General features: G+C 41.6%; 8 protein-coding genes and 2 long non-coding RNA genes across 11 annotated transcripts; 8 read left to right on the top strand and 2 right to left on the bottom strand.

Annotated features, from left to right (window-relative positions):
- Positions 1-19,320: 19,320 nt before the first annotated feature.
- Positions 19,321-37,875, top strand: LOC125893459 (zinc finger protein 547-like). Its single transcript, XM_049584160.1, has 5 exons — positions 19,321-19,498; positions 21,478-21,819; positions 23,817-24,784; positions 29,321-29,372; positions 37,670-37,875. Exons 1-5 carry the CDS (start codon positions 19,321-19,323, stop codon positions 37,873-37,875), a joined length of 1,746 nt encoding a protein of 581 aa, XP_049440117.1.
- A 35,552-nt stretch (positions 37,876-73,427) lies between these two features.
- Positions 73,428-90,130, top strand: tbx20 (T-box transcription factor 20). Its single transcript, XM_049583341.1, has 8 exons — positions 73,428-73,854; positions 75,065-75,302; positions 76,563-76,727; positions 77,864-77,972; positions 81,245-81,403; positions 82,600-82,676; positions 86,568-86,680; positions 87,373-90,130. The coding sequence occupies exons 1-8, from the start codon at positions 73,725-73,727 to the stop codon at positions 87,699-87,701; spliced, it is 1,320 nt and encodes a 439-aa protein (XP_049439298.1). The 5' UTR covers positions 73,428-73,724; the 3' UTR covers positions 87,702-90,130.
- A 12,474-nt stretch (positions 90,131-102,604) lies between these two features.
- herpud2 (HERPUD family member 2) lies at positions 102,605-114,910 on the bottom strand. 2 transcript variants are annotated; one of them, XM_049583343.1, is made up of 9 exons: positions 114,796-114,910; positions 111,955-112,350; positions 107,915-107,992; positions 107,119-107,226; positions 106,642-106,805; positions 106,076-106,201; positions 105,576-105,911; positions 105,282-105,393; positions 102,605-103,495 (listed from the first exon to the last, which is right to left on the bottom strand). In XM_049583343.1, the coding sequence occupies exons 2-9, from the start codon at positions 112,099-112,101 to the stop codon at positions 103,316-103,318; spliced, it is 1,251 nt and encodes a 416-aa protein (XP_049439300.1). In that variant the 5' UTR covers positions 112,102-112,350; positions 114,796-114,910; the 3' UTR covers positions 102,605-103,315. The 2 variants fall into 2 exon arrangements, with proteins under 2 accessions (XP_049439300.1, XP_049439301.1); XM_049583344.1 differs by lacking the exon at positions 111,955-112,350 and having other exon boundaries at positions 114,796-114,903.
- A 500-nt stretch (positions 114,911-115,410) lies between these two features.
- pkdc (protein kinase-like domain containing) lies at positions 115,411-120,532 on the bottom strand. Its single transcript, XM_049583347.1, has 3 exons — positions 120,312-120,532; positions 117,922-118,304; positions 115,411-117,742 (listed from the first exon to the last, which is right to left on the bottom strand). Exons 2-3 carry the CDS (start codon positions 118,290-118,292, stop codon positions 117,130-117,132), a joined length of 984 nt encoding a protein of 327 aa, XP_049439304.1. The 5' UTR covers positions 118,293-118,304; positions 120,312-120,532; the 3' UTR covers positions 115,411-117,129.
- A 4-nt stretch (positions 120,533-120,536) lies between these two features.
- On the top strand, positions 120,537-130,331 carry LOC125892968 (secretory phospholipase A2 receptor-like). Its single transcript, XM_049583355.1, has 7 exons — positions 120,537-121,055; positions 122,050-122,173; positions 125,303-125,341; positions 125,977-126,348; positions 128,907-129,242; positions 129,723-129,817; positions 129,905-130,331. The coding sequence occupies exons 3-7, from the start codon at positions 125,305-125,307 to the stop codon at positions 130,007-130,009; spliced, it is 945 nt and encodes a 314-aa protein (XP_049439312.1). The 5' UTR covers positions 120,537-121,055; positions 122,050-122,173; positions 125,303-125,304; the 3' UTR covers positions 130,010-130,331.
- A 3,755-nt stretch (positions 130,332-134,086) lies between these two features.
- On the top strand, positions 134,087-136,103 carry LOC125892975 (uncharacterized). Its single transcript, XR_007449819.1, has 3 exons — positions 134,087-134,127; positions 134,237-134,298; positions 136,064-136,103. It is a non-coding gene; the product is annotated as an uncharacterized LOC125892975 (long non-coding RNA).
- Positions 136,104-137,909: 1,806 nt separating this feature from the next.
- On the top strand, positions 137,910-142,026 carry LOC125892974 (uncharacterized). Its single transcript, XR_007449818.1, has 3 exons — positions 137,910-138,156; positions 138,351-138,439; positions 141,320-142,026. It is a non-coding gene; the product is annotated as an uncharacterized LOC125892974 (long non-coding RNA).
- Positions 142,027-143,003: 977 nt separating this feature from the next.
- Positions 143,004-151,181, top strand: ankmy2a (ankyrin repeat and MYND domain containing 2a). Its single transcript, XM_049583342.1, has 10 exons — positions 143,004-143,219; positions 143,717-143,781; positions 144,714-144,852; positions 144,956-145,054; positions 146,999-147,159; positions 147,583-147,797; positions 148,024-148,159; positions 148,456-148,584; positions 149,077-149,206; positions 150,193-151,181. The coding sequence occupies exons 1-10, from the start codon at positions 143,153-143,155 to the stop codon at positions 150,312-150,314; spliced, it is 1,263 nt and encodes a 420-aa protein (XP_049439299.1). The 5' UTR covers positions 143,004-143,152; the 3' UTR covers positions 150,315-151,181.
- A 14,830-nt stretch (positions 151,182-166,011) lies between these two features.
- On the top strand, positions 166,012-171,062 carry sostdc1a (sclerostin domain containing 1a). The gene is made up of 2 exons (XM_049583359.1): positions 166,012-166,301; positions 170,037-171,062. Exons 1-2 carry the CDS (start codon positions 166,097-166,099, stop codon positions 170,480-170,482), a joined length of 651 nt encoding a protein of 216 aa, XP_049439316.1. The 5' UTR covers positions 166,012-166,096; the 3' UTR covers positions 170,483-171,062.
- Positions 171,063-172,095: 1,033 nt separating this feature from the next.
- Positions 172,096-242,906, top strand: crppa (CDP-L-ribitol pyrophosphorylase A). The gene is made up of 10 exons (XM_049583340.1): positions 172,096-172,581; positions 177,911-178,175; positions 183,834-183,983; positions 190,851-190,955; positions 192,792-192,837; positions 193,888-193,985; positions 202,877-202,954; positions 203,122-203,214; positions 211,938-212,069; positions 241,901-242,906. Exons 1-10 carry the CDS (start codon positions 172,331-172,333, stop codon positions 242,003-242,005), a joined length of 1,323 nt encoding a protein of 440 aa, XP_049439297.1. The 5' UTR covers positions 172,096-172,330; the 3' UTR covers positions 242,006-242,906.
- The last annotated feature ends 20,897 nt before the right edge of the window (positions 242,907-263,803 follow it).

Below are 263,803 nucleotides of genomic sequence, written 5' to 3' on the forward strand. Positions count from 1 at the left end.
GGTGACATCTGATTGTGACCGGCTTAACCCTCTGGCTTCTGTATGAGACGCCCCTGACTTTGAGTGTCACAAACTGGCTCAGTGAATGTGACAAGCGTAATGTATTAAACCAGAATTAACTTAAATACCCGATGGAGCGTGTAGGTCAGCACAGTCAGTGATGAAAGCCATGCCTGGGTGTGTGTCAGGTGTGCTGTGGAGGTGCTGAAGGAGCAAACCAAAAGCAGTGATGCCAGGAGGATGTCTGCTGCAGGAGGGAGCACGCTTGTGAAAACATGAGGCAGCGTTTATAGCCTGGGAGGCCCAGGTGAGCTTAATCAAGGCAACGACCCTCCCATGGCAGCCAACTGCCTTTTGAGGTTGGCTGGAACATCCTCCAAGACAGAGGGAGGGGCGTCACATCAGCACATCATCAAGAGTGAGAGAGTTGTGCAGAAGGGACAGGAGGTGGAAGGAAACAGGAACAAAAACAAAACAAAAAAACCCCCAAACAAATGTGACAACTCGAACCACCAAAATATATCATTTAATCATTACATTAATATGATAAACATGCGGGCGACTAGTTGACTAATGGCCCTAAATGACGACTATTGGTTGACTTGGAAAATTCTTAGTCGAGGGCAGCCCTGGTAAAGAGCGACACTATTTAAATCCCAGGTGCTGGTATTTAAAAAAATATTTTAAGGAAAATCTGTTGAGGAATATTTTATTTGCTCATTGTCACATCACTATCACATGACAATCGATCATCACGTGCCTCCGTTCTCCCCCGAGAGATCCTCAGTAAAGACTTATAACAGCCATTAAAATTATTGATTGATCATCCTCAGACGCTCAGAGGTGGAGATGTGCCTGCGGATAATCACCCATGAGCCTCTGAGGCATCAGTGATTAAGTGTGTAAGTGGTGGATTGAAGGGGAGATCCTATCAAACTGTGGTGGAAGTTAAAATCTTGCAAGTGCAAACAATATTTTACATTTTATGCTTTTCAGGGTCTCTTTAATGTTTTGATGTAATCAGTTCACAAGAATGGGAGAAACATGCTTTGATTTATTTTAGGAAATATGCATCGTACAATCATGTGTCCATCATGCTGTCAGCTTTATAGGTTTGAGTGTACCATAATAATAACCATTTTTGCACTGAGCGTCTGCTGATATTATTCTGCAGCTTACATTCAGTGATTGAAAAGATTTTTCTGTGCGACCACACACCCTGGTCGTCCGTCTCTCCGATGGGTCTTAAAGCTGAAAAATGTCAACCCACCATCCATTCTTTCCTCCAGACTCAACCTCGGTGCTGATCCTGCAGCACAATACCTGGATGCTGCTCTGTTTTCTTAGGAAACGAGGCCATGATTCAACAGTGAGGAGAGAGACAGCTCGGCTTAATGACAGCCACACAGTCTTCCTATAGCTGCTATTTTTATCTGCCATCAATGAGAGTGTGATACCTGTGAAGAATGCAACAGACACACACAGTCACACACTGTGAAGCTGCTGGCATGCTTCATCCAAACTGCTTGTTGGATGATCGCACTAGTTTTTTCTAATGTCGGCTTCTGAAGATTCAGGAGAGTTTTGCTCCCATGATCTCGATTGTTGGATATAAAACTCAGTGCAAACTGTCTTAAGTCGGTCTCTTCTTTCATCTTGACGTGAAAATCAAACATGTTTAATATTATACTAAGTTTTTAGTCTTGGCTTGTACAAATACTAAAGTTTAATGACATGAACACTGTCGATAAACAATAGCTGCACTTTCTCCAGGACCAACACATTCCCACTCCAACCCTTAAACTAAGTCCAGGGTATTATAGATCAGAATTAACTACAAAACCATCCATTTTGTAGCAGTTTTGTAGCCTTCTGGTTTTTGGCAGTTACAAGTTGCTGTATCTTTGCCACTGCAGCTTACTCATCGTTCCCTCCACCTCCACACTGAGCTGCATCCATTCGTGGAGCCAGGCCAGCGAGAGACCGTGTGATATACGAGGCTTTGATAAGTGCGGAGGTGTGGAGATCTCGGGACACACGGACCTGTTAGGTTGCTGGAGCGACCTGCGGGCCTCTCACAGGAGGGGATTAGGTTAAGCTAACTCTCAGTCATTTACAGTTTATCACGGAGGAGCCGCTGGTTCTGCCAACTACTTTAGAGCACTTTCAGCAGAGAGGCTGGGTCTGGGAAATTTCACACAGATCGAGGCTTCATTGTTCTTATCAACACACACACACACACACACACACACACACACAGAGGCGTGCACTCATAAATGATGTATGTACACAAATGCATTTATTAGAAAGCCAAAGGATCAAGTAAATTTTCTCATTTTATTAATCAGCAATGTTTCTCTTTGTTCAAAAGGTTCTGCGATTACAAAACAGATAATCTCTCCAAAAACACTTTGAATTAAGAACTAATGTGCTTTAACCTGCATTTCTTGAATATTAAATGTTACAAAATCAACCAAAAAAAAAATCTTAATGAAGTAAAAGTGAACAGAAATGACAAATACTGAAATCAATATTTATTTGATCTTATCAGTGTGATATGTGTCATGGATTTCCAGTCTGGGCCTACCTACTGTTATAATTCATATAATTCTGTGAATTACTGGTGAAATTATTAAACTCTTCAACGTGATGTATGTATTCTCTTGTCCACCTCTGTTACTGTCTTTATTACCTGTGAATGATGAAGTGTTGACATCTGCAGTGATATATTTCTCATTTATCAGGTCACTTAAGAACACTGCTGCTACAGTGTTGCACGTCGGTCCATCCTGGAAGAGTGATCCCTCCTCAGTTGCTCTTCCTGAGGTTTCTACCATTTTTTTCCCCGTTAAAGGGGTTTTTGGGGAGCAGGACTCCTTTTTTTTATAAATGCTTTTGTGAATGGAAGTTGCCACCCTGTTCTCACTCCAAAGTCGTCAAGTACCACCGCTTTTTCAGTGCTTTTGGTGTCAGACGCCTGATGCCAAAAACCACCTTTTGCAGTGGTATGATACGTATGGGTGGTGTCACGTCAAGTTAAATGCCACTGGTAACGACATAAAAGAAGGAGCTGGAAAGTCCCTATAGGGCGGGCAGGAGGGGTGCTGGATGGGTCCAACACACCCCTGACTTTCACTTGGGAGCCCACCGGAGCAGAGTGTGTAGCGATTTGTATCATTTGAGATCGTTCTTTATGTTCACAATCATATCTCATCACTCCTGCTCCTAAAAAAAAAAAAATCAGCATTCATTAAGACTGTGCATTTAATCTACTGAGATATTCATATGAGCAAACCTGCGGAAAATAGTATGAAAGATTCAGGACAAGGATACAAAGACATTAGGCTGATTGTCTCTGACTATAACAAATGTGCCAAAGATACAAAGCCATTAAAAAGAAGGGCTCATTTATTCTCCCTTCATGCACAAAACTAGATCCTTTCATTTCAAACCTTGCAAACATCACTGCCCACGTGCCTCCATGCGATACTATGCTACAATTTGTTCTATTCCACCATTTTTAAAATGTCTTCATCCTCTCCTATGGTCTTGTCTCGGTTAAACTATGCTACACTGCCCCCATGATCTCAGGTGGTACTTCACCTTTCTGTCTGTATCTGTAAGCTCTCAGAGAACGTGCACAAATACGGACAAAAGAAAATGCATTTACAGGAGGCTCCGTCCATGTCCGTACATATTTAACGTTGAGCATAAATAAGTCTTAAATTGAAAAAAAAAACAAGCAACAAAAAATAATATGAAATCAATGTGTCACACCACGTACATGTGCATGCACTGTCAATTCATTAGATATGATTCCATCCACTTATCTTAACGCACAGTTTCTATTTTGTATTCCAGAAGTGGAAAAAAATAATAATTTGAGAACAAACCTAGAAACAGACATGTTGCAACAACGTTTTTACACTCAGTTGAGAAGGTGGAAAGGTTTGTGTGTCATAACGGAGAACATGTGATAAAGGCCGACAGATAAAGGACTGATGTTGTGGTACCTGCGTCTTCAACTCGGCTCTGCAGCCACTGTTACAAACATCCACTCCACCAGACAGCAGGACATCAGGACTGATGTCACTGAGACGTCCTTGGTTCAAGCTCGAGCGATTTTTAGAAATACGTTTCATGGAAACTAACTAACCTCTCTTTCTGTCTCAGGCAGACATGAATTGTTTTCTTTTCTTTATATCCTTGCACACACACTCACACCAGACACACACTACCTTGTGTCTCCTCCAGTTTACCTCCCCACCACCAGGCTTTGAGGGCAACAAGCACAGTAAGTAGCTAGCTAATTAGCTAATAACCCGCTAATCAAATTCGCAGCCACCGGCCCTTTGAGGCTCAGGACGGTCCATTAGCATCAGCGACTGTCGTCAGAGCTCTGATCCGTCCGATATTCAGCCAAAGAGTCCAACATTTCTCATCCAACGTTGCACCTTTATCCATTCACAGGCCCTGCTGATAACAGCCCTCCTGTCTGAAATGAAACGTCCCTTTGAATGTCTGCCTTTACAGTAAATGACCCAACACACACACACACACACACACACACACACACACACGCTGCCTTTAAGAGCGCACAGCTCTCCTCGCCTCCCCAATTAGGCCTCTAATTTGGCTAATGGAGCATTAATGGAGAAAGAGGCTGCTGAAGACCCGAGCTCAGCACAATGTCCTCCAAACCAACAACACACACACACACACACACACACACACACACACACACACACACACACACACACACACACCACCCCCCAGTACCCAAACCCCTCCACCCCAACCCAATACAACACACACACACACACACACACACACACACACACACACACACACACACAGAGATTAGATTTCACTAACAATAGTATCAGAATGCCCCTCTCTGGAGACAACACACGCACACACACACACTTCAGATAGGCTTCTTTTGACTGGAGCCACACACACACACACACACACACACACACACACACACACACACAATTTAAAAACATTCAGAAACATGTTGGCTGGGCCGCTCTATATCTATGAGCCTACAGGGGCACAAGAAATAACTAATACCGATCTCATTCCAAAGTTGTCAAATACCGGCGCTTGGGCAGTGACACCAATGAAAAAAGATGTCCTTTCACGTCGGCATGATACGTGGCCGGGTGCTGTCAGTGTGTAACAGTGCCTGATGGCGTCGGGGGAAACGTGGCTGGACAGCAACGTAAGTTAAGGGGGCGAAAGTCCAAGTAGGGCAGGCAGGAGGGTTGGTGGAAATGAAAAAGGAAAACTTATTCTGTTTATGAGGAAGATGTTTCGTCATGGATATGCACACAAAAGTATGCATAATATGTGCAAAGTGATGTTTTATGCAGGTTATATGTTGTATATTATTAAAAAAAATACTGAAACACAAACACACACTTTCCTTAAACTCCTCTGTGCAACACACTCACAGAGAACACACACACATACACATCACACTCATTAAAGGATGTGGACAGCATGGGAATGACTGCAGCGCTGAGAGGAGGATCAACATGGCGCCATCACCCTGCTCCTTATCAAACACACACACACACACACACACGTACACACACAAACACTGGTGGTCATGTACTGTATATGTACATAACCCCATGTGATACTCTAAACATGTATGACCTGTCTCGCTGGGCTCTGCCTCGGCCTTCATATCTCTGTCATGTCTCAACTCACATTTTTTGTGCCAAATATATACATTTAAAAACTCACAGAGGCAAAATTCAAACCCAAAATCTTTCCCGAGAAGCTCCCACATGTTGCCAATATGAGGTCATCACCTGATGCGTCATGTTTCAGCAGCATTAGTGAATATTGGCCCTGTGTTGTGATAAGGCTGCAGCGAACTGCTCCCATGATGCCTTGTTGGGCTGCGTTGGAGTTTCCAAGGCATGACGGCGCTGGCGACAGCCGTATCTTACGCTCTGACCCTTTTCAAGTCAGCCGCTAGCACTTCAGTCTCTCTCTCTGCTGCTCACACACACACATACTCACACACACACACACACACACACACACACACACACACACACACACACACACACACACACACATCCTCCCCACATCTGTAGATAGTGTCACTGCTCCAGTCTCCAGGCCTACGATAAGGGGACCCCTGAAAAAAGAGGAGGGGTGCAGCGAGTGCTCATGGCGAGCAGTCTGAGAGTGGAAACCCAGAGAGAGTGAGACAGAGAGAGTGTGTGCAGTCATGCTAATCTCCAGCCCGGCTCCATAAACACTGCTGTGGCCCTGCAGAGCCACATCCTGAGCAGCCGAGCAGCCCCGCGGCTCCAAGTCTGATGCAACACGTCACACCACGCTGCCGCCGCCGCTGCCCACCGACAACAGGACCAGATAAGCTCAGACCCTATCTGATGATGTCATCAATTAGCATTTCTGGTGATTGGGGGGAGGACACATGACTCAAGAACATTTAAAACTTTAAAAATAAGATATTCAGACCCAGAAAAGCGAAATTTCATGAAAACTGCATCAGTGCTGTTCCAGATATTTTACCCATGATGCAAATTTGTATCTTTGACTACAAATGAAGGAAAACGAGACTAATTCGATGACAGTGAAAAGTGGGACAGGAATGAAAGAAATTTAATAACAATCCTTATTTGTGGAGATGTTTCATTAAAAGCCAAAATGTCGATCTGCTGGTGGCGCTAGAGGAAAAGTCGGGATCAGTAGAGTCAGTAGGCTTCCTGTTTTGTTTTGTTTTTTGCGTGTGCGTGTGTGTGTGTGTGTGTCTGTCGACCCCTTTGTATCATTCTGTCTCCTCTTGAACTTCTGAGGTTTTTGTGGGTCTGTGAACGCATCGCAGGTGAAACTCTTTATTAGTTCTTGTTTTCTTCAGCAGCAGTTTGTGGAATTTAAGTCGCGGGGTGGATAACTGATCAGTCGATCCAGTCAGAGCTGATCAGATCAATGGATGAGAGGAGCAGCTGCAGCGAGTGAAAGCAAACTTTTATACCCAACAGCTAAGTTTCACATTCGCTGAAATTTCCTGACACACTGCTCCTTTATTTCCAACTCATACAGTATATAGATTTATCACTTCCTGCTCTCCATCCGAATTTTGCAAGTCACCAGAGTCACCTGATTGTAACAAGCTATTCAAAAAATGTGCCTGTACCATTAATTCCAATACAAAACCCAGTGACTCAATGTGCAGACAATGATGTAGAACTAGAGGAAAAAACATCTACACACACTACAATGACATCTGGTGTTGTTTTGTAACATTTCCGTTTTATTTATGACTTAAAAAAGATAAATTTAAGTTGTTTGCAAAAGGCGAGCAACCAAGCTAGGTCAGATTTAACAATAAGAAATGTGGATCTGAAGAGGTTGTGAACCACAGGCCTATGATGACCACAACCTTACAGCTGTGAGCCTGCCAGGCTGCCTCTGAATTTCTTGTAAGACACATTAAATCCCGCATTAGCTTTTCAGGTCATTTCCAGGAAACATAAAGTATAAGAAGGTCAGTCAAAACACATTATACTGCTGCTAACATCTGTTCCCTGATGTGTCCTGTTATATTTCAAAATGCTGATTGTCTCAGTGATGGTGTGTTTGTCATCTTATCACAAACTACATTCTTTTGAACATATTATTATTGTCTACCTTTGATTTCCCATTCACAGGAAAAAAAGAACATAAGTCGTTTTTCCTCTGCCTGCGTTTGGATTGGCTCCCTGAGATTAAAGTGGGCCGTGATTGGTCGATACAGAGAGCAGGGTTAGGTTGTGAGAGTCAGAAGCAGATAAGAGCCGGAGCCAGACCAAATAAAGACCAACAGTCTGTTAGCATTCCTCACGTTGCTCGATATCCCCCAACCACACACAGAGACATTCCTCTGCTGTCACACAAAAACCACAAACACACTCTCAGCACATGAATTTAAATTTAACAAGATGATGTGCCAGGTAAGAAAGTTTCCCACTGTTTATTTGAGCTGCTTGAACATGTTGAAAGCTCATTTTATAATCTTAAAAACACCTGCAGAGGTGATGTGGCGCACAGCTCAAAGACAGACGAGTGTATCACAAATATGCACACAAAATAATGGACACAGCACGTGAATCTGGGGAGCAGCACAGTCATCATTGTGGTATGATGGAAATGTGGGACATAAATACATTTTTTTCAAACCTGATTTTAAACTGCAGACACAGTCTTTCATTGTAGGATAAATAGGTTTAAAATGTTCAGCTCTATGGTAATATAAGTCTATCATAGGGTAAATACAAGAAGAACAAACAAACAGAAAACTGCAAAACAAAGTCTGCAAGATGACAAAGACCAGGATCTTGACATATCAGTGCAAACAGACTCTACAGAGTCCAAACAAAGGACAGAGTAAAAGGTCAATGGCTGTGTGAAATTGCGGGATATCAGCACAAATTGAAACACGCTGTCGTACACGCTGACCCAGAGCATCCCAACATGCTCAGTGGGTGACATGTCTGGTGAGGATGCAGGCTGGGCAAGACCAGGGGTGTTTTCAGCTTGCAGGATTGTATAGAGATCCCTGCAACATGAAGTCATGGCGGCCAACGAATGGCATGATGATGAGTCTTAGGATCTTGTCATGTTTTCTCTGTACATTCAAACTGACATCAGTAAAATGCACCTGTCTTTGTTGTCCGCAGCTTGAGCCAGGTTAAATACACATATGTCCGCACACCAAGTAGCTTCCTTGGGCCTGAGGAAGTCTGAGGAATCTACTGGGTGTGCAGACAAATTTTGGCCGTGAGACCCGAAATGTTTCACAGTATTAAATCAATCTAAGTGGGAGCTACTAGGTGTGTGGACTTATTTGTTATTCACTTTGCCAGATGTTCTTCTGGTCCATCACCCACTCCATTGGACGTTGGGATGTGTGTGTCTCTCTCTGTTTATAGAGTTACAATATTGGAATTACGCAACGCCATCTGCACCATCTGCCATCTGCTCGGTACACTGTTAACCGGGATTCATCTGTGAAGAGAACAGATGCCATCGGCAGTGAGCAGTTGCTCACTCAAATCAGTGACGATGACAAACTGCTGTCAGGTGAAGACCCTGGTGAGGATCACGAGCATGCAGATGAGCTTCCCTGAGATGGTTTCCGGTGGTTCGTGCAGAAATTGTTTGCTTGTGCAAATGAATGACTGCATCAGCTGCCTGAGTGGCTGGTGTCAGACGATCTTGCAGGTGAAGACGCTGGATGTGAGGTCCTGAGCTGACGTGGTTACTTGTGGTTTGTGGTTGTGTGTACTGCCAAATTCAGGGAAACATTCATTTCATAGGCAACGGCTCTGGTGGACATTTCTGCAGTCAATACGCCAATGACACGCTCCCTCAAACCTTGTAACATCTGTGTCTCTTGCTGGAAAGCTTGTCTCCTCTTCACCTTTGATAATAAATCATGATTTATTGGTTGATTAAAATGTTGTTTTATTCTGACTCTGCACAGTAAATAAAGTCATCACATAAATAAAGTACTTGAGTAAATGTACTTAGTTACTTTCCATCACTGCATCTGATACTCATAGATAAAATCTCAAGTATCAGTATCAAGCTAAAATTGGTTGGGTTGTAAATTAGCAACATGCAGTATATAAGCAGCGGTTAGACAGGCTGGTTCCTATGTTTGGCTCATTTCACAGGATGTCGACCGTCAGTGTTTCCTGTCAGAACCAGTGGTGACTCAGGCTCTTCAAACTGTCGTTGAGTTTCAGTCCAGATGAATGAGAAGCTGTCAAGTTCAGGACAAAAGCTCCCGAGTGGGAACTGCCATCAGCATCAGACACGGAGAGCTTTCTCTTCCTAAACAAAACACCAGGCGTCAAACACAACAACCGGTCGCAGTTAAAAAACGCAGAGCAAGAACGCGTACGCCCTCTCACACTTTCGCTCATTCATGCCATGAGAAGCAGGATGCTGTTTGTTACGAGCGATTGTTTTGCTTGTGTCAGCTTTTACGAGTGAATGAGGAGATGTCGAGTTCCTGTTCCTCGTGGCTCGGACCACCCAGCCTCCAGAGTCTGCATGAGAGTCTGCATGATGAAGCAACATTCTCTTCCATCGTTTGCCTCCGTCTGGGTCTGAATCTCCTGACCATGTGTGTGTGAACACATTCAGCGCAGCTATGTAGTTATGTGCAAACACACACAGATTGAAGACTTTTCTGACTGACAAGAGGGGAGCCAAATCTGTCACACACAAACAGCTGGTGTTTTGTGCATTTGTATTTATTACCATAGATCTTTACTGAAGAACCAGAGACCCAGTACTGCCTCCTGCCTCCTTATTACCCTGGTAAAATCATCCTGATGACATGAGCTCAACATTCTGTGCCGCGAGATCGGCGATGAGTGCTAATCTTGCGACTACTCTGTGCCTAACCTGATGACATCACACTCGTCGTGAAAGACAACCAGGGACAATTGGTGTGGACCATCGTGTAGTGTGTCATGTCTGTCATCTAAGTCACGGCACGATTTTATGACTCTACAATCCTGTAACCTGACATAGTGACTGTTGGAACGGACAAAAATGAAAATGGCAAGAATGGTTTGGTATTAGCAAAACCAGTTTTATTGATTTATTTATATTTTTACTTTATGTCAAATCAGCATTTTCTCACTGATCAGACAAACTGTCAGCCAAACAAATAGGCAGGAAAAAACTGTTTATTATAAAATAACAGACTTGAATTAAAACTTTATTCTGTTTTTTAGAGACTCTGTGACGTATGAACATGTCCTCCAATAACATGACATCATCAGGCATCATCATTTTTTTAGAAGTGTGATTCTTAAATTACAGGCACAAAATCAGTTTTTGAGACATGTAACACTGATTTAGTGAAATAACAAACTTAACATGTTTTATTTTTTTCCCCAGTAGCCTGACACTTGGGATAGGGTTCAGTCTTTTCCTCTGCAATGTATTTTCTTTTAAGAACAAATCTAGAACATGAATCACAGCAATTATGCTGAGTGTTAAAAAGAAATTAGATCTTTTTAAATCCCCCTTTGGCACAATCCTTTATTGCACACTGAATCCAAATAATTAACTTCAGGTAGCAACTTCCTTTGATGAAAGTGCTCAAGAGTATTGCATCTAAAAGATGTTACAGGACGTGGCTAAGTGTGTAATAATTCCTCCATTTATTTAGGTCACAACAAGCCACGACTTAAACTTGACAGCCATTTTTATCTTTGATCTCAGGTTATACCTCAGCGTTCGCACCTCCTCTGTGCGTAAACGTTTGTTGGCGGGGTGTTAACAGATGATGCTTGGAGAGGGCCGCTGGCATGATGATCCACTCACTTCAAAGACCATAAACATGTCTGTTGTATCTTCAGCACAAATTGCTGTATGTCCCATTTTAGCCTTCATGTCTGTGGAGCGTACAACAGTGCCTGTGTTGTTGAGGGTGTAACTGCAACTACGGCCCCGGGGGATGTACTGGCTGAGAGCCTCAGAGCCACACAAGAGGAGCTAAGCCCCGCTGAAGAGAGGCTGTCATCTTCTCCAGGGCTGCACCTGTGGAGACTGGCCTGCCTCTCCACAGGCCTGGCCGAGAAACAGAAGGGAGCTTTGGGAGGATTTGGGTGAGAATGGCAGCCCACTTTGCACCTTGACACGGTAAATGCCATGAATAGGTCGACGGCCTTTGGTATCAGCCCCCGAGGGGAAGGAATTGGAGAAAAGAAACAGGATGACACTGCTTCAGCAAGCAAACATCATCCTCATTTATTTATCTGTTGAACTCAGTTTTAGCCAGTGGTTTCTAGTAAAAGTAACAAGTCTAGTAAAACTGTTTAACACTAGGGAGAAAATTACACTCAAAAAACTGCTAGGTTAAAAAACAACCCAACATTAACGGAACCACTGGTCAACTATGGGACGCACTGGATTGGTTCAATCCAAATGCTTGGTTTTTCATTCGTCCAACTCAAGCAGCACCTTCAAGGCTGAAAAGTGAAGCCAACACAGAATGCCAAAAACTACAGTTCTTTGAACGGCCACTTGAGGCTGGCTCCAGAAGCCAGTTATCGGCCTCTCAGTCAGATCCACCCCTAAGATGGCTACGGCCATAATGCTGAACTCGAGGCTTCAAAACAGGTACAAACTAGTGATCGACATCATGGTAGCTAGGTCCGTTATTTTTACAGTCTATTGTCCAACATAGTGAGTGACATTATTCATGTGTTGCTGGATTAAATATTATCCATATACTGACGCCCACTACCTCACCTGTTAGCGTGGTTGCCCCAAAAGTGCTTGAAGTGGTTGGAAGACTAGAGAGGCGCTATACAAAGTAGTCCATTTAAAAATATTATCCAAATATTCCCTGTCTTCTTGCCTTGCTTTTACTTAAAATATCAATAACTAGTCCATACCCACTGAGTACAGCATACCATACCATGACTTAGTCATACCAAAAATTAGAAAAAAAAACAACAACATTGGTCCACAGGGGGAGCCACAGCGATCGGTCGCATTTTAGCCATTTTGAAGCATTTTTCTGTTGTTATAGCGCCACCCAGTTGCCAATTAGAGTTAAATTTCTCCAGTCACCTTGAGGCGTCCTGTTCTACATATCTACCAAGTTTAGTAAAAATCCATATGGCGGTTAGGCCTAGATAAGAAATGAGCTCTCTAGCGCCCCCATTTTGTTTGATGGGGTCAATAATGGAGGGGTCCCCTCAGATTATGTGTGGTCATATGCCTACAAAGTTGCGTGGTGATGGGTGAAACCCTTGAGATGTTCTACACCTTTATGTGATGAGCCACGCCCTCCGCAATATTCATTGCCTTATAGAGCTCAGTTTTAGTAAGTTTTCCAACTTTTGCTAAGAGGGAACTTTAGATATTGCTCCCTAGATTATGTTCACCCAGTTTCATGCAGATCGCTCAAACTTCCTAGGAAGAGATCCATTTGAAGTGTTTTTCAAAAAATTCAAAATGGCGGAAAATCTATATAAGCGGAAGTTATGGGTTCTTGAGGCAAATGTGTTCCTCACGAGGAGAGGCATCTCTGTGCAAAGTTTCATGTCTCTACAACATACGGGGCATGAGATATGCCCATTCAAAGTTTGCCATTTCAATCGGTTGCTATAGCGCCCCCCTTTGGCCAATTGATGTAATATTGCTTCATTGGCATCCTCCCATGACCCTCTACCACTGTGCCAAATTTCACATGGACTGACCAAGTCAGTGAGGAGGAAAACATGGAACAGACACACAGAGTTTTTGTCATTATATAGTAAGATAAGATGTGGACATTTATTTTTTGTCATTTAAACAGTCGCCTTATGTAACTTTGTGCTACAGGCTGCAATGTGGAGTCGCTGGACATTACTTGTTCATCACTGCCAGTAGCAGCAGCCTGCATGTGAGATGTTTAGAGAACATCGGTAAATTGTAGCATCTACAGATTATCTGCATGTGTGGTGTTTAGGGACATCTGTAATTTGTAGCTGCAGAAAATAGGCTGGGTTACACTTGTGTCACTCAGTTGTATTAACAGCTGGAATCACTTACTTTCCTTCTATAATTTATGTCCTGACTGAACATCCATCCACTCATCCATTTTTTACTGCTTATCCAAAGCTGAGTAAAGTTGCATTCTGGCAGGTAAGATGCTTCACAGTGGGCAGAACCATTTGGCACAAGTCAAAAATGATATATTCTAAATAAATCTTTGGGACATGTTAACACACATCTTATCAGATCACTTTATTTAGCATCCATGTAAACAGTTAAGTTGGAACCTCAGATTGATTTCAATCAGATGGAAGAACCATCGTCCTGTTTTTGACTTTCACATAAGAACCATTTGTCTTTTTCATCTTGCTGACAGATCACAGGGGAGCATCACCTGCTGTAGATTATTTATCACATCAGGTCGTCCTACTAAATATTCATGAACACCAGCTACTTAAAGCCAGAAACCAGAGGACTCAAACAGGAAATCGTCGCAGGTCAGTGGAGTTGAGTATTAGTTTTATTATTGGTGTTCTCGGACATAAAAAAACACCATGGAGACAGATATATGTGGCACTAAAACTGCTCCATTTTCCCACTGCCTCCATCCGCAGGAGAGCATTTCACAGTCTGGTACTGCAGACGTGTTTACACACACTTAAGCCTCACTGTATTTATTACTGACCCCCCCCCCCCCCCCCCCTCCCCGCATACACATGCACACTTATGAATATCATCATGCACACACACATTTTTCCCTCAAACGTGCACCTCACGCTCCTCACAAGTACTTAGCGCATTAGAGAAACAAAACAGATCTACCTCTCAGCACACACTTTAATCCTCAGGCATCCAGCTCTGGGATGGTGTGAGAGAGTCTGATGCTGAGCTCTGCATCCCAGCAGGTCTGCGCTGACAGACGGCGGTCTCTGCAGAAGGATAGGTCACCAGGTCATATGACCTATCTTTGGTTGAGCCCAAAGCAGACACAAGGGCCATGCCACTAATCCACCCATCCTTCTTCAATACGCTGTCGTCAGGCGAAGCATACATCTGCAAAAACAAAATGTGGCAGCGGCAGGTTTCCAGGGCTGGAAGGTCTTAATCACAATGTAAGTTTTATCATTCCTGCTCATACTGAAAACCTGGAAGTTTCGTGCAGCTTTCCAGTAATGAAGAAGTATGAATATGTGAAACTTGAACCCAAATATCCTGGAAAAATACCACCAGACTGCGATGAATCGTCGTACTGGTCATGAGCTGCATTTTTTTCTTTTCTGAAATACAACCCTGGCCTTGGTTTTGGCAAAGATTAACCTCTTTTTCTTTAACTAAATGAAAAAAGTTTAAAACAACCACTATAGTCCTTGGTTGTTGAAAATGTCCTGGAAGTGTCTTCCAAATTGAGACAGATGCTTCTTCTTCTACCTTAAGAGACAGTAAAGGTCACAAAGGTTGAGCTGCTGATCCTCACGGTGAACAACACTGTTCAGGGTTTAACCCACAAAAACTGTGTGTGTCTGTGAGATGTGAGAGGCAGTGAGAGGCATGTCTTTTGACAGATACATGGGCACAGGTCCTGCTGGTGGCTCAGTGCAAACATGACGACTTAAGCTCAGTTTAGGACTAGATGTTACAACCCCTGATGCACATACTTGAGACAATAGCCATGTTCCCATCAGCCTGTTTAGATGCGCATCTAGAAGTATCGCCTCGGAAAATTATGATGGAAACGACAAAATTCAAATTAAAATCCCCTGATGCGCACAAACTAAAATACACTCGCTTTAGCCGGGTTTTGATTGATTTGAAAAAATGTTGATTCGCAAAACGGGGGATGGAAACAGTTACGTTCGAGTTAAGTCTGACGTAGCGCACCTCTCTCCATGGTGATATCCACACTCCGGGTCAGGAAGGCAGTAATGCATTTACAAGCTGGTTGCCAACCACCAGAAAACATAGAAGAAGAAGAATGCGAGACTTGTTTTGTTTCCGGTTCTGCGGAACACTCACACGAGTTCGTAGTTTTCACCAAAGTCCGTACATTTAATGGAAACACGCAGGATTCGTATTTCTTTTAATGCGCATTTCCCAATGATTCGAATCACTTTTGGATGGAAACGTAGCTTATGAGTGCTGTCTGGAGGTCCAGTGTGAGCCAAAGGGTATAAGCTTCATTGGGGTCATCAGGTGGGTGCCCTCCTTCACTGATGTCTCATGATAGACCCATAACACCTCCAGAGGGCTTATCGGCATCACATGGCATCCCAGGTGTGCCCCCCTCTGCTTTTTGTTCCTCATACCCTGCTGTTGTTAGTGGTATTTCGGGGCCCAAGTGGTGTCTCTCCTCCTGATCCATAGCCACCCGCTTGGTGCTCAGCTGTGCCAGAGAGGGCTTTTTATTGCCTGACGCTGGACTTGGCTTTCAATTCCCTGCCTCTGCCTCTGCAGCCCACTTCAACTGGGCAAACCAGCGTTGGCTGCCAGCTTGGCATGCTTAAGGCTCGTAGGCCTCCTCCACAGCATCCTCCCAGGGCACGGTGAGCTCAATGATGTAGACGAGGAGCAGTGATGAAGACCAAAGCATGAAGTCTGGTCTGAGGTTAGTAGAGGCCATCTCAGGTGGGAAGCATCGACACTGATTCAGATCTGCCAGTAACCTCCAGTCTTGTGCCCCTTCCAGTCTGGCTGGTGTCTGATTTTACTGTACAGGCCTTGGACTGCTTCGCACCTTCACGGACAAACCCCCTTGTACTTGCTAAAAACTGTAAAAAAAAAATTGCTTAAAACTGAAGTTACTGCTGCTGTGTCACTTGTGTATAAACTCAAACTCTCTAATTGGAGACTAAAGATTTCGTTCTTGCTGCTGTATGAGACCAAATATACAAGTGATAGGAAAACATGAATAGTATATTTTGTATGCCTTCATACTTGTGTATTATTCAGTCTAGTTTGCCTAATTTTCCAAGCTTTAGAAACTGACAATACTTTGACAATGTTCAACATCTCATTTTCTTAAAACCAAGATAATTCAGGATTATAGTTTGGCATTCTTAAAAAGGTGCAGACATGTTATCATATGACAGATGCAGAGCTCAACGAAGTGTTCACTGCTTTGTCCTGCAAACCACACCCTTCATATTGGGTGAAATACCAAGTTTTTTGGAGCCTTGATGCAGCATGGCATGCATTAATGTTAATGTGGTTCAGTTAAATGAAGGGGCAAAAAAGATAAAAACAGAAGTGACCGTCACGGCTAGCTCAGATGTGGCAAGACCGTATTTCAAATCAATCAGTTATCAAAAGAAACAAGTTCTGTGCTAGCTAAACGCCAAAATGTGAAAGTACCATTTCTGATAAATGGCCGCCTTTACGTTCACATGTAACTGAACAAGGTCGCAGAGAAAACCCTGCACTCTGTTAACCACATAAAGATGTTTGCTGCATGAAGTGGATGTGGACAGTTTGAGAAATGGAGGCGTTTACAATCTGCTGAGGAAACAAATGGAGGGCTGAATGAGTGCTAGCAAAGTACGCGATCGATCACGGAGCGGGCAGGGAGGGACGGAGACGGAGGGAACGTGTGAGCGAGGAGGGGAGAGATGGAGGGGAGTTAAGGAGTCGGGGGGCTGGTGGCTGGGTGGGTGCAGATAAAGCCGAGCTCTGGAGGATTAACTTGTCTTGAGTGTGTTTCAGAGCCGGCGTGGTTGAGGGACAGGCACTCTGCTCCGGAGCTCTGGAAGTTCTCAGCAACATCCAGACGCCCTGTCTGCAGTCACACACACACACACACACACACACACACACACACACACACAGAAACACACACACACAATCATGCATAAACACACAGCGCGTCAACAGACAAATATCTCCCTCTATATTTGACCCAGTTTTTAACGTGCAAACTCCTGTTTCTTCTTTTATTCTACTGTATTTAAAGCCTGTCAGACATCATGTGTTACATTTGTTTTGTCTTTATTCATAGATTCTTACTTTGTCGAGGTGTAAGCTAGCATTTATTGATATTCTGTGAGGCTCAACAAACGTATAACCCCATCCTGATACTGATGTTTACATCTTAAACCAAGAAAAAATCTAAATAAGTCAATAAGTCAAGCGAACTGTGTCCTTGCTCGACAGATTGGCAAATGTGCCAGTTTAGGTTGCTTAACTTTATTTTTTAAATATGAGTTTTTTCAAATACAAACTAAGATCTCTTCACACAGTCAAATTATGTGGATTCACCTTCAACATTGGGACAAAACATGTTAGGTTTTATATTCAGGCTTAGGTTAGGGTTAACTTTTGGTTTGAGTCAAGTTTAAGGCTGTGATTAGGCACCATGTCCACCAAAGCAGGAGACAGCAGGTCAACAGTATATAGAAGCAGTTTAAATCACCTGAAAGCTGGAAACTGAAGACTCATTTGAGGTGCAGCTCAGCACTGCGTGTCAAGTTTTTCTCATCATAAATCTGTAATAAACATTGCATGCAAAAAAAAGCACATGCGTTGTGCCCCACACTGTGTGGGACAAATATAAAGTGGACATGTCTGTAAAGGGAGACCTCCTGGATGTTTCTTTAATCAACCAGCGACATGAGTTAGCGGGTCTGTTTCACACCATGAGGCTCTTGTCTCTGGCTGCGTCTCTGGTGTCAACTGAGGAGGGTGACAGGGCCCCGGTGTGAAAGCGCTGATAGGAGCTCGACTTTTCAGAACGTTCCCACACGGAGCGTCTCCAGAGCCGCCGACACTGACAGCATGATGGGTGACAAGCGTGCCTGCTGTCAGTCATCCAGGGCCCAAACATCAAGGCAACTACAGTCCGATTTCTGGTGCTGATTTGTCAGTTACTTGATGAGGTAGCTGTCAGTTTCAATGTCTGATTTTTTTTGTCATGTATTAAGTAAAAAAAAAACACGTTGGTGTCTAGTGATTTGAAGAGATTAAGACAGATGTTATTTGCACCCAGGTGTATGTAGCCAACTATTTGCACCTGCCGTGGAATAATGTGGCAATTGCGGCAATTCACACCCAGAATTATAAAGCATCATAGCAGAGACAAGCCCCCAGGTGTCCATAGCCAACTTTGGGCCTCTGTCACCAACAATCCTCTAGAAGAAATTTCTTCTTAAACCCACTTCATGAAGATTCTGACTGTCACCGATGTTTTCTTCTTGAGTTGTTAATAAAATAAAGAAAGAGAAGTGAAGCAAATCTCCACAACTAACATTAAGGATTCACAGGTGCAGCACCCTGAAAGAGCAGTGTGCCAGGAGGACACAGATGGGAAAAATTACTCGAGTTGTCACCAAATATGCAGCCTCCAACAGATGAGGTTGGATTGACCCAAACAACTTAAGACTACTGTGGTCAACTCTTCCACGGGCGAGCCACTCCATCCTTGAACTGTTAAGTTGTGTGTGCAATACTCAGTGGAGTCTGGTGGCTTTGATATAGTAACCGCTTCAATTCCCCATCACAAGCAGTCTGACAGCAAGGTGAAGCAGTAAAATATTGTAAATATGTCATACATTAACACTGGTTGTCTACCTGGAGGTTAGGGGTTGTAAACAAACACTGTGATTCTGATCATTTTGTGTGCTAAAGTTAGCTTAGCTTGCTAACTGAAATTAAGAATGACAGGATGGTGACCTAGCAACAGCATGCAGTTATTGTTTGTATGAGACCAAAGTGTTTTGACTCAGTTTTTACAGCTCAGTCACTTGTGAGGACAATTTTTCTGGAGAGCCACATTGTGTGATTGTGTTTAACACCATGTCGAAGCAAGACAAGCTGAGACTGTTGATGAAACGGCGTCTGGACGCGGCGGCTCAGGACATATGTGATCTGTCGGAAGCTTATGAGCGGGAACGCTCTCTTTTGAAGGAAAATGAGAGACTGCGCAAACTACTGTATGCATTACACAACCCTCAAGTCCAGTTACGCAGATCAGGTTTGTACATTTTCAGTGTTATTCTCAGACTTTATTCATTTATTGGTTTTAGTCACATTAGTCACAGTTTACAGGTTGATAGTTGACATTAGACAGTGTTTAGTGCTTGATGTGATTTTAGTCAGGCACTTTTTTGTCATTTCTTTTGGTGCATTGTGTCACATAGCATCTGATTAGCTTAATTTGGCTGTGGTGTTGATTGGGTTCAGCTAACTACTGTAGTGCAAGATTTTAAAAGTTAAGTTAATTTATACATTTGAGTTAATTTACCAAAAATATATTTACAATGTTTATGCTGTTAGTTAGTTATATATTTGTGCTTCAGATTCAGATATTTACACCAACATCTTTTGAAACAGTTAAAACAGTCTCTTGAGTCTGCTTCTGTGGTTTTACCTCAAAGTTGCCCCGGTCTGGGTCATTCCTGGCCTCTGATTGGTTGGGTTAGTCACATGGGTGTTACAGACGACAAGGAAGTGTAATTGTTGTGATTCTGATGCTGTGAGCCTCAGTTAAGTTCTGCTTAAAAGTCATCTGCCTTAATCCTGCTGCTATCGAACCCTCACTGGCTAAAACGGAACAAATACTCACTTTACTTCAGTGGAAGTAGCAACACCACAGCGTGAAAATACTGTGTTACAAATAAAAGTAATTAAAGTAAAATTACATTAATGTTGCAGCTGGTAAAGGTGGAGCTCATGTTAATCACTTCATATAGGCCTACTGCTTGGTAGTTTAATCTATAGTAATACATGTTTTGTAATATCAATATTTATTTATTTTGCATTAATAATCAGGTTCTGCAAAGTAACTAAAGCTTCTGAATAAATGTAGTGGATTAAAACTTCCTTTTTAAGTAACTGAAATAATCTTAATCCACACCGTGAACAATCATTAGCTTAGTTTAGCTTGCTAACTGAAAATGTACTGGAAGGGTTGTTACCTAGCAACAGCATGCAGTTATTGTTTGTGAGAGACCAAACTGTTTTTGTACTGACTCAGTTTTTACTGTTAAAGAAACTTGTAAGGACAAGATGCTTCTGTCATTGTGTTTACCTGCATGTTATGCTTTTGTTTAAAACATGAATAATAATAATCTAAATAATAAAGATGTAATATATAAAATTATAACAGTCACTGGGGGCATTTATGTACTTTTTACAGTAAAGCTACATTTTACTGATTACACTTACTTTTATTGAAGTAACATTTTATTTTTAATGCAGGACTTTTACTGTAACAGAATATTTTAACACTATGATATTAGTATTTTTACTGAAGTAAAGGATGTGAATACTTCCTCCACCACTGCTTTTATTTCCTAATGGTGAAATAAGTTGTAACAAATTATGATAGCATAAAAATGATAATCTTTATTTATAAAGAGCTTTTCAAAACAGTTACAAAGTGCTTTACATATCAGTAGTTAAAATGGACAAGACATGAAAACAACAACTTTTAAAAGAACTGATAAAAACACTTCAGTGTATAAAAACTGAGAAAATAAAAGACAGTTTAAATGAACTTAAAACTCAAGTAAAATCAGGAAAGGCTCTCCAGTAACAGTATGCTTTAAGAAGGGACTTAAAAGAGATCACTGACTCGGCCGACCTGATTTCCTCAGGCAGACTGTTCCAGAGCCTCGGGGCCCTGACAGCAAACACTCTGACCCCTTTAGCTTTCAGCCTCTGGAACAGACAAGACCTCAAAGTATGTCCAAGTGTGTACGGCACCAAGAGGTCGGTCCATATGGTTTAGTCCCTAATAATTTTCTTACACATGCCATGGGAACTCTGTCTTTCACATTTTCTTATTCTTCTGGGAAAACGGTTGTAAAGTAACTTGTTTTGTCATGTTTGTTGTTGATAAAATGAACGCTACTGAAGAAAAGGAATCATCAGAGAACTCATTAATGATACCAGTGATATCAGGGTCATACATCAAGTCACAGTTTTCTGTAATATTTGTGTGTATTTCAGTGTTCGCTGCAGAGGTTCCCCCGGAGGTGAGGCCAAGTCTGGACCAGGAGAACCCAGAGTACCCACGCATTAAAGAGCAAGGAGAGCAGCTTCAAGAACTAGAGGAGGCTGATATCCTCAAATGTAAAGGTGATGAAGAGAAACCTCAGTCCTCACAGCTTCATCAAAGCCAGACTGGTGAGAGCAGAGAGGTGGAGCCTCCAGCCAGCAGCTCAGCTCAACAGATAGAAACAGAAGGTGATGGAGAGGACTGTGAAGGACCAGAGGACCCACATGGTCATCTTCAACCAGAGACAGACGGCAAGACCTCACTGTCCTCTGTGATCAGAGCACCTGCATCAGGTTTGTTCATTTTCAGTGTTGTTTACACTCATTTTAAAGCTATGTTCTACGTTTAGAAAGCTTTCCCCTCCACACACACACCCCTCCCTCTGTGCTCCATGATCCCTCCCCTCCGAGCTCGTGCCCCCCTCCCTTCGGAGCCTCCTAACGACACACCCCCTCCCGCATAGCAACATACAGTTAAATAAAGTTATCTATGTCACAACATCCATGATAAAAACGAAATATTACCTGTTCAACAAAAACTCTGTTGTATCAGCATCACTTTTCAGGCCCAGATCCTCCTGGAGCCTTCTCCATCGGTCAAAGGAACTGAGGAGACAGAACATGGCGGCGCGCGAGAGCGCAGCGGCTCTTAGCTTTCTTGCATATGTAGTTTTGTCCGCGTTTTTCTGCTCATGTCGAGCAGATTTTGTGTATAGTCGGCAGGACATTATTGACATCGGCTGGAAGTGCAAGGTTGGCATCACGAGAGACTTTCAAAAGGCACACAACATCCCGGTTGCCATCGGCAGACCTGCGGAGTCACTGTGGATCTGCTGCCCGAGTAAGCGACGCAGACGCCGGAGGGAACAAAGGCAGAAGCACGGGTGCCGCTCGGGGATATTGGCTAGGCTAAAGAAGTACTCTCACACTCCGTCACTGCCAAGCATCTTCCAGACAAACGCCAGATCTATTTCGAACAAAATGGACGAACTGGAGCTATTGATTGCCTCTAACTGCTACGTACAGACCTGTGGGATTACAATCATAACGGAAAGCTGGCTTCACCCGATCATATCCGATGCTGCAGTGCAGCTAGCAGGCCGCACTAGCCACCGGCAGGATGAAAACATCGAGTCCAGTAAGAGGAAAGGAGGGGGGCTCTGTGTTTATCTCCATAACAACTGGTGTAACAACAGCAGGATCATTGCTCACCATTGTTGTCCAGACCTTGAGGCTCTCTCAATATCCTGCAGACCATTCTACCTTCCCCGGGAACTGAGTGTTGTCACCGTCTCAGCTGTCTACATACTACCGGATGCTAACGTTAGCATTGCTCTTAGTAGCTTAGCAACCATTGTAAACAAACTGCAACACGCCCATCCCGAGGGCCTTACAAACCGCTCGTACTTTCAAATGCGGAGGGGGGGGTTGGGACGAGGCAGGATGAGGAGCAGAGGAGTGTCAAAATGAAGTGAGGGGATTGGACGGAGGGTGAGCGAGAGAGAGAGAGAGAGAGATTTTCAAATTTGAGCAAGGAGTCACTCCCATGTGGACCGGATGGCTGTGATTGGTCAGTTTCTTTGCAGGCCTGCAGCTGCCAGAGAAAATGGATTTTTTTGGTTCCTTTTGCTCTTCACATTGTGTAGCTAGCACTATTGGGCCATAACCACCATCTAAACAATGTTAATAATAATGATCAATCTTTATAAACGTCGTCCATAGCTTTAAGTTTCAACAGTTTAGAGTAATTTTATTGAGCATTTTCTAAGATTTAATCTGCTTTCAGTCAGTCAAGCACCTGTTTGTTTCCATGTTGTTTAAATGTAAAATTCATCAGATCTTAACCTGCTGTTTGTACAATGCTACATGCTAGCATGCTAAAAAGTTTTACATGAAGAAGATGAATTAAAAATCAGAAAAGTTTGCGTTCATTTGTGAAGATGATCCTGCTGAACAAAATGTGTAAGTCTTATAAAATATATATAGTGTATATAGGTATAATATAATAATATATAGAAGAATATAATAGTGTAACAGTCACAGGTGACATTTTTATACTTTTAATACTTTAAGAACATTTTACTGATTACACTGACACACTTTTATTGAAGTTAAAGTTTTAATGAAGGACTTTTACTATAACAGAGTATTTTTACGGTGTGACATGATTACTTTTACTGAAGTAAAGGATCTGAATACTTCCTCCATCACTGCTTTTAGTTATTTATCACCAGAGATATCAGTGTCATATATAAAGTTGCAGTTTCCTGTAATATCTGTTTGTATTTCAGTGTTCCCTGCAGATTTCCCCCTTGAGTTGAGCCCCAGGCTGGACCAGGAGGACCCAGAGTACCCGCACATTAAAATGCAGCTTCAAAGACTGGAGGAGGCTGATATCTCCATGGGGGAAGATGATGAAGAGGAACCTCAGTCCTCACAGCTTCATCAAAGCCAGACTGGTGAGAGCAGAGAGCCCGAGCCTCCAGCCAGCAGCTCAGCTCAACAGATAGAAACAGAAGGTGATGGAGAGGACTGTGGAGGACCAGAGGACCCACATGGTCATCTATCATCCATCATAGGAAAGAAACCACTGGGATGCAATGTTTGTAAGAAAACATTTGGCACAATGTACAAGCTGAAATCACACATGAGAGTCCATACAACAGAGAAACCATTTGGTTGCAGTGTTTGTGAGAAACGATTTAACTTAAAGAGTTATCTGCAGAGGCACATGAGAGTCCATAAAGGAGAGAGAGCTTTTTGTTGCAGTGTTTGTGAGAAAAGATTTAACGTAAAGAGCTATCTGCAGAAGCACATGAGAGTCCATACAGGAGAGAAACCATTTGGTTGCAGTGTTTGTGAGAAAAGATTTAACGTAAAGAGCTATCTGCAGAGGCACATGAGAGTCCATACAGGAGAGAGAGCTTTTTGTTGCAGTGTTTGTGAGAAAAGATTTAACGTAAAGAGCTATCTGCAGAAGCACATGAGAGTCCATACAGGAGAGAAACCATTTGGTTGCAGCGTTTGTGAGAAAAGATTCACCCGAAACAGCTATCTGCAGGAGCACATGAGAGTCCATACAGGAGAGAGAGCTTTTTGTTGCAGTGTTTGTGAGAAAAGATTTAACGTAAAGAGCTATCTGCAGAAGCACATGAGAGTCCATACAGGAGAGAAACCATTTGGTTGCAGCGTTTGTGAGAAAAGATTCACCCGAAACAACTATCTGCAGGAGCACATGAGAGTCCATACAGGAGAGAAAGTACTTAGTTGCAATGTGTGTAGGAAAAGATTGAGGGCCCACAGTGGACAGAAAGAGTAACGTTGCAGTGTTTGTAGCAAAGGATCTGCTTTTTAATAAAGCAGCATTAGCCATCTGAGGAAATATGATTGAAATGTCTTTAAAAAAACACTGTACTACAGTTTAAATGTGCAATACAAAATAAAGACTTTGGCAATGTGATGTCTTTGCTGTCTGTTTAACAACTGGCTGAGTTGCTCTTCGATTGGATTGTTTTCGTGTCAGTGGTCTTGTTTAGTCAGAGTCTAGTCCTGTATCAGGTGATGTGAGCAGAGATTTTACGAACAACAGCGATAAGTCAGAAGGTAACTGATAGCATGGACGGCGACAGAGTGTTGACTGTGTTCTAAACCTTAACATGTCCAATCCCCATCGACATGGACCAGGAGTCAGAGCCTTTCTGAACCTCCACCACAAAGATCCACCACTCTCCCGGGTGAAAGTTGGTGTTTGTTGTCAAACTTTAACAGCGACTTGCCGCGTATCATGCCAACATTAAAGGATGTTTTTTTTCAGCAGTGTCTGATGCCGCAAGTCACTGCCCAAACGCCACATTTCGATGACTTCCAAGTGAGGCCGGGTTGCCAAAATGTACAAACAATCAGTGATTTGATTAGTAAAATTAAACTAATTGCTGCACTTCATCTCCGAGTTAAATATTGTATATTTGGTAACACTCCAAAATAAGTGTGTTTTCTTTGAATTTTATTACACGGCTCTATTAAATGCTGTATTCTGATTGGTCAGTCGCGGCATTCAGCGGTCTGATATTACTGTGTAATGACCGTTGCTAGTAGGGTCCTTACACAGTTGCTATGTAGCCCAGCGTTGCTAGGGACACTGCCCTGCAACACTGCAGCTGTCAAACAACTTCAGAGGGAAAAAACAAACAGAAATGGCTGATTTTAACATTTCTTTTAACTTATTTGGAGAGTAGCTACAAAGATTTTGAGGAATGGGATGCCGCTGAAGAAAAAGAAATGGAAAAGGAAAGAAAAAAATCAAGCGAAAAACGGCACAAGGAACTGACGCCTGAAGAGCTTCAAGTGATAGAGGAGGAGAAAGATGAGATAAATACAAAAAAGACAACAAAATGGTCTACTGTACTATACTGTACTGTACTACTACTACTATACTGATGGACTTTCTCTCTTTTACGTGTGTTTTATGCCTCGGTTCAGTCCACTAAGCCTGGGTGAGTACAAAACTTAAACCAAAAGTTGTCGAATCTGGTCAGTTTTAATGCATTTCGCGGAGGCAGACAACGTTATTTATTTAACTTATAATTAGCCGTGTAATAAGCTGGATAATGTATGAATAGAAAGGCTTCTATTCCCCTTCAGGAGTTATTTTCCCAGTATTCACCGGCTCATTATACATTATCCCTTACATAATCAACTGAAAAAAGAATTGTTTTCATGACCTCGGAATGAGCAATTTATATCTGCATGGAAGCGGGTCCTTGTCCACGGAGTTTGACAGAATGGACAAACCAAACACTGGCTCTAAATATTGCCGTTAGTGTTTTCATTGTTTTGCAAATGCCACCGGAGTAAGTGGCTCCTCCGTGACGAGAGTGTTGCAAAAACAAAGATAATTTAATGTGAAACTCAGCGTTTTAACAGGTTTAATTAACCAAACCATTTGTTTTGGAGAGCAAGCGACGTCTGTGGATAATGTGGCTCACAGTTAAATCCGTGAGGGCAATCAGCAGTGCAACATGGTGATGTAGATATAAACATCTCATTTTGAGGTAACAAAAATGGAACGATTTTTAGGGTGCCCTATTTGGTTCAGTTAAATCGAACTCAAGTTCATTTGTGGTATGATATTTGTGTTGGCGCAGCAGCCTGCTCCAGAGGTGGACCTCTGGTGGTGCGTGATGTGCACTACATGCATCCTCGATACAGCCTCTCTGTCTGAGTTTAATAAAAAGATGAGCGTCTTTTACTGAAAATCATACCGTTCGTTGGGATTTCTAAATACCCTGCTGTATGGTAATACCACCCAAGTCCACTTGGTGAGTGTGGACACCAAAGTCCACTGTTGGATAGGTTGAGAAGTGCACACACACACACACACACACACACACACACACACACACACTGCAGGTCCTCTTACTGTAAACAGGCGCTCAGGTGACAGAGAGACATGATCCAGGCAGCAGGTGACTGTGTGTTGTTTTGCATCTGTTTTCTTCTACCCATGCATGTCTTGTAAATACACTGCGTGTGTGTGTGTTGTTCAGTCATCATCATTACTGTCATGTTGACAGCAGGACACACACGTAGTGCTGAGAGGAGTGGGTGTCTGAGCAGCCTCGGGGTGCATCTTTGTGTCAGCGGTGGTGAGTTAATCGAGCCATTACTGTGATTAGCTCCTCTGTGTCTCTGCTGTGAAACCAGGCTGATGGTTGGTGTTTGTTTGGAACAAAATAATACCAGTATTGTTTGGAGGAGGAGGAGTGTGTGTGTCGGTGAGTCTTCTTCATGGGTGACAGATAAAATAATTCTTCTTCTTCAGTATTGGTAATTTTTGTTTTTCATATGGATATATCTTAGAACTGTCACATCCAGGCATTTCCAGCAGCTCTAACAAATATTGGTATTTGTCTTGACGACTGCCTTTCTTTTAAACCTCAGGTTGATAATCTTAAAAAGCTGAGGCTGAAATCAGGGTTTTATTTCAGACACTAGTCCTGTTTCTGTTGTTTTTACTGGTTCTGGATTATGGTGATTTGTGAATGCATCTGCACATCGTTTGCACATGTTAGATACTGCACATCATAGTGTACTGAGATTTATTACAGACTGTAAAGCCCTTACTCATCACTGCACAATTTATTCCAGGACTGGTCGGCCATTTTTGACCCTTCATAGCCTCAGTCACTTGTGTTTGTTCATTTATAAAGACATACTGGCATACCTTTGTACATTTGTACTTTGATTGAACAGAGATCTGACAGTAGCTACAGCATAAGATCTTTATGTTTTGTTGTCTGTTCCTCATACACCGACCGAGCTGGGCAAATTACACACCTGGAATATATTTGAACCATACAGAGGAATAGTTTCCAGGAGGGCCCCGTTCATTTTCACATTTTCAGTTGAATTTATTCACTAAAATCTAAGTGTCTTCTTGGCTGTACAGCAGCAATAATCCAGAGGAGAGAACCCATGAGCTAATAAAAAAATGTCATTTCACTCTATTTGTCACCGTCTGTCTCAGGACTTGAAACACAACCCATGAATGATGGTTGAGTGGATGTTATTTATCAAAGCTCAGGCTGTGTGTATGTGTTCCTGTGAGTGTTCCTGTCACAGGAATCTATTTCAATCAGGAGACACAGAAGAATAAAGTAAAGGTAATCTTTAATATGGAAAATGATGATTTGTGCTGATTGAAATTTAACAGTCTTTTGCACTTTGAAAAGTCATTAGAAAAATGAGCGAGGGGTCCCTAAAAAACACCCATGTTTGGGATCCAAAAAGTAACTGGAAAAGGAGCAATGGGTCGCTAAAAAACATCCTGTTTGGGCTTTGAAAAGTTGCAGAAAAAAGGATACAGGTCGCTAAAAAACACCGAAAAGTCCCTGGAAAAAGACTGAGGGGTTGCTAAATATTTCCCTCATTAGGGGTCTGAAAATTTGCTGGAAAAAGAGCAATAGGTCCGTAAAAAAACATCTTTTTTTTAGGTCTGAAGAGTTGCCGAAAAAACAGCAATGGATTGTCAAAAAACATCGACATTTGGGTTTTGAAAAGGTGCTGAAGGAAGGGACGTGTTGCTAAAAAAACATCCATGTGTGGGTTTCGAAAAATTGCTGAAAAAAAGGATGAGTCCCTAAAAAATACCAGTGTCTGGGCTCCAAAATGTCAGAGAAAAAGAGTAAGAGCAAACATGTTTGGGTTTCGAAAAGTTGCTGAAACAATGGGACAGGTCGCTAAAAACACCCATATTTGGGGGCTGAAAAGTCTTTGGAGAAAGACTGAGGGGTCGCTAAATATTTCTGCTGTTAGGGGTCCGAAAATATGCTGGAAAAAGAGCAATGGGTCCCTAAAAAACACCCATGTTTATGGACTGAAAAGTTGCTGAAAGGAAGCAATGACTCGCTATAAAACAACTGCTTTTGTTGTCTGTTATCTCAAACAGTGGTCTTAGCAGGTGTCTTAGGTGACAGGCCATCCACCGTCCCCTCCACCTCTCCATGAGAAAGTCAGCTCATACACTACGTCACTTTATAAACAGTGATATGATACATATGAAACGTACAAGAGTAACATATTCATGGTTTGCAGAAACATACAATGCCAACATTTTCTTCTTTCTCCACTTTCTCCTTTTCTATCACTTGAGTATTCTCTGCAGAGTTCCTTACTCTCCTGGATCTCTCGTCTTTCACTTCCCTTCATCTTCAGCAGCGTCTCCACTCAGCAGAGTCTCCACAGTGGCTGTTAGCTTCATTGTGTCTGTGATTTGTCATCTTCTCTTGTGCTTCAGGAGACTTGGCCGGGGGACAGCTGCCTTTGTGTCGTTCTGGTGTTGAGCCCTGGTGAAAAGGCAACAGGGACGAGGCAATGAGCTAAGTGATATTTAGCTCTTTGCCTGCTTCAAACACACACACACACACACACACACACACACACACGCCTGCAAATACATCGACACACACTGATAGGCGTATTTAAAACCAGAACACACACAAAGCCACGTTAGTGGAGTCAGCAGCCGTCGAAGCTGGCTACAAACCTCTAAACAATCAGCACACACACACACACACACACACACATCCTCTGTCAGCCTCGAGTTGACGTTGACAGGCTGCTCTTTTGTCCATCATTCACCCGCAGACAAGAGCACAAACAAGAGAGAGAGAGAGGGAGAGATAAAAGCCCTCCCCCCTGCCCGCCGTAATCCAATTACAGGCCTGCAAATTTGATTGGCGCCCCAGGAGTGTGCCTTCAGCTGTCCGTCATTAGCGACTAGAGAACAGGGGGGCTCGCTGAGGGTGCTGTTAGGGTGGAGGGAGGTGTGTGTGTTTGTGTGTGTGTGTGTGTGAGACAGAGCAGGACTTGCACTTTATCTCTGTTGGCTCAAAGACGTCTCCTCTGTCTTCATGTGCCAATGTCCAATGTATACTTCCCATTTAGCAGCCATTAGAACAAAATGAAGCACGCTGAAAAATGCCTTTATTAAACATTTGTCAGATTATCAAATGTGCTGCAGATTCCTGTGGAAGGCCTCATGTTCAGATGAGACACACAGTCGCAGCAGGAGGACATGAAGGCTAAAAACAAAGTTTAAAAAAAAACAGTTAATGTTAAATATCATGTTGATCTGCTCAGCTTAACGTTTAAGAGCAGAATATAAGCGGAAATGTAAGAGGTCTGGATACTGATTAGATACAGTGATGGACAGTCTGTTACACATCCAAGTCAGCATCTTGGTAAATATGGTGCATTCAATAAGCACTTTTCATACACACTGACGTCAGTGAACGACCATCAGGGGATAATTTGGGGCTCAGTGTCTCACTTAAATCCAGATTAAGATATCTTGACAAATACTGGGTGAACTGGCAGGAAATTTGGAGCAGATACTTGGAGGGTGCTTACAATGAATTGTGGAAAATCTAACTGAGCTAACAATGTGTAGCATCTATATACTGACAAAAGTTTAAACATTTATGTTTGTATGTGTGATCTACAAACTGATGTTAACTTGAGTGAGTAACCAACAACCTGTTTTATACATCCAAAGAACTCTGAAGAAGGTGTGTAATTAAGACAGTCTTTTATTTGTCAAAATGTGCAGCTACACATTTTGTACTGGGACTTAATTGAAGTTTCACAGTATGCATTCTTTTTAAGATTTATAAAGCCGTGCGTACGCCGGTTTCTGTTTCAGAAATCTCAATAATTGTGGTGTCAGGTGAACATGCATGAGCCTCATTTCTGCTCCCACAGTTCACCATAAATGGATGTAAAAACAGCCTTAAACATTCGCTTGCATATCCATACTTGTGTTTGCTCCATTGTTCTTTACACCTGTCAGTGAGAAATACGGTAAAGAAATTGCAAATTCACAAACTGTGTCGGATTGCTGAGGTTCTCCAGCAGCGCCAGAGCAGCTGTCATTACACACAGCTGTGGCAGTTTGAAGAGTTTGTACCACTAATTCATCTCATTTTTGCATCACAACTATTATCACTAAATCATCATGTTTATGAAGGATGAGCAGTGACTCATTCATAGCGATCAGGTTGAAACTGACTTTACAAAGTCCTTCACGGGATAAATTTACATGATCAACCTGGTCTCATTCCGAAGTCGCCGAAATCTGGCACTTGAGCAGTGACTTGCGGTGTCAAAGCCGTCCTTAAACATCAGCATTAATATGCAGCCAGATGGCTGTTATAGTTTAACGGTGCCTGGCGGCGTCAGGGGGAAACGCGACGGGACAAGACCAAAAATTCAGGCAGCAAAAATACGAGTAGGGTGGGACGGGTGGTGCATGGGTCCAACAAACACTGACTTTCACTAGCAAGAGCGGTGTTCGCATCCTGTGAGATTATAAAGCCAAATCCTGTTCTTTTTTTCCTGTTTCTTGTTGAAGAAAAACATAAAGTTAAATTTGAGGTGCTGTATCTATGTAGTGCTTTTATTTTGAAAGAGACTGTATGCAAACAGAAATGTATTTTGAAAGAAGACAATGCATGTAACAGGCAGAACTTGACACAGCGTCCCAGAACGTCAACAACCAGGGTACCTTGCATGTTGTATCTGTACGTGTAAAGTCCATGACCAACGTCGATATGTGACGAGGTTGGAGTGAGAATGTGTTGACATGACAGCTAACACGAAGATGAAATTCATCTCTCCGTAATAAAGTTTTGGAGAACACCTTTAAAATAAATGTTTTAAATGATTAAACAGTGGACTTGTTTGGACGCCTGATGTTATTTTCCCTAATGGACTCCATCGTAAAGCTGTCGTCATGACTGACAGGAATAAAGGTCACAACTCTGGTCGTGCAGACGAAAGATTTGGATTTAAACACAGCTTCAGAAGAAGTCCAGTGTTAGTTTGAATGGCGCTGTGTGAGCAGTATATGTGTTGTGTTTCTCTGTGGATGCCAGTGAGACGCCAGCCATATCAGCGCGGAGCCTTGTATCTGCCGAAGGAAGATCAGTGAGGAAGTCACAGACATGGCCCCAGGTCTTATCTTTTATTGGCTGGCTCCTCGGAGGCTTATCTTTTATTGGCTGGCTCCTCCGTCAAGCTTATCTTTATTGGCTGGCTCCTCCTGAGGACAGCCTGTAAGCCGTGCAGGGCTGAGCTGGAGCTGGAGGTGGAGGTAGAGGTGGAGGGGGAGGCACTGCCAGGATGACTGGGACCGACACAGATAGCTCTATCACCAGTGTGGGAAAAACACACAACCCTGTTTCCACCTTCGGAGCAGAGACACAGACAAGAGTCTCCTCCTCTCCTTGCTCCCTTTCCTTCCTCCCTTCTACTTTCCTCGTCATTGTTTTGACCTCACGACCCATTTTACACCTCGTGTTACCTGTATGTGATGGTGCTTGGAGTCGTGGGGAGTGAAAACAGAAGCAAAAACTACTTTTATTTTTTAAAATTCCTCCTGTGTATCCTTCTTGTTCACTCTGGACCAACCACAGACACTGACACTCTGATGGGCTGCTTTCAATCAGCAGCCTCCTTGTTGCTCATCACATGTGACATCACTCTGTTCTGTTCTGTTTGTGTGTGTGTGTGTGTGTGTGTGTGTGTGTGTGTGTATGTGTGAAATGACAGCAGAAGACGCTGCTGTTCTCAACACTTTCTTTCCTGGAGTCTGTCCTATCAGAGAGATAAACAGCAGATCTCCTTCAGCAGGTCTGTTACAGGAAGTGCTGCTCACAGGCGTTACACAGTTTTATCATCAGGAGGAAAGCCAATAACTGAACTCCGCAGACCGACTGAGTGCTAACGATAATTAGCATTTTAAGAGCGTTAAGTTCCAACAGAAGATGTCTGAAAAAAAGACACCTGCTCTTCTTAAATATCACGAAGTAGCTGCATACATTTTTTTTTTTTAATTTTTTAAAATAAATAAAAATAAAAACAAATAAAATATGGATATATGCATTTGCTACTTTTTATTTTTTTATTTGATTAATTTTTATTTTTCATTTTTTATTATATTTATTTTTTCATCTGTGTATAGTTGTGTTTTTTGTGCATTTGCACTTTTTTTTAAAAAAATTTTTTTTTTAATTATTATTTTTTGCACTTTGAACGGATGTCCTAAATAAATTGACATTTTCTTTGTATTGACCTCAGCCTGTGAACTTGTTTGTGTCTGTCCAGCCCAGTTGCATTGGTGTGTGGGTTTCTCCTCTGGCGTCCTTTCTCGTTTGTCCTTTGTACGGACGCACCCAAGATAAACCCTTTTGTTGCCCTAGGTAGGCACAACCCAAAGACTTTGCCATAACCTAACCATGTGCTTTTGTTGATGTCCTGCCGTTGGTTGTGGTATCCTGGAACGCACAAGGACACCCTAGCACAAAACGTGTAGACATAAAAAGCCACTGACAAAGCGGTGATATGTGACGACTTGGGATGAGAACGTCGTGGACGATTGGAGAATTTTGACAATGAATCATTAGTACAAAAGATTTACTACATGTTACATAAAATATCAGGTTTTTTGATAAAAAGTCAAAAAGCCTGTGAACGTAAAAATATAAGACAAGAACTAAAACTTCCAAGGAGCATTTCAGTAACCAACATCTAGTCACAGAGCTAAAGGCCAATTTCCACCAGATGCGTGTTGGTTGCGTCTCCGCTCCGGCACGGCAGCGGAGCCGATAGGATTCAATTCTAGTCAACGTGTGTGTTTCCACCGGCTGCGGCTGTGCTGCGTTCCAGCTCCGTCTCAGCTCCGGCACTCCGGAGTCCTCCACAACAGATACGCAGGACTTCTATTTTTGCCAGACGCCGGAGCACAACGCTGCAATTCAGCACAGAGCAGATCGTGCGGGGCAAGAAGTCGTGCACAGAAACACAATAAAACATCCGGTTAATTTTCAAAATAAAATACAGTGTTCACGGGGGATCATATTTCCCTGCACTACACCTTAAAAACTACATAATGGGCAGAGGCAGGCCTGAAGTCAACAGGTCAGAGGTTTTCAGACGTCATTTCACCCCGTGAACACCATGGACGAGGAGATATTAATCATGGCAGCGCACAGATGTCTTCAGGCAGAGCTGCACCGCACCGCACAGCAAACGCAGCCGGTGGGTATTGACAGACGGCGGAGCACGCAGTGGATAACCAGCGCTGCCGTTCCACAACGGACACGCATCCAGTGGAAATCTAGCGTAACAATTCTGTTTAGCGGGCTGCTAACAGAAGCTAACGATGCTACTCAGAAAACTGACAACACAATGAAGTGTTTTGCTCACAACTACAACGACCAAATTTTTTGAATTAACAGCTCTAAAGGTGACCCAGTGTGTCTTCATACAACGGTTTGTATGATATCCTACGGATGAGGTCACATACTTGACATAAAGTTACGTACTTAATGTTAAGTTACAAAGGTTCGGGTCAGGCAAGTGAAGTTACCATGGTTAGGTTTAGAAAAAGAAACATGGTGAAACCATACCTTAAAACGATTCAAAGATCTCACGGTTCTGAGCACCAACCTCCTGGGGAAAGTCCTGTGTTTTGTGACCGATCCACCACCAAAACCTACCTCCTTACAGGGACCTCTTCCTTCTTTACTCCGTCAGTGCATTAGTCATGTGATTGCAGCCTTTGCTCTGTTATACACAAGTTACTGGCTCATGATTATGTGAGATATGTACGAATTTTGGTGCGTTACTTTTTGTTGGAAAACGTATGAACAGTGCACGAGAACAGCCTGGGTGATAAAGGCTTGTAGGTGGGGTAGTATTTAGAGTCGTCCTCCATGCCAGACTGATGGAGAAAAAAAACATGACTTCTCGGAAGTTAAATTAATCAAAACGTATGGCCTTCTACTGTATCCTGTCTGTGTTTGAGTCTTTGTGTCCTGTCAGCTCTCAGTCAGGGGGCTGACATCCCCCACACATGGACCCTCTTATCAGTCCCCTGACTCTTGTCCCACCATGGCTCCAAAACCAAGCACCCCCCTCCCCCCCGACCTCCTCCCAAACACTGATGTCCTCCATGTCTCTGAAATCCCGATAAGTGTGTACATGTGTGTGTTTGCTGTGTGTATTTGTGACACTGTGTCCTGCCGCGGCTCTCTGTCTGTCTCCATGCCTTGAATGACATCACTGGACCAAACGGGGAAGTGTGTCTGGAGGTGGTGGGTTGTCTCAGGGTTGCCGTGACAACAGCATCATCCATCCCATGGGAGGGAGAACTGGAGGCTTATCACTCGGAAAAGCTTTTAAACAAGGAAAAAAAAGAGTTGAGGCTCTAGGAAGCAGAGCCTGATGGGTAAATAAGTTAACCAGGATCCATCTCCGCCCATTTAAGACCAGTTCCCGTATTCCCTGATTACTAACCCAATACTGTGTGAGGGAGTGTTTGTGTGCCTTTGTGAGGTCCAGGTTCGGTGGGTTTGCCAGTGTTTTAGTGTGATTAACTGTTTTTAAATGCCCTGCACACACATATACAGGTGCAGCTATTAGTAGGTTGGACCGCTGCTCAAGTTGAAGTCGACTGGAGCTTTGATGATATATATAAGGTCACTAGACTCCATGTACTGATACTAAGAAAAGTCCTACCAAAGTCGAAAGAGATCAGAGATAAAAAAAAAACTGAGGTGCAGGGGCCGGTTGCACAAAACCCTTTTAAAGATATTCCTTTAAATCTGAGTTATGGTTAATTAGTTGCACAAGACATCCTTAAGTTTTCTCCTTAAGCTTTTCTTAAGTTTTTCTCCTTATTTTGATCTTATACTTAAGGAAAGTTCATTAAACCTTTAAACCACCTTAGCAACCGAAGTAAGGAAAAGTTTATGGTGATAAATGAGGAAAATTTAGGCAGCCCGAGAAGAGTGTTACCCAACCAAGAGAACCCAATAGACACCCTTAAATACGAGCAATTGATTTTGCACTATGAATTTGACTGGAGGTCAGTTTATGATTTGTCTCGGCGCCTGGTGTTGGATCACTGGACTTTCCGAAGCTGCGCTCTTCCAGACCCGTTACAATTAATGATTGCTCTGCGGTTTCATGCAACAGGTCCAGTCGGAGTTGTTTAATGTACACAAGTTAACAATGTGCTAGGTTAGTTCATTAAGCCTGCTTCGCTTTAGCTATAATGGGGATATACCGTTACTGTTACAGTCTATTTTATATCTATCGCTTCAATATTTTAATGTGCTAAAATCAACAATAAATATATAAGAAAGTCACGTTAGAAGAGGATATCATCTTTATTATGAACAACTTCTGTACAGAGATTTCTTTAACAGTTAGTTATATAGCAGTTAGTCTAACCTAATGGTTAACATGATTTCAGGTAAGTTAACTTTAAGTCAAACGTTATTCTTACCAGTTTTGTTAGGTTCCTTTCTGTAATTAACGATCTTCTTTTTGGCCAGAACAGACAAACTGTCATACTTTTTTGTACCTCTTGGACAGACCTCTTCACCAGACTTCTTGAATTAATTTTTGTTGCAGTTTGTTTCTTTTATTGAATTCCTCCAGAAGTATGATTTTTTTTCTTCCACCAGCCAATTTGGTTTTCGTGTCTTCTTATCTTCTGCCATTGTTTTTACTATCAAGCCAACTTTGTGAGACGATACTAAGGTGTGACAACAGGTAGTATAGGCTATCGCAAGGACACTAAAATATTCAATATTCCTACTATTTGTACTTGACTGGTCATCAGTCATCTGACTGCATAGTCGTTGCGGCTTCTGACAACTGTCAACGAGCTGTCATCTGTCTGTGAGGACTGTGGGTCAAAAGAGCCAGAAAAGCCTGCTGGCTTGCTGCAAAATGTGACCTGATGCTGTAAGACATCCTGGTATTTATGACATTTGACATACTGTGCTTGGACATACTAACTCTTTTCTGACTAAACAGTATGGTAATATGGTATTATGGGTACTGGAATGTGCAGCATGTACAGTACAACAGTAATAGGACAAAGTCAGACCGGATTTCCGCTGGAAAAATGAACTTACGTGGTGTGATGAAAGCAGCATCCCTCTTTCTCTGCTGTTTATGTTAATGTACCATGAAATAATAAGAATGTTAACAATCCACATTTCTTGAATAGGAGGTCAGTCCCACCAAGTCTCTTAAACCAGCTGGACATCGGAGAGCCTCGCGATTTCACATGCCAGTGTCAATCAGATTGAACTCTGCACAAAGCAAAGGTGCAAGTCAGTTTGCAACTATGTCTCGCCCGGTTGCAAATAAACAGGGGGTGAAATTTGGTTTAATCGTGCCGTACGCTGTCGCATCCAAACAGGTGCATCAAGCAAGAAGGGAACTGGTCGTGTATGTTGGCAACAACCACCTGGAGTTCCAACAAGCCCCCAAGTACCTCGGCGTAGGCTTGGACCGGGACATTGTCCTACAAGAAACACCTGGATGAAGTGAAGGCCAAGGTTACAGCTAGGGTCTCGCTCATCCGCCGCCCAGCGGTTTCGACTTGAGGAGCGTCCCCCCAGACCCTATGCATATCCACACAAGCCCTGGTCCTACCCGTAGCTGAATACTGTGTCCCTGCCTGGAGTAGAAGCCCACACTTAAATAAGGTAGACACTGCCATCAACAGCGCCCTCCGGATAGTGACTGGTGTGTCTGAAACCCACCCCTGTGTCTCACCTGCCAGGCCTCGCTGGAATTGCTCCAGCCAGTCTCCGACAGGATGCGGCTACCATCGCTCTGGCAAGAAAAGCCCAGAAGTACGACTGGCACATCCTGCACGCCACGCCATCTATGGACCTTGCTGAACCGTCTACGCACTGGGGTCGGCCGCTTCAAGTCATCTCTGAAGAAGTGGAGCCTATTGGACAGTGCGGCATGCAAGTGTGGTGAGTCTGAACAGACTGCCGAGCACATAATCACCAGCTGCCCGCTATACAGCCCTCCCTCAGAATTCGACTCTTCGACTTAGGACCGGAGACGAGGGCGTGGTTGCACGACATGGAGTTGGCCATCTGATGATACACGAAAGAAGAAGAAGGCGCAACAAAGTAACAGAAGAGTGAAGGTGGTGTTAATCAATGGCAGTCTGTTTACTTCGACATAGCTCTTAGAAAAGGTCTAATCAGATGGATGAAGTGAAAACACCTGTGTGCGTGCACCATGGTTGTGTCAGCTCAAAGAAAAATAATTTTACATTAATCTATGTGCAACTTTCTAATCACATTTTGCAACATGTTATCACTCCCAAGGTGTCAAATGTGGCAGCCTTGTGCGTTGGTAACAGAAGTCGTGGGGCCACTGACCAGGCTGACGAATGTGACGCCCTGCTGGGTTTACATCCAGGTTGCACTTTGAGGTTTTCCAACTTTACGCAACATTTTGGCAGCTTTCACTTCTTTCTCATGTATCTAAACTAAAGTAACTTACTGCATTACAAAGTTATTTTTTACTGACTTGTTGATTCCTAACTCACAAGCAGCATGTGAAAGTGAGCGATCTGCCCAACTAGTACTTTTAAAGATATTTAAAGTTAAAGATGTGCAAGTTTTTAAACTCTGTGTCTGTGCAGCATATTATGGCTTCAGTACATTTAATCCGTCACAACTATCACAATGGATGAAGAGAAAATGATGGCTAAAGAACAGAAATATTTGAACCATGTCTGTTTTTATTTCGGTTCTCTTTTTATTTCCTTTCAAACTACATGTGTAAAGATATTAAATCTGAACTTTTAAAAACTCAGTAGAAAAAGTAACTGTTGGAAATGAAAACAAATCATGCACATTACATGCATTATCCTTTCCTTTCTCTGCGTCGCCCCATGTCTCTTATCCAGCCTGCGAATAAAATCAGGACTGACAGTGTGCCATGACAATCTGCAGCTCTGTCGTCTCATTGGCTGATAAACAGGAAGTCACTTATTCATTTTTTATTAGAAAAAACAGCATTCAAGTGCAGAGCTGTGACTTTGGGGTTAAGATTCAGTAGATAAATGAGGGGTAAAAACGAATATGGTAAATATACCCTGAGTGTGTGACCTCACACATACACACACACACACACACACACACACACACACACCATCCAGACATCCTTCCTTATCTCTCAGCTCCTTGGCTACATCTTGACACACTAACCATGTACAAATATGGAGAGAGCAAAGCACTGTCAACACCATCCCAGTCATCCCAGTATGGACCAGACCAGACTGCACACACACACACACACACACACACACACACACACACACACTAGACATACACACGAGGACAGACAGGTGCAGACACACAAACAGAGACGCATAACCAGTGGTGAAAAGTAACAAAGTACATTTACTCAAAAAAATGTACTTTTTACTCCACTTAATTTATTTGACAGCTTTTCTTATATCATATTATTAATAAAAATATGAATCAAAAAATTAATTCTTGTGTATTTGTAGTGATTAAGCTGCACAGCAGTTTATAAATAACTAATCAAGCAACAGTGTTGGTTTAGTTACTCTCAATATGTTATTCATTACATTTTACTACTTACCTTCATTTGAAAGTAATACATTACTTTGCAAATTACGCTCTGTGTTATAAGTTACTTATTACACTACTTTTGCATTACTTAAACCAAAATTACCTCAGAAGACCTAATGTTGATTTCAAACGGATGAGGGTCATGTTGTTTCACAGCAGTTTATTACAGTTCATTTCAAATCCAGTGCTGCAGGTCTGACCCATTCATGTGTTCACATACAGCGGTTACTGCTTTGGATTAAAATCCCCTGCTCATATTAATAATAGCCTGATGATTTAGAACAATTAAATAGCCTAGATCGTTTAAAATAAATGAACAGCCTTGGACACAGGGAGGGTCAGGCAGAGGATCAAAGTCTGATCATTATGAAATATGGATACATATTTGTGGACCTATCATACGAAACACAATAAACAGATATTAAGGTGAGCACAACAAAGGGAATGGCATGTGAATATAATCACTATGACAAAAGCAAATTAATACAGCAGACCTGGAGGACCCACCTGCTGGTTCCTGCCATGCCAGTCAGCTACAGCAGCACCAGAGAGAGAGTTATGCATTAGAGCAGGACTGTGTGCCGGTGTTGCTCTGCAGCTGAAGGGGATGTGAATGGAAACACATCCAACATATACTAACATCACCCACATGTGCCGGTCACCAGGACACCAGAGGCCAACTCCTTATCTTCGCTGCTTTCAGGCAGCCTTCAGTCGCAAAAACAGAACGGGATACGTTGTAGATGTTGCAGGTGTGTTAATGAAAACACACTGAACATGAAAACGCACAGTCCCAGGTGTAGCGATCACCTGCACCCTTCTAGGGATATTTTTTCTGTTGGTGTACTGGTGGAAGTGGAGCGGTGTGCATCAGTGTGGATGAATGGAAAATGAAAAAACATCAACAACTTATTTCTGGTGGTAACACCTTATGTTACTTTGTTACTGCTAACATGTAATATATTATTGTAACATCTCCTGCATTATTCTGAAAAATGTCATTCTGCATTATACTTTTGGTACTTATTAAGGGCGCTGTATGTAAGAATGTGGCCAAAACGGTTACTGCACTCAAATTCAAAATACTGTAGCGAGTCATGTCCGCCCCCCCTCCCCTACAGATTCGAGGTTGCTGGACAGTGGCACGCTGGAGACTGATTTCTTTGCCCACGGACGGCTGCCGTGGCAGGGTTGCGTTGCCGTGTCCTTGATCTTCGGTTTTCCAGCGGACTGTTCGAGCAAGTCTGGCTTCTCTGCTGCTAACGCTACTGCCTGGATACAACGGAGGAATAGCCGTCTGCTAATGATATGTACCGGGACACTGCTAATGCTGCTTGCCGTGCTGCTAACGTTTGTTTCTCAAAAAAACAGTCGGGTCGATGACCCACCTGCACATGGGCTACAATGTATGATCGAAAATAATTAACAGTTGAAGGTATTTGAAATGTCCATCCCCGTCTAGCTATGATGCTAGTTAGCCAACTTTGGCTAAAGCTTACCTGTCGAGGATAAGAGTAGCCACTTCGACATCCGATTTCAAAATCTTCTCCGCTTTCAACCGTCTCCACCGTTCAAAAGCATCTCCTATAGACCCTCTCTTTGCCTCGAGTTTTGTCTTGCCATTTCTGGGAATCATTACGAGGTTGTTTGGGTTTAGTCGCACCGTCAGCCATTGAAGCTCAGTCGTAACTATAACTGATGCTGAGACTCTACTGACTGCGTGACTGGTGGACGGCGGTGGGTGGCGCAACAGGCCAGAACACAAATTCAAAACATAAACATGATTTTTTTTAAATGCGAATATTCTGGCTGTACTATTGTTGTCACTGAGATCAGTATGTTACATTAACATTAATCCTTAGTCTCTGTGACGTATTAGGAGGATTTTACAACTATTTGCTTTAGATTTCTTACATATAGCTCCTTTAACATAACTATACTTTGGTGGTAATACTGTTGTACTTTTATTCAAGTGAAGTTTTGAATGCAGGACTTTTACTTGTTGCATATTCAAAGTATTCTCATACAATGGTTCATATATTTCAAATTAGTGTTCCTACTGGTTAGGTAAGGCTTAGGAAAATAATCATGGTTGGGCATGTCACAGTACAGACTCAACATAAAGTGACATGATGTGACATCACAGAGGTGACATAAAATGACAAAAACCCTAATTCCCTGGGTCACAGTCCTGTGTTTGTTTGGACATTGTCACTCTTTTGACTACATGACCTGACTTCCTGCTTCACTCCCATCATATGACAGACTGTGGTATTTCTTTTCTCACTTTATTTCATTTTAATAAGAGTTCTGAATCTTTCCTCCACTGCTGATACTAACACACACACACACACACACACACACACACACACACACACAGAAAATATAGACACACACATCCAAACACAGATTCACTGTGGTTCATACACACAACTCTCTTTCCTACTTAAATGTTCAGACACTTTCACTCTCACAGTCATAAACACACACACACACACACACACACACACACAGTGGTCCAGACCCCCCCTCCCTGGGAAAGGGTGAGAGGACAGCAGGCCGTCACTGTTAGCGTTACATACCACTCAGAGCGCGCTCAGATAAGACAAGCAGAGGAGCCGGGTCCTTCAAAAGACCACGACCAGACCCCGACTGATCTGCTGACAGCACAGTTAAAAATACTGAATGTTCTCCACCACATATTAGACAATCCTAACATTTATGTCTGTTCCGTAATGCTCGACACCGCCTCTATAAAACTGCCTCTAAGCCTTTCCTACTCGGCCTGTAGCTGTGCAACATGTGCTCATACAACAGTTTGTGTGATATCCTATGAAGTAGCACCCAACAAATGATGTTACATAATGTAAAGTTATCTACTTTACATAAAGTTACTGTGGTTGATTTTAGGAAAGGAAACATGGTGACGATGAAACTTAAAATGACTTAAAGTTCACTCAATGTCATTTGTGACTCATCCAACATCCCAGCTTGCTTCCTTACCGGACAGCACATTGGTTACATGATTGCAGCCTCAGCAGTAGCACCCATGGGAGGTTATGGGGCAGTAATTACCAGAGACGTACGCTGATAAAGGAGAGAGACAAGTGTTGCATTCACTTGCTCACTAATTTAAGCCGTTCTCTAATTGTGGCTCGCTAATGGGCTGCAGAGGAGATACTATTAGCATCTGTGAGATAGTTTATCTCTGAGCTAAATACAGACACTTATGGTACTTTAAGTATTTTAAAGTGAATCTTTTGTACTTTTACAAGTAAGATTTTGAATGCAGCACTTTTACTTCTAACAGTGTAGTTTTACACTGTAGTATTTCTTTTTTTTTCATCCACCCATCCATTCATTTTAATCTACTTGCCTAGGGTTAGATCATGGGGGCAGCAGGCTGAGCAAGGTACTCCAGACATCCCTCTCTGCAACAATGTTTTCCAGCTCCTCCTGGAGGATCCTGCTTTATTCAGTTTAATTCAATTGGATTTCAATTTCACTTATAAATCCCAATATCACAATTTACAATTTGCCTCAGAGGGCTTTACAGCACACAATATCCCTCTGTCCTTTGAACCCTCACAGCAGATAAGGAAAAACTCCCCCAAAAAACAGTTAAACAGGGAAAACATGGTAGAAATTCAGAAACCTGAAGAAATTCTTATTATAGATTATAAACTTCCTGACGTTGATGGGGTAACGGGAGATGAACTACAAGCCAGGTGGTTGAAAACGGTGCATTTCTCTGCCTGTATGTGATGCTCGTGTTTCTTTTCTGACATGCAAAGGAGTTTTCAGTTTGCAGCTTTTCAATACTACAGTCTTTAAAATTTCGGCCTGTTTAACCTCTTTAACTCCGTTCGAACACCGGCGTCTGCGCTCCCTCCCGCTTCTGTTAAATGGGATCTCACAGGCGCACTACGTCATCAAACCATGTGATGCTTGGTATCGCTGGATTCAAGGCTATTCAAAAGAAGGCTGAGACACGGGGTCAAACATGGGGGGATTGCACATGCGCAGTGTAACTTGAGCTGCGATTCTGGAGGGTGACAGTGAATAAGTGCAGACCGGATGTTACTGCGCATGTGCAATCCCCCCATGTTTGACCCCGTGTCTCAGCCTTCTTCTTGAACAGCCTTGACTGGATTCAGGAAGCTCTCGGCATCGTTTTTCTTTTATTTATTATGTATTTTGCACCAGAGCAGCCTAAACACACAAAGTCCAAAATCGCGATGAGTGGTGACAAGCCATGTCATGCTGTTTTTCGAGGGGAAACGTTAAAGGATTACTCGTGATCTTATGTGGAGCTGTTAGTGGGCACATAGCTGGATTATAACTGATTGATAATCCATCTGGATTCAACTGATCCATTTCGACGTGAAAGAGCAGCAACTCTACTCCAAGCTCTTTCCGGATGTCCAGGCCCCTCACCCTGTCTCTAAGGTTGAGCCCAGCCGCCTTCCAAAGGAAACTAATTTCAGCCGATGTATCCACAATCTCATTTTTTCGGTCACTACCCAGAGCTCAAGACCGTATAGGTTTGGGACGCAGATAGACGGGTAAATCGAGAGCTTTGCCTTCGCTCCCTCTTCATCATGATGGTCACAATGCTCACATCACTGCTAATACCACAACAAACAGCCTATCCATCTCCCGCTACATTTGACCCTCACTTGTAAACAAGACCCTGAGATACTTGAACTCCTTCACTTGGGCAGTTACTCTCAACCCAGAAGGGGCAATTCACCATTTTCCAACAGAGAACCTCAGACTTGGAGGTGCTGACTCTCGTCCGAACCGCTTCACACTCAACTACAAACTGCCCTGTTGCATGCCAAAGTTCACGGTTCGACAACGCTTATAGAACCACATCATCTGCAAAGAGCAGAGAAGAAATTCGGGAGTGCTTCCTCCACTGCCTGTCTTTTATTTTCTCATACCGTGACACATTGTTTGTTATCACTATAGGTATTCTCATGGTCAAAGACAGCTGTAAACAAAAGCTGATGTCAGACAGAATAATGAGGTGAGAATTCAGTCTGAATATCAGACTGTTAAATGTGTGTCTGTGGTGATCCAGCAGTGTGGAGCTCTGAGAGTTTATCAGAGTCCAGGGGGGTCAGCAGGTCACAGTGGGAGGCCTGAGGGTTCAGGGACAGGCTGTCTGTCTTTGAGCTAATCCTCCAGCACACATACACACACTTAGACCTGACCCTCAACCTCATAGACTGGACCAGGAAGCCAAGTGTGTGTTTATCATCTGCATCTCTGTGTTTGCATAAATCTGTCTGTCTGTTCATGTGTTTGTCAATCTGCACTCTAAGACACGTATGTTACTGTGTGTGTGTGTGTGTGTGTGTGTGTGTGTGTGTGTGTTTGTGACAATGTCCGTCATCCATCGTTGTGCTGCTGCTGCTGCTGCTGAGCGGTTACAGACAGGGAAGCAGGGCAAGGGGGGAGGTCAGAGGTCAAAGAGAAACAGAAGTCCCTGACCACATCTATCTATCATCACTCCATCGTCTACACCTTCTCTTTCAGAGCAGTGCGGGGGGATTGTTAGCAAAGTAACGACAGAGCTATCAGCACTTATTTCTGGAAAAGAACGACTTCTGTTGATTTATTCACATGTTCATTTTATACAAGCTGAATACACTTCACACAGCTAATTCCAGTTGTGCTGTTTACAAATGTCACAATTCCAAGAATTTTCTTAGAATTGTGTCACTAGGAGCAACTCTTAACACTAGGAAGTTTGTGAATGCGACCCTTGATTTCCTTGGGCAAATTGTTCCAGAGCCTCAGGGCCCTGATAGCAAACGCTCCGTCCCCTTAAGTTTTCAGTCTGTTCTCTGGAAAAGACAAAAGACGTCTGCCTGAGGATCTCAAAGTAAATACCAGCACATACAGGACTAAGAGGTCAGAGATATAGCAGGGAGAGGGGACATAAAGAGCCTTAAAAGTAATCAGCAAAATCTTAAAATCTATTCTAAAACATACAGGAAGCTAGTATAAAGAGGCCAAAACTAGCGTGATGTGATCATGTCTCTTGGCTCTAGATAAAAGCCTTGCAGCTGAGTTCTGTACAGTCTTGAGTTACGGACAAAAATACTGAGGGTGTAAATGATGCTTTGACTTGATCTTTGTGGTGAATTTCAGCCACAGATGTCGGCACGTATGGGGGTAAATGTTCCTCACTGACCTGACTGGGCACAAGTGCCCACTATATATCGTCAGGTTTTCTGCTGTAATAAATAACTAACTATAGAACTAAGGAAATTCATTAACTCATGTAAAACCAGACACACACTGTACAAATCTGGCCCGATTTTAACCCTCAATTGCTCGGCCACAGCTTATTTTAGAATCCAGCTGAATTTCTGCCAGTTGATGCGTGATGTGCAGTTTGAGGATAGAGTGCCTGATTATTTGCCAAAATAATCTGCTTCACGTTCTGGCTCTCGGATGATCAGTAGGTTGCAAATGATAGATGAATGATTCAGATTGCCACCTTGGAACAACACCTGTGTTTAGAAAAAAATAAAACAAACAAACCTTACATCAAATTAAAAATGGTGCCATTTGCTATATGCGATATGCCCTAAAAAATGCAAACCCATCTTCATCATGACTGGCTTTTCTTTTCTTGGGTAAAACAGTCAGTAGCTATTCATAACAAAATGCAATGTTTATTCTACATAAACCATAAAAACTCGTAATAAACTATATATATTTTTAAAAAAAACTACTCAATTAAATGAATTGTTTATTTTTTCTTTGGTATTTTTGTCATACACATGTCTGCATTGATGATTGGTGGGTAACATGTATGTTTTTTTATTTATTTATAGTTATTAATTTTCCGGGAAAAAAAAAGACAACACCATACTCACATAACAAAAATATTACAATGTTGATTTCGTGTATGTTGATGTTGCCTAATGTCAAGTCTCTACTTGATCACGTGACAAGACAACCTGGTCTCACTCCGAAGTCGTCAAAATCGGGCCTGTGGGCACCAACTTGTGACGTCACACACCAATGCAAAAACCATCCTCTAATGTCGGCCTGATACGCAGCTGGTTGCTTTCGGTCCCTGACGGCGTCAGAGGGAAACACGACTGGACAAGGATGAACGTTAAGGCGATAAAAGTCTAAATGGGGCGTGTGGATGGGTCCAACAAACACTGGCTTTCAGCCGAGAGAGTGGTGATTGCTTCTGGTAAGATTATAAAGCCGAACCCTGTTCTTTTTCCTAAACTTGATGACGTTTTTGTTGTTGAAGAAAAAAAATGTCCATTGTGGTGTGTGAGTTTATTTTGAAAAAGACTGTATGTAAATGGTAAATTTCCTGTGAAAACGGTACTAGTGTGTGTGTGTGTGTGTGTGTGTGTGTGTGTGTGTGTGTGTGTGTGTGTGTGTGTGTGCACGCACCAACTAGTAACTAGCGTGCACTGGGGCCCATCCGAACTTTCTTACGCCACTGGTCTTGACTCAGACTCTGCTGTGATATAAACCTGATAAAAACTTTGCTGCAGAACAGACAGACCATATTCTTTGCATCCTCCAGTTCCAGATTTTTCTTTCCTCTTACTTCCTGTTCATATTAATGCTGTCTTTCTTGTTTCAGTTAACTTTACTGGAATTGTCAATGAGCAAAACCAACCAGAGGGTTCTGTCCCTGTCGATCATTGTGGCCGGTCAGTTGATCCACACAGTGTGAGCTTAAAAGTTGCAGGTTCTGATCATGGAGAAAGACTGATTCAAACATGTGATCAAACACAGCCTTCAAGATTAAAAACAAATGCTCAGGCAGAAGTTATTTATTCTTAAAAGAAGTCATTTCAATGCATGACTCTCCTCTTGCACTCAGCAGCCTCTGTATCTGGAGCTGAAGCTGAGAGAAATCAATCGTGCATGTTTTAAAACCTGATAAAACATGATTCTTTTGTACATGATTGATTTTTATTCCTCAGCTCGGAGAGATGCTGAATGTATCGGCTGACAAAATGGACACAATTTTTATTTGTGTCGGGAGTTGGGCTGCAGGGATGTGTGACAGTGTGTATGTGTCATGTGACAGACAGCCGCAGTGTGTGTGAGTGTGTGTGTGCAGATGAGCGACCATTCAGAGGTGACACTGTGTATGTTCAGTCTTCCATAGATTTTAGCAGCAGTGAGTCCACTGGGCATCGCTCAGTCCTCAGCAGTTAGTGTGTTTCTCTGGAGGGTTGGAGACAGAGTGTGTGTACATGTATGTACGGTGTGTGCACATGCATGTCCCACTGGACTCTGAGGACTTTTATCCTTTTAGGAGCTTGTGGTTCGACCTGAGCACAGTCAGATCTGCTGCATTCATTCTTTACTGCTGACTGTACTCTGCTTCCATCTCCAGCAACCTTCATGCTACACCACATCACTTTAAAGGACCCGCTCAGGTACTGACATGAAATTATACCTTGCTGTATCTAATCTGTTGAAAGAAGGTGAGTGCTGCAGAGGCCGCTGTTGCCTCCACAGATGTAAGTAATGGTATAGTGCTCATTACTCTTTCATTTCACCATGTTTGCACTTGTACATGGACCAAACACATTTTATCAGGAGAGGGCAAAAATATTCTAGTAAGTAAACTCAGATGAACAATGAGATGTGGAGATCAATAAGGCAAGCAATGTGTAGAGATGTTGAAGGTGTAAAACCAAGAGAAGGTGATGCTGGGTGGATGTCAGCTGCAGGAAGGTTGGTGAGCACATGGGCCATCTTTAAAAGCTGGTCAGGCCCAAGTGAACCAAATCAAGCTAACGACCCTCCCATGTCAGCCAGATTTAGCTCTGGACAGTGATCAGAAGTCTTTAGAGGTGTATCCTGGACCCTTTTTAATTCAAGTTCACATTGTGATTGCATTCATGTGTGTTCTTTGTGTGCTTTTACACACACACAGTGAGATCCAGCTCCTCTCTCCTGGGTCGTTGGCAGTTCTTAGCAGCTGCCTGGTGTTTATGTGACACCTTTTCAGGGGCGCTAATGCTGGAGAGCCGTTTAACAGCGGAACAGACCGTCGAGGCCTCTGCTGCTCCCCACCAGCCAGGAAACAGTAATGGATGGTTGGATAGTGACGGAAGGGGGGATAGAGGAGGAGGGGAGGGAGGGAGTGAAGAAGGGTGAGGGAAGATGTTGTTATGAGGGGGTGTTTCTTATCCCGATCCCATGGCGGCTCCCCTGCTGCGCTGGATGAAAGCTCCCCGACCAGCCGTCGTCGCGGTAACTAATTTGCTGAGATTTTCTGCTCGACTGGAGGCACGAGGAAGAGGCCCCCCACCTCCTCCTCCTTCTCCTCCTCCTCCTCCTCCTCACCTCTCCCTCAACACTCAAAATCTTTCCATCTCTGCTCCCCTGACTCCGTCCTCCTCGGCCAGGAAGACCTTCAACTTCAGAAATCTTAATCATGATCATCATCTATCATGCCTTTATAGCAAATATACCAAGGATTTTTATTAAGACTAATATCTGTTTAATCACAGTAAAATTTGTATAAACATTTCATAAAAATGTCCTCTCTCATATCAAAAATAACTTAACTGGAAAAATGACCTGCCGTTGGAGAATTTTCTCTTACCTTTTTTTTTATACATTCCTTGAGTTACCTTTTCTTTTGTAACTGTTGCTATCTACACTTTTTTCTCCCTTAAAACAGAAACAGATTTTGGAGGGAAGTAGTTACAGCAGTAAAGAAAAGGCAATTCTAAATTTCATATTCAGCTCTAATAAGTCCTTAAAAACTCTGCAGCTAATTCAGAATGCAGCAGCACGTGTACTAACAGGAACTAAGAAACATGATCATATTTCTCCTGTTTTAGCTTCTCTGCACTGGCTCCCTGTAAAATCCAGAATTGAATTTAAAATCCTACTGTTAACTTATAAAGCTCTAAATGGTCAAGCTCCGTCATATCTTAGAGAGCTCATAGTGCCATATTATCCCACCAGAACACTGCGCTCTGAGAACGCAGGGTTACTCGTGGTCCCTAAAGTCTCCAAAAGTAGATCAGGAGCCAGAGCCTTTAGCTATCAGGCTCCTCTCCTGTGGAATCATCTTCCTGTTACGGTCCGGGAGGCAGACACCGTCTTCACATTTAAGACTAGACTTAAGACTTTCCTCTTTGATAAAGCTTATAGTTAGGGCTGGCTCAGGCTTGCCCTGTACCAGCCCCTAGTTAGGCTGACTTAGGCCTAGTCTGCCGGAGGACCCCCCTATAATACACCGGGCACCTTCTCTCCTTCTCTCTCTCTCTCTCTCTCTCTCTCTCTCTCTCTCTCTCTCTCATATTCTATTACTGCATCTTTCTAACTCGGCCATTCTGGATGTCACTAACTCGGCTTCTTCTCCGGAGCCTTTGTGCTCCACTGTCTCTCAGATTAACTCATATCACAGCGGTGCCTGGACAGCGTGACGTGTGTGGTTGTGCTGCTGCCGTGGTCCTGCCAGATGCCTCCTGCTGCTGCTGCTGCCATCATTAGTCATTAGTCATACTTCTACTGTTATTATACACATATGACTATTGTCACACTTGTATACTGCCAGATATTAATACATACTTTCAACACATTGTACCATAGTAGCCAGAACTATAACTATAATATTATTACTTTCAATAATGTTGTTGTAAGCTACTGTCATTACCTGCATATCTCTCTCTCTCTCTCTCTCTCTCTGTCTCATTGTGTCATGTGGATTACTGTTAATTTATTATGCTGATCTGTTCTGTACGACATCTATTGCACGTCTGTCCGTCCTGGAAGAGGGATCCCTCCTCAGTTGCTCTTCCTGAGGTTTCTACCGTTTTTTTCCCCATTAAAGGGTTTTTTTTCGGGAGTTTTTCCTTATCCTCTGTGAGGGTCTTAAGGACAGAGGGATGTCGTATGCTGTAAAGCCCTGTGAGGCAAATTGTGATTTGTGATATTGTGCTTTATAAATAAAATTGATTGATTGATTGATTTACTGCAGTTTTTTTTTTTTCATTTTTCCAAAAACTTGCTCAAAAGCTAAATTTTGATTAAAAGGTAAACATTTCTTTTCCAAAACCAAAAGCAGGGTAAGATCTGTTTAGTAGCTGTTCTGGAGCTCTCAGTCTCATCACATGATCTTCATCAACAGATGGAATTTGCTGAGTTATCATGGGCTGAATCACAGATGATCAAATTTCCATTTTTTTTCTATCAATTTCAGGATTTCTTATCTGTGTTGGCAAAAAAGATTAAAAAAACCTGCTTAAAAAATCATGTGTCATAATCAAAAAAATCCCAAAAAGCTTCTAATCTGACCCTGAGGTGAAACTGTTTTCTCAACTGCTGTTTCTGAGGTGAGGAACAAACTTAAAAACATCAAAAGCAGCGCTGTCCAAAACAGAAAAGGAGTAGCATGAATAAGCATCAAGCTGATAAATCCCATAAAATTATATTTGACGCTCCTTATATAATCATGGCTCAAGTTTATTTTGTCACAAATGACGAAAGCAACCCCAGGAGTTAAAGAAAATTTAATTTCCAACCCTAATTTAACAAGAATAAAAGTCTTTTCACACCAACCATGAAAAATCTGCGGCAATAAAATGCACAGAGATTAAAACTTTGTTTTCCACCTTGCAAGGTTTTTTTCCACAGCTGTTTCAATAGCTGTGAATTTTGGATGCTGATAAAAAACAAGCCTGTCAATAAAATAATGATTTTTGCTCCAGTGATCAATGGATTTTCTTTGACGTCAATGTCATTATACTCTTTATTTTGTTGATCACACTAAATAGTGTCCTTTTTGACAGTTAAGATTATAAAGACAATGAGTATAAAGATAACATCTGGGGAAGTGCAGGAGTCACCAGTTAACCTGCATGTCTCTGGACTGTGGGAGGAAACTGGAGTACTTGGAGAGAACCCACACAGGGAGAACATGCAGACTTCACACAGAAGGGCTCCCCCACCCTGGGTTCAAATCAGAAACCCTCTTGCTGTGAGGGGAATGATGAAAACCAGTGCATTTAACTCTGCATTTACACAAGTCAAAATAACATGGTGCCAAATAGGATGTGCGACCACACTGTAAATTTTCTACACAGCACTGCACTCTTTGACTAATGATCGCCGTTCTAGTGTGTTGGTTTATCACAACAACAAAAACAACAAATACTCTGTATTTTCATTTTGTTTTTTCATTTCGTCTTCGGTGTGTAAAGGCCTTAAGAGTCTACAGCTATGCTCGTGGCTCTGTGAGGCTGTATTTAAGAGCAGCTGTGCTTGAACTAAATGCTAACGCTGGCATGGTAACGTTTGCCATGTTCAGCATCTTATTTAACATTTGCTTCTTAACAGTGATGTACAGATGAGGCCGATGGGAGTGTCACTACTTTGGCAGATACAGCACTGGACAATAGCTGCTGAGACCTTTCACTCGAAACTAAAAATGTCACCCTCATGGTGGCCCTAGTGGAAAAGTCAAAAGACAATCAAAGCTGTCAGGACTAATTGTCTGCAAACCATTAAAGTCTGTACAGAATTTCATGTAAATCCATTTGATAGTTTTTGAGATATTAGAGTCTGAACCAAAGTGGTGGACCAACATTTTCATCTCTTCAGTCACCAGCTTGGCTAAAACTGTACATACAGTGACTCATACCTCTCTCTCTCCTCTCTCCCTGCTGTGTTGGAGCCACGTCACCTTGATAATATTCCCTAATCACCGCTGTGGCACCCTTTAGGGTTCAAACGGGTCACTGGCAGGAAGCCATAATCCTCTTCTTGAACTCTGGCCCACGACGGCCATTTTAATGGGGTCAAATACTGAAAGCAGATCACATCACATCCTGACCAGCGCCGCCGCAAACTCTGACGTATCGGCTGCGGGGGGGTGAGAGGACGCAGGCTCCTTGTGCCTTTCACACTTTCAGCAGTTATGTACCTGCAGCTGATAAACACGAGGATTAAAACACGGCAGGATCGATGATATCGATGGAGACACGTCAAGGGAGGTGATCACATGTTATCATGGTCATGGTCAAACCCCACAGGAAGCAACATCTGCATGTGTGTATGGATTATAATAAAGAGCATGGGAACTGTGTTTGTGCATGTGTGTGTGTGCATTATGGTGTAACTAAGCGTAGGTAATTCCAGGCAATAACACTTGGACAACAATAGACCTTTTCTTGGGGCTGTTTGGCTCTGTTCCAGCTTCCTCTGTGTTATTTTAGCAGCGATGCTAATCCCACCTCTAGCAGCGCTCACGTCCAGACGAACAGAGGCCATGAGACCGCAAGATTACGGCTTATAGATCGTTTCTTCGATCCCACACGTAGTCCATATGAGTGTGTGAGAGTCTAACAACAGATTTGGATGTTTACAAACTGTGTCTAGTAAAAAACGTTAATAAATAAAAACACTGATTGAGTCTGATTTCACTTTCCAGACATCTTTAACATTAGGCTTGCTTTGGTCACTTCAGGATTTTTATTCATTATTTTCCTGGGTATTTTAATTCAGTTATTTGATTGATCTTTGGTTTACTTTCCTCTCTCCGTGCTCCACACTCATGGTGCACCCACACAGGTGTTTTCTGATTAGATGTCTCCTCAGGACTGTGGAAACATGCACAGGCTTGATTGACATCTCTTTTACTCACCTGTGAAGGCAACACAATTTACACCTTGATTAAGAGGACGTTTACACGTACACGGTGATTTTGATAAACTGAGACATCTTCCTTCATTTGTGCCCTTCGTTTACACACAAATGGAGATTTCTCCTCTGAAAACTAGTCTTTCTAAAAACTCCGGCCAGAGTGGAGATTTTGGAAAACTCCAGTTGCGCGTTTGCATGTAAACTGAGATAAACGGAGATAAACGGAGTTATAGGCAGTCGACGTCACAGTATACTTGCGCCTGTGTCAAAAGTGTGACCTATGTTGCTATGGTGACAATGGATACATGGAAGGCTTGAGCTTCTTGTTACACTGCCACCTACAGGTTTGGCATGCTCTTGTGTGTGTATATACACGGGTAAGTGTAAACGAAGATCTTTTTGAAAACGGAGACGGTGGAATGTCCGTTTATGAAAATAGCCGGCAACGTGTAACACCTGCATGGACGCATTTTCAAAAGGAATATTTAGCTGCAAAATAAATTCATTTCAATGAATACAGCACAAAGAAAATAAATCAGTGCAAATCTTTTGCATCAACTTTAACTCTGGGAAACTTTGACATGTGAGTTTGTGCTGCTAACAACAAATCTCCTTCAAGGGAACGAGAGAGCAAGAGAGTTTTATTTTTACTTTTTTTTTATTTTACGTAGCCCCATACCCAAAGAGTCCAAATCAGAGCTTATTAGCTGTGTTGCTTTTTATTTAATTAACCTCCAGAAAAAAAGAATGGCTTACACGCAGGGGTCAGTGGTTCAAATACTTGTTTTGAATAAACTTCTTAGAACTTACTGTCATTAGCAACCAAGCTAAGTGTCTTGACACTTTGCAAGGTAGCTGGAGAACTTTAACAACTGACTAGAGTCTCTTTCCCACTGGACAACACCCACTTACACCCACCAACATCTGGCTTTAATCGCTAATGGGCATTCATTTCTAGGACAAATGCAGCTGTCACAGGTATTTATAAGATTCAGCTTCGATTGGCAGCGATGGAAACATGACACCGAGGTGGACACACAAGTTTTTGCCCCTATTCCGGCCGTAACTTTTGCAACTCTTTGGCATCTTAGCCACAAATTCTGTCTCTGTCCAAGCAGTGCACAAACATCGTTCCAAATCTGTCATCACAGAGTTTGAAAGAGAGGCTGAATAAAAATAAAAATAAAATAAAAAAGTAACCATTGTAACATTTTCAATGGCTTCCATGCTATTCAACTGTTTACTTACCTGTTTTCCAACAATTTTGACGTCACAAATGCTACACACCAGAAAAAACAAACAGTAAAGCACATTAATCTATTGGCATGGAAAAATAGTCCATTGCTGTATTTTTAGCAGGTTTCCCTGCTTTTGAAAACCTGCATTGATGCATTAATTTCAGTGGAAAAGAAAATGGGCTCTAGTTTCCCACCTCCGTCCCACCTCTGTCCCTCCTACCGGCGCGAGTCGGAAAGAGGGAGGAGAGAAGGCGTGGAGTGGGTTTTACACACATCACACCAATCAAATGAGCCCCTCTCCTCGCCCTTAAATGCGCTGCTGTGGCTGTCTGTGGTTGGCTGAGAGGGATGTGAACTCATTAGTTTTATTAATCAAATCAGGTTGGGTTTCCATTACACGTGCCAAACGTGCCAAACAGTGCCGATCCCCTTTGATCTGACATCACATGTGACGGGACAGTCGATATAGAGATACATTTATGTGCTGATTGCAGATAGTTGCATTGAATAGTGGTTTTTTTGGGTATTTATTGCATCATTAATGTGCCTGATATTCTGGAAACCTGCCTGTGAGGTTTTGGTGATGTGTGCGCACTGTCCGCCGGTCAGCCAAACTTCGGCTTACACCGGCTGCGCTCCCCCTGCGCTGACAGTAGACCTGGTTTCAGTTGGTGAGCTTTTAGCGCACCTTCGGCGAAGCCTTTTGGCACGAAACTGTCACTGCGCCAAGCTGGATCTGTCGACACCTCCCCCTGCTGCGCCGCCACACCCATCTCAGCACACCTCGGTCTGCCAAACTACCAAACTGAGCGCGCCTCGGGTTGCGCTGCTCGAAACTAGCTCTGCGCGGGGTTCGCCACCACTGTGCCACCCTGCACTGCGCCGGAAAACTAGAGCCCAATGTGTTAGCATGTGTTCTGGGTGGCTTGCAAAGTTGCTAGCCAGACCTGCGAGTCATTACCACGTCACCAAGTTTCTTACAGCAAGTTTTTCTTGAGAATGCATGAAACAGACTGACAGCACTGTGCGCGAGGCATGTGCTTTTGAATGAATGCATGAAAGAATATTGTTGTGTAACTTTCTGATGTGCACGGTTTTACTTATTATTATATGGAGTTTTTTTTAATCTCATGTATTCTCCACCCAAACAGAGACCTGGAGGAGGTTGGTGCAGACCTAAACTACATGGACATCAAAACACTCTTTTCCACAGATGCCCACTTGGACTCAGGATTAACTTGTTGACACTAAGAAAGTCTTCTGAACGACCTCAGATCATGCAGAGGGGCCCAGACTGGGCAAGTGTGGGGGGGGGGGTTAGTGGGTGAGGGAGGGTGCTTGGGGTTGTTGGGGTCTTTAACAGAATAAAGGTTAAAGTCAGTTCCACTAACAGGGGCTCTTAGCACATGCAGCACCTTTCCTCCCCTAGATGCGCCCAGCTGTTAACACCCTGCGTCCCTCAGCTCTGTAGATCCAGCCTGCAGCCCCCAGCCCCCCCCCAACACACACACACACACACACACACATGCACACACAAACACAAATCACAAATGCTCATATATGCATGAGATTTCTTGACACACATCTAAAAACAAATTTAATTGTAGTACATACTGCTAAATCGGGGGTGAGCGGGTGTGAATAATAACATGAACAACCATACAACCACAGATACGTTACATTTGCATGTTATTTTGTAGCAAATATATTGAAACTTAACATTTCAAGAACACTGCGCTTCACTGCTACTTGGTTATGGCTGGGAAAGGCAGCGTTCTCTAAATAAACAACAGCTTTAACAGATGCTAGAAAAAAAGCAACAGGTCGCAACAAAACATCCATGTTTGGTGCCTTAAAAGCTGCTGAGAATGCAGCAATGATTTGCTAAATCACAGCCACTTTTGTTGTTTGTTGGGCTCGAACAGTAGTCTGCAGCTTGGCGGGGGTCTCGCCTAGGTGTCAAGCCATCCACCATCCCCTCGTACAATGCCAACGTTTTCTCCTGGAAACTGAGCTGAAATACCCTCAAAAATATGGTCATGTGTTTATCTCTGGGTGCTTTCAGACCTAGAGTTGTCTTGCTTTGGTCCATATCAGGGACGAATTTTGTTCAAAAGTTGTATAACTGCCTAGAGTTGGTTCATGTTCTCACGGCAGCATTTACAAGTGGACCAGATCAAATGCCTTGTGTGAGAAAGCTGCTCTTGATTGGTCAGAATTTCCATGTGGGAAGAATCCAGGAAGTAAAGCAAACGTTGAAGAAGAGTACACTTGCAAGATAAATGTGACACTTTCTAATGTCACAATGGAGGGACAACTACGCAGGTTGATGTTAGCGCTGCTCATCGTGGACTATATTGCTGTCATTGTTCATTTTAGTCAAACCATACAGTTTGAAAACGAGGCGCGGCTCCAACTAGAAAACAATGTTTTGATGCATTGGATGTGCTGAATGTGCATATTAAGGCAGTACAGGAGGAGGTTCACATTAATAATCCTCCAGGACTGTAACATGCTCACCACAAACAAACCGCACCGGAGTTCGTTTGTAACCGGACTGAGACCACCTCTTCAAGAAGGTCTCAGTTCGGTTGTTTTGGTGCGCACCTGAGTGTGATTATTGTGTTCACACCTGCCCAAATGAACTGCACTTTTCAAATATTCAGGACAACCTAGTGCTTGACTTTGAAGGTGGAAAAACTAATGACAGTTCAAAGAAACACTTTCTACAACTTTCTAAGTGGCACAGTGACCTTGACTTTGACTTTGACTTTGCAGCGTTGGTGTGAAGCGCCCTGTGAGCCGACCTCCTTCTCTCTCCTTGCCAAAGTGAAAATCTGTGGAGCTGAAGTGTGGAGTTCTGAAGTTGAGGTCAAACTAATAGAAGGACACGGAGGTGAAGTCCACAGTCTAACATGCACAGATGACTCCCCCCCTCACTCTGGCCATATTTAGAGATGTGACTCTTGGCACTTCACTGAAACAGCCTCCCCGGGGGTCAGCGGGGTCGATCCGGTCTGCAGAATCACAACACAATTACAGCACTCCTCCTTAAAGAGATGTAAAGGGTGGAGGGGTGTATTTCTAAAATCCCTCTGTTAGCTTTTAGCACCACCCCCTGCCGCTAAAATCTTCTGGTTGTCCGTGCTATGCTGCAAAAAGGGTTTGGGTGTTGCAGTAAGCGTGTCGTTAACCTCTCGCCGTCGGTGTCTGTCACGCTCTCTCAGGACGCACGGCAGAGAGCCTGTAGATGTGTATTAATCTGCCTTTTTTAACCACCCAGCTCCTCAATTATTCAGAAGCAGTGTGGAGTCAAACATTCCCATTTAAAGATCTAACACTTGTTTGACCAGCTGAATGTCCGATAGTCGTGTAGAGACAGACAGGGCAGATGGCTGGGTGAGGGGCGAGGAGGACAAACAGGCTCTGAGACAGTCGGTGTGTTTCAAGACATTTTAGCAAAAGACTATGAACAATATTTAAATAGGAAAAAGTCTTTATTCCAGAAAAGCCATGTAGACTTCAAAATGAGTAGTCTGTGGGATTTAATGGCATCTAGCAGAAAGGATTGCAGGTTGAAACCAGCTGAAACTCCCATGTGCCAAGCCTGAACTCCCAAATAGAATTCCTTCAGTGTTCATTGTTCAGGAAGTTTTTACCAGGAGCAGAGTTATCAGCAGAGGTCTCCTCCTGTACAAAACAAACGGACCAGGTAAAAACACTAAGTAAAGCAGTTTTATGTTACAAATCAGTGGGTCTACTACCAATTTCGCTTGTTGCAGACCAGCAGCCAGCACCTGCTAATGTGCACTCACCTATTTTCTCTGATATTCAAAGATCCAGACATTAGAGGTTTTGGTGAAGACGACCTGCTGAGGTTCAAACTGAGCATCAGAATGATGAAGAAAGGTGATTTAAGTGACTTTGAACGTGGCATGGTTGTTGGTGCCAGACGGGCTGGTCTGAGTATTTACTGGGATTTTCACACACAACCATCTCTAGGGTTTACAGAGGATGGTCCCAAAAAGAGAAAATATCCAGTGAGCCAAAATGCCTTGTTGATGTCAGAGGTCAGAGGAGAATGGCCAGACTGGTTCAAGATGATAGAAAGGCAACAGGAAGTCAAATAAGCACTGGTTCCAACCAAGGTGTGCAGAAGAGCATCTCTGAAGCAACAACACCTTGTCCAACCTTGAAGCAGATGGGCTACAGCAGCAGAAGACCACACCAGGTGCCACTCCTGTCAGCTAACAACAGGAAACTGAGGCTACAGTTCACACAGGCTCACCAAAACTGGACAATAGAAGATTGGAAAAACGTTGCCTGGTCTGATGAGTCTGGATTTCTGCTGCCACATTCAGATGGTAGGGTCAGAATTTGGTGTAAACAACATGAAAGCCTACCTGAGTAAGGCAACACTGGGTCAAACCCGGTACTAGCAAGGTGTACCTAATAAAGTGGCTGGTGAGTGTAGAGCTTGTCCGGCCTGGGAACACCTTGAGATCGTCCAGGACAAGCTGGAAAGCATCGCCAGGGAGAGGGATGCCTGCTGCCCCCACGATCCAGCCCTGGATATGAAAGTAAATGGATGTTCAGGAGGTTTTGAACGGGAGCTAAATTATCCGAAGAGGTCTCATCCTCTTCAAAACAAACAGATATTGTTTTTTAAACTCGTAAAAACACTGAATAAACCAGTTTCACATTAAAAATCTGTGTTTTTTTTTCAGCATTATTTGGCCCATCATGGAGGCGCTGTTAGCTGCGGTGAAAATGCAAATTGCCTTATTTAAAGCGTTAAAGTGTTTGGTTTGTCTGATCTGGGCTACTGTAGAAACATGGTGGTGCAACATGGCGATCTCCTTAGACAAGGACCTGTTCCTATGTTGATATAAACGTCTCATTCTAAGGTAAAAACAACAACACTTCTACTTTTTTGTTTCATTTTTGCTTATATATCTCCCTTTGCTTATATATCTCCCTCAACCCTACTCACTAGACCTTTAATGCTTTATTCTACTTTAGTCCACACCACATTTAAAAGAACCAAACCCTGGATTACGTCCAATGTTGATTCTCTATTTGTATTTAGATCAATGGCTGCCCGGAAGGTCAGAAATTGATCTAAAATTGTACTTTTGGAAAACACTTGGCAGCTTGATGCAGTCCTTCAAAAGTAAAGTGGTTGCAGTGAAATGACGTCTCGTCTCTTTACTCTCTCCCAAAGCTCCATCTCACAGTATCACAGTGTTTGCGGCTCATCAGTCCCCTGATCCATCACATCCTCGTCCCCCTCCTCCTCCGCCTCCTCCTCCTCCTCCTCCTCCTCCTCCTCCTCCTCCTCCGCTCCCCCTTTCTTTTCATTTGACCTATCCTTCACCAAGGCCCAGTGTAATCCCATTGAGTTTGGGCAAAACAGAGTTTAAGGGGGAAGGAGGGGTGAGGGCAGGGGGGAGGGAGGTTGAGGAAACCTGCTCTATAATCCAAAAGTCACAGACTCAATCCTGCAGCTACTGCTGTGTGTTTGACGAGCTTTAACAGCAAATGAGGGGCTCTGGTAGCCTGAGTGTCAGACTGAAGCTCCCAGAACCTTCAGTCTGACATCGCCTCCATTGAAGGTGATTTACAAGGGGGAGGGAATTTGATTTTTCCCTAACCAATCAGTAGAGATCAACGACTACCCAGAATCTGACGTCATTAGTATCCATGCCTCGGGGGTGCCGAAAACAAGCGAGCATTGCCCGTTTAAAATGTCTCCGTCGTCGTGCACGCCCAGCTGCATCGCTGTTAAATCTAGTTTAGCAGCTTCCTTAATTTTGTCCTCCATTAACGCGAGTAGTGGCGAAATACCTCGATAGCATCTTTAATGTGGTCTGCAGGATCTGTAGCGGTCGCCATTGTTGCTATCCTCACCAGTTACCCACCGGCGTACAGCTTGACATCAGCGTGGCGCTGATTGGCTAATCGCTAGACCCCCGGCATTCATTGGTCCGTCCACCGTTTGGACGAGATAAATCGCAAATTCATTGAAGTATGCCAGACCAGAGATGCAAGCCTACTCAGTTGAGTGGGCGGGGTCTATGGTCTGGAACCAGGCTAGAGCTCTGGATGAAACTACAAAGAATATATAAAAGAAAGCTTCGGCTTTAGCTTCTAACTATCTTTGTCTTTTTAACCTGTTGTTGCTGCTGAGTCAGTTTGACATCCTGGATATATCCTTCAAACACAGACTGTAGACCCCTCTGTCTGCTTATGATATTTCTTCAGGGAGTACAGTTAGTTACAGTGTGGGCTCCATGCTTACTCTGACAGTTTGTCGGACCATCACAAAGGGGCGGGGCTTAGTGAAATTTTACATCTCTGGAACGTTATCATGGCAGCATTTGTTTTATTCTTTGTCACCACGATCCTGAGGTAAACAGTAGAAACTAATCAATGCAGTGCCTTGATTGTGTGTTGGCTGTTGATGTTCTGGGATGCCGTGACATTTTTAACTTCTACAACAAATGCACGTGGTTACGTTTAGCCAGTACATGCATGTGGTTAGCTTTGCATTCATGCCGGCAGTGAACACCGGCCTTCCAGGTGAAAGCAGGTAGTTGTTGGACCCATCCACTAACCCTCTGGCCCACCTGGCTTGGACTTTGTGCCCCCTTAACTTACATTGTTGTCCCATCACATTTCCCCCTGATGCCGCTGGGTGCAGTTACACAATAACAGCAAGCAGCCGTGTATCATGCTGATGTGAAAGGATGGATTCTTTCCTTGGTGTCTGATGCCAAAAGTCACTGCCCCAGACTTCTGATTTTGGAATGAGACTGGGTTGGGCTCAAAGAATAATAAAGTTTGCCATCTTGGTTCAGACTGTGGAGCCTCTGTTGTTGTCAATATATGTCTGTTGGTTGATGTGTTTATTCATGGTGTTGATGCTCAGAAAAATTGGCCTTGTTCTGGAAAAAAAGAATGTCGCTTTTTAATTTTGTGTAAAAGCACTCACAACAAAACAAAAAATTTAAAAAGTACATATTGGCATGCAAATTGATTGCATAAAAATGGGTCTTTAATCTTGCTTGCCCCACTGGAACGATGCCATGTCCTGAAAGTTCAGCAAACTTGGGGAGTGAAAAATGCATAAATTTGTCATAACATCAGCATAACCAAACAAAACAAGGTCCAGTGCAAAGAAAACAAGGACCTGTATGAAAAGACGTAAAGAAAACGTGAGGTCAGGGCATGTTCAGGACAAACTAATTTGTTGAGCGAACTACTACAACTGAAGGTGGAGTGAAAAGCATAAGCGTGTAAGTGAATCAGGTGCACAGTTTTGGACGGTCCCTCCAAGAAGATACATTGTTGGACTTGTTTGTGCACTTGAAAAGTTACTAAAGTTGTTACAGAGCTCGAGAGAGAGAAGTTCAAACTGTGGCTTCTGTCTTACAGCTTGATGCTGTGTGAATCAGACGTGATGTCAGATTGTTAGTTTCAGAAGGTTACAGAAATTGTTGGATGCAGCCGTCTCAAATTCAGACATCAGAGGTGTTGGAGGAAGAGATTTAGACTGTTCGACCACCTTTCAAACACCTTTGTTGAAACATACCGACACTTTCGTACTTAAACTTAGATTTTTAATTGATTTGTGTCTTAAAAACGCTGTTAGCCGACAAAAAATGTCAACGTTGAATGCACCCTGCTCTGCTTTGAAACATTATAAAAAGTTAAATTTGCTCACAAATGTCAAAAACATGCACTTGCGTTTTCTCTTACATTCTTGTTTATTTCTGTCCATATTTTCTTTGTGAAGTAATTTGTGATAAACCTATTTGTTCAAGCTCTTCATGGGGGAGATGAGTAGAGGTGGACGGGGGGTCTGTGTGTGTGTGTGGGGGGGGGGAGACAGAGTGTGGGGGTGAGTGGAGACGTCGGTCCTGCATTTGAACTTAACCTGACTGTGGCCCGGGACTGACGCAGCAATTAGCACCAGGGATCAGCATCAAAAGGAACGGCGCAGTGTGAAGCTGGTCTAATTAGTCATATGAACGGAGGCAACAGACCGACCACTGCATGCCTGTAGCTCTGGAGGGGTTTGTGTGTGTGTGTGTGTGTGTGTGTGTGTGTGTGTGTGTGTGTGTGTGCGCTGATTCACTGTGGTCAACAGCAGGTGAATGAGAGTCCACGTTGGTGAAGACGTGCCTCAGATCAAAGGTTTGTCATGTCAGCTGAAGTTTCATCTGATGCGATCTGTTTCTGTAATAAAAGGAAAACATCACCGCTGCTTCTCTGCATGAAGATTGTTTGCTGGAATACATCAGTGTTGTAGTAACAGGAAGTCATGAGAAACTTTGAGTTATGTAGCAACAAATAAAGACATGCAGGCCTAATACCAAATTCTAATAAACCATTGATACTTCACACTTCAGCTACTTTCCCGTATACTTAAAGGAGCTTTTTGAATACCAGGGACACTGTGTCAACTTCTGCCTGTTACATGCATTGTCTTCTTTTAAAATACACTTCCAATTTTACAGAAAAAAAAATGCACTATGTCAGTATTGTGAATTGACGTTTTTTTCCTTCAACAACAAACGCACATGGTTAGGTTTAGGAAAAAAGAACAGGGGTTGGCTTTAGAATCTTACGGGACACGAACACTGCTCTCTTTGATGAAAGCTGATGTTTGTTCCACCCATCCACCACCCCTCTTGGCCACATCCCTTTTGCCGCCTTAACTTTCGTTCTTGTCCTGCCACGTTTCCCCCTGACACTGCCAGTTGCTGTTAAAGTTTTACAGCAACCGGCCACGTATCATGCCGACACTAAAAGACGTTTTTTTCATTGGTTTCTGATACCACAAGTCACTGCCCAAGCACCAGATTTAGACGACTTCAGAGTGAGAGCGGACTCTAAAAAATGCCTTATGATGATGCCGACATGCTGATGTTTTGCAGGCTTAATGTTTACTATCTTAGGGGGTGATCATACAGAAATGAGACGCTAGAGACGCGGACGCTTCAAAGACGCCTGAAATGCTGGAAGCGCTTATTCAGTGCGCACTAGCTACTGGCGTCTGACCCTCAAAAAGTTGAAAATATTTTAACTTTTCAGCGTCTACACGCGTCTAAAAGGAAGCGTCTACAAAAACGTGTGTCTAAAAAAGCGCTTGAATGCTGGTCAGACGCGCCATATCATAGGAAAACAATGGTTTTACTGGCATTGCGTTTCTAGCGTTTCATCTCAGTGTGATCACTCCCTAAGTTTAGCGTGTTAGCACACTAACATTTGGTGAGTACACTGCGCACAAAGTACATTGGAGGCTGATGGGAATGTCATTAGTTGTGCAGTTATTTAGTCATAAACCAAAGTACTGGAGGAAATAAAATTTGCCTTTTCACTCATAAGCACAAATTTCAACCTCACAGTGGTGTTAGACGAAAGGTCAATGGACCACCAGAGTCATTGGGATTCATCTTCTGTAGACTATGAATGTCTGTACAAAATGTTGTGTCTTAGTTTAGCTGATGTTGATGACTTTGACCTGCTGGTGGTGCTGGATGAAAAATCAAAGGATCATAAAAGTCTTTTAACCCTTTGGAACTTGAGCAAATTGGCGTGATTTCTTTTAAAAACGTGGGAAGATGGCAATGACCGACGAAAGAAGAAGTGACACAAACAATTGCAAGAAATTAGTAAAAAGAGAAAATTAAAAACAAGAAAATCAGTAAAGAAAATAAAAAAGAAAGAAAGAAAATTAAAAAACAAACAAACAAGGAAATTACATGGAAAATCCTAATAACTCTTTAACATAATTTCAAAATGTAATAATAATAAAAAATTTAGAATATAGTTTTTCTCTAGCATTTTTTGTCTGTTTTTTTGTTTTTAAATAATTTTCTAAATCTATACCTTTTTTTGTTTTTGTTTTTTTGCATTTTTTTTTACATTTCTTGCCAAGTTGCTCATTGCCTTTATTCCCATTTTTTTGAAAGAAATCACACCAATTAAATTCTTCCTCTGGGAACCACATATTTGCGCAAATTATTTTGGCAATCCATCAAATAGTTGTTGAGACATTTCAGTCTGAAACAAAGTAGTGGACTGACCAACAACAGACATACATCTCCACTGCAGACATTAGCTGCTAGTGTGGCTAAACACTAGATTTAAAGAGTGGATATTATGACTGTAGTCATAAATCAGTCCTCTCAGATCCCCCCCTCTGTGGCCCCATCAGCCCTGCAGGTGAACGCTGACATGTAATATGCACGAGTACCTGTGATAATGGGGGATTTACATTGGCAAAACAAACCTATGCACATATATTAAATGTGTTCCTGTAGGCAAATAGTCGCCCCTGCCGCCTGCTCTGTAATCTGGTAAAAAATCGCCAGGGAGGTGAAAGGGTCGGGTCACAACAACAGCCATTTCATTACTGTGGCTCAAATGTCCCAGGATGCAATTCAATCACTGGGCGATTATTTTTCCTCAGATTCCACTCTGCGGGGAATTGGTTCGTCGTTTGTTGCTGACCTTTTCACGCCGCGGCCATTTATCTGGAGGAATAATTGTTCAGATGGTTTCGTGGTCATATCCCTGAGTGCTGCGGCTCGTAGGCGCTCAGTGTGGTGAGCCGTCACCTATCCTGTTATCTGCTACTGCTGACAAATACTGATGTGTGGCAGGAGGAGCAACACTCACTGCAACATACATGTCTGTTGTAACAAGTCATTTAATCCACTCAGAATGAAAATAGCTTCTTTTATTCTTCAAACACAGGGTTAGAAAAAGGATTGTTTCAGGTGTTTTCTCTGTAAAGAAAATATTTTAAGACATTTTCTTGAATCGAGTGTCAGGTTTGATCTGTAAACCATGAAACCATAGGGACGAGTTTTTCAGGCAGATTATGACCACATCGGCCTGGGCGAGCATCACACTGCAAGATCTCTCTGACTGAATCAATATTTTATCACTTTTAATAACTTGCATTAAATAATTTCACCTACTTTGCAATGTGAGTAAATCTGTTTTCAGGAATTTCCTTGATGCTTGTGTCTTTTTCCCACATTAGTGCATAATGTGCTTCATTATTTCTATTGAACTAGGAACCAGTTCTGATATAAAATATAAAAAAATCTTGTATATTAAGAGAAATAACACTTCAAGAATTAATACAGGACTACAAATGGACAATTTTAACATCAAAATGAAGAGATTAAATCTCATAAAACCATGAAGACGAAAATGGGAACAGCCTCTTCCTTAAAAAAATGTAATTAAATTAAAAGATGAAATAGATTAAATAAAAATCCACTTTGAATTACAGGTATATTCACGAGTGATATCTAGTTCCATTATACTGGAGAGAAGGCAGACATCTCTACGGCTGATATCTCCAACACTCAGCAACTCACATACAAACAATCTAGACTGCACTACAGGTAAGAGGAAAAAATCATTTTGGGGGATGAACTGTCCCTTAGTATAAATCTTTCATCATTCTTGCAAAACTGAAATTCCCAAATAAGGATGTATTATTATGATTAAATATGTGCATAATGATATGAATCATTATTCAGTGATTTACAAACATACAAACACTTTTAATGAGGAAGACTCTAATAAAAGTCATGATAAAAGTTTTCTGTCTTACATTTTTCTGTTACAAATAGTATTGCAATATTTCTAACAACCTTCAGCTGTTCTACAATAATATTTGGAGTGATTACCACTAAAGATTTGTTCTTTTTTCTTTATAATTGCTTGTGTGTTTTTCCTGGCAACTTTATACTTTGTTATAAATTGAGAATATGATGAGTCAGACGTATAGCTGGAACTGGGGATAAGACATGTGGGAAAAAGACAATTTAAAGGTGCTCAACAGAGACAGATAGAAATACATTCAAACATTAACCTGAATGCACCTGAACTCCAGAGGGTATTATAAAGACATAAAGACAAAGTGCACATGAGCCAACTTCTATTCTACAATCATCCACAGTCCCACCCATGTTTTGACTCAGCTGGCTATGAACCATCAATAATTAGTCAACCTCCAAAATAGGGAAACTATTAATCCTCACATTGCCCCAGTTTGACGTGTGACTCATCCTGTATTCAGCTGTGAAAGGCACCACTCTCTCCACCATCTGTTTCCCTCAGTTCACTCTCAGGCCGGCTGTTTCTTTAAGGCTCCACTGGCCCCTCAAAGTGTGAATAATATTCAGTAAGGAGTAACGCTTAAGTGGGAAAGCTTTTAGCACATTATCCACTGGCAATTGCAAACGTAATCTAATTTGCCGGCGCAGGTCTCTTATTAAATATCTGCAGCAGCAGGATTTGCATTCAGGAGTCTCCTAATGGGTTTAGCTGCTCCGCCAGAGCTCTGCTGGCTCTGCTGTGTTTATGTGGGAGAGGAGAGACAGGGAGTGACATTGAGGATGATCCTGCTTTCTGTGCGCGCGCACACACACACACACACACACACACACACACACACACACACACACACACAGACACCTTTGGAGAAAATCTGAAGTCAGCGTTTTGGAAACATGGTGCATTCAGGTGCTCCTTGTAAGTTTCCACTTCTGTCTCAGTGTCAGACATACATTTAGATTTTTACTGTAAAAACCACAGTGAACAGTTAAAGCAGTCATGTAGTGTTACGTGCAATTATTTATACATAGGCTTAGATTTCAGGGGACGCACAGGGAACACTAAGACGCTCAAACCTTTCAGCAGGGGTTGCTCCAAAACTCTCATTTCATATATGTCCCCCTCAATGTTGAAACAAAAGCTACACTCTTGTATTTATGAAAATCATAAATTATATTTACAGTCTAAAATGCTGACCTTTATGCTGACCTCTATGTATCTACCTTCCTACCTACCCATCCATCCATTCATCCATCCATCAATTCATCCATGCATCCATCCATGCATCCATCCATCCATCCATGCATCCATCCATCCATCCATCCATCCATCCATCCATGCATCCATCCATCCATCCATGCATCCATCCATCCATCCATCCATCCATCCATTCATGCATCCATTCATGCATCCATCCATGCATCATTCATGCATCCATCCATGCATCCATGCATCCATCCATCCATCCATTCATGCATGCATGCATGCATGCATGCATCCATCCATCCATCCATCCATTCATGCATCCATCCATCATCTATTCAGCCATCATCCATCCATCTATCATCCATCCATGCATCCAGCCATCATCTATCATCCATCCATCCATCCATCCAGCCATCATCCATCCATCCATCAATCCATCCAGCCATCATCTATCATCCATGCATCCATGCATCCATCCATCCATCCATTCATGCATCCATCCATCCATCCATTCATGCATCCATCCATCCATCCATCCATCCAGCCATCATCCATCCATCCATCGATCCATCCAGCCATCATCTATCATCCATGCATCCATGCATCCATCCATGCATCATCCATCCATCCATCCATCCATCTATCCATCCATGCATCCATCCATCCATGCATCCATCCATCCATCCATCCATCCATCCATCCAGCCATCATCCATCCATCCATCGATCCATCCAGCCATCATCTATCATCCATGCATCCATGCATCCATCCATGCATCCATCCATCCATCCATCCATCTATCCATCCATGCATCCATCCATCCATCCATGCATCCATCATCTATCCATCCATGCATCCAGCCATTCATCCATGCATCCATCTATCCATCCATTCATGCATCCATTCATGCATCCATCCATCCATCCATCCATCCATGCATCCATCCATCCATCATCTATCCATCCATCCATTCGTGCATCCATCCATCCATCCATCCATGCATCCATTCATGCATCCATCCATCCATCCATCCATCCAAATAAAGCTAAAAAATGGAAAATGAATCTACGCTGTACCAAAAGAAGACCTTCCAGTGTAAAGATGAATGTTATATTCTATTCTATTGAAACAATATATCCAGATGTCGCCTCCTTTGTAATTTCCATTTTGATCAGAGACTGTAATTTAATAACATATTCTTAACATAACATATTTCTCCTCAGTAACTGATTACAGTGACCTTTTCCATTTTATAAGCATTATTTTGAGTAGGATCATGTAGGAAATAATAATGGTCATGTGCTGCTGGTGAGTTGAGTTGGTATACATTTATTTATTTATTTATACTATTTTTCATTTACTTGTTTGCACATAATAATTATAAAATTATTTTCTATCTGTCTCTGCTCAGCTTTGTTTTTAACAGTATGTCTATTTCTGTCTTTCTGTAACTTATTCTGTGTGTAACACTGACAGCAACATAAAACCAGTGTCAAACTCCTTATATGTGCTCACACACATTGCCCTAGAGCTAAATTATGTGATTTATCAAAGTTTTTAATTTTATTTTTTTCATTCATTTAACTATCTTACTTTTGCAATACTGAGTTTTCTCTTTTTCTCTACCAAAGCAAATTCCTCACATGTGGAAACCTCCTCTCCTTGGCAAGAGACCTGATTCTGACTCTTCATATTACTTTTATTAAGAACTCATTGAACCAGGGATATGCTCCACTGAGACTTAAAATATCCCTTACAGGACTGTCCTGGCAAGAACAGGCAGCAGCTCTTTCAAACCAAGCTACAGACATAAAACATGTAACAGTTACAGAGGCAACCGGCTCAGCTGAAGCATCTCCATCCTGATGCACCTCTGGGCTCTGAGGTGAAAGTGGTCTCTGTCTGTCTGTCATGAACCAGGCCGTGCCTATCAGCCCTGTGGAGGAAATAAAAACATTTTGTCTTGATAAAGAAAAAGAGGTGACGTCTAGACCGGATTCAGTCCCTATCAAGTTAAAAGCAAAGGAAATAATTTAAAAAAAAAAAAAAGATTTCTTTAATCCGTCTTGAAAGCTTTCTTCTTCTGTGACATAAAACTGAGTGAGTGACTGAAGACAGTAACAAGATGATAACAGCAGGAAACCTTCAGTGCAGACTGCAGACTGCAGTTATTACTGTTACTATAGGCCGCAGAGACATAATGTGCATTTCCTGTTGTCACGTGACAGCTCTGTGTGTGTGTGTGTGTGTGTGTGTGTGTGTGTGTGTGTGTGTGTGTGTGTGTGTGTTAAAGATTAGGGGCTCACTGGTGTGTGTCACAGAACGGATTAACCCGAGACTGCTGCTCCTGCACTCAGTAAGGTTCCTGTGTGTGTGTGTGTGTGTGTGTGTGTGTGTGTGTGTGTGTGTGTGTGTGTGTTGTAAAGGCATTTCTCACAATCGCTGAGGGTCTCACACACCTCACACACCACATAATGAGGGCAAAAAGCAGAATCAGTGGCAGCTCTCTGGTTTAACTTTTTACTTGAGGCTTTCATTTTCATACTGAGGTCGGTAGAATAGATATGGAGACCAGACAAAAATGCCATCTGTAGGATTACTATGGGACAAACAAACAAACAAACAAACAAACAAACAAACAAATAAACAAAAGGTACGAACTGACAATCACGTGAAGAAGAAAAGAGCCCTGCTACTGTTCATCACCTGTACTCACTTTATTAATCACATCTTGGTCTGTACTCTGTGTAGTGACTGTTAAAAAGCTGCTAAGAGGCTGAGTGGGCTCTTTACTGTGAATCTGTCAGTAAAGTCCATGCTGAAGTCTAAAGTTTTTATGATGATTTATTAAACAAATGGTCAACAGGGAAATATCAGAGCCAACACTCGCCCTCTTTGTCTAAAAAAACACCACGCCAGTGAATGAACAGGTAAAATAATGTGAAACCACACCCACACCTGTGGCAATTACTACAGGAAGTGAAGTGACCAAAGGAACGTGTGCACATGTGCAGCCTAAACAATTAAACAGTGAGGGTTAAACGCATTCTGGCTCCGATTTAACATTAATAACAAAACACAACATTTAACCGATAAATAAATACTGCAAACATATATTACATCAGACATTATGAATAAGAGAATGCAATGCAGTCAATTTAATATCTCACTTTTACATTGAGTGCCCAGTTTACACAGGAACACTGAGACCTTCTTAGGCCCTGTTCAGACTGCCAGCCAAAATCCAATTTTTAGCCAATCTAGATTGGAACCAGATGGCTCTTATGAAGTCTGAACAGTCATAAATGACATGAAATGTGATTTTTGCAAACCAGATCGAAACCACCTTTGGGAGGTAGTTTCAAATCGCATTTGGACAGATGTGTCTGAGTCTGAACAGCTCCAAACACTCAGATCGGTTTTGACTGTCCATGATGTCTCTACGTCTCTACGCTACTCTGCGTCTCCACGTCATGTTGCTGTATATAGGCCTACCAGCCTCCTCCGGCGTTGAAATTGTCTGGTGCGTCTGAGTTGTTCTGCACCTCGACTGGACAGTGATAAGGCCAATAAACTGAGGTGACCTGTCTCCATCATCTTCCTGTTTGCTGTTGCTGTCGCAGTTATATGACATCACACAATACACGGTGGATGACGCCTGCGCTCCAACGTCTTTGCCACAGCAACCTGTCAGATTGGTCAATAATGTGGCCCAGTCTGAACAGAGCCAAATCCGATATGGACACTTGCTAAAAGCAGTGTGGACAGTCAGCCCTAAAAATCAGATTTGAGAAGGAATCAGATTTGAATCAGATTCGCCTGCAGTCTGAATGCAGCCTTAGAACCCAAACACTCATTTAACAGTTTGACAGAGTGAGGAAGAGAATCATTTTTATGTGAACTTATTAATATTATAATGTGGGTACATGCTCACATATGGAAGAGCTTAATAACATGTTTATCTTCATATTTGAAGAGCTCATTGACCTGATATGTGTCAGACAGTGTTGATAGCGTCCTCTGATTGTGGAGATATTGTTAACAGAGTGAATACAAGTGAAGGAGAGTGCGCCAGATTCCTTGTTTACCCCTCAGTCAAGAGTTTTTGATCCCATAGCTGATGTTTTCTTAAACCTCATGTGCTTTTGCATAAAGCAAAAATATCACAAACATGCTGGCAGTGTTGCTGTAGCTCAGGTGTTAACATCAAGTTAGCTCAAGTGCTTTTGAACAAGATACTGAATCCTAAATTGCTCCTGATGCATGCAGGTCTCACTCTGAAGTCGTCAAAATGCAATGCTTGGGCAGTGACTTACAGCGTCAGAAACCAAGGAAGAAAGGCGTCCTCTAACGTCATCACGATTCGCAGCCAGGTGGCCATTATAGTTAAGCAGTGGTGGGACAAGGACGAAAGTTAAGGTGGTGAAAGTCCGACTAGGGTGTTGGGACGGGTGGTGGATGGGTCCAACAAACACTGACTTTCACCCGAGAGAGTGTTTGTGTCCCATAAGATTCTAAAGCCAAACCCCTGTTCTTTCTTCCAAAACCTAACCACGTGCTGTTGTTGTTGAAGGAAAAAAAACATCAGTACTGACATAGTGCTTTTATTTTGAAAGAGACTGCATGTAAATGTTAAATTTCCTGTGAAAACAGAAGTGTATTTTGAAAGAAGACAATGCATGTAACAGGCAGAACTTGACACAGTGTCCCAGAACGTCAACAACCAACACACCCAGGGTACCTTGGACAGGTCATATGTGACGAGGTCAGAGTGAGAATGTGCTGTTTTTTACACAGTGTTAAAATAATAGTATTTATCACAGAAAGCATTGGATTACATTATAATATACAGGTTCAAGCACAGGTATAGCTTATATTCTATATTTTGGGACACAAGTGTGCAGGAACAGAGAGTGTGTTTCATCGCAAGTCAACAGACGAGTTGACTTTTCAATTTATTTTAAACAATTCTAAAGGATTTGTAAATTTCTTCTACATGATTTGGTGACACAGAGGGGAAACTGGGTTTTTGGGATATTGAATTTTAGTATATTTATAATTATTTATTAGGTTCCAGTCACAGATTCACATACCTCACTTACTATATATACACAGAACCACTTTTTCATCATTTGAGCCACCTTGAACAACCTTACTATCATAATCCAGAAAAAAAAATTAAATTAAATTAAATTAAAAATCACCACCAAAAAACAATCACATACAAATGACTATGATCTGCCACAGCCTGTTGGGTATTAATAATCAAGTATAACCATGTCCAGTTCAGAGGGATCCACTGGGTCCAGGATGTGTTGCCATATTCTGAAAAATCCCTCCATGTTGTCATAAAGAGTGTACGTCAGTTTTTCCAGAGGGACACTTCTCCATACCTCCTTATACCAGTCATCTAGTGCAGGGACATCGTTAGAGATCCAAAATGTGCACGTAGCAAAACAGACCATCTTCAAGAGTATCCCAATCAGTTTAGTGTCATGGCAGTTCCTTGCACTGAATACAGTGAAGACATGACAGATCATTTTTCATCCTCTCCCCAGAATGTCTGTATCTTTACACATTTCCTGAACATATGTGCATGTGTGCCAACTTCTGAGCTGCACTTAATACATTTAGAAAAAATCCCAATTTAAAAAATTGTGTGTGTGAGAGTGTGTGAGGCTGTCATCATCACCTAACTGCTGCCATTAATTATCAAATAGCACCATCTTGGGCAAACATCTCTGCTGTTGACATTCTGGGGTTCCCAACATGTGGTCTGGGGCCCTCCAGGGGTCCTTTAGACGGCTACAAACATAAAGTACATTTTACTCTTCATTTCCCTCCATAATATTGTGCAATGAAAGCAGAGAATTATATTTTCCTCACCATGTGTTTGTCATTTCCCCCTGTCATCACCCCAGTATAGGCTGTATGAAGTCATGTTATTATTACTCCTCTTCAGCCACACACTCTCTCCATGAATAATAAAAAAAGACCCTGACAGCTCCAGGATTTTTAATTGGCTGGTCGGTATCAGGGCTGCTGTGGGACAGTGGGAGTGTGACGTGGACGCAGAGGCAGTGATTGGAGGGCAGACTGGAATTATAAGGGGAGGGTGAATCGGACTGGAGCTTCCCAAAGAGCAGCCGGCCTCAGATCTGGCACCGCAGGACGCGCACAAGTCAGTGGAGTCAGTCCGCCTCCTGCTTCCTTCAACCATGCAGCCAACAGGACTCACAGCCCGGCAGTGACAAGTGTCTAAAAAGTGGCGAGAATTGATCCGTCTGAGCGAGCAGAGTGTGCGCAAAGAGATCGAGGACAAACTGTGCGTAATTTTTCTTTTCGCTTTATTCTTGGAGCTAAAAACAGGCGGAGTTGAGCGTTTCTGGAGGATTTTTTAATCCTTATTTTTTATCTAAAGGGGAATATTTTGTGCTCAAGACTTCTCACCGACATGGAGTACACGTCATCCCCGAAACCGCAGCTCTCGTCCCGGGCAAATGCTTTCTCCATAGCCGCCCTGATGTCCAGTGGGAAGCCCAGTAAGGACAAAGAGACGGAGGAGAACACCATCAAGCCTCTCGGTAAGGGTGGCAGAGGGCCCGGGGAATAAAACAGAAAACTTAATTTGAGTTAAAGTCAGAGGAATGGTGCGTATAAGGCTGCAGCGTGTTAAAGTTGTTTAACGCAAAAATCCTGAGAGTTGACAGTGGATTTACGTGGAAAAATAGAGCCACTGCAGCTGCAGAGAATAACATAGACAGGACTTAAATAATCAGTGTGACCTAAAAGTGTTACAGCAAAATACTGAGAAGGAAAAATAAAGGCAAAAGAAAAGAATTATTAATTGTCTGATGTCAGTGAGATTTTATAACATATACAGGCAAATAAATAAGTAGGTGACAGAAAACATCAGCAACATCCCCATAATTATCAAATGAATGTAAAAGTAGCTCGTTATATTTACGCCAGACTTTGTGCGTAATTTAGATTTGAGTCTTGTAATAAATGAAACTATTGCTTGATTTTAAGCTTTTAATAATTATGATTAAAACAGGAAGTGGAAATATTTGGTAATTCTAAAAAATAGAGGAAGTGACTGAAGTGTTTGACACACTGATGAGGATATTTTTTTTCCAAAAATAAATGCTAACACTTGATTTAACTTCGCTGGATGTCTGAGCAGAGATTCATTTTGACAGTGAATATCATTCTGAATGTTATTTTATCTAATTTAAGCAACTTATGTGTCATTCGAAGCTTTTTATTTTGCAGTTTTTACAAACAAGAATCCACTGATCTGGTGCTGCTGTGGTAATTTAATTTATTTGTAGGCTATGTTAAGAAAAAGAATAAAACACTGTCAGAGCAGTCAGTTTATTTATTATTTGTTTTGTTTTTTATATTTAATTTTAGCCAAATTGCACAACATGATTCTTTCCCCTTGGTGATAATATAAATATATATTATATACCAAATATTATTAAATACCAAATATAAAAAGCAGAGACAAAATATTTTTCCCTTCTATTTTCCATTACACTCGAGACGTATATGGAGCAGTGTGGTCTATGCAATGATAACAATAAAATAAAAAATAAAATATATTAGACTATAGGCTGTTTTTTTTTAAATCAGATTGTAAACTACACCTCACTGACTTTACCAACATGTATTTTATCGTTATAATTCGTGATGACACAGAGCTGCTGCTGTCATTAAACACACTAATTAAAATAAATAAATAAAGTCCTCCTCACACTCCTGTTTATTCTCTCTGTTTCCATAATTAAGAGCAATTTGTGGAGAAGTCCTCCTGTAACCAGCAGTCTCTGGCTGACCTGTCCTCCCTGGACGGGCACGGGGACTTCAGCGGGAGCGCGCCGGCGGTGTGCACGGAGCCGCTCATCCCCACCAATCCCGGCATCCCTAGCGAGGAGATGGCGAAGATCTCGTGCAGCCTGGAGACCAAAGAGCTGTGGGACAAATTTCACGAGCTCGGCACCGAGATGATCATCACCAAGTCCGGAAGGTAAAAGCTCCACTGTCTTTAATTTGTTATAAGCATTATGTTATTATCATGTAGTCCCACACATAATGACTCAGTAACAGCGACAACAATATTCTAAATAACAATAAATGAAAATAACATTGAAAAAAGATGAACATAGTTATTGGATGATAATGTAAGGATGCCACGGGTGATTTTTTTTGTTTTAAGTAATTTACTGTTACTGTAACAGACACACGCGTCTTTTATGTTTAGCCCAAGTGTTTATGCTGTTATCACAAATAAAAGAGAAAAGGAGAAAATATTTAGCAAATGACACATTTAAACTTTGCATGTCTTTAAACAGGCTTTACAAAACTAAGAATACAAAGTGAATCTGCAGCTCTCTGACAGAGCAGCGATCCAAACACTGACTGCAGACACACCTGACCTGAGGAGTTCACACAGACGTGCTGCAGTCTGAGAGCTTCACCATAATCTGACGTTTGACTGACCTCGCAGCCCGGTGGAGGAAAAACTATGTTACGGCCCTATAAGGCCACATACACCCTCCACAGCCAGATGTTCACGAGCAGGCAAAATAAAATTGAAATAAAATAGAATAGAATAAAAAGACGCTTGATCATATCCTGACATAAAAGTCCGATAAATATACAATATTTGTATTTGTTATATGGGCCTAACATAGCCTACATCTGCACAACGTGGCCTGCACCGTTACATGAGGATACGTTTATGAAAGACAAAAGCCGCTCTGCAGCTATACTGAGGACAGTGAGGTCATACAGCTTTCGCATTGCAACCTGCATTTTGTCTGCAATCTATAGAAAAATACACATTATAAGTATTAAGGCTACTAGGCCTATTAATAAAAATACTGACTATTTTTATAGTTTTTCGACTAATTCTATGTCAACAAATCTAAAAACTAAAAAAGACTGTGTAGCTAAAGGACTGTTTTGTTGTAATAATTTTATTCCTGCGATGTTTTGAAATTGCATTTAAGAAATAAAATGTAAAAATAATTGACTGAGAAAAATATAAAAATCAAAGAAACTAAAAAATATCAATTTTTTTTTTTTATCGGTGTCTGCATGGTCAGAATTTACTTTTTTTCTGAGGGGTATAGGACGCGTTGAGGGCGACATTATCAGCAGGTGGTTTCTAATAAAAAAAAAAAAAAATAAAAATAAAATAAAACACACACTTGTCCAGATACGCTCTATAATAATAATAATAATAATAATAATAATTGCGTGCCACCTGTCTCTTCTCCATCAGGAGGATGTTCCCCACCATCCGGGTCTCTTTCTCCGGGGTGGACCAGGACTCCAAGTACATCGTGCTGATGGACATCGTCCCGGTGGATAATAAGCGGTACCGGTACGCCTACCACCGCTCCTCCTGGCTGGTGGCCGGCAAGGCCGACCCTCCTCTGCCCGCCAGGTACAGACACCCGCCCTCCACACCTGAACAGATACACTCCTTAAACCCTCACTGACAGAATATATGATGTGATTTATTTTGTTTATGTCACCTGGCTGAGTACTCATTATTAAATGTAGGATTTTTTTTTTATTTTTTTTTTAAAATTGAGCATCATTATCAACTCGTGAAGTAAAACCGGGGACCAAAGAGCCGCGCGAGGCCACCACCGTAATGGAGACCGATGAAATAATTTAATCTCTACCAGGAAGCATCTGGAGACTTTCATGCCCCGCTGATTGATGTCATGAAGATGTCAATTCAAGCAAACAGACCAGCTGAAGACGTATTTTTTAGCATTTAAGTCACTCTGCCCTGCATCCAGGCAATGACAGCGAGGTCATGTCCCCAGCTTGTGTTGTATGGCTTTGTTTTTCTGAGAAGAGCTGACTGATTTACAATCTAAAATTAAAGCGGTATACACGATTGGTGATTGCAGAGTTTATAGACTCGATGCACTGAATTGTGACAATTTTTAGTCCGGCAAAAATAAGTAATTAAACAAAGGGGTCACTATTTCTTCACTCTACCACTCCACCAAAATGTTATTTCTGAGACTCCCGTTATTATGTCTTGGTAGGTTAATATTAAGATAATTTTTTAAAATCCTGCTAAGGCATGCATGTTATACTGTAATTCTCAGCATAAACAAAGCTCCAAATATGCAATTAAATCAAACACATTTATTGTGACAATAAAACAATAACTGAAGTAATATTGTTTGGGCAATTATAAATTTTTTGTTTTATGATCAGTGTAAATCAGCACAGACGGACCGACAAAGACAAATTATTTATTAATTAAACTTATTAGAAAATGATTAGCTTTTTAAATAAAGTTATTTCGATTTGAATCCTATTTTTGTTTTGCTTCCCGATGTTAAAACAGCCTCAGAACCCATTAAAAAGGCCTTAAGACTGGAAACAGAAAGAATTCTCCGCCATGTTCACCCTCTAATATACAGGAAGATGGAGCGCGGTTGCTAAGCGACTTCTAATTTCCCAGTTGTTGATTGGCTATCGACCGTAGGCCTCAAGCGCCTCTCGGCCAATCACAGGCCGAGGATGTGATCCGCTATTCTTCTTCGTCTCCTGCAGGTTGTACGTCCACCCGGACTCACCGTTCACCGGAGAGCAGCTCATGAAGCAAATGGTTTCCTTCGAGAAAGTCAAACTGACAAACAACGAACTGGACCAACACGGACACGTAAGGACCTGTTACTTTGTTTACCTGTTGTGTCGAGTAAATAAAAACAAAACACATCACGTAATAAACCACATTATACTGCTTAAGTACTAGCTTAAATGCTATGCTAGCTACAGCTCAGGTAAATATACAATTAGCTTTAGCCTGCTAACTTTTTAACAGCCGTACTTATAAAACTATATATAGGCTATGAATCTTAAAACTTTGTCTTCTGGCCAAACGTTCTGCTTGTTAATTTAATCAAGTTATAATTCCGGCCATTGACCAAATTGCATATAAAACATTTAATAAGTCGATGCTATAGAAACATGTTTAAGTTATAAAGTCATTTAGGATTTGCATGAGACGCTTTGTCTCTGTGTGTGAGGTTTAAAAGCCGCTGTGACATTATAATTACGGTCCTGACGAGAGCAAATTGCTCCTTTAATCCTCCTCTCACTGGAGGCTCCATGCCAAACACCAGCAGGGGCAGAAACACATTTAAGAAGTGAAGAAAAACATTTATCCATGAATTAGCCAACTGTAAGAAACAGCCTGGGAAACAGGGTAATTATTATCTTGAAGGGTGTGTGTGGGTGTTAGTGGTTTTTTACCATCTAAAAATAGAGTCTTGACTCTACTGACATGAGAATAATTAAAAGAAATGTGCAGTGTAAGCATATAAAAACAAAAAAAACTTTATATCCATTTTACGTATTTGTATTTTGTCAGATAGGCTGCATATTGTTTTATTGTACTTTTTTTTTATTTATTTATTTAATCTACAGTAATTCCTAACGTGAATTATTCATAAGAGAGACATGTCATAGGCTTTGGATATTTTTATTCATTTATTTAAACCACATTTAAGCAGATAAGTCCCCTTAAAATTCAATGATCTCTTTTCTATTTACAGCCAAACAACCACATAATATAAAACATAAAAGACAAACAGTAACATGTAGAAATATAAGAGCACCTATGGACAATGACAAGAACCAACCGACTCATTCATCCTTGTACTTATGAGGGCTTTAAAATCACACAGAGACCAGTTCACGTAGTTTCAAGTTTTTTGATGGGTATTCCAAAAAGGATATATTTTTAAAAAATATTTAATGAAATAGAGTTTATACAAAAGCTGCTTGTTTGAAATAGAAACAGTTTTATACCACAATATAAATTTACTGATTTATGTTAATCATTCTAAAATTAATTCAAATACATATATAATACTCCCCATTATTTGTTGATCTGGCATATTTTTTTTATTTATTTTTTGTTTTCCATTTGTTTAGTTATTAGTTTTGCTGAGGCCTTGGAATTCTGAAACATAATTTAATCTTGTGGCACAACAACAGACAAATCATGTGTACAGCTTCTTTTTGTCAATTATTTAAACAAGTCATGAAATTTATGGGTTCACCAAGAAATGTGCCATAGAAATGAATGAATTAACAATTTAGATTAAATCCATTTGTTCTCTGTAGCTGCACAATTTAAAACAGATGTAACCTGCAAGCATTAAACAAAGCATTATTGTATTTAACATAAATAAGCATTTCTTAAAATGTACAACACCATTCAGAAAAACAAGCAGCTGCATGGAAAACATATTATTTAAAATAGTGAAACTAAAAACAACAGTAGTTTTTTTTTTTAAATTACAAATACTTATTTTTACATAATCATCTGAAATAATCAGCCTCACTGACAAAAATAAAGTAATATGTTGTATTCATTTGTAGCCAACATGTTGCTGAATTTAATTTAGCTATACTTTGGCTTTGCACCTTGAACGTCTTCATCATTTAGCACCTATCATATCATGTTAAAACATGAAACTCTGCACACACATCTGTATTTTACTTAATATGTGGCGCCGTGAGTCAGTGGTTGAGAAAGATAAATATAGGCTCTACTGTTTCCTGGGCTGCAGCCAGACAGGAACACTGGAGGAAAACTCTCACCTGCAGCTGCTGCAGTGTTAACAACTTTATCTGTTCACACTCTCTCTCTGTTCTCTCCGTCCTCCCTCAGTGTTTTTATTCTTCTGTCGTTTTATTCTTCGTCTCTCTGCACTGCATCTCGGTCTCTCTCTGTCAGTTTACAAGCTCAGTTCTGTTTTTCTTCCTCTCTTTATTTCTCCGTCTTTGTTTTCCTTCTCTTCCCTTTCAATCAGACCATATGACGGTTGGATATGAAGGTTTTACATTTCAAAATATATGCAAAGCTGCACACACTCAGGAGCAATGATCAACTAAGAGGCATTGTGCCACGCTCAGTGTAAAAGGTCTCTGACTGAATATTCCCATGTTACTATTGTAGATTTATTTCAATATTTATTTATAGGCTTATTTATTTTCATTTTATCACTATATATTTTTGTCTGTTGACAATGTTTTAATGCCTTTATGAAATACAAAATAACAGGAACAGAATGATAAACATTTTAACTTTTTAAACATTTCTGAGAAAATTGAGAAAAACATCTCAATGCAAGTTCCATTTAGTAGCTGTCCTAGAGCTTTTTATTATATTATTGCATGGAATTGTTGTAGACGTTCAAATTAATATTATTAGTCTTTTTTATTTTATTGTACTTTTTTTATTTTAATTTACAAGTACATTACATGGAACACATTTTGGGGTGAAACTTCCAGCCTTTGTGCAAACAGAATGAAAGTAGTAATAATAATAGTAATATTAAATCCTTAAGTCTATAAAACACCAGACCATACAGTGACAGATATCCTCTATTATCTCCCAGAGCCCGAGGTGATGTCTTCAAATTACTCAAAATATTTAACTCACCTTTTTCTACCTACTTCTGTTGTGTCAACACTAGTTAGACAATGCACATAACTGCACATATTTCTCATGTTTACTCGTATTCTATTTCTTTTATTCTATTGATGTATATATTGTAGTCAAAATTTTCCCACCTACAGCCTCAGCACAGTGACGATATATATTTTATCTTTTATATTTTTAATATCTTACATAATAGTGTTAAATACTGCAGCATAATGCACATTTTATTTTTATTTTTAATGCACATTTTCATTTCTTTTTTATTTTATTGCTTTATCCTTACATACTTCTATTTCTCTTATTCTTACTTCCTATAATTCTCTATTCTTTACATCAGAGTGACTATAACAAATCACAATTTCCCCTCGGGGATCAATAAAGTATTTCTGTTTCTAGCCTGTGCGTCATTTCTGTGACAGTTGAACCTTCACATTCCTCATTGATCATCATTGATTCAGTCTCTTCTTATCCTTCTGCAGATCATCCTCAACTCCATGCACAAGTACCAGCCACGGGTCCACATCATCAAGAAGAAGGATCACACCGCCTCGCTGCTCAACCTAAAGTCTGAGGAGTTCCGCACCTTCGTCTTTGTGGAGACCGTCTTCACCGCCGTCACGGCCTATCAGAACCAGCTGGTGAGTGATTGACAGCTGACAGGGACCAGTGGGCATCACAGGCCTCCGCTCCCTCTTTGGATCACACTCTGCTGTTGCCTCCTCTGAAATGTTAAAACAATAAAACTGGAATTTAGGAGCTGTTCTGGGGCTTTGGATTGTATCGCATGATCTTACTCGACAGATAGAGTTTGGCCAGTTGACATTTCTAGTTTTTCCCCGACCACTTTAAAAACTTCTCGTCCAAGTCGGCGTAAAAACTGAGATAAAAATTTTATCTTCAACTTGAGGAGGATCATGTGTCACAGTGTGAAAGCTCAGCTGCAGCTACTAAACATGTAACTGCATTTAATACTGAACAGTATTAACTAACAGTGTTACAATAAAATGACCAACAAGCACAATATTATTCATGAATATCTGACATGGGCTACAGCTGTTATTTGAATCTGTCAGATACATAATTAACATTTAGGTTAATGTAAATGGTGGAAGCAATATTAAGATTTCTTACTTGACTAAAACCAGTAATACTAGTGTGAAAATACACCATTATAAGTACAAGTTCTGCATTCAAAATCTTACCAGAAGTACAAAAGCATTATGAAAATATATGTATTATGTACTCAAAATGGTTAATTTCAGGAAAATATATATCACTGAATTATAATTATTGGTGCATTAGTGTGTTGATCAATTTTATGTTGCAGCTGGTGAAGGTAGAGATAACTTTAATTAATTCATTCATATACTGCTGGTCAGCTTAATCTATAATAACACATCATAATTTATTTGTTTGTTATATTTTATGTTAATAATCTGAATCTGCAAATGAGCTCATAACAAAAGCCAAAATATATTTTTTAAAGTACATTATTGGCTTGAAAGATGTTGTGGAGTAAAATGTAAATACCCAAGTAAAGTACAATTACCTCAAAATTATACTTGCACAGTACTTGAGTAATTGTTTTTAGCTACACTGCCACTGCACCTTTGGCGCTCAATGGTAAAGGACTCAGATCAGGATTAGGATGAAAAATAAAATCAGGATGTCTCCATTAATAAATCTGAGAAGCTTTAAAGCCTGAGCTTTATTGTGTTTGTGGAGACGAGAGCTGAGCTGCAGGACGGAGCATGTTGAGGCGGGAGACAAAAGCAGACTGTAAACACACACAGCTTGGTAAATTAAAACTGTTTCTCTCCTGCCGTGTTTCCAGATCACCAAACTGAAGATTGACAGCAACCCGTTCGCCAAAGGATTTCGGGACTCGTCGCGGCTGACGGACATGGAGAGGTACAGGGGATTCTGGGCCCTGCACTGTTTGTTTACCGACGATAGGAAAGATACTCAGGGAGGGAGGAGTGTGTGAGCATGTGTGTGTGTGTGTGTGTGAGCGTGTGTGTGTGTGTGTGTGTTAGATATCCTGCTGCTCATTAGTAAATACGAAAACTACTGTTTATTTCTCTGTTTGTGTAAGAATGAAACCACTGATTCTACGTAACAAGCTTTATCACCTCTTCTTTCTTTCTTTCTTTCTTTCTTTCTTTCTTTCTTTCTTTCTGTCTTTCGCACTGGACAAAAAACCCACTGACACTCACTAATATTATGCCTATGTATTTAATGGGAAAAGTTAAATCAGCATTCACTTCCAGGTCAAACTACTCCGCAGTAGTCACAGGTCTTTATCAGCTCCACCTCCGATCAGCTCAGATATGACACTCTGGCGAATGCTAATTTTAGCCCCTTTGCTGGAGCGATGCAGTGACAGGCCGCCACAAAATACCGTCTGCAGCGCTGACGTTTAATCTGCATCAAGTTTGAGAGAGAGAGTGAATAAGTAACAGATATGAAAAGCAGTAACCACCTTAACGTTTTCACAGGCCTCCATGCTGCTTTCTACTGTTTGCTAACATGTTTTCCGGCCTGTCCGTGACATCAAATGTGACACACCAGAAAGAAAAAATAGAAAGCATACCCGTCTGCTGCAGAGCTGTGTATACATCTCGCCTACTGGCAACAGGAGTGGAATCTATCGCCTATTTCTAACGGCTTTTCCCGTGTTTAAAAAACCTGCGCACACACTGATTTGGTGAATATAGGATATTATATTTCTTATCTTTCTCCTCCTGCTTTCCTTGTCTTCTCTATTATTCAGTCTTCCCTTCCTTGTTGCTCAATCACTGTCTTTTATTCTTTTCTTCCCTGGTTGTCCTTCATTTTCTCTGTCATTCTTCCTTTCTAGTTTTTTCTTCATCACATCTTTCTTGTCTTTTTCTGAGTCTTTTTCTAGTTCTATTCATCTGTCTTTACTTTTCTTTCCTCATTTTTCTTTTATTCCTGTCTTTCCTTTGTTTACCCTTTCCTGCTTTCATTGTCTTTGTCTTCTTTCAGTCTTTCCTGTCTTGCTTTTCCTTTCATCTGTCTTTCCTTTCTAGTCTTCCTATCTTCCTGCCTTTTCTTCTTACATTGTTGTCCTTCCTCCTTTCTGTCATCTATTCCTTTGTCTCTCCTTCTCTCCTTGTATTTCTTGTCTTTTTTCTTTCACTCAGTCGTCCTTGTCTTTCGCTGTTTTCTACTTGTCGCTCCCCGTTGTTATCTCTTCCTTTTTCTCTCATTCTCTCCTTTGTCCTTTCTTTTCCCCAAAAACTGTAGTTTTATTATCTGTTGTGTTTTCTGTATTTTACGTATTGCACTTTATTGAGCATGATGCACACACACACACACACACAGTTACAGTCACAAATCCCCATCCAAAGGATTTTTATGATGCTGCCAAAACACACACTTCTCGTAATTCCTGATTCCGGCACTAAAGCCAAAATCAGCTGACAAAATCAAACCATCTGCCCATTTCCCTCAATCAAACATCCCAAACCAGAGACGTCCCAATCTGAGCCAGACACCCTCCTCCTCCTCCTCCTCCTCCCCCTCCCCCTCCTCCTCCTCTGTCCTTCTCTTTTTGAGGGCTGTGAATTAGACCTGATCAATTGATCTTCGGGGAGCTGCAGAAATCACATTAGTCTGGAGTCGGCCACTGCACTAAAACACACTGTAATTCAATTGGCTGCAGTGACTGATTGAAACCAGCATGCCCCTCCGCCCCCCCTCGCCTCCCTCCTGCTCTGCCGTGCATTGTGGGAGTTCGCTGCGGCCTCTGTGCCGGAGGGGCCCGGCTCTGATAAAAACACACACATTTGTACTCCTCTGCTGACAGATATTGCACTTTCCTAACCTAATTGGAGGGGCGGGGGCTGCAGAGGGGTGGGGGGGCTGCTAATGTGGACGCATGGCTCTCATGATGCAGACCACTTGCCTGTCCACCCACGCACACACACACACACACACACACACACACACACACACACACACACACGTGCTCACTATACCTCCCCCAACAATTTGTGTCACTGTGTTTGAGAAGTGCTATCTGACAAGACTCAAATGAGCTAATGCACTTTGTGGGATAGTGAACATACGCACAAAAACATGCACACACATGCCAAAATCTACATGCACAAACTACACAAACATGAGACCACACATTTTCAGACATGTGTAAACAAAAATATTGCATGAATGCAAATAGATATGCACCAGAGACGTAGCTGGTAAACAGACAGAAATATTGGTGTTACGCTGAAAAGTGTTAACGATGAAAAAGACTGAAGTCTTGAACGATTATCAGCCGGTGAGGCTTCATACAGGTCGATCTGTTAGCCAGTGTAATGTGTTTAAAACAAAATTTAAAATATTTTAAACTTGTTTTTAAAAATGTAAATGAAGAAAATGTGTTTTTAATTATGGATAAAAGTCTGTAGATTTCTCAAAACAAAGATGGGGGCACAGTTTTTGCCAGGAGCTTCAAACATGGACAGTGTGCCCTTGTTAGAGGTTCCTAGTTCAATCCTCTGTTGACACACCTTACCTTCCTTTTGTGTCCAAATTTGACCTGTTTCAATTTAAAATATTTCATAAATAAACTCACCCTAAAACTCTTTAATAACCTTTTTGGAATGGCAATAGTAAACTACTGTTGATTTCCTAACCCTTAAATGTTTAAGAAGTATTTTTCTCCTTTTTTCATCTCTTGTTTTTCTTCCTCTTTCTATTCCTACCATTTTAGATTTAGGGATGAATTCTGTTTCGGGAGTTTCTCTTACTAAAAAAAAAGTACAGCTACCTTATAGCTCACCGGATGGAGCATTATAGTCCCCTCAGTTAACTCTAACCCCTGTCACATTAAGTTAATACAGAGCTAGGAAGCATCTTTTCGGGTCACCGTTACGTGCCATATAAATCTGAGGAATATAGGTCTCTGGGAACATAGGAATGACCCCGTATTTTATTTAATGATTTCATACTCTTTGTATTTGATCTTGTGACACACATATATTTGTATTGTCTTTGTTATATTGTCAGTTGTTGCTTTTGCTTATCTAAAGAAAAGTCACAGAATGTAATGGGTCACGGATTTAAGTGTAACACTATCAGAGAATATTGTAGTGTGAAGTCTTTGTTTTGTTAGGTGATGGTTGCAAATATTCTGATACACAAATTAAAAAATAACAGTTGAATGTGCACAAATGCAGGTGCACTAATAGAATATATAAAGTTACATCAGATGGTAAGATTTAAGTTTATGTTGAATTTTTGAATATTTTAACATTTGTGAAACATTGTGGGAAAAAGCAAGAATCAAAACAAGAATATGTATCTGACCCAATGTAATGTGTTTAAAACAAAATTCTAAGTATTTTTAACAGTTAAAAAGGTGTTAAAAATGATGGAAAAAGGTCACAATCTTTGCCAACAGCTACTAAAACAAGTGACCACGGGGGGACGTCTATTTAATTTGTGATGTTCTGATCTTGTGTTATTTGTGTACATCGTCCTTCATTGTTGTTGCCTGTCTAAAGGGAAAAAATAAAATAAAAGTCAGAATTCAGCAGGTCACAGATTTCAGCATAACACTGCAAGAAAAGGCTTTACTTTATCGTAAAGTGTTTGTTTTGTTAGGTTAAATGTTGAATTCTTGATCACTTTAACATTTCTGTCATATGTAATAATTTAACTGTTGTGGGACAAAAACTTGAATTAGTATCGGGGTGCAGCTCCGCAGAATAGAAACATTAAATGGGAACAAAGAGATTTATTTTGGGGCTCTCTCTTCGGCTTTTGCTGCAGGGAAAGTGTTGAGAATCTGATCCACAAGCACTCATACGCCCGGTCGCCGATCCGAACCTACGCTGGGGACGAGGAGAACCTGAGCGAGGACGGACACACTGCACACACCAGAGGTGAGAGGCTGTCACACTCAACACACGTCATGTCAGCACAGATAATACTGATCAGAGGGATCCTACTAAAAGAACAAAGTCAGAACAGTGGAAACACATCGAGCAGCGGCGAAGAGTGGGGTGGAAGGTGTGTTCATGTCACAGGAATCTCAGAACTCTGCACTGCACTTTGCCACAGAATCAGACGACCACGGCTTTTCACAGACACTGTGAAATGGCAGCTCGCCGCAGGCCACGCTTCACCGCTGCTTGGTTTATGTTCAGCATAATGTAAGACAAGGCTGATGTTAATCTGTATTTTTCTTATTGTCAACCCTTTAAAAGACAACAATCTGTTTGTCTCAGTACTTTCTGGCTTTCTGGCACTCAGTTTCAAACCTGTTGGTTCCTACTGAAAACATAAATATTTAAATACAGGCTCCTGGTTGTTTCCTAAAACAGCTTGTCACTGCAGTTTGCAGCAACCCGCTCTCAAACAGAAGGAAATAGTGAATTTGTTAGGGGCTATTTTCAGCTGTGGATTAATACACATTTGGGTCATTATTCAGTATTTCTGGCAGCAGGGCGGCATATGTGTAACTGACTCAAATTTGTTTTGGTCTTTTCACAGAAATAAAGAATATTAGCAGCTCTATAATTTAACCGATGTATGTATGACCCTGATATTAACGCCTGCCCCGTGTCTCCTGCAGGCTCAGCATTCACCGCCTCAGACAACCTCTCCCTGAGCTCCTGGGTCACCACCACTTCAGGCTTCTCGGGCTTCCAGCACCCACAGTCCCTGTCAGCCATGAGCACCGGCGCCGCCTCCCTGCCCCACCCCATCCAGGGCTCCCTGCCCCCCTACAGCCGGCTGGGCATGCCGCTGACGCCCACCGCTCTGGCTGGGACCATGCAGGGCAGCGGGCCGTCCTTCCCTTCATTCCACATGCCCCGCTACCACCACTACTTCCAGCAGGGGCCCTACGCCGCCATCCAGGGACTGCGCCACTCCTCCACGGTCATGACGCCCTTTGTATGACTCCGTCCTGGGGAGGATCTTCGCTCTGATCCCCAAACCAGTGCTACCAGTTATTTCTCCGCTCCGGCTCATCACTCCTCATCCTGTTTGTATCTTCTCCCCTGGTCTTTGTAAATAGTTCACCTGCAGTGAGTGACGTGAAGAGGATGTGGCACACTGACGGCCAGTCCAGAAAAAAAGGAGGACTGTGGCGCCTCCACAGGACCTGCGGACAGGAACACTTCGGTGTCATTGTACAAACACTAACAACCTCAGTACGAACTATAAATGACAGACGATACGAGGGGCATGTTTGGTCTCGGCCCTTGAAGAACAGAAAGTGGATCCTCAACTCAGCAGGGTCTCCATGAGGCTTTAAAGATGGCAGGTCGCTGTGTGATCCTCCAACAATGCTACCTAAAGCTTCTGGAGGGACTCATGTGATGCTGCAGTGTGTTGTGACGCCAAGGCTCAGCCTGAGTCTGTGAACATTTCAGCATATCTCAGCTCTCGTCTGTTTTCTAGAAAGCCAGCCATATGTACAGTTCAGACTTCATGCTCTGTTAAAAAAATATCAGAAACATGTTAATGTACAGAGATGAAAATGCAACATTTACTCGTAGGAAAATTCTCACTGTAGAGTGCAAAAAAAAAAAAAAAACGAGAAAATCATAGGACGCATGCTGACCGCAGTAGACAAACAGGCTGGGGAAACTTTATATGGAATAATATGGGATGAATAAGCTCTAACCTGCGACATGGGTGGAGGCTCTTTGCATATTTTGAAGGCTTGGTCACACCAGCAGATGAAACGGCAACAATTTGCATCCAAATTAATTCATTTTAGTGAATCGGGATGAAGTGAAGTATTTTTCACCTGGGGTTGAACTTTTGACGTGCAAATTTCACACCGTGTTAACGGAGAGCGGGAAAATGGAGGAAGCTATTGCAGCTTTTTGGCTGTGTGGTTTTTATTTAATCTCCTCTGTTGGATTATAAACGTCTCCACAAAAGAGGAATGGATTACAAACAGACACAAAACAGGAAGTGATTGATCAAATATGTCCTCTGAATTAACTGTGTGTTGGCTACCTAGCCAAGGAGCTACTTAAGTGATAGTTTGTAAGCTAGCTACTTCTGCGAGCTTTCTGTCCCTCGTCTTGACTGACTAGGGCTAGCATGTTAGCCGTTAGCTCACCAGCTCATTAATTAGCCCCGTGAGAACCCCCAGGTCACAAAGCCTCTAAAACCAACCCACTCTCATTCTGGCCGAGGGGTTTGACGCCCTGAGAATGAGAACAGGCTGCTTAAAACTCGCCTATTTTGCGAATTCATGCAGATTCATTTTGCCATCAGTTTCTGGTGTGACCGAGCTTTAACTAAAACAGATTCACCTACAAAATGTGTTGAGTTCAAATCATCAGTTTTAAAGTCAACATATTTTAATTCACCTGGTGAAACTGGCCACAACCATTAGGTCTCATAAACCTGTTTCCACCGACAGAATTTTAACTCAGTGATCATGTAATCTCTTTAATATGTACAGACACATTTTAAGGGGTTCTCCATATTTTTTTCACACAAACAGAGCAGCAATCTGTGCAGAAACATTGAGTTTTATCTCCACAGTGTTTTCAGTCGCCGTCTGTCGGCTGCGGCCTTTTAGCAGCTGGTCCTTAGCAGGTGTTACAGAGCTGATTCATGGCAGCGTTAGAGCGTGTCGACAGGGCGTCCACACCTGGAAATAATGACTCTGTGCTGCCGTCTCATTTAAATCACGCAGGGAGGAAGAAGCTGGAAGCTGCTGGAGTCGACTCACACTCAGTGTCAGTGCAGGTGCATAAAAATGGCAGCTCCCTGGTGGAGTAATTTAATTGGTCCTCGTAAATAATGTAGCTTTGGGAAGGCATTTTACTATGAAGATTCATTTTGAGTCCAGGAGCTCCACAACAAAAACTCTCCATTGTACCAAATCACTGTTGTCTACAGTTGATTCCTGAAAACTAAAGCTGGACTGACGTGTCGTAAAATATTAGTTTTTATGTCAGCCGATAATTGACAACAAACTGCAGGGGAAAAAATGCCAAAATATGTTTATTTTTCATCTGTAAAACTATTTAGGGGCTGCAACAACTTAACAATTAGTGTTAATGATTCTTCTGCTGATTATTTTTGTCTTTAAAATGTCATGTTTTCCAGCTATCAGTCCAAACTCCCCAAAATACTTAGCTCAGTGTCTTTATCACAAAGAAAAGCATAAAATCCTGACATTTGAGCAGTGTTTAAAAAACAACTGGAACAAGTAGTCATTCATCAAAACACCTGCTGACTAACTAATCGATTAATCTGCTGACTGATAAAGAATTTAGAACAGAAACAAGCAGATTAAAGGGATCCTCATCATGAATTTATGAATCATCTGAAAAAATTTTAAAATATGATTATCGGCATCAGCCTCAAAATCCAGTGTTGATCACATTCTACTAAAAATGTTTTTTTCTAAAATCTACCATGACAGCAGAATTTATTATAATCTTTATTTATGTTATAATAATCTTTATTTATAAAGTGCTTTTCAAAACAGAGTTACAAAGTGATTTACGTGTCAATAATTAAAACAGACAAGACGTGAAAATAACTGATAACTGACAAGATGACAAGAACTGATAAAAACATTTTAGCGTATAAAAACTGAGGAAATAAATGAACTTAAACTCAAGTAAAATCAGGAAAGGCTCTCCGATAAAAGTATGCTATAAGAAGGGACTTGTTCCAGAGCCTCGGGGCCCTGACAGCAAATATCCTTTAGTTTTCAGACGGGCCTCTGGAACAGACAAGACCTCAAAGTACGTCCTGGTGAGCCTTAAAAGTAATCAGTAAAATCCTAAATCTGATCTAAAATCCTAAATCTGATCTGATCTGATCTAAATCTGACCTAATCTTTTATCTGTTCTAAAACATACTGGGAGCCAGTAAAGAGGGTAAAACTGAAGTGATGTGATCACATCTCTTGGTTCTTTAATTTATTCAACACAAACCAGCTGCAGTCTCAAGTCAAGTGTCGCTTAAGTTACTTGTTTCATGCTAGTGACGCTTGTTTCTAAAAAGAAATCACTGATACAAGTTGAATAATACTGTTAACGACTAATGATCTTCCCACTGAGGAAAATGTGACTCCTTAAACACACTGATTGACAACATGACTGGTTCTGGTGGAGACTTTTTGCAGTGAGGTTGTCACGTTTTCTGCACAAAATCCAAAGAACACATGAAGGAGTATTTCAGCTTGTTGCATCATGAAAGCATTCAGACTCATCAGACGTTGGGCGTTACGTTGTTTCAGGTGTGTGACGGACGGTGAGACACTTTGAATGCTGCTCTGTGGAGGCAGAACTCAATCTGATGTATAAAAGTGATCCATGACACTGTAAATGTCCCACATTTTCATACGCAGCCTGTCGCAGTGGAATATGGACGTACATGTTCTGTTCTGACCCCTTGCATCATTCATGTGCAAGCAGTTCATCTTGTACTTTTATTCTTTGCTTTGGAGGTCAGCTTTCGGTCTTTTCCTGATGTGCAGCCTGAGCTTTGTTTGTACACATCAACTCAACGTTGGTTTTCATCAGTGTAAATGTAAAACACACCATACGCACAGTCCCGACTGACCACTGAAAATAATCTCTCTTTTTTTAAAGGTTTTCTTTTGTATGCCATAACATGAATACGACACCAAACGAGATTGTGTTTTGATGATTTTTAAGTGCAATATATTTATTTTGCTCTCTGGAAATAATGTGTAATGTAACTATGCCGCATTTAAAAAAATAGTTATTTGTAAACCTTGAGAAATATATATCACCACCACCCAAAACTCTGAGGTATTGTTTTCTCTGACTGACATCATGCTCACTTTTCTCTCTCAATTAAACACCGAACTAAATCAAATCATGAACGCATTTACAAACAACAGAAACATATTTATTTCTGAGCCCAGTGAGACATTTTCTGCTTCTGGTTATTGTCTTTAATCCTTGTCTTTCCTGCAAGAATTTATGAAGCCATTTAAACAATTCTGAATCTTATAGTTTGGGGTTTATGAGATGAAATGTTAAATGTTCAGAGGCCAGAACAGAAATCAGTCCTCTAGAAGTTCACAGAGAAAAACAAGAACAGTGTTCTTCTGTTTCTTAAAGCTGCCTTCTCCTCACAGACAGACCCTACAGCTCCACCTAGTGGTCAGCTCTTGTCCTCTCCACCACCTGCATCATGTTCACAGTTAGCACTGATTTTACAGTTTAAACCTTCATGTTTTTTCAGATTGTATTGGCAGGAACATTGATCTGAAACTATTTAGAATGAGCAATCAAACGCACCATGAGTCTGCAGAATAACTTTTACTTTTACAGACATGTTTGCTCAAAAATATGAGAATTAATAGATTAATGTGAAAACATATTTCAAACCTGCAGAGAAACTTGCAGACAGGATACATGCAGATATTCTGCAAGAGATCAACCTCTCATTGTTTCATGGGTTTCTAATTTTCTGTAAATCTACCTAATGTAAAAAAAAAAAAAAAAATACACATACAGTGCATTCAGATCCTGTCACTTTTAAATTTTGTTGTTATGCTAAAGTCCTTTAAAATCTTTTTTCCCTCATCAGTTTTCACTCTATACCCCACATTTATTCAAAAGAAAAAACTTAAATATCACATTGACATGAATATTAAGGCCCTTTAATGTTGCTCTTGAATTTCAGCCCAGGTGTCCCCTTTTTATCTGCTCTGTCAGATGTTTCCTGATCAGCTTGATTGGAGTCCACCTGTGGAAAATTCAACTGATTGAAGAGGAGCCAGGTGTGTGTGCACGTACAGGCAAAATACTCAGGTGCTGGAGAAAGAAAACTCTGTGGGAAGATCTTGAGGTTTGAAACACTGTGTTTAAAGAAAAGAGAAATAAACAATTTACCATAAAACTTCAATTAAAGGCCCAATCCCTTTTACCAGCCTGGTGTAGCTACGCATTTGGACGAATAAAGGCCTGTCTCAGAGAGACGCCTGGTCTGGTTGCCAAGCAGTTCTTTTTTATAGAAGTTTTCAGATGTTTTTTTGGCTAGATCAAAAGAATCAAAAGGATTTTTCATAAAAATTAATCCAAGTTATGAGGATTGTTTCAACAGTAGTGGGATTGTGTCAGTATGCTGGTTGCTGTAACCCTCGAGTGCTGTAACGCACTCTCTCTCTCTGATACACTATCTGAAGACTAATTTTTATCCAAGTAATATTCACATTTTTTTTTTCACTGATTGGACATGATTTAGAAAGGCACACACATGATCTATATGAGGCTACAACAAGACAGGATGTAAAAATAAGAGCAGGAGTCTGTGTACTTACTGAGTACATGTACTGTGATTTATAACTGCTAAAAATCAGCCATAATTTGTATCAGACATGTGAAGTGTTACCAAAAAAATGTCTTTTTAGTAGATATTACAGTCATTTAAATACATATAAAATGAGTTTTCTCTGAAATACTGAAATGAAAAGTCACAAATCTGTCACAGCCAGATTTAAAACTATTTCTTGCTGTCAGACACTTTTACTGGCCCTCAGAGCTGTGACAGTCAGAACAACACTTTGTACTCCAATAAAGATTTGGACTGTTTTTCATGTGAGATTAATCTGCAAGAAAATTATCTCATAAATGGCCGGAATGTTTGAAAGCTTTGAAACAAAACAGCATTATAAAGTTAAAGACATCACCGTCTTCATGGAAGAGATTTTGATATGTTGCAGCAGGAAAAACACAGGTGTAGAGACTTATATTGATAAAGGCTGAATTCCATTTAGTCCAGGGGTCTTATTTATATACATTGCATATGCACAAATCGAGGCCTGAAAAACGCGTACGCCACTTCACACGCAAACGTTATGATCTATAAAAACAGACTTGATGGGAGAAACTTTGACCCATGCTTATGAACATTTTGGAGACGGGAAATTGGTGATGCAGATGGTGAGGTGGACGCCTGGTTGCAGAATTGTCGAGTATCTTTTAGTGTATGCCATTTTTGGCTTTTTTCCGTACGTACATTTTTAATATGACTCCTACACACTGCTTTGTAAATGAGACCCTGGTCAGTGGTGGAATTTTCTTCAGTACCCAGGTGCTTTTTACAAAGGAACAAAGACAATCTGGCAGAGTCATGAGGAGCTCGTGGGTTTATACACACAGGGATGACTAAGAGGATAATCAGGGGCAGGTGAGGAAGTGGAAGCAGGTGTGGTTGCTGAAACGTGGGAAAACACAGGAAACTGCAATGACACAAGAGGTTGGTACTTCAAAATAAAACAGGAAATATCAAAACAAAATCCAGAATGTTACAGGCATGATACACAACCGGTCGCTGTTATTCTGTAACTGTGCGTGGCGGTGTCAAGGGGAAACGCAGCTGGACAACATTGCAAGTTAAGAGGGCGAAGGTCAAAGGACAGGTAAGGGGTGGAAAATGGGTCCAACAATCACTGACTTTCACCCAGGAGGCTGGTGTTCACTTCTTGTGTGAAACCCTGTTCTTTTTTTCCTAAACCCAACCACGTGTGTTTGTTGCTGAAGGAAAAAAAACGTCAAATTTGTGACGTTGTACTGAAGTAACGTGTTTATTTTGACAGAGACTGTATGCACACTGTTCATTTCCTGTGGTAACTAAAGTGTATTTTGAAAGAACACAATGCAGACGATGAGACGATAACACAGCTCATCACAACAATGACCTTGTAAGATACACTTCCACTTATCTTTGTTGAAGGTAAAAGCTTCAGGAAGTTAATGAAATATGTTGAGCCTGAATACACCATGCCGAGACCTTTTTTTAGACAAGTCCATTTGTCTTAATTTCAATTTTTTTTAGTCGACAGGCAAATTAGTCGCCAGAAACATCCCTACACAGAACTTTAAAAAAAAATAAAATGTATCAACAACATCATATTTCGAGTTATTTCTTAGTAAGCTAGCTAACATAAGCTAGCAAGCCAGCTCTCTGTGTCCATCACATCAGGCACTACCCACATTCAGTACGGGTATCGTCTCCTCAGGCACCGGCTTTCGTGTGTGAGTGCATCGTAACTCTGATTGACTTCAAATCTGTCACACATGTGCAGCTCAATGTGCTCCACAAAAAAAGCCAGTTGAATAAATAGACTTTTTAAAATTTTGACTTAGTTATTACACAAAATTTGCTTCACGGCCTGGTCGGACTGAGAGACGCATTTCTACAATAAATGAGCAAGATCGTTAAAAAAAAACATGGCCGCCGTCAACAACCTCTATCTGTGTTTAACTGAAGATGACACCTGCAGAAGAAGCTTGAGAAGGTTAAGTGAAAGAGTCCTGCCAAAAATGACTTCATGAATGACGGACTAAATGAGACCAAAAACATCCACTCAGAAATTCTGAGGAGTTGTTAAATTATTAAAGCCAGCTCTGAGATCATAAATCATAATGTTCTGTGAAGCTAATAGACCTGCATGACGATTATCTTTGAATGGGAGCACAAGAGTGTTATAGATTTGCATTTTAGGCAGTTTGCCGATGCTTTTATGAGCATAAACATGACAGGTCAGCAGCAGCATAATGTTGATGTTTGAATGGATCCAAAAATGTTCATTCATTCATTCCCAAAAATAATAAAATGAAGTCAGATGTTAAATCAGCTCAAGATAACATTTGTGTGTCCATGTTCAATCGCAGTCTGTAAACTGAAAAACACACCCATATCTGCACTATCGACTCCAGTATGTGTACACACTTATACATATGAACACACACACACACACACACACACACACACACACACACACACTGTCGTCTATCACCAGGACCATCACCCGCCACCGCAGACGAACTGACGGATCGATGGCTGGACGTTAGTCACCATTTCACCAGGAAGAAGGCCCCACTTCTGCCCTGATAAGAATCGGTTACATCCTTCGAAAATAAATAAATAAACAAATAAATAACATCCAGTGTGGCTCTGATTGGATTAAAGGGAGAGGGGAAGGGCAAGACGAGCCACCATGAGGTATGGCCTAACAAATTGGAGCCAACAGTCGGGCCAGAGAGTCCATTTTGGGGCATAATTTACACAGTGAGGAGCATGAGCTGAATCTAATGTCATTTCCATCAATTTTGCATTTTGGCCCTTTTTTCCTTCCCCCGGGCTTTTAGCGGTCATTTGAATCGTCTGGCGGAGGACAGCCGGCGAGCATTACAATGTCGGAGACGTCATTTAGCACAGCAGCAGAGTGAGAGGTGGTTCTTTATGGCGTGGTGACTGGCTGCAGAACAGCAGTGTGTATCCATTGCTGCTCCCATCTTGCAAATGGCTAACAATATGCTAATAGGGTAAGAGTGCAGAATCGGCCCAGACAAGCCAACTTAATGGATGTTTTATCTGCAGGTCAAGAGTCTCATCAGCCGCAGTCTGTCCTGACAAGACGTGCCAAGTCAAATTTAGCGATAAAGCGCTTTTAACAAACAGGCCACAAAGTGCTTCAGGGAAGACAGAGGACACAGAAGAGTTTGTGGTGAAATGTGAAACCTGTTGGCAAACAATGGAAAATCGTTTTAGAGGAAATACACCTTGAAAGCAAAGTTGCCCGAGGACAAACAGAGACGACAGGACTTCCTGACAGAGCGCACACTAATTTCACTTCCTGCCCACAAACAGTTGGATTTCTGCTCAAGTACAAACGATTTTACCAAAGACTAAATCTGGTCTGACGTTCAGGCTGCTGTCAGACTGCGCCTGGTTTTTATGGGACCCAAAAATGAAAAGTACATATTTTTCCTCCTACCTGTAGTGCTGTTTATCAGTCTAGATTGTTTTGGTATGAGTTGCAGAGTGTTGGAGATATCAGCCGTAGAGATGTCCACCTTCTCTCCAATATAATGGAACTAGATGACACTCAGCTTGTGGTGCTCAAACTGCCAAAAAAATATATATTTGAAAAACTCAACATCAGTGTCTCTCTCCAGAAATCATAACGCTGTTACTCAAGATAATCCACAGGCTTTATTGTGAGCAGTTTCATGTGGGAACTATTTTCTATTTTCTACCGAACTACACCCACCAACTACATCACTGCGCAGAAGGAAGTGTGCATCTACTCAGTGGGTGTTTCTCAAAGTCAAGGAAGGGTCATTAAATGGTTGAAATATGTCATCAAATCCCACCTGAGGACTTTCTAATATTAAGGATCCTTCAAATTCTACCAAGGAGTCCTCAGAGAGAAATTCAGAGAAATTCCAAGGATGCATGTGTGTATCCCAGCAGGTATAAAGTACCTGCAATTCTTAGCTCACAATTTGCTGGAAGTGAAGGCGGGGCCTCGTCAACGAAACCTGTTACTGCGGAGCTCAGCAGGATTTAGATAGATATGTCATTTATTTGGATTAATGTCTCCAGTAGCTTTTATCATACAAGCATAAAAAGAAATGTTGACAGAAACCTCCCTTTCCAATGTGTCCACTGCCAAATAATGAGCTTTTTAAAAATGTTTTAGAGGCCGTTTACACGTACACGGTGATTTTGATAAACGGAGACATCTTCCTTCGTTTGTGCCCTTCGTTTACACACAAACGGAGATCTCTCCTCTGAAAACGAGTCTTTCTAAAAACTCCGGCCAGAGTGGAGATTTTGGAAAACTCTGGTTGCGACCTATGTTGTTATGGTGACAATGGATACATGGAAGGCTTGAGCTTCTCGTTACACTGCCACCTACAGGTTTGGCGTGCTCTTGTGCGTATATACACGGGTAAGTGTAAACGAAGATCTTTTTGAAAACAGAGACGGTGAAATGTCCGTTTATGAAAATAGCCAGCAACGTGTAAACGGCCTCTTACTGGGGACAAATATACATGTTCTAAATAACGAGGCTGATGTGTCCCCTGCGCCCCCCTCAAGACATCCAGCCACCACACTGATCATCCTTGCTTTGAGTTAATTGATGCAGGTGTATTTAACGAGGTCAGTGCAATCAGCTTCAGCTGTTGCTGCTGAGCGTATGTGAGGAGCAGACAGTTTTTGATCTCCAGCCTTTGTTTATTTTGCCTTTGTAGAACATTTTTAGTTTGTTTCATGAAAAAAGAAATAAAGGACTATAATGGAGCAGCAGGTGTGAGCTGTAAACAAATGTGTTGTAATTCTTGTTTTCTGTGGTGTAAAAAAACCCCAACATATTTCTCTTAAATCTCACAGTAGAAGCTCCTCAGTGAATTTTTCAGGTGTAACAAATGGTCACTCCAAGTACATGAAGTTAAAAATATTACCTCAGCCTTGAGCAGCTGAAAGCAACATTAACAACTCTGCTTTTAGCTCTGTTTTTGGTCTCCACCAACTCCAAAGGGGAATATCTGTGTCTTTTGCTGCTGGATGCTCCACTTCAGGTGCCTCTCAGAAAATAAGAATATCATCAAAAAGTCAATTTTTTCCCCTTAATTTAATTCAAAAAGTGAGACGTTCACATATTCTAGATTCATCAAACATAATGTGAAATATTTCAGGCCTTTTTTTCTTTTCATTTTGATGATTACGGCTCGCTGCTCATGAAAATCGTAAATCCAGTATCTAGAAATAGTAGAATATTACATAAGACCAATCGAAAAAAGAAATCATAATACAGAAATGTCAACCTTCTGAAAAGTATGTTCATTTATACACTTGATACTTGGTCTGGGCCCTGTTTCTTGCACGAATTACTGCATCAGTGTGGCGTGACATGGAGGCCATCAGCCTGTGGCACTGCTGAGGTGTTATGGACGCACAGGTTGGTTTGATATCAGCCTTGAGCTCGTCTGTCTCGTTAAGTCTTGTGTCATGAGCTTCTTCTTGACAATACACCATAGATTCTCTGTGGGGTTCGGGTCAGGCCAGTTGGCTGGCCAATCAAACACAGTAACACGATGGTCAACAAACCAGTTACGAGTAGTTTTGTCACTGTGGGCAGGTGCCAAGTCCGGCTGGAAAAGGAAATCAGCCTCTCCATAAAGCTTGTCAGCAGACAGAAGCATGAAGTGCAGGGTTGACTTTGGACGTGATAAAGCACAGTGGACCAACACCAGCAGATGAAATGACAGCCCAAATCATCACTGGACCTCAAGCAACTTGGATCAGTGCCTCTGCCCTCCTCCTCCTGACTCTGGGACGCTGATTTTTAAATGAAATGCAGAATTTACTTTCATCTGAAAAGAGGACTTTGGACCACCGAGACTACTGCAAGCAGCCAGCCCTTTCAGCAAAGACCTTCTGTGGCTTAACCTCCTTGCAGAGAGTGTCAGTGAGCGTCTTTTGGACAGCTTTTAAGTCAGCAGTTTTCCCCATGATGTGGTTGTGTGTACTGAACCAGACTCACAGATTAAAGGCTCGGGAGTGTTGCAGGTGTTTTGAGTTAATCAGCTGATTAGAGCTCAATGAGACTGAACCAAAACTGTTCAGCTGCGGGCTGTAAACCCAAAATAATTTGTTACAAGATGCTAAAACACTCAGCTGAGAACAACTGCCTGACAAATTCTCCGTGGGTTAATTACTACAAGTGACCCTTTTTATATTATACATAGTCATTTACATCAGATATGTTCTCCATCCATGTCTAAATTGAGCTCAAAGAATCTTTGATAATGTAGAGATGATTAAAATCACAGTCAGTAGGGACACTGTACGGCTGGAAACTCTGTTCAACCCTTTATGTCAAATTTGAACTATAAGCTAATGCAGAAACATCCAGGTCTCTTTGACGTAGATGAAGTTACATTTGGGCATTAATTGAATCACAAGACAATCACGTTAATCCCAAACCTATCTTGAACTTGTTTTTGACAGTAGTGAGTCGGGGGATTACATTGGCCAAGTTTTCCTTTCAGTGTCACGGCCAAGAAAATCCACTTTACATGTTCCACAGAATTATCTCTGACACACGTCTGAGTCTATACCAGAGCCCTACTGGGGTTTTGAGGCTGATACAAATATCAATATATGCTGTTATTTAACTCACAAGAGCCTAACTTTAACCTGAAGTATAAAGGACATGTCCTGCTCACTTTTTAAAGTCCTATTTTTGCCGTCAAAGTGTCCTCTGATTGTTCAGCTGCAAAAACCCAAATGAGAGAAGAATTGGAAGCAATGCTGATATCCTGATCTCAGGCATGTTTACTTGTTACTGTGTGTTAACAGCAGTTAAGCTTCATGAGCAGCAATGTACGCCTTTCTCCCTCTGGATTTTGTCCCTCAATACCAATATACACCAGCCATTTTATTAGGTACACCTTGCGAGTACCAGGTTGGACACCCTTTTTAATTCTTGGTGTCACAGATTCAACAAGGTGCTGGAAACATTCCTCAGAGATGTTGGTCCATATTGACATGATGACATCACACAGTTGCTGCAGATTTGTCTGCTGCACATCCATGATGAGAATCTCCCGTTCCAGCACATCCCAAAGGTGCTCTATTGGACTGAGATCTGGTGACTGTGGAGGCCATTGGAGTACAGTGAACTCATTGTCATGTTTGAGATGATGTGAGCTTTGTGACATGGTGCGTTATCCTGCTGGAAGTAGCCATCAGAAGATGGGTACACTGTGGTCATAAAGGGATGGACACGCTCAGCAACAATACTCAGGTAGGCTGTGGTGTTTAAACCATGCTCAGCTGGTACTAAGAAAATCTCCCCCACACCATTACACCACCAGCAGCAGCCTGAACTGTTGATACAAGGCAGGATGGATCCATGCTTCCATCTGAATGTGGTTTTTCCAATCTTCTATTGTCCAGTTTTGGTGAGAAAACCCGTGTGAATTGTAGCCAACAGTTTCCTGTTGTTAGCTGACAGGAGTGGCACCTGGTGTGGTCTTCTGCTGCTGTAGCCCATCTGCTTCAAGGTTGGACGTGTTAGCTCAAAGCACCACTGTGCCGAAGAAGCAAGACTGTGGACTCTTTGTGTTGTTAGAAATTAAATGGGGAGAGTAAGTGCTTTGCTCAAGGGCAGCTCAGTGGTAAAGGGAGAGGGTGTTTACTGACTTCACCTGCTGAAAACTATCAGGTGTGTGTTCACAGACTGTAGTGACCTTCAGTTAAACACAGGCCTCACATTTTGCTCAGACTTTATCAAGTAGTTATTTTATGTCCTTGAGTTTTAAAAGAGCTTTAACGAGAGTTTGAATTTTGTCCCTGTTGGATGTTAAAGTTAAAACGTGCAGACTCTGACACTCTCCTCACTGATAGAGGGGTGAGCAGGGAAGCAGCTCAGACAGCGATGCACTTCAGAGAGTCCTCCAAAACCCCCTAATCAAATGACCATGGATTTTTGTGTAGTTGGTCGTAGAAGGCCCAATTAATTATGCATGACAGCGGCTTGACGGCCATTTGATTTCGTTACACGCGCCCTCTCTGAGCCGCCGATCCAATCAGGTTAGGATCCCCCCACCTCTCTCTTTCTCTCTGCGGGGTTGGACTCTTCTTATCGGAGGGAGAGATTTCTTTAAGAGGGTGTTTGGGGGCTTGTAGGACATTTCATCATCATAATAAGTCCTTGTTATGCAGACGGCTCTCTCCTGTTTCCCTGCTATCAGGCCTCGTTGTCTTTGGACAGGCAGCAGTTGGGCTGGACACATGCCACAGAGATAGAGTGACTTTATTAAGTAAACAGAGAGAAGATGGGGATGAGAGATAGAGTGTGTGACACCTGTGAGGACGGGATGGTGATGCACTGTAGCACCTGCTCTCAGTCGAAGTGCCCCGACTGAGCATGTGCAGGAAAACTTTCATGCTCATATGAGAAACTGACCGATACATGAGCAGGCTCATTCTCACTGGCCACTTTATTAGGTACACCTGCTCAACTGCTGGTTAATGCAAATAGGTAATCAGCCAATCACATGGGAGTAACTCCATGCATCCTGCCTTGTATCAACGCTTCAGGCTGCTGCTGCTGGTGGTGTAATGGTGTGGGGGAGATTTTCTTAGTACCAACTGAGCATGGTTTAAACACCACAGCCTACCTGAGTATTGTTGCTGAGCGTGTCCATCCCTTTATGACCACAGTGTACCCATCTTCTGATGGCTACTTCCAGCAGGATAACGCACCATGTCACAAAGCTCACATCATCTCAAACATGACAATGAGTTCACTGTACTCCAATGGCCTCCACAGTCACCAGATCTCAGTCCAATAGAGCACCTTTGGGATGTGCTGGAACGAGAGATTCTCATCATGGATGTGCAGCCGACAAATCTGCAGCAACTGTGTGATGTCATCATGTCAATATGGACCAACATCTCTGAGGAATCATCACAAAAGTTACCAACTGTAGCATTGAAATATGCCTTTATCACACAGTTCATCCCCCTGTTACTTTTATTTTATTTTATCTGTCTTTATTTCTTTTCTTATTTTTTTTTAAATCAACTCAAGTTTGCTTTTTCTATTTGGATTTGTTATAATTTGTGTGACACATTCTGTAACTTGCTTTTTTGTTAACTACCAAACTGTATTATTACTACTTCTTTACCTATAAATGCAGTTAAAATATTTTAAGCAATGACAAAGTCACAATGTCATTGCCTAAACGCTGGAAACAATATTAAAATACCAGAATAAGACACAACAGCAACTTTGGAATTAAGAAAATATGATTAATAAAAGAAGCATAACTTACAAAAATTAAAAATTAGATCATAAAGGTGTGCAAACAATTGTGGAATGAAGGCAATTCATTAAAGTCCCATTCAAGGATTTCAATCAGACCTTCTTCAAACACGTCTCAACTGAGTCACTGAACATCTGTGTGTAAACACCGCCACCTGCAGGACATGAGAGTAACTACAGATTAAATCACGGGAAGTAAAACACAACAGAGGAGTCGAACCGCAGCAAGATTTTTATTCAAAAAAGCATATATTCAGGAATTAAAGATGCATATACTTACATGTGTAAATAATGTTGAAATACACAAAGTGGGAAAACAATGTGCTTCAGTAGCTGCAATGTCTTTGTGCACGTCGTGTGCACACATGAGAATGTCTTTGCGGATGTGGTTTTTCATGGTTTGTTAGGACACACGTCTCCTTCTCATTTTAGGGAGATTCATGGTTTTGTTTTCTTTTTTTTGATTCACATCCATCATTGAAAAGTTTAAAAAGCATGACCTTATCACTGCTTATTTAAAATGGAAGACAGCTCCCTCTGGCGTCACTCACTTTCGCCACGTCTCATTAATTCACCATCGATGAAAGAAAAAAAATAACTTTCACTGCTGAAGCTCCATCAACACAACGTGAGATTGACTTTCTACATGTTCCTTTATTCTCCTACCGTCCTGCAGAACTCACTGCATCTGCTCTCAAACTTCAGAGGAGCCTGTTTTAAATACGTGCCTGCTTGTTGGCGGCATGTCAGAGGTTTGTCGCCGACTGGCCTGGCGGTCTGGGATTTGAACGTATGCGGGCATCTGAAGATGGTTTGGGGTATTTAGGACAGTAAAAATGAAGGTGGGGATTGTGATACTTCTGTAGAGCGGTACCTGCTGGCAGGGGGACGAGGGGTGTATGACAGGTAGAGGGGTAGGGTCTGCCTAGTTAGCCGGGTGGGGCCGTCCCTCTGGGATGAGCGAGGTGAAGAAGGTGCTGATGAAGGACCACGCGGTGGTGAGGAAGCTTGGTTCGGGGAGCGCTGCAGCAGCCGGGTCCTCAGGGCCTCCACCTCCTTCTTCACCGCTGTCTTCGTCCTCTATCCCCTCGTCCATCAGACGTTCCTGGGACACAGATGAGAGGAGACAGTCATGGTTTGACAGACAGAACACAGTGAAATGTAATGCTGTACATATTAATAAATATATTCAGACATGTAATCTGATCATTGCAGTCATCAATGATGATTATATTTTGATTTAATTTTCAGCACTTAGGGCGTGTCCAACTCCACCTTTGCCGATTAAACAGCACATAATCTGGGCGCAAAGTAAGATGGGGCAAGGGGCAGAGGTTGTACTTACGTGTCAACTCTTACTGCTTTTAAAAGCCCACCTGCACCTGGTGCACTGCTACTTACACCGCAGAAAAATCGGAGAAGTGAGTGGTTTTCTTTTGAGAGTAATGCAGTGGGAGCAGTGATGTCACTGCAGCAAATACTTTGGGACATTTAGGCAGTAAAACTTAAAACTGTAGTTTATAAACTTGACGAAGGAAACAGAACTAAACGTTTAGCTTCTGAAATACTCAGTGAAGTTAAGCTGCTTCTTGTGAGTAAATGTGCAGTGTCTTCCTTCATGCAGAGTCACACAGCAGCTCTCCTCTCTGCTATGTCACATCTTAGAGGATGTCATAAATATTTTACTCATTAACAATGTATTATTTTACCCATCCACAACTCATCAACACGTCCCTGTGTGTGTAAACAACAGCGTGTACGCGCCTTGTGAACCCCTCTATAGGCACATCTTACTATCTGAATAATGAGCTCTTTCGACAGAGACCAGGGGCCGTATTCACAAAGCTTCCCAGTACTAAGAGTTTCTCCTCGTGACAAAATTCTAAGGAAATTCTTAGAATTGTGACATTTACTTTGAATTTACCCTTAAAGTTAAGAGAAAAAGTTTTTTACCCTAAAGAGAGTTCCTAAGGTGAAGAACTGTTAGGAGAGAGGAGGACCATTACAAGGCTGAAGGGTTTCTTAAGCAGAGAAGAAAATGGAGGAAACACGAAGAGGTCAGAGAAATATTCTCCAAAGACTAAAGGACAGTGAGTTAATTAAATGCTACAGATTAGATCGTGCGGAGATAATGTTTGTGGCCAATCTCATTGGGGATACGCACACATTTCCCACCCAACACAGCAACAATACAGTGCCAGAAATTAAATGATCACAATGATATGTGGAAAACTGGAAACATGCAGCAGTGATGACTTGAATTTCTCTCAACCTTCCATCAGCAGTGATCACACTAACAATGACAACACTTTAACTGTGTCTGCGTCACTCCTACCAAAAGGGTCAACCACACCTCCTCACTGAGGTGAAAGTTTCTGTCTCGTCCTTGCTCAGAGTTGCCCTGGGAGCTTTCCTAAATCACTCCTAAGCTAGGACTCCTTACAAAAAGTTTTAAGGCTAAATTAGGAGCTCTCTGAGAGTGTTCTCAGATTATTTGTGAATTTGTCCCCAGGTTTTTGTCTGTCAATGACACAATCACTTTCTGTTGCCCTAAACAGCAATATGCCAACACCTCATTTTAAGACCTACACACCCATGGGCCCACAGATAGGCTCAAGTACATTTGCTACTTACACAAACTGGGTGCTGGCCGTGAAAATGACAAATGAGTCAATCTTAAACAAGCAATGACAGTTGTGCTGCACTGTGTGACACTTTTCACTCAGTGTAAGGTACGGCCCCGTGTCTCTTTGCAGATAAATCTTATCTGTTCATTTAGGAAATCTCACTGATTTTGCGGCTGTCTGTCTTCAAAAGGAACGTGTTGGACATGGTTCCTGCAGAGCTTAGGATGGCATAGCAATAAGGTTGAGAGACATTCTCCAACCAACCATTTCCTGTATGTCCTGGTGTCTCTCTGCTTCCTCCTGAGGAGCTCTGGCCCTTTCTCCTCCTCTGAGGTTCTGCTGCTCGGGTCTGAAGGGGAACCAACCAGCCTGATGCCTGCGGAAAAACACAAACATGCTCTTAAATTTGGGTTTAAAGCTTTTATCTTCAACATCAATACATGAATCAACACGTTTCAAAAGTGGTGCTCTGCCTTAAAATAACACATTCAGCAAACTGCACTGAGCTGAATACAAATTAAAGTAAATGCGAGAAATGTAAAAATGTAACTGACTCACAGGTAGACAAGCAGCATGGCGCCAACCACCATGACGAAGCGGCTAAAGGAGGAGTAAAAGTAAACGATGCTGAGCAGGACGCCAGCACGAGACACTGTGTACAACCAGTCCAGCCAATCACGGTTCAGCTCGTCGTCGTTTAACACCGCCCCGCCCTGCGCATTCATCTGGATGTTGGGGTTGGCCGGCTGGTTCTCTGGTAAAGGGTTGGGGGCCGGGTTGGGCCCCAGCGGGGGCTGCACGGCTTCATTGGGCTGGGCGGGTCGATGGGGTGAGGAGGAGGAAGAGGAAGGAGGGGAGGTGGTGGGAGGCTGAGAGGCGGCTACAGCTGCTTGACTGAAGAGAGGAGGCAGAAAGACACAGGTATTTAGAAGAAAGCACAACAGAATCCCCTCTGGGTGATACAAGTCCTCACTATTATTAATATTCATGATATGGCAGTGATAATAAGAAGATTTAATCAGTGTATTAACATTTACAGACACGTTTATTTGACTTACTATTGCATGTAGTAGTGGCGAGCATACATCTGCTGCCACCACAGCATCTGCATGGGCATGTACATGGGGTGGGTGGGCATGTTGGCAGGGAGGTGGCCTTGTAGAGGCACCTGCGCTCCATCCGGCCTGTAGAGAAATGTTTGTCATGTTTTAACACAGTATAATGAAAACAACAATCTTCTGTCTGGTCTTTTTCAGTTCTCACTCTTAATTATCCACAGTGGAAATATTCTGTAAGGTTTTAAAATGTATTTCAGTCTTCTGGCTGATTAAAGTGGTTGCTTGTAAAGTAAAGATCACAGACCTCAAACTTATTCTACAGTTCTGCTTTCAGTGTAATAAAATCCAACACAACACCTCCACTAGCAGAAGGACAGAAGTCTTGAATCAGCAACTCTCACAGTCTCAACACAAACTGATTACGGTTGTATTGGATTACATCAGATTACACAGTTTCTATATTTAAAATTTATGATACCATGCTACAAAAATATTTCTGTCAGGTGGCATGTGTTTGACAAAAAAGATATCTGCATATATTACAATAAAATCAGAGGTTTTCTTACCACTGAGGGACACCAGCGGGGCTCTGAGGGTTGTACTGGGGGAAGCCGCCACGATACCTCAGGCCATCATAACTTCCTGGGACAGAGGAGGAAGAGGAGGGTGCTGGCTGACTGTCCTGATTTGGTGTGGTGGCAGGAGAGGTGGAGCCGGCACTGTCTGAACTCTAAAGAGCGAGATGTCAACCACAATCAGAAGTTGAGTTGAACACAGAGCACAGTTTTTATGATGAACACAAATGAAAGTGTTTTATAAAGGTGTGTTCAGACTGGATGAAAAGCAACTTTTAGTGGCAGTGGGACTGCATACAGAGGCAACAGGAAAACAAGTGGGAGAAAACATATATTTGCTGTAGGTGAAGAATACTCAGCTCACGGCCTGTGGGCAAATGTGGGCCTATCAAAACAACATATGTGACGATTTGCAGCCGTCGAACGAAGGAGATTAAGAAGCAAACGTGTGTGTGTGGGTCTACTCACGCTGGAGTCAGAAGCAGAAGAGCTGGCCATGGAGGGGCTCCGAGGCATGGGTGAGGCTGGGGGGCTGTGAGAGGTACACACTAGATGCATCATGTGATATTCATCCTGCTGTGGGTCGACGAGGTCGGGGCACGAGCCGAGGATGTGGGAGGAGGAGAGAGAGGAGGAGGAAGAGGAGGCGGAGGCGGAGGAGGAAAAGGAGGTGAAGGCAGCAACAGATCAGAGAGACAAAACAAGAAACAGAGAGAGAGACAGAGAGGGAAGAAGGATTAGTGTGGAAATGACCAGAATTTAGACACAATGCTCAGTCTTTGTTGGTAAAACACGTCAGATCAGCTATTGTGTCCCAGGCAGCCTGTTTCAGTTCCCCCACAACACACACACACACACACACACAGACATGTGAACAAGCTGCGTGTGAGCAAGTATGCCAAAGATTTGCTGACTCCAGCTTCTCAAATGCTTTGATACTTTCTTTTTCAACTGAATATATTTGGGTTTTGGTTTGTTTGGTTGGACAAAACAAGAAATCTAAAGACACCAACTTGAACCGTGAACGATTTCAACTCCCATTTTCCACAACTTTATATTTTGTAGACTAAATTACAAATCAAGAAAATAACCTGCAGATTAACTGATAATGAAAATAGCCATATAAACATTTAAAAGGCTTCCTCGGAGAGGGACTACTCTTTTTGGGTGGGTTGCCAAACAACATTTTATCCATGTAAAACATTGTGCATGCTTTCACCTGCATGCACACACACAGAAAACACAGCCCCGCAGTAGCTCTTACCTTTCTAAGCACATCTCTAAGCTGTAGGTGGTCTTGAAGGAGCCTTCCTGAGTACACCAGCCGCTGGTCTTTGGACAGCTACAACACAAACAGCATCTCATGGTGAGACAAAGAAATGACCGCTGTACGCACAGTGTGAAGCAGTCTGAATGCGTCATTAAAAACAACTGGACCACAGGCTGTGTGTCTATCTCACCCGCCTAACACTCTTTTCTTTACAGTGTACACAGATAAGAGTGCCCAATAAAAAAAGGGCCTGAGAGCTAAAACCTACAAAGTCAACAACTGTTTCAAGTGTTTCCAAGGACAAGAATGAATCTCAGCTTTACAGAAAACCTGGATGAGAAGTCTTTAAAGTGCTCAAGGAATAGTCTTTTAAATGAACCATCATTTCTCTAGTCAGCTCTAAAATGTTAAAATGTTGTAGGATTTCTTCTTATTGTTGTCTTTCACTTTATCTTATTTATGTTTAGGTTTAAAGGTCCAGTGTGGAGGATTTAGTGGCATGTAGCAGAGAGGTTGCAGAACTGAAACTTCTCCTGTGTGCCAAGCATGTAGAAGAATTACAGTGGCCAACGCAAGAACACGAGTGGCCTTATCTAGAGCCAACGTTTGGTTTGTCTGTTCTGGTCGAATGCGGAACAACATGGCAGACTTCATGGAAGGAGCTGCTCCGTATGTAGATATAAACAGTTCATTCTGAAGTCCAGTTCAGACCAAAGATTCACGATGAGACGAACTAAAACAGGTAACTGCTTGCAACACGCTGTTCGGCAACGTTCTAAAAAACCTGCTGCCCAGTGCAACTAGATGAGACGGTGTATCATCTCTCAGCAAACACGCGATCTGCGGTCATTTTGACTTGACCAGCGGACTTCACCGCAAGCTGATTATCTATAGAAAAAGATGACGTGCTTTACGTTCTAAATCCAGCCGCCGGTGATTTGACCAGCTGAGTCGCAGGTGACACCATCAGCCTGCTTAAGTCGAGCTCAGACAGCCAGTTCACACCGCTGCAACTTTTCTCTGCAACGCTCTAAAACAGTTCAACACTTCATGAATCTTTGGTCTGAACTGGGGTTAAGGAAACAAAAACAAAACGACTCTTATTTTCAGGTGATTATAAACTAATGAAATCATAGTTATAAATATAATATATTCCATTTCTGCCTGTATATCCCCCTAAATCCTGCCCACTGGACCTTTAAGGGCTGAGAGAGTCAGGGAAGATGCATTTCACTGTATCTAAATGTGCAACTGTGCCGATTACTGTCTATGACGACACATTTGAACCTGATATTTCTGTTTCAAGCTGTGAGAAGGGAAGACCTTGTTGTAATGTGGAATGTTATACCATGAATCCTTTATGTGTACTAAGTGATTAGGCACCTTTGGATTAGATTAGATTACAGGGCTGGATTAGATTTCAACTCTCACTGACAGCATACACAGTGTGTATAACTATATTCTCTGTGCTTCTTGAGCCTCTGTGCTTCATGTTGTTGTATGACAGAAAAGTGACGACTGACGTACAAACAAATAACAAAACCTTAAAAGGTTACAAATCAATGGTTGTGTTTATGCGTGCTGTGCTTTCCCCTCTCATAATCGTCTTTGGCAGCATCATCGGATCATTTTACACACACAGACTTGAGGCACGAACTTTCACTGACATTTTAACACATGTTGCTTGTTGCTATGGTTACGCAGCTTTGCTTCACTCTTAGTATCTTTGGTTTTCTTTTTGTCATGACAAAATGAAACTGACTTTGGCAGTGCAAAGCAGTCCGTAAATCTGAAATTTGAGGTGTTAAAGCATACATCAGAACAACAGCATTTCCCAGGTAACTGCTCGCCTCATCCATAAAAATCCAGCAGCCCCCTTTGCTAAGTACTAACTGAAAGAGGAGATTATTTTTCACCAAACAAGTGAGGAGGAAGCGGCTGCTCTTTTGTCCACAAACAACAAAATGCATCTGTTAGCAACCTCAACACAGCCATTATTTAGGATAAAAACAGGAGCACTGCATTTAGTCATGTGATTGTTTTGGAACATACTAAGCATACGTGACAGAGCACAGACGTGGATTATGCTGCAGGACTGGTTTTTATTTTTTTCCCCCACTGGAAAAAAAATATAGCTGAAATATTTTGTAAGTGACAGCCACTGTGGTCCAAGAAGGACGAAACTACGACTTTTTCACAGTCACCTTTCAAACTTACAGGTGTTCAGGAGTGTTAAATGCTCAAGAGATAAAATGTCAGTGCAACTTTGTCCTTTTTCATTCATTCACTCACATGTTTCATGAATGCCTCAGCTGCTGACTTATGATTTCAATAAATGATTAATGGTATAACGTGCCTGATTTTCATTTCTGTTTACTCATTCTACTGGGAATAGAAATTTATCTAGAGCTGAAACGATTAACTGAGTAGGCGATCGGCAGAAAATGAATCGCCTGTTAATATTTTCAAGGAAACATGACAAATATATGTTGGTTCAGGCTTATCAAATGTGAGAATTTGATCCTTTCCTTTCTCTTCCATCATCATAAAATGAATATCTTTGTGTTTAGAGGTATTTTGGCTCTGGAAAATTATGTTGCTCGTGTTTTGTGGACCAACTGGTTCATTGATCACTTGAGAAAATAAATGAATCGATAAAGAATATTATTGTTAGTTACAGCCCTTTATTTGTCTTTTGGTGTTCAAAGGCCTGATACTGCGTGCCACAGGGTGGTGTATTGTTCTGTTTTCTCTTGTGTGCCTCTCCAGGTGCAGCCCTCCTGCCTCCTCACTGTGCAGAGAGTAATTGAGCACACCTGAGCTTAATCTGCTCACCAGAAACATGCAGGTTAAGGGGCTGTCCACACCAACGCAGGTTTTTATAAACCCGTGACTCTTTGCTCACGGTTTGGCCTTTCATCCACACGCAACCGCAGTTTTGGGCCCCTGTATCCGGAGTTATTTATAACCGGAGTCCAGGGTGAACTTTTTGGAAAAGTTTGTTGTCAGCAGTCATGTGTAGACACGATAACCGCAGTTATTTTGTCTCGTCTCCATTGTATGACGTCACAGTGTGCGACATAAACAGAAAACAGCTGTGTTATTACCCGATCCAGTGTGCAAGAGACGATTTGAGGATGGACCTAAACAAAATACTGCTGCTATTTAGCAGCATATCAGCACTTTGTGGCTGTATCATACAACTAACGCTACTCAACCACATCCAGCAACAGAGGCGCAAGAGTGTGCTATTACGGAGACTGCTCCTGCTGCATAATAGTACGCTTGTTGTTGTTTTTCCGGTAATGACGTTTTACTGCCCTCTGATTGGCTACAATGGCCTTACAGTTAGGAGTTATATCGCCACCTACTGCTTTGGCATGTGTATTACATTGCTTGATAGTTGAATTTGCGGTGTCATGTGGACAGAGGTATTTTCATTACCGCGCTTGTATGGACACAGATTTTTTACAAACTGGAGACCAAAAAGTTTGGTTGTAAAAATACCCGTGCTCGTGTGGACTAGGCCCAAAAGACTGGAGAACCATACAGAGGAGGCAGAGGGCCAGACGTTAGCAGAGAGGCTGTGTGTGTTGCTTCCTTTTTGATTTGATATTTAAACTAGTGTTGCTTTTCTCTTTTGATGAGAAAGTAGTTTCTACTTGTAACCTTAAGTTTTAGTTGTGCACATTTTTATTTCTTTACTTGTTAATAAATTGCTGTATTTTGCTTATATTTGATTCCCCTGATTTATTTTCCCTGGTTTTATTTTATTGTTACTCCCCTCTTTCCTGGGCTAGATCAGGAATGAAACACCTGAATGCATCTAGTTCTGTGATCACCTAAACCTCATCACAACCTTTTAGAATTCAATCCTGCACCATGTGTCAGTTTAAACTCTTTTTAAGCATATTTATCTCTAAGTTCAGACCCTAAGATAAGATAAAACTTTATATATCCTAACTGGGGAAGTTGCAGAAGCAGAGTCTAAACAAAGGCAACAAAGAAAACCCTCGAACATGACAGCGACTTACCGGCTTGCTGGGGTACACGTTGGAGATGTGACTCTTCAGCCTCTCCACAGTCCAGTTGAGGAAACAGTTAATGGTCTGGTCTTCGTACTTTTGGTTGGGGGCCTTAATGACCAGGGTTACAGGACTATCAACTGCCCAGGACTCCATGGCTCATATTACTAGCAGGGTGGGCTCTGAGGAACCGGAGCTCAGGAGAGCTGGAGTGTCACAACTCAGGACACACCTGAGGAGGAAGCTCCCTCAAATCCCCTCCATTCTGGGCTCAGCTGAAACACACCAAACACTGTCCCCGCTGTGGGTGGGGGGTGGCTCCCCCTCTACAACATTTGTCTCATCTGCGGGGGGAAGTTGGTGCTTTCCAACTACAGTGATGGGAGTTCTTCTGTGGTGACAGTTCTTGGATTTCGTGTGAAAAAAAAGAGGAAGAGTTTGAGTGTGTTTGAGGGGAAGGAAGTTCTTCATACATTGTAAAGGCTGGTGGATTTTCATAACACATAAAATCATCATATTAAATCATCTGGATTATCTTTTTAATGCACCAATCAGCGTAGATCATTTTTATGTTTTGTTTTGTCAGTTTTTATACCCTGGTCCTATGAATGTCATCTTAATTTTATATTTGAAATGATAAAAAAGCATTCACTCAGCTGTGTGTCATGTTAGAGGCTGTAGATTTTGGTGCTGTTGAATTTGTATACCCCGTTCTTAATATTCTATCAATCCATTTGATATTAATAGTGCTTAATACTAGAGATACTTCTCAATATAACATATTACACCTCAACAGCACCACAAATCAAAGCTTCCAAAATGACCACAAAATTAAATCAACAACTATCTATAACTGATTATAACTTGCATGAAGTTGTTTTAACTCTGTTTTAGTTTTGGCTACATGTACCTCACTATTTTTCCTACTTTAAATGATTAATATTTGGCTTTTGACTGATGTTGTTCTCCAAGTGAAGCGATACACTTTTAGAAACAGGTCAGGAACATTTACTTTCATTTTTAAAAGGGTTATGGAATTTCCAAAAACAGTTTGGCAGTGTAGTTTTTAGCAAGCTTTACTTGAACTACATTAATTACCACATATGTTATGGACAATTTTCAGACATGCACATGGTGCTCAAATGAAAGTGTCACACAGCACTGTGGTGTGAATCATTCATGTGTTTCAAGTAATATAGTAGTTGGACAATAAGTGAGCTCTGCAGCACAGAGGAGTAAACTATGTGTATCAGACATTGGCTACACAGGCAGTACTAGTTAGTAGGTTCAGATCATTAATGCATATCTACTACTTTATACTTCATACAGTCAGTTGTCTCTCTTAACTTTTGCACTATGTCCATTGTTATGCATCAAAACACAAAGCCAAATTCCATGTATGTGCAAACCTGCTTGGCAAAAACATTGTTTTGGTCTTTACAAGGGCTGCAACGAACAATTCTGTTCCTTATCAATTAATCTGTAGAATATTTTCTCAATTCATCAATTGGCCTACAAAACATTAGAAGCAAGTGAGAAAAACGTGTCACAATACCCTCGCCTGAAGTGGCTTCATCAAATGTCTTGTTTGGTCCAAACAACATTTCAAAACCTCAAAATGTTAAATGTACTATAAGATTGGTGTTGAGAAGGCTACATGTGAGACGTAATGGGTTACAGATTACTAATCACCCAGTTGAAAATGTAACAGGCAATGTATGTGTTTTACTGTATTACATATGGTTACTTTTTTGGATTACTTTTCAGATAAAATAAAGCTAAAATAAATGTCCAGTTATAGGCTGTGCCAACAGAAGACATTCCTGTGCAGCATAACAACGCAAAGCAACAAAATGAATGTTACATTCTACATAAAAACTTTTTCCAAACAGGATATATCCAGATTTTACCCCTTTATAAACAACAACATCTTAGTAACTATATCTTAGTAACTATAAGTAATAACTTTTTTAAATTTTAACTATAACTGAGTACATGTATTTTGTAATGTAACTAGTTACTCCCTAAACTGTGTATGACCAAGGAAAGCAAATCCTCACACGAGCGATTCAGCGATTAATAATCAAAATGTAATTTTCTGTCAATCTAATAATGGATTAATTGACTAGTCGTTGCAGCTGCAGTCTAAGCATGGGATTTGTTGACAGTAAGGAAAAATATAGAATATCTCCATGACTATAGTTTAAGTATAATGTTACTGTTGTACTGACAACTGCAAATAAATTTTCTGATGTAACAGGAAGATTCCCACTGCTGCAAAGTAACCTGACAGGTGACCTAACTGGTTTAGCTGGTATACAGTAGGTATGTGTTCTCTAAGTCTCTCTAAGTCAGCTAATAATATGATGCACGTCTGTATTTTATTGACAGACACTTTAAACCATGAAAACAGAAAGTAACCGCTGCAGTTGAGGGGTCACGAGCTCCAGTTCACACTTCCTGACACCTGCCATGTTGCGTCATCTTTACAGTGAACTGCCAAAACAACTAATAAACTATAAATCATCCCGGGTCGAGCTGAACCGGTGGGTGCATAGCTAAATCCGCCACTAACCGGCACAAGCCTAATGTTCACAAACCAACACATGCACTCATGAAGCTATCTTTAATGAGGCAGGTCGCTCAGGGCGGCTCTGCTTATATATTTTGACCCTTCACGGTAGCAGAGTAACGGCGTTAGCTCCGTGGCTAACGTTAGCTTCGCTGTTGCTTGCTAGAAAATTCGGTTGGACTGTCGAACCGGTGACCGCGGTGACAACACATTTAACGGTCTTAACGTAACGTACTGAGGTCAAGTCGCCGCTATCAGACATGTTTTCTTGTTGTTACCTGTTTACTATTGTGTAATCGTCGTCTCTTCGCCCCAGCTCGGCTCCCTGCCTTGTTGTTGTAATGTCGGGTGTGAAACCGGAAACACGTCATCATCCTCACAACAGCTGATCAGGGGAAGAAAGAATCTGATAAGAAGCAAAAAGAGCAGCAGTAGAAAAAGTATTAATATTTCACATTACTCTGTTGCGTTTAATGACGTGAAATAAAAAACAGAGGAAAGATGTTGCACCAAATTATGTGACAGGTAATATTTTTAAGCTGTTGCCCGTGCAAACGTTTTTATTATACATTTTCCAAGTACTGTATTTTATTGACAAACTCTGATTCTGTTAGCCAAAATGGCGAGTCGCAAAATACATTTTTTTTTTTTGGTTTGTTAAATTATTTCTCTCACTTTTTGTTGTAACCATGTTATATTATTATGCTTATTTTATTTTATTGTACAGCACTTTGGTTAGCTCTGGTTGTTTTTATAAGTGCTTTTTAAATAAACTTGATTTGATTTTTCTTTAAGGTCACATTTATTTCACACAGTTATAAAATATTTATTCTGTATTTATTTATTTTATTTTTTAATTTTTTTTTACAATCATCATAACTTTTGATCCTCTCTGTATCCACAACATCACATTATAAAAAAAATACAGTTTTCAAAATTAGGGATCCACAGTTTTCTTATGCAGTTATCAATATCTGTTACCCATTCTCTATCTGTAGGGTGACATTATTTTCTTTATAGTTACCAGTATGTTTTACCCTTTCTGTATCCAGTCAAGTTATTTCTAGAATTATAAAAAATTTTCACCCTCTCTTTTAGCTAGCGGGTCATAATTACTAATCAACAAATACTAAATACTTACCATTACCAAAAACTTTGACCTTCTCTTGGGTCACATTTTCTTTTCTTTACAGTTATCAGTGTTTTACCCTCTCTTTAAGTTAGCTAAATTTTTAAACCTAAGCTACTGGGTCTTAATTACTAATGAACTAATATTAACTAATTACTTACAGTTATCAAAAATTTCATCCTTCTCAAGGATCACATTACATCAAAAAATGTGACCCTTTCTGTATCTGTAGTATCACAAAATTTTCTTTATAATTGTCAAAATTTATTACACAATCCCAATCTTGTGGGAGCCATCTTTGTTGTAACAGCTCTCAGAATCTACTAGCTGATACAGCTGACAATCTGTATCAGGACACAGAATTTAATGAAAACCTGGACTAACTTCTGTTACAGGCAAGACAAGACCAAAAGAAACTAGAATTACTGCCACACAGTTTTTTGCCTCCGTGTTTCAGTTAAGCTGCACTTACGGTTCCCATTCATGTCTGTAAAAACGTGGATGCTTCACACACATCTTTCCCCCGACAGCACAGATGATCTAAACAATCAGTGCAGTTTAAAGGTGGGCGCCCAAAATTTAATTCAGTATCCAACCAAATGTCTCTCCTCCTGTTACTGAGATATGATGTGGTATCATGGCCAGAGAAGTGTTTTTGCAGATGATGTCACAGTGAAGTTGACCTTTTACCCCTTTGACCCACCCAGATGGATGTTTGTGCCACATTCGAAAAGATTCCCTCAAGGTGTTCTTGATATTGTGTTCAGATGAATGAGACAGATGAGGCCACATTGACCTTGACATTTAGCCTATGACTACCAATATCTAATCAGTTCATCCTTGAGTCCAAGTGGACATTTGTGCCAAATTTAAAGAAATTCCCTTAAGGCGTTCTTGAGATATTGCGTTCACAAGAATGGGACGGATGGACAACTTGAAAACATAATGCCTCCGGACACGCCAGTGCGAAGGCATATAAAAGTAAAAGTACTTTACAACAAAGCAATATAGGACTGCAGCTAACCATAAATGCCACTGACGATCCTTCTTCGGATTTATTTTTGATTACTTAATGTTTCGTCAATAACATGTCAAACAATTGTGAAAAATGTCCATCACAGTTTCCCAGAGTCCTTAAAACAGTGTGTTTTGCCCAACCATGGTCCAAGACCCAAAACTACAAACAGGAATGAAAAGACTGATATAAATCTTCCAGGATTTAATGGGTAGTTGAAATTAATTTAGGGGTTTTCACTCCATTCACCTTTCTGTTCTCAGCATTGTCACTTTCATTTTCAAGAGCTGCAGTATTGGTAAGAAAAGCCTGAGTCTTTTCACAAGCTTTTATTTATCCAGGATTGTTTTGATAAGCATGCTTCACTGTACACAGGTGTTTGTGTGTGATTCATTTTAACATTCACAGATTTTCAGGTTCAAAGTGGTCTCCTTTCAGCCACACACTCAGTTCTTTGGTTGTCTATTGTTAAAACGTTGTTGGTTCTGGGTGCAGTTTCAGTTTGTGAAGAACCTCCTTGGTCAATTGTTTACTGTACCGGTTGATCTTCCAGTGTCCAGGCATCCATCCCAGCAGAAATCGATGAAAATCTGTCCATGCAAATGCAAACATCTCCCTCCACTCTTTCTCCAGGGCAACAAAGTCCACATCTTTATTCACAGATTGCTTTAATTCTGTGAAATAGTAGTCCAGCAGTCCTGGAACCTTCTTTGCACACTGCCTCTCGTCCATGCAGCTTCCTAAAAAATACACAACATCTTTCATCCCGCAGCCCCCACCGACATACTGGAAGTCAACGGCTGCCACATCCCGTCCGCTCTGAGAGAAACAGAAGTTGGCTAACTTGGCATCTCCGTGAACGATGGTCTTGAAGCGACATTTGTTGAGTATCCTGTCAATGTCGCCGGCTGCTGCTTTGAGCTGGGCATCGTCCATGGCCTCCAGCTCGTCTGGTCGGGTCTCCAGGTGCCAGTAGGTGCCGATAGGCCACAGGCCGTCTGGTGCCACACCCAGGAAGAGAGCATGGAAGTGGGCAAGCCAGCTGAGGCAAGTCTTTATTTCTCTGTCCTTCACACTGGTCCTACAAACACAAACAAACATTCCTATTAATCCAGTATTGGAGCGCTTAGTTTGGTTTTATCAGCTCCTAAAAAATGTTACATGATCATTTTAATGGAAATGTAGAATTCCTCCATTCATTTTATAGCCTAGACGTCGCAAAGCTACAGACCTGTGTGTCACACATTTCAGTGATCATACCTTCTCTGATCATAACCAGCCACATCCAGATCCTCCAGCACGATCAGCATCTCGTCTCCATGGGAACAGGCAGCCAGACAGGCAGGGATGCGACAGCTCTGATTGGTGGAGTAATTCTGGTACCAGTGTGTCTCCAACTGGTAGGATCTGACTTTACGTGCATGGGAGCGGTCTGTGTTCCAGCCTCCAGGGTGCTCGGCCTCCTCTGGAAACTTGACGTGTTTGACGACCACAGAGGGCCGCTCGCAGCCCTCTAGGTGCAGCCGGACGATCTCCCCATAACCGCTCCACAGTGTCTGGATGTTGGCACCGACACGCAGGGATGACGCTCCACACACCTGCAGGATGAGATCCTGGTGCTCCTGTTTCATTTCAGGTCAGAGCTGAAACACAGTGAAGAGGAAGTATAGTGTGTTTTAGCGTCTTTTAAGATGGGAGCAGCCAGTGATGGCACGTAACCAAGTTCATTTACTCAAGTACAAATTCAAGGTACATGGACTTTACTTGTGTATTTCTGTATTATGCAACTTTATACTTCTACTCCGCCACATCTCAGAGGCAAATACTGTAATTTAACTATACTAAATTCATCTGACATTCATTCTTTGACATTGTGCTGGCATCAGCTCATCTGATAAAGAAGGCCAGCTCTGTCCTGGGACGTTCCCTTGACCTGGTGGAGGCAGTGGGAGAAAGGAGAATGATAGCCAAACAGACACTTTAGCACTTGGCACTTTAACTAGCACTCAAGCACTTTATAAATTGATATCTAAAAATTGGTCTACTATGTTTCTGTGTATGTTGTTTTGCTTGTCTTACTCTGTTTTACTTACTGTCTTACTTACGTATTATTTTTCTTACAAGTCCATACCCATTGGTAACTTTGTCACCTTCTACCTATGCCAATCCTCAATGCCTATGTGCAGTTTCACATAGAAAGAATAACACACTGACAGTTTCTGTGATTATGTACAGCATACCATACCATGACTTAGTCATACCAAAAAACAACAACATTGGTCCACAGGGGGAGCCACAGCGATCGGTCGCATTTTAGCCATTTTGAAGCATTTTTCTGTTGTTATAGCGCCACCCAGTTGCCAATTAGAGTTAAATTTCTCCAGTCACCTTGAGGCGTCCTGTTCTACATATCTACCAAGTTTAGTAAAAATCCATATGGCGGTTAGGCCTAGATAAGAAATTAGCCCTCTAGCGCCCCCATTTTGTTTGATGGGGTCAATAATGGAGGGGTCCCCTCAGATTATGTGTGGTCATATGCCTACAAAGTTGCGTGGTGATGGGTGAAACCCTTGAGATGTTCTACACCTTTATGTGATGAGCCACGCCCTCCACAATATTCATTGCCTTATAGAAGCTCAGTTTTAGGAAGTTTTCCAACTTTTGCCAAGAGGGAACTTTAGATATTGGTCCCTAGATTATGTTCACCCAGTTTCATGCAGATCGCTCAAACTTCCTAGGAAGAGATCCATTTGAAGTGTTTTTCAGAAAATTCAAAATGGCGGAAAATCTATATAAGCGGAAGTTATGGGTTCTTGAGGCAAATGTGTTCCTCATGAGGAGAGGCATCTCTGTGCAAAGTTTCATGTCTCTACGACATACGGGACATGAAATATGCCCATTCAAAGTTTGCAATTTCAGTTGGTTGCTATAGCGCCCCCCTTTGGCCAATTGATGTAATATTGCTTCATTGGCATCCTCCCATGACCCTCTACCACTGTGCCAAATTTCACATGGATTGACCAAGTCAGTGAGGAGAAAAACATGGAACACACACACACACACACACACACACACACACACACACACACACACACACAGTTTTCGTCATTACATAGTAAGACTGTTTGCATTGTTGCCTTCTCTGTGTTTAAACATCAACCTGCCATGGGACTGCAGACGGAAATTAGCCGCCTGGCTGTAGTCTCATGTATTTACAAGTAATTGCTTATTAATACATATTGTCCCATTTTAAAAAAAAATAAATAACTCTAACAAATCTAAAATGCAGGACACTTTGACAGCACCAGGCAGCTCCTTCACCCACTGTGTTTGAAAGAGAGATACTGCAGGTCCTTCCAGTGACACTACACACATATGATAGTCCTACAGAATATGATGCATTGCTGTAAATTAAACTACCCATCAGTATACAATGAGCGCAACCTTAAACATCTACAGCAGAAAAATGCAGCATGCACATTAATGCAGCAGGAAAATTAAGCCAAAAACATCAGATATGACAGTAAATCACTGACACTACTGCACAATGACAACTTTTACTTTTCATATTTTAAGAACACTTAGCTGATTATACTTTTTCTTAAAGTGCAGTGGAATATGTTCACAGTATGGTATATAGTGTCACTTACCTTGCTAACAAACAAGGGAAGCTTGTGCATCCAATCAGCAAAAACAGCCTTTATTTCTGCCTGTTTCTGTCTCACACATTCAGATTATGCTGCTATAACATGTAATTAAAGCCTAAATAATACACGGATTGCAAATATGTATCAACAACTGTCAGCTTTAGGACTGAATGTACATGTTTCACTTCACCCTCAGCTTCATGTCAGATTACAGGAAGCATTCTTTGCAGTGCAGAGACATGTTTGGTTTTAAAGCTACAGACATGAAATAAAGTAAGGTGAATAAACACCACTGCCCCCTGCTGGACTGGAGAGCCTCAACTGCAACATCTATCCCCATTGATGTTCGGTTTATAATATTTTTGTTTAACAAATGGAGACCTGCAGGGCTCAGGCACTGTGTGAGGGGAGAGGGACAGGTGCATGCTGGACTAAAAACTTCTGAAAGTGAGTTATTGTAGTACAGTCTGCTGGTTTGATCCAGAAGAGACAGGGAACAGAGAGTCCAAATGACAGAAGAACCAAAACTAGCTGGAAACCAGCTGGTATAATAGGATGAATGCAGAAAACGGAGCAGGGAGTGACACCAAGAACACGGGGAAGAACACAGGGATGACCACAGGGAAGACTACAGGATTGAACGCAGACCAACTTGCAAGGAACAAAGGGAAACACAGGTTTATATACACAGAAAACTGATCACAAGAACGAGACACAGCTAGAGGAGGACAACACCAGCAAAAGGAGGTAAATGGGGACGGCCTACAACAAGGGTGTGGTGGGGACTCTGGGAACAGGTACGGACTAACGACACTGATGAAGACAGGTGTGACAGAAAACAGTAAAGCCAGGCCTACAACATAAAACAGGAAACAGATTAAACATGAAACATGAATAACCTAAAACAAGGAAAAACAAACCGAAAACTCTAAAGCAAAGTCCGTAGGATAACAGAATATAAACAAAAACCCAGGATCATGACACTTGCCAAATTTGGGAGGCATATTTTCATTAAAACTCAACAAATTTTCACCATTAATCACAGTCAGAAACCGTAAAAACAGAAACTATTGTTGGATTTTATCATGTACATCATGTACAACAAATGTTTCTGCCAGAAAAAAATCATCAATTACTTTTTCACATAGGGCCAGGTAGGTTTGGATAGCTTTTTCCCTTAATAAATGAAACCATCATTTAAAAACTGCATTTTGTATTTACTCCCATTATCTAATATTAAAATGTGTTTGATGATCTGAAACATTTAAGTGTGACAAATATGCAAAAATATAAGAAATCAGGACAGGACAAATACTTTTTCACAGCACTGCACATTTTCTGACAGTCATTCAGGGAGGCTCAGTGCAGTTTGCAGTGTCTCTGAGCATGAGCATAAGAACGAGTTCATGTTAAAGCATTAAGTATCTTTAGTTTGCATTTCAAATGGATTAAAGTAAAGTTTGCATTTGCTTCGATCAAGAGACTGCGTGTCTTTTACATGCTGGGGAGGAAAAATTTGCACGAATTACCAAAAAGATTCTTATTCAAGTTAAGTTTGTAGCCAATCCCAAAACAACGCCCTGTGATCGCTCTGAAGTGATGGGAATGAATCAAGTCTTTTAAACTGTGATAAGTGGAGGAAGTCAGTCAGAGTGTGCTGTGAGAGCAAAAAGGAAAGACATTCAGGAACAGAAGAGAGGAGTAAAAAAGATACTTCAATATTTTTTTGTTCTTCTTCTAGTGAGTTCTTCAAGGGCCAGTTTTCTTTTGTGCAACTCAACTTGGAGAAGTGAATCAAGACCATTAGGAGATAAATACATCGACGAAAATAATCCACGGACAGACGAAAACTCATCGGACATTAGGTAAATCTGCTCTCTGCCAGCATATAATCCAATCCCAAGATTCTCTTCTCTTCTAGTCTGTTTTTTAATGTGAGTGAAACATTAATTCATGTTATCACTTTTTTAAAATCTTTAATTTTGTTCATTATTTTTCCTTCAAAAAATATTTTACAGTTGCTTTGTGTTGACACAGACAATATTAATGGTGATTTAAAAACTCTTAAAGTCATGCAACTGTAATGTAGTTTGTTTGAAGCCTCACATTAGCTTGTTACTTATGGAAAGTGTTTTTTATCCTCCTGAACAAAGTATCATAAAGGTTTGCTTGCCACAGGGATTATTTTCTGCAATAATCCAAAATCCATTCCAGTGGAAAAATCCCATAGGCTTTTTGGTGAGGGAACCGGGGTGACTGACACAGACAATATTAAGGGTATTTCAGACAGTGGGTCGATTAAGATGTTAACAGAAAATATTGTTTTTGTGTCGGGGAAAAGTTTGGGGCTCAACTCATTTAAGAAAAAACAGTAAAAATTAGGACTGACTATTTAAAAACTAGAATTCCCTCAAGGTGTTCTTGAGATATCACCTTCACAAGAATGCGACAGGCGTGGTCACAGTGACCTTGACCTCTGACCTATGACCACCAAAATCTAATGAGTTCATCGTTGAGTCCAAGTGCACGTTTGTGCCAAATTTGAAGAAATCCCCTCAAGACATTCTTGAGATATGAGCATGGTCTCACTCCGAAGTCTGTCAAGCCCAGTGCTTGGGCAGTGACTTGCTAGCCTGGTGAAACCATCCTGATCTTGCGAGCTCACATTCTATTTCGCTCCGCAGATCAGTCTGGCCATAGAATCATAAACACGATTTCTGGCATCGGTTTTGGCTCACCAGGCCAATCACAACCATTTATTATTTAGGCGAAGGTTATTTGAAATCACGTCATCAGAATAGGAGGGACAAGGAGCAGAGTGAATACATTTCGTAAAAAACCAACATGGCTACTGATTTTGAAACTGTGATGATAAATGTGTTGAACGAACTGGAATGTACATTTTCTTTAAAAGCAAAGCAAACAGCTGCACTGAAAGCTTTTATTGAAAAACAGGATGTGTTTGCCGTCCCTCCTATGGGGTTTGGTAAAAGTTTAATTTACCAACTGGCTCCACTGATCGGGATTAAGATGGGACTCAGTGAAAACCCAGTAGCTCTGTTGTTTCTCCGCTAGTTGCTCTCATGGAGGAGCAGGTGAGGGAGGTGACCAAGCTGGGAATCACAGCCACGCAACTCGGAGTCCACAGTGAGGAGGAAATCTGCAAAGAAGGCAACACTCTTTCCCAGACATCATCACAGCTCATCTCCGCTGCAGCTTGCTGGTCTGTTTACAGTGGCAATGTGCTAGCCTACATCACACGTTTCGTTTACTCTGATTGGTTTTCCACCTTTCCAATTGTGTGAAGGGGAACTTTGAGTGACAGCCGTTGATACCGCCCCTTGGGAACAGAGGAAATGTACACTCCGTGTCCAGACCCATTCGCGTTTTGCGAATTGGGTCTGGCAACACCAGGCTAGTGACTTGCGGCGTCAGACACCAACGAAAAAAGGCATCCATTAAAGGGAAATTTCGGTTTATTTCAACCCATCTCCTATCGTCCTAAATTTGTTTCAAGTGACTAGCCGAAGTATCGCGAGGACAAGCAGCGATCTCATAGCGTGCCTGAACAAGCAGCAACAGCTGGAAGGCAGAACCAGACAGTAGCCTGAAAAGTTCATTCATTTATTTTATGAAAGATTTATAGAATAATAAAAGAATTATTTATTTGAGCCAGAATACACTGACGAAGAGCTTCGTGAAATTGAAGAACAGAGGAGGAGAGAGAGAGAGGCGCAACAGGTAGAGGACGAGAGAGGAGGAATGGCTGCTGCAAGGCTGCGTAGCTCTGGAGATTGGTGGTGTACCTGTGAATGCTGTGCCCCAGTGCCCACAGAAGAGGAATACCTCTGTTGCAAGGAATGGGACCGGTTGCAGCCTTATTTTCAAGGTCTGGATGTGACCGAGGACGAGACACCTCCACCTGGAGTAGTATCCAGCTGGGCTTTATCTAGAGCTCACCAGATATATTTCGGCCGCGCTTTGGAAAGCAGAGCTAAATGGTAAACAAACATGGCAGCACAGCGGTAAGGTAAGACAACACGTTTACATGTCATTTTCTATATGTTCTCTGACATTTATCCTAACGATATGAGGTGGTCTTTATGGAAAAACAGCTTGTTTAGTGGACTAACTTTGCACTTGAAGGTTGCCCGTTCACTTACGTTTTAACAGGTCTGACGCTACTATGCGCCCCGGCTGTATCTAGGCTAACAGCTAACATGCTAACTATTATTTTTATGTCACTAGTCACTTGAAACAAATTTAGGACGATAGGAGACAGGTTGAAATAAACCGAAATTTCCCTTTAAGGTCGGCATGATACGCATCTGGTTGCCGTAATAGTCCAATGGTGCCCAGTGGTGTCAGGGGGAAACGTGGCAGCACAAAGACGAAAGTTAAGGCGGCTAAAGTCCGAGTAGTACGGATGGGTCCATCAAACACGGACTTTCACCCAAGAGAGCGGTGTTCGCATTCTATAAGATTCTAAAGCCAAACCCTGTTCTTTTTTCCTAAATCTAACCATGTGCGTTAGTTGTTGGAGGAAAGAAAAACGTCAATTCGAGGTGTTGTACCGACATAGTGCGTTTATTTTGAAATGTACATAAACATTACATTTCCAGTGAAAACAGAAGTGTATTTTGAAAGAAGAGAACATGACATGGCGTCCCAGAACATCAACAACCAACGCACCCAGGGTATCAGGGTATCTTCTGTCTTCTCTATCCCAGGGTAAGTCCATGACCAAAACGTCAATATGTGACAAGGTCAGAGTGAGAATGTGTCGGAGATATCATGGTCACAAGATTGGGACGTACAGCTTGAAAACATAATGCTTCCGGCCACGACTATTGTCGGTGCAGAGACATAATAACAGCAGTTTTCTCCCTCTGTATGAGTTATTTTTTTAGGATCTTACTGAGAACACTTAAAGAATTGTTACAGATTTTTGGAGTATAACAATGAAAATCCTCTTTTTTCCTCCATCATCACAGATATGGACGGGATCATACATCTTATTCTACTTCTTTCAGGTCAGTGTTAGTCTCTCTTCATCCTCTGGATCACTCTGACTGCAATTAGAGTCTTCTTCCTCACTCTGACCGGCCACTTTACTGTCATCACAATCATTTCCTTATCCTGTTCCACATTGCGTTCATCTTCCTCATCCACATCAAAAGCAACCTCTCTTAGTTCTTCCAGATTGTCTGGGCTCTTCGCAGTCAGCCTCTCAATCATATCAGCCATTTACTGTACGTGTTCTGTTGTGTCAGTTCCTGCAGCTCTTCATTTATCTGTTCATCTTTGCCCTCGATGTCTTTGTGTAACTTCTCGTTCTCCTTTAGAACATTGTGCAACTCCTTCCAACGCTCCTCGGCTATCTCTTTCCAGTAGATGGAAGGAGGCGTTTCTACAACTGTTAGTGATTTACATTACGTTATATTAATCTGAGAGAACAGCAGAATAAGTTCACGTCACAATTCCTACTGTTTCCCTCATACTTGCCATGTTTTGGATTTCTATCAGTGTTTTTGTCATAATTTCTTCCCTCCCGCTGGCTGTGTATCTTTATTTAACTGAAAAGCACCCTGAAATTTAAGGTTTTCATCACGGCGCATAGACTACTTATCAGCTGACAAGTAGTGTCTCCATGACTGTACTCCCACAGGGCTGTGTTCTCTGTCCTCATGTGTGTCCCAGCATCAATACTTCTTCGTCAGAAAGCCAAAAACCTGGAATGAGGCACAGAGCTACTGCAGAGAGCATTGTTTTGACCTGGCCACCATACATGACATGGGAGAGATGGAAACAGCCCTTAAAGCTGTTGAGGACAAATACGATGATGCCGTGTGGATAGGACTTCATCAACAGGAGACTAAGAGGTGGCACTGGTCTTTGGCGGACAAAGATTTCTACAACGAAGGAGAGCGAGAGTATTTCATTTGGGGCAAAGAAACACAGGACAACTGTGTGACTTACAAAAATGGAAAACTGTATTCAATTGGCTGCCCAAACCTTCGCCGTTCAGTTTGCTTTGATGGTGAGTAAGTCACTTGCACTCTGATGTCAGAAACACACACACACACACACACACAAATATACGCACATGCTTTTTGCATTTGCCGTTAAGCACTGATCACAAAGTACAGAGGTGGCTGATGAGAATGTTATTACGTTTGTGGGTATTTGATCATAAATGATATATATTTACATCTATTTTCATCTGCTTATCCGGGGCCGGATCACGGGGGCAGCAGAATCCCATTCCAGATTCTCCTGGGGGACCCCAAAGCGTTTCCAGGCCAGATAAGAAACGTTATGCCTCCAGTGTATTCTGGGTCTGCCCCATGGCCTCCTACCAACTGGATGTACCCGGAACACCTCTAACAGAAGGTGCTCAGAGGGCATCCTGATCAGATGCTGGAACTTCCTCAGTTGAACCCTTTCGATGTGAAGGAGCAGCGGCTGTACTCCGAGCTCCCTCCAGATGCCTGTACTCCTCACCCTATCACTAAGACTGAGCCCAGGCCCCCCATTTTGGCTGCTTTTAAGTCTGAATGTGATCCCGGGGTTCTTGTGTCACTGGACTGCACTTTGTATGACCACCATCTACAGTACTGTGACAACCTTGAACTCAGCACAGTGCATTATTTCATTAACTCAGAGAAACGTCTCTGAACGCAGCCCAGGCAGCGACACTGTCACCACAATGTCATTATGAATGCAATTTAGTAATAAAACAAACGTAATTTCCAGAAAACAGGGTTGCACATTTCGTAGCAACTCACCCAAAAGTTGTTTAGACATTTCACTTAAAATCATGGGTGCAGATCTGATGACAAGTTTGGGGGGGACACAATCAGTTGTGATTTTTTTTAATTGCACACGCGCAAATCATGCCCACAGAGCGCTTGAGATTGCCAGCATATTTCACGATTTCATAGAGGCTCATCACCATCACCAAGTCATTCATCACCCTCCTTTTCACTGCTTCGCTGTTAGTTAATGCTACTTCTAGTTTCAGGGTCTCAGGCATGTTATGTCCACTCACATTCTCATCTCTTGCCTCTCACAGATTCCCATTTCTCCTCATCATCTTCCCTTTCTCCCAGTATATAGGACTACTGTATACATTTGTTCAATTTCAATCATTTAGGCTATTTAGAACTTGGGGGGGGGGGGGAATTTGTGTTTTTCAGAAATTGGGGGGGGGGCATGCCCCCCCATCCCCCCTGGGATCTGCACCCATGCTTAAAATCACAAATGTGAACCTCAAGATGGCACCAAATTAATCATCAAAATCATTCACTGAGCCCTCTGGTGATCATGAATGTCATGAATACACAAGATTTCATGGCACCTCAGATGATAATTGTTAAAATATTCATAATCTTGGTACTTGTTCATAGACAAAGTTGTTGCTTCACACTCCCTTACTGTGCATTCACACCAAAAGATTCAAAATCGCCAGCAGTCACTCAGGTTGCTGGCATCGCGCTGCCTGGCAGCTCTGGCAGGGCTTGCAGAAGGCTGCCAAGAGGCGGGGCTTTCAAGCTGCTCTGCAGAAGATCTCTTTCTTTCTTTCTTTCTTTCTTTCTTTCTTTCACTGTCCCGCCTTGAGAATATTCACGGTCTGCAACTGGCTGCTGCTCGCTGCTGCTTCGGCGGCGGCCGCATAAAGTCTAGCTTCTCTCAACTTCAGCTTGACGCTCAGGTCACTGGCATCGCACTGCTCGCAGTCGCTCACTGCAGCCGACGCGAGTGACGCTCTTCGTCGCGAGTGTTCATTGAAAATGAATGGCTGCTGGCTGCTTATGACGCTCATGAATCTTTTAGTGGGAACGCACAGTTAATCTCATTTGAACTAGGAAGAATGTGTGAAAGAATGCGATCGCGGATACAAGCAGCAGAAATGAGTTTCCTCCGTGGGGTGGCTGGGCTCAGCTTTAGCGATAGGGTGAGGAACTTGGACATCCGGAGGGAGCTCGGAGTAGAGCCGCTGCTCCTTCGCGTCGAAAAGGCTCAATTGAGGTGGTTCGGGCATCTGACCAGGATGCCTCTGGGGCGCCTCCCGGGCACGTCCCACTGGTAGGAGGCCCCTGGGCAGACCCAGAAAACGCTGGAGGGATTACATATCTCATCTGGCCTTGGAACGCCTCAGGGTGCCCCAGGAGGAGCTGGAAAGTGTTGCTGGGGAGAGGGACGTCTGGGATGCTTTCCTCGGCCTGCTGCCCCTGTGACCCGGCCCTGGATAAGTGGGATAAAATGGATGGGTGGATGGTATGTTTTACAGTGCACCTTATACATGGAATAATCTGCAAAAGACCTTAAACTTGGACACTCCGCCGCCCTTTTGACTGTTTAAATGCCTAATTTTTGATCTTGTTCTAATTGAGTGTAAATTACCATCCGTAAAACCCTGCAGCTAGCACGACTAAAAATATCAAAACAAAGTGTCAGGATTCAGACTTAACAATTTCTTCAACCAAGTTGTGCACAGCAGTCACAGTGATGGTCGCTGTCATACTTGCTGTATTTCATTCAGCATTGGTGGCTCCAAGATGGATAAAACAATAACACTGTCATTTCTTCTTTTAGGAAAAAAAGATCAGTATGTTCTCACTCCTACAAACATGAATTGGATGGTTGCTCGAGACCACTGCAGGACTCACTACACAGACCTGGCCAGTTTGAGGAATGACAATGAGTATCAGAAAATCCACGACTTAGCTGGTACCCTGCAGGTGTGGGTTGGCCTCTACAGAGACCGCTGGCAGTGGTCAGACCAGAGCTACTCCTCATTGAGATACTGGAACGCACGCCGAGCTGTATATACTGTTTCTCCCGGGAGCTGTGGCGCTATGTTGAAGAGTGACTCCGGTCGGTGGGGAGAGCTGCCATGTGGAAAAAGACACCCGTTCCTCTGTTCCTGTAGTGAGTAAAGGTTTTCATGTAGAGTGTTCCTGCTGTTTTGACAAACAACTTTTCAAATACCTTATCGTGTTTGGTATTTTAGGGCTGTACTGAAAGTCATTTTACTTTACATTTGAAGCTTCTGTTCAGGTTTGAATAAAGCTGGTGCTGCTAACCGTGCCGGTTAGCACAGGAAGAGGGTTCCTGGTTCGAACCCAGGGTGGGGGAGCCCTTCTGTGTGGAGGTTGTTTAAGAAGAATGAATGCACACATGGAACAAAAAAAAAAAAAACAATAAAAGCTGTTCAGCATTTGAATGTTGATTTACAATTTAAACGTCAGCGTGGTGAACGAGGCTTTGAAGCTTCAAACTATTTGGTTATCTGGTAGAGCCCTGGTTATTTTCATGATGCAAATGTGCTAAGTGAACAAATAAATATAACATATAAACATAAAAATACAAACTAACAGAATTCTTTGTGTGTGTGTTTTCCATGTCAAGGCCACACTGTGAGGCTCATTAAAGTGAAGATAAGCCTACAGGACTCAGTGTTGGACCTCTATGACCCTGCAGTGCCAGGTGACATCTTGGAGCAGGTGAGTCTTACATACAGTTTGTTTAAATATATACAATAGAAGTTAACTCGGTACTATTTAGTGTAATATAAGGTTTTTGTTTCCCAGATGAGGCAGAAGCTGAGTAAAAGTATAAATGGTACTTTTCAACTCCAGTGGAGAAAACAGCCTGATGGGAAAGTCTTTATCAAAGAGACTCACCGAAATGGCTGAAGAGAGAAGAACACAAACAGCAACTCTGACTTTCAAGGGTCCAGTGTACATACTTAATAACAAATTTAAAGAATGAGTGTGGATGAAACTCATGGCACTACCTGAAGACTAATGTAATAGTATATACATATATAGTGTGTGCAATGTGAACATGTACTCTATGTACAAAACATTTACAGATTTTAATGTGATGTGCAACAAATAGAAAAACTGACATAATCAAGTTAAAATCATATATGTAATAGCACAATCACACTAAAAGATCCACATGGAGCTAGCTGTTTTTACCTAGTAGCCTAGTAAAAGTGATGAGAATAAACCAATATGGACACAGATACATTATATTCACATATTATAATTAAGCAGATACATTCAAACTTTGTGTTTCAACAACGTGTGGTTAGGTTTAGGCGTAAAAGATCATGTTTAGGCTTGAAATACCCAGTTTTCATGGCACTGTCCCGGCAAACAACGCAGCAATGTTTCAGTAAAACACTTTTTGTGGCACTATTCCCAGTGTGTTCTCTTTGTAAAAATCAATCACTTTTTGCACCCTCAATGTGCATCTCTTCAATTAATCCATATATAGGTCCTGTTTGTGCATGCACAACCTGCTTGTTGGTCTGCAGCTTGGCAGGTGTGTCCTCTCAGTAAAAATCAATCGCTTTTCATGGCACTATCCCAGCAGAAAAACTGGTCGCCATAAAAACCAATGCTTTTTTGCAACGTCACTTCAGAAACATTGACATGATACGTATGAAACCTACAAATTTATCGTATTTGTGGTTTGCAGAACTGGTCTGGGCTGGTCCCAACAGCACTAACATTGGAAATTTATGCAACAGAAACCCAACATAATGTTCTTTGTGCCTTTCCTCTGTTGCTCCTCCTAAGGTTTCTTCCTTTTCTTTTTTTAATGAGAGGGTGTTGTATGCTGTATAGATTTCCAGGAAGGTCAATTAACTTTTATATAAATGAAATTGAATTGACCTAAACTTACACATCAAAAAATTAAAAATGTATGCCTTTAAAAATAAATATTATGCCTTAAAAACTATGTGTTATTATTATACATTATCCATATTCAGAGTGAAATCTGGAGAAGAAGACCACACCATGTTCCTGGCAGACTTGATGAATTGTGGATGCGGACAAACCTTGCAGACTTCCTGTGATGCAGTGAAGTCCAGTTAGGTTAGGTTAGCTTAGGTTTCTTTATTGTCCCCTCGGGGAAATTTGTTGTGCAGCAAGAGTTTACATAAAAAAGACAATACAAAGGGGCCACATCATCAACAACAGCAACAACAATAAATACAAATCATGAAATAAAAAAACAACATTCTAGTTCAAGGGAATGGAAATTTCATATCAAGTACAAGAATGCCTGAGTACAGGTGTGCAAAATGTGCTGTGATAGTGCAGGACTACAGACAAGGTGCTAGCTGCTATTGAGCAGATTTATAGTACTTGGAATGAAAGACGTATGAATTCTTTTCCAAACAGGTGCCCTGAAACGGCGACCTGAGGGCAATAGCTTAAACTCCCCTTGAACTGGGTGGTCCTGACAGGCCAGTATAGCGTTAGCCCTCCTAAGTACCTGCCTGTTATAAATGGCCAAAAGCTTGTCCTGACTCCTCCCTGAGATTTTCGTTTTGAGACATTAGAGTCGATTTCGACAAGACAGATTAATGTTTCCAAACCAAGCAATGATACAGAAAGTTAAAACAGAATCAGTGAAACTCCTGTAAAAGAGCGTCATCATCTCAGGACGCATTAAAGGAGCTCATTTTCCTCAAGAAATAAAGTGTCTGTTGGACTTTTTTAGAGGTAAAATCAGCATGGGATTCAAAAGTCAATTTGTGGTCAAGAACAACACCCAGATATTTATATGTCTCAACTACACCAATATCAACACCTTTTACAACAGTTGGCAGAGGGCTTGGTGGCGACTTCCTAAAGTCAATTACCATGTTTTTTCTTTTGGACAAATATAAATGGAGGAAAGACTCGTCACACCAAACCACAAAAACATCCACAACTGGCCCATGATCCTGTTCCTCTCTTTCAAGAAGGCTAGCAGTAACAGAATCATCAGCAAACTTTAAGATGTGTCTGTTCCTATAATTGCTTCTGCACTCATTGGTGTACATGATGTAAAGAAGAGGGGAGAGACAGCAACCTTGGGGGGAACCGGTAGAAGAGTAGAGCCGGTTGGAGATAACACCGTTGGGTTAAAAAGTCCATTATCCAACCAACCAGGTTAGATCAAGTTTAAAATGGCAGATGAGCCTCTCTGCAAGCAGGGATGGCTGGATGGTGTTAAATGCTGAGGAGAAATCAATAAATAAGAGTCTGGCATGAGTCATGGAGCCCACAAAATGCCGATACAGATAGTGTAACAGGGTGACCACAGCGTCCTCCACACCTCTACCAGGCCTGTATGCAAACTGAAAAGGATCGAGTTGATCCTCCACCTGTTTTAAAACTTCTTTCCTGACAAGCTTCTCGAAGGACTTCATAGCTAAAGAAGTCAAAGCGAGTCGGTGAAGATTCTCAGTCATCCAGGTCATGGTAATCGTAAGTGCTATATCGTAGGCAACTGGACTTGCTTGCGTTTCTTGAAGACGTTTCGCCTCTGATCCAAGAAGCTTCTTCAGTTCTAAATGACTGGTACGAAGTTGCAGGCTATGCAGTGTTGGGATCCCTCCCCAGACAACTTCACACCCATTCACCCCTGGTCCCACCCGACCCTAACGACTCACATTGTGACCTTAACAACTCTGAAACTAAGAGCTCACGTGACCCCTACAACTCTGCAAGGGTTCCCACCCACACAGGGTTTATAGCCTGCAACTTCGTACCAGTCATTTAGAACCAGTGTTGGGTAAGGGTTACCTTAAAAGTAATCAAAGTACGTTACTGCATTACTTTTTTAAAAAAAGTAACCAGTTACTTTACTGCGTTACTCCCTGAGTAAAGTAACTCAATTACTTTAAAAGTACTTCCAACGTTACTCCCTGAGAAAAGTAACTCAAGCACTTTTAAAGTACTTTTGAGTATTCTACATTTCCTATTGGGCAATGGACCACAGGGCGCTAAGCCTACATTATTTGTCTCCAAAATTAAAGTTATGGACCACTTGCCCTTCACTGAGATCCAATTCTCCCATCACAGCCGTCACTTTGACCAGTAGAAACACAGAATGATCTGCTGCCGTAGACAACTGTATGACAACAACACCCCAGCGTTTTTAATATTTCCTCTAGGGATGTTACCACACAGAGTAAAAGGGGGAAATGATGGTGTGAGTTAACGTTACTGTCATTAGCATCAAGCTAGCAAACGATGGTACATCCTCACGGTCGGACATAAAGTAATAACATTAACAAATAGCGGCGGGGCTTTTACTCACCACAACTGCAGAGACTCCCAGCTTCATTTGAAACAAACTACATTGTAGACGCTCCGTTATTTATTAATCCCTCTGTGTGTTTATATATTTACTTTTTATCCGTTGTCTTTGTAAAGTTAACGTATCGCACCGTCATTTCAAACTCAACACTTGTTTCAAATTAAAAGCCCCTTATAACCTCGGCAGAGAGAATCCCTCCATTTTCTAAATAGGCTTTTATTCTGAAACATTTGTCAGAACTTCCTGTGGAAGAAATGTAGCTCCTGTCATCTGCTGACGCTTTTAGGTGACTACAACAACATGTCGGCTGGCACATGAACAGACACAGTGACTCAAATAATAGTGAAAGTAATAAAAATAGGACAAGAATAACCCGATGACATCACACACGCTGTGAAAGACGACCGGGGATAATTGGTGAGTACCAGCGTGTAGCGTGTACCAGGCATAATGCAAGTCCTGAGTCTGAAATATGTCTGTCAGCGAGTCCTCCTCCACCTATTTAGACTCCACCGTAGACAACACTGACCAATTGGTGCAGTCAAAACACCCTTGAAGGGCAAGAGTGCTGTCATTTAGATTAAGCCAAAATTCTAAGCAAATATTTATGTCCTTCCTGAAAGATTTGAATAATTTCCATACCAGTGGAGAGCTGAGAGAGAGAGAGAGAGAGCAAAGGACACTTAGAGGATCCTCCAAACATGAGGTAAGTCTATATTCCTCACATATCTGGGGTTAAACCATAAAGCTTCTAGGCGCAATATTATACATGCGACATTCATGATAAGTGACCTGCATTTCCATAAATCTTAAAGGAATGTCGAGGCTTCATTCAGTTTCATGTGAGTAAAAGAGGAACGTCTGCCTCAAGCAGCAGGTAAATCAAAGTTTACTTTATTAAACTGACTTCCACTCAGGAACATAAACTGCAAACATTGTTTTCACCACATAAAGCTTTCTTTTATATTGAGCAATTACATGTATAAAACACTGCTTGGTGTCTTGATGCCACACACCTTTTGGATAATTTCAATTTCAACACAGATTGCGACGTATCTGTGACACTGACTCTGAATTTGAACATCAGGCAAAAATTATGTCAAACAGATTTGCAAATAGAGACTACGAGGCTAAGATTGTTCAGAGTGCCTACAAAAAAGCCCAATCTACACCTAGATCTGAGCTCTTGATGACAAATAAACAAAAATCTTCAAAACCAGAGCAAATTGACTTTGTCACACAGTATAGTTCTTTTGCAAACTCTGTAAAAAAGATTGTGCATTCTAATTGGAATTTAATCAAGAGTGACCCTCTGCTCAGAGAGGTTTTTCCTGTTCCTCCTCAAATCAGTTTTAGAAGGGCCCCCACTTCACGTGACAGGCTGGTGCCTAGCCATCTCTCTGCTTCAGATAAAAAAAACTTGGCTTCATCGACCTGTGAAGGGTACTTATAAATGTGGCTTGTGCAAACATTGTGCCAATATCAAAGAATGTAAACAATTCAGTGACTTAGACACTAACAAGGCTTATGACATCAAGTCATTCTTTAACTGTAATACTATGTTTGTGGTCTATCGATTGTCCTGTACCTGTGGTTGTTTTTATATAGGCCGCACTAAGCAACGTTTAAAAGACAGAGTCTCTGAGCATAAGTATGCTATCAGAAAAGCAAACTTTGATTACCTAATGGCTAAGCACTTTTATGAAGCACATGACAGCAATCCGGGCTCACTTAAGGTTGAAGGCCTAGAAAGTATTCAAAAAAACATTAGAGGTGGTGACAGACTCAAATTACTTTTGCAGAGAGAGACTTTTTATATTTACCAAATGAAAGCCACTATCTATCCAGGTCTAAATGAAGACATTGATTTCAGTCCTTTTTTGTAACTTTTTTTGTATTATTACGGATACAGTGTTTTTTTCTGTTTCTTTATTTCTGTATTTAATTGTTTAGCAATTGGTGGAGCCATCTACTGGTCATGATCTGTTATTTCTCATGTTTCCACCGTCGTCCTACCTACTCAGGTGTTTCCAATCATCCTATGTAAGGAGTATTCGTGTGCTGAGGGTTACACCCTGAGGAAGGCTTTTGTGCCGAAACGCGTGGGCTGTAACCCACTTTCATCATGTTTTAACTTTTTCTAAATGAAACAGCCATTTTTTGAATAAAGGCTTTCTATACATTTAAAGAAGAGTGCCTTGGATTTTCCTTTTTTTGATGTCTATATTCCTACCAAAGAGCACTTTCGTCACATGATTAGATGAACTTTCTGAGCACTCTGGACTTTCTTTTTGACTGCTTGGTGTCTGTTTGTGATGCATTTTTAATATAAAGTATGTCTTACAGATATTTAAATGTGCAAGGTTATTTTAAAGTATATTCAGCATCATCCCAGCGTCCGAGTTTTAAGGTTTTAACTGCATGCTTGTGCAATTGCTCTGAGGTACACCTTTAGGAAACAGTTCAGGGTGCTTGTAGAAAAACTCAAACAGCGTTAACTTCTGCTGATAGTTAGTTGGACATGTGGCCCAGACAGAAGTTGGGACCAACAGAAGGTTTAGTCCTTGATTGAGTCCCATATTGATTGACTAAAGAAGTAAATTGTCTTTCTTTTCTCCCACATTTTTTTTTCTTTAAAAAAGCTATGGAAAGGATCAAATCTCTGCTTCTGATTCTTTCAGGTCAGTGTCATTTCTTCTATTCAAGTCAGGAAAATTAATTTCCAACACATCCCACAGCTTGTCTGATGAGCTGAGACTGACAACACATGACAGAACTGTTAAGCCCTATTTTCAGCCAAGTGGTTCAGTTCAGTTCAGTTCAGTTCGGTACACGTTTTCCATTTCCACTGTGAAAAGTTGTGGATGGTACCAATGGAACCGTTCCATACCGTCCCCATGTTTAGTCCCCCCTCTGTTGGGGTACCTAGCACACAGATCTGGTACTAAAAGGTGGAGCTGTGAACACTGCAGTCTGATTGGTCAGTAGAGGACGGTCACTCTGCTCAGGGCTGAGTTGTGTCTGGTTTTGTAACCACTGTTTATACTGTAGGGAGTTTTATTACTGTAACTATAAAATGAAAGGATGTGTTGCTGCCTCTCACAGCAGCTGGAGTCTGAGAAAAAATATCTCAATTCACAGGGCCTTAATGAGGAAATACAGTGAGTGCTGGACGGAGCAGTGAGTGACAACAACCCAGCCCACATTTAAGAGTACTGTTTGTGGTGGAAACACTAGGGTCTAGGTACCATGTCTGAAGGGTTACTGTTGGTTCCAAAGGTACCATACTGACAGTGTTTGGTGGAAACAGGGCTTAAGTTATCTTACGTTGTGATCTCCAGAGATCGCCATGTTGCACCCCCATATTTCTACAGTAGCCCAGAACAAACAAATCAAACAGCAGTTCCAGATAGCTCCATTCACATTTCACGTTTTCACATTGGCCACCATATTTAGACGCCCCTCTGCGTAGGAAAAAAACACAGATTTTTTCTACATGAAACCAGATATTGGTTTTGTTTGTTTGTTTTGGAGAGGAAGAGACAAAACATTCTCACTCCGACTTCATCACATATTGACATGTTTGGTGATGGACTTTCCACGTCTGCATGCACCAGATTTCACTGACTTCAGAGAGAGAGCGGGCTTGAAGAGACCTCTGTGGATAATTCAGCTCAGAGAAAAAACCTCCTCAGCAATGAACACTGAAGGAATTCTAATCGGGAGAAGTTTCAGCTGGTTGAAATCTCCAGTCCTCACCACTAAATATATTTATTTATTAAGTTATTTAACCTGAATCATGATCATTTAAATTAATGAATGTTTTGCCTTGTGCCACAGACGTCACTATGAGGATCACTGCTGTATTTTTTCACTGAAAAACTTTACTCCATCATATGCTTGACAAATGGATAATTCACTCATTCCCATTTTCTCCCTCAGGGGTTTCTCTGTCCTCATGTGTTCCCCAGCATCAGTACTTCTTAGTCAGTACGCCAAAAACCTGGTATGAGGCGCAGAGCTACTGCAGAGAGAAAAGTTTCGACCTGGCCACCATAGACGACATGGGAGAGATGGAAACAGCTCTTAAAGCTGTCCAGGACAAATACGACGATGCCGTGTGGATCGGACTTCAGACAGGAATGACCGTTAGGTGGCACTGGTCTCTGGCGGACAAAGATTTCTACAAGGAGGGAGAGCGAGAGTATTTCACTCAGGGCTATATCGGTTCCTACAACTGTGGGGCGTATGAAGAGGGGAAATTATATGCAGTTGTCTGTTACATCAAGCGATATGCAATTTGCTTTGATGGTGAGTCATTCATTTGCACCCTGCGACTAAACAACAATTATTTGTTTACTTCTGATTTATTTACTGAATTTCATTTTAGGAAAGAAACATGGTCGTGAACAGTATGTTCTCACTGCACAAAAGATGACTTGGATTTATGCTCGAGACTACTGCAGGACTCATCACACGGACCTGGCCAGTGTGAGGAATGAGGTGGAAAACCAGATCATCCAGGAAGTAAGCGGTACCTTGAAGGTGTGGGTTGGCCTCTACAGAGACCCCTTGGAGTGGTCGGACCGGACTTACTCTTCGTTTAGATATTGGAAAGCAGGCAAATCACCGTATACTGCCCTTAGTGGTGGAAAATGTGCTGCTCTATTAAAAAGTCAGTCTGGTAGATGGGGAGAACTGCCATGTGGTGAAGCACATCCGTTCCTCTGTAACTGTGAGCAGCATTTTTAATTTACATTTTCTCTTCGGTTTTGATTAAAGCCTTTGATTGAGTTAAGCCACCAGTCTATTGGGAGCAACAGCTGAGTTTGTTTATCTTGGATTGTCCTCATGAATATAATGAAATATGTGTGTGTGTGTGTGTGTGTGTGTGTGTGTGTGTGTGTGTGTGTGTGTCTTCCATACCAGGTCCTGTTTTGAGCTTCATTAAAGTGAGAATCAGCTCACCAGGCTTGGATCTAAATGAACCTGCAGTGCAAGATGACATACTGAAGCAGGTGAGTGAAATGTTCTGTCTGATGCAGAGCTGATGAAAAGTTATTTTAATACTGATGGTGGAAATAACCACCAGCAGCGTTATGTCAGTAATGCGAATCGCTTCTGATGTAGTAAATGTAGTCTACCTGGTTTTAAACAAAAAGCGAGATGAAGACAACAGATCGTTTCCTTTGAAATTAAAGTAGAGGTTAAAGGTAGTACAAAATATAGACATATACAAATGAAATCCTGCTTAATCATCACCTGTGGGCTTCAACTCATGTGGTGGTGACTCTGTTTGCAGAGCTCCTGCCCTTTAACTGTATTTTGATGTTTTTATGAGCTGGACCGCTTCCGCGGAGATTTCCCCAGCCAATGGGAGAGCGCAGGTGCCGTGCCCCGAGCGTGTCCGAGCGTGCACCAGCACGAGCCTTGCCTGAACCTCTTCTGTGAAGCCTTCTTCCGTACCTCCGGGCTCCGTACACCCGGGAGAGTTGAGCCTGATAGGAGGGGCCAAATTTGAATGTGTGTTTACAAACAGCAACTGGAAAATCCTCCAGACCCTACCTTTAAAGTAGATTAAAATCATCCTGACCATAGACTCTATAAATAATCAACGTAGCTACTGTGACGTCACCTGTTGGTGTGTGGACTCCTGTTTTGAATCTTTGAGTTCAGCATTTTCGCCATTGCCATCTTGGTTGTTTGGAGCCAGAAGTGACCATATTTGGGCAAGAGGCTGGCGCTGCAGAGGAACGAGAGGTGGATCTAACTAGGGCTGGGAAATATGGCTTAAAAATATCAAATTATATTTTGGCTACATTGCAATATGCAATATAAAACCTCCTCTCAAGTGCTGTATACTACTTAAATACTAAACTACTAAATAAACCACAGTTACAATTAAGCTAAATAGAGCTAAATAAAGTATTGCTATAATCAAATAAATCAAAGCAAAGCACTGTTCCTTTTAATTTGAAGCACCCCGATCGGCTCGGACTGGAAGTGCTGATGTTTTGTGGTGAACTTTATGCTTCTGATTAGCAGTTAGCAGAACGTTAAACTGTTGCCATGGTGCCATTCAACGTGAGGCTTTATTCATTATGAACAGTCTTAAAGTTTCTTTATGCTTCTGCGTACACTCGACGCAACGTGCACACAGTTGCTCTGCAGTTGCTGTGTGCCTATCATAGTTCTACGTCCTGTTGGTCTATGTCGCTATGCAATTCCCCGCCAAAGCACTTGGGGTGCGGTGTTCTTTTATATACCTACTTAGACTGTGTGACGTCTATGGTCGTTGCTCGTTCATTGTTTGTTTATCTTCCGGCTTTGCTCAAGTCACAGTGAAGATGGCGACTGAGAGAGAAGGACTGTTGCTGGAGATCGAATTGATCGACATTGAACAACAAATGCTCTTATTACAAATGTTACGACGACGACGAAAAGAGAGGCGACTGCGCCGATGGTCTGTACGCCCGTTGAATGGCTCAAGGCGGTGTTGTGGTACTGCAGCAGGAAGTGAAACCTTGCAAAATGCCGGAAATGATATAGCTCTTGCGGTCTGCGTTGAGTCCGCGATGCCTCGACGTGTGGTTACGATTTTTTGGAGATGCATGTCACATCTCTGCGTTGGTCGCAGAGGGATGCAATACCTCCGCAAAGCCCTCTGTGTTGTAGGTGCGCAGAACCATAAACCTTGCTTCACACCTCTCAGTTCATGTCGCAAGTCGTACTGGTGCTCCATGGTTGCAAAACGTGACTAAACAGTAGCTCTGGAGCCCTGCAGGTACAAAAACACACGCTCTGTCCGCTCACACTGTCATTAATCTTAGTAAGCTTAATTGTTACCACTGTTAAATGTGAGGATTTGTTCACTTGAAAACAAATTAACAGCTCTCCAGTTCATATATTAATAGTATTTGCAAGTCGCAGTGGTGCTCCATGGTAACAAAATGGGCGGCACAGGAGTGAGAGAGAAAACTGAAACGCTGAAGCAGGTCTCATGCCAGCGCCTTAAAAAAAAAGACAATGTAACAATTTATACTCAATGTTCACTATATATATATATATATATATATATTGGCGGACAGCCTGTCACTCAAAGCGGCCCTCTCTTAATTATGCATAACTGTAAGTCTAAATAAAATGCAAATGGCGGAGTAAAAAGTAAAAATATTAAAAGTTAAAATATTCTAACTTCAGATGGCAGTGCTGTCTACCATTCTCTGCTGGTCTCACCTAAATTCATCATCCTGCTCTCATCCACTAAACTGATATCTGGTTTGCCATCCACCATTTGCCTCATTCCATGTTAACACAGCATATTGGAATAGCTTACTGTATATCCAGACGCACCAAACCACCAACAAAAGTTGCACTTGAACACACCGAGAAGATTACAGCTGGGCCAACCAGAACGTACTTTCTGCGACAGAAGCTTACCGACGGCCCAACCTTGACAGGTGGCTAACTGTCGGCTTTGTGTGTCAGTGATTGGTGATTTAAATCTTGTCACCATAATTCTACAATTGTCTTATGTCACCACTGAATTCTACTGCCGTCTACTGGATTTAAAGATGTATGGCACTTATTCCTCCAAGTCTAAATGCCTTATCTTGCAATGTGATTCAGGTTCTTCTTTGGCCCATGCTACACCCTTCCACTAAGTTTCATGAACAATAGGCCGGTAGTTTTTCTGTAATCCTTCTGACACACAAATAAACAAACCAATCGAACCAGTGGACCCTAGTGGACGTAGCAAGATCTAAATGATAGTGAATATTGGCCTTATGTTCTCCAGGTGGTCAGATACACAACTTTAAATGAATGATTATGTAGCTCTGTACTGTTTCCTAACAAGTTCACTGTTTCACAGTTAAATTTTCTCTTCTCTTCCTCAGATAAAGCAGGAGCTGAGTAACACGAGTGTGACCAATGTTTTAGGATGGAGGAAGCAACCTGATGGAAGAGTTTTTATCAAGGAATCAAACAGAACTGGCTGAAGAGGGAGAGACGAATCAGAGAAGCAGATTTAACTCTGCACTCTAACCTGAAGAATTTCTATATGTAAAATATGTGTTTACTCACAGCTTCATTCACAGTGACAAAAACTACTAAGAACCAAATGTACCAGCTCTACTATGCTTTAAGTTAGCTCTTTGTTTTGGTCTTACCACACATTTTTAAAGTCTCTTCCTTGCACTACTTTGTTATACTACTTTGTTATATCTATGCGTCTGTAGCAAGCTGTCTTGCTACAGACGCATAGATTCAGCACTCTGTCTATGTGCAATACTTTAATTGATGACGGAGCCAGCACACAACAACAGAATCTGTCCTCAACATGTGTCTATGGCTGCTCAGCTCCTCCAGCACATGGCTCCCAGTCCATTCAGATTTTAAACCAAAAAATCATTCAGTGACCTTCTCCTTGGTCTGGGCCACAGTCCTCTGAGGGCCAGCACACTGCTGCATGAAAGAGGGAGAGATGTAATCAGAACAAACCAGCAGCAGCTGCATCACTATGACAGAGAGTAGTACCAGGTGTGTGTGAGTAGTACCACACACACACTTACCTCTCCCCTGCAGCTGACCACTAACTACACCCACCTCCACATACAGATTGGCATTTGTATAACACTGTATAATTTTGTATGTGACTGTATGTATATGCACATATGTATGTGGATATATGTATATATGTGTGCATGTCTGTGTGTGTGTGTGTGTGTGTGTGTGTATTTTAGATACGTATATATATCTACATATATATAATTTTTAAATTGCATTTTCTGTAACTGATGTTCTTTTACTTCTTTGTTTTCTCATATTTTATGACACTGTGTACTGTGAAGCACTTTGTAAATCTGGTTCAGAAAAGCGCTACAGAAATAAAGTTATGGTTATCATTGTTAATTAATTAATATATTTATTTATTCATTAATTTTTCTGGGAAAAAAACTCTCAAAAAATTATCAAACAATATTTTTGTCAGACTCCCACTGTATTAACTCCAAGGACCCCCTAGGGGTCACAGACCCCCGTTGAAGTCCTATGCTCTGCAACATTTCAGTGGGAGATATTGTCCTTTTTACTTTTAATAGTCTTTCTAGATTAAATCAGACATTTTATACATTATACTATACATTTTCTTGATTGTATTTACATATCCTACAAAAAAATATTATTGAAAATTTGACTTTTTAATCTCTTTATTGTGACATGTAGAAAAACAGATTATTAATGTGTAAATAACATAGACTGTGTAAGGTAAATAAATATGGATGAAGGCTGAACTGTGAGGATGATGACGTCTCCTCTCACCTGTCAGCCACGCTGAAGCACTTCTGAATGAACTTTCTAGACTTCAATGGAACTGATCATTTCATTAGAAGAATAGGGGATGACACCCGTTGTGATTATGCATTTTTGGTGTATTCGCTGTCGGTAATAACGATTTATCCTGCATACATATCTTATCTTCATTGATTAATCTTTTTAAGAAAAAAAAAATGGTTAAGATACCGAATAAAATGTTAAGTATTTTGGGGGCTTTAACTTCGTACACCCCCGCTAACAGCACACTAGTGGTACATTCCAAATGACAGCTCAACCTGGGCTACTCTGTGTGCCTGAGCCTCAGCACTGCAGACTGATTCAACCCCGGGAAGCAGACTTTTAATAAACAACTTGGCATTTTATTTGTGTCTAATTTCAAAGTTTAAATCCCCAACATGGCCGCTCCTAAGAAGGGAGACTTGTCTTCAAGCGAAAAGGAGTTGTTTGAGGTTATTACCGAAGGTAAGTCTTTCCGGCTAACGCTAATCCCTGTGGAACCACACACAGGGGCTAGCGCATGCTAGCTTGTATGAGAAGTTACGTTACAACTATTACGTGATGTAATGTGATCATTTCAGCCTGACACTCTCGCTGTTCGGTGACTGCTTTGTTAAATCAGGAGTTAGCTTAAATGTGAATTTGCTTGCTAGGCTTGGTGGTAGCTAACGTTAGCTTACAGAGCATGTGTAGCTTACTTCTGGTGGCTAGCTGTGTTGACATGCCCACCTCAGTGAAGTCAACCTGCAGGAAAGCATGCACTTTTAACGTTGTGTCAGCGGAAGTGTTTGTGTTGTGCATGCATTAATTGTATATATGTAATAATAAAATTATGACAGGAATATTCATGATCAAACTTTTAAATCATCTTGTTCAAAGAGGTGGGTTTACTCTCCAGAGCTGCATAAATTGTTGGTAAAGCTTCATGTTGTAGTTATACTTTCTTAATTTTGTGCTCTTAGGAAATGTTCAAGAGGCCTCAAGACTGCTGGGCTGTAAGGATGTTCGAGTCAACTGCCTGGATGAGGTAAATAGAGCATTTTTGACTCTTAAGCAGGCTGACACATCAGATGATAACCTTAATTTCTCCCAGTTCACATGTTTCAGGTTGTGTATTATGAAAGCTTAATGCATATTTGACAGATAAGTATCTCAGAATTCTGCTAAAAGTTTTCATTAAAAATGTTTTTTTGCATTCAGGATTCAGAATCAGAATGAGAGTTATTACCAAGTTGGTTTTCACTTTCAAGGAATTTGCTTTAGTTTTTGATGTGTAAACTAAACATAGAAGAACATATTAAGAGAAAGAAGAAGAAGGCAAATAACACTTAAACACTCAAGAATATAAGAATATAAATATATTATATCATTATGCCAAAGATACTTTAAAAAGTACTACAATATAACAATTACGTACACTATAGCTGTTTCAGAAAAAGAGCGCCGTACAGTTTTGTGCAGGAAGAAAAGGAGAAAGAAGTTTTTATGTTTTCCTGCATCAAATGACCTGACAGTTTTTATAAGGTTTGCCTTGTGTTGGACACAGTTAGCAAAGCCTCATCTTGCATCTCTGACCTAAATGTAATCATCAGTGCAGAAGTGTCAATTGTCAAAATGATGAATACATTAGAGGCACAGACTGATGCTTGTCATACTAAGTATCTGTAGATGCCTCTGTTTTGTAAAGATAAGATATACTTAGATCTTTTAGCAAAGCTCATCCTTTGTTCTGTGACATATGTGTGGGACAAGAGCCGCACTGAAGGGCTTTGAAAGAGGTCCTTTACGTCCTGTCTTTCTGTCTGTCACTCTTATCTGTCCGCCTGTCAAAATCAGGTGCTCGTAACGGATTCCATGTCAAGTGATAGAAACTGTGTGAGTGTTTGCTCATGTAAAAGTGTAATTATCCTTGTAAATCCTGTATTGTTTGTCATGTTTTATTGTTTGTCTCGTCCACAGTATGGGATGACTCCTCTCATGCACGCTGCCTACAAAGGAAAAGCAGAAATGTGCAGGTTGCTGCTGCAGCACGGAGCAGATGTGAATTGCAATCAACATGAGCATGGATACACAGCGCTGATGTTTGCAGGCCTGTCAGGTATGTTGATGATTACAGAGATCACACATTAAAAATCTCATCTCTGTTATTTTGTTACCTTCTCTCTGTATGTGTTGTGACTCCTCTTTGTTTGTGCCTGCAGGTAAGACTGATATCACGTGGATGATGTTGGACGCGGGGGCAGAAACAGACGTGGTCAACTCTGTCGGGAGGACCGCCGCACAGATGGCTGCCTTTGTTGGTACGTCTGTTTGTGACATACACACAACAGTCAAGTGTTCTTAGCCCCTGTGTCATCATGCACACAAAGACGAGGGAGCACACATCACTTCTCTGTCATTCAGGAACATTTACCCAGTGACTTAAATCCTTAAAGGTATACTTCACGCCCCAAATGACAATTTGTATATCAGTTACTCATCCTGCGTTACGTTGAATTCGTGAAGGAAACTTTGTTTTTTCTTGCATAATGCCTCCGGTGAACAAAGGCTCCAAAAATGGAGAAAAATTCCTGATGAATTGAAGTCATGGGGGTCCACATTTAACAACAACAAAACTACATCAAAACACCTGTTCACAAACTCTCACACAACTCATGCACTTTAATCCTCATTTATCCAGTTGGATGCTCAGTACTTCCCAAACAGACAGCTCTTTCTGACGAGGAGCTGAACTAAAAGTGAAACTTATCTTTGTTCTCTTCAAAGCCAGACTCCATTGGCGAAAACCGTAATTTTACCTCACTGAGCACGGGAGCTGCTGGTCTACCGCTGCTTTAATCGGTAGTTTGTTTGTGCTGTTTTGTGATTTTGGTGTTTTGAAGGGTTAGTTTGGATTCCCCAAAGTCGCACAAACTAACTAACTACTTGAGGCAGCAGTAGATCAGCAGCTCCTGTGTTCAGGAAGGTAGAATTCCTTAAATAGAAGTATCAGACAGATGTGTTTGCTTTTCTTAGTCAAACTGCAGAGAGGCTAAAATCTACACTTGCATAATTTGTGTATTTTGAAGAAAAAACGGCCGAAAATGAGAATGCCCTGCAGCTTTGAGAGTGGTCAAGACAAGCTCGTACAAGTTTGAAATGCAATTTCTTTACAGACATGCTTGAAACCTCCCCCTGGCCTGTTTTTCCCCCACAGAACAGAAGACTGATACTTCTCTGTAGAGACTTTTTTTTTGTGAGCAAGCACCTTGTGCCTCATTCATGTCATATTGGAGTTAACAAAATTATGAGTTCTGACTTGTAAGTAGCGTTTATGTCAACATACAGGATATCATTTTACTAGGGCTGACCCAAAAAATTCGAAGCTTCAAAGCTTCGTTCGATGGCACGGGCTTTGATCGTGAAAAAATAAAAATTCGAAGCTTCGGCGCTTTTTTTTTTGTTGTTTGTTTTTTTGGGGGAGGCCTTAAACGCAACACTAACCCAAACCAGTCCAATACTGACAACGAGCGCACTCAGAGCTGGCTGACATGTCCAAGAGGTCATCAGATGTGTGGTTGCACTTTAAAATATGCCCCAACAACCCCCAGAAAGCAGAGTGCCAGATTTGCCAAAAGCAATTGACATATCGCAGCTCAACAACAAATTTGGGAATCACTTGAAAAACGTAAGTAGTAACTAGTAGGCCTAATATGCATTTTCCAGTTCCACCGGTCCGCTCTGAGTCTGGTGTCAGAGACACTTATGATGCTCTGAGTTGCGCATCTGTTTGATTGTGCTGCAGTGTGCGCCAAGGGTTTTAATTTAGTGTTCAATCAAAAGTTAAACACTACTTATCACCAACCATTAGTGTTTTTTCATTGGGGAATATTTCTATCGTAATTCTAGTGTTGGAAGAACATTTTTTTTTTTTTAATTTCAGTTTGACTTATTTCACTTTTGTTTCTATTTTGTAGTAAAGTTTGTTTGGGAAGAGCAAGAAAACACATATATTCTTCCAATAGCTCCTTCAAAGAGTGACATTGTACCACTTGCATTAGACTACCTGACTTAGTATACTGACCCAATCAATCATTTTTGGAAAAGTCTCATCAGGCTCCAGCTGGTCTGAAGTTGGTGAAAGATTTCCCGGGTTGAAAAAAGCAAACAGATAATTCACAACTTGCTCTGACTGAACATAAACATGTGACAAACATTACATTCATGTTAAAAAAACTGAATTGCTTCTTCTTCTCTCTCCTTAGGGCAACACGACTGTGTCACGGTGATCAACAACTTCTTCTCCCGAGCCAGACTGGATTACTACACCAAGCCCCAGGGTCTGGAGAGGGAGCCCAAGCTGCCACACAAACTGGCCGGACCCCTCCACAAGGTCATCATGAGCACCAACCTGAACCCTGTGAAGGTAGGACACAGCTGGACAGGCAGTGTCAGGTTGAAAGAGGCCCTGCAGCTCCCTCATCCAACCATCCTCTCGTGTCTCATGGCTTATCATCTTCAGATTGCCCAATAGAAGAGAAGAAAAAGAAGAAAATGCTTTGTTTGTTGACTTGAGGGCTGGAGCACTTTTTATTGTAGAAATGATTGATGGGTGTTTGTCCTCATCTTTGACATCTTATACACTACAGTAGTAGAATAATTGATTATTAAAAATGATTGTTAGTTGTAGTTGACATGTTAAATTAACAGGATTAACAACAGAACTGGCTGATGGAAAATAAAAACTCAATTTTACCACAAGGAGCAAGACGAAATGACACAGCAGTCAACATCACTCGGGATGTTTTAGCAGATGTTCGTAACAAATGGGACTTGATATGTTTGGCAGATGGTGATGCTGGTGAAGGAGAACCCTCTGGTGGCAGAGGTGGAGGCTCTGGAGAAATGCCGCCGTGTGATGGAGCTCATCTGTGAGAAGTGCATCAAGCAGCAGGACATGAACGAGGTGCTGGCCATGAAGATGCACTACATCAGCTGCGTGCTGGGAAAGTGTGCATCCTTCCTCAAGGACCGCGAGGACAAGCTGGACGGCCTCATAAAGAGGTGAGAACATGGGGGATGTTCACTGAGGATTTGTGGCCCTTTTTAGATTCTAAACGCCCAAATAGTGTTTTTACTTTTTTACCAAAGGACTAAGTTGAAGTTTACTTAGCTAATTCAGGGAATAGAAATGTATACATGTAGCTGCTGTACCTGATTTATCACTGCAGATTGACTGTCTGTTGATGGAAACAAGAAATGATTGATCTTCTTGATCCCTGTCCTGCAGTCTGCTGAAGGGTCGGGACAGCGATGGCTTCCCCGTGTACCAAGAGAAGTTTCTCCGAGAGTGTATCCGCAAGTTCCCCTACTGTGACGCCACTCTGCTGCAGCAGCTGGTGAGGAGTATCGCTCCTGTGGAGATCGTAAGTCTCAGTGAATGATTACAATCTGTCGAGAGATGATCATATCCAATAGTATGTTTCAGCCCTTTGATGCTTCTTATTACATCACAGTTGATGTGAAAATTAAGGCCCTCAGTTTAGACTCTGAGTGTCTGATAAATTGGAATGGAGCTTTTGGGTTTTGTCGTAAACTTCAAACCCACTTTATTTTGGATTTTAATTTAGTCTCGTCTAAATTTAAATCTGTCTGTGTTGGTGTTTTGTTGTGCGATGCCTGATCGTTTTTCTTATCCTTATTTTCCTCTCCATCATGGCAGGGTAACGACCCCACAGCTCTGTCAGTGCTGACTCAGGCCATCACAGGTCAGGTCGGCTTCATGGACGCAGAGTTTTGTACTTCCTGTGGAGAGAAGGGAGCCGAGAAGAGATGCTCTGTCTGTAAAATGGTGAGTTACAAAACAGTTGCATTGATTTATGTCTCTTCTGCATGTGCAGAAAGTTTAGTTGTTGTTTAACTGCAACTTCTGAGCACCTCACCTTTTCAAACAAGATAATATTTACTATTTTAAAATTGTTATGGGGCAGTTTTTGCCTTTATGATATAGTGAGAGTGGAGAGATGTAATAAAAGTCCTCGGCTGGATTTCAGCAGAGACGACGCAACGTCTTAACCACTAAACCATGGGTTAGCCTCTATTCAGCCTTTTTTTTCTATTCCCATGTTTATATTTAAATTGGTAATAACTTTCATCCACGTAACACAATATAGTTTCCTTCAAAAATGAACAAGAATGAAGCAAAATGCTCAAACTTTGAATTTAAAGCTGCCTTGTCTCAACTGTCTTTTAAGCTGCTGGTATTTCTTCTCTCTCTCTCGTCACTGGGTTTTATCAGTTGCATAGTAAATTAACACATTTTTTATTGTTTTTAAATCTCTAGGTGATCTACTGTGACCAGGCCTGCCAAAAGATGCACTGGTTCACCCACAAGAAAGTTTGCAAGAAGCTCCAAGAGCAGAGAGAGAAGCAGGAGGCAGAGTCAGCCAAACTGAGGATGCAGCAGAGCAAAGGTACTTCATCGGTCTGAGAGACAAACTGTGACAGACACAAACAGAGTAAACACTCATCCCACACACACAGATTACCATCCAGAGAGTGTTAGATGAGAAGAGGTGGTTTATTCATAATGATAAAAAGTGCAGATGGACGAGCAGCATCTAAAAGACGGTCATTTTAACGTGCAAATATCTGAAATTAAGTTCAACTTCAGACTCATTTTTCATGCACTGAAAGAACTCTGACACATAATTATTATCTCATTTGCACTTTTTCCTGATTTCTCCATGCACTTTTTATCAATGTAAGCATCCTCTGAAGGACTGCATCTACTGTACACATTGAACAGAACAACTTTGGGATGCAGGGGGACATCAAATCCAGGGGAAGCTGGTTTTAACCAGGGATGCACAATATTGGATTTTTGCTGACATGCTAACATTTTCCGTATTTTCCTATACTGATATACACACATACATTTTCCACTTGCAGAGAACATAAGTCTCTCCTGTGGTGGAATCAACATATTATTCCTACTGTTATCGTGATGGCCTTTTCAAAATGGACACACTCACTGGGGGGAAAAAAGAAAACCACTTTAACGTAGGTTACGTATTTATAAATAAAACTTGAAGTTCATCTCATTGGCGTGTCATGCCCATATTTGATTCAATACTCTTTATCTGCAGACAGAGATGATGTGCTGAGAGTATTATGCATCCCAAGTTTTAACCAATCTGCTTTTCTTTATTCTTTTTTTTTTGGTATAAATAGAAAATGATGAGCCTTTAGAATCTATGGGAATGATGTCAAAGGCTGATTTTTAAATGACATAAAAATTTAACACAAATTTCTTGTCCATGCTGCATTCTGTCAGGAGGAAGTAAAGTACATTAATCCAACACAACATGAAAACTGTTAATGGCTAACAGGGACCTCATTTGTCTTGATTCAGTATAAGAGCATGGTCAGATGTTACTGTGTTGTCTCTGTGTTTCAGAGGAGAGTGAAGCCGTGCAGCAGGCCACAGACTCCATGCAGGAGCTCTCAGTGGAGACCAACAGTGAGGCCGCTCCCTCAGAAACCTCAAACGCCACTAACGTCCCAGCTGCTGACAACTGAGGGACACCTAACGGTCAGCCGCCAGAACACATCCACGCACCACAGACAAGCTGGCAGTGAGACTGAACGCCAGATGAGGAACTGGTCCAGCAGGAGAGAAGACCCCATATTTATTACCGACCTGAGACTGTCACAAAGGCGTGGAGACACTAACGAGTACGATGAAGCTTTGTGCCACAGCGGTCATCTTTTTTTCTCATTTTTATATGTTAATTTTTCAGATGATACTGTCGTATGTGAATGTAAACAGTTGCGTAGGCCTTTGTGTTTGTGGTAGAGGTCAGTGGGAGGGGGACACGTGAAGAGCTAATGGTTCACATCACTGATGGAACATTAATTCTGCCTTAAGAAACTGTAGCAACCTGTGTGGGGGAGGCGTGACTGTGTAGCCAATCAGAGTTGTTGTTTGTTTGCAATATACTTGATTTGTTATTGGAGTGTGTGTTGTTGTTTTTTTGTACAAATAACTTCATGGCAGGTTGTGAGTGGACGGCACGGCTGCGCAATGTTGACCAAAAATGTATATTTTTAAATATAAACAACATGAACATGAATTTATTTTTAGTGTATTGTGAGAGATGACGTCGGTGCTCAGGGTGCTCCAGACGCTAACTAAATGAAAGTTTTGTTTTACCCAAAATGCAGGAATTGTACACAGCACAAGAACATCATGACCAGGACACTTTGCTCTGAGAAGTTTCATTTGTATGATTTATGATATTTGATTTATTGTGCAGCCTGAATGGACCAAGACGTTTGAGCTCAATAATGTGTCTATCAAGGCTGTGTTTGTCCAGAGCTCTGAACATCTCCAATGTGTCAAACGACTTGAGCTTCATCACATGAAATAAAGACCAATGTCATCAAACAGTGATCATGGTGGTTTTTAGAGAAGAATTTCCTATTTTTTGTAACCTTTTTCTGTCTCTCAAATCTTTATTATCTCAGGATCACAGTGATGATGTGACACAGCTCTGACAGCATCACAGTGTTGCCTTTTTATTAGGTACATGTGTATAATTTATCCCAATCCAAAGCAGTGCTCCTGCAGCAAGCAGTCTATGGCTCTGCTCCCCAAATCCATATTATATTGAATTCTGTAATTCTTTAGTCTTCAATTTTGGGGTTGGTCATGCTCTTATATTTGGAACAACACTTCCTGTTATCTGGGAGCATTGGGGGATGTAAACAGGAAGTAAAATATTGCCATGGAGTCGGTGACCCCAAGGTGTCCCCAGGCCAGATGAGATCTATAATCCCTCCAGTGTGTTCTGGCTCTGCCCCGGGGCCTCCTACCAGTGGGACATGCCAAGAACACCTCTAACAGGAGGCGCCCAGGAGGATCCTGATCAGATGATGAACAACCTCAACTGATCCCTTCCGACATGAAGGAGCAGCGGCTCTACTCCGAGCTCCCTTCTGATGTCTGAGCTCCTTACTGCTGAAAAACCTGGAAAATCTAAACTGAAGCAGCACACATTCTTTTTCCTTATCAAAACCTTGTGCCTACATTACCCAGAATGCAACTCAAACATGGCTACAGTCATCTCCACATGCCCAGATTTTTGTTGAGTTTCAAACTTGTAGTCTTTAGACTCCGTGCAGCTCCCTCTGAAGCCACCAAAGGCTTTATATCTGCAGTAGTGCCTCCCCCAAACCTGTAAACTGACTGTGGCCTGTAAAAGCAGTTGAGTTCCCCTTAATACGGATACACCGAGTAAGCGGGACAATAAAATGGTTTTAAGTGATCATTATGAAGCACTCTGCAGACCACAGAGTTATTAGCACAAACAAACATCCTGTCAGCCTGTGGACTTTGTCTCCCGCCTGCAGAAGGCCACAGACTGAAGGACGCGGTGGCGCTCCTGGCTGTGCATCTGGAAGGACTGTCTCCTCTCTGCTGACGTCACCTCTGACAACACAACAGGTGACAGATGTTCACAGGAAAGTGTAACAAAATACAAGCCATGCACACGTGACAGGATGAAGGCTTTGCAGCTGAATGTTTATCAATCTTACCTTTGTGATCTAAAACCTGGACAGAAGGCAAACAGTGGATCACATGGAGGCGATACCCGGGCTCATGGGAGATGGGATTGAGGGCAAAAGCTGCAAAGAAGCACTCATTTTTTAATGGAACCCAACAAATTACAGACGTATTCTCTATCTACTGTCTACTTAGACTTTTAAAACATAAACACAGACTGAAGATAAAGATGTTGCTCTGACTGAGCTTCATCTCTCACTTGCAGTCTGGAGCTGCTGCATCCTCCTGAGCTCGTGCATCGTGTCCTCCAGCCCTCTGATCTGGTTGTTGTGGAGGAAAAGAAGTCGGAGGCATGTCAGATGATTGAGGGCCCCTGTGTGAGAGACCAGGAAGGACGAATTCAGATGGGTCCTCTTTTATTTATCTAGTGCACATGTGTCTTAAGCAGTGTTAAAGGAGCCTTAAGTGCTTTATATCTTCCGTTGAAATCTGTCCACAAGTAGGAAAACAACATCTATAAAATGTGTCTGTCTCCATAAAAGTATATTGAATAAAATCTTAAAAATAAATGAGAAAATCTAAAAATTGACCTCAGACTTTAGGCCAGAAACAAACATTTATAACCCCTGTGTAGCTGCATTATAATCTCTTTTAACATTATCTCCACATTCAGAGAAGAACTGAAATATTCACCAGAAATAGACTTGATGTTGTTGTTGTGAAGGTAAAGTTCAGTCAAGCAGCAGTTGATGGAACGACAGCTGAGCTCTTTGATCTGAAAGAGTCGAAATACAAATTAATCAGCTCCAATTTAAACTTTAAAAATCGATGTGCAGCTTGACAGAGTCCCACCTTGTTGTTATTCAGCCACAATGTCCTCAGGAAGTGGAATCTTGATAAGTCAGGGACGCTGGTGAGTTTTCTGTTCAGCAGAAATTGCAGTTTGCTCTCATTTGTGAAATTATGCAGCAGTGTAAATCTTAATTTTCCTGTAGCTGCAGAGGAAGCCACACATATATTTGCTTAAAATGCCAAAAGCAGAACTTGTCTTACTTTGTGGCCAGGCTGAGTTGGCAAACATCAGCATCCCTCCTTATTCCAGACTTCTGAAGAGACTCTTTTATGTCCTGTAATTAGAGTGCAAGACGAAAGAAAGTACAGATGAAGAGTTGCATACTTGTGTGTTTTGTAATCCGAGTTTTTAAAAGTTTCTGAAGTTGTCTACCTCAACCACATCCATTGTCTGTCACGTTTGGATCCTCACACCTGTTGCCAGGAAACACCTGTAGTGCTTGAAATCACAACAAACAAAAATAATTCTTCTCCTGTATTTAAAGAATATATATTGGTTTTGTGTTCATTTGTCTTCCATGATTGGACTGTGGCAGACTTATGTATTTTTTCCTGTTAAATTTGGTAAAATTAATGATTGATTATCTGTATGATTCATTTGCAGGGAAGTCACGTGTCCAGCAGAGGGCAGTGTTTCACCAAAGTTTACAGGCAAACAAGCTCAACTTAGTTTTTCGGTTCAGTCACATTGTGGTTCATAATAATGTGCAATGGAGTTTGTATTCAAGTCAAACATATGATTTTACAGATTCAACCAGAGAGAAGCAGACTATCAGTAAAACCAGTTTAAAATGAATCCCATCTGTTTGCATGTCCAACAGCACCACACAGTACTCAGATATTTTACTTAAAGGTCCAGTGAGCAGGGGTCAGGAGGATATACTAGCAGAAATGCAATATAATATAAAAAGTGTTAAGAATAGTTGAGAATTTATTTCAGTCTGCAAATAGAAATAAAAACATCATGTATTCATCTAGAACATTACATTAAACATTTGGGCGGCAGTAGCTCAGTCCATAGGGACTTGGGTTGGGAACCGGAGGGTCGCCTGTTCGAGTTCCCGTCCGGACCAAAAAAAATATGGAGCGTGGACTGGTGGCTGGAGAGGTGCCAGTTCACCTCCTGGGCACTGCTGAGGTGCCCTTGAGCAAGGCACCGAACCCCCCAACCGCTCGGGGCGACTGACCAAAGGGCAGCCCCCTCACTCTGACATCTCTCCACTTTGTGCATGTATAGGTCCTGTTTGTGCATGTGTGTGTGTCTTTCGGACCTGTGTGTAATTGACAGCAAGAGTGAAAACACTGAATTTCCTCTCAGGGGGATTAATAAAGTAAATAAACTTAAACTTAAAGTAATTTAACATAACTTAGACACGACTACAGTCCAAAAAAGGTGCAGGCTGAAGCTTGGGCTAATAACACCTACAGTTTAAACAGCACATCATATGTAGCAAGCGACAACAAAACAAACCAAAACAGGTAAACAAGGCAAAATAGCAACAAAGACAAAACACACACACAAAAATCCAACTAACAAAAGACAACTCACACACTAAGTTCCTGTGCCCTGTTCTTCTACATCAGTATTACAGTCTGATCATCCATTTTCATATTTGATCAATACATTTTTTTTTTTTTTACTTTTAAAAAGTGTATTTTCTTAAGTGTGTAATCACCTGAAAATAAGAAGCGCTGTGTTTTCCTAACCTTAGAATGAGCCGTTTATATCTATATAGGGAGATGTTGCACCAGCATGTTGCTACAGTAGCCCAGAATGGACATACCAAACATTGGCTCTTGATAGGGCCATTCTCGTTTTTGTGTTTTCACACTGGCCACCGGAGTTAGCAGCTCCTCCAGACAAACATCTAACAGCTTTATTTAGTGTTTATACTGGTTTAAATGACCAGGTCCGTAATTTGGTTCTTGATCTTAGTGTTATCAGAGAAAGAATGTGAGCACACATAAGCAGATGCTGAGTTAGCAGCCAATCTCTGACATGCCAAACAGCTTTAGGGAAACTGTTTCAGTTCCAAGTAAAAACCTCCTGAACAATGAGCACTGAAAGAATTGTAACTGGGAGAAGTTTCAGCTGGTTGCAATTTGCAATCCTCACCACTAGATGCCACTAAATCTCCCAAAATCTTAAAGACTGTTCCTTTAAGTAAAATTCCGAAAGTATTAGTAGTCATATTAATAGACTTAAAAATGTACTTTAAGTTGAATATACAATATATAATACTTAAAGTCCAAGAATTAAATGTACTCATCGTGCAAAATCGCTCATTTCAGAATACTGTATGTTATATTATTGAATTATAATTATCGATGCAGTAATATGTACGTTGCGTTAACGTTGCAGGGTTTGTTTGTGCTTTTAACCATAATACTTACGGCTGGGTAGCTTGTGAATTTAAGTTAGGGGTCAATAACGATTATTCATTAGTTGATTGTATCTTGTATCAATAATCTGAATCTGCAAAGTCACTTAACGTACCAAAGAGTATAAGTTAAAAATGGATATACTCTGAAGTACAAGTACTTCTAAACTGTACTGAGATACAGTACTTGAGTAAATGTAGGCTACTTAGTTACATTCAACCAGCATTTTAATGCAACACACAAGCATAAACAAAGCACTTGAAAGTGTACCATGAGTGTGTTAGTGTGTCACAACACTGATAGTGAGGGCACCATTGGTTGTCAGATATTAGACACAGCCCTCCATCCATTGTCTGCCCTCTGCTGGGATCTTCTCTGAACTCTGTAGCCACCGTGACCTCTGTGTCTTGGCTTTGTTCCAGGTGTTGTGCATTCCTTTTGTTCCCCTCCGGTCGACCCTCGCCACACCTCCCATTACTACATGTGGGCGCTTCCTGATCATGCACACACTCCCGCCATGCTGCCTGTCAGTATGCCATTAACCCAGCCACCTTTCATTTCCCATGAGGGTTAGGGGCAACCGAATTCCTGCTGCTGAGTTTCAGTGCCGCTGAGGGCACAAAAGAGAAGAGCCTATCATATTCACTTTCCTGCATTCACTGAGCCTGCTCCCATAAGGAGCTCAGAGGGGCGTCGGAGTGTAACCAGTGTTCTGAGGAGAGCTGGTCATGTTGTCCTTTATTTCCTGTCGGAAGTGGAGTGAATGAGCCTCTGGTGCTTCTGTTTGGGGACAAACAAAGGAGAGAGGAATCAATAACAGGAGCTGTGAAGTTTACTGACAGACTGGCTTCACCTGCTGAGGAGATTTACTCAAGTACTCGTAAAATACGCTACATGGCCAAAAGTATGTGGACGCCTGAACTTTACACCCATACAATATCTCATCCCATAACTCTGGGCTTTACTCTACTATTACAAGAGCCTCCATTCAGTTTCTGGAAGCTGTCTGCAGGGATTTGCTCCCATTCAGCCACAAGAGTGTGAGTGAGGTCAACCGCTGGTGTTGGATGATGAGGCCTGGATCACAGATCACAGTTCCAGTTCAACCCAAAGGTGCTGGATGGAGCTGAAGTCAGGGACTGTCAAGTTCTTCCAGAGGTGAGGTGAAGTCGTTGTTTCGCAAGTCTCAAGTAAATCTCAACTCTTTGCACTCATGTCCCAAGTCCCAAACTTTGAGTTTCGAGTCCTAAAAAGTCATAATGTGCTCTTCAGAGTGTAATGCCATTTTAAAAACAGAGTAATAATACTTTAAATTTACAAAGAGCACAAATGCTTTGTAAAATCTAAATGTTTTATTAGTATGTTTTCTTTAGTGTGTATTCATCTGAAAATAAGAGTTGTTGTGTTTTTGTTACTTTAAGGTGCTGACACACCAAACCAACATCAAAGAAGTAGCGGCGACGAAAGCCAACTGTTGCGTCGTCTACGTCGCCTCAAGTCGCCCTGTGTCAGTTGCATTTGAACACACTACACGGACTACATCCTATCTGTGCAGCCGAGCACCGCAGCACCTCCACGGACTATTACATCCAGACGGTCCCGGTGTTTCCTCCGCAGGCTCCACTTCACTCAGCTGCCCGATAAACCCACTGCTTCTTCCCACTTTAACCTGAATAACAAACCAGAACTCGGTGCTCTGGTTGGATCCAAACGGAGAGCCGGGGCTAGCTCAGAGACTAGTGGAGGCTAACTGGCTGTGCTTCCCTCCGGTCATGCTGTGGCTAACACTCTGCTAGCTGCTCCCAGCTAGCTCCAGTTTGTTATTCAGGTTAAAGTAATAAGAAGCAGCGGGTCTGTCGGGCAGCTGAGTGAAGTGGAGCCTGAGGAGGAAGCACCAGTTAGCCCTGGTTTCACTACAGGCAGATTCACTCACTACAGGGGCGAGGAAATAAAACCTGAACAGCCAGTCAGAGGGATCTCTCTCACTGCCAAGCTCTGCCGCCGATTCAACATGCTCAATTGGCCGAAAAGCCGCCAACGCCGAAGTGGACACACCGCAAAAACTAGGATGACACACACTCACCGCCGGCCCGACTTTGATCGACGGCCGACCATTGGCTTGGTGTGTCAGGGCCTTTACAATGAGCCCTTTATATCTACATAGAGAGTGGGTCCCCATCTACAGAGATCACCATGTTACAGGGCCATGTTTCTACAGTAGCCCGGAACGTACAAACCAAACAATGTCTCCATATAAGGCCAATCCCTGGTGTTTCTCAAAGTCAAGAAAGGATCCTTAAATGGCTGAATTTCATCATTCATTTCATCATCAGATCCTGCCTAAGGACTGTTCCAATGTCAGGCATCCTTCAAATTCTACCGAGGACAGTTGGTGTTTCTCACAGTCAAGGATCCTTCCTTGGTAGGACAAGTCCTTCCAAGGAAGGATCCTACAGAGGCAAAGCAAGAGTCCTTCCTAGCATTCAGTGAACACACATTGGAACAAGCTAACGAGTGTCCCCAGGTGTGCGTCATTAACCTTCACAAATGCATCCTTGAAATTCTTCTGAAGGAAGGACTCTGCCCTCAGTAGAATTTGAAGGATCCTTGACATTGGAATTGTCCTTCAATGACAAAACTCAGGCAGACACCGTCTCCACATTTAAGACTAGACTTAAGACTTTCCTCTTTGATAAAGCTTATAGTTAGGGCTGGCTCAGGCTTGCCTTGTACCAGCCCCTAGTTAGGCTGACTTAGGCCTAGTCTGCCGGAGGACCCCCCTTCTTTCCTTCTCTCTCTCTCTCTCGTGTCCTGTTACTACAGCTTGCTAACTCGGCCATACTGCATGTCACTAACTCGGCTTCTTCTCCGGAGCCTTTGTGCTCCACTGTCTCTCAGATTAACTCATATCGCAGCGGTGCCTGGACAGCGTGACGTGTGTGGTTGTGCTGCTGCCATGGTCCTGCCAGATGCCTCCTGCTGCTGCTGCTGCCATCATTAGTCATTAGTCATACTTCTACTGTTATTATACACATATGACTATTGTCACACATGTATACTGCCAGATATTAATACATACTTTCAACATATTGTACCACAGTAGCCAGAACTATAACTATAATATTATTACTTTCAATAATGTTGTTGTAAGCTACTGTCATTACCTGCATCTCTCTCTCTCTCTCTCTCTCTCTGTCTCATTGTGTCATACGGATTACTGTTAATTTATTATGCTGATCTGTTCTGTACGACATCTATTGCACGTCTGTCCGTCCTGGAAGAGGGATCCCTCCTCAGTTGCTCTTCCTGAGGTTTCTACCGTTTTTTTTTCCCCGTTAAAGGGTTTTTTGGGGAGTTTTTCCTTATCCGCTGTGAGGGTCTTAAGGACAGAGGGATGTCGTATGCTGTAAAGCCCTGTGAGGCAAATTGTGATTTGTGATATTGGGCTTTATAAATAAAATTGATTGATTGATTGATTGATTTAAGGATCCTTCATTGAAACACCCAGATGAACAGGATGAATTTTGTATGTTTCTATGTTTCTGTGTATGTCTTGTGTTTGTCATCTCATATCTAAAAAATGCCTTTAACCTTCTGTTACTATGTTGGTTTGGGGGAAGGTCTCAAGTATTTTCAAGTCAAAAGGCATTGGTGTTAAAGTCCAAATTAAGTTGCAAGTCTTGTCGAATCTAAAGTCATCAAATTTGTGACTCGAGTCCCAGTCATGTGACATAGGTCCAAACCTTAGAGTTCTTCCTCACCAAACTGGGCAAAACGATCGCTCTGTGCAACCAAAGCACCAGAAAAAAGTTGGTATTAAATGTTTCTGCAAACCCAGGTACATTTGCACGTTGTTATGTAGCGGTTATGTTTAAACTTAACATTTCATGGATGCTGTGGTTAACATGTGGTTAGATTTTTGCACAAAAACGACTAGGTTATGGTTTGGAACAGATCATTTTTTGGTTTAAAATACCACAATTTTGGCAGAAAATACAGCGATCTTTGCAAAAAACAACAGCCTTTCATACCGATAAATCAGTTGGAAAAAAATCCAACAGCTGCTAGAAAACACCCACGTTTGATGCCTACAGATCCTAGTACAGCTTGGCAGGCATCTTGCCTAGGTGTCACGCCATCCACCTTCCCCTCCACCTCCCGATGACAAAGTCACTTTACAAACGTTGATATGATTCGTATGAAACATGCAAATGTAACGTGTTCGTGGTTTGCAGAATGTATAATGCCAACATTTTCTGTTGGTGACTGGGCTGCTTCATGGAGCCAGCTTTGTTGCACGGCGGCACCATCACGTTGAATAAAGAAAGAGCCGAACACAAACCACCAGACCAGAATTACACAAATGTTAGTTGACATGTGTGTCCACATAGTTTTGGCCACAATGCATCACTAATACAAGTTTAATTTACTCTCTGTCCCTCCCAGTTTCCTTCATTTATCTTCCTCCCCTTTTCCTCCGTCCTTTCCTGCCTTTTGTCAGTCCCTACCTTCGTGTTTTCTTTATTTCTTTTCTTGTTTCCTAAATACTTTTTTTTCGTTTCTTCCTGATCTGCAATCAACCAAAACTGGAGGTATCCCAATTTTGCAAACTCTGCTTTCCTTCACAATGATTACTTCCAACACTTGAGTAAATTTTACAAATATTTGCGTGCTTTCCCCACACTTTTAACACCATGGTAAAATTTTTTAGTATTTCCTCCGCCACTGATCAAACAATAACCTTTCGCTCAGGAGAAGAAAGACTTGTCCTCAGGCCTACTCTGCTCTCGGTCCTGAAAAGAGACCACAGCCCTAAAAAAAGTGCTGGTGTGATAATAAAACCAAGTGATCTGCGTGTCATCTTTCATTCACACGAGCAACAATTAGTGTCTCTGCACGACGCCTCTTTTCACATCAGTAAGACGAGCCTGGAGTGAATGTTCCCCACAGAAGTAATTACACCTCTGCTTGTTTTGTACAGCGGACACACAAAGACTCCAGTTAGTCTGGGCACTCGAATCATTAGACGTGAGACTGACAGGGATCTAGAGGCAGGCAGAGCGAGGATGGCACAGACAGACAGCAAATTACACACAGACAATATCAGCTTTCATTCTCAAATTAAACCAGAGAGAGAGGCGGAGGGGGAGGCAAGTCACAACGTGGAGAAGATCCAGCATGTAACAGAAGGTAAAACATGAGTCTGTGTCTCAAATCATCAGCTGCGTACACGTGTGATTAATGCTCCGTCACTACTGATTAATGAGCAGCTGTGGGCCGGATCAGGGCCAAACAATGTTTGCAGTAATGTCTCTGATTTGTCTGACACCCAGGACAGAGTGAAGGAAATTCAGCAAAACAGCCCCATAATTGATCATCTGAGTTGACTGCATCTGGGCTGATTTATCTGGAGTTACTGAAAGAAAATTACATTATAGTAAAATACAACAGAACAGGCTTTGTCAGGGATTCAGCAGTAACATCCAAGAGCTATTTGCTGTCCTAGGTCCAGCTACTTTTATCAAAATGAAAACACTACTTCAGTGTCTGACAAAACAAATTTGAAAACTAAGAACTAAAAACTGGAAAACTAAGCAATAAAACCAGGCGTTACATGTATAATATTATAGTTACTTTGCAATCCATGCATCCATGCATCCATCCATTTTCATCCGTAGGGTCATGGGGGCAGCCAGCCAAGCAAAGAACCCCAGACGTCCCTCTCCCCACCGCCTCAGGCGTTCCCAGGCCAGATGACATATATAATCCCTCCAGTGTGTTCTGGATCTGCCCTGGAGCCTCCTACCTGTGCAACGTGCCCAGAACAACAGGAGGCGCCCAGGAGGATCCTGATCAGATGCCCGAACCACCTCAACTGACCCCTTTTGACACGAAGCAGCAGCGGCTCTACTCCGAGCTCCCTCCAGATGTCCGATCTCCTCCCCCTATCTCTAAGACTGAGCCCAGACACCCTTCAGAGGAAACTCATTTCAGCTGCTTGTATCTGTGATCTCATTCTTTTGGTCACCACCCAGAGCTCACGACCATAGGTGAGGGTTGGGATGTAGATGGACCAGTAAATCGAAAGCTTTGCCTTCCCTCTTTACCTTGACGGTCTGGTGCAGTGCTTGCATCGCTGCAGCACCGCTGATCCATCTCCATATTCTTCTTAATTTGACCATGTTTGTTGAACATAGGACTGTCCTTACATAACAAGAGAAGTTGCTTAACTCTAATAAGTCCAGCTTTCAGTACACAGACTTGTTGCTCTCTGCTATTTGAGAAACAACATGGATGGAGAAATAAAACTGTGCAAGCGTGTGTCCAAATTTCATCCAGAACTTCGGGGCAATCCATAAAGTTTCTTGTTCTTTTCTATTGCTTTCCTTCCTTTTCCCTCACTTTTCTCTTCATCTGAACACAGCCTCACTCCGACCTCGTCACATATTGACGTTTGGTCATGAACTTTCCACATCCACATACGACGTGCAAGGAACCCTGGGTGTGTTGGGTGCTGATGTTCTGGGACGCCATGTTAACTTCAGCCTGTTACATGTATTGTCTTCCTTCAAGATACACTTCCGTTCTCACAAGAAATTTAACGTTTACATACAGTCTCTTTCAAACTGAACGCACTCCGTCAGTACAACAATGCTAACTGAAGTTTTTTTACTTCAGCAACTAACACACGAGGTTGGGTTTAGGCAACAAGAACTTGTGGTTAGGTTTAGGAAGAAAAGAACAGGGTTTGGCTTTAGAATCCTAAAAGACACGAACGCTGCTCTCCCGAAAGTCGTTATTTGTCGGACCCGTCCATCCCGGCCACCCTAATCCGACTTTTGTTCTTGTCCTGCTGTGTTTCCTCCTGACACTGCCGAACGCCGTTAAACTATAATGGCGACCGGCTGCGTAACATGCCAACCTGAAAGGACGCTTTTTTTGTCAGTGTCTGACACCGCAGGTCACTGCCCAAGTGCCGGATTTTGACAACTTTGGAGTGAGACTGGGTTGACTGATTTGACAACAAATCTGAAGGTGGAAGGTTTTACCTGACAGAGAAATACTGCACTACAGTACTTTGATTTTTAACACATTCAGCCAGACCATTTGTTCTATATTGCAGGTGAGCAGTCAGGGAGGCATGGCAAAATCCACTGAAATGTTCCTGAAGTTTAACATGATGATACTGTACATCAAAAAGTAAAATTACCATCCAAGTTTCATATCAGCATAGGGGAACACGTTGGAAAATGTTTGGGAGTCATCCGTCAGAACATTTTGAGCGTTGATCACTTAATTTCCTACATTCCAGTGAACTTTTATGCACCAATTTGTGGCTTTTCTACATCATTTTCTTGTGGAAATGTCTTTAACTTCATCAAAATAAAAGTCCTCCACCACTTTAATGATTTTATTGGTTTTTACACCCATGGCATCACAAGAGGCTCATAGAAAAACTTTTCAATGATTTTCCAAACTGCTTTAGGAGTGTCGAGGACACACCTTCATTCACACGTTCACACGTTACAGAGCAGCTGCAGCTTTGATTTGGAGTTTAGTGAGGGAGGGAACATTTAATTTCCCCTTAAATTAAACTAATTAATGCAGAAATCCAAACGAGCAGGAATATTCTGGTCACAGCAGCTCGGCTATCGTGACGAGCGACTACTTAAGATTTTATATGAAAACCAGGAGTAGGAGAAAAATATGAAGCTACAGTGGAACCAAACAAAAACAAACCAAAGTCTGCTTTATAGTGGAAAGGAACATCTGAAGACTACAAGTACAGTCCAAGAACAGCAGGAGTCACTAAAGCAAAGCCTCTGTGTCACCACACAACATTCAACAACAGTTTACTGCTTCAGAACGAGTCTACCAAAGTCAAGTGGTCATATATTTTGAGGAAAAATCTGATTGAAGAGAGTTTTGGAAGCTGGTGTTTAACTGCTAAATCTGGATGAATTTGGATCCAGACTTTTGTTGTTATTTTTAGACAAAGATTGTCAGTCAGTTACAGTTTCTCAGGCTATGAAGTAGGCCTATGTTTATGTAGCTACAACCAAAAAACAAATTTGACCTGGGATCTAATTAGGATGTCTTGACTTTGGAAAGGAGCCTAACCCAACAATTGAATACTATTAATGTTTAGTTTTTATTGAGTATTGCCTCTCTCCTGCCTCATCTACACTTAAAGGGATAGCTCAGTGTTTTTAAAGTGGGATTTAATGGGGTATTTACTCATAGTCAGTATATTACAGTAGATGTTAGTCGGCATGCCCCCAGTTTGGAGAAGAAGGAGTCTGACATGAAAGCTAAGCCTACTGAAAAACTTCCCACCTAAAAAAATTGATATCAACCAAAGTGTACACTGTATTGAGATTATTTACACTGCTTTACTTTGCTGTCAGACAGTGATTTCCAAAGGTAAAATCTGGCTGTTCTATTGCTCTCTTCACAGCCAGACTCCATTGACAAAAACAGTACTTAAACATTACTGAACACAGGAGCTGCTGGTCTACTGCCTCCTTGTTCTGTTATTTTGTTTGTGTTATTGTGTGACTTTGGCATTTAAAAGTGGTTACATCCGATTCACCAGAATCACACAACAACACAAACTAACTACCTGGTCGAAGCAGCAGTAGACCAGCAGCTCCTGTATTCAACAAGGTAAAACTACTGTTTTTGTCAGTGGAGTCTGGTGGCGCTCCGAAGTTGTTGAACTCCAGCGCTTTGTCAGTGACTTCTTGTGTCAGACACTGACGAAGAAAGCTGTCCTTTCATGTCAGCATGATATGCAGCCGGTTGTCGTTAATGTTTAACGGGGGGAACTATGAAAGTTAAAGCAGCAGAGGTCCGGGTAGAGCAAGCAGGAAGGGTGGTGGACGGATCCAACAACCACCGACTTTCACCCGGGGGACCAGTGTTCACTTCCTGTAAGATTGTAAAGTCAAACCCTGTTCTTTTTTCCTAAACCCAACCGTGTGTGTTGGCAAAATGGAACCACATGCAAAAAAAGTTGTCAGTCTGTGGAGTACCAATGTAGTGTCTTTATTTTGAAAGAGACTGTATGCAAACTGTACATTTCCTGTGAAAACAGAAGTGTATTTTGAAAACTGATAATGCATGTAACAGGCAGAACTTGACACGGTGCCCCGGAACATAAATAACCAGCACACCCAGGGTACCTTGAATGAGTATCTCGATGTGGAAAGTCCATGACCAAACGTCGATATGTGATGAGGTCGGAGTGAGAATGTGTTGTCAGTACAGGCTGTCTGACGGAGAGCTATAATGATAAAAAATACTCCCAAAAAAGAGTACACTTAAGCTGATATTGATTTGCTCACTTTTTTCAGGGGGTTAAAAAACGTTTTGTTGCTGACCCCCATCCACAGCAGTTCATTGCTTAGCTTCAATGGCGGACTCCACTCTGCTTCTCCAAACTGTGGACATGCCGACCGCCATCTACTGTATGTAATACACTGACTATGGGTAAGTACCCCATACAACCCCACTTCAAAAATCGGAACTGTCACTTTAAGAGTATTACACCAAGCTGTCATTCTCCATACACTAGATACAGATATCACAATTATAAATCAGTTTAAGCAGAATTAATCAGTCGTGGATTATTATGAAGTCTCACCTGTACAGACCAGCTTTTGAATGTTAGGCTGTATCCACTGTTTTATCTGCCGCTTTCTGTTCTCTCAGCTTGTCTACCTTATTTCCCCTGGCTTTGCAGCGCCATGTGATCATATTTTATTTTTATTTTTATTTATTTTTGTATTTTATTTCATGCTTCTACATGCACTGACCTTGCATTCCCATATGCTTTGTGTATATGTTTTCTTGAATGTTTCAGTTGCACGTTTATTGTGACTGATTGAACTGTGGTTTTATTGTTTGTACTGTTAAGCACTCTGTGTGCACGTACTATGAAGGGTGCTGTATAAATAAAAGTTTACTTACTAAGCGTCTGAAGGAAGTAATTTCATTATAATAAACCTTGTCTGCTGCCTGAAAACAATGTTACTGTATAAATCTTCTATTTTTAAATTCCTATTTTCTAGTATTTTTTAAAGTCAGATATTAAATGTCTGTATTCATCTTCATAAAAACTGGTCAACAGTAAAAACAGCAGGAACAACAATGGAAATAAATCTTTTTTTTCTCATTTTATTCCTGAAGAAATCTGATATTTAAGCCTATCAGAGAGAGAAAGCCACGTGTTAATGTGCCAATCACACAGGCACCTAATCCCATCATCATCATCATCATCATCATCATCATGGATATTTGTCTCCTCAGAGCATCCAGGATCACATTTGAAACCCTCCACACTAAAAAGCAGTGGGCGGGGTTTTCTTACGAGCGCACACTGGAGGCGACCAATCACAGCCTCCCAAACAGAGGCGCACCTGAGTAGCTGCCAAAGCGCGAGGCGGTCCGGCTCTATAAAACCACGACTCACACATACTCTTCACCCATCATCAGTCTGCCTCCAGTCGGACCTACACCTCCTTCCTCTCTCCCCCCACCACCTCTCCCAGAAACAACCATGCACCTGAGCGCGTACGAGTCGTGCCATTCCCTGGTTGTACTTTGCATCCTGCTGAGGAGTTGTCACGCCTTCAAGAACGACGCCACGGAGCTGCTGTTCTCGCACGTGAGCGCGCCGGTGCCGGAGGTTCAGAGTAATGTGACCCTGAACCGCGCACGGACCGGCGGGAGAGGAGCGGCCGGCGGGGCGCACGACAGAGGCGGTGAGGACCGGAGGATGCTCCGCTTTGTCATAAACTCTCTCTCTCTGTGTGTGTGTGTGTTTGTGTGTGGTACCTCAGAATAAGTTACAGTGAACTTATTGTAGGCTACTTTAAGATAGGAAGCTGTTCTGTCACTGCTGTAGAGTCTTTGCCTTTCTTATTGTTCTCCTTTATCATCAGGAATTATTTGTAATCTGGGGTTATGTGCATGACATAAAATGATATTTGACATGACTGTTTAATGTTTAATTTAATGTAAGGTACTTTATGATCGCCTTTAACTAATGCAAAGTGTCTTTGAGTACCATAAAAATAAAACATATTATGACTAATATCATTATTGTTTTCGATCTGGCCATAGGTGTAGATTTCGGGGGGGACACAGGGGACCCGCCCCCCTCATTATTTAGGGTATGTGCATTTGTCTCCCCCAGTAAAAACATGAAAGTGGCAGAGGAAACTGGTGCATATAAATTCACCAATGCAGAAAATTAAAGGGGAACTACAACCATCTCAAAAGTTTATACGTTATTCCAATGGTCAAAAACAGTCCAAAAATTTTCGTAAACATAAACGACTCATTCCCAAATCCAAAAACCTGAGTGCTAAAACTCAAATTTGTGATGTCATAGGGTGTAAAATCTGGAGCTGCTCCATAATCACTGAATGGAAAGAGATGTTGTAGATGACACTGAGAGCGTCCACGGGAGTGTTCAGAGTACATGGGCGCATTTTCTCTTTTGGATTTGAGAACATGAAAACATTACAACATTACAACATTCTGTGGGTTGATAAAAATCGTATTCACTGTTTATGGAGCAGCTCCAGACTTTACACCCCGCGACATAAAGGTTTGAGACTCACTTACTTACGAAGTTTTAGACACACTTCTCTGGTTTCTGACTTTGAGAGAAAGCAGCTCATGTTCACAACTATTAATTGAATGTTCCTCGGTCATGGACATAACATTGAATTTCTTAATGTAGGTGGTGTTGCCCTTTAAGTGTTTGACACTCAAAATTTCCTTCTGGGGGACGGCCAAACCCCCCGTTTCAAATGTGTGTGTGTCCCTCAATGTTAAAACAAAATCTGCACGCTTAGATCTAGTAATGGACTGCTGAAGTCTAATTACTGGCTTTTAACAGTTTATGTATCCAAACAATGTGTGAAACGGATGAGAAAACAAAGTCTGCAGAAAATTCAAGCTGTTCCACTTCCAGTTTCCTTTTTTCCCTTTTGGTTCAGTTGATTTTCTTCATTTGCAGCCAAAAGCTCACAATAACTTTAAAGTTTAGGAATCTGAATTTCGTCTTTTTGTCTTTTACATCCACATCTCCAAGAGCCAAATGTGGCAGACCTGTTGATCAGGCACTCAGTGTCATCATCATATGCACACGCCTACACACTTTAAATATCACACAGTTACTTTGCAGAAAGTAGCATATATATCACAGAGATCCTGCAGCTGTAGAATCATGCATTTATAAAGTAATATCACTATAAGGTGACTGTGAAGTTGGGTTAGTGTTGCACAGACATTGTGCAGGAGGATTTTGTCACTGATATCATTCAGTGGCTCTGCTGCTGTAGTCGTGCTTCCCAGCAGAGACTGTTTCCCTGCCCATCACCACAGTGAGCTGAGGCAACACTCAGTGTAACACACACACACGGCTGGCCGTCGTCCAGGCCTGTACGAGTAGCTGACTGTGTGTCAGTGCGGCTGAATGGAGTCGAACAGGAAGCCTCCGATTGTGGCTCTGAGCTCTCCCAGCAGAGAAGGAGGGAAGGAGGGGAGTGAGGGTTCATTCATCAAACACTGTCACAGAGAAGAGAGGGAGGGGAGGGGGGGCATTGTCACTGAGGAGTATGGAGCTGTGTGAATGGACCCGAGCTTGGGTTACAGTGATGGGGGGGCGAGCAGGTGGGACACTGTGTGTAGCCTGCAGCAGAGTAATGCACAGTCGTAGCTGCTGCTGCTGCACACAGGTAATCCTCCTGTTAAAGCCCTGCCACGCTGATAAAAACTAAAGTTTATCCTTTTCACATGCAGTAATTCCTCAGCTTTTTGAAGTAGAAAGGTCAAAATGATATTGTGCTCCTTCCTGTGACTTGCCAGAGGCTGAAAAAGGGGCTCATACCCAACATAATGTGCAGGGTGAAGGGCTGGGCAGTAATCCTTCACTATTATCATGCATTAACCTTTCAGTAGCATGATGAAGTAATGACACAGTGTTACTGTGATGTGTAATTTTGCTGTCTCATTAGTGGTTTGGTAGGCATTTTAATACAAATCTATCAGATAACTAGTCTGGTGTTAGATGCAGTCAGTCAATCAAAATTAATCAGCAACTATTTTAATACTCGGATAAATGTTTAAGTCAACTTTCACTTGTTTCAGCTTTGCAGATGCTTTCCTTTTCAGACATGATGGTCAGTGGGGATGCACCGAAATTCTGGGCTGATACAGATACTTAAAATAACAATTTGTTTTGTTGTTGGTTATTTTGTTGGTATTTATTTTCCCTTTTGTGCCAGAAATCTTCATTATGAAAAAAAATAACTGAACTGCTTTAAAGTCGTTAAGCCCTTCTTTACACTATCTTTGAATAACAACAAACTCAGTCATACACATTTATGAAACAACATTTAAAATAAGATGGAAAACATTTTTAAAAACTGCCTCAGAAGTCTTTTTACTATATATAATATATGATAATTCCCTCTGTAATATCTGTTTGATATTGCTGTGAGGACATATTAATGAATTTCTCCTTCAAAATAAGAGTATTTATTTAAGTTTCTCACCAAAACCAACATTTTACAAAATCACATTTGAACACATCATAAGAACGTTATAATTTAGCTTTGCCCAGTACTCATTTTTACCATAGAGAGCTTGAATGCATCATCATGTTACTCAATCAGGCTCTCATAGGCCAACATTATTAACTCCTGGAACTGCAAACAAGGTCAATTATGACTCTTTCTGTTATGAATTTTTGACCCATGGAGGTTTTATATCTGTAAAACTTCCCTTGAGCTGAGAAAAGTGATTTAAAAATCCATGACATCATCTCAATGTAAAGTCTGTGAGCCGAGGGAGAACTCAAGGGCGGAGCCTATGGGAGAAACACTAGCTACTGCACATATACTGCAGAAGTAAACATGGAAGTTAGAAACTTGAGCAACTCCATTGGAATTCCTGGGCGCCATATTGGCATCCAGTATAGGCCTAGGTATTATTATACATCTTTGAACTCAATGCAACCTCCATCAGCAGTTCTTTGCATCCTTTCGTCCAGAAGATGTCATGGAGAAAATCTCTGTCTAGCCCAAACATGTTTTCTATAGTCCTTGGGATGATGGATCACCCTCAATCTCAAGCCCAACAATGAGAAAACATCAGCTATTACCATCAGCCAATGTCATGTTATTTGTCAAGCGACCGATGGCAGCCAACAAGGCAAATATCGGTGGATACCGATAGTCGATAAATTGGTGCATCCCGAATGGTTGGCTCAATATTTTGGTTTTGGACTGTTGATCGGACAAAACAAAGACATTTGAGGACGTTACCTTGGGCTGTGTGTAAATTTTTAAGGCTATTGTCACTGTTCACTGATATCTTATAGACAAAATTGTCAATTGATGAATCGAGAAATAATCGTTAGTAGCAGCTGTATCTAACATCCCGTGCAGCAGCCAGATTCTAACAATCCTCGTTTCTTTCCACAGAGCGAAGCCAAATCGGGTGCAGAGAGCTGAGGTCTACTAAGTACATCTCCGACGGCCACTGCACCAGCATCAACCCCATCAAGGAGCTGGTGTGCGCTGGTGAGTGTCTCCCAGCTCAGATGCTTCAGAACTGGATCGGCGGCGCCTACGGCAGGAAGCTGTGGAGTCGCCGGAGCAGCAACCACGATTGGCGGTGCGTCAACGACAAGACCCGCACCCAGCGCATCCAGCTGCAGTGCCAGGATGACAGCACGAGAACGTACAAAATCACCGTGGTCACCTCCTGCAAGTGCAAGAGGTACTCGAGGCAGCACAACGAGTCGGGCAACAAGTTCGAGGAGCCAGCTCTGTCGCCGCCACAGCTCCTGCACAAGCACAAGTCCAAGAGCAAGAGGAGGCTGGGGAAGAACCGGCTGAGTGAGAACTGGCACGACACTGAACCCTGAGACTCTCTCTGATCCACATGAACCTGCAGGAGTTTTGTCACGGTGACATCGAGACACGGCGTCCAGAGCTTGTGGATTATCTCTCAAAGTGACTGGGACTTTTTTAGGTGAAGCTGGTTCCTCACTATGATGGAGACCTCCAGAGGGCACGCTTAGGACTTCTCTTGACATTTGAATCCATGTGGTTAAAAGATAATGTGAACAGAACTGGGGTGTGCAGTCTGCAGAGCTTTCTGGAGCCCGACACACACAGTCCCAGATGTAGCCATGTGCATGCGCTCCTATATATTCATTTAATACGCAGATGGAAATCTGTAGTTTAGGCACCAACACCAGTAAACATCTCAAACAATCCTGTGTAAATACTTGTACATATATCAAATTCTTACCTGCCTTTTGAAGTATGGCCATGTGTATAAAATGTTACTATGTAAGATTTATGATGTATGATGTAATATATTTTCTGTGGCACCATATAATATGATACGTTTGCTTGAATGGCGTCAGCAGGTGGGTGAAATCTGGAAAAGCTTTGTCATCAGTCAGTCTTGTAATAACTTTATATGAAATAAATATCACTTTTTATCACATGTATTGTTGTCAGTGGAGACTTTAACATGTATTACTCATACAGAACGATGTTTCATCCACAGGAGGGCGGACATTTAAACTTGATTCAGACAATACTGAAGTCCTGATGTTAGCTAAGACTTGGTTATTGACGAAAGCTGGAAGGAAATATCAAAAATAATAAATTTAAAAATAATTTATAAATATATGTGTAGGAAACTGTTAGTTTTTCTTACAGACTTTAGTAAAGTAATATGTATGTATATATATATATATGGTATCATTTTTACTGCATTTCAAAAGCAAATATAGCATCGCGAGATTTGCCATTACAACCTAGTTTCTGCAGTAAGAGAGAATGACATCACGCGAGACTTTGGTCTTGATCTGTTGCGACTAGTAACAGCTGCAGATGCCTCTTTAAAGATGCGTCAAGTATTCGCGTGAGTTAAACCGGAAGTGAAATAATTTTAGCTTTAAATTATGAGTTCAATCTTTAAAAATGTACATCTGAGTGTAACATTATGCTGAGTGAAAAATATTATATGTACATGTTCCTGTAGTCACATCTTTTCCATGTTGTCTGGTATATGTTTTATGTTTCAGTAGATTTTTGGACCATCAGAATAGCATAGGAATATTAAAATTTCCATTTCCAGTACACTACAGTTTGAAGAACTGGTAATTTACTTAAGTATTTCAATTTTTTTTATTTTTAAACTAAACTCTTCCTCCACTACATTTCAGTGACAAACACTGTACTATTCTAACCTCCCCCACAAATCTCAAGAGTACCAATCTTGTTACTTGAGCTTTCAATCACATCTCCCAATCCATAGCAGATAGAGCTGAAGCATATTTATTTATTACTTTGCACACTGAAATTTTTATAAACAAAACAAATGAAAAGCTAATAAATCAAAATATTAGTTGTTGAATGTTTTCATTACTTTTCACCACTAAAAAACTAATACATTTAAAACAGTTTGCTTAAGGTTATAGAGTAATAAGTGCATGATAAATTCGAAGCCCATTTATTAAAGGTACTTTGTGGTATAAACAACCCTAAAAAAAAAACAAAAAACAAAACAAACAAAAAAAGACTCGAGATGCAGAGTTTTATTTTGAAAGCCTGCACCGGAAATGTGCCATTTAACGGATGTACCTTCACAGCGCTGTTTTCCCAAATCTCCATCCACGTTTTCCTCCACCCCGCCCATCAGCTGAGACCGCACAGTTTTTGAGGATGACCTATCGTGACCTGTCACCCTCCAACTGATGGAGGTTAACCACATCAACATGCAGAGTGATAACAGGGACCCGGACAGGCCCGCTCATCCCGGGATTTTCCCAACACACGAGGCCGGGAAGAGCGACCACCAGCCGGCGGAGTGCAGCGTGGACTTCCCGGTGTCTGTGGTTCTTCCTGCCGGTGGCACCGGAGAGAGAACCGGGCTACAGACACCCAAACAGTTCTGCTCGTTTCTGAGTCGGCCGCTCATAAGCTACACTATCCAGGCTTTCGAGAGGTAAGAGAAGAGTAAAATAAATACATAATAAATAAGTTGTCGCTGTGTGTGGAGGTTTCCAGGTACAGGTGTAACGGTAGTGACCGCAGCATCAGAGGAAACTGTCAGGACTTCACTTCCTCTAACGGTCAGCGTGAGTCTGTGCAGTCTGAGTGCAGGCTGCTCATAACTTCTACATGAGCATTTTTATATAAGGAATCTAGCATCTCTACATTTATCTGTTCTGTTCTTATCATATCATGCACATAAACATAAGGGTAGTAGTGGAGGATGTACTCAGATGTTGTACTTAAATAAAAGTAGCAATACCACAGTGTAGAAATGCACAAGTAGAAGTCTTACATTCAATAATTTACTCATTAAAATTACTAAAATATTAGCATCAAAATATACTTAAACTAAAAGTTGTCGTGCAGAATGGCCCACTGCAGAGTAATGTATTATGTCAGACTTGGTATTGATGCAGTAATTTGTACATTACTTTAATGTTGCAGCTGGTAAAGGTGGAGCTTTTTTACTTTATATACTGCTGGGTAGCTTATGAAGTTCACCAAGGGTCAATAAAGTGTTACCTTTATAAAGAAATAATAATCACTTTATGTGGTTAAAGTTAAAACAAGAGGACAAAAATGCAAAATGAATTAAAAAAAAATAAAAAGACCAAAACAAACAAAAGCAGTGAAAGCAAAAATGACAAAATAAAAAGGAAATTAAATAGATAACCTAAATAAAAAGACAACATGAGGGAAAAGCAAGTCTATAAAAATGGATTTGAAATATGGATGCACGATATTGGATTTTTTGCAGATATCCGATATGCCGACATATAACAACTTACTTGGCCAATAACCGATACTGATATTGACATATCCACTCTTTCCCTACCTAATTTTAGTGATCATCACGTCTCCTCTGTGGAAGAATTGACATCATATTATGTATATGTCATAACATAGAGTGCTTTTCAATGTATGTAATACTGATACTGGCTGACCGATACTACAACTTTGAAATACCCATGGAAGATCTAAGGCTACGAACTGGCTCCTATGGGGTCAGTATTTCTGCTGTGTAGCTTCGGCCAGAGCCTGACAAGCTTTAAAAGTCATCAGTAAAATCTTAATTAAATTCTATCCACAATAAAACATGCTACTTTATTTGTTAATTATATTTTTTATTAGGAGAAATCTGCAAAGTAACCAAAGTAATGAAACTAATATAATGGAAGTATAGTAATTATCTCTGCATTGTTTTGGAGTAGAAATATAAAGTAGCAGAAAATGAAAAGTTCAATGTCTGAGAAGTGTACCATTTACCACATAAGATAAGCTAATAAATTTTAAGAATTGGGTTTATTGCCAACAATAAAAATACTGAGAGAAAAGAAAATCAAGAAGAAACGTGCCAAAAAATATGAAACTTTGTTGTACTGTGATCAAAATGAGCCTCTATCCGAAGTGGTCACAGAGCGAGTGGCACCTGGTCCATTTTCAACATTAAAATGTCCGAAACCTTAGTAAAGAAACCAGTAGTATGGGAATTGCAAACTGTTTCTAGTGAAATATTACAGTACGCCAACACTGGACACCACGCCGTCATAAATATCCCACAATGACACCACATTCATGACAGACAGACAGCAACCAAGGCAGCTTTGTCATGTCAGTAAGGCTTTAATGTAACTCAAAGTAAAAGATTTCACTTCATTAGGCGTAATATTTTTGAAAATTAATTTTAAATTCACGATGTAGCAGAGGTTGACACGGGTTACCATAGTTACACGTCTCCAAGTGGCAAGGAGGCTGTCAGGAAGTGACGTAGTAATTACAGCTCAGTGCATCGAATAGATGCATACAACTGTTTATTCACACATACACTGAGTGAAAGTACACACTGAGTATGTTGTGAATAGTTTGCAATTTCGGATGCAACAATGGTTTTATTTGTCCATCATGAATGGACTAGTTCAGTGGACCTAAAAAAGACTTAGGTCAGGTGATTACTACTAAACCGTCTCCATGTCAAATGAACAACTCTATCTGCTGAAGAAGGCCATGAGATGTGACTGAAAGCTTTGGAAATAACAAGTAAAGGGATACCTGTGATGAAAGGTTTTTATTCATACTGGTTACGCCTGTTTAGAATGGCCAAATTTATTACGAGCATGTAAAAGAAAAAACGTACTATACACTGAATTCTTAAAGAAAAGAACAACACATGCCGAACACTCATATAAGACATATAAAAATAAACTAACACAAATTATGAGAACCAGTAAAAAGGAATATTACAGTAATTCACTGGAGGAAAATAAAAACAACATTAACAAAACGTAGAATATACTGAAAGAAATTATTAAAAAAGGAAGTGGGAGGACAGGATATCCTAAATATTTCTTAACAAAAAATGACACAACCACTGCTGACATGACCTCAGCTGTAGAGGAATTTAACAAATTCTTTGTCGGGGTCGGTCCTGGTATGGCCAGAGAGATCACAAAGACTGGTAGTAGTGATGGGGTTGAAAGTAAATATATATATATATATATTAATGAAACAATATTTGTGAGAGGGACTGATGAAAAAGAAATCATTGACACTGTAAAAAAAACTTAAGAATAAGAAGTCTACAGACTGGAATGGTCTTGACATGACTATAGTTAAAAATATCATTGATTGTATAGCTAAACCCCTGTCTCACATCTGTAACCTGTCTCTACAAACTGGGATATTTCCAAAGAAAATGAAAACAGCAGAAGTTATACCAATATACAAATCCGGAGACAGACATACACTGTCAAACTACAGACCGGTTTCTCTGCTCCCACAGTTTTCTAAAATACTGGAAAAATTTTTTATACATGACTGGATGACTTCACTACAAAACACAACGTACTGTATGAACAACAATATGGTTTCAGAGCTAAAAGGACAACATCATTTGCACTCATAAAATTTGTAGAAGAAATCACAACGGCAATAGAGAACAAAGAATATGCGGTGGGGGTATTTCTTGATTTAAAAAAAGCATTTGATACAGTAGACCATGAATTATTAATAAAAAAACTACAACGATATGGCATCAGAGGGACAGCATCATCCTGGATATTCAGATACCTACGAAATAGACAACAGTATGTAGAAATAAACGACAATAAGTCACAATTGCAAGAGATCACGTGTGGAGTGCCCCAGGGCTCAGTACTAGGACCATTACTGTTCATACTATACATTAACAATATATGTGAAATATCAAAAACCCTACAAACAATTCTGTTTGCAGGCGACACAAACTTGCTCTGCTGTGGGGACAACTTGGAGCAACTCTTGGACACTGTAGAAAAGGAGCTGAGCAGGATGAAAACTTGGTTTGATCAAAATAAATTAACACTGAACTAAACAAAACAAAATTCATGATCTTTGGGAATAGATCGACAAACTCAGACAAGAAACTCATGATAAATGATACAGAAATTGAAAGGGTAACAGAAGTTAAATTTCTCGGAGTAATAATTGACAGTAAATTAACCTGGAAGCCACACATAAAGCACATTAATGCCAAAATATCCAAATCACTCGCAGTAATGAATAAAGTCAAATACCTATTAAATCAAGCCTCACTATATACATTGTACTGTTCCTTCATACTTCCATACATCAGTTACTGTGTGGAGGTATGGGGGAACACTTACAAATCAAACACACATCCAGTATTCATCCTGCAAAAAAGAGCAATTGGAATCATTAATAAAACCACATACAGAGAACCTACAAATTCACTTTTTTATCAAATTAAGAACACTAAAATTCCAAGATCTCGTTGATTATAAAATTATTCAAATCATGCACAAAGCAATAAATCATCAATTACCTGTCAGTGTCCAAGAGTTATTCCAATTGAGAGAAAGTAAACATAACATCAGAGGAATCCACATATTCAAGAAACCACCAATCAGAACGACTGCAAAACTTCATTGTCTGTCAACCAAGGGTATAAACTTATGGAACAGCAGTAACAATGAGATAAAAACATGTGAAACCTTAACTAAACTAAAAAACATTTTCAGAAAGAAAGTAAAGTAAATATGAGATGGAACAGTGATATTTTTTTGTCTTGTTTTGTTAATTATGTTTTGTCTTGCTGGAGGGTTGTTTGTTTGAAAATTCTAGTGTATTTGTCTGTTATTGTATTATATCTTGAAAATCGAACTTTAAGGTTGTTGTTTTTTTGTTTTTGTTTTTTTTGTGTTTTGGGTTTTTTGTATATATATATATATATATATATATATATATGTATATATATATATATATTTTTTTTTTTTTAACTTAAATTGCACACATAAAATATAAGGGGGTACTAGAAAAGTTTTTTTTTTTAACTTCTTCTTACCCCTTTTGAACATGACCAATATCATTTAAGTTGTTTATTGTTTGATTCTGCTTTGCTTGTTTTGTTTTGTTTTATGTCGTATGCTTTATTTTGTTTGACTTTTTGTTTCTTTTAACATGTTTAATCAAATCATTCAATTCAATTCAATTCAAATTTGAAGGTGTTGCTAATTCCTGTTTCCTGTTAGGTGTACCTTAAAGCACCTTGTAACTCTGGTTTTCTAGGTTTACTTTACATACTGACTTTTCCTAAATTTTGAATGCAGGTACTCTATTACTCACATTTGGGACTGCCATGCATTTCCTCCTCCACTGCAGGACAGATTGATATTTTCTTCAGATTTCAGGCTCCATCATAACAGTGAAGAGAAGGTGGATGTTTACACTGTGTGGGGATCACTGCCTGACCCTCATTACAACAATGCAATAACAACCGGTGTTTGTTATCTGATGTGGCTCCTCTTAGATTGTTGTCAGTGTTTACATGTTGTCAGGAAATGAATGCAGCAACATCCTGGGACTAGAGAGCTGGACAGAGATACTGCCTGTGTGGCCCCGGTGCTTACAGAGAGGTCGTAGGTCATCGGTGTCAGAGCTCAAAAGCTGCTGAGTTCAGATCCACAGTACAAGCCTGGTAACTCAGAAACAGGGAGACAAGGTGTTGAAATTAGTGCAGTTTGTCTGTTTCATGTCTCCGTAAAGCAAATATTTTTAGGTTTAGATCTGTTGGTTGGCCGATACAGGCATTTTAAAAACGTCATCTTGGGCTCTGGGAACTTTTGACAAACATTTTTTAACATTCTCCAGATCAAACAAGCAAAAACAAAATCGACAGATCAGTTGCAGCCCTGATTTATAACTGTAAGAAGCTCTGTGTGAGTGATACGTTCTGCCGTCTTTCTGACTTCTCACCTGACAAAACTGACGCTGTGTTCCTGCAGGGTGTCGTGGATCCAGAGCATTGTGGTTGTTGTTGCCAAAGAAAACATGGACCTGATGACGGACATCGCCCAGCGCTTCCAGCACAGGAAGGTTCGAGCGGTGCCAGGCGGCTCGACTCGTCACAGGTCGATATGTAACGGAGTCCTGGCTCTGGGCGAGGGGGAGGAGGAGAGGCCGAAGGTGGTCATCATCCACGATGCCGTGCGGCCTTTTGTGGAGGAGGATTTTCTGTACAAGATAACCATGGCTGCCAAGGAACAAGGGGTCAGTATGATAAACATTATTTTAACTATAACACCAGAGTATTTGGAGAGATATGAACTTTAGCTGTAATCCCTGCAACTGTTACATCTGCTGCTTTTTCTCATCTGCATCAAGTGTTTTTATATTGGGTATTTGGTAAAGTCAGAACTTTGGTACCAAATACATGAGACATACTAGTTTATCATATCATCAAAATAGCTGCGAAACTAATCAACAACTATTTGACTAATCATTTGAAACATTTTCTCAAGCAAACATGGCAAACATTGTCTAGTTCAAGCTCCTCAAATGTGAGGATTTGCTTCAATTTTGTATGGAATAAGCTTGCAATGAACTATTATTTTCATTACTAATGATTGCCTTGATTAACTGATTAATTGTGTGATATTTAGAAACATGAGCAAATAGTGAAAAATTCCTCTCCCAGTTTCCCTGTGTCCCTGTGTCTGAGGTGACATCCTCAGATGCCTAATTTTGCTGACGGTCTGAAACCCCAAATATTAATTTTACCATAAGGTGAGAGAAGTAAAAGCATCAAACCTTTAGATGTCAGGAGCTGGAGCCATCAAATGTTTGGGATTTCTTCTTGAAAATGACTCACAAGATTAATTAGATTATCAGAATAGTTGACAATGATTTTTCTGTCAATTGTCTTATTGTTACAGCTCCACCTGATCACCAGAGAGAATGTATGTATTATGCGTTGTAGCAAATTACAGATATGTTACATTTGCACGTCATCATGTTGTTGAAATGTAAAGTTTCAGTGTAGCTGGGATAAGTTGAATTTGACGTTTCAACAACAATGTAGTTAATTAAGGTTATGTTTTGGCACAAAAATCACTTGGTTATGGTTAGAAAAAGATCACGTTTTGCCTAAACTACCTGCTTTTGGGGGCACAATCTTGACAGGAAATGCAGCAGTGTCTCAGTAAAAGCAGCTGCTTTTCGTGCCACTGTTCTTGCTGGATGAACAGCAACGGGCCACTACAGAATGCCCATGTTTGGTGTCTAAAAAGCAGCTGGAAAAACAGCACTGACTCACTAAATCAAGGGGTTTTGTTGTTTGTTGGTCCCACACAGTGTCCTGCAGCTTGACAGGTGTCTTGCCCAGGTGACACGCCATCGGCAGGGACTCGGCTTGGGAACTGGAGGGTCTCAGGTTCAAGTCCCCGTACATATCAAGTATGGAGTGTGGACTGGCCCACTAGGCACTGCCGAGGTGCCCTTGAACAAGGCTCGCAACCCCCAAACTGCTCCAGGGGCGCCGTATCATTGCTGACCCTGTGTTAGAGCCATTTCTAGCAGTTCTTAGTTTCCTATTCTTTTTTGAGTCACTTTAATGCACCACATGACCTGACATCCCAGAACTTTTAATTAAAGGCAGGTGTGCTGAAGTAAGTGTGACGTGTGGAAGACGCCACAGAGTTACAGTCTTTAACCCTCGTGTTTTTGGTCGATTTTATTTTTTATTGTTTGATGAAGTTGTTTAATACCCCATTATATTTGAACTTTATTTTTGTAAAGGCCTGTTTGTTTGGGGATTTTTGTTGTCATTTTTTAAATGCAACAGTCAAGACAATCAGTTTATAGCATCATCCTGCAAATCAATCAACTCTTAAACCAACCGAAGCACCTGGATCATCAAACAGTGAGTAAAGTTAAACCAAAGACCGCAAGTTTATCATATTTCCCATGACAGCGTCTGTGGGCGGCTATTTTTGAGCTTATTTGGAAGCTGCAGTATCCTGCATTACCCCTCTGGTGTTACTGCATTTGTGGATTGATAGATAAAGAAATTCAATTCAATTCACCGTGCTCTTCGTCTCCTGAACAGATTCACCTCATATTCTACGTTACTCGAGAAACGTTGATATGAAACATACAAGTGTCACATATTGGTTTGCAGAAACTTACAATGCCAACTATTTGTTCTGTCGACCGGACCGGGCACTTCTAGTCTTATATTATATTGAAGTGAATATTTTTGGGTTTTAGACTGTTGGTGAGACAAAACAAGGTATTTGAAGATGTCACCTTGGACTCTGGGAAAGGGGATAAACATTTTTCACTATTTTTTGAGGTTAATAGACCAAACAATCGATTAATCAAAAAATAAATAGCAGATTAATTGCTAATGAAAATCATCATTAGTTATAGCCTTACATAAGATGAAAATTCTCAGTGAATCCTGTGAAAGTGGGTGTTTGTCACTGTTTTCAGACATTTTACAAAAAAATATTGATAGAAAAAAATCGTGTTGTTAGATTAATTAATACTGAAAATAATTGTGAGTTGCAGAGTTATAACAGAAGCTCAGTAGTTGGTGACTGTGATGTTAAACCTTGCAGATATCTGGAGGACAGTGAAATATTTTTTTATAGCAGACAGACATCAGTGGAAATGGGGCCTTTGCTCACTGCAAACATTCAGTTTCTGCCATGAGGAAGTGTTCAAAGCTCAGTAAATGTCAGACTTGGAAATTATGATAATTAAAATTATCTCCAAAGCTCCCATTTGTAAATATGGCTTGAAGATGTGTAACCTTGTATGGACTGTCAGTGTTTCCAGTAGCTCACGAAGGCAGGATGTGTCTATTTCCAAGAGAGCAGACAGATTGCAATCCTCCTATGAGTAGAGGAAACAACCTCGAAATGCCAGTAGTTCCTCACGCTTGGAAAGCGTCGTACAGATAATTAAATCTTGACTGCAGCTCATACTTCATTTCTTAAACCGGAGAAGGTCAATTATAACACACAGTGTGTATGAATCCATCATAGTTAGCTGCAGTTAGAGCTGCTGGAATCAAACCTTTCACCTGGTGAGATGACAGATCACCACAAACGACACATGGCTTTTGTTTGTGTGTCGCTGTGGTTCATTCTTCACTGTGTGGTGTGAACATAAACAAAGCAAACACTAAAAATACAACAAAGTCAAGTTTTCCAGTCGAGTTCAGGCCAAGGACGACAAACAGTTCTTGTGATCACACTTTAAAGGAATACCTCTCCTCTCAATCGACCGTTTGTGTTTCAGTTACTAACCCTGTGTTATGTTGAATTTGTGAGGAAGATTTTGTTTTTCTCGCACGTCTCCACGGTGATTAAAGAATTTAGAAACAGAGAAAATTCTTACTTTATAGAACTCATAGGGGTCCAAGTTTAACAAAAGCAAAACTTTATCAAAACATCTTTTTACTAACTGTAACACACTGTGTGGTATAGTCGAATTTATCCAGTCATATGCTCAGTAGAGGAAGAAGATATACTTTATTAATCCTGGATGGGAAATTCAATTTTTTTTTACTCTGCTGTCACGTACACACAGGCCCGGAATACATACACATGCACAAACAGGACCTATACATGCATCAAAAGGAGAGATGTCAGAGTGAGGGTGTTGCCTGGGACAGGTACTCCGAGCAGTTGGGGATTCAGTGCCTTCATCAAGAGCACATCAGCAGTGCCTAGGATGTGAACTGACACCTTTCCAGCCACCAGTCCACATGCCATACTTTGTCCAAACGAGCACTTGAACTGGCAACTGGCCAGATCCCTATGGACTGAGCTACTGCCGCTCCCTCTACCTCCCAAACACATGTTCACTAAAATCTTACTATTTTAAACTGGACAGACATTGAAACTTATCTATGCTCTCTTCCAGACTCCATTGACAGAAACGGTATTTTTACTATGCTGAACACAGGAGCTGTTGGTCTACCACTGCCTCAATCAGATAGTTTGTTGTGTTTTAAAGGGTTAAGTCACACAATAAGACAAACATTCCTAGCTTGGAGTATGGAGCAAGTTACAAAATGAGCAATGTTCAGGTATTTAAATGAACTGTTTTATGCTTTATTACACACTTGTTGCTATTAAAAATAAACCCAATGTCCCCATATGAGGACATCATTTAGTTCAAAAACTACTTCCTGTTCAAAGACAGTGCTTAGTTTTGATATTTATCAGATCCTACTGATCCTAAATAGCTAGGAGAAATTAAAAATGCATACCAAACAAAAGTTTGGGTCTCAGGAGGATGTAGTTTTGCTGTTATTAAACGTGGGACACCTATAACTTCATTTCATCAAGAATTTTCATTCTTGATTCATGAGGTCGCAGGTCGCACAGGTTGTGAGGAGAGCAAGAGCTCCCTGACACGTGGCCAACATTTATGGTGTGTCTCTGAGTGTGTGTGTGTGCTTCATGATGAACCTTCACAGCAGGCGGTCTGGTCCTCATTATCTTCCCAGTGTCCACACTCATGGCAGAGAGCCTGTCTCCGCCGCCGCAAAGCTGCAGATTAATTTTGATTTTAACAGCATGTGTAACACGCAGAACACATGTTTGCTTTCCTTTCATTTGCGAGACGCTCCTCTCGCACACGCTCGCTGCAGGCCCACTCCTGAAACTGCCCTCAATCAGTCATGATATACTGAGATGAAAATATTATCTCAGAAATGTTGATTATTTTATATTTCCAAGAAACACAAGCAGTGTGCGCTCCAGCTTTGCTGGTTAAGAAGGATTTATTATTCCTGTGTGATATGGCTGCTGACTCAAAGTGTGATCAGGGAAATATTCTTTCTTTGAAATGTGCTGAACAAACAGATATTGAAGATTATTTGACAAAGAAAATCCTGACTAAAGATCCTCTTATTAGCCTTTTCCAGCTTCCACCATGATCCTTATTCGTGTTTCATCATTACGTTGTTTGATGCTGTGATAAAAGTTGTGGATCATGGTTTGTAGTCTTCCAAAAACACTGCAGATTTAACATCTCATGCTGACATTACAAGAAGTGTCTCCATCAGGCTCGTAACATTACTGCACATAAAAGTTTAGTTACAGATGTTTGTTGTGACAACAAGCTGTGACTCTCTAACAGACTGTGACAAACTGATTGCAGAATTTACTGTGACCCCTCTGATTTTCCTCTCTCTGTATTGACCAAAAGTTTGTGTTCGCCACAAACTTTTGGTCAAACTGATGCATTTTCTGATTGGTTTGATGCACTTCACTTCATTTCATGCTTCATTGTGTCGATTAATGTCTGTTCACTTTTGTTTGTGTCCATCCTGTGACTCTGAATGTGTTCCACCTCTTAACAAAATTATTAACATGCATCTTAGCGTCAGCATTTGCTTTAGAAATTGGGGTTTGTGCTCAGTGAAGGTAGTCTAATATTAGACGGTTGATCTTTGTTTTATTGAGGATTGACTTTTTAGATTTGTTTTTTTTACATAACAATAAGAATAATGCCTTAGGTGCCTTTCAGAGCACCCCAGGGCACCTTACAAGATAGAGTTAAAAAAAAAACAAGCAGCAATGTGTCCATCGATCATAAAATCAAACAATTCCATAATATACAATAAAAGTTAATAAAATGACTAGACAAAATCATAATTATAAATATTAAGTAAAAAATCATCAAGCCCTGACCCATGTCCTTTCATGTCCATGAAAAGTCTTTGAATATGTTTTCAAGAAGGTGTGGGAACCCTTTATATCATTTCAAGACATTATTTCATGTTTTGCTTTTTTTTTTAGAGCAGCCTTAATACAAACGCCACCCTTTACAGAGCGTGTCTGAAGGTATAATATCTCTCCATTATTGTGTTCAAAACAAATAACCGAAAACTCTTTTTGTGTCGCCCAGGCAGCGGGAGCTATCCGACCTCTGGTTTCCACGGTGATAGCCACCACATCAGAGGGCTACCTGGATCATTCTCTGGAGCGAGCCAAGTACCGAGCCAGCGAGATGCCTCAGGGATTCACATATGATGTCATCTACCAGGCCTATCAGAGGGTAGAGTCTGTTGTTTCATTTGTCGTTAACACACAAGAGGGCGTTCCAATGTTGTCAGTGGTGGGCACCAGGGTGAGAGTCACAACCATCAGTGCAAGCGCGATAAGACAGAAAAGACACACAAGGACAACATAATGCAGTTTGATGGTGGGACATTTAAAATGTGACTTTGGCATTTTTCAACCTGGACTCTGTTTTTCCATGTTGTTGTGTCTTAAGTAACAAATGGGAACAACAATTTTTGGAACTGGTCCAGTATTGCAGGAGAGGGCTGCAGCTCACAGCGAGTCTGTTGAGTCTGTTTCTACTTAAACAAAAAGGATCCTACTCTTTAACAAGGTCTCTTTCAGTAGGGTTCCTTTCTATAATGTTGTCGGACACTTAAAATAGCAAGCTGAGCTTGTCAGTGACAGAAACAAACACTTTTTGTGTGCTTCAATTAAAATCACTATGCGACCATGCCTTAAGTGGTCACACTGAGGCCCATTTCACAGCTTCAGGTTCAGTGCTCTCACTCAAGTTGTTCCCATTTGTCACTTGGAAACAAAATGTGGGAAAATCAGGTCCAGGTTGAAAATACCCAAAGTACCCACTAACATGTTGAAAATTTTGCAGCTTAAGTCCCAAACTCAGTACAAAAAATGTTGACATAGCAACAAGTGATGTTCTGTGTCTTCTGTCAATCAGCGAGCAAAGACGCATAAACGTAGCCAGACTTAAAAAGAGACTAAGAGGACAGCAACTGCATTGAGTGTCCATGTTACGGTAATTGAAAAGTAATATGGAGTTATTCTAAAAAAAAATTAAGCTTCACTGCAGCTTATCCCTTTTGAGGCAGTCATCTTTTTTGTGATAACCTGTTAAGAGAGTCCTGTTTTCTCAAATGTAATTAATGTGTGTTTAAAAAATGATGTAGTGTTGATTTAGGCTTCCCACTTAACTCAAATACACATTTGCCCCTTCTTTGAAAATTCCTGGAAGGTAGGGCTGTCAAGCGATTAAAAAAATTAGGGATGCACCAAAATGAAAATTTGTGGCCGAAGCCGAATATTATTAAACGCTAGGCCGAATACCGAGTACTGAATACAGAATATCGTTGTTTAGTTTTTCATTAGTTTTTGCAGATGAACCCCCTCCAGATTAGTGTTGTCACGGTACTAAAATTGGGACCCACTGTACGATACCAATGAAAATATCATGGTTCTGAGTAGTATCAAGATACCATGGCGAAAATGAGGCAGATGTGCCTTTTGTCATTTATGAAAAGATAAATCACTTTTCTATAATACATCAATGATATTTCAATGGAATAAATTACTTATTGACTTATTCATACTTCAAAAACAGCATCAATGAGTGATTAACATAGGGTGGATCAAAATAAAATAAATAAATAAAATAAGAATCAACCAGCCACCCTCCTCCCCTGACAGTCCCTTCATAAGTAAAGAACAGTCCCTAAAGTGCGGTGAGGTTTGTGGAGCCGACTTCTCCGTCGCCCGGTAAGCCGACGGCCGCCGTATTTGACAGGGATACATTCCTGTCTGTGTCTGTGACCCCCGTTCAACCCACAATCGGTGGGATTCTTCTTTCGTTTCTGCTGCTGGTTGAAATCTGTAGGCTGCTCGCACAGCGTGCTGAATGATTTAAGCCTATTTTGCTCGCTCAAAACTATTTTTAGTCGCAAATGTGAGTGCAGTGAGGGACGGATCGCCACACTGCCGACATTTTACTCCGCCCATCACCGCACGCTGTTTGATTGCGTTATCAAAACACACCACTATTCTTCAGCCTTGCTTTTAACTTATTCCACCGAATACCGAATGTGTGTTTTTTTGCAATATTCGGCCGAATATATTCGGTTACCGAATATTCGGTGCATCCCTAAAAAAATGTATCTAATTACATCAATTGATTCTTTTGCTGTGAACGTATTGAAATAATTTCAATTCAAATTAATTTTGGCAGATGTGTTATAAAGCTGCTGGATTTTGGACACAATTGTCCCCCTGTCCTCTTCCACTGAAACTGGTCTGCAGTCCATTTTGCAAGGGCGTTAGTTAGTCACAGGCAGACTTACTCAGTTTGTGCCTGGTCAAGTGTGGCATGATGGGGCTGAGTGCTAACGCTAGCATCAGAGGCTGAGCAGCGTCGCAGCGTCGTATCGTCTGCCTCCATCTTGTGTCAAAACCACTGTGGCCTTCAATGACACACCGGGTCAAAGGGCACCACAGAACGTGATTAATCTGCGTTAATTTTTTTTAACGTTTTTCTTTTTTTTCCCGTGATTAATAAAGAAAAATTAACGTGTTATTTTGGCAGCCCTACTGGGAGTTAAAGGTACACACAAATATTTAAAATGAGAGAATTTAACATGACAGAGACAACAGGCTAGAGAGAGGGGAGATAAATGAGAAAGCAAAGAACCTGAAACTTTATTTGCTTTTTTCATTGCCGTAACTTGTTCAGTAATGTGATAATATTGCCAATGAATTCACAGGTTTTACTGTCAGTACTAGAGATTATAAAGTGATCAGTGGTTGCTATTGCACAAGTCCAACTTTATGCATTTAATCTCATCATTTATTATTCTATTTTTGGTGATACATATGTTGGAACAGAGTAAAAGTGTTGCATTAATCATTCTGTGCAACAGAAGAGGTCATGCACTGGTCCAGGATTTGTCCAGAGTTGATTTCTACAACAGCAGAATTTGTACAAATAACACATAACATCACAGGATGGAGAAATCAAGTCCCGCAGGCGTGTGTCTTTTACTCCTAGTGTTGAATAATTGCACAAAAAGTCTCTCAAATCCTATGAAACGACAGCCAGGTTGAGATTTATGCTCTAAAAATTACACCACTTAGATGACAAAGGACTTTATGATTCTCATACATCATAACAGGCCTTCACAGTCCCTCATTGTTCGGCTGATGTGCCAGAACCTGCAGGCTTTCCCTCTGAAGAGCTTGTGGCGTGGGTGCTATCACTTTCACTTGGCCTCCGCGTCTGGGAAAGAAATGACATGTTAATATATTCTGCCACACTGCAGCAGATTAGTCTGTGGAACAAATGTGAACAAAGGCTCAGCTGGAAAAACTTGTGAGAGAGCAGTGAAATTACATGGCACATTTAGGTGGAGTCGGATTAATAGTCTCAGCACTTGAGTGCGTTTTAATATGTATACCTGAAAAATGGAAAGAATTTATCCGCTGACGTAAACCGTAAATGTGTCGGGTCTTTTTTAAAAGCAGGGGCTTATTTCTAAGACTTGGCGAGCTGCTTTCATGTGAAACTTGAGTTGCAGAAGTTGATCTTATTTATTTGAGTTTGCTATTTCATCCCTGACTCCATTCGATGGTCCCTTCGATAGCCACGGTTTTGAAGGACGCAGCAAACTCTGAGCTAAGAGCTAAAGTATGCCTCCAATTGGAGCCCCATTTGTCTGCAGTTATTTTTACTCCTGGCACATTTCTATCTTCAGATTGCTCTGAGAGCCCTGTTGAGCTCACATTTATGCTGCGGTGTCAGGGCCAGTCAGGTTGCAAAAATGAAGACAAAGTGGGGAGGTCACCAGAGAAAGAGACGATTGGGGGACGCTTGAGAGTGTGTCCCCCTGTCTCCTGTTGTTCTCCTCCTCTTCAGCCTTTCAAAAGGTAGAGAAAGTGTCAGGTTAGGACTGTAGGACATGCTCATGAAAAATCTCTGAGAGCTGCACATTTGTATCTTGACATCCATTGAGAGTAGAAGAACTTAGGGCTGAAAAGACAAAGGGGGAGACACTTTATCCAGTCCCCAGTGAAAGCTTTTGTACCGGGAGAAAATGCTAAAGGTTAAATTACCTCAAGACCGAGAGCGAATCTCTGCTGTAATTTCTCTCTTCAGTTCCAGGGTCTGTGGAATAAAAGACCCCTCTCTTTTATAGCTTGATAAAATATTACCCAGGTATTATCTCAGGTAGCATGGACTCGTCTTTGTGTTTTAAATCAAATGAGCTCATCGCCTCAATCCAAACTTCCATGTGATCTACAGGAACTGAGCTTTCCCAGCTGAGTTAAAACACAGATAAAACTATATGAACCAATCTTATTTAAGCACTGATATAAATAAAGAGTAGTCTGTGTGCATTAGCCGTTAAGTGCACTCAGCAGGTAGTTCCTCAGAGTTAGGAGAGAGAATATTGGACTTGTATATAGCCAGTTGTTTGCTGACATATTTCCTTCTAAATTACTTTAAAAGGTGACAAATGTAAGGCTTGGTATCAGCACTAAATACTTGTCAGGTATTGACTGAAATAACTCAGTACCAAGTAGTATCGGAACTTCTCCAGTCAAATAATACCTGCATTTGATCCTTCTTGTACCCAGATTTAGAAGAAAAACACTACTTGTATGTAACGTTCTTCAAATTAATGCGACAAGTAATGACCCTGTAACGCAGCAGCTACAGCCCATATGGTGAAGTTGAGCTCTGTGTATTTGATGTAGTTCAGCGTGCTGAGATGCCACCAGAATGTTTGGTAGTCTAGTATACATGCTCGTTGTATCTGGTGGCATTTCACAAAACTGAATGCTGCCATTCACAAGATCAGGTAGAAACAAAAGTTATCAAATGAAGCACCCTGCGTTGGTTTAATTTAGGTCCAGTGTGAAGGATTTAGGGGGTTATATTGGCAGAAATTGAACATACTATAATAATTATACTTTCTTAAGTTTAAAATGACCTGAAAATAAGAATTGTTGTTTCCGATACCTTAGAATGAGCTGTTTATATCCACACAGGGAGGGGGACTTTGTTCCTGGAGATCACCATGTTGCACCGCCATGTTTCTACAGTAGCCCAGAACGGACAAACCAAACCCTGGCTGTAAATAGGGCCATTCACGTTTTTTGGATTTATTTTTATTTTTTTATTTATATTTATGTGACAGTGCTTTATTCAGTGTACCTACTGGTTTAAATCACTGAGTTTGTTTGTTCTGGAGAGGAGGAGTTCTCTGTGGATAAATTAGCTCCTGGTAAAAACCTCCTGAGTGTCTGGATCTTATCAGAAAAGCAAAGTGAGCACACATTAGGAGATTTTAGGCTCGTGGCTCGTCTCCGACATGCTAAACAGTATTGCAGAAACAATGATTTATAATGTAAAACTGTTTTTTTAAGTGTTTTTATCGCCATTAATTGCCTAGTCCGTTTGTTTTGGAGAGGAAGAGACCTTTGCAGATAATGTGACTCCCGGTAAAAACTTCCTGAACAATGAGCACTGAAGGAATTCTAACAGGGAGAACTTTTAGCTTGTCGCAATGCTCACCACTAGATGCCACTAAATCCCCTAAATCTTACACACTTGACCTTTAATGGTACTGGTATTATGATTTTTTTAAACGATTCCCAGCCTTACATATATCAGTGTTTGTTTTAACTTGTAAATGGAATAATGTACCCAGTAAGAACAAAAGTAGACATTATTGTGCACAACCTTTACATCTGGAGCTGGGACTCCAGGATTAACCTGCACATCCAGATTGGCCCTAACCTGAAATTAATTCTGATTAGTTCAGTTAGCCTCTTGTTTTTATCTTGGCTCACAACAAGATTGAGAACAAACGCAGTCCATAAAAGCATCAAATTTGCATGTGTAGCATTTCCCTCCAATGAAATATACTGGAACCACATGTTCTTACCTTCTAATGAGTCTTGGAACAGTTGCGTGAAAAAGAAAAACGAGGGGAAATAAAGTACTGGAACAAACATTGTCACATCTCTGCTGTTGGAAAGGCGCAGTGAAGTAAAAGAGCCTTTTATGAGTTACTGGTTTAATGATAAAATTAGTTAATGTATGTTTGGAAATTTTTTTGGTCATCCAACACAAATAAAATCCTGTAACACTGTTGTTAAAGCATTTAGATTGAAAGTGGAACAGTTTCCGAATGAAACAAACAAGAAGCTGTTCACCACCATCACCAGGCTCTATGACAACGTTTTGCCATTTCTCACATACACAGGAACAACCATTTTTGTAGCATCCACATTTATACAAGAAAACACATCACATGTTGAAGACCAGCGTGGAAAAATGTCTTATGACCTGATGAAACCAAATTCAGAGAGATAAGAGTGTTACAGGGCCAACAGTCTATCAGCCAAAGAAAACAGCATCTTCTGAAGTGTCTGCTGAAATATGTGGTGACGGAGCATCACGTTATGAGCCTGCTTCTCTTCTGTCCAGACACCAGCTCTGATCAGGATACAGACGGTGTATGGAAGGCCTCAGATATATTCGCTGAAATATGTGCAGAAAGTTCAAGCTGTAGAAGCATTTCATCTCTCAAGGAGACGACAATACGATGCACAGAACCAAATTATCTCAGGAATGTCTGAACAAAAGACGAGCCTTCTCGAACAGGTGGTAAATCAGAGAGTACACAACAGGCCGTGTTGTTCAGTCTGGACTCCTCTGAAAATAAAATGGGCCTTATTCACAGTGTGTACGCACAAATCTGGGATTCAAGAATATTTCCTTACTTGAATTTGTTCATACTCTGCGTCATTAAAAAAGCTTTTATAGACAATGATATTTAAAATCTAATGAGATTTATGTGACAGACTGTCCAACCAAATAAAGTAATATTTAAAATATTCCTAAGTATGTGTACGACTTCAGTATCTTTCTTAAACACACAGACCATCCCTACATGATGTCAGCGAGTTCATATACGTAACAGGGCATCCAGTTGGTTGCAGCCGCTGGTTCAGCTCCAGCACTGCAGTGGAACATGGTGTACCACAGCTCCACTGAGTGTGATGGAAATATATTGTTGTCAACAATTGTCCACAGCCGCTCCTCTCTGTTGTGTCCCCTCTGCAGTGCAGTGAGTCAGACTTTGAGTTTGGCACCGAGTGTCTTCATCTGGCTCTGCAGTACTGTGGCACCAATGCCAAGCTCATCCAGGGGCCGCCAACACTGTGGAAGGTGAGCTCGCCAGGGGCCTGGTTTGGGTTCTGGGATTGTGGATTTGGTGACATTTTGGCGAGCGCAGCTGTGTGCCCGCTGCTGATTTATCATATGGGCACAAACAAAGCTCATGAATTGGAAGTGAGGGGTGCTGGCAGAGGAGGAAGTACTAATATATTGAATGTGACATCCAGGATTAGCATGCAGAAATTAGTTTAAATGTAAATGTCCTGTATTTACCCCTATATCAGATCATATAACGCTCTGCCTTGAACAGTTAGTTCACCCAAATTACAAAAGGACATATTTTTGTAAGTCAGACTTTGTGATATCTTACCATGAAGATACTTTTGATTGTATGTGCAGAGGTTTTGAGATTTTGGTCTCCACCCTAATATAATGGACAAAATTTTGTTTGTGGTGCTGGAACCATTGAAGGACATTTAAATAACATCTGAAGAACAACTTGTCTTCAAAAAACAAAGCCTCAGCTCTTTGGATAACTCTGAGTGGTGGTTCAAAGCTCTTTGCTTGTGATTAATACGAAGCCATGATCCCAGGCTTTTTTGAACAGATAGTTCCAGGATCTGTGGAGCCACAGGAGCTTAACGTCCCCCCGAGTTTGCTGCTCCTGAGGAAGTGTGAAAATTAGCCAAATTAGTCTGATTTGTCTGCAGGACACTGTAACCTGTGACAGGCTGTTATGACACCACAACTATCACACATTCACATATATGGAGTTTTTTCACGTAAGTCTACATTACCAAAGGTTTATGACAAAATCACACGACACCAAATCCCATGAGCGCATGGCGAGAGAGGAGAGGGAGAGACGCTGTGCTGCTGCCAGAGGAGCCGCTGAATGAGTTCCCTCTGAGCTGTAAGTCACTAAAAGAGTCTGAGAAGTCCGGGGCTGTTCATAAAACATTCAGGACGCCACAGTTTATTCCACTACGACCTCTTTTTGGAGCCTCTTTTTGTAATAATTTCACTTTCAGCCATGGTTATTGTTGCCGTGGGTAACTGTATGACATCAATATATCAACAGGTCGAAATATCAAGAATATCATGATATGAATTTTTCACATGATATTAAAAGTTATACCAATATTATCGTGAACAAGATGATATGGCACACTCCTAGTCAGACTGAGGCACTGAGGTCTCTGCTCCAGGTGGACTTTCGGTGATAGCTTTTTTGTTTTTTTCAGGCTAGTGATTGGCCGACATCTTCTTCTGCTTTTCGTGGCTTTAGGGTCACAGTTATGTTGCTGCCTGTCAGTTTAGTGTACTCCTTAAAGGCTTCAAATGTGTTTTGCGTTTTGATTTGGAATGAGATTTTTTTGTGACAGCGCTTTTGTGGACTTTTTGAGACCAAAGATATTGCGTACGTGTGGACCAGGCTTTAGACCCGTACAGAAACTGAAGTAAGGTTTCTGGATTTCTGAAATGGCTCCTGGTCACCTGGAAAAGTTTCTGCAGTGGGGTCGTCCTATTAGAAGCATTTCATTTAAAATTTTTAGAAGTTTGAGAGGCAAAACTTGACAGTATATCACAAGAAAAAGCAAATATTAGAGAAAAGTTAAAAGCATAAATATGATTTTTTTGTAGCAGACTTTATTACTTTTTTCATATTAATCATCTTGTGACATTGTAGGAACCACTGATTGATCTAGAGTAACTTTTTTAATGCTTTTAGGAGCCCAAATAGTATTTTTTTCCAGAGGCAGATATCTCAAAAACTTGGCACATAAAATCAAAACCACTATCTCTGCCAGGCACCTCTATGAATAGATTATTTTTGTCTAATTTGGGTGAACTGGTCCTTTAAACCTATGTTATTTTGAACTCCAGGTAACCTACAAACGGGATCTGGCTGCTGCAGAGTCCATTATCAAAGGTGAGTGGCCTTCTTTATGCATTTACCAATGAATCACTTCCTGTATGTTCTGTTTGGACTTTTTCTTCTTTTCATGTTATTTACACACATGATGAATCCATGAAGACGTGTATACATAAAAGGCTGAGGGGCTTCTCAGATAGATTAAATGGTCAGAAATGAGCAGCGTAGACTATTTGTGTCTCTTTGTTGAGTATAATGAACCATTATCGTCCCTCGCTGCACTGAGGGGGATAAATTCTTTGTAGCATTGTTCAGCTTCGGTTGAAACAGGCCGGCTGTAAGCAGTCGGTGAACACTATGGAAAGCAAGTCAGAACAAGGGAGACTATCACAATCAGAGACATTAAAATAAACACAGCCCCATATTTCACCCCGCCAGCACCTGGACCAACAGTTACCTGTTTGATGATGACATAAGGTGCACGGTGATTATTCCCACAGCCTCTGATGTGAATGAATTCATTGTGTGTGTGTGTGTGTGCGTGTGTGTGTGTGTTTTTTTTAGAGACGACGTGAAAAAGAGTTCTCACATCTGTCAGTATGACAAACTGTCGAGTGTGTCAGTTGGTGTGTGTTTGTGTTTCTGTGTGCCCATACATACTTGATTACGCACCGTGTGTGTATGTGGGAATTAGTGTGTGTGTGTGTGTGTGTGTGTGTGTAAGTAAAATGTATGTGCAGGCCCACACGTAGCTGTGTGTGTTTGTGTGAACACTTACGAACTGATTTGTCAGTAGATGGCTTTTTAAGTGAGGCAGTCGTTCCAGAGGTTCTCGGCTTTTTGCAGCAGTGGCTGAGATGAGTGGATGTTGTTGTACAGAACAGTAGGCCATCTTAGTTTAATGTTAAATGGATGGAAAATGTATGTTCTCTTTCTGTCCAGGATGTAAGGCTGGGCAATATATCGATACATCTATCCATATGAGACTAGATATTGTCTCAGAATTTGGATTTCATTTTATTGTAGGTGTTATTTCCTGGATTTAAAGGCTGCATCACAGTAAATTGATGTAAATTTGCAATATTTTTAACTGTCATTTTCTTTCAGACTCTCTGTCGCAGTCAGCGTGTGTCATCACAGGTGAATCTGCACAAGCTGTGACGCTGGCCGGTGCTCTCCAGAAGGCCGTTGGAGCTCTCGACATGGTAAGAGCGACAGTCACAGCTGGTTAAAATGTCGGTTATGTTGCTGACAGCATTACTGAAAATACCCTTGAGTTTGGCATTTTTGTTTTCCTCCGTCTCTCCGTCCTTGTACCACCAACCCCCACAAATTCAATGTGAGCTCCACTTGGGTGGCCCCGGCGGTGAGACTTGCCATCTGTGCTCAGACCTCTAATGTAGCCTGTCTGGGAGATCCACTCTCTGCAACTTTCCTCCTCCTCATTTTCACCCTCCATCCCCGACCTCCACCTCTCACTCCCCGGCATGCAGGAGAGCAGATGGCAGTCATATTTGCTGTACCGTGGGAGTTTGCTTGATTAATTGAGTGTTTAGTGATGAGTTCTTACCTCCTCCTCCTCCTACCACCTCTGCTCACTCAGACCTGACAAGCTCCCAGTTTCCACCACAGTTCATATCCCTCCCTTTCACTCTCAATCTTTTTTTGGGCACATCAAATTCCCATGTTGCAAACATCCTCCATTTAATTTATAAAATTGTTCCTCGCAGACAATGGAAAACATTATCCATATGCAAAACAGTAAGGAGTGACACTCTGAGATATTCAATCAGACGGCGCAGACCGCATAGAGGTTCCACATGTGAAATTTTCTCCTTTACCTCAACAACTGTTGGATTTCCCTTTAGCAAGCCACGTAACCACTAACTCAGGAAACCGTCCTTCCTTCTTCAAAGAGAAGAAGAAGAATGGATGTCATGAGAATGAGCTTTGCTGGGGCCTGTGCCATAAGGCAGTTTAGTGCGCATGACAGTAGGAGATTGTGGACAACGTGCGTAGAACGTGAAGTTTGTGTTGATTTGGATCTCGATATGTTTTTGACCACGTTATGCAGTGTTGAAGTATAATAACAGGTAATACATAAGAAGATGTAGAAATAGGACATCGAGTCGGTAGTGGGCTGTACGAGATGTAATTTTGGAAGGACTTGGCCTGTCGTTTTGTTTCTCTTTTTTTAGATTCTCAATAAACCTTGTTAAACTTTTTCCCTGCCTCATGAGAGTACAGTTGATCTCCACAAAAGGAACAGAAACACAAGTGGCCTAGGAACTGTGGTTATGTTGAAACGGTCACTACAGTCTTTGTTGTGATAGTTTTATACAGCTTGGGATAGACGGTAGCTAAAGGAGCAGCAGTGATAACACCAGCACCTGTCTAAAAAGTTTCGAGATTTCCAACTAGAAGCACCAGGAGTGGTCACAGAAAAGAAGCTGGGATGGTGTTAAAAAAGAGGCAGGGTGCTGCTTTTATCTCTAGGCAGCCTCATGCAGCCACATACGCTCTCTACTTATTGGGAAAAATTTAAAAAGTGGACACAGGCCCTTAGCCAGTATGCTAGTTTAGCAAAGCCCATGGCCATGTGGCTCCAAGTTTTGGGTCAAGTCAGTTTTATTTCTATTTCCCAATATCACAAATCACAGATTTGCCTCAGCCAGCTTAGCGATCTTTACAGCACAGCACACCTTCGTCCCAAGACCCTTGATTCAGTCAAGAAAACCCCCAAAATTCCTTCAACAGTGATAAAATGGAGTGAACCTCGGGAAGAGCAGCAGAGGAGGAATCCCTCTCCCAGGACGGACAGACCTGCAGTAGTTGTAGTGTGTACAGAGTTGGTCCGTGAGAAAGAGTAGCTCTTGTGCAAAGCTGTGTTTATAACAGATAAATGATGATAACAAGTTCTGATGGTTCAAAAGCTGTGTGTTTATAAGTTGCAAAATTTGTTTTGAGACAAACAAATGAACCGTACAGTGAAGGTGTACGGCTGCATGAGGGTGTATTGTGCCACCTGATATAATAATAGGAAGGAGCTCATTCAGCTCAGGGGGGTTGGACATGATGTTATGAATGCCTGTTCAGTTTCATTTCAATATAACAGCTCAGAATAAATACTGCCTCTCTTACCCCTTTTTCACCAGTGTGGAATGGGCTCTGTTCTGGTTCCTGCAAATAATTTTAGACCGTTGGGAGCAGTTTGACCAGAAAAAATAAATTGGTTCAGAACCCCAAAAGTTGGCTCGCAGCTGAACCCAAAAAATAATAGGTTTTCTTCGACCTGATGTTCGAACTGTGACGACATCAGTTGGCAAGTCATAATGTAGCTGGTTGGAAAGAGAGGATGGAGTCTTGTTTTAGTATTCTATGTCTTCTTATCATTAATAGCTGGTCCATGCTTGTTTTTTGGATAAAAACAAATGCATAACCTTCGGGTTATCAGTGTGATCCGCCATCTTGCTACTACTGTTTACTTCTGTTGTTCATTGTGCAACGACCTCCTTTGAGGGCACTTACTTTATAACAGTGGTTCCAATCAGAACCGGTGGGTCCGTTGGTTCAGTCCAGTGGTTCCCAACTGGTCCAGCCACAGGGTCCAGATTTTGTCTTAGTCATTAGTTCAAGGTCCACACAGTTTGATATATTCAGTGTCATTCTTGCGTTTGGCCATGTTGCCGAGCTAGTTTGCTGTGTCTGTCAGGTAGCTGTACGTTAGACACACACTCCACAGCTGGAAACAGCACTTCAAAATAAAAGCTCTGTGCTGGAAATTCACTGTTGGTGAGTCACTTGCAGTCCATTCAGAATGGACCTGTGACCAACCAGTTTGGAGCCACTGGGTTAGACAGCACCAAGGTTCAAAGAATCCTGAAAGGAACCAGATCAAGCACCTGAGTGAGTTTGGTGATACTTGTAGCTTTCAATGTTCTTGTTTAGTTCAGGCCCCTGAGGCTAATTGTGATTTGTGATATTGGACTATATAGATAAAATAGAATTAATTAAATTGACAGGAATATTGAGCAGAAAGTCTGTTCAATCAAATACTTACCAAAGTCCCAGCAAAGAAACGTGTTAAAAAAGTATTAAAGTGTTCTTAGAAACTCAAACCCCTCTTGCAGCATAATTCACCTCTTGTTTGTTCATCTGTTGTATTCATTATGTTGCCCACTTTGTCCGTAAAACAGCTAAATACACTGTCTCAGTGTTATGGTATGGTGTCTCCATAACTCAGAAGCTCTTCAAGAAGTTAAATATGTGGCGATTTATTGGGAAAGTGAGGATTGTTAGGATTCTGAATATACGGTTCAGTGTCAGAGAGGTGTGATAAAGCTGCAGCAGTGGTATGAGGAGCAGCTATAGACATTTTGATGCTTGTCTTTTTCAGGGGTGTAATTTTCACAAGGGTCAGGGGAGACATGTTCCCCGCACTTTTTAAAATCCTAGCCCCATCTTTACAGTTTGAGCATGGTTCTCTAAAATCTGTTTAAACAGTTTCCTGCCCAGCTGCTAAAATTCAGGTGAGAGGCGAAATAGGTGATAAAAATATGTATATGCTGGAAGTTGTGCACGCAGCCTGAGAGGAAGATGAAGCACTGCCCCTTTATGTGCATGCTTTTTTTCATTTGTTTTTATTTAAAGTTAATATAGAAACATCATAGAGTCAACCGTCAGTCAGAGATTACGCAGTGCTTCTGATGATAGATATGAAAAAGCAAATTTGTCATAAAGTATTGATCGAGATTGATATAAATGTATATAAATGCAAGATATAGCATTCCCCTTTTTTCATTTTATGGTTACACCAAACCTTCGCCCCTAACTGAAAGGGGTTCAAGTATATGCGGAACAAAATAACTTATAATAACGATGCAAATGAATCCTGTAAAACAACAGAGTAGTGTAAGGCCTCAGAAGATAGAACAGAATTGAATCACACAGGTTTAATAACGTGGTAAGCACAGAATATTGCAGAGCTTTTGGATCACATGAGACTGTACAGGTGTTTTTAAATTATGTCCGTCCCTTTATGAGCTTATATTTCATGCCCATCACCTATTACTCATCTCCAGAGCAGACACCCAGGCTGACGAATCGCCCACACATGGCTTCATGTATGGAAACGTGTTTCCTGAACCATTCTGATGTATATATATATTCCCCGGGTATAGCTGTTGACAGTGAAAGGGTTGGAGGTAGAGCACGCCGCATTACATGTTTCCATGTTCCTCCGTGATCCAAACAGTCCATCCTCCTTTAAACTCACTCCAAGTCCTTCATCAACTGGTGTCAAACGGGCGGATCTGGCTGTCCGGTGCTGGACCGGGCCCCACAGACGGATTGGGGTCGGTGTCGGCCTCTTTGGATCGGCTGATTGGAGCCATTCCCGTCTGCGCTCAGGTGGCCGGTGGGGATGTGTTTTTCCGGTGCCTGTGCTTCGGAATCAGATACATCCTTTTCAGGGAGTTTGGGAGGGAGGAAGAATGGAGGGGGAGATGAAAGGAGAGTGGAAGAAGCGGAAGACGAAGAATTACCTTTGTCCCAGTGCCATTACATGAATCTAATACAGGGATAAGCAAGGCTGGGCCCAGTGTAGTGTGGTGTGTGTGTGTGTTTGAGTGTGTGTGTGCACAGGTGGAGGATTTGGCAGCATGTGTTTGTAGGAGGAAGACACTCACAGTAAGAATATGATTAAGGGATTCTCTCAGCAGGATGTTATCTGAGAGATCCAAGGCTTACAGAGAAAAAGGAAAAGTTGTCAGTTGATGTACAAAAATTAATTTAACTCCAACAGGAAGCTGTTCTTATTTTATCTGTCGATCACTACTGGTGCAGTTGGGGGTTAAGGGCCTGCTCATGGCCACCTCAGACCCCCTGTACACCTTGCATTGAAATGCAACTAATCTAGACGCGATTTAATAGACCCTTTAAGGGCCGACGTCACAATGACATCATTTTACTAGCTGGAGGCTAAACCTGCCTCTCCCCCGCAGGGCTGTAGGCTACACTGGAGTCTTAAAATGTCATCTTGTGTTACTGGGAGCCAGAATAGAAGGAGTCATGGCTCAAAACTTAAATTTTATTGCATATCAACTGCCACTGCTCATCATCAAAAATAAAGACTGCTATGGTTAAATGTGATAAGACCAAAGGACTGGACGGAGGCCATCATCAAAAATGCTCACGTCTCACATGTCGTCAGATCAATAAACCACCATCAGTTTCGTCTACAGTTTCAAACAATGTCAAGACCACAGGCTGACAAACTTTAGGCTCAAATGTCTCAGTTTTGACCAAGCACTGCTGTGTTATTGTGTCTCTCCACATGGTTGTCTAAGTGTGTCATAAGCACCGAAAAGGAGATGAAGAACAGACAAATCACAAATGTAATACTGAGATGAATTAATTTGATTTGTTGTTCAAAAATACTAAATATCCGTTACGACTGGTGAACCTCATTTTCCTTTACACGAGTTCCTCCATGTTGAACTCGTGTCTGCAGTTGGTCACTATCCTACTTTCCCCTTTTGATGCATAATTATGAGCCATCAACTGTTCAAACATTAGTGGATTCAGATCAAAGCTAACCCCAGATAAGTGGATGTTTTATGGGCATCTAAGTACAGACATGGGGAAAGAAGTATTTCATTAAAAAAAAATCTGTCCACATCACGTCCTCTGTATTATCACTAACCCTTTTATCTTGACGTATGATAATATATAAATGTCTAGCCTAGATCAAAGATAATCCTCAGACTCATGTATCAACCTAGTGATGGTTTTTAATGATTAACCTCAACCTATAAGAGGATCTGTCACTGAGACAGAGAGGAAGGAGGATTGTTGAGCAGACACAAGCTAGGATAAGAGCTTTTCTGTCTGTCAGCCACTGATAGTGTTAAGTAATGGGTTCAGAGTTTTGATAGCAATTTACAAAAGTTTACTCGAGTAGAAACTGACCTTTAAATGTGGTAAATACATGTATTCATTGCATTTCCATCAGCGGTAAATGTATCTGTAGCTGCTGTTAGTTTCCCAGCTTCCACAGGCTCAAATATTAAATGAAGTAAATATCAGACATTATAATTTCTATCTAAGTTTGATTCTGACCAATCAGTTTTCTCTCCTTATGTTTGAATCTGTCTCTGCTGCTCTTGTCTACTTAAAAACTTAAAAATATATCACCCAAAACATACATGTTTAGCTATGCTAGCCGCGTGGCTCTAAGCTCGGCAGTGTTGGTTAGTCTTTCAGTCTGTCCCCACAACTTTGGCTGAGACTGAAATAGCTCAGAAGCTATTGGATGGATTACCATAAAAATTTTGCACAGACATTCATAGTCCCCAGAGGATGATACCTGTGAAACTCCACCCCTTTAGCCCCAACGCACCACAACATGCTAAGTGCACAATGATAGTGTTGTTTATTGGCCTCAACCAAATTGGGGGAAATCTGCTTTATGAACTTTAGTCAAATTAACTCGATACATTTTATTTAAAAGGCGCCTTTCAAAACACCAAAGGTCACGTTACAGAGCATAAAATATACATGAATACATTTTTCATCATATACATTATACATCACCAACACCAGGGAGCTAGCAAGCTAGATAAGTTAGCTATGTTCCCCGCACAAATGTAATGTTATCCTGGTTTTTCTATCAGCTGGGAGGTGAAATAACGACCCGTTGCTTGTGTGCGTATGTCCAGGTACAAAACACACAGCGACCTGTGTAGTCTTCATAATTATGTGTTTTAACAGCCTTATACTTTAACGGTTTTATTTTCTTGACTGGCAAAATTATCTTTTTAATTTACAAACATCATATGTGTCATTCATGGCACAGTGCAAATGGGATCACAGAATTATTTGTCTCTCCCCATTTACTACTGTATATATTTTTTCCAAAATATGGTCCCATGGTTGTCCACTGGAAGGAGAAGGACTTTGTCTCTCTGTGGCTGTCTAAAGCTCGCTAACATTAGCCACTATAATCTACTGGTCAAAACAGACCACGTAAGGCTGTATCGGGAAAACCCTGATTGCATTGAATTGAGGAAGTGTTCACGTTAGCCTATTGAAATTTAAATATAAATATATTTAAATATAATTTTTATGCCTCTGTGCCGACCATCGTCATGACAGGAGGCACTATGTTTGCAGGTTGTCCGTCTATCCGTCAATGCATCCTATTTTTGTACATGCGATATCTCAAGAACCCCTTGAAGGAATTTCCTCAAATTTGGCACAAAGTTCACTCGAACTCAAAAATGACCTGATTCAGATTTGGTGGTCAAAGATCATTGTGACCTCACAAAATATGTTTTTCCCCATAAGAATTCGTACGCTAATATCGACCAAATTTCACACATGTCGAATAGGATATAATGAAGATGATATTTTTTGTCCAAAAAAAGGTCAAAGATGTGTGAAGCATCCATGCTGTCCCAGACATGAATGTGAACTGTAACATCAACTTGCCTGGTGCACGGAGGTTTACATCTGTGAGGAGTTACAACCAGTTTTTATTTTCAAGAAAATTAATGTGCCATCTCTTACTTTGAGTGTCACACAATCGTCCTTTAAAGCTGCACTAATCTGTGTTTTCAACTGCTCAGCACGAGCTCGCAGAGCCAGTTAGCGACTAACTGGTGAAGGTAGTGAAGCATTTAGCTACTATAGAGTGAGATAATTCCCTCAGCAGTTAATAGAGACCAAACTAGAGCCAAAACAGAGTGAAAATCAGACTTTCTTTTGTCACATGGATGAAACGCAATTCCAAATAAATGCCATTGTTGCTTTGTTTTTACTGAATAAGTGGATAGCAGTACTTTACCATAAACTTAATAATGTTATAATATGTCAGTGTTGTGTTACAGCTTGATTCCACTGCCCCTAGGTCGCTAAAATACCCAAATATTACAGCTTTAACCATAATTTCAATGAGATTTTTTTGTGTTTACACACTGCATTGTTTTAAATTATACACTAAGATACCTAGAGTTCAGTCCCTTCTTTAACATATTTAAGATTTATTTCAGTGGGTGGCTCATGTCTCTGCTGAGCTCTTTGTTTTTCTTGTGTCCTCGGAGTGGTTTGGTCGTCAAAGCCTCCGTGGCTTCTTGGCTCTCCAGGCCATGCCTAAATTTAAATAAACATTCCTACTCTGGGATTTCATGCCCAACCTGGTTTAGATCACGTCAATTTTTTTAAAACCCTGCAAATCTACATTTCGGACTGAAATGATTTTCCTCCTGAAGCCATGGGCAGTTATCTTTCAAGACCAATTAACCCTCCAACATATGTTTCCCATAACCATTTCACATTTCCAATGACTTTCTGTTATTTTAATGGGTAGAACAACTGGATGTGGATGCCAAACTCAGACCCTGGATGTTTATTTCTGTGTTTATTTCCTGCGTGTGTGAAATTGTAGTACCAGGCTGTAATTAGAGGCACAACAACAAAGATGAATGTGAAACGAACATGGTGGACACGGAGTGCTATCCGGTTGCCTCATGTCACTCGTATGCCAAGGCTGAAGCTGACTGGAAAGATCAGGACCTAAATGTCCTGGTTCTTTGTGCAAAAAAGCTTTTACGATTCTTGGCCGCACGTCGGCCTTTGACTCAATTTGCAGCGTAATGAAATTTAAGTTGGCTTGTGTCTGATCGCTGTCCCCAGCTTTTGCATATGACAGAATTTTCCTGCCAGTGCAGAAGTATAAAGGAGTCCAGAAACAGTTTCTTTTTTTTAATCTCTTCCATTTGTTCTAATAAGTTTCTGATTACAGTTGATGGAAATAAGCCACTCAGTTGCATACTCCCTGAGTGTATTTTGATTTTTTATAATCTTAAATCAGTCATGGCAGTAAAGCAGGTGGGCGTACTCTGACACTGAATGATTGAAGAAGTAGCTGAAAGAAAAACCAGAAGCCTCGTGACCTTTTGAGCTATGAGGTCAATCTGTCACTCCACATCAGATGCATTAGGACTCTGGTACTGCAGCTCTTGCTTTATCACTCAGGATCCTGTAACAAGCAGAATATCAACTCAATATTTAACATCAGGGGATCTCCGTCTTGCAGGAGCTGGATGTCATCCCGGACCTGATGGGAGAAAACGGCAGGTATCTGTTAACAGATTGGAACTTCATCCAGGTTTCTGTAAGTTCCCATTACAAGCACAAGCTTTCAGAGAAATATAAATCTCTGTGTAAATATTCATGATCTGTTCAGGCTTCTAGCGTTTTCTTTATCTTGCAGGTCATCATGGAGAAAAATTCTTTCCTTCAAAAGTTCTTCTATTTTTTTTCTATGTCCTTTGTCTCCAGGTCAATAGTCCTTCCCTGTCTGAGGTGGAGGCCTTACTGACAGATTTGGAGGCAGCGAATCGGGCTCTTCTTCACCCACTGGTCGTCATTTGGGTGAGTTACATACAAATACTGCAGCCACAGTTTTAGAGGTTGTTCTGTGAGACTGAGACAGGAGTATTTGTACCAAATTTCATGGCAATCCATCCAAATGTTGTTGGTTCTACTCATAACCACACAAGTGAACCTCATGGTGGCTCTAGAGGAAAACTGAGGAATCACCAAAGTCAATAGAATAAATAATCTGATCATGAATGTCTGTAAAACATTTGTGGCAATTTCATCAGTGCTGTAACGGGTTGTTTATCTGCGCCAAACCACCACGGTATGGGGGTCACGGTTAAGTGCATGCAGCCGCACACAGAATCCACAGTGTGTACACTGATGCATGTCACGTGAAACCAAACTTTTAGCTGTGAGCAACATATTACCTGTGGATTGGCGTGCGAGTCAGTCACACAATGGCCAACACAAATAAAACGCCTGAGTGGAAGGCTCGCCTGCAAGTTCCCAGTCAGCTACAACAGCACTAGAGCGAGAGTTGTGTATAGGTGCAAGTTGTGTTTCGGCGTGAATGGAAAGACATCCAACATGCTAACACATATCCGACTGCATTACCTCTGGGACGAGGAAAAAAACAAACTGGAGCCCAGCTGCTTTTGCCTGTTGCTTCCAAACAACCTTTAGATGCAAAAACAAAACAAGATAAACAATCACTAAATTATTTGACATTTACGCTGACATATAGTAAAGGTGGAACTAATTGTAAAGCCCAGTTCCGACCAAAGATTTGCAATCAGAAGAGTAGAAACAGGCAACTTCTTGCAATGCGCCGTTCTGCAAAGTTCTAAAAACCTGCTGGTTCACACCAATACAACTAGATGAGATGGTGTATCATCTCTATGCAACAACTCAACACAAAAACGGTTTCGTCTTGTCGCGAATCTTTGGTCTGAACTGGACTTTTAAATCCTCCTTCAAGTTTTGAATTATTATATTTATTTTGTATTTTCATTTCATATCATAAGAGATGCTTTTCAGTTTCATAGCCTGTTGTGACCTGTTGCCTTTTGGGAAAGTTTAAAATGTTCCTTAGTTTTATTATAGTTTACTGAAGTTTTCAGTGGACAAAATGCTCTCTCTGCCCCCAGGAGCAAGATTTCATCTGTCTTTGACACTTCTGTCTGTTCAGAATAAATGAGAAACGTATCCTCATGCATTGTTTTTCACTCTACTGAACTCGCACGGAACCGTGGCTCCCAAATCGGGGTATGAACCAAAATGTGACTTCTGTGTACCCTTACACTCCTACAAGCCATCCAATAGTTGTTCAGATATTCCAGTCTGGACCGAAGTGAGGGGCAGACCCACACTGCCATCATTAGAAATGCTTGAATGGCTCAAAACCATTTGAGATAACACATGTTCAAATCATTCCCACACTTCCCGACTGCTCTTCTAGCTGTGCTCTTGTTGCTGTGTGACGGACAGATTTGGAAACCAGTGAAGAAGAATGAATGCATTAGACGCTGGGAGTCACAGGAGCTATCCTGTATCAGCTGCACAGGAACTCTGGCATGCAAAGTTACAGGGAGGAAACTCGACTTTGTAAAAGCCGATCTCAACTTTTTAACTTTGACCAGAGGATGGATGCCAAAATAAAGTTTGGTAATGAGGCCAACAGAACCTGGAAAGCCGGCGCTCTGTTCTGTGATGTGTGTTTTAACCAAAAAAAAATAAAAAATACCCGCAACAACTCCAGTTTAATAAGTGCACATGTCACACAGCATTACTCAATGAAACTACTGCCGTGATTTGTGTGTGATATGCTGGCCCTTCAATAAAGCTGTGAGTCCACAAACAGCAGGTTTCATTAGTAGAGGATCGACCTGCCTCTGTCACGGCACAACAAAAGCACCTGTGTAAATCTTACTGACTTATTACTTTTTGTTCTTTACTTGAAAAGGAAGGAAAACAGGAATTCAGCCTTCATAGTCATCTTGAAAGTGGTGGGTCTCATCTGAAAAGGAAGCACAGGAAGTGATATATTTTACATTTATGCAGCAGGTGCAGTAGCTTCTGCAGAAATAACCATAATTAGTCATTAGTATGAGCACTGCTGCCAAGAACGGATAAACAAAAACACTACAGATAAAATCAGCATCAGCACAAAGCTCCTGATTGACAGCTGCTCAGCAGTAATGATCATTAATGTTATTTTTGTCTGTGAAATTGTCATCCCTCTGTTCATGGGAATAAGATGAGGTATGACCAACCATACCTGCTTTACATTCACCCCTTCATTTTATGCACTGAAAGACCCTCAAACTGAAAGAGGGAGTACACATTCAAGTCCTGTTAGGACCCAGGCCTGTCACAATTACTGCCTTTGGTGGACACTATATTTAAGGATGCACCAATCCGATATCTGGATCAAATATCGGCTCCAATATCATCAAAATAGATGGATGGGGTATCGAAAAATGCAACCTGTACCTGAGGCGATCTTTTCCCTTTAAATCTATTGCGATGCAAGCTATGTCATACTTCATGGAGCGAAAGAGAGAATCTGCTGTGTGGAGGTATTTCACACTATTTCAACTGCTGTTGCACAATTGTTTTTTTGTTTGTTTTGTTAAAAATAAATAGTTCATCATTGCATTAATCTGTTTCATCTTGTTATATTTTATCTTAGGAAAGAACTGTGTAGTCATCAATGCCTGATGCCTCTAGTCTTTTCTGTTCTACATGTAAAGGTATATAGCTTGTTAGGTCAACCATGGTATCAGATCAGTATCAGGTATCGGCTGCTACTCAAAGCCACAGCATCGGGATCGAAACTGAAAAAGCTGGATCGGTGCATCTCTAGCTATATTGTCCCAGAAATAAAAGCTTCCTCATTCCTCCCTGCCGTATTATTAGACTTGTCTTTATTGAAGCAAAGGCGCCAACAAAGTTTCGCTGATTGAGTAATAACACATTTCGTCACAATAAAAGACCCCCGCTACTTTGTAATGTAAAAACTTTTATTGTGAAGCAGCAAAGTAAATAAATGTTGAGTTTTCGTGCAGCAACTTGACACACCTTCTAATAAAGCGGACAGCAAAGATGAAACTAAAATAAAGCAGGTATCTAAAGTAAAACCATACAGGACGCAGGAGCGAAACTAAACTCCAAACCACAGAGATTCAGTTAGAAGCTACAGACGTGCTGAGAGCTGAACACAGAGACTTTTAAAAACGCCTTTCTCTCTGGTCTCCTGCAGACAGAGGTCAGTGGAATCTTGCAATACACACCTGTTTGGAGGGGGGCGGGGGTTGGTTACGGTCAGCGAGACGTCACCGCTACCCTTTTGAGGGTGGGCGGCACCCAGCTTTTGGACCTACTCCTGAGAAGGTCCATCTCCGGTGCAGCTTGCCGTTGCACAGCGCGTCTAAAATGACAATGGAAACAAGAATCGTTGTGGCATGGCTTCACACGGTGCAGCCAAGAGTGACAATGGAAAAAGGGTGTTAGCTAGCTTGGCGCTAGCTGAGCTTGCGTCTGTCTGGTGATGCAGTTGGTGAGTGTAGTGCGGTACAAAAAAATAAATGAAGTGTCCCTTTTAAGAATCCGCACATATTACAGGCTTGTCTTCTTTTTCTATGAGTTTCAAGTGACTACAATTCAACTTTAATGATAAGCTGTTATTAACATTTGCAGTGGTGGAACAGCCTGCAGCAGGTTTTTATCCTTTTAAAAACCTCCAACCTCAGTAAGTGTAAAGATGTACCGTGGGTCAGTGTGACTGATGCAGAGTTCGACATGTCCCAGTATCATTTCCCACACTTTGAATGGACTTTTCTTTGCATGTCTCTGAACACAGACATCTGGCAGAAGGACGGATTCGAGGTACATGTACTACACAGCGAGCCAAACCTTGTCTTTTTTTCCGCTTGTAAAAACGTCACCTGTAGTCTACCTCAGGTCCCCTGATGAGCTCTGTAGCTGTTTGGAAACTGGACACCTCCCAGGAGAGCGCCGCAGCGCAGCCTCGCTCACTGTTGGCCCACTAGCAGAGAAACACTGACCTGAAAGCTCACTGAGAGAAAAACCTCAAACAAGCTGATCAAATCTGGTCAGAGAAACATCTAAATATTTGTGAAAGGCCTGTTTAAGCTCAGTTTTAATTTGGAAAATTGACCTCTTCAGCTAACACACAGAGTGAGAGCCGAAACAACAGCAGGTAATAAGAAAAAAATAAACCTACACAGGAACATTTTTTACCACAAAACAGCTCTGACTCACTGCAGATGTCACGCAGCATTACTCCTCTGGAGCTGAGCTCTTATCTGTGTGGATGGCACACACACACACACACACACACACACACACACATGGATTCACACTTGTAAACACACTGGTTTTAGTGGGATCGACTCCTTACAAAAGCATGTCAGAGTTCCCACAACTCCCACTGACAGCATGTTTCTATTCTGTCGTCTTCTTTTCTTTTCTATTCTGTTCCACTCCAATCTGTTCTATTCTTTTCTACTGTGTTGTAGGCTGCTCTATGCTATTACATGTTTTTTGTTCGACTCTGCTGTTCTGTCCTACTGCCCTCTCCTCTCCCCTCCTCTCCTCTGTCTTAGGACGCATTCACACTGGTGCTATTTGGTCCGCTTCCACGGATAGTTCGGTTCGTTTGGAGTGGTGTGAACGCTCATTCGACCTCTGGTGCAGTCCAAACAAGTGAACCCTAGTCCGCTTGAAAACAGGGTGTCTCGGTTCACTTGCAAGTGAACCCTGATGTGGTTCGCTTAGAGTGGGAAATGCAAATGAACTATCCAGCAAATGGACTATCCAGCAAACCAGACAGAGGAAGTGAACCAGACTAGAGTGTAGTGCATTTTGGGTAGTTAAAAAAACACAAAGCCAACAGCACAAACCGGGAGAAGCAGAGATAAAAAAAAAAAAAAAAAGAAAAGAAAAGAAAAAGTTGGGAAATGTCTCGTGGGCAGACGTGGAGTCGTGAGGGGGTTCAGGTGCTTATTGATATGTGGTCAGAGGACTATATGTCGCAGTTGCTTGTGGCTACCCACAATGGATTTCCGTTTTCGGTCCTGGCCAATCGATTAGCTGGGTTTTCTTCTTCTTCATGCTTTTTTTCTTCCTGGTCAGTGGTCATTTGGGGCAATACAGCCCCTAAATGAGCAGCTGTTGTAACTGTGTGATGCTGTCCAGGCGGTTTATCTGCTTTAAAAAGTGCAGTGTGAAAGTGAACCGAACCAAATGAGTGAAATTTTTCGGCATTCCCCGCCCAATCGAACCGAGTCCCCCGGACTATCCTGGTGTGAATGCGACCGTACTCTACTCTACTTTACTGTACTCTACTCTTTTCTACCCCTCCACTTTACCCTATGCTCTCTACTGTGTTGTCCATGATACACTTTTCTGTTCTGTTCTATTGTACTTTATTAATTCCTTTAACAGTAGTTTAAGTAAAACAAATTGCAAAAGCTGAAATAATAAGTTGATTAACTAATCAATCAACAGAAAATAAATTGACAACCATTTAGATTGAATAGTATTTGTGATCATCAGTCATTGAAGTCATTTATCAGACAGATTCTCAGATGTCAGGATTTACTGTTCCTCTGTGTAAACTGAAGTGAGTCTTGGACTGTTGGTCAAAAATGTTTTGTAAAATAAAACTGATAAATTGACAAATAAACAAGAAATAATTAATAATAAAAACAGTCATTGGATGCATCCCCACAGAAATCAAATAAGACTATCAGACTGTCAGAAGCTGCTCTGAATCTATAAAGTTGAAGGCAAAGAGCATTTAAACACAGAAAATAATCCATGACTCTAACAGGTCACACAGAGGTGCCTTCTCCCTGTATAACCTCCTTTCATGGTCACGTCAGAATGTGTGTGAAGTCAGCCTGGGTAGTTGTGATTACGAGAAACGTGAAGCAGCCTCAGAGTTTCACGGTTATAAGTGATGAGGCTCAGTTCAGCACCGCAGTGTTTTTCTTACCTTTTTTTGTTTTGGCAGGAGCCGGTTGTTAGATTACACACGCACCCCGTTATTTACCACAGGTCTGATCACATGTTAGTGATCAGTAGAGGGATAACTGAGTTTGAAGTGAAGGTGGTAGCCTCGAGGCCGGAGACGATGGAAGTCAGTGTTTCAGACCACCTGTGAAAATGAGGTGCCATGACCTCGAGCATTATATTCGAAGAAAAAGCGCCATGTTGTTGATATTAGCACCTCATGTCTCACATTGTGAAGTATCATAAATCTGTGATTGATATCTGTTCCAGAAGTTTTTTGTGTTATGTCGTAGACACTTGTTTCTTAGTAACTGGCAGCTTTACACTGTGTTAGGATTAAAGTCACAGGTGAAACTAAGTTTGAGGGGTTACAAACAAATTGAATTAATGAAAGAAATTGGATGAATGACACACGTTCATCCAACTGCTCATTGTAACTCCATTGAATCAGAGAAACTGTCTTTGCCTCTCCCTTGTTTATTGTTTTCTTACCAGGACACATGTTATGCATCATTCGTTAAATGTGTGGTTTTTAAAAAAAATATATAAAAAAAACCTCAGTCGAAGTCATTTGGTTTGAATGGGTTTTTGGTTAGATGCAAATAAGGTCTGTGGTTAACACAAGCTAAAGAGACTCGTGGTTTGTTCTAAGGCATAAAATATGTCAGTAAGTACCCCACTTGTGATTTTTGAAGCTTTTAGGAGTCATGTTTGTGAATATTCTCAGTCATCCAGGTCATTGTAATCTTAAGTGCAAAATTGTAGGTAATTAAACTTGCATGAGTTTCCTGAAGACATGTCACCTCTCATCCAAGAGGCCTCTTCGGGTCTAACAGACTCAGAGTCGCAGACTTTTTACTTATACAGCTTACTGACGTTGGAAGTGTTGTAACAGAGTTCACATGTGACCTCAACAACTCTGTAAGGGTTCACACCCACACAGAGTATAAAGCGTGCGACTCCGAACCAGTCTGTCAGAGCTGAAGAAGCCTCTTGGAAGGTGGAGGTGATACATCTTCAAGAAACTTAAGCAAGTCCAGTTGCCTTCAAAGTGTCTGATGGGGACCTTAAGTTATGTGACTGTGGTGTAGTTTGAGAGATTATCATACTGAACAAAACGTGTGAGTATCATAAACTGTTGTTTGCCACAGAGCTTATTTTCTGCAATAATCCAAAAACCCAATGGGAAAATTCCATAGACTTTTTGATGAGGGAACCAGGGCAATGTTAATGTCCGTGTCAGCCTAGAGATGTCATCCCTGCAGCACTACTACTTAAAGAATAATTTCACTGCTAAAAAGTGTTTATGCAGTAGAAAGACACAAATACTTTTGAAACTGGTGCTACGTGACCATAAAAAAACAGAGAAAAGGACTGCGGCATTTGCAAGAGGTAGAAAACCTACGGCTTCCAGAATGGAAGGACCAATACATGCTGCCGCTGCTGGATGATGTCCAAAAAACAATATGGCAGCCGGCCAGTAACAAGCGATCTTGTTTTACAGTTAAACAGTAAGTTTAAATATGTTTCTGAAAACACTGGAGGTGAGAAATAGGCAAAGCAGGAACAGAATCGTGGTTCATATTTTATCAGCACTGCTTAGTTTGTTTAATCAGAATTTTTTCAGCCTCCGTTTTTGCAGTATGGAAACAGTATGATGCCTGAACCTGACACTGACTGCAGATGTTTTAGATCATCCGAAACATTTTGTGTTACTAGCTGCTGTAGTTCTGCTGTGCTTGATGTCTTGTTGTAAATAGAGAAAAAAGCGTACATCGTACAAAGCTATTCTAAATAGTTTGTTTGAGTAGATTTCCTCTTTAACCCTCCCAGTAGACCGGTCCAGTGGCCAGAGGTAGATATGAGTGGTCTTAATGGACAGTTCCAAAATATAAGTGTCACTCAGTGAATATTAAGTGTAAATGAAGTACAGAGGAACATCTGTCTTTATTTAACCCTTTTGGATTAAGTAAGGTCACCATGACAGAAAAAACATTTTTGATCATTTAATTCAGGCCATTGTTCCTGCACACGTGTGTCAGTTTGTGTTTTATAACTCAGTAATTCACACTGTCTGCACAGATATCTCTGTCAGTGTTTCAGTGGACTCATGTGAACTAGTGACCTGGAGGTTTAACACCTGCTAATGTGCTGAGTAATCACTCTTCAAATTGAATGTCACCTGATGACAGCGAACATCTGATTGATATTCAAGTGTGAGTGAAATAATTACACGTTTAGAGCCGACGTCTTGACACATACGAAACGATTCTCCCGACTTTGGTGCCTCCCTGCTGCAGGTTTCGAGGATATATGACAAAATAATTGCAGGGAATAAATCACGAGTTAAGTTTCTGTCAGCAGGACGGTTATGGAAATTGGTTAAGTTTTGGATTAAGGATGACACAGTAATGTGAACCAATGTGTCTGGATTATGCTGCTCTAATTGGAGAAAATAAACCCCAGAGGCATTTAAGATTTACTGCTGAATTAGAGAATCATTATATCCTCAGACAGGACTGTGCATCAACCAACCTCTGTTTACTCTCAGCACAGCGGATCTCTGAACACAACCTTAAATAAACAGGCTGATTGAGTTGCAACATGTTTAAACGAGTCCTTGAACAATGAGCTGTAATTGCCTCAAAAAATGGGCATAATTGCTGTTCTGGTAAGAGATCCTCTGTGTTGGCAAGCATCTTCTGATTGGGCGCGGTGGCTTTTTGTTTTGATAGGTGCGTTTGAGCAGTTCAGATGAGCTGTCCGTCAGCGGGAGAGTGGCAGAGCCAGCAGCTATCATGGACCTGGCCTCAGCAGCCAAGCTCCGAAATATTCTTCTCTACGGCATCCAGCTTCATCAGTCAAAGGTAAGCTCTCAGTCTTTCCCCGTCTTTCTTTTATTCCTTCCTGAAGTGAGCTCAGAGTTCCTGTGAATGTTAGAGGGGCCAAACAAAACAGAATGGGAAATGTCTTCAAGTGTCTTGTTCCAATGTCTTGTCACGCTTTTACGCTTCAGGCGAGGCTGCTGTCTTTTATCACACATCTTTATGTGTTCACGCTTGGACAGGTGTGTACTTTATACGTGCGAGTGGAAATAAATGTCTGCCTGTTAGTGTGAATAAAGCTACATCCGCACTAATGCATTTTCATCAGTATCCGCACCAATCCAGCATATTGGAACCCCTAAAATGGAGACCCTTAAAAGCACTGTTGACCCAGTTTGAAAACTCTGGGTTGTGTTTGAGTCTGGACGGGCAAAAATGGACACTAACAACCACGTTCGCTTCCTGATTAGGTCTTAACAGTCACAATGTGCCAAGCCAAAACATTACACGAGGTCTACATACCTTTTGTGATTTTATACTTATTGTGTGGATACTCCTTTACCATCATCATGGCTTCCTCCATCAATGGATATTGCCCCAGGTACCGCCCTGATATATCACTTTATTTGTTTTGCATTGGCTCCCAATCTGTTTTCCGCCGCCTTCACCACCTTATGTTACTCTCAGTAACAATTACAGCTTGTCATCAGTCCAGGCAAAGAAACCTCTGGTCCTGCTTTTCACCATAACTAAGCAACCAACCAACCAACCAACTAATTCAAAGACAAAACAACACTTAAAAGATGGCAGTGTGGCTTACCGGTAGCCTGCAGCTGCACTTTTGGAGTTAAAGAGGCACAGTGCTGATAGTCATTAGCTTGCCAACCTGTGGAAATGAGTCTGGCATTTGTAGTTTTACCCTCTGACAACTTCATCCTCCACTCCGTAAATCCACTGGGAAACTGCCCAGCTCCCAGGCTGTCCATCCCGGGGAGCCAACTGCAGCACACCGGCCAGATTATACAAGTAACTGCAGTGTTCCTGAGGCTTTGCCAAGCTCGTCTACTTGTCACGAGAGGCAGCACTTACTTTTGTGGCCAGTTTTTCTATATGCTGTCTTGTATTTATTAACAGGTGTTAAATACCTTAATAAAAATGTGTGAAATAGTTTTTTCATATTCCAATTTCAATTCCAATGTCTAAATATTCTTAAGAATTAAAAATTCCTTCCTCTTTGAAAGGGTATACTTGCATTATTAGGCTATTATATTATATTATATCATTGCAGGGCGTAAAATGTATGGTATTGTTTATCACAATTGTTTCTGGGACAGTATATCAAAAGTAGTTGTCATGACAGGCCCATGAGTGGGAATTAATGTGTGTCCACCAGTGATTAAGAGGGGCAGATGTCAACCTCTGCATACGTGTTGAGCAGTATTGTTTCAACTAAATGCCACCGGGATGAAAAGGATGCAGAGGTGCTTCAGGCCTGTAGCAGCTCAACCCACCGCACGTGTAGGCTGAACCTCCACGGTTGAGCTGTGTGTCATGAGAATCTGCTGCGAGGCCCGCCAAGTGTGCACTGGAGTCATCAGGGTGGATGCGGTTGACCTGAAATCCATAACTGACTGCACAGTAATTATGGGATTATATAAGGTGGAATTATTCATCCAGCGCAGTGAGAAATGTCAGGAGTCATGCTACCAAAGCCGTCAAGACAAATCACAACATTTGGGCCAGATGTGTAGGCAAACCGAAGACAAATGTTGAATATTCATGGCTTTGTTGGCTCTAAATATGACATCCGTCATGATTTATGTTCATGAGTGACTGCAGCAGGGTGATAAATGAGGTTACTTGGCAGCCGCGTCACTTCACAAATCAATTGTAAAAGCCTCAGGCGAGGGGATGTCTGAGCAGGTCGACTTTATTCGCTTCTGCAAAAGAGGACGATGAGCTGAAAGAGGAGGCTTGGCCTCCTGTGGTCAGTGATTCGGCATCATGCGTCGAGCCTTAACATCACAGTGTCTAATTAAAACGAGCTGCTTTGTATTGCTGATAGTGAGGTATGAGATACGCTGCTGGGCCACATATGAGTCTGATTCAGCTATCGGATGTTGGACATCATGGTTTCCCTCTGAATTATGGAACTAATGCTGTTAATTAGTCATCCTGCTTCGACAGAGAAAAGAGGAAGGGAGTGGACGGAGATAATGTGTGTTTCACCATGATAAAATGCTTATCGTTACGAGATAGTGGAACAGCAGAATACAGCCTTGTATAAATCATTGTTAGTTTTTTCTGTTATAATGAGGATAATTCCTCCCAGATGGCCTTATTCATACTTGTGGAGATGCCTGGCAACACTTCCTCTGTAAGCCGCACAGTATATATGAACATTGCTTACAAATTCTAGGTTTGTTTTTTTTCTTTGGCTTTAATAAGAAAAGATCTGACAGCAGGCAATAATGCACACATAGTGCACATTTTTAGGCAATCAGTCTGATTGGTGAAAGATGCATTAAAGCTGTGCGGGTGGCTTGAAAATGTACTTTTTCTTCTATTTAGTTTTTGTCCTCAGAGTTTTTTGCTTTAATTAAAACAAGAAAAACAGCCCCATGAAAACCATAAACATCTGAGATGGCACTGCGATTATATGAGCAGCAACATAACTGAATACCATAACTCTTTGCCATGCAAGTCCGTATTTTCGACATCCAGAGGTCACACAAAGGCTGACGTGTTGTGTTTTCCCCCACGACAAAACAGCCTGGATTACATTTTCTGTTCCCTGCAACAAAAGGTCAAGTTTTCCTGTTTTGGAAGTCTCAAGTTATCTTTTTACGAGAAGAACGCTGAAAACATTTAGTTATGCTGCTGTTTTCAACATGTGCTCTTCCTGTGACATCTGACAGTCCACTGTGTACCAGTAAACATTCACTCAGTTCATATTAATACGATGTTTGTGCCAATATATCGTTTAAAATAAATGTTTATCCAGCTACATGCAATGCTGCTTATGTGTCTCAACACCACTGGCAATGAAATGACAAACTCTGTCAGTGACTCAGTTCAGAACAAAGCAGCTTGATGTTCCGCATCAACACAATAATCTGGTTTCTGATTTTTATAGAGATTTTATCGTGTTGTCAGACATCGACCACACTAGAGCCGTCCCCCCAAAAGCCCTGGAGTCGACTCATATTTTGTCACTAGAGTCACGGCATTTTTTGTTTGTTTGTCGTACATAGATGCAATGCAGGAGCAACAGCATGGCAGGCAGTGAACTTTACAAACCTTGTTTCAACATGACCTCACCACAAAATGAACAGTGATGGAAATGGGGAGCAGCGTGAGGCAGACTGTCGGTGAAGTTGGCTAAACTGCTATTGAACCAGACGCTTGTTCGACTTTCTCTACTGCCATCCACTGTGACTGATTCTTCGACTGGCAGCGCAGCCAGCAGACAATCAGGAGAGATGCGTCGTGGTGCACTAGGATTTTATAACTGCGCTATGACCAGGACGCACACGTTTATTTTCTCTGTGTATGAGGAAATCTGACACATCTTACATCACAGATGATGAACTGAAGCATTAAAATGTTGCTCTTACAGGTAAAACATTTAGTGTGCTGGTGTGCTAAAGTGACACTGACTTGGCAGGGGAGTGAGATTTGTAGGTAGAAAAGATATCAGTAAATGATATCAGTAAGTGTTTATGATAAATTATAGAGATCATGCTTCAGTTAAATTACAATGTGTGTGTGCTGCACTCTGAGATTAGAGATTAATTTTCCACTATTGTTCCAAATAAGAAAATATTTAGATTTTGATATTGATCATGTAAACAGCATATTTACGTGTGGATATTCCAAATGAAGCATTTTCTGATGAAGACACGTGGGTTATGTCAGTATTATTCAGATATTAGGAGCACTTTTCGGACATGCAGTACATTCAGAATATGCCTCTCAGTTTGGGTTTTCACTGCAGTTTGTGACACACAGCCTCATGCCTGTTTACTCTCTCTCTGTTTACTACTCTCTGTGCATTGTACACAAACCACCAAGCCAACAGTTTACAAAGCGTTGGGGTAGAGATGCATGCCTAAAACAAAACCCACATTTCTGGTTGGAAGCAGAAACACACCTGCTTTTAAACATTATGACAGACTTGGATATCAACAGGTTTTTGGATATGCTCGAATATCGCAACACCAACTTTCTTAAGAAGGTGGTTGAAGAATCAAATTTTGATGCAAAGAAGCAAAATGGCATAAGCAGCTTTGGCTTTTCTACTTTTCCATATTTTCCATATTTTGCTGTGATAAACAACACAGAGCAGGTTAATCTGAGTATGCACGGTTGCATGTAAAGAGGAACTTAGTGGAATATTAATTTTCATCAGCCATTTAAACAGCTCAGTTGGAATATTGTCTTTTTCATAAAAAGGGCAACAACAACACGGATTATTTTATGTGTGTAAACATAGTCGGTGCCTGACATAATGTTATCACAGCATGCAATAGAAATACTTAACTAATAATACTTAATTTGTGCTTAATCCATGCTTCAAATAAGACTTGTGCTCATTTAACTTGGCATCAGTGGAACTTTTTGTCTTATGAAAGCTAAGAGTGCCATACCAAGACATGCTGCCAGTACACAGAACTTGAATTTTATTATCAGAGTTGCGTGTCGCTTGAAATATTTTGAATCCAGTAAACCAGAGGTCTTTAGCGTTTCTCCAGACAAGGACCCTTTTGCTCAAAAGATACAGAGCAGGGACCCCCTAGTATTTATTTAATAAAACTGAGCTGCACTTGAGATAATTCTCTGAATATTTCCAGGTCTTCTCTCGTTTGTGCTCACCTGTAGCTGCTAACTCAGCAGCAGGTGTAGCATGCATTAGCCAAACCCTCTGCACTTTCGTCGATGGTTTCTGAGGTGGACGGTGTGTCAGAGTCTCTCACTCAAAAGGTTAAAAAACAATCCACTGTGGCTCACAAGAATGTCCGTACATTTGGAATAATATTCATTCATTCACTCATTTTCCTTAGCCGTTTATCCTGTTGGGGGTCGCAGGGGGGCTGGAGCCTATCCCAGCTGACATTGGGCGAGAGGCAGGGTACACCCTGCACAGGTCGCCAGACTATCACAGGGCTGACACATAGAGACAGACAACCATTCACACTCACATTCACACCTACGGACAATTTAGAGTCACCTGTTAACCTGCATGTCTTTGGACTGTGGGAGGAATCCCACTTGGTATAATAATACAGGAATAATACAGCTAATTGGCTGATATGTTTCAATAGTATGCTCGCTAACTAGCTCACCTTGCCATATTGGATAAGTGCTGCACAGTGACTTAATGTTAGCTAGCTCATATGATTGCACAACGTTACGTCACAATAGCAGTTAGCCTGTCATTAATGTTGTGTACTGTAAATTACATTGGTTGTTGTTTTTTTTAATAATAGGCTAATTTATTTTTGCTAATAACATGTTAGGTTCATGTTAATGTGTATTTTCAGACATATTTTAATTACTAAGATAAAAAAAACCTTAAAACTAAAATGAAATTATCAAACAATAATTTGGTGGCCCCCAGCAATAACTCTGAGGGCCCTTGAGGGGTCGCGGACCCAAACATTTTCAGAATAAAAAAAAACCTAGTACAAAGCAGCACTGTTCCTGTGTCTCTTTGTGTGTTGTTAGCAGTTCTTATAATTTCTAGACAAAAACAGATGGATAAAAAAGTATGACGTCAATACTTGGTGTTTTTTTCAAATTTTTACACAAAGCCTTGTTAGGGATAATCCTCCATAAACTTTGAGTCTTTTTTGTTCCTCCCTAAATGATTTCATTCTGTGCTCTGACACGACTGGCTGTTGTCAACTGGACACCAGTGAGAAGAACAACTGTGGAGAACATTTAAGTGTCCCTTGCCCCTCGTTATGTATCACTCTGAGGAAATACTGGATGCACCCACCTCTTTGGAAATGTACGGCCATTTGGTTAATTGAATTTTAACCTCTGACAGTTAAAATGCATGAGCACATGGAATTGTGTTCGTCCCAGAGAGGTTGGGAAAACAATCCACCTCACTGACCTTTAGTAATGTCTTCTTGGATAAAAAGTGGATTCTCTCAAACGAGGCCTGACTGTGGTTTCACATGATTCACAGTAACACTGAGCCGCCGAGGCACAGTGCATCCAGCAGCGTGTCGCCATGCGTGCCACTCCGCTTCGTCGAGAGGAGAGAGTGAAATGGAGTCACGGACAATGAACAGCAGTCTCTCTGAAAGGACATGTGATCAAAGCGCTCCTCTAGAGCCTTTTTCCGTTCGTGTTGTTGCTCCTCTGAAGATGCCCACAAGCCAAACATCAGGTGCGATAATGTGTGAAAACCTCAAACTGATCTAAAGACGTTGGCTGAGGATGTGCAGACACCGGATCCTCATAAATTGACACGATGTTGTGAAAACGGTGACGGTATACGATATCAGTGTCTGCAGTGGCGATAGGAAGTGTCATTGGATCCCTCCTCGCACAGGGTCCTGGCGACTTGTCAACTGTTGAAAAGGGAGTTGTCACGGTGATATATGGGTGTTGTAATCCCTGCAGTGAGAGCCCTGATGTTTACCCAACCCCATATTTCCTCCTCCTCAAAGAGCCCGGACCGGGAATCCTAAACCTGAGAAGAGATTAGGCGGCTGGGAAGAAAAGAGGGGTAGAGAAAGGAGAGGAGGGAGGGGAGGGAGAAAGGAAGAAAAGGAGAGGGCTCTATAGGTCTATTCTCCTCTACCTGTTCAGATCTAGGTCTAAAAGGCAGACAGGTGAAACCAAACACGACCCAGCGAAGCTCTTGCTATGACACTCGTGGAGTTGTACCCTCGCTGGGGTCAAGGGAGATCAGGGAGGACTGTCGTCTCTGTGGTTTCAGCACACTCCGGATTTTTCTCAGGCTAAATCCAACAGTTGTCCTCTGCTGAATAAACGAGTGGTCTGAACGGGGAGGACAGTATTGCATGGAAGGAAACGGGTGGGAAAGTTGTGCAAAAAGCTGTGACAGATTATTATCTGATTTATCTGACACAGATTCAGTCTAAAGGGACAGTTCATTCCAAAATCAAGAATCCAGATATTTCCTCTTACCTGTAGTGCTATTTATTTATTTATTTATCTAATCTTAGATTGTTTTGGTGAGTTGCTGAGTGTTGGAGATAACGGCTGTAGAGATGTCTGCCTTCTCTTCAGTATAATGGAACTAGATGGCACTCAGTTTGTGGTGCTCAAAGCACCAAAAAATACATTTGAAAAACTCAACAGCAATGTCTCCTTCAGAAATCACAACCTGGTTACTCAAGATAATCCACAGACCTTCTTGTGAGCAGTTTCATACAGGAACTACTTTCTGTCTATCAAATTACACCCACCAACTGTATCACTACGCAGAAGGAAGCGTGCATCTACTAATAGCTCACCTAGCACCACTGAACTAGCTAACATTACAGCTTAGCTATCACAGACGCAAGCCTCTTGTCAATGAGTAGATGCACGCTTCCTTCAATGTGGTGACACAATTGACCCTTCGCTAAGCCTCGCCCCCCTTAGTTACTGTTGCCACGTCTGTCAAGCTTTCGCTCCTAGCATAAGAAATGTGGAGTTTTCAGCGATATCAGTGAGAGATATTCCAAAGGAAATTACATCAAATTTCTGGAAAAACTGTTCGGAGATATCAGAGAGAAGCCGACAGAAAGGTCTTCAATATGCATGTGAGTATAAATCACGAGAACATTAAAATAGAGGGAAAAGCTCACCAGTCGCAATGCAAGCGTCAGGCACCCCACGTGTTGACACTTCACGTGAAGGACAAAGAAGGTTCTTGTACAGCAGGGTAAGTCAATATATGGTTTAAATTTAAGTTAATGTTGAGTTATGTTCCCTCCTTGGGGCAGACAAAGGGAGAGCAGCTAGCACACAAAGCTAGCGTTAGCGAACGTTAGTTAGCATCTTAACTTGGAACAAACGTAGGTGTTTGTATTGATCTTTGCTGGATTCAGCTGTTTGTTTGGTCTTCCACACTGTTTTAGCCATATCTTCCTTGGGTCTTGGGCTTGGGGAAGGGGAAAAATTCAACACCACCTTCGACACTTTTTGGGTATCAGGTGTCAGACTTGAAGGTAACGTTACCGTATGCACGCCACTTCGGCATATTAGCTTCTGCTGAAAGCTTGATGGACCTCTCGGTTGCTACACACGGTTGCTAAAGTAGGATTCAACAGTGACTGATTAAGGGAGAGGCTTAGCGAAGGGTCAATTGGCGGTTGTAGTTCAGTAGAAATAAAATAGTTCCTGCCTTAAACTGCTCACAACAAGGTCTGTGGATTATCTTGAATAACCAGGTCATGACTACTGACTTACTTACTTAGGCCTTTAAATTCCCTGAGAAACATAGGCCATTGATGAAACTCCTCTATCCTCTTCGGTCTTGTGCCCTCTTAGTCAGTTGTTGCCATGACAGCCCTTCCACCTTCATCTCCTGTGGTTCTTCTCAGGTGGCTTTAGGTCTCCCTTGCTTCCTCTCGCTTGTTTTATAATGGAGGTTCAGGTCGTGACTAGTGGAAAGAGACATTGATGTTGAATTTCTCAAATGTATTTTTTGCCGCTTTGAACACCACAGGCTGAGTGCCATCTAGTTCCATTATATTGGAGAGAAGGCAGACAACTCTACGGCCGATATCTCCAACACTCAGCAATTCACACCAAAACAATCAAGATTGATAAATAGCACTACCGGCCAGAGGAAATGTTTGTAATTTCAATTTTGGGGTGAACTGTCCCTTAGAATATTGCTATCAGACTAAGAGTGTAAGCACTAGCAGTGAGTCAGTGAGGCTGTACTTGAGCTAGAAGCTAACACCAACATACTCATAAGGATGCTGATGTTAAGAGAGTATGTTGTTAACAGTGTTCACCATCCTAGTTTAGATGCTAAAATTAAACATACTAAATATATTAGTTTTGCAGGTATTGGGTCATAAACCAAAACCAATGTACTGGACACATATAACTTTTTACCTGATGATGGTGCTAGAAGAAAATTTAAGGGATCACTAATGGTATTAACGATTCATCCTGAGGGAAACTTGAATATTTGGACTAAATGTCATGCAAATTCATACAATTGTTGGCAAGACATTTTACTCAAAGTAAGTTATTGACCATGAGTGTCTGTGCCCAATTTTGTGCCAAACCTTGCAATAGATTTGTAGATATTTCACTGTTAGTGAAAACTGTGACCTGCTGGTAGCACTAGATGAAGCCTTGGGGATCACCACAGTCAGCAGAATTTGTACTTCAGGGACTGTTAATGTCAGTACAACAATTCATGGCAATCCATGGAATAATTGTCGAGATTTTTCAGTTGGAACCAAAGTGGTGGACCTACTGACATTTCCATTCCTAAAGCTAGCATGGCTATAAAGAGTGTTAAAGTGAAGCCAAAGTTTATAAAGTCATAAACAATCAGGTTTCACTGCAAAGTTCCATAAGTGAAATCTGCTCTTTTAGTTAATTCCCTTAAAATGAATTACACACTCCTGGAGAATTTTCTAAATGAAGCGCCAAGGGAAAATGATTTCTCCAGAGGTCTTTGTCCACACTTTCTCTCCCACAGTGTGTCCATCAGGCGACGTACACAGCTTATCCTGTTCAGGGCAGACAGGTGAAACCCTACACAACCAACTGAGGCTTTCGCTGTGACACCTAAGTATTGGCACCCTGGCGGGGTCAAGGGTGATCAGGCATGGCTGCTGTCTCTACTGTTTCAGCACACTCTCAACCTTTCTCTGTGTAAATCCAGCAATTGTCCTCAGATGAAAGAGTGCTGGAACCTTTAATGTGCTCTTAGAGACTTATCGTCATTCCAGTGTTTAAAAACGAGGAGTTATCTCCATTACGAGACAGATGTGATTACTAAAATTGCATGCATTAGCCTCTTTGGCAAGGCGAAGTCGATTGACAGCTGAGGAGAGATTTTAAGTACGGAGGAAAAAGTGCTCTTGATATTGAGTTGCTGTTTGAGAAGTGATACTGAACTGAATGAACACTAGATATGTTAATCAAAACACTGAGGAAAGCAGCACAGATAAGAAATGACGTGGCATTTCGTAAAGCTGTTTTCGGTTACCCCAATAACATCTCTGGGAGGGCTGACGGATTTGGCGAGTCTTTCCATTGATCCACTGCACTTAGCGTCCAACATCCACCCTGCCCCTTCACACAGTTTTTCCCCTGCTGTTTGCCTAAGTACTTGTCTTTTGTTCTGACAATTATGTCTTTAAACTTTATCTAAGATCCCCCTGGAAATGTGGATGAGAGCACTTGGCTCCCTCTGTGGAATCCTGACATCTCCATACAGACAGAAGCCCGGGGATCGCTCCCCTCCTCAGTGATGTATTTGTAGAGTGTTAGGGTCAGAGCTTTGGGAGAGACTCGCACTGCCGCAACATGTGCAGGATATCAAGCTTGATCTTCCATGCTGAGAGCGCTCCAGATGTGTGTCGGTATGTGTGAAACTTGACCGCTGGAGTTTGGCTCAAGGAATTAGACATACCGAAGCGGTGTTTACTCAGCTTTGATTTCGTAGATTAAAAAGACCAGTGAGCGCGCTGTTTGGGCTGATATGACTTGACTCCAGCTCTTACAGACGATTTGGAAATGACATTCCAGGAGAGAATTAGTGTTACAAATAGACCGTTCGTCCTTATGGAGGATTAATGCAAGACAGCTCCTCACAATTAGTTTGTAAACATTCAGTCACTCAGCGTAAGAGCAAAACATACGTGTATGTTTGTTTTGCCACTTGGTTTTGAGTTGTCTCTGACCACCCACAGTAGTCCTGGTTTGAGTTTTCCTGCAGCTCTTCAGCTCTGTCGTGGGTGAGCGCGGCTCTACAGGGATTATGCTTTCATTTAACAGGCCTCATCAAAGATTGTTTTTGTGGCGCTCACCTTCCTGCTCTGCTTTTATTTGCAGGGACCTCTCGGTACACATGCTTGTCTGGTTGGGTGTGGTGGAAAATAGCTGTGGAATTGCACACAGTGTATTCAGCAAAGGGAAAATACCACCAGATGCCCCAAAATGCTGGTTAAACTTAAGCTCGGGCTGCTAAATGTATCAGCTCCTCCAGTCACTCAGAGGGCATGAACCTACGTCAAGGCTAAACCATCCAATTTATTTTAACAATAGAAACATTTTAAAGCTGCATTTAAATCCTTATAAACATAGTAAAAGATGATCATGCTGATTGGCTGCTTTATGGCAAAACCAACGTGTTTCAGCTTGTGGCCTTCATCAGGGTCATCATGAAGACATTACCAAACAGCATTTAAATGATGAATGAATGAGTGTTGTTGGAGTTTCTACGCCTTCGATTTATCTCCCTGCTCATTGGCTGCTAGTGGTTAGGATTTTTTGAGATTACCTAAATCTTTACAGGAATATGAGGGCTTAGTGTCAGAATGACTTACAGATGATTCAAAGATATGACCAGAGATATGACCAGCTACATCTGACATGTTGCTGTAGCTCCATCTATGAGCCAAGTGACATTGAATTTTGCAGATTAGCTCCTTCTTCTTGATACGTGCATTTACTATAAAACTTAATTTTGACTGTTCCACACCAACTAGGATTTAAAAACTTACCAAAAAGATATCCTCCAAATCTGATCTAACTAAAATGGAAGGAGTCTTTGTTTGTCTGTCCGTCCGTCCGTCCTTCGATTTTCTCTGCAGTCATCTCATCAAATCAACTTTGCACTTGGCGGCTGTATTGCTGAGGGCCCAAGGAAGTGCATTGTCAAATGCGAGCTCTTGAGCTCTACAGGACATATAAGTCGTGGGTTACTACAGCCAGAAGTACACAGTGTATTTCTTTATTTTGATTATTTGTACAGTTGAAGGTTACAGAGACAGTTCACACTGATGAAGAGTTCTGTAAATGTTCCAGTTTAGCAAGCCTGGCTTCTTTTCAACTGTAGTCCCTATAGTGCATTGAGAGGGGACCTCTTTTAACTGTTACACCACCAAACTGCATTCCGGGTACAGCTCACTCTCTGTTGTTTGTTGTAATACATTCAAGAACAGATGAACTGAGAGATGACACATTATAGCATCTCAAACATTTCTAGCATCAGCGGAATGAATCAAATGACGTGGACTCCAAGCCTCCAGGAACAACATTGGGCTTTGAAGCTATGTTGACATAGTGACCAGACCATGACATTACAATGTCAGGGTCTGTCACTTAATGCCATGGAGCCCAAAAACCCTTTTTCCCATAGGCTTACATTGGTGAAGAGACGAATGTAAGGGGCGTTGGTGGCTTAGTGATAGAGCTTGGCTTGGCGTGGTTTACCTGTCCTGTCCATTAAAGGCAAAATGGCCAAAAAAATATCTTAAAAAAAAAAAGAGAGAGACGAATATAAACCAGAGGCTACATTTTTTTTTCAGTGTCATAACCCAAATGAAATGACTCGTTTCACCACCAAGATTTGATCCATCCAGCCCATTAACATGAAAGTCAGGAAGAGCCGAAAGATTGAATAATTTTATCCCAATTCAGGTTAACTGAGGAATAAACCGGAAGTTAACTGCTCGGCCGGCTTATTCTCTAGTTCACTTGCTCTGTGGGCTCATGGATGGGGAAGATCTGGATAATTTTATACTTGGAAATCAAACTTTTTTGGCTTCAAGTACCACTGAGCAACTTTTATAGGAATGAGCAGGGCCTGGCCTCCAATACTGTATCTAGTTTTCCTTATGTATCCACTCCCAAGGAAGAGCGGTGTCGAGTGCCTGTTCTGAACCGGCATATGGGCACTGCATTAGTTGGATAAAATCAGCATGGTTCAAAGATCACAAACCAAAACATGTAGTGGCCACATGGTGGAAGTACTGGATTCATACCCTCACCAAACTGAATCATTTAGCCAGATGTTACGCTTCATGCAAGGGCTAAACTGCTGTGGATACCTGTGACTGAAAGATCAGCACTCGATTGACACAACACTAGGTGAATGTGTTATAGCTGATGGGGCCGTGTCTTGCGTTAATTACATTAACAACAGTAACAGTTTCATGTCACTTTGATGGCTTTGTAAGACGTGTGCCACTCAAAAAGAAAATATTGCTTTTTACCTTTCTTCCACGTCCTTAAATTCGTCTTTAATCTCAGCAGTCTTTACAGCCAGTCACAGTTCTTGTGGGCTGCATGTTGTATCCCTGTAGCTGCTGTTGCCTCGGCATGGAGTCACATTTTTGAGGACCTGTAGCTTCAGAGCCTTCACGTGTAGCTGCTGAAGCTATGCTCCTTAACCCTCTATGGCATGACTTTTTATTTTAGGGGGGAAAAAATATTTCACTCCATTTTTTAAGAGCTTGTGGGTCCCTGATAATATATCAATTATAAAATTTTAAGGGTGGGGGGAAAATCAGTTCTTAGATGCATCGCGATTTGCTCTTGAAAGATCATGTCTCGATGCAAAAAAGTCAGTCTGTAATTTAAAACCCTGTTTTCGACATTACGATTGCCTGTGAGAAATTTGTTAAAACAAAATGTTCCTTAATGCAGAACCAACTGGACGGTGAAATGTAACGTTGTGTTTATGTTCTTGAGTTTTTTTTAAGGATGGCTGAGTGTGAGCAACCACAGATATATACAAGTCAGCAAGTAGACACAGTGAGACAAATAAATAATTTATAGACATCAAAAACACTGACGCATCAAGATGCACTGATAATTATTTTAGAATCTCAGCAGCCCTCTGAATTGAAGCGAATGGTGAGGTGCCTTGAAATTTCCAGCTCTATCCGTTCGTTGGCTCACGGCCAAATGTTCCACAAAACTGTGGAAAATCAAATAGGAGTGAATCAGACTGAAAGCATAACTTAAGTGGAGGTAATGACCAACCAAGTTGTCTGGAGGTCAGTCAGCTGGTAAAAAAGTGAAAACGGCTGGCGAGTTTTGGGATTTGGGCCCCAACGCTAAAATCAAATTTCCTGCTCTGATGGAAACCCCAATTGGAAGTTTATAAAGTTATAAATAACCAGATTTCACAGCAGGAGTCAAGAACTTAAATCTGGTCTTGTATTTAGTGTCCTCAAATGAATCTCACAGTCATGAAGTGTCATGTGAAAATGATTTTCCTTCACAGTTTCTCGCAGCGGTCCCTTCTTGTTCTCACACTACATCTGTCAAGCCACACGGCCGGCTTTATCCCCCTGATGTTGAGTCTGCGGTGCACCGATGTTTTGACAGCGGTGCAAAAACACTGTGTTTCACCTATGTTTGTATGTTTGGCTTGTGGCCCCACTGCGATTACGATCTCGTGCTTGTATTAAGGATGGGAGTGAGGGCACTAAGCTTTGGCCAGGATGTGCGCTGCTGAAAACCTGGCTTGTAATAAATGTCTTGTTTTGTGAAATGTTCCTGCACCTGCACCTGACCTCAGATGGCCTGGGATACAGACTGTGTTTGGCTTCCCTGGTTTGCTGTAAGTGATACTGTGTGATAAGTAAATGAGGCATCCGTGGAGGGTGTGTGCGCTTTTGGGGCTCTCTCTCACCGCATGTGGGATTTGGTATGTCCCAGTTCATAAATCCCACCCATGCCTTCATGCTTTCATACCTCCTCAACTAAAGCGCCATTGTCCTGCTTACTGTTTTGAGGTATGTCTTTCGGTGAGTTGAATTCAAACAAAGTCGTCTCTCACCAGAGCTTATTTGAAAAAGTTTTCACTGAGGGGATGCAGTGGAAACACAGACTCCCTTGGTGTCCCATTCTTCCCAGGGTTTGCCTTCTCTGAGGAGCAGAAAGAGAAGTCGTACATTAGACGTGACAAACAAACTGCTATGTTTGCCCAATGGACGCCCCTAGACAGGATATTTTGGAAACCCGTGTTGAAAGAGCTTTACCAGTCTACCATGAAAGGTTTGTGTGGCAGCAATTGTTCTCTCAATGGGGTCTGAAAGGAAGAACATCAATACAAAAGTTTGCTTTTTCTACGGCTGGAAAGTCCGAGGGATCTCACAAAAGTAGGGTGGGATACAGACTTATTCATTTTCCTACATTATGATCCTTTCAGATGAAGTGAAGCAGAGTGGGAACGACATGGGTATCGTACAGACAGAAAGCACAGACATTCAGGCAGTGACACTAAATACTTCACAGGAATTCAATAAAACATGTTTCCAGGGGTAAGAAATAATTCTCATGTCGCTGTCATCTCTGTCAACTTCAGCTCTCGGTCTTTCAGCTGGGATCCAAAATCATTTTTATATTTATGGCTGAACTTTCGGTGTAAGCATGATGTATACTCTGAAGGTTGTTTAGATCCAAAGCTCAGCAGTAAATATTAAAACTGACTGGATCTCAGTGTGTGAAGGTTTCCTCTCTCGGACTGAGTAAAGCTTGGCCGGGTTACTGTGTTTTTGTTTTATACTCTTCATCAGTCAGTATCTGGCTCATTATCGGAAGAGGAAAGTCAACAAATAAGTTTTCAGACATACTGTGTTTAAATCCTTTGTTTCTCTTTTATTTTTAACTTATCTGAATGCATTAAATCATCTCCGAGACTAGAAATAAAAGTTTTTACCAAACGGTAAAACTAAACTTTTGCTACCATTCTTCATAATGAATACTTTCAATATGAAAATCTCCCAGAGTAGCTTAACACAAAGGGTTCATACACATGCATCTTTAACCACCTGCAAAACGCGAGGTCGGCCACTGGGTGCTACTCTTGTGCCAACTTTTAGGTTGCGCCAGGCATTGCTTAGCGACCATAACCAGCATCGTATCCTAGCCTACTTACCAGAAATCATATCTTCTTCTCCGTGTTGCTTTTTAAGTGTGTATTAAATTATTGTCCGTGGGACAGATGTAGAGCTCTTTGTAGCCCTGCACTAAAATAATCAACGTCTCCTCCATATTTACCATAGCCTGATATTTACAGTAGAAAGGGAAAATATCTGCTATCTGTGATTGGTTATTCCTCGTCACATGGCATGTGGTGCACATTGTTGTGTTCCAAAGGTTGGACTTTGTTTGTCTCAGTGTGTGGATAGTTGTTCCCTGAAATATAGACACTCTATGAATGCTTCACACACATTTTCACCTTCCACACCTTTCACACCTTCCACGCGTTTGTGCTTTCCACACATCTACATTGACGGAGACTGAGATGAGTGATTGAGTGACAGGAGATTTGAGGGCTCAAAAAACATGTCATGTGTCCAGGCCCCAAATCTAACCTTACTCAGAATATACCAGAAGACTTCAAAAGATACCAAATATGTCAGGCTGAACAGGGAAATGTGTAGGAAATTCAAAAGAACTTACTTTACAGTTACTAGAGTATTTTGCCTTGTTGTATTTCTACTTTTACCATTAGATTGAAGTACTTCTACACCATTCTTTACTGCATCTGAGTCTCCAACCCTGGAAATTGATGTTATTACAGAGTAGCAAACTAAACTTTAACAATTCCTCACAATGAGTAGAGTACTTTTAATACTGAAGGAATACTAAGTACAGCACTGAAGTGCGATTTTGAGACATTCGTTCCTGTGTTCTTATTCCTTCTCTTTTGAATTGATCTGAAGCCACAAAAATCACCCAAACTAGACATAAAGTAAGTTTTTTACCTAATAGGGAAGCCTAAGGGGCTGTACACATGCTGTGTTTTTTGCACCCTCAAATTCACTGTTTTTAAAGTAGACAAGTGGAAGGCGCTCTCAAACGCCAGAGCGACGCCATTGCAGTGCGTTCCAGAGTGCCTTCTTTTTTCTTTTCTTTTTTTTGAAAGATATTTTTTGGGCATTTTCGCCTTTATAGATAAGACAGCTAAGCGTGAAGGGGGGAGAGAGAGAGAGAATGACATGCAGCAAAGGGCCACAGGCTGGAGTCGAACCTGGGCCGCTGCGGCAACAGCCTTGTACATGGGGTACCTGCGCTATCCACTAAGCCACTGACGCCCCCAGGGAGCCTATTTCTCAGGTGGACACATGGTGTGTTTTTTGAGCCCTCAGAACCACTGTCAATGTAAACGTGTGGAAAGCACGAACATGTGGAAGGTGTAAAAGGTGTGAAAATGCTTGTGAAGCATTCGTAAGTGCCGATATTTCAGGGAACAACCATCCACACCCTGACATAAACAGAGTTCAGCTTTTGGCTTTTGGCTGCATGCCATGTGACAAGGACCAACCAATCACAGTCGACTCATGGGCCTATCTTTCTCTTCTTCTGTAAATATCAGTCTGTGATAAATATGGGGAAGAAGTTGATCGTTTTAGTGCAGGGCTTCATAGAGCTTTACATCTGTCCCACTTACAATAGTCCTACACACAAACATCACCTGGAAGAAGATCAGTTCTGCACTCAGGATGTCAGGTAAATAGGCTATGATATGGTGCTTGTTAAGGTGGTTAGCAACCTCAGACGCAACCTGCCGCCATGCTCTTGAAAGCTGGCACAGAAAAGACAGAGACAGAGTAGCACCCAGTGCCTGACCTCACATTGTCCTGCTGGTTAAAGATGCTGCTACACTCTACGAACGATTAGTACTGACTTTGAGGACATATTGCTGCTCATACTTGTTTACCTCTCGTTTTTAATCACATTGACCTGCTGGTGACTCAGTCGCACAGACTCATGCTGTGAAGCTAAATATTATCCAAACCCACAAATCTTTATTTCAAATTTTAGTGGAGAACATTTCCGACGTTTCCAGAGATACCAAACATATCAGACTGAATTTGGGGGAAAAGTATATAAAATGATGCCTGAGACATCTAAAATATTTCCAGTCATAAAAACACAGAGTCTTGGGTTTAAATTTTTCCCTCGTATACCTTCAGTGAAAAGCTGTAAAGAATCTATATGATTCTGTCAGACAGAGTGGGATGACTGATGCTGAACCTTAAAGCTGTTTAAGGGGAAATAAAAGGGGGTGTCAGATGTTAAGGAGTCAAAGATTTAAATGCAGAGGTTTTTACTTGTTATGGTGTAATTTCCCTCAGTGGTAACACTACACTTACTAAAATCATTCTGCCACCATTCTTCATTGCAGTAAATGAGTCTCACCTTCGCGGTGTGTTTGTGGCTCTAATCAGACTTTTGGACCGGCCAGTAATTGGACCTGTTACCCTCCTCTGTCTTCGCAGTTTAGCCCCAAGCTACTGCCTGTCTTCAGTGATACACGGAGGGGAGTGAGGGCAGCAGGACCACAATACCCACTAAGGGACGAGCTGTCAGAAGCCCTGAAACACTATCCTCTCTCAGACCAAAGCGCTGGGTGTTTTTAGCTGTATTGTATCACTGGGATTCTACATGCAGGTCATTTGGGGAAAGTTTTTCCAAGAAATTACTTCATCTATTAAAGGGCAGAAGTCAGAGTAATGCTCAGTGAAGTTCATGTTATGCAGCTTTAGCTCCCAGAGTGGAGAACGCTATCTAGCCTTATTGCTAGTAATGATACTGCCCTCAAGTGGATGCTGCAGCTATTAGGACTGCATGTCACAGGCAGAAATACAGTGACAGTAAAAGAGGTCATAAAAACTTTCTAAATGTTCTTGGCCACCTTAGTTATGGTAGCTGGTGTGACTCTAACAACTCTTTCCAGTTCTCTTGGCTCGGGCTCTGCGCCAAGCTTTTCCATAAGCTGTTTTTCAGTTAGGACCCAGCGCTCTTGGCATTTCATGAAGGGAACAGAAGTGGAAGCCCTCGGCGGCGGTGGCAGCAGCAGCAGCAGCAGCAGTCCTCAGGGCTGGGGATCGCGGGGGAATGACAGAGGCATACAAATTGTCACCGTTAAAGGTCCTAATTGCCTGAAACCTTTAAGCTTCAAAGCAGGCTCTTCTTGTGTGGCAGAAGTGCTGCTGCGCGTTCCTCTCCGATGGAAAGGTTGATTGCATCTGTGGCATTTAAGAGTAGAGAGAGAGAGTTTGAGGATTGCTTATTGTGTGGTCCGCTGATGCTTCCCTCCCCCGTCCCCCCTCTTTGCTCCACGTTTCAAAGACCTGTCGCCTCACGGCTTGTCAAAATCCTCCCTTTAAACAGTAAGCAAAAATAGAAGCTAATGATTGAAGTTCCATTCCATAAACTTGTGGTCACAGTTTGGAATAACAAGACTGCTGCATGTGTTTGTGCGTTGGTACACATGGGAGTGATTGAGAGCATTTTGCTTGCAGTTACTGCCCAGTCAAATGATTATATATTGCATTGTTTATGCATTAAAACAATGCTGTCACTTAATTTCATAATACAACTTGTCTCTTGGACTATAATCCGGGTTCTTGGTGTATGAAGTAAAAATAAAAACTTGAACAGCCCTAAAGTCCCCAAACCCTTCTCCAACTATGACTCGTACCCAGTGGTATTTTCCCCTTGATACCAGTTCATTTATTGTTTTCTAGCAGTCTCTATTTTTAAATGTGAAATCTGTCAAGAGAAACGATATAAATGCCATCCAGGCCACCAAGGGATTGGATGTGTCATGTAATCGATGTAGCAGAGGCTCAGCTGTCGGTGGAAAAAAAGTGTTGTGTTTCAAAATGTAAATGTGTCGCTTTCCCATTTAACATGGCGTACATTGCCGGTGATAGTCCTTCCACTAATGTGAATAAATGATGATTCTTTTGGCTTGGAAACCCTTTAAGTGAAGATTTGTGGCAGTTAATCATTATGAAGTGGAAAGTGAGGTCCCCTTATGTCTTATAATAGTAAAGTGAATCTCATAAAAACGGGCACTTTTAGAATAGAATAAAATAAAATACCCTCCTGCGACTGCACTCAGGCTTTGGCACATGGAGAACTTTCTGTCTCTGGAACATATGAAGATTAAATCCACACTGTAAACAGGTGAGGAGCGCCTATTAGCTCAAATAGCTCCATCAATCAGACTAATCTGCTTGTGGTTTCCATCTCAAAGGCTCAGTTACGCCTTTGCTTCAGGTTTTTATCTCATGTCTGTCCAAACACCCACAACTCCAGCTCTGTTTGTCTCAGCACTGCCACGGTGAGAAATATTCAGCCCCGAGCGCTCCCTAACTGGTTTCTCCATCTCCATATTCTGCTGGAAGAGACACTGGGACAGAGACAGTGGAAACACTGGAGGATATAGGCTGTGGTGATGATGATGAAGATCTGGAGACATGCAAATCCCTCCAGGATCACATTCCAGGGTCCACATGTTTGAGTGTGAACACACGATGAAGTGTCTGTCTTTTGTATGCGTGCATTGTAGAAACAGAATCAGAGTAGAGAGGACATTGAAGTGTTTGCTGTGGTTATTTGACTAGTCCAAAACAAAATGGCGTTTATTTTTAGTTATACTGGCGACAACACGTCAGTGGGATCGTAAAGTGTGTCACACTCACCACTTTAAGAACTCTGTTTAGGCCTGACACCTGTTTTCCTTATTAAACACAAGGAGGTAAAAGAGAGGAGAAGTCACGGTGTCATATTGTGTCATATCATTGGGGTCTAACACCTTTGCAGTAAAATCTGGTCTGCACTTTCTGAAAGGCTCAATAGCTGTTGCACTATCATAGAACAAGGAGATGATTCATTTGTTTACTGAGGCATCTGCAGTCCGAAATATATTCTGTGATTACTGAAAAGATCCTGAACAGAAGACCACAAACACATGCTATCTATATAAATCATTCTATTGTATATCGGCTGCCATCCATTTGAATGTACCCAAAAAGTTCTGTCAGGTCCGGTGCACCCAAGAAGGCTAAAAAGAGCACACCCAAAAAGCATCTGAGTGGACACCATCCCTTTATTCATAGTGCCGTCTGCTGTAACCCTCCAACATCACAGCTCCGCTCACATTTCACACATCTCATACCCCATAGCTCCCGTGGAGTCAAAAAGCGTGTCCCAGCCTTGAATTAGAGATGCACAATTTTGAATTTTGTTGCCAATGTCCGATATGTCTATATACAATAACTTATTTGGCCATTAACCAATACCGATATTGATATATCCACTTTTTTCCCCGGCTAATTTTGAAATTAACATCATACTTTTCGTGATGGTCCCACCAGCAGATGGAGACATGAAATCGAATGCTTTTCAATGTTTGTAATATGAATTCATTGTGACAAATACGAAAAAGCATGTTGGCAGATTCTGTTATCAATATCAGAATCTGCCAACATGCTATATACTGGGTAGTAAAACCCCCTTTAGCATTGCTAACTATGTTACCACTATAAGCAGTGGTAACATAGTTAATTGATTCTGTTCAGTTCAGTGATGGCTCTTGGATACCAGCTGTATTCACCAAATGAGTGGCACCGCTAGCTAGCTAACATTAGCTCTCTTGCGGTGATGCACCATGCAGAGTGGCCAAGAAACCATTGGAGACCAGAGGTTGGGCAGTGGGCACAATGTTTCCACGCGTTAACATGGCAGGCTGTCTGTCTGTCAGCAAAGCCAACAGAAACTGAAATGAAAGGTGAAACATTTACATGACGAAACATTAAAATTTCACCACCTCTATACGGACAGCACTTTGACATGTAGTGCTAAAGCTCACTGAGTCAAAGGAGTACCGACTAAAAGAAAAGGTTTCTTCTATTTTACTTTGTTTTGTTTTTTTTCTTGAAAAGTAACCAGTTAGTTACTGGTTAATGGGTGACGGCCTTTGGAAAGCAAAATTAACCGAAACTGACGTCCATAGTTCCAACAATCACCAACTCAGTTTAGTCAAAATAAAACCTTAATTCACTGAGTCAGATGTGAATCTACATGCTGTTTGATCATTACTACAAAACCTCACCCCAATGAGTTCGCAACTTGCTGCAAGTCGGTTTGTTTTATGGAAGTTCGCCCGCTACCAGCGGTTGCAGTGGCAAAGGTACACATGGAAATGGCCGCCACTGCTATGTTGATTTCAGGAAGAATGTCCACTCTACTCTCATTCTATTTCTATGGCGTGCATGCTCTCTTATGTGTCCAACACATGTATCCCCTCTCATGGATGTTTGTGTGCCCAAAACAATGAGCCAACGAGCTGCTCATTAGTGAGCCGCTTTATTCCTCCTGGATGGTCCTCAGTGGAAAGAGGAGACACGAGCTGAACGCAGCACCACCCCCGCCAACGGCAGCAAAGCCCGGGTCAGGAGAGGTACCAGCTCTTGTCTGTCAAGGCTTACTGGAGAGATATCTCTCCTGAGTGGCAATCAATCACATGTTCCTCAGACTGAAGTCATATAGATTTCAGCCTGAAAGCACTTAGATATGCAAATGTCTGCGCAGCTTCAGAGTTTGTTGCTGCTGAGTAATTCTACCCCTTTGTCGTGCTTTTTTCTCGACCACATTTGAAGCCTGAGTGGCAGTTGTGACTACTTAAAGCTGTGCCACGAGTCAATGAAGAGCTCAAGTCGTATTTGTGTTCCACTGTGCAAGCAACTACTTGATTTAATAATGCTGTTTTATGAAGCATGATTCATATTTCAAAGGCTGCATATCTGGAGTGGAAATAATTCAGCGCGAGGGCTTAGACGGGCTTAAAACTTTGATCCTCCTTGGTGATCTCGATTTGCTTTTTCTTATTTTCTTGTGTGCAAACGTAAGTGTTTTTTTTTCTGCCTCTAAGAAAACAGACCTCTAAAATAGAGTCATTAGCTGTGGTTTGATGGCTGTAGCTGTCTTCAATATGCCCAAGACACCCGGCGTTGTCGTGACTTTCCCATCGTCCTTGTCGATGCACTTGGGTGGTAATCGACCGAGGATCGTGCTCGTCACATTTATCCTCCCCCGTGGCCTTTTAGCTCCTCCGAAACACATGTAACATCTCAAATACTTTCCGTGTGAACATGCAATTGCTTTTAGATAACAGTCAGAGGAATGCTTTAATCTGATGCTTATGATGTAAACAATGAAAAGATGCAATTAAATTTTACTAGCACGCTTTGAGCTCCTGACTGATCACTGATGAACCTTTGCATATTCCCAAGGATATGTGGAGAACGTAGTGCTATCAGCTGCTCTCTATTGACTGCTTACAGATGTACTGGCCCGTGTCCTCACCGCCTCGTACTTGTGATTAAGCCACAGAACAATGACTTGGGTGCATTGTAAAGAAAAACAGGAAAGCCTCACTGTTTGTCTTTCACCCCGTTTCCTTTGATCCTTCAAAGATTTGGCCAGTTGTAAATCTAAAAGCATATTAAGAAAAGATTGTAGAAGCTGACACAGAATGCCTCTGGAGTTCATTCAAAGCTATCATATTTTGATTCCATCAGTTTTTTTTTTTGTGTGTTGCTTTAATCAATGAGGAGGCTGGAGTCACTGAGCTGTACTCCAGTTCCCCCTTCAGTCGGTTTGGTGTGGAAAATCCATGTCATCTGACTCCCCCCTCTGCTGGTTCTGATTAGGGAGGAGTGCTCCGGGAGTTCTGGATCCCGAGTCTCTCGCTTCCATTAACCACGGTCAGGCCCGATTCCACGCTCATCGCTCTCACACCTCGTCACATTCCCATCCAGTTCCTGCACAGACTGGCTGTGAGGAGCTGGCCGGTGGAATAAAGCTTTAAGATGGAGGAAGCACAAAGTGAGAAAAAGCTCATTGATCATGCAAAATGTGTTAAACTGTTGACACATAGTTGTGATGAAAATGCATTTGGAAGCCGTATCTGAAGCTACGTTGAATGGGATGTTCCAGATCACAAATCACTGCTATTTGTCATTTCAGTGGGATATATTTTTAATATATTTTATGTTCCTCTCTGTGGACGTTAGGACATTAAAAGCTTTGTGAAAAGCTCTCCTAAATTATTTTATTTCCTGCTAAGCAAACCTGCCTTCTGAGAGCTGGCCAATGAAACTGGTTTGGACCCAGAAGAGAAAGGGTCAGATTGGTTGGTAAAATAAAACAAGTCAGATCCAATCCTGTTTTAAAGGATAATTCCAATTTATTACAACTTGGATCCAGTTTTTGTAGGTTTTAGGCATCGTTTTTGTCTTTGTTTTGACACCATTGTACTCGCCAAGGTGAAAGGCCTTTTTCACAGCAGACGTTTTGATGTCTCAAAGCAGAAAAACCACAAGTTAAGAAAGGATTCATTTCAGTCAGGTGGTGCAGTTCCAGGCCCCTGGTGTTGTTCATCCTGGCTCACTGTCATGGCTCACTGGAGCACCCAAATGGAACAGAGCCATCGTTGATATCATTAGTTACACCTGTGCTTTTCCTGCTGTGATATGTCAAAGTTACGGCTGAGATTTGAGAGCACGGCAACATGGGTAACGAGTCTGACTGGGCCAGACAAACAAACAGAGAACATCCATCACAGTTCACAGTGCGACTTCCTGCATCAACTTGGACTCATCGCACTTACCATAGTTACACGTGTAGTTCTAGTTTACTGTGCAGTGTTATGGATGCTGTCGAGTTTCTATCCCGGTCCTGCTTTTAACAGGATTTGGGGAGGTCTAGAATCCAGCGAATGGTAACGCAAGATAGCTTCACATTGTCCAAACACCTCAGTCTGTCCTCACCTTTTGAAAATAAGAAATCCAGAAATATGTAAGCCAAAGTTAGCAGCCAAACAAGATTATGTTAGAATGAAATAACGTTCTGATCTTACATTTTGGCCCGAGACATGTAGCTGTAGGGGCCGAACACATGCCACGTCTTTAACCGGCTGGAAAACGCGAAGTGGGGCACTGAGTGCAACTCTTGTACCTCTTCTGTGCCAGCTTTCAAGAGCGCGAACGCAGGCTGCGTCAACAAGCACCGTATGATAGCCTATTTACATGAAATCCTGAGTGCAGAGCTGATGGTGTGTAGGCCTAAAATGTCATCTGCGAGACAGATGTAAAGCTCTAGCAGCCCAACAACTTGTTCTCCATATTTGCCGCAGACTGATATTTACAGATGAAGGAAAGATGTCTGTCGGCTGTGATTGGTTGGTCCTTGTCACATGACATGCACTGCAGCGTGTCGTTGAAATCTGTTTATCTTTTGGTGCAGCTGCCACACCCTGAAAAATTGGCGCTGGGGAATGTATGCGCACCATGACGGCATCGCTCTGCCATTTTAACGCGCCTGCTGTGTGTCTACGGGACAGTGTGGATCTTTTAAAGCTGATTTATATGAGGTTCTTATCCATACTTTATGTATTACTGACAGTAGATGGTGGCCGGCACACCCAAAGTTTGGAGAAGCAGGCAGGAGTACTAACACGACTGTGGACGGGGCAGTAGCAAAATGTACTTTAGCCACCCAAAACATCAGTATCGATTCAATTTACGCTATATTTAGAATATTTTCACTGCTTTACCTCACTGTCGGACAGTGATTTCCAGTGGGAGGCTCGAGCAGTTGCATCAGTCTCTTTAACACCAGACTCCTTTGAGAAAAACTGTACTTTAACATCACTGAACACAGGAGCTGCTGGTCGACCACTGCCTCGATTAATTAGTTTGTTTGTGTTATTGTGTGACTTTGGTGTTAAAAAAGGGTTAGTTCAGATTCACCAAAGTCACACAACAATGCACACTAAGTAACTGATCGAGGCAGTGGTTGACCAGAAGCTCCTGTGTTCTGCGGGATGAAATTACTGTTTTTGTCAATGGAGTCTGGTGGCTTTGACGAGAGAATAGATGGGGAACTGTCAGAACTTACAGAGTACACTTAAACTTATATTGATTTTTGCAGGTGGCTAAAACACATTTTGTTGTTGACCCGTCCACAGCAGTACATCGCTTAGTTTCTGTGGCAGCTCTCGTGTCTGCTTCACCAAATAGGGGGCATGCAGACTGCCATCTACTGTACTGACTTTGGATAAGTACCTCGTACATAACCATCAAATGCATATATATGGCTCTTTAACAGGATTTTCTTTTTAAAACAAGTCAGCTTGAAACTTTAATGAGTCAGCTGGAAACAGCTTTTTCATCCAACTCATGGAGCTAACATAGCTTAATTCACTGGCAGCTTTAACTGATGAGATCTCTCAGTGGTAGTTGTCATTTCAGGCGGCAAAATCAACTTCAGTTGGCTAGAAAAGAGAAGTCTGCTTTTGTCTTCCTCTGTGTGATGCCAAGGGCCCATTGTTTGAAAAGTTTTTATGACTTTCATTCGTAAATCTGACACTGTTATTGTAAACTGCATCACGTGCTGTACAAGAACCAAGCGACAACCTCTGAGGCTGAAAACTGAAGCTAAGCAGAAATGCAAAAAGCTGCAGTTTATCGGATGGCCACATGAGGCTGGCTCTAAAACAGAGTAAATCCCCAAAGACCGCTATGTTAAAATGCCAAACTTCACAGCAGAAATAAACTCGTTTACAGCCTGGTGCAAAAAACAGTTTTGGTCTCCAGCTAATTTCAACATTCATGACAACTGTACAGGGGGTGAATTTTTTTTTTTTTTTCCCCATAACTCACCCGATTACATTTCATTTAGGCCCAAAGTTACGCACATATAAGAGCAGGGCTGCTTATCGTCTCGGCCAAATATGGTCACCTCTGGCTCCAAAAATCCTACATGGAGATGGCCGAAATGCCAAACAAGAGGCTTCAAAATAGCAGTCCACAAACCAATGGGTGCCATCACGGAAACTACGTCCATTATTTACACATTTTATGGCAAGAAGTAAAAGCTTGACTGGTGTAGTAACAGTAACTAAAGTGGACCTAACAAACAATCAGTTACTAAAGTTATTATAGCCAAAAGAATTTAAGACCAAATCTTTGAAAATAAAATCCAAGATGTAAAAAAAAACCCAGACTCCTTTAACCTAACATACAAGTGTATCATTGTAGGTACTGCAATGTGGAGTTAATGTATGTGAAACCAAAATCTATCCCAGGCCTCTTTTCTTTCTTCTCTGTGATCCTACATCTTTTTTTTGTGTTCTCAGTGGTTTATACTGTATCTTTAAAAGTTTCAAGAAATGAAAATCTTTCTTATATTTTCTCCCTCATGCATGCTGCTACATCAAACGCTCTGTCAAAAGCCTTGTTAAAGTCCCCGATCCATTTATGAAAAAGTCCAGGTAGAGCATGAAGCATAAATCTGTGTGAGGAACAAGCCGCTGGTTTAAACAAAGCAAGGCTGCTGTGAAGTGCAGTGCCTTTGAAAGATGGAAAACAGGTCGTTCTCAGGCCTCATCAAGAAACTAAATCAAAGAAGGGAGTCGCTGTAGCCTAAGGAACACAGTCAGGGGAGTGAAAACCATTAAAAGTGAATTGTGCAGGCGGTCTGCAGAGAAAAAAAAGAAGAAGAAAGAGATACAGAAGAGAGGAATCACCAAAGCAACTCAACCACAACAGTGGAGTTCACATTTAAAAGAAACAGACTGAGTGAATGTATAGGGCTCCTTTTGTCTTGTGTGGTTTAGTGTGAATCTGTACAATATCATGCACCATAAATCCTAATTGCTTCACAGGCTTCAGAGAATTTGACATTAACACAAATTTGTAAAAAAAGAAAGAAAGTTAATTACATGTCGTTTTTTTTCTTCCCCCTACTTTGGAAAATTGCTTCAGCCTGTTGATTTGAACATAAAATAACACGAGTCACGAAAAATCCTCCACCAGATTTTGTGATTCTTACACTCAAATTAACTGTGGTGAATTCGGTGGGTGCTGAGCTTATTTGACCTTAAAACTGACTCAAACAGGATTTTTCTCTCATGAGGAGCATCGCTGTGGGAACGTCGGAATCCTGGATATTTTTAAAAGTGTCGTCATTTCTAAGGAAAATGGCAGCTGATGCTAAATTTGAAACCCTGCCGACTTCCTTTGTGCTGTTTGTCAGAGATGTTCATGCAGCTCAGAGTGAAGCCAAACCACCAGTGGTGGAAAGTAACCAAGTACATTTACTCAACTACTGTACATAAGGACAGTTTGAGGTGCTTGTACTTTACTGGAATATTTACATTTTCTGCTGCTTCATACTTCTGCTCCACCTCAGAGGGACATATTGTACTTTTTATTCAGCTACATTTATCTGATAACTTCAGCTACTATGCAGATTCAAATTATTAATACAAAATCCAAATTAACTCAGAAATTATGATGTATTGTTACAGCTGAAAGGGTCATTCATTCATTCATTCATTCATTTCAATAACTGCTTATCCTGTTGGGGGTCGCAGGGGGCTGGAGCCTATCCCAGCTGACACTAGGCGAGAGGCAGGGTTCACCCTGGACAGGTCACCAGACTATCACAGGGCTGACACATAGAGACAGACAACCATTCACACTCACATTCACACCTACGGACAATTTAGAGTCACCAACTAACCTGCATGTCTTTGGACTGTGGGAGGAAGCTGGAGCACCTGGAGGAAACCCATGCTGACACGGGGAGAACATGCAAACTCTGCACAGAAGGGCCCCCCCACCCTGGGTTTGAACCAGGAACCCTCTTGCTGTGAGGTGACAACCACTGCATATTTGGGTTAGGGTTAAAAAAACACATATTTTTCCTCTTACCTGTAGTGCTCATTATCAGTCTGAATTGTTTTGGTGTGAGGTGCTGAGTGTTGGAGATATTTGCTGTAGAGATGCCTTCCAATATACAGGGTTCCCATGGTCATGGAAAACCTGGAGAAGTCATGGAATTTCACAGTCACACGGTCACGCTGTCCAAGCCCGGAAAGGTCGTGAAACTAGTAAAAATCATTAAAAGTGTAGGAAAATTGTTACAATAATCATCCATGGATAACTTTCCACATAATGTAACATAAGGGCAAATACATTTTCTGTAGCTGTGGACGTCACATAGCTCTAAAATGATGAGTAACGGTGTTTTGTTTACCATCACTTAGGTTTCGTCATTTTCCTCTGGGTTCTTCCTATGTGCCAGCTAGCTGAAATTCTGTTTGAAGGGAGTTTGAATCTGATATGTTCGGAAAAACATGGGGCAAATGGGGCGAAAAATCTTTATTGTAGGTCCTAGAAAAGTCATGGAAAGCTTGGATTTTTTTCTCCATTAATAATGGATGGATGGAACAGGGTCAGTTATGCAGCAGTAATATGTGTGACAAGTCAAATGTGCATTTGTAATGTTGGGTATTATGATTCCACAAAATTTGGTTCAGTTGTTATTACCTGACACGCTTAGGCCTGCCAGGTGGAAGGTTTGATACCCAGTTTTCGTACCCTGCGTGGGAGAGGGGCTGGAGTTTGTGTGGTTGTGTATGACGGAGGATTTTGTTTTTGCCACTTGTCATCATGAGAGGAATAAATGTAGATCACCTCCAGAGGTGTCCACGTCCTGGGCCTCTTTAAAGTCACCCCCACCTTTACCAGCTGCACCATTAAAGTGATGAACACATTAATGCTTCATTTATTCTGAAATTGCCTTCTGCAAAATGAATACTTTTACTTGTTATACTTCTACTTCAGTTATGGTTTGAATGCAGGACGTGTAATTTGGACTTGTAACAGAGTATTTAGTAAAAGTACTACTTCCTCCACTGCAAACCATCGATGTTGTAACTCCTTCCTCACAGGCTTGTCTTACTCTTGCCATTACTACAAGCGGAACAACATGGTTCAACTTTGTTTCCCGCCAGTTTGAACTGGTTGCTAACGCTAACTGGATGCTGCTGGCAGTCCCGCTGGTGTACAAACATTTGCATGACTCAGACGGAGTCGTGACTAGTGGGAGAAAAGATAAATGTGAACAAATGTGAATCTGCGTGGGGATGTCTTAGTTTGTTATTGCAGGGTTTTCTACTACTGAGCTCACGTAATGAGTGTCTGTCTGTAATTTTGTGTTGTTTAACGAATGACCTCTCCTCCTCCGCCTCCCCCTCTCGTTCTCAGGACACCGAGCGTTGGGAGAAGTCAATGTTGAGGGTTGCTGAGATCACGTCAGCCCTGATCCGGGAGAGGAGCCCCGCCTTGGTGGGACAGCTTCTGCAGGCATGAAGTGAGGCAGCACCAACAGAAAATCCCCTCAGTGACTCATGAGCATGACCAACTCTTTATCAATCACAGCAGACTCCCACAATTACATTCTGCACTTCCATAAAATGTGGGGACTTTCAAGAGAGCAACTTAAAAAAAAAAAATCGCTAAAAGCATGGGTCAAGCTCCAAAATCCAGAATCCTACACTTCCCAAAATGCAACTCAGTATTGTCCTTCACTGAATTTTCCCTGCCTGGTAAACATCTACATCTTTCAAACTCATCAGCCCGTATTTACTCCATTTTGATGCAGGCTTTCTGCTAGAAATTCAGACATGGCAGTGAAAGTCAAAAGATGGTACCAACAGTATTGTTCCACTCTGTCCTGTTTTATCGTATTCCCTCTGTTGAGGCCCCATATCTGCGATCATGTCACTGATGGAGAGTTTTATGAAATGTTAAAACTGAAAAGAAAATATTGACTGAACACATTTTAAAGCTGCTACATGTTTGTTTTGTTGTTTGTTGGTTTTTCCCATCAAATTAGTGCCACTTTCTTGCTTTGAAGATGCATGAATGCCCACTGCAACACATAGTGGCTTTAAATGTCTATAAAAATTAGACCATCGTTGAGAAAATTGTTCTTCCCTACTGCACTCAAGACAGTTGTTTTACAATCTCAAAAAGGGGACAAGTTAGTTTGTACAGATCACAGCGAGCTGACCTGAACACATACATGTTAATTGACATTTTAATTGATTGTGTTTGGAGCGTAATTAATGACAGTTAAACTACTGTTTTGTGTCATAACCACTGGATACAGTTGACTGGAACACTAATATGTAATCAGAAGGTGCTTCTATTTTTGTACTCATAAAAACTGCTCATGTGGCATAATAAAGTTTTTTTTTTATATTCTACTGTACGAGCGCTAAATTCAGAAAATGTTCTTTTGAGTTTATTTCTGCGAACACTTTGTGCACACTGAGGTGTGTTGGAAGAAACTGCTCCTGAAGTTTAGTTGCAGCTGTGGTTGTGTGTCTGTGACCTTGTGCATCAGAGACACTCTGAAGCTGCTCAGCACTGAGGAGGCTCCTGTTTCCTGCAGTGAGCCAGCTCTAATGCCACCACAGCTTGCGGCGATTTTACTGCACAGAGGCCGATGATGGGGAGAGAAAGAGATGACATCACCCAGGTAGATGCATGTTACGCTTTTATTACATAGAGGGTCACTGAAGGTCGTCACGAGGAGGGTTCATGGAGAGAGTTTAACGCTCCTCTCTGTGAAGGTGGAAAAAGATTCCCACTTTTTGATTTGTTGGACATCTCTGGTTATGTTAGTTTGTCTATCAAACATTGTGTTTTAACTTACACATTTCTTTTGCTGTTCCCAGAAACTTGAAATTAGGACTCAGACCAGCTGATAAATGTCTCAAAGGTCCACTTTGTAGGGTTTAAGGGGATATATTGGCAGAAATGGAATATAATATAATAAGTATGTTTTCTTTAGTCTACAATCACCTGAAAATAAGTGTTATTGTTACCTTAGATTGAGCCATTTACATTTAAATATGGAGCAGGTCCCCGTCCACAGAGATAGCCATGTTTGTACTGTAGCCCAGAATGGACAAACTAAATACTGGGTGTTTCTTAAGGAAGGATCTTTGAATGGCTGAATTTGAAGGATGCTACATCATCAAATCCCGCCTAAGTACTGTTCCAGTGTCTAGAAATATATTCTCCCTAAAAGTCACGTGACTCTCACAGTAGGCTACTGCTTACATTTTTTTGAAATTGTACGACATTGGACAATGTCAAAATCGTCACAGGGTTATGACAAAAACGGAGAGACACAGCGCAAACTCAAATACAAAAGTATATTTATTTAAATAGAGCAACGTAAATAAACGTAATGCAGGTATGGGGTGTGTCAGTCAGTGTGATCAGTAGTGTACATGTGAGTGTGTGGAGCATGCGAAGTGTGGTGTTGTGGAGATGACCTAAAAGAAAATAGAAAAGCCAAACAAAAGTACGGACGCTGACGAAGAGTCGGGAGAGAGAGGGAGTGAGAGAGAACGCGGCGTCAGCCAGCACTGTTTATATCCGTCCACGCACCGGGCCCAGGTGCTCATGATCTGGATAATGAATCTATCAGCTGATGACCTCGGGGGAAGGACAAAACAACATGTCACCAATTACGTCATCACAATAGCATGACAACCTGCTGAACCAACCCATGCGGCCAAGCAGGGGCCGTCACAGTACCCTGAAACCCCCTCAGTCTGCTGAGGGTTAATGACGCACACTTAGGGGACACTCGTTACCCTGTTCCAATGTGTGTTCACTGAATGCTAGGAAGGATACTTGCTTTTCCTCTGTAGGATCCTTCCTGGGAAGGATTCATCCTAGCAAGGAAAGGAAAAATTTCAGCTGGTTGCAATCTGCAATCTCCTACACACCACTAAATCCCCCTTAATCTGACACACTGTTCCTTTAACTCTGTAGCTTAAGCAGTCTAAGATGTATTATTATTTTATTTTCTATTACTAAGGACCAGAGTCCACAATAAAATGAGTTGTTTGATTTACTGAGTCCACTGACGGATAATTAATTTGTAACCTCTTTTAATTGTTAACCTATATAAGATATTTACCAAGTAAAACAACAAGCATGTCCTTGTTACAACTTCTCATATCTTCAATTGTGATCGCTGTTTCAGTCTTACATGAACATGTTTTCTTTTTTCACAGCCATTTTCTTTTAGTTTTTGTGCTTGATATTTTAAGAACATGAGCAGGATGGATTTTACAATCGGCCTTTCTAACAGAAGACGTTCTGACGTGGCACAGCAGGAAGAGCACACGTGTTACTAATAACACTGATGATTGCTCTGTTCTATACAAGTGTCACAGTGAGAGGCCGTTTACACGTTGCCGGCTATTTTCATAAACGGACATTTCACCGTCTCCGTTTTCAAAAAGATCTTCGTTTACACTTACCCGTGTATATACACACAAGAGCATGCCAAACCTGTAGGTGGCAGTGTAACAAGAAGCTCAAGCTTTCCATGTATTCATTGTCACCATAGCAACATAGGTCGCACTTTTGACACAGGCGCAAGTTCCGGCGCATACTGTGACGTCGACTGCCTATAACTCCGTTTATCTCCGTTTAGCAAACACGCAACTGGAGTTTTCCAAAATCTCCACTCTGGCCGGAGTTTTTAGAAAGACTCGTTTTCAGAGGAGAAATCTCCATTTGTGTGTAAACGAAGGGCACAAACGAAGGAAGATGTCTCTGTTTATCAAAATCACCGTGTACGTGTAAACGGCCTCTGAGTGTGACTCTGAGCCAACATCCAGGAAATCAAAGCAGCTAAATGGAATTCAGCCATCATTCATTTCATGATTTAAACCTCAGGTTCTGTTTCTGTGACAAGTCAAAATGTCTTCTGTGAAAAAGCCTGTCATCTTAACTTTAAGAAGCTTTAGGAAACGAGGCCAGCCTTCTTCCAGTCACCTCTGGAGATCACCTGACCCCTCACCTGTCTGCACAGCTGACCCTCATTTCTCACATCAGTCTCGATAGATAAACACAGAGGACAGCTGTCAGTCACTCTTTGACAGATTGTCCATGTTGCCAAGCTGCACTGAGACAATCCACTTATATAAATCTGCCTTTTTACTGAAATCCATTTAGATCATGCTGAAAACACAGCATCAGCAGTGATGTGTGTCTCATGTCACTGCTGAAGGTAAAATCTTAATTTGCAGAATAACTCAGGAGTCAGAGATGTTGGGGAGTAAAAACTGCAGTATTTTTCTTCTTCAGTGTGAAGGAGGAGACGCAGGAAGTCTCCAGAAGGGAAATTACAACGAAACTGCACTTTGTACTGTTCCGTCTCTGGTGATTCACAAGAAGATGTCTGGGAATATTCAGAAACTTTGTGTGGAGTGTGTTAACACAGGTGACTGCAGCCTGTTCTCAGGATTATGTATTAGTCACAGGAAAGAGGTGAAAACAGCGTCGCACATCAAAGAGTCTTTAAAAGTGTTGATGCCGGAACATTCCTCAGAAGGACACAAAGGCCTAGTCGCTTTGTGTACACCTCTCACACTTCCAGGGCATCTCCAGTTTCCTGCATTTCTCCATCCTCTGCAGCTCAGTGGAATTCCAACTGTTGATAGAGAGCCGCCTCGGGCGTCTTCAGATCCTTGTAATGAACTCTTCACAACACACGCTGATATTTCAGGGATCTCTGTGAAGAGTGTTACACACAGGAACGTTATGAGTTCTGCAAGCAGCTTATAGTGTAAAGTGAACGCAAGCATCTGCATTTGTTCATTTTTATTTATTCAGGATTATTCTTTTTAATTTAAATAAGAAAGGTGATTTAAGTGACTTTGAACGTGGCATGGTTGTTGGTGCCAGACGGGCTGGTCTGAGATGGGATTTTCACACACAACCATCTCTAGGGTTTACAGAGGATGGTCCCAAAAAGAGAAAATATCCAGTGAGCCAAAATGTCTTGTTGATGCCAGAGGTCAGAGGAGAATGGCCAGACTGGTTCAAGATGATAGAAAGGCAACAGGAAGTCAAATAAGCACTGGTTCCAACCAAGGTGTGCAGAAGAGCATCTCTGAAGCAACAACACCTTGTCCAACCTTGAAGCAGATGGGCTACAGCAGCAGAAGACCACACCAGGTGCCACTCCTGTCAGCTAACAACAGGAAACTGAGGCTACAGTTCACACAGGCTCACCAAAACTGGACAATAGAAGATTGGAAAAACCACATTCAGATGAAAGCATGGATCCATCCTGCCTTGTATCAACAGTTCAGGCTGCTGCTGCTGGTGGTGTAATGGTGTGGGGGAGATTTTCTTAGTACCAACTGAGCATGGTTTAAACACCACAGCCTACCTGAGTATTGTTGCTGAGCGTGTCCATCCCTTTATGACCACAGTGTACCCATCTTCTGATGGCTACTTCCAGCAGGATAACGCACCATGTCACAAAGCTCACATCATCTCAAACATGACAATGAGTTCACTGTACTCCAATGGCCTCCACAGTCACCAGATCTCAGTCCAATAGAGCACCTTTGGGATGTGCTGGAACGGGAGATTCTCATCATGGATGTGCAGCCGACAAATCTGCAGCAACTGTGTGATGTCATCATGTCAATATGGACCAACATCTTTAATTTTGAATCTCTATGCCATGAAGAATTAAAGCAGTTCTGAAAGCAAAAAGGTGGCCAACCAGGTACTAACAAGGTGTACCTAATAAAGTGGCCAGTGAGTGTGTGTATGTGTGGTTTACAGCAATAAAAGTATAAAGTTCGCTGAAACAGTAGCTTGTTCTCTCTGTTCATACTGGCCGTTAGGTTTACAACAATATATGCATATGAGCATCTGTCTGTGTTCTCTTCTGCTTATTTTCCACTACAAGGGACAGTAGGTGTATTCTACTGTCTCTACTCTCTTTGGATTCAGTGCTGAATCATCACGAGTATTTTACCTGTTCATGTTCATGTTTGAGAAAAGTTGATGTTTCTTTGGTGTTTTTGAAGACAGGACCATCTGAGAACAAACTGACGCGGAGGCTCAGGTGACTCAGATGTGACCAGGACATGACCTCATGCAAGTGAAAGTGAGTCAGCTCATTCACTGATAAACTGAAGGACAGAAGAGTCTGGATAGAAGGACTTTATCACAGCTATCAACATGCCTGGATTAGTAGATGGATGTCAGACTGTGTTGAAGAGGTGTACATGATTTATTTCTTTGAGTACAGTGACACCTGGTGGACATGATGGTTAATAAGTCTGTTATAACGTTATTGTTAGGCACTCTTTCTCCACTAGGGGGCCATATTGGATTTGTCTACACAAGGACTGTAGAAGTGTACCTACTACTTCGGCATGTTTTGGTGAAATTGTTGGTGCACAATATGGGGACTTCACTCAGTGTGGTGCAGCAGGGGGACACTGGGACCCAGGCAAAGCTTGGTCAGTCAGGGTAAGAGCACCTGAGCTGTTCAGAGGCTCCTGGAACACAGGTGTGTGAGCCTCATCTTGATGTGTGAAACATTTTGAAAATGTTAAATTAATATTGAATTTGTTGTGTTACAGAAAATGACTGAATTACAGAATATGGGTCTGTCAGCAACTTATTGTTTCTTTTTCTAGATGGTCCTCACAGTCCGGGGTCGTGGCAGAAGAAAGGTACAAGTGTCTTTAATATTAACCCTTTGAAACCTGAGCAAATTGGCTTGATTTGTTTTAAAAACATAGGAAGAAAGGAATGAGCAACAAAAGAAATGACGCAAAAATTTGCAAGACATTGTTTAAAAAGAAAAGAGAAAATTAAAAACAAGAAAATTATTATTTTTTTTTTTAAACAGAAGTTATAAACAAACAACCTGGAAATGACCCAGAGAGAGTGCTTCAGTTATTACAACTTAAAATTATGTTACAGAATTATTATAACAATATTATAAATGTTGTTTTCCCCCAGCTTTTCTCTTTAAATGACACTATCCTACCCTATCCCAGCTGACACTGGACGAGAGGCCGTCCGACTATCACAGGGCTCCACTGGATCACTCTTGTTAATCCTAAATAATTAACCGACTTTTAAATAGAGTGGGGCTACAAACAAAACACCAAATCAGGCTTTACTGATTCAGTTTTTCTAGTTTGTAAGTTTATTTGGAGGGAAAAATCAAAGCGTCCCAATATACTTTACAATAAAATAGAGAAGACAGATACAGAAAGAGAAACTCCAACAATGTCAAATATATAAAAACAAACACACAAATTTCAAACAACTAATTTTAGTTGTATTGCTTATTCACAAAAAGGCTTGTCCTCAACTAAGGACAATAAAAGAACAATTGCAGTGTTCAGTTTCACGTCCTAATTGTAATATACAGTATGCACTCACTTACACATACATATTTATATTTATACTGCTGCCCACACTGTTTATATCTGACCTATAGTGTATTCACGATACTCATATCACAGTTCCAGCTCTTTATTCTGTATATATTAACACTATTTTACCCTTACTGTACTTATCTGCACTATATAGTTTTACAACTTGCTGCATTTATCACAGCATTTTCTTATTTACGCCGTACAGTTTCATCTGCATTCTGTATTTATTTTCTTTTTAATTACTGTTTATTCTTTATTTCACTCTGTTGCCCTTAGTTTAAAGTTTAATCTAAGAGAAGGAAAATGAAGTTGTTCCTCAGTCTGGATTTAGAAGATGAAATTGTGTTTGCCTCTCAGATTGGGTGGTTTTGTGCCCTTTCATTATGGAGGTTATCAAATAAGACATTATCTGATGTGAATAGGAAAGACCAGTCTTGGATTTGAGTGTAGGAAGGGAAAACAGAGCTCTTCAGAAATCCTTACGTGCAGCCCAGCGATTTAAGTTGCTGACCATGAACCACAGTGTCCACAGTTTAAGTCTGGATGGAGACATTTATCATTTCCTGTCATCTCTCCACTGTCAAATCTATAATAAAGAACACAAAAAAATCATCTGAGCTATGATTTGTGGTCCTTCAAATACAAAGCAACAATTTCATATTCTCCTGGAAACACACAAATGATCTTTTTAATTTCCTAAACCTGTGATTAACCATTAAAGCTGAGGGACGCAGTTTCATTTTGGCGTCATTGGGCAAAAATCCTACGATAAACTTTGACAATATTGTAATTCAAGTGAACTGAGAGAACATTAGACTTCTGCTCCTGCTCTTGGCTCTGTTTTCAGGCTTTAGAGAATCTAGTCATGGTAGACTTTGGCCAATCACAGATAATTTTAGAGAAAGAGCGCTCCTATTGGCTGTTTCATGAATGCAGATACCCATGCACATCAAATATGCATCGAGAGAACTGGATAAGGCATCTGAGAGTCACATGAAATGTGGCATGAAGCCAAAATGGTCCAAATGCCACGTATAAAATTACTCAGATGATTCAGGGATGACTCAGCTCATAGAACAAGCGCCGAGTGGCTAACTCTGACCTCGTCACATGTTGATGTTTCGTCATAGACTTTCCATTTCCAGATATGACGTGCAAGATACCGTGGGTGAGTTGGTTGTTGATGTCTGGGACGCCGTGTCAGCGTCTGCTGGTTACATGCATTGTGTGTTTTCAAAATACACTTCTGTTTTCACAAGAAATTTACCTTTTACATACAGTCTCTTTCAAAATAAAAGCACTATATCGGTACAACACCACAAAGACTTTTTTTTTTCCTTCAACAGCAAACGCACATGGTTATGTTTAGCCAACACACACACGTGATTGTTGGACTCATCCAATGTTATCGGACTAAATGACAACAAGTCATTTCGTGGGAGTTGTGCCATTCAAAAAATGCATCCACTGATTTGCAGACGTCTCTTTCACAATGTAAGTCTATGGGATAAAGTCTTTTGGGGCCTCAGGGACAACGTGTGACGGGGTAATTCCACTGTGTGGCCACTATGACAATTGCCTTCAAAGCCTGACACACTTACATAGGGCCTGGTGCACATCCCTTCAGTGTCTGATTAAATGGAGGAGAACCCTGCAAAGAAAGTTAACATAGTAACATAACACAAGTATAACAACAGCCTACACTGCAAAGTCACCCGAAAAAGGAAGACGGACTATCAAAAAGAGAGAGTCTAAAAGAGAGTCTGACAATTAACAAACAAAACAAAACATATGTCAGTATCAATGAAGCGTTTCAGAGATGGGGAGAAAATGTTGCTAATAGCTTAGCCTTCTGCTAGCCAGAGCCAAAGGCTCACAGCTGCAGCTTCATGTTTACGTTAAATGTAGCTAACATTAGCTAGAGCCTCGAATCACAGCTTGTCCTCCGTCTCACTTCCCACCACTACAGATCATCTTGCCTGGAAAAGAGTGGGCAGCAGTTTTGGAGACTGACCTCCAGTCAACGGCCGCAGCAGCCAGCACAAACTCCAGCTCCGGAGGACCAGTCAACCCTGACTCCCTGCTGGAGCAGCAAACTTTCTGTTGCTGCTGTTACAGGTTAGACCCAGAGCTTCTGCTAGCCACCAGCAGGCTGTGACACCAGGCGTTGAGTTTTCCACTGCTGAAGGACGATCTCCCGAACTGCCCCCTGCTCTCCTCCTGGGGAAGCAGTCCATAGCGGTGGAGAACAAGGCGAAGGCACTGCTGGGTGGCTAGCAGCTAATTCTTGTCTCATTTATGGTCTGATAAACAGAGAGCAGAGCAGAGAGGGACTGAGCAAATATGCAGCACACAACTCCACAATAAAATAAGATTAAATAATCAGTGTATGAGAAACACTGGGTAACTGTGTGAGGCGCGTGCATAAGACCATGGTGATCTGGTGGGAGGGGCTTAAGACAGAGAGGACTGCAGGAGTTCTTTTCCTTTTCCAAATGTCTGCCTTCCCCAGCTTTAAATGCTGTGGTGGTTGTCAGTCGGTTCAGTTCTGGCTGTTGTCGCTGCTGTGATGTGTTCAGTCTGAGCCGAGCTAGCTTAATGCTAACCAGAGCCACAGGCCTCAGCTGATACCTCAGACCAGGTCCTGTTTAGATAACGCCACAGCTGGTGCTGCAGGGAGAAAGACCAAAGCCAGATCCCACAGTTTGACTGTGTGTAGGTCTGCCAGACTCAGACGGCACGTCGTCACCCCGACCAGCCAACCACAGCTCTGATTACCGCCCTGGTGTGTGTGCCTTTCCATACAAGCAGCACATTCACTACAGTTTGTCTGGGTTTCAAATGAATGTGACAGCCCTAAATTTAGATCGCAGTGTCCGAGTTCATCCTGGCCGAAGGATTCCCAAATCTGGATCACAATAAAAGTGGCACGTCCCTGCCAGCAACGCCTAACATGCTGAGAGAAACCACAAGAAAGGACTTCATCCTGGAGACTACAAAACAAACACAGCGACGGGGTCAAAAGAGCAGACTAAGAATATGAGGACTTTGGACGGGTCAGGAAGCTCCGCGAGGTGGGATGCCAAGTACAATAACGCAGCCATGAATACAGGAGGGAAGGTGTTCAGGAATTTGACCCCATGAAGTCATAGCGAACCCACATTGTCTGGTATCCTGCAGCATGAAACTCCCTCTGATGTTGTTGGACATCAGTGGGATTCAGAGTGTGTTTGTATTGCTGTAACACAAATGCTGTCACGGTTGGACGTCCATGGATTCCCACCAATGCTAACAATGAAAACATAAATGTTATATAAATGTTTGCAGCGCTGGAAGTCACTTCAGATTAAAGTGCCTGACAAATGGCACCTGAAGTCAGAGAGACACATCTGTGCACAGTAGTGCCATCTAGTGGAGATTACTTTTGAATTTCATGGTGTGTTTAAAACCAATACTCAACAGTCAAACCACCAAATCTAAGCAGCTGTATGAGAGTTTACTGTCTCTCATACAGACACAATTACTGCAGGAAAGGGTGCTGTAAAATTCAGATTAAGCATCCTATGAAGCTTCATCAGGCGGATGTTGAAATGATCACAGTGCAGAGACGCTGCAGTGTAAACACATTGGGAGTGATGTCAGTGTGTGGAGAAGTGAGTTTATACAGAATTTGGGGGGGTTTGTTGTGATTTCTGGCGGTCTGGAGGAGAGACCAAGTCAGTGTGGGAAAATCCAAAAGGGAGGAACATAATGACACATGCTGCTGTTGCAACACGTCCAACACTATGATGATGTTCAGAAAAGCACCTACATTGCTGCAGAATTACACAAGTGAAGAACCTCAGTGTGATAGATTGGTGATTTCACTGATTAGATAAGGCTCTGTTTGCTCCCTGTAACATCTTAGTGTGAGTTTTGAAAGTTACAAACACTACATGTGAGAGGAGTTTTCATCAGGACATTTTAGGTCAGAAGGTTGTATGGAATTAACAAGATTTATGGACCTGCTGTGTGATCTTTGTCAAATCAATCAGTGCAGTGGTTAGCACTGTTGCCTCACAGCAAGAGGATTCCTGATTCAAACCCAGCCCTACTGTGCAGTTTGCATGTTCTCCCTGTGTCAGCGTGGGTTTCCTCCAGGTACTCCGGCTTCCTCCCACAGTCCAAAGACATGCAGGTTAATTGGTGACTCTAAATTGTCCGTAGGTGTGAATGTGAGTGTGAATGGTTGTCTGTCTCTATGTGTCAGCCCTGTGATAGTCTGGTGACCTGTCCAGGGTGAACCCTGCCTCTCACCCAGTGTCAGCTGGGATAGGCTCCAGCCCCCTGCGACCCTTAACAGGATAAGCGGTTACGGTACTACTGTAGTTGGCCAAAGTGCTGTACAAATTAAAACGATGTCACACAAATATATGGCATAACATGTACACAAATATAAAACAGGATAACACTGATAAGAATGATTAAATACATAAAAAGATTATAAAATACTAAGATATCAAAACAGCTACGAGCAACCAAAGGCCATTGAAAACAGGCACGTCTTAAAATTTGTCTTAAAAGTGTCAGTGGAGGGGGAGCTTTTGATTTAGCGTGGAAGGCTATTGCAAAGCTTTGGAGCAGCGACCACAAAGGTATGATCTCTCTCTCCAGCCTTGATAGTGGGACAGTTGGAAGACATTGTTCTGAGGATCTAAGAGGTCGGGAGTAGGCGTTGGAGTAGGGACAGAGAAGTTCAGCCCATGTGTGACTTTAAAAACAAATTAAAAACCTTCCCCATTGGAAAAAGGCTGCCTGTTAGGTAAGCTCTGATAAATGAGACTTGGATTATACTGCATGACTTGTGTGAGAGTTTCTGAACAGATGTTTTGATACAGTTTTGCTGTTGTTAAACATGGACCCATGTGAATTCAAATTGTCAAGACTTTTCTCAGTTTTTGGATTCTTCGTTCACCGTGGAGGCATGCGAGAAAAATAAAGTTTTCTTCTCAAATTCAACACAGGGTGAGTAATTGACACACAAATGGTAATTTTGGGGTTGAAGCATTCCTTTAATATCTACTTAAAAAAGCTGACGGGAAACTTTCTTGCAGACAGACAAACATAATAATTGGGAAATGTATTTATTCCAACTGATAAAGACCAGCGTTCCAGCAAACTGCCTTCTTCTGGATAAATACAGCAGTCACCTGGCTGACATTCACACAAACGAAGACAGGTGTTACAAATCAGGGCAATCAAGAGGCCAATCACAGGAGACAGGAAACCAAACACAAGTCGATGTAATCAAGAGATCAACCAGAACAAATCAGAAATGAAATAGAAATATTTCCAAATGAGGAAAAACAATCAACATTTGAATTGATTTGTGTTTTATTTGAAACACCTGTCCCAAAGTTGATCTAAACGTTGGTCTTTATTAGCTGAAATAAATGCATCAGAGTTATGAGTCTGCTGGAAAAACATCAGCTTATAAATTTTCTAACTGTTTTTTTTTGTTTGTTTCGTTTTGTTTTTTACTTTAATTTCTGTTATGGATTTCGAGTATTCAGAGAATCAGTACCAAAAACACACACAATCAGGCCTACTCTTGCTGCTTCTGTTGCTGCTGCTGTTTTATGTGCAGTAATCACCTTGTTGGTTCAAAGCAATCTAAATTTCTGTTACTGACCAAAAGCTGTCTTGTGTTTTAGCATCCACATGATAAAGAGATTGTTTTGTTTTTTTATGCTTGCTGGTATTTATATTTTTTTCTACACCTATGTACTTTTGTCACCCAAAGGAAGTAAACCTAAAAATGGAGTAAACCTACATTTAAGGTTGTTTTTTTTTTTTTTTTTTTGCAAATAGACTGTATGAATTTAACGAGTGTAAATTCACATGTAGTTTCTTAGCGTCCAAAACTGATGCTAGAGGGGTATCTAGAGTGTCCTAGTTTCACATGTAGGGTCACTGACTGAGCGTCTGTGTTTGACGAGTCGGGAGAGAGAATGTGTCGGACATGCCATGATGTGACGTGAGGTAAATAATGTAACATGTACATACTTAAAACTCAACGTTGCCTTTTAGTTTCACACAGGACCAACACATTCTCACTCCGACCTTGTCACATATTGACGTTTGGTCATGAACCTTGCACGTCCACATATGACGAGAAAGGTGCCCTGGGTGTGTTGGTTGTTGATGTTCTGGGACACCGTGTCATGTTCCATCTGTTACATGCAGACCTGTTTCCACCGCAGGAACTTTGGGGTAATTTCACGGAGCGGGGGCCGTTAGTACGTGTCTCCACCGCAGGAACTTTGGGGTAATTTCACGGAGCGGGGGCCGTTAGTGTGTGTCTCCACCGCAGGAACCACCCCCGAAGGACAGAGTTCCGGAACTTTTACAGGGGCTAAACAAGTCCCTGCCTCGGAGTAGGTACTCAGAACGGCCCCGAGAAACTCCTGGCTGGGGTTTGGGGGTTACTGGGTGCTGGTTGGATATACTCAAGGCGGGATGTGACGTTTTGTAAATAACAACATGGTTATCGTAGATTAGCTGGGCTAACCGTTAGCTGTTAGCAGTGTCTGTAATAATCCGGTCACGGTCCGTGAAATTTTTTTTTTTGAAAAATTTTTTCACGGACCGTGACTGGAGTTATTACAGACACCGCTATCAGCTAACGGTGTCCCTACGCTCCTGCGTCGCCCCGGTCAAAATGGTTGTGCAATGATTACGTCGCATACAGAGCCCGGTAACTTTACAGGAACCTTCCTCCTACTCCGCTCTCTCAGTGGAGACACGGCGGTTGAGAGGGCTGAGCGAGAGGGCGTTCCTGTAGTAGTTCCTGCCCCCAAATAGTACCAGGAACTTCTTCAGTGGAAACAGGCTAATGTCTTCTTTCAAAATACACTTCTGTTTTCACAGGATATTTAACGTTTACTCTCTTTCAAAATAAACGCACTACATCAGTACAACCACGTGAATTGATGTTTTTTGTCCTCCAACTACTAACGCACACATGTTTGGGCAACAAAAGCATGTAGTTGGGTTTAGGAAAAAAGAACAGTTTGGCTTTAGAATTTTTCGGGACGCAAACACCGCTCTCCCAGGTGAAAATGTGACGCCGCAGAGTGCCATTAAGCTATAATGGTGACCGGCCGCATATCGTGCTGACGTTACAGTACAGCTTTTTTCGTCATTGTCAGATGCCACAAGTCACTGCCCAAGCGCCAGATTTCAATCACTTCAGAGTGAGACCAGGTTGACAGGACACAAACACTAGTCACAAGGTTTAAAGTCCTGTGTTTGTTTGACCCATCCACCATCACACAGAATGACTCAAAACATATTTTATAAAACTAATACACATTTATTTTTATATATGTTTTTTATTTTGAATTGTTGACGTGGCTTCCATGTACATTTTTTGATACTGCCCCAAATTACAACATGTTCACAGCTGAAATTCAAAACCTCAGTGAGCTGGAGAGAAATTTGGGGATTTCATGACATTTTGGCCACTGTAACAAAATCCAGAAGTGTATCTTTATGTGTTTTCATTGTATAATCACAGAATTCCCCACAGCACTTGAATGCAACAGAAAAATTCTGTGAGTGGAAAACAAACAGACAGATGTTAGTGAAAGATGCCAGGGATCGACACTGTAGGGAAATTAACTTTCATTCAGTCTTGCGTGGTCACATTCAAACACCACACAACTGTACAAATTTTATTTTTTTATTGTTCTGTCTTCGCTGGCCCCCGTACCCACTCCCACATATTTCCTGCGTCGCCCACTCGCTGACCACTCCTGAGGGCCAAATGAATTCCACATTTCTCCCCTCCTGAGCCGTCACTGTTCCACACACAGCTGAAGCTCGCTTAATAAATGAGACTCAGCAGGACTCTCGCTGACAGCTACATCTGAAACAACCTGCTGTAAACGGAGATTCGGCCGGTCGTCAGTCAGTGTGAAGCCTCATCTGCCCGCTGCAGCCTTGGCCCAGCCCCGGGGCCCACGGTGTGGTGATGTGGTGAACCACAACTCTGTGGCAAGCAACCTGGTGATGAGTGGCAATGTGAAGATGTGCCGCAGCTCACTGCAGAGGAGGTTTCATTCAGTAAAATCTAAAATGAAGGTTTTTCTTTTAATAAAGACACAAAAAGTGTTTTTAAGTTTTACTGTAATGTGTAATGTGGCGAACAAAGAGCTCAGACCCTTTAAACCTTCAGTAAATGAAAGAAAAACATATTAGGAGAAATACTCCAATATCATTTTAAGTCTTGCATACATTGCAATTATTGAGTTACTTTATCTAAGATATATTGTTAATGTGTAATTATAAAGAGGAGTTACTTTTTTCCCATTTGGGTGAAAACCTTACTGTAGCTATGTCCACTTTGGAAACTTTATATTTTCCAGATCAGGTGAAGAAAGAAAGACGCAAGGTAGAAAGAAAACAAGAAAGAAAAGAAATACTGGCAACATTTAGTCTTTAGGGCCATAACACACTTTTTTTTTTTTTTAACAATTGTTTTCGTCAGGGCTGCTTTCAAATATAACGCAGATATTACAAGGTGAAAAAGCAAGGATTTTTTTTTTTTGTTTGTTTCTTAGAACAAGTTTTATTTTTCTGTGCTTTTGCGCCCTTGTATAAAGGTATCAACCAATCACGTTGTGCAGAACGGACATCACATCACAACATTGCAACAATGTGGTCCTGTTGCAACTGTTGCAAAGTCGCAATGATGCCGGTACAACCTGGTCTTGTTCTGAAGTTGTCAAATACTGTCACTTGGGCCGTGACCTTCGCGTCAGACACTAAGAAAAAGAAAAAACTCATTTCACTTCGGCATGAAAGACTGCGGTGATACACAGCGCCATCAGTGTGTAACAGCGCCCAACAGCACAAAAAGCTAAATTAAGGGCAACCAACTTTCACTTAGGAGGCCAGCGTTTACTTCATGTAAGACTGTGAGGCCTAACCCTGTCCTTTTTCTCTAAGCCCAACCACATACGCGTGTTGGCTGAACATAATTACATGCATTTGCTGTTTAAGGAAAAAAACATCAATCACAATCAGACACAATACATGTAGAAGGCTGAAGTAGACACCGTGAAAGATTTTTTGCTCTGACACATAATGGAGGAAAAGTAGGATCAGCAAGTCTCTCAAAGTAAAAAATCAACACCTCGAAACTGTACTTAAAGCTGCATTAACTTATTTTAGGCCACTAGAGGGCAGAGGAACTCCAAAACAAGATCTCAAAAACACAGCCCCGACATATTACAGTCCCTCAAGGCTTTCACCTGTTTTCTTCTAAAACCCTGCAACACATACCTATTGGGAACAACTGCAAAAATAGTTGTGATATTTTTTAGAAATTGAAGGCAACTGTCAAAGTCAGAATAAAACTGCCACTTTTCTGAGTTTGTGATTTATACCACACTAATGTGTACGCACTAACATGCATAACTACTCTAACTCACCTTGATTCTTTCAGCACTTCTAGATCTGTATACAATAGCTTCTGTCATGATGATTTGTTTTGTCATTTCTTTTGCATTTCGGCTCTTCTCCGGGTGTGTTTTGTGATAGAAAAGTGTTTGTCAGTTGATGACATTGGTATTCCACCGCAACACTGCATGTGGTGCAAAACAGTTTAGCACCGCTTTTGTGCAGAACATCAAGGCACTGCATGATCCTTAGCAGTAATTTTTGTTGATAAATGTTGGACTTTCGTGTTGCACATATCTGCATCTTCACAACCACAAGGAAGTGAATTTGGTGACGTTATGTGGCAGGGCTGCTATGATTGGTGAAAAGTTGTGATGATCTGACAAAACTGCAAGGTCGCTCAGTATTCATATGAATTGGTTGGATTTGGGTTCATTTTTGCAACTGTTGTTGCACCCCACCCTTGGGCTGCTCCACCACTGACTCAAATAACCCAAAGTAAAGACACCTTTAAAACACTCAAATTCTTGGGATTTATTCAAAAAAAGAGGCTTCTCTCCTCTGCTGCTGGCACAGGAACTCTCAAGCACCTCCTCCATGCCAGGTGCAATGCACCTAGTTAAGCAATGCAGCACACCTGGGCAGATGTACAGTGGAGGGAAAAGGGACACAGCACAAAATACATACAGCCAGAACAGTTGTGACATTGCAGCATCCTGTAGGGCTGATATTGTTACTGTATGAAGTTACCTACTTAGTTACAGGTCATTTTGTCGTCAACCTGATGAATATTCACTTTCTTTTAGCTCTGTTTTTGGTCTCCACCTGCTCTTGATGGAAATATCTGGTTCTTAAGCAGTTAACTTCGCCATGATGTTCACCAGCTAGTTGCTAATTTTGTACAGTGATTTTATCAACACTTGATTTTTAAAAGAAAGCCACCTGATGTTGATGGAAACCAGGTTGATTTACTGAGACAGAACCAAAACAACAAATGTACAACAAAACCAGATGCCATGGCAATTCTGTACACTATGTTTGTGTCCTTTTACATTACATTCAGTGTTAATATAAAATTACTCAATGGTGGATTTGTCTTAAAACACACCTGAATGATGTCGCTAACATACGTCTCACGTCTGCACACAGGGTCAAACATCAGAAGCTCTGTGGTGTTGTAATCTTTGCGGACTCCTGCTCAGCAGCACTGAGATCCAAACCTTGTCTACATTACTGGTGCCAAAGAAGTGGATTAGATGTAAGAGAGAGTTTAGTAATAGGGTGAATTGGTCCAAATTAGGTCCAACAATTATCTACAATTACGGCGGAGGGAGGACGCGATGGCACATCAGAGCTGATTATTTGTGTTTGGAGGCGGCCGGGTACTGTGGGTTAATGGGTGCTCCATCATTGCTGGAGAACAGGAGGGAATGACTCATCTGGATGTGAATGTGTGTCTGTTTGAGTTTTCCTCTTTGTGCTCTCTGCTGTAACAGGCTTTATAAATGGAGGATGTCCCAGAAGCACATAACATGAGACAGTGTGGAGCGTTAAAGTGGAGAAAGAATGTGGAAAATATTTATTTACAGTATAAAGTGTGGAGAGACACGAAGACAGAAAGAAGGGATTAAAACAATGGAAGTGAAGGATGGAGGGAAAATAGGATTTTAATAAGTAAGCAAAGGAAAGAAAAAAATGCCAGAAACAGGCTAAAAGAGAGGTGCAAGAAGAAAGAAAAGAAGGAGTGATAGATATAACTATAAATATAAATATAAATAAGTAAGGAAGCATGGTTTTTGTAAGCGTATAAGCCCTTCATAGGGAGCCAGTCGTCTTCATAGATGTATAAAGACAAGTGGATACGGCGTCGAAGGCGGGGCCCCATCAGGCGGCAACTTTCAGGGTTGCGAAATGGAGCCAGCACAGAGGTGCCAGGGGCCGCCAGGGGCGGAAGTTTGCTGCATAGATCAGCCTCTCATTGGGCAGAACGAGCCACCCGCTGAAGTCCCGCCCTACCACCTCCGGTTGTGTAGCAGTTTTCAACTGTTTTCAACACGTCCTTTACTAACTTTTGCGGTGTTTGATCTTGCGGGGATGTAGCCATTTTTCTGCCATGGTTCGCGTCCTGTAGGCGATATTTTTGTGGACGTGTTACACCAAAACCTGTTTCCCCCCGGTAATATTTTTGCAAGCGCACCGTTGCTGTGGCACTGCCCAGAATGATTGTGATTGGCTGAAAGAAACACAAGCAGCCGGGGTGTTTTTTTTCTCCAATCTTAAAGTGAGAGTCGGCCCAGCCAGACCTTTCTTTTCTTGAGAAAGGTCTGGTGAGCGAGACTAGTCAGTCCCCAACGACCCCCATGTTGGGGTGCCTGGCTTCACAGCAGAGGTGAGTAGGGAAGCAAGAAAGAAAGAAAGAAAGAAAGAAAGAAACCATTCAGCTACTGAACCGCTCTCTGACAGAAGCTGATAGAAGAAGACAATGTGATTTAGTAGAAAAACTCTGATGTCTTGAGTTGTGAAATATTTCTCTGAGTAAAGTTGATCGTGCTGAGCTGAAGCTGAGAGAGAAGCAGAGCTAGGAGGAGAGGAGCAGAGTTAGTTGGAAGCAGCTGTGGGTTTGGCCGTGGCTCGGGTGTGTTGCAGCTCTGTCGGTGATTCAGACGATGAAATATCAGCAGAGCTCAGCGTCTCCTTCTCTGCATCCATCCTGGCTGCTTCACTCCTCCGGCGCCGCTCAATCAAAGCCCACCTCCAGCAGGCGAGACAGGACATCCATCCATTACAGCTCACACCCACACAAACACTGAGACACACACATGTGGACACACACACAGTGGAGTAATGATCCATATCGTGTCCATATTACTAACTGTCTCAGTATCAGTGGAGGAAAGTCTAGTGTTGACGACAGCTGATCACAAACAGCAGAAGTACTTAAAGTTTAAGTTAAATTAGCCTCAGTGCAAAAGATGAAACGAACAGAAGCCGTTAAAAGCAGATCAATTAATATATATATATATGAGTTATCACCAATAGTTTAGATCCCTACTGTTTACTCTTCATCATTAATATTTTTATTGATATCTATGAGCTCAGAGTGTCTTTTGCATTGATACTTTGCTGTTGCTGTGGTCTCACACTAGGCTTATTTGAGACGCCATCTTGCTGAGTCCATTGCATGATGGTTAGTAATTTTGCCCAACTAGAGGCTCGATTGCGTGAGGTATCCTCCATGAGAATATTATGTCACAATGTTTAATTACAAGAAGCTTAATAGTAACAAATGTATTAAATCAATAGCCATAAATTTTGGCATTTGCATTGCATCTGCAAACCATGGATACGTTGCGTTTGTATATTTGTATGTAGCGAATTTCAATCAGGAGAGACAGGAGACTGAGGTAAAGTTAATATTTAATAGAGAATATGAGTGTACAGATTAACAGATGATTTGTGCTGATAAAGATTTAACAGAAGCTTTTGGCACTTGGACACCAGAGAGGGATCATTTGTGATCGAGGAACATCTGACTGGTGGTGTTGGTGGCTGATGACTCCGAGGCTGATGAATCTGTAAAAACTGGGTGGTGATGGGGAGGTGGCAGGCGCACAAGACTGCAGCAAGAAAGATCTATGGCAGAGAAAGAACCATATCTAAAATGAGGAGCAGCAAGATGATAGGCTGACAGAGAGGGTGTGTTGCTGTGCTGTTGGCTGATAGTGAATCAGCTGAAGACAAATGACCTACACAGATAATGACACCTAAAGACAGTGAGTGAGGATGTGTATGAGGATTAAATGGTAGGGTGAGACAGAAACTTACACTTTGAGCATGAAAAGTATTGTCTTCCTGATTGAACTTTCGCTAGAGCTTTATATGCTGAAATTTTACTTTTCAATAACGCTGTTGTTAATGTGTGTTTAGGTGGTGGTTCGGAAAAGATCATGTTTTGACTTAACATACCCAGTTTTGGGGGCACAACTGCCGCTGGAAGCACTGTGATGTCTCTGTAAAAAAAAAATTAAACAGGAACAGGTCACAGGTCAAGTCATATCCGTGGGTCAGCAGTAGCTCAGTCCATAGGGACTCGGGTTGGGAACCAGAGGGTTGTAGATTCAAGTCCCCGTCTGGACCGAATATGGGGTGTGGACTGGCAGCTGGATAGGTGCCAGTTTGCCTCCTGAGCACTGCTGAGCTGCCCTTGAGCAAGACACTGAAACCCCAACTGTTTGGGCACCTGTCCAAGGCAGCCCCCTCGCTCTGACATCTTTCCATTTAATGCATGTGTAGGTCCTGTTTGTGCATGTGTGTGTATTTCGGGCCTGTGTGTATATGACAACAGAGTGAAAAACTTTAATTTCCCCTCTGGGATTAATAAAGTATTTCTTCTTCTTCTTCTTCTTTAAAAACACTCATGTTTGGCGGCTAAAAAGCCACTGAAAACACTGCAATGACTTACTAAAAACAGCCGTTTTTGTTGTCGTTGGTCTTGAACAGCAGTCTGCAGCTTGACCATCCGCCATCCCCTCCACCTCCTGATGACAGTCAGCAAATATGCTATGACGCTTGAAATACGTATACAAATGTTACATATTAGTGGTTTGCAGAAAAGTGCAATGCTAACATTTTCTTCTGGCAACTGGGCTGATTAAACAAGTACATGTCCGTCAGGACCACTTTAGTAAAAACGAACTTTATTACTATTTGCAGTACTATATTTGGAGGCATGGCGCTGTTCTGAGGCCTCTGTGCCTTTCCTAGGCCTATGCAGAAAGCCTGAGGCAGAGAGCAAACCTCCCTGCCCTTCCATGTGCATACAGTACAGTCAGAGTGCGTCAGATGCATTTTTGACTGCCTGCCTGTACCCTGGACTTTCACACTGAGTGAGCTGGCCAGTCGTTGTCTTTTATCTCTTGAAATTGACTCTTTTTTCCATCCTTGAAGAGCACCTGATTTACTATGACTAACCACACAGAGCAGAACAGTGCAGCACTCCCTATGTTTCCTCTGTTTCTTACATCATTTGTGTGATCTATAAAGGAAGGTTATCAATCAAGAAATAGTGTCATACTTTTAAATGTATACTGACGCGCGACAGACAGTGTTCATCATGTCCATCTCCTCACAATAATGTACACAGCTGCCTCTGCCTTTACAAGTTGAGTCAAATCAACTACGAGCTTTTCACCTTTTTGATACCTTCCTGCCTGCAAACAGCTTTTATCCATCTATTTTCAAGACAAGCTGCAGCTCTCCTTAAACCAGCCTCTGATCTGGTCAGTTGTGTTTTTTTGTTGCCCTTCAGCCACATTCCCATCTCCCCCTCTTTGTCATTTCTCTACCTGTCCACCAGATGTAATCAGCCATTTCCACCTGTGCCAGCAGCTGACTCTCACAGCCAGTCACTGCAGTAACTCCGCCCACCTGC

Source organism: Epinephelus fuscoguttatus, linkage group LG8, assembly GCF_011397635.1.
Source record: "Epinephelus fuscoguttatus linkage group LG8, E.fuscoguttatus.final_Chr_v1".
In the NCBI taxonomy this organism is placed as follows: Eukaryota; Metazoa; Chordata; class Actinopteri; order Perciformes; family Serranidae; genus Epinephelus; species Epinephelus fuscoguttatus.

Coding starts and splice junctions, on each gene's coding strand:
- LOC125893459 (XM_049584160.1), top strand. CDS start 19,321: ATGTCGAAGCAAGACAAGCTGAGACTGTTGATGAAACGGCGTCTGGAC. Junction 21,820..23,816: donor GATCAGAGCACCTGCATCAG/GTTTGTTCATTT, acceptor TTTGTATTTCAG/TGTTCCCTGCAGATTTCCCC. Junction 29,373..37,669: donor CGTTCTGGTGTTGAGCCCTG/GTGAAAAGGCAA, acceptor CTCACCTGCCAG/GCCTCGCTGGAATTGCTCCA.
- tbx20 (XM_049583341.1), top strand. CDS start 73,725: ATGGAGTACACGTCATCCCCGAAACCGCAGCTCTCGTCCCGGGCAAAT. Junction 75,303..76,562: donor ATCATCACCAAGTCCGGAAG/GTAAAAGCTCCA, acceptor CTTCTCCATCAG/GAGGATGTTCCCCACCATCC. Junction 82,677..86,567: donor CGGCTGACGGACATGGAGAG/GTACAGGGGATT, acceptor CTTTTGCTGCAG/GGAAAGTGTTGAGAATCTGA.
- herpud2 (XM_049583343.1), bottom strand. CDS start 112,101: ATGGAGTCCTGGGCAGTTGATAGTCCTGTAACCCTGGTCATTAAGGCC. Junction 106,806..107,118: donor CTTCTGCTTCTGACTCCAGC/GTGAGTAGACCC, acceptor CTCGCTCTTTAG/AGTTCAGACAGTGCCGGCTC. Junction 105,912..106,075: donor CGCCACTACTACATGCAATA/GTAAGTCAAATA, acceptor TCCTCTCTTCAG/TCAAGCAGCTGTAGCCGCCT.
- pkdc (XM_049583347.1), bottom strand. CDS start 118,292: ATGAAACAGGAGCACCAGGATCTCATCCTGCAGGTGTGTGGAGCGTCA. Junction 117,743..117,921: donor GCTGGTTATGATCAGAGAAG/GTATGATCACTG, acceptor TTGTGTTTGTAG/GACCAGTGTGAAGGACAGAG.
- LOC125892968 (XM_049583355.1), top strand. CDS start 125,305: ATGGACGGGATCATACATCTTATTCTACTTCTTTCAG. Junction 126,349..128,906: donor CCGTTCAGTTTGCTTTGATG/GTGAGTAAGTCA, acceptor TTCTTCTTTTAG/GAAAAAAAGATCAGTATGTT. Junction 129,818..129,904: donor CAGGTGACATCTTGGAGCAG/GTGAGTCTTACA, acceptor TTTGTTTCCCAG/ATGAGGCAGAAGCTGAGTAA.
- ankmy2a (XM_049583342.1), top strand. CDS start 143,153: ATGGCCGCTCCTAAGAAGGGAGACTTGTCTTCAAGCGAAAAGGAGTTG. Junction 148,585..149,076: donor GATGCTCTGTCTGTAAAATG/GTGAGTTACAAA, acceptor TTAAATCTCTAG/GTGATCTACTGTGACCAGGC. Junction 149,207..150,192: donor GAGGATGCAGCAGAGCAAAG/GTACTTCATCGG, acceptor TCTGTGTTTCAG/AGGAGAGTGAAGCCGTGCAG.
- sostdc1a (XM_049583359.1), top strand. CDS start 166,097: ATGCACCTGAGCGCGTACGAGTCGTGCCATTCCCTGGTTGTACTTTGC. Junction 166,302..170,036: donor CGGGGCGCACGACAGAGGCG/GTGAGGACCGGA, acceptor TTCTTTCCACAG/AGCGAAGCCAAATCGGGTGC.
- crppa (XM_049583340.1), top strand. CDS start 172,331: ATGGAGGTTAACCACATCAACATGCAGAGTGATAACAGGGACCCGGAC. Junction 172,582..177,910: donor ACTATCCAGGCTTTCGAGAG/GTAAGAGAAGAG, acceptor GTGTTCCTGCAG/GGTGTCGTGGATCCAGAGCA. Junction 178,176..183,833: donor TGGCTGCCAAGGAACAAGGG/GTCAGTATGATA, acceptor TGTGTCGCCCAG/GCAGCGGGAGCTATCCGACC.